We start from the raw sequence: 288,358 nt of genomic DNA, 5'->3' as shown, positions 1-288,358 counted from the left end.
AAAGAAAAAGAAAGATACCTTAGAGGGAATGTGTAAGAAGCCTGTTTAACCCTTTAAGGACCGACTTTTACTTTCACTTTTGTGTTCCCCCCCCCCCCCCCCCTCTTTTAAAAGCGGTCACCATTTTATGTTGCCACCTACAGAGGGTTTGTTATATTGTGGGACCAGCTGTATTTTATAATGGAGCCTTTTACCGTAATATATATAGTGAAACTGAAAAAAAATTATTTGTGGGATGAAACTGGGAAATATAATGCAATGTCGCAGGTTTATATATTTACACCATGTAAGTTAAGGTAACGCTGAGGTGTTAGGGAGATTGTAACTTTACCTCCTCATTTTTGTCGATTTGGTTTTAGTTTACTACTTTTACATAAAAATATAAAAAAATTTCAAACAATGAAGATGCTTAGTATAGCGCTATTCCGACCTTCTCAAAAATCTGTCAGATAAATCTGTGGAGAGACCATTAAATAATATCTATAATAAAGTTCTCCACTGCCCCTGGACCTGGGGTTGACGGAACATCTGCCTCTATACCGGCGGTATCACATACAGACATACATGCAGCCATCTCACTGCTACGGATTGTGTCGATTGTGCCGATTGTACCGAACAAATAAAAAAGAAGATCTATCACATCATCTGCAGGAAAACTTATATGCGTCAGGTACCAGATTGTGCAGGATTGTCATTGGGATTATGGACGATCTCTCCTTACATTTTCTGCTGCAGCACAGACCGTAACCCCCGCCCACGCACAGACCGTAACACCCACCCCACCCCCCCACCCCGCGCACAGACTGTAAACCCCACCGTCAAAGGTTTTGCAGAAATTCCTTGTTTAGAAGGAAAAGAAATCTGGTAAATCCTTTAAATCTATCGCAGCAGTGAAGCGAAGCAAAGCCGCCCTCACATTCACTTCCAGGACAAGATTGCAGCTAACGTGATTCTCCTCGTATGATTATTTCATCAAGTTCAGCCGCAGCCGTCGGGCACATGAAATATGGATGGACAGAACTCCGGGGAAGCGATGGATCAATAACCACCGAGAAGGAATCAGAACTCGGCAATTTATCACATAGTGAGCGGTACAGCAAGTCCTGTGCAGTACGTCAGGCGCCGCGGCAAGTCCTGTGCAGTACGCCAGCCGCCGCGGCAAGTCCTGTGCAGTACGTCAGCCGCCGGGGCAAGTCCTGTGCAGTACGTCAGGTAAATACGTTTAGGTAAATAATTGGATTTTTTCCCCCCATTTTTGGTCTAAGCTCTATTTATCAACCAGTATTCAACAGGTGAATATTAGTCTTGTCAGCACGGGCGCGGGCCTACGTCAGGTCAGTTCTTGTGCGAGCCTACGTCTGGTCAGTAGTGGTGCGGGCCTACGTCTGGTCAGTTCTGGTGCGAGCCTACATCTGGTCAGTAGTGGTGCGAGCCTACGTCTGGTCAGTACTGGTGCGAGCCTACGTCTGGTCAGTTCTTGTGCGAGCCTACGTCTGGTCAGTAGTGGTGCGAGCCTACGTCTGGTCAGTAGTGGTGCGGGCCTACGTCTGGTCAGTAGTGGTGCGGGCCTACGTCTGGTCAGTTCTGGTGCGAGCCTACGTCTGGTCAGTAGTGGTGCGAGCGTACATCTGGTCAGTAGTGGTGCGAGCGTACATCTGGTCAGTAGTGGTGCGAGCCTACGTCTGGTCAGTACTGGTGCGGGCCTACGTCAGGTCAGTTCTTGTGCGAGCCTACGTCTGGTCAGCACCGGCGCGGGCCTACGTCTGGTCAGCACCGGCGCGGGCCTACGTCAGGTCAGTTCTTGTGCGAGCCTACGTCTGGTCAGTAGTGGTGCGGGCCTGCGTCTGGTCAGTTCTGGTGCGAGCCTACGTCTGGTCAGTTCTGGTGCGGGCCTGCGTCTGGTCAGTAGTGGTGCGAGCCTACGTCTGGTCAGTAGTGGTGCGAGCCTACGTCTGGTCAGTTCTGGTGCGAGCCTACGTCTGGTCAGTTCTGGTGCGAGCCTACGTCTGGTCAGTTCTGGTGCGAGCCTACGTCTGGTCAGTAGTGGTGCGGGCCTACGTCTGGTCAGTAGTGGTGCGGGCCTACGTCTGGTCAGTAGTGGTGCGGGCCTACGTCTGGTCAGTAGTGGTGCGGGCCTACGTCTGGTCAGTAGTGGTGCGGGCCTACGTCTGGTCAGTAGTGGTGCGGGCCTACGTCTGGTCAGTAGTGGTGCGGGCCTACGTCTGGTCAGTAGTGGTGCGGGCCTACGTCTGGTCAGTAGTGGTGCGGGCCTACGTCTGGTCAGTTCTGGTGCGAGCCTCCGTCTGGTCAGTTCTGGTGCGAGCCTCCGTCTGGTCAGTTCTGGTGCGAGCCTCCGTCTGGTCAGTAGTGGTGCGGGCCTACGTCTGGTCAGTTCTGGTGCGGGCCTACGTCTGGTCAGAGCCAGGGGGATTTGTTTTCACATTTTTTTGTGATTATTCTATTTGCAAATTTATGAGAAGTCTGTTGAGTCATATTTAGTCGGGTAAAAAAACAGACTAATACTTTGTAGAAGAATTGCATGTTTCAGACTCCATAGTAAATGTCCGCCATGGAACCTTACTGCTCACTCCTCACATGGGTAATGGGGCTGCCTCATACACAGGGGGCTTGACTGTAGGTTGGGAAATGATTTGGCTCTTTAGGAGACAGAGTGCGCGCCCTATGGGCAGAGCTTGGAACAGCGAGAGCAGAGAGAGTGCCTGAACAAGTTTTGCTGCAGCCCAAAACTCAGCTACAAATATTCAAAAAGGCAGCAGAAAAAAAAGCAACACCACCACCCCAAAAGCAAGCATCATGGTGAGAAAAACAAAATACGATTTTAAGATGCTTTTTGACCCCCTTCGTAAAAAAAAAAACAAAAAAAAAAAAAACTGATTTTAGGAGGCTCTAAATGAGAAATCCTTCAGTATCCAGGTCACAGGTGTCAAACTCCATCCCTCCAGCAATTCCCATCATGCCGCGAATTGTAGTTTTGCAACAGCTGGAGGGCCGGAGTTTGATGTCCCTGATCCAGATGATCATCCACCTCTCCACTGACATGATGTCGGCCGACAGAAGGGTCGATCACTATGGATCCCAACCACCTGATACATTTACCTCCTAAGACACAGAGGACTCTGACAGTGGTTTCTGAATACACGGACACCCAGCCGGGCTGTGCATGCATATATGTGGGGGATGGGAAAGGATTGCCACCTGAGATGTACGGCCGGCTTTATACTAACAGGTGAAAGCTCCATCACTAGGATGCTATACTGCTGTATCTGGGGATCATATAGGTGTTCGGGGAAATTGTCAGCCGTATAAAAAGGAACATACATAGAAGGCAGAACGCCGTGTCCGGATCTGATTAAAGATGTAACATTGCAGTGTAAAATATTCAGAGGATAAGTGGTGCGGTGCGTATCAGGCCGGAACGGCTGCGATTCACGTTACATAACCCCCAGCACTGAGCGCAAGGGGTTACAGACCCAACAACAATGGCGTCTTTGCGGGATATAATAAACAATGGCGTCTTTGCGGGATACAAACAATGGCATCTTTATGGGATATAATAAACAATGGGGTCTTGGCAGGATATAAGCAATGTCTTATTTGCGGGATATAAACAATGGCGTCTTGGCGGGATATTATAAAATCACAGCAACAATCCGTGCTCAATGCAATAAAAATAATGTGTCGTACACACAAGAAGATATAAGTTCCCCTCCTGACAAAACGAACGGCCCCGGCGTCCGGCTGGAGGAGGAGGAGGACTGTGTTCTGAGAATATTGAAGGGATCGGGAGGGGCTGAGAGGAAGTCCTGGTGGAGCGAGATCTCCGTGTGGTCAGGTCTGTACTCCAGGAGACAAGGATATCAGAGGAGAGGAGCGGGGCACATGTACGCGGCCATCATAGATTGTGACCCCCCCCAACGCACCCGGCATCTGATGGCTGCAACAAGTCAACAATGAGAATTCTGTTACACTGATTTCTCAATAAACGGACACACGAATTCTAAGAGAACGGCCTTACTGGAAATCTCCATATAATGTAACCCCCCAGCGTGAGCGTGCTGTATCACACAGGCCATGATGGTTACTGGGCATATATAGCAACATACAGAAGATACACACATATTCCCAGTCAGCAGACTACAGCTATAGGGGCCCCGATACATTACAGGAGCGGCCTCCGATCCCCTCGATTTCTGCAGGACGAGGAAATGATCTGATCGGGGACTTTTAAATGATTAACGATAAATGATCACAAACAAGATCGTTTGTTATTACCTGAAATCGTTCTCCATATTACACAGAACGATACTCATTACTCCGATCGGTTACTCCATCTGATCCCAGCAAATGACGGAACCATGTGGAATTACACTGAACGATTAGTGACAGAATTACAACGGGATTCACAGCACCAAACAAGCGATGAACGATTTCTCGTTGGTCATTTGATCGTTGCTACATTTAAACTAAACGATTATTGTTTAAATTCAAACAATATAACGATAATTCAAACGATAACCGTCCTGTGTAATAGGGTCCCAGAAGATGGGAGGTGGGATCACATGGATCCTTCCGTTCTCAAGGAGATCTGGGGGAAAGAAGAATCTGGAGGGGACAGGGCTTTCTGAAGAGGGCAGAGAAGTTGGGGGGCAACAGAGTCTGGAGGAGGAATAATTAAGAGGACAGGGGGGTCTGGAGGAGGAATGAGGTATCTGTAGAGGACAGGGGGGTCTGGAGGAGGAATGAGGTATCTGTAGAGGAGAGGGGGGTCTGGAGGAGGAATGAGGTATCTGTAGGGGAGAGGGGGGTCTGGAGGAGGAATGAGGTATCTGTAGAAGACAGGGGGGTCTGGAGGAGGAATGAGGTATCTGTAGAGGAGAGGGGGGTCTGGAGGAGGAATGAGGTATCTGTAGAGGAGAGGGGGGTCTGGAGGAGGAATGAGGTATCTGTAGAGGAGAGGGGGGTCTGGAGGAGGAATGAGGTATCTGTAGAGGACAGGGGGGTCTGGAGGAGGAATGAGGTATCTGTAGAGGACAGGGGGGTCTGGAGGAGGAATGAGGTATCTGTAGAGGACAGGGGGGTCTGGAGGAGGAATGAGGTATCTGTAGAAGACAGGGGGGTCTGGAGGAGGAATGAGGTATCTGTAGAGGAGAGGGGGGTCTGGAGGAGGAATGAGGTATCTGTAAAGGACAGGGGGGTCTGGAGGAGGAATGAGGTATCTGTAGAGGAGAGGGGGGTCTGGAGGAGGAATGAGGTATCTGTAGAAGACAGGGGGGTCTGGAGGAGGAATGAGGTATCTGTAGAGGACAGGGGGGTCTGGAGGAGGAATGAGGTATCTGTAGAAGACAGGGGGGTCTGGAGGAGGAATGAGGTATCTGTAAAGGACAGGGGGGTCTGGAGGAGGAATGAGGTATCTGTAGAGGACAGGGGGGTCTGGAGGAGGAATGAGTTATCTGTAGAGGACAGGGAGGTCTGGAGGAGGAATGAGGTATCTGTAGAGGAGAGGGGGGTCTGGAGGAGGAATGAGGTATCTGTAGAGGACAGGGAGGTCTGGAGGAGGAATGAGGTATCTGTAGAGGAGAGGGGGGTCTGGAGGAGGAATGAGGTATCTGTAGAGGAGAGGGGGGTCTGGAGGAGGAATGAGGTATCTGTAGAGGAGAGGGGGGTCTGGAGGAGGAATGAGGTATCTGTAGAGGACAGGGGGGTCTGGAGGAGGAATGAGGTATCTGTAGAGGACAGGGGGGTCTGGAGGACGAATGAGGTAGCTGTAGAGGACAGGGGGGTCTGGAGGAGGAATGAGGTAGCTGTAGAGGACAGGGGGGTCTGGAGGAGGAATGAGGTATCTGTAGAGGACAGGGGGGTCTGGAGGACGAATGAGGTAGCTGTAGAGGATGGCCCCCCAAATTGCCAGTACTGGTTTTATGCCCTCATCAAGGCATGTCCGGCATGTGGTAAAAAAAAACAACAAAAAAACAACAACTATAGGTCCCGAAGGCCACAATGCCGGGGCCGTTGGGTAATATGTAAATGTTATAACCTGTTACTTTATCTGTGAATTTCATTAGTATCCCGGTGCGATCCTCCGGCTCCTCCAGTCTCTTTAGTCTGAGATGCAAATCCGGAGTGCAATAAATAAAGGTATTTGCATGATTGAATACGGTGAAGCAATCGAGCAGTTGGTACACGGGGCAACAAGAGGCAGGATAAACAAAGGACGGCAATAAAATATTTATTACGTATATGTATGGCTGATAACAGGAGACGGCCGCCGCGCTCCCGGGAAAGGACCAGCTCTGTGCTCTTTTTACATAATATAAATACATTTCGATACGTCACAAAGAAGAAGTCAAACATAGAGGAGCGTCCCATCAAAGAGGGTAATAAATCCATCAGAACGGAGGGCACCTGGGACCGAAAATGACCCACAACATGGCGGCCTCTCACTGCTGGACAGCCCTGGAGGTGAGAGGCCTTTCCTGAAGAAAAGCTTTGACATTCCGCAGTAAGACGTTTCATCATTCCCGACAATGGCGCCATGGTCATCCAACCTATCGTCTATGCAGGAAGGAGAGAAGCCCCCTCAATGTCTGTGCCCCTCATCCGCTCCGGCCCTTCACCTGACTTGCTACCTAATATGTGAGGGGGAAGGTGACTCCTCAGGCGCCATCTTTATATGTTTCACCAGAGTGAATGGAAGTTCCCATCACCTCGTGATCAGCGATACCACTTACCTCCAGGATTCTTCTCTGTAGCCCTCGTATCCTTATTCTCATCAGTTTAGGTGATAGTTCTGGTTTTCCTTCGTCTTTTCTCTATATAAATCCCATTTCATTCAGCGAATTCTTACAGATCGATCCCAGACATGGACTCTCATTCCCTCCATTTGTTGTTCTGCAAAGTCTCTTATTTCCAGACTTTCTATCTTCAGATATGAGAAGCTTTAGGTTCTCCCCATCACTATGAGTTGGTAAGAGGGATGATATTTATGTACTGACGAGAAGCCATTCTCCACTGCCATGGTCTTGTGTGGTCGCTACATAAACTATATGTCCTTATTACTGTGATGGCTGTACCAGACCGAGCTACATCACCTACTGTACAAAGAAGGAGGACATATCTTAGTCTAATCTAAACCTACAGGGACCGTGCTAGAGAAATCCGTTGTTACCACCACCAATAGGAAAGACAACGTGAGGAACACAACACTTTTCACCACATTACGTCACCCCTTACGTCCTGGTCGGGGTGATGACATGGGCATCAAGGTACAAACCATCTCCTGGAGCTACCTGCAGTGGATGGTACAGAGAGCACCTGCACGTCCGAGGTCTCATCTGTTGACTCCTCTTCTTCTACCACTCCCATTGTTCATACCACCATCTATTCCTTGGAGTAAGACATTGTAAGAAAACTATTTACACGTACATCCCCAGGACTCCGGATACTCCCAAGTAATTACCAAAGGGATTGGATATGTTGTAAAAGCAGCCACCCTGGCCAACATCTACTCCCATAGTCTTTTCTCCAATGGCCGTAAATCCCATCCTAGGTGAATACAACATTTAGGTAATTTCCAAAATGGATAAACAACCTACATTGGCTACAATGTTATGGATCCCGTGTCCGTGACCATATCATCACCATGCTGCCTTCTTAGTACACCAACTGACCAGCTCACACCCTCAGAGCCTGAACCAAAGGGACCTAGTCTAACCCCCAGTTTTAGCCCATGCTCTTCTTCTGCTTCATGTTCACACCATGCAGTTTTTCCCCCAGGAACTTCTGTTTCTTCTGACCTCTGTGCACCTTATTAATTAGAGCCAGTTTCTCAAGTGTCCTTCTCTCTCTATTTTACACACAGCTGACTGGGAACAACCACCATCTTCTGCCACACTCTAGGTATTTCTATCATTAAGGAATTAGAGAATCCTTCCGATTGATACAACTGATGGTTCGGGGCCTGTTTTCTACTATACTATCATTACATCTGATAGTCCTGTATTTGCTCTGTAGTCATCCTCAAGGTGAGAGGCGTCCATCTTTTATGCCAGAGGTCGTAGCATTCATTTTCCTGATCACATCTCAGGAGTCGGGATACAGCCCCACGGGATAAATCATGTCACTTGGACCTTACGTTTGTTATCTGTTTAGCTTTGATGGCAAATTCCATCACATCTGTAAAAAATGCTAAGGGAAAGAAGGAATACTGGACCCTATTATAACCAATGGATGGGTGGGGCACTGCCATCATTCCTATGACGGAACAGAAAAATGGAAAAATACCGTCGTGTGTGAACAGAGCCCTAAAAGACATAAACAACGGCATTCTAACCTACGGGTCGTGTTCAGTATTGCAGCTCAGCCCCATTCCTTTTTGGTCAGCTCATACAACCTTCTATAAAGGGGAACTCCAGCTAAAATGTTTCTTTCTCAAAGCAACTGGATTTAGAAAAATTATACAGATTTGTAATTTATCTTTATATAAAAATCTCCAGTCTTCCAGTACTTATCAGCTGCTGTATGTCCTGCAGGAAGTGGTGTATTCTCTCCAGTCTGACACAATGCACTCTGCTGCCACCTCTGTCCATGTCAGGAACTGTCCAGAGCAGGAGAGGTTTTCTATGGGGTTTTGCTGCTGCTCTGGACAGTTCCTGACATGGACAGAGGTGGCAGCAGAGAGCATTGTGTCAGACTGGAGAGAATACACCACTTCCTGCAGGACATACAGCAGCTGATTAGTACTGGAAGACTGGAGAGTTTACAGATCTATATAACTTTCTGACACCTGTTGATTTGACAGTATTTTTTTCCGCTGGAGCACCCCTTTAACGTATGCAATATGACAAACTGATCGCCGTCTCCCGCAGGGTAAGCAGGCCCGGACTGGTAATCTGGCAAACCGGGCAAATGCCCGCTGGGCTGGCCGGATTACCAGTCCGGGGGCCGCCCAGACTGCAAAGAAAAAAAAAAAAGACATTATAAATAAACAGCCCCGCCGCGGCCCTCTGCCGCTGTGCTGCTTAACCCTTTGAGGACCAGGCCCAAAATGACCCAGTGGACCGCGCAAATTTTGATCTTAGTGTTTCCGTTTTTCCCTCCTCCCCTTCTAACAGCTCTAGCACTCTCAGTTTTCTATCTACAAGCCATGTAAGGGCTTATTTGTTACAGGAATAGTTGTACTGTGTAATGGCGTCTTTCATTTTACCATAACATGTATGACGGAATCCCAAATATATTATTTATGAAGATATAAATAGGTGAAATCGCAAAAAAGGATGCAATATGGTAACGTTTGGGGGGTTCCTGTGTCTACGTAATGCACTATATGGTAACAGCGACATGATACAATTATTCTATAGGTCAGTCCGAACACAACCATATGCAGGTTACACAGGTTCTCTAATGTTATATATTTTTTTAATGAAATCCTTTTTTTTGGCAATTAATTATTAATAAAATGGGCCTATTGTGACGCTTATAACGTTTTTATTTTTTCACCTACGGGGCTGTATGGGGCGTCATTTTTTCCAACATGATCTCTAGTTTTTATTAATACCATATTTGTGAAGATCGGACGTTTTGATCACTTTTTATTAATTTTTTTATATATATATAATGTAACATAAAATCGGTAATCTGCGCACTTTTTTCCCTCTTTTCGTGTACGCCGTTTACCGTTCGCAATGACGCTTGTTATATTTTAATAGATCGGACAATTACGCACGCTACGGTATATTATATGTTTATTTTTATATGTTTTATTTATATAATGGGAAAGGGGGGTGATTTCAACTTTTATTGCGGGAGGGGTTTTGGGGTTGTGTGTTAGTGTTAACTTTTTTTTTTATTACACATTTGAAGTCCCTTTGGGGGACTTGTACATAGATTAGTCTGATTTCTACACTGATGAATGCTATGCCATAGGCACAGCATTGATCAGTGTTATCGGCGATCTGCTCATTGAGCCTGCCTGTGCAGGCTTAGTGTAGCAGATCGCCGATCGGACCGCACGGAGGCAGGTGAGAGACCTCCTGCAGTCCGTTTTACCGATCGGGACCCCCGTTTTACCGATCGGGACTCCCCCTGTCACTTACACTTAAACGCCGCGGTCGCGCGTTTAAGGGGTTAATGACACGCGGCAGCACAATCGCTGCAGCGTGTCATTACCGGTGAGGTCCCGGTTGCTCACTGCAGCCGGCCCCCACCTCCTATGAAGCGCGCTCCGCTCCGGAGCACGCTTCATAGCGGGAGAAACACCCAGGGCGTACAGTTACGCCCTAGGTCGTCTGGGGACAGACTTCCATGGCGTAACTATACGCCCTGGGTCGTCTAGGGGTTAATCAGTAGCAGAGGGCCGCTGCCGGGCTGAAGACTGCGTGGTGGGCCGGGAGGGGGAAAAAAACAAACAACAACATCTCACCTGTCACCCGTTCCTGCCGCTCCTCCCCCGGCAGCGCGCGTCCTCTCGCTCATCTTCCGGCGCAGGCAGCATAGTACAGGAGACTCTGCCTGGGCCGGACGTCGCAGCCTCTATCAGACGTCAGCGTGTGACGTCAGCGTGTGCGTCTTAAAAGACACACGCACACGCTGACGTCTGATAGGGGCTGCGACGTCCGGCCCAGGCAGAGTCTCCTGTACTATGCTGCCTGCGCCGGAAGATGAGCGAGAAGACGCGCGCTGCCGCAGGAGCGGCAGGAACGGGTGACAGGTAAGATGATGTTTTTTTTTTTTCGCGGGTATGGCACTATGGATGGGTCACTGCTGGTGGGGCACTGTGGGTGGTGGCAAAATACGGGGCACAGAGGAGGCACAGCACAACAAGGGGACACAGAGGACATAGAAAAGTATTTGAGGCAAAGAGGGGGCATGGAAAAAGCTATATATGGGCACAGAGGGGATATTTAAAAACCATATGGGGCATAGAGGGGGCATACGAACATGGGGGCACAGTGGGGATATATACACTATATGGGAGCACAGTGGGGATATATATATACTATATGGGGGCACAGTGGGGATATATATACACTATATGGGGGCACAGTGAGGATATATATATACTATATGGGGGCACAGTGAGGATATATATATACTATATGGGGGCACAGTGAGGATATATATATACTATATGGGGGCACAGTGGGGATATATATACTATATGGGGGCACAGTGGGGATATATATACACTATATGGGGGCACAGTGGGGATATATATATATATACTATATGGGGGCACAGTGGGGATATATATATACTATATGGGGGCACAGTGGGGATATATATATACTATATGGGGGCACAGTGGGGATATATATATATACTATATGGGGGCACAGTGGGGATATATATATATATATATATACTATATTGGGGCACAGTGGGGATATATATACATACCATATGGGGGCACAGTGGGGATATATATATATACTATATGGGGGCACAGTGAGGATATATATATACTATATGGGGGCACAGTGAGGATATATATATACTATATGGGGGCACAGTGGGGATATATATACACTATATGGGGGCACAGTGGGGATATATATACACTATATGGGGGCACAGTGGGGATATATATATATACTATATGGGGGCACAGTGGGGATATATATATACTATATGGGGGCACAGTGGGGATATATATATACACACTATATGGGGGCACAGTGGGGATATATATATACTATATGGGGGCACAGTGGGGATATATATACACTATATGGGGGCACAGTGGGGATATATATATATATACTATATGGGGGCACAGTGAGGATATATATACTATATGGGGGCACAGTGGGGATATATATACACTATATGGGGGCACAGTGGGAATATATATATACTATATGGGGGCACAGTGAGGATATATATACTATATGGGGGCACAGTGGGGATATATATACTATATGGGGGCACAGTGGGGATATATATACACTATATGGGGGCACAGTCGGGATATATATATATACTATATGGGGGCACAGTGGGGATATATATATACACTATATGGGGGCACAGTGGGGATATATATATACTATATGGGGGCACAGTGGGGATATATATATATATATACTATATGGGGGCACAGTGGGGATATATATATATATATATACACTATATGGGGGCACAGTGGGGATATATATACACTATATGGGGGCACAGTGGGGATATATATATATACTATATGGGGGCACAGTGAGGATATATATACTATATGGGGGCACAGTGGGGATATATATACACTATATGGGGGCACAGTGGGGATATATATATATACTATATGGGGGCACAGTGGGGATATATATATATATATATACTATATGGGGGCACAGTGGGGATATATATATACTATATGGGGGCACAGTGGGGATATATATACACTATATGGGGGCACAGTGGGGATATATATATATACTATATGGGGGCACAGTGGGGATATATATATATACACTATATGGGGGCACAGTGGGGATATATATATACTATATGGGGGCACAGTGGGGATATATATATATATACTATATGGGGGCACAGTGGGGATATATATATATATACTATATGGGGGCACAGTGGGGATATATATACACTATATGGGGGCACAGTGGGGATATATATATACACTATATGGGGGCACAGTGGGGATATATATACTATATGGGGGCACAGTGGGGATATATATATATACTATATGGGGGCACAGTGGGGATATAGATATATATATATATATATATATATTTACACACACTATATATGGGCACAGTGGGGATATATATATATATATTTGGGAGTCTGATAGGGGAACAGCACAATGACAGGAGGGCGGACAGAGCCTCTGTAACTGTTCTGTATTCTACCTGTGACTGCGTTTGATAACTGCTGTATACTCTTCTATAGTCTGCAGGGTGTAATACTCTGCAACATCTGTGTACACCTGGTAGCTGATATCACTGCTGTATTCTATTCTGTAGTCTTGAGGGTGTAATAGTCTGCTGCATTTGTGTACACCTTGTATCTGGTGACTATATGGTCAGTGTATGGCGGTATTATTAATTATATTGGTAGTGTACACTTATTTTTCTTCTGTGATAATTCTGGGCTTCACACATGTAAGAAAGTAATGTGACTAAGTAGAGCTAAAAATTCTTCTGTTGGAAATAGTTGGCAAAATGGGTGTGTGTGTGTGTGTGGGGGGGGGGGGCAACGATATATATGGGGGCTGCTGGGGGTTTTGTGCCCGGGCTGCTTTTCAGCCCCAGTCCGGCTCTGAGGGTAAGTGATGAGGTCCGGAATATAAAACATGTAAATCACATTATACCTAATAGAAATCTGCTCGCATTAATCTTGCCGTCACCGGTCGTCAGATATCTGGTTAATAATTTAGTAAAACCACATAGAGAAAGTCACGGCAGGTGAAGCCTGAGTCTCCTACATGGAAATCACAGTGTCAGATCCAGAGCGGCTGATCCTGCACAGCAGAGAGGAGTGCGCCATATGGCAGATGCAGGATCACTGTAGGAAGTTAGACTGCTTTGTAGTGAGGAGAGCGGCCGTTACTTGCACATCTGCTCTCGGCGGCGGCTCCGCTCACATTCTCACAGTTACACCTCCAGGATACACAGAGATTGGCAGACTCTTCGCCAGAAAGAGAAAACTTAAAATGCACCATCTGTGATTTGTAACGATCTCTGCCCCGGCCCGAAGCGACAGACAGTGAGGAGCGACGGCCGTCACCGACAGGTGAGCAAACGGGCAGCATTCATATATATCAGTACTGGCCAATCAGAGGGCAGCATTCATATATATCAGTAGAGGCGGCATGGTACAGGCCAATCAGAGGGCAGCATTCATATATATCAGTACTGGCGGCATGGTACAGGCCAATCAGAGGGCAGCATTCATATATATCAGTACAGGCATGGTACAGGCCAATCAGTGGGCAGCATTCATATATATCAGTACTGGCGGCATGGTACAGGCCAATCAGAGGGCAGCATTCATATATATCAGTACTGGCCAATCAGAGGGCAGCATTCATATATATCAGTAGAGGCGGCATGGTACAGGCCAATCAGAGGGCAGCATTCATATATATCAGTACAGGCATGGTACAGGCCAATCAGAGGGCAGCATTCATATACCGTATATCAGTACTGGCGGCATGGTACAGGCCAATCAGAGGGCAGCATTCATATATATCAGTACAGGCGGCATGGTACAGGCCAATCAGAGGGCAGGAAAACCTATAAATTACCAGATATTAAAACTACATTCCTCCCAAAAAAAATGTTGCAGCTTCTTTTCAGTCACTTTTGACATGTCCAATGACCGTAACGTTTTAAAACTGATCCGATTGGGTCTCACTCCTGAGATACAGGTGAGGGGCAGAGTGCGGCGCTGCTCTTCACTCTTGTCAGCAGGGAATCTGAGTCGTTCACTTAAAGGGGTTATCCAGCGCTACAAAAAACATGGCCACTTTTCCCCTACTGTTGTCTCCAGTGCAGGTGCGGTTTGCAATTAAGCTCCATTTACTTCAATGGAACGGAGTTTCTAAACCCCACCCAATCTGGAGACAACATTAGGGGGAAAGCGGCCATGTTTTTGTAGCGCTGGATAACCCCTTTAAAAGGAGAACTCTGGGCTGAGGTGATTTTTGGCCGGGGAGGATGAAAGAAGTAACATGCTCGCACCTCCCCCGCTCCATTGCTGGTGCTGATATCCCGCAGCTCCGGTCCCGGGACGCTCCTGGGTCTGAGAGAAGACATGGGATGTGACGTTTCAGGCTGGCTCAGCCAGTCAGCGGGGGCTCGGCTTAGTCGCTGACTGGCTGGGCGGGCCTGACATGCCATGTTCCAGGTCCCTTCTCAGACCCAGAAGTGGCCGGGACCGGGAGGCCAGAGCTGCAGGAGACTGTCATCAGTGCACAGGAGACGCCGAGGAGGAAGCTAGGTCTCTTACCTTCATCCTCTGGGCCACGCTATAAGACCCAACACTATAAGAGACCCAACACTATAAGAGACCCAACACTATAAGAGACACACACTATAAGACACACACTATAAAGAGACACACACTATAAGAGACATACTATAAGAGACGCGCTGTAAGAGACGCGCTGTAAGAGACGCGCTGTAAGAAACACGCTATATACTATAAGAGACACACTATATACTATAAGAGAAACACTATAAGAGACACGCTATATACTATAAGAGACACACTATATACTATAAGAGACACACTATATACTATAAGAGACACACTGTATACTATAAGAGACACACTGTATACTATAAGAGAAACACTATAAGAGACACAGCTTCCTCCTCGGCGTCTCCTGTGCAATAGGGACATATCAGCAGGTCGGATTCATGCCCCTTTATCTGCAGAATGTGTTTTTATCACTTTTCCACTTATGTTTTATTTGCTGCTTTCTTTTATTTCACCTTTAATGATGCTAATGGGGGTCTCTAGATGGTTTTCTGGGGCTCTGAAGCTGATAACCTATTCTTAGTATGGCTCGTCTACAGCGTTTCAACAAGTGTTGTGTCTCCTTGGTTGTTTAGCACAGCGCCGCATACGGATAGTGGCTGTAACGGGTATTGCAGCTTTTGTGCAGACTTACAAACCCAGAGTGAATTCAATAGGAAATGTAATATAAGGACTAGTGAAAACATTGTGTTATTCTATTGTGACTGTAATTCCCTGTATATCTATATGCTAGTTGGGTACAAACAGTATACAGGCAGCGGCAATAGAAAATCAAAGTACCCAATATGCCTTAACTGCAGTCAATAAGGCCAAACAGCCCTGGCGGTCCCTCAGCATACGTACAGAGAAATTATTACCACATTTTATTGTTCTTGATTGGTTTTAGTATCCGCATCCATATGTTTCCATGGTAACAGACAAAACCCATTGCAGTGTAGTCTGCCCCTGCCGTCAGATGGGCCTATGACTATCCCAGCAATGGTTTGTCGGCTGAGGGCAGCGTGTGCTGATGGAGATGATGGAAGTGAATGGCGGCATGAAGGTTCGGTCAGGTGACTATTCACTGGAGATTACTAGGTTGTCTAAGGGTTCCTCTCACCGAGAGCCAAGCGACTGGTGGGCAGCTGATCAGCATTGGAATTAGACAGCTGTCTGACCCTGTATAAGAACTGTGTGACAGCATGGCAAAAAGCAGGGGTCAGATGGAAGAGAGAATGGCTGACGGATCTGACTGCACAGGAGGGTTTGTTGTCTGTTACTATGGAAACATACAGGCCTGCATAGGAGCTGTAAACCTACAAATGACAGGTTGGTCCAGTTTTTATTTTAGATGCTTTGAGACAATAAGAAACAAAAGCCATATCCTCTGCACAGATCTGGACTGTACTCTATGAGATATATATATATATATATATATATATATATATATATATATATATATATATATATATATGACACCATCAATATGCTACAATTTTCTTGTATCGCACCTAATCATATAACATTGCAGCTATTTCTAATATGTAAATAATTTCCTGTAGAAATTTCCCGTACCTCAAGGATGGACATGACAGATTTTTTGGGACGCTAGCCCTTTAATTGAGATTATATTATATTATATATATATATACACACACACATACATACATACATACATACATACATACATACACACACACACACACACACACACACACACACACACACACACAATCACGGTGTGAGGCCCGGCCATCCCATACCGCTGTCAGTGCTGTTAGGGGTTGCGTTCCCCTCAATGAGGACAATCCAGGTGTCGACAACCCATTCTAGGTCACCACCTGCGATCAATCTTTCCTCCTGGTTTATGCCACAATAGGCGCCAAATGTTTCTTAGTGTAAGAAGATGTTTGTGGCAGAGTAATCACCGACCTATAGAGGTCATCACCTTAACCGATCACCTCGGGGGTCACGGGTGTTCAGGATTTGTAATAGACTTACCCTGTCTATGGTAAACTGGAGGGAAGGGCAGAGGAACCTGGAGCCGGATAGGGGGCTCTGGAGGGAGCGATAAGTTTAGAGGGTGAAAAAAGAGTTTGTAGGGAGAGAGAAGAGAAGTATGGAAGAGAGGAGCAGAAGAGTCTGGAGGAGGGAAGAGAAGTATGGAAGAGAGGAGCAGAAGAGTCTGGAGGAGGGAAGAGGAGTCTGGAGGAGGGGAGCAGGGGAGCAGAGGAGTCTGGAGGAGGGAAGAGAAGTATGGAGGAGGGGAGCAGAGTCGTCTGGAGGAGGGAAGGGGAGTCTGGAGGAGAGAAGCAGAGGAGTCTGGAAGAGGGAAGAAAAGTATGGAGGAGGGAAGAGGAGTCTGGAGGAGAGGAGCAGAAGAGTCTGGAAGAGGGAAGTATGGAAGAGAGGAGCAGAAGAGTCCGGAGGAGGGAAGAGAAGTATGGAGGAGGGAAGAGAAGTATGGAGGAGGGGAGCAGAGGAGTCTGGAGGAGGGAAGAGGAGTCTGGAGGAGGGAAGAGAAGTCTGGAGGAGGGGAGCAGAGGAGTCTGGAGGAGGGAAGAGGAGTCTGGAGGAGGGAAGAGAAGTATGGAGGAGGGGAGCAGAGGAGTCTGGAGGAGGGAAGAGAAGTCTGGAGGAGGGGAGCAGAGGAGTCTGGAGGAGGGAAGAGAAGTATGGAGGAGGGGAGCAGAGGAGTCTGGAGGAGGGAAGAGGAGTCTGGAGGAGGGAAGAGAAGTCTGGAGGAGGGGAGCAGAGGAGTCTGGAGGAGGGAAGAGGAGTCTGGAGGAGGGAAGAGGAGTCTGGAGGAGGGAAGAGAAGTATGGAGGAGGGGAGCAGAGGAGTCTGGAGGAGGGAAGAGAAGTCTGGAGGAGGGGAGCAGAGGAGTCTGGAGGAGGGAAGAGGAGTCTGGAGGAGGGAAGAGAAGTATGGAGGAGGGGAGCAGAGGAGTCTGGAGGAGGGAAGAGAAGTCTGGAGGAGGGGAGCAGAGGAGTCTGGAGGAGGGGAGCAGAGGAGTCTGGAGGAGGGGAGCAGAGGAGTCTGGAGGAGGGGAGCAGAGGAGTCTGGAGGAGGGGAGCAGAGGAGTCTGGAGGAGGGAATAGGAGTCTGGAGGAGGGAAGAGAAGTCTGGAGGAGGGGAGCAGAGGAGTCTGGAGGAAGGAAGAGAAGTATGGAGGAGGGAAGAGGAGTCTGGAGGAGGGGAGCAGAGGAGTCTGGAGGAGGGGAGCAGAGGAGTCTGGAGGAGGGGAGCAGAGGAGTCTGGAGGAAGGAAGAGAAGTATGGAGGAGGGGAGCAGAGGAGTCTGGAGGAGGATTCTAGAGGACAGAGGAGAATAAAGAAGGATAGAAGGGTTTGAGGAGGTCAAGAGTTTGGACAGAAGAGTCTGGAAAAGGAAAGAGGAGTAATGAGGAGGAGGAGGTAGTACCTGGAAGAAGGATAGGTGTAGTCTGGGAGATAGAGGCAGGGGCCTACTCCCCTCTCACTATTGGCAGCACGTGCGGTCAGTGTGCCTGTGTATGAAATGTAAGGGGGTCTCTACTATGGAATGGTCATATGAGGCCGATGTGATGCGGGTAAACCCGCATGGGACATGGGAGAGAAGACGGATGAAATCCCCATACACACAGACCCCCGGACTCTGACAGTAATTGGGGGAAAGTCTGAGGATATCTTGTGGAGATTGTGACCCGCTGCCATGTGAAACCTCAGAGATGGAGCCCTCAATCTGACATGTAATAAGGCCCCCCCATAGACAGCAGAGCATGGAGCCCCCACTATGACATGTAATAAGGTACCCCCGCCCCCCCATAGAGACAGCCGAGCATGGAGCCCCCACTATGACATGTAATAAGGTAACCCCCCCCCCCATAGACAGCCGAGCATGGAGCCCCCACTATGACATGTAATAAGGTAACCCCCCCATAAAGACAGCCGAGCATGGAGCCATCACTATGACACGTTATAAGGTATCTCCCATAGAGACAGCCGAGCATGGAGCCCCCACTATGACATGTAATAAGGTAACCCCCCCCCCCATAGACAGCCGAGCATGGAGCCCCCACTATGACATGTAATAAGGTAACCCCCCCATAAAGACAGCCGAGCATGGAGCCATCACTATGACATGTTATAAGGTATCTCCCATAGAGACAGCCGAGCATGGAGCCCCCACTATGACATGTAATAAGGTAACCCCCCCCCATAGACAGCAGAGCATGGAGCCCCCACTATGACATGTAATAAGGTAACCCCCCCCATAGAGACAGCCGAGCATGGAGCCCCCACTATGACATGTAATAAGGTAAACCCCCCCCATAGAGACAGCCGAGCATGGAGCCATCACTATGACATGTAATAAGGTATCTCCCATAGAGACAGCCGAGCATGGAGCCCCCACTATGACATGTAATAAGGTTCCCCCCCATAGACAGCAGAGCATGGAGCCCTCACTATGACATGTAATAAGGCCCCCCCCCCCCATAGAGACAGCCGAGCATGGAGCCCCCACTATGACATGTAATAAGGTAACCCCCCCCCCCATAGAGACAGCCGAGCATGGAGCCATCACTATGACATGTAATAAGGTATCTCCCATAGAGACAGCCGAGCATGGAGCCCCCACTATGACATGTAATAAGGTTCCCCCCCCATAGACAGCCGAGCATGGAGCCCCCACTATGACATGTAATAAGGTATCCCCCCCCCCCCCATAGACAGCCGAGCATGGAGCCCCCACTATGACATGTAATAAGGTTCCCCCCCCCCCCATAGACAGCCAAGCATGGAGACCCCACTATGACATGTAATAAGGTTCCCCCCCCCATAGACAGCCGAGCATGGAGCCCCCAATATGACATGTAATAAGGTATCCCCCCCCCCACATAGACAGCCGAGCATGGAGCCCCCACTATGACATGTAATAAGGTATCCCCCCCCCCCACATAGACAGCCGAGCATGGAGCCCCCACTATGACATGTAATAAGGTATCCCCCCCCCCCCACATAGACAGCCGAGCATGGAGCCCTGTAACCTCAACACATTAATCCGGCTTCTGGAAATTTGTCCAGTAAAGATGATGAGACTACAGATGTAGGACTCAAACCATCTGGTGGACAATGGTTTGGACAAAAGTTAAACCATTGGAAGCCATAGGCTGTATCTATGTTTTCCAGGACTCCATAGGGCTGCATCCAACTTCGCTAATCGTGCTCCAGTTGTGCTCATCTTGCCTCATGAGCATTCAGTTCAACCAAAAGCGCGTATTTCATTATGGGGATAGGCCAAAAGAGTCAGTAATTTAAAACTCAACATGTCTGATCCTTCTCTCTACCTACGGCAGATGTAGGGAGGCCCCCCATACATATAACATGGCTGGCCACCCTGCCGACACATACCTAAGGTGTATGAGAGGCGGCCAGGCCCCCAATATCTGTAGGGTTTGCTCCAATTTGTATGGGGGGGGCACCTGTTGCCCAATGGCAGTTGTAGGAACAATTATAACCTGAAAACATCTGTCCCAGTGCCCAATCCAAGGTGTTCCGATATTTCTGACTACTACAATGGCTCATAAGATATCTCAGCCATGTAAATTACCTTTGTACTGATAAATAACTGGATGCAAAAATATTTGTCTAACTCCTGCACGTTACACCCAATGGAACGGATGGGTCAAAAGACAAAAAAGGTCCTTGATTAAAGAAAAACTTTAAGGACTGACATTCTAGAAGTTCTGGCTATCATCAGTTTAACCATTTTAGGAACTGAATATGTAATACAAATCCTTCTGCAGAACGTACACCTGTAGCATAACCAAGCGTAACAATGTAGGGGGCACAGAACAATCCCCAGCAGATATGGGGATGGTTTAACCAATGGTAGAATCCAAGAAATATAAAGATCAGTACGAGACCTCTCTTCTTTTAGGGAGTTCCCTTTAAATTAATCTTCTTGGGTTGTGGAGCTGTGTAATAAAACCATGGTGCCCATAGGGAAACGGAAAGGCCCGGTGCGTGCCAACCACTTCTCCTCTCTCCTGGTATCTATATTTTCTAGACCTCATATCACCTAAATGTAAAACCACTTTGATAATTTGCAGAAATATTTCCTAAAGTTTCTGGACCTAGATGTGCTTTCACATTTACCTTTTTATTTTTACTGAACATTGGAAAAACCAAGAATAACCTCGTGATTCCATTTCCCCAGCGGTGGTGGAGATGATGCGGTAGTGGTGGTGGTGGCACCGACCATCAGGCTGGGATACGTTCATTGTTACACTGATCCCCATAGTTATCACCTTACCTGACACATTTTCCAAACACTGTAACATCCAGGTCAGAACAACGTTACGTTCCAAGGTCATATCCCGTTTTTTTTATTATTTTTCTTTCCATTGCTGATGCAGCCGCCATGAGTCATCAACTTACTCTACACCCAGTCTAGTAGTGTACATCCAGCAATGCACTCTCTACTACCAGCCAGTGCTGTATCCTTCTCACTAGCTCCCACAGCCACTACAACTCCTGGCGATGAAGCCCACCTCCCACTACAGCTCCTGGAGATGAAGCCCCCAGCCACTACACCTCCTGGAGATGAAGTCCACCTCCTCCTACACCTCTTGGAGATTAAACCGGACAGCCATTACACCTCCTGGAGATGAAGCCCACTAGCCACTACACCTTCTGGCGATGAAGCCCTCAGCTACTACACCTCCCGGAGATGAAGCCGACCTGCCAGTACATCTCCTAGAGATAAAGCCCACTACCCTGTACCCTTGCAGGGGCCATCTTTATAGTCTGTAAACAATCCATTATCATTACCATATGCCTCGCCCCTGCACCCTGTGTTTTCAATTGCAAAAGGTCATGAGATGAGGGTGTCATATGTTGTGTCACAATGCATCTTAGATGACGTCAAAAGAATAGGAGAAACACACTGTCTTCAAATGACAAGAGGGCAGCATGGAAGACTGGTGCACCTATGCCAAAGAAAGCACAGTTGCTTATTTGCCCTAAATAGCTGCTTGGTGAGAAGTGTTAGGTCCTGGAAAATCTCTCTAATAAATTTCAACAGATGGCTGAGCACTCTAGAGCATTTACAGAACCGCCACGGTGGCTCCATAAGAACGAGTAGAGTGCTGGCCACGTTGGCTCCATAGAGAACGAATAGAGTACTGGCCATGTTGGCTCCATAGAGAATGAACTGAGAACCGGACACATAGAGAACAAATTCAGCAACAGCCACGTTGGCTTCATAGAGAACAAATACAGTACTGGCCACGTTGGCTTCATAGAGAATGAACTGAGCACCGGCCACATAGAGAACGAATTCAGCAACGGCCATGTTGGCTTCATAGAGAATGAATGGAGCACCGGCCGTGTTGGCTTCATAGAGAATGAATAGAACACCTGCCACGCTGGCTCTATAGAGAATGAATAGAGCACCTGCCACGCTGGCTCTATAGAGAATGAATAGCGTGTCGGCAACATAAAGAATGAACGGAGGGCCTGGCAATATAAAGAAGCCGTCCCAGTGCCAATCCAAACAGTGTTCCAATATTTCTGACTACTACAGCTGCTGATACTACTACAAGATGTACATTTGTCTAATTCCTGCACGTTACACCCAATGGAAAGGATGGGTTGAAAGACAAAATGGGTCTGGAAGGTCCTTGATTAAAGAAAAACTTTGAGGACTGACATGTACCAGAAGGGGTAACACATGGTAGAAGGTTCCAGCAATCATAGACCAATTGTAACCATTTCAGGAACTGAATACGTAATCCAGACCTTTCTGCAGAATGTACACCTGTAGCATAACAAAGCGCACCAATGTAGGGGGCACAGACCGATCCCCAGCAGAACCGCAACATTGCTATATAAGGGTTTAACCAATTGTAGAATCCAAGAAATATAAAGATCAGTGCAAGAAGTCTGTTCTTTAAGGGAGTTCCCTTTAAATTAATCTTCTTGGGTTGTGGAGCTGTGTAATAAAACCATGGTGCCCATAGGGAAACGGAAAGGCCCGGTACGTGCCAACCACTTCTCCTCTCTCCTGGTATCTATATTTTCTAGACCTCATATCACCTAAATGTAAAACCACTTTGATAATTTGCAGAAATATTTCCTAAAGTTTCTGGACCTAGATGTGCTTTCACATTTACCTTTTTATTTTTACTGAACATTGGAAAAACCAAGAATAACCTCGTGATTCCATTTCCCCAGCGGTGGTGGAGATGATGCGGTAGTGGTGGTGCCACCGACCATCCGGCAGGTTTATACTAGACGTCTGGGATAAGTTCATTGTTACACTGATCCCCATAGTTATCACCCGAACACGGTAACATCCAGGTCAGGACAACGTTATCTCCCCGAGATGAAGCCCCCCAGCCACTACATCTCCTGGAGATGAAACCCACCAGCCCCTACACCTCCTAGAGATGAAACCCACCAGCCCCTACACCTCCTAGAGATGAAGCCCACTAGCCCCTACACCTCCTAGAGATGAAGCCCACTAGCCCCTACACCTCCTAGAGATGAAGCCCACTAGCCCCTACACCTCCTAGAGATGAAGCCCACTAGCCACTATACCTCCTAGAGATGAAGCCCACTAGCCACTACACCTCCTGGAGATTAAGCCCCCCAGCCACTACACCTCCTGGAGATTAAGCCCCCCAGCCATTACACCTCCCGGAAATGAAGCCCACCAGCCATTACACCTCCTGGAGATGAAGCCCCCAGCTACTACACCTCCTGTAGATGAAGCCAACCATGCACGATGTGAGGCGGTGGTGTGAGGGGAAGTCTTCATCTTTTACGGCTAAACATTTGTCTGTGCAGCCACTGTCACCCCCAGATCCCCACATACACACGCACACTCGGCTTGGTTGAGCATGCACGTGAGATCTGGATAAAGAGATGCAAGAAATCTCACGACAGACTCCATTGCTTAAAGGGAATCTGTCAGTAGGTTTATTCCACCTTAAATGAGGGCAGCATAAACAAGTGACAGAAATGCTGAACAGATAGATATATTACTTCCATCATTCTGTTCAGCCGTTCTCCTAATTTGCAGGAGAATAGGATTCTTGCCACACCCCTCCCCCCTCCCACAGCTAATGATTGACTGTTGCCTGCCTACATACAGCATGGATAGATAACTGCCAATCAGCAGCTGGAGGGCGGAGTTTTGTGCTTCTCATGAATATCCAGGACTACTGAGCTCATGCACATAATGTAGAGGACTACTTATTGTCCATGTTACTCAGGAGGAGATCTCTGGATCAGCTGCACAGAAGAATGTAAGTGATACATCATTCTGTTCAGCTTCTCTGTCACTAGTTTATGTTACCCTGAGATAGGACGCCATAAACCTACTGACAGAGTGTCTTCATTATCTCCTTTCCTGAGCACCTGGAGGCAAACATCACCTTCCGCTCTTTGGCTTTTTGCTTGTGATCCAGCGATCGCTCGTGTATCCTCGACCACCTGATACCGATCCGTGTAACAGGCTCATTACACTAATGCCGACCTAGGAGATTGGTGACCGTATCGGACAGGCGCCGCGCTGCCTTATAGAACCCACAGGTTACCAGCAAGAAGAGATGATGAATGGAATGATGGCAACAGAGAATAAATGGTGCGCTGGCCATCTATCCTGTAATCCTGCAGTTTTCATTCTCACCACTAGGCCTATACCTAAGCTGCGACTTCCTGTTCTGTCAGTGATAAGGAGGAGGCTGCTGGAAAGTGATCCGTACAGCACTGCAGCGACACAAGTCACCAATAAAAATAGAGGGGACAGTAGATGAACATTACAGCGAAGCCTCCCCCTCCCTGTGGAATGACCTCTGCAAAGGTCACAGAGTATGCCCAGTAATATTTCCCATTCATTTCAGTGGGACAGCTCCTGTCTATAGTTGTCTATGTCTATGAAGCTTGCTGTTAAGTAATACTGTTGAAAACAGCTATGTCAAGATGTCCGGCTTCATTAAAATGTACAAAAAATTAAATTTAAAAATGGATTTCAAGGGGGTGTTCGGTACATGTAACTGCCCCCCACTAGTATAACTATTAGGGGAATATATATATCATTGTTTTTACATATATACCCTATGGCAGGGGTAAGGAACCTTGGCTCTCCAGCTGTTGCCAAACTACAACTCCCATCATGCCTGGACAGCCAAAGCTAAAGCTGTTCTATAGTATAGTATGGGCAGATCCACAATCTCCCGCTCTAGACTATAGCTGGGGTCCATGCTATGTGTGTAGTATATACCATACAGAACCCCTGGAGCTGCCTGTACCCATGGATATAAGATAGACCCGTGTAGTAACGCGCCGCCTCCTCCTCTCCGACTCGCTTCTCCCTCTGACACGGCAACTCTCAGCAATCCAGCAAATGCTATCATGATGTAAGAACACCGCCCCAGGAGAGCGGCCTGTTCCATTAAATCCCATTAATATTTAATCTACAGATCCAAAGCGCCTCTCAGAGGCATCGACATGTGTCGGCTAAAACGCTACCAGCAGAATATTTGTTCCTCGGGTTAATGTATTATTCGGAATTATAAACAGAGATTAACTAATATTTCCTAGGGAATAGCAAAATCTTAGTGGAAATAACCAGGCCGAGCATGACCACTATCTATGGGGGGGGGGGGGGGGGGGCACACTATAATGTTTATATTATTGCTATTATTACATATAGGGTTTTTTTTTTTGTTACATGTAAAGTACATAGAGATGCGGATGATCTGCACCTGCCTGCCTACTGTTTCCATGTCGTCCTCCTGTAATAGACGGCAGCTGCCCGGCACAAAGAGGATATATAGAATAAACTCCAGACGACGGCGCGGGATGTGGAGGTGACGATGGAGAAATAGTAAATGGCTGCAGAAGTCTGCGATGAATCACTACAGTCATCTCTGGAGCAGAGCACTGCGGTGGTAACATGGCGACATACGGCTCTGATCACTGTGATATAACACAATGGTATACTCTATACTAATGGTGATGAAAGTGATGGACATTAGTGCAGGACGGTGATGATAACAACTCATCTTATCCCCACAAAAGGTCACAAAGCATGCCCACAACAATCTCACATATAGGTAAGAAGGGGATTGTCACAGCTCATCTCACTCACCTTCCTGCACAGGTCACAAAGCATGCCCACAACAATCTCACATATAGGTAAGTAGGAGATGTTCACAACTCATCTCACTCACCTCCCTGCACTATGCTCTCTGCACAGGTCACAAAGCATGCCCACAGCAATCTCACATATAAGAAAATAGGGTATGTCATAGCACACCTGTTTTTCCTCCCTGAATAGTAGTCTCTGCACAGATCATAGAATATGATTAAAACACTAACACAGAAATCACTAGTCTATGGTAAGGCTGCATTCACACGTTCAGTGTTTTCCCGGTCCGTGATTGTGGTCCGGCAGCTACCTCCGTGATCCGTGCAAAACAGTCCGTTTTTCATCCCTTTTGCATCAGTGTCCGTTTTTTTCACGGATCTGTGTTAAAACATTTTAAATTACATTGATTACATCACATCTGTGTTTTTCATGGATGAACACGGATGTCACATCCGTGTACATCCGTGAAAAACACGGATCTCATTGATTTCTATGGGGAATCCTTTCCGTGCATCCGTTCCGAGTAATGACATGTCCTATTTTTTTAACGGAACGGATCACGGATTGGTGAAATCACGGAACATCTGAATAGCCCAACAGAAAGCAATGGGCTGTAAAATTGTCCGTGAGCACGGACAACTTCCCGAAACGTGTGAATGCAGCCCAACAGCTTAGTTCCCCCCACTAAACATGCCCACTCTTATAGAAAAAAAGGTGATGGTTAGGGCTTATCTCCTTCAACTGCACGCACTGTGCATGCCCGCAACACTCTTCTATAGATCAATAAGTGATGTTTACAGCCCAAACCACCACAGAGGTCACAAAGCATGCCAAAAACTCTTTTAACAGAGGTCAATAGATAGTAGTCAAAGATAATCTTTCCCCATCTTACCTGAACAGAATGTTCTGCACAAATCACAGAGAATGCTTACACTACTACTACTATAGAAGTCTATTCTCTCTCTGTACAACAACCTCTGCACAGGTCACAAAGCATGCTCACAACACTCTCCCATAGAAGTCAATAGGTGATGGTCAACAATCATCTCCTCCCCATCCCTGCACAGGTCGCAGAGCATTACTCATACTTTCCCAATAAGTGATAGTTACAGCTAGTGCCTCCTCTATGAACAATGACCTCCGCACAGGTCACAGAACACGACCACAATGTCCTTCCACTGAAGTCAACAAGTGGTTTTCTGACTCAGTCACCTTCCACATTCAGATTAAAAGCGTAAAATAATAATAAAACAATCAGATTAATGAATGTGCTTCAGATTAAGACGACAGATGAGATTCCGGTCACTGGGGCTGCGGCTCAGGTGAGCGCTCGCTGTGGTTTTGTACGGCCCATGACACTTCCTCCCCCCTCCCTATATCTATCTATGTGATCGCAGGCCAGAGAATAAGATAATACACATAAAGCTGACGTACATCATCGGGGTTAGAAGAAGAAACAATGCCAGGAAAGAGGAGCAAGAGCTGAAAGATGACGTGTGATGGTGCAAGTCCTGAAGTGGTAATATACAGCCGTAGGTATAAGATATACATGTGATCGACGTCTGTGTGCGACGGGAGAGGATGGGGGTCTGTGGGCGACGGGAGAGGATGGGGGTCTGTGGGCGACGGGATGGGCGTCTGTGGGCGACTGGATCAGCGGCGGTGTGAGGGGAAGTCTTCATCTTTTACGGCTAAACATTTGTCTGTGCAGCCACTGTCACCCCCAGATCCCCACATACACACGCACACTCGGCTTGGTTGAGCATGCACGTGAGATCTGGATAAAGAGATGCAAGAAATCTCACAACAGACTCCATTGCTTAAAGGGAATCTGTCAGTAGGTTTATTCCGTATTAAATGAGGGCAGCATAAACAAGTGACAGAAATGCTGAACAGATGGATGTATTACTTCCATCATTCTGTTCAGCCGTTCTCCTAATTTGCAGGAGAATAGGATTCTTGCCACACCCCTCCCCCCTCCCACAGCTAATGATTGACTGTTGCCTGCCTACATACAGCATGGATAGATAACTGCCAATCAGCAGCTGGAGGGCGGAGTTTTGTGCTTCTCATGAATATCCAGGACTACTGAGCTTATGCACATAATGGAAAGGACTACTTAATGTACATGTTATTCAGGAGGAGATCTCTGGATCAGCTGCACAGAACAATGTAAGTGATACATCATTCTGTTCAGCTTCTCTGTCACTAGTTTAAGCCACCCTGAGATAGGACGCCATAAACCTACTGACAGAGTCTCTTCATTATCTCCTTTCCTGAGCACCTGGAAGCAAACGTCACCTGCCGCTCTTTGGCTTTTTGCTTGTGATCCAGCGATCGCTCGTTTATCCTTGACCACCTGATACCGATCCGTGTAACAGGCTCATTACACCAATGCCGACCTAGGAGATTGGTGACCATATTGGACAGGCGCCGCGCTGCCTTATAGAACCCACAGGTTACCAGCAAGAAGAGATGTGTGATGTATACCCTGGTTTGCCAACTGACCCTACCAGACCAGGTTTGGGCTGATTTTGCTTTTTTTTTACAGCAACTAAATGTAAGAACAGACTCCTGCCCCCTGCCAGGTAATGGAGGACTACAAGTACATTTACCGTATAGCACGTATAGCATTGTGATCTTACCAGGACTATTGTCCATACTGCCTGAAGGTCAACGTATGGGGGATAATTGACCATAGTTAGCTCTGACATCATGGCGAACTCCAGATTAATATAAGGTAACATAAGATCTCATGTAGCGGCCGCTCCAGGACCCGCCAGGACATTTCCTTCTAGTGGTCGCATCGGCCGTTCTGTGATTCCTTCCATCCCGGCTCACAGGGCCGAGGCTTCTGCTCCCTGATGCTCTCACAAGCTTTTACCCGGCCGCTGTTACTGCAGGAATCCCTTGCAGCGGCCGCCTCACATACACACCATCCAGCAAGGGAAAAGGCTGAAAGCTTCCATTAGCCTGCATCTGGGGTATACGCTAAGGAAGGCCTACCTCCAAGCCGGGCTACACCGCATCTCAGTTCTGCCCGAGAACACAAGAGAGATATACATACATACACACATACATACATACATAAATATAAACACATAAAATGACATTAAAAAAAAACATATAAAATTAATGGATACCAAGTTAAAAAGACACAGAAAATACGAAAGGGAAAATATTACAGGAACCAGCAACCACAGGTTAAACATTGCAGCATAATGAAACAACATGTATACACCTACCGGCTATAAATACCCAGACACAACATGAAGTGATAACACTAGGCATGAAACCGCAGACCCTGGCGTCTTCATCAGGGGTACACAGCCCGCCAATTTTCTGCTGGTACTGCCAAATGTGTTGTACTTATGTCCAAGGTAACACGTGCCTCCAGGATCAGAACCGCGCACGCGCTCTCAGTGCAAAGCGATTTCAGCTCACAGATATTTGCAAAGTTTCTTGTATTTTAATTTTAGATATATTGGAACAAAACCATGGCTGCACAATGCGACTCTGGAAATCCGATCACTTCAGCTGATCTTTCCAAATGTATATCCTGGCTTAGGGCCTATTCCACGGGACGATTACCGTTCGCATAAGTGTTAACGATAAACGATCTCAAACGACTGCTATTGCGAAAGACCTGAAATCAATCACCCATTTACATGGAACGATAATCGTTACTTATGATCGTTCTTGCGGTCGTCTTGTCGTTGCTATTGCGTTCGTCACTACTGCGAACGACGTCTTATTCAATGCGAACGATTTGCGAACGAGCAACGATAAAAATAGGTCCAGGTCTTATTAAGCAATCAACGATTTCTCGTTCGGTCGTTAATCATTAACTGCTATTCAACGAACGATTATCGTTTAGATTCGAACGACTTAATCTGAACAATAATTGTCCCGTGGAATAGGGCTCATAGTCTCTGAAATTAGTGAATTGGCGAGTTACATTATATGTATTAACAGTGTGTGTGTGTGTGTGTGTGTGTGTGTGTGTGTGTGTATGTGTATATGTGAGATATATATATATATATATATATATATATATATATATATATATATATATATATATATATATATATATACACACACACATATATATACACACACACAGTTCATATATAGCCGGCCTATATGCTGTGACTAGTCTCTAAGCTTGAATCCGTATTACAATCTACCTTCCCCGGTTCACACTTTATTTTCTTTTAATATTTGCACAAAAAGACTAAAAAATTCATAAGATCTGTTTCACAAATCACCAATTCAACCAAAAAAAGCATATAATAAAAATGACAAAAGATTTGTTCTTATAGCTGATAAAATATTGATGGGGAAGCATTCAAGTAAAGTTACTTTCTGTGTTCTGATTTAATGAATGATTGGAGCAGGATCTGACGGAGTGACACAGATGTAGGGCTCGCTGAAGCCTAAGCTAATCCCTCCTAGTATGGACGTCCCCGGGACGGCGAATATAGAACTATGTGTCAGACTGAAGCAATATCAAAAGGTATTAAGTGCTGTGCCAGGGAGGCTACAATGTTGGACCACAACGTTCCTTGACCTGTGAAAGTCTCCAAAGTACTTCCCTGCCCTAGAGGCTCAAATGACTCATAAACCCCACAACAAGAGGCAAGAGGAGCGCGGCTACACTTACTGGAAGGGACGGACGCCGCGGATAGCGATCTCGCTTATCTCACAAAGTTGCAATTTGTAGATTTTGCTGCAAGAATTTATTTTGGTTTTGGCATAGTGTAAATATCAAGAAACTGTAGGGGTCAAAATGGGGGGAAAAAATCCCCCCCCCCTCAAAAAAAGGTCCAGTGTCCATATAGACAGGAACCTATTATAGAGGATAAGGAGCTCGGCCAAAATAATGGAGAGAAGTCAATTCTTAAGAAGTCAATTGTTAAATACAATAAAAATAACTAAAATAAAAAAAAAATAAAAAAATAATAAAAATATTTATATAGCACAAACAGATTCCGCAGCGCTTAATAAGTAAAGAAAAGTAAATTACCTTGTGGGGTCAGATGTTACTGTATTGAATCTCTCGTTTATCTGGCCTTGTGCGACGCCTTATTACACGCGTCATTTATATCATTCCCCCCCCCCCCCAACATCAATATAGAACAAAGGCAGCTTGCAGCATTTTTATTTATTATACTGTTATGTTTTCAGGCTATGTTCGCGCAACGCAAGGACAACATGGAAATTATTTCAACGGCCGTTGTTGAATACAATGCGTAAACCATGGGCGTTGTTTATAATGACTTCAATGCAACACTTTTTACTATAAAAAGAACGTTGTGTGCACATAGCCTCACACTAAATGTCCTGATTATTACAGACGTCTGGCTGCCTAACACCTTTCCTTTAATATGTTTTATTAAGTCATTTGGGACTTATTTTTTTAAATTTTTTTACTTAGTTAATTTTTTATTTTATTTATCCCAATACTGGATTAAGATTTTAATCAGATTACTGGGAAACTCAGGGACCAAACTGGTGGAGGGAGAACTGGTCCCTGGCAAAACGCATATTAACCTGCTGGCGTCCCAACAACAAACAGAATTGTTTAATATGTCTATTTATTCAACTGAAATTAGTTTTGTTTTATGGCCCACTGAAGTGTCAGAGAGGCGTGGCCTAGGGTCTTCAGTGCGTTAGGACTGTATTACCTCTTTGCTCATCAGGCTCATTCCTATGCAAACAGGGAACGGCTTATAGTGTAAAATCCTGCCATAAAGTCTCATAAAGTGTCAAAGTCTCATAGCCGGCTGCATATCAATGAGCCAATGAGCCAAGAGGTGATAGGGCCCTAAGGCACTGAAGACCCTGGCCCACACCCCTCTGACACTTATGACAGTATGACCTTTAGCAGAATAAAGAGATGCAGACAAACTTTCTTTATCCGAAGTCAAAAAAAGGGAATGACCGTTCTGCCATCGCCTGTATGTAGATGTGATGATATATATAACAATAATAAATACTTACACCGATAACAGGACAATGGCGATTATCGACCATTCAGGAAACGTGTGAGTAATATTCGTGTTGGTAAATCTGAAACATAAAAAAATTACAAAAGTAAAAATACAAAACAAACTAGAAAAGAAATCACCATCTTTCAATACAAAAAAATAAAACAGATAAGAAAGGACTAAAAACAGAGGCTTTTTTTTTTAGCGCACACAAAAACTAGATCGACCATATTATACACACACATATATGTATAGATACACACACACACAAATATGAATAAATTATAATATATATATATATATATATATATATATACACACACACACACATTATATATATATATATATATATATATATATATATATATATATATATATATATATATATATATATATATATATATATATATATACATACATACATACACACACACATAGTTATATGTAATGAGCATGCTGGTCCTGGTGATGGTTTTTATTGCCCTTGTTCCCAGTCTTGCTGGTTTTCGCTGGAGCTATCGGATCAGCCTCATTGTGTATGGAGTATGGATGAGGCGTGAGACGGCCGGTGAGATGCCTGCAGGAATCATGCCGACAGTCTGCGCTCATGTGACAACGCTGTCCGTCTGCTAAGCTGGAGATAAATGGTAGAGACAGGCGGCATCCACCGGGGACCTGCCGACAACCAGGCCGAGGAGCAGCGAGTGGCGTGCATGATGTCCAGCTATTGATTGGAGCGCGGGGAGCGATGTCCGTGTACACGGCTGGAGCTGCAGATATTTGTGTCTATTAGCTTCTAGTCAATGTTCTTATTGATTGGTGAGATCCCAACACCGGTCGCTGCCATTAATATGCTACCCGGGCCGCTATATAGAGAGTGACGCACAATGGAAACTCCCACCTGTAGGGGGCGATCTCGCTCCTCGCACACATACTTTGGGTTTACTCCACACTTTGGTGTAACTTTCAATAAGAAAAATGGAGTTTCTTAATTTTAAAGTTAATTTTAAAGTTATGCTGACAGACTATAAATGATAGATATGGGGGTTACACCGCTGGGACCCCCTACTAAGGGGACATGCAACCCACTGAGGTCAAGAATAGGAGGAGGCCAAACATGGGGGGCTCTTCCATAGAAGTAATGGGGGGCTGCACTCTCCATCAGTCCCTTAGTCAATGAATAGAACAGCAGAGAATTTATTATTATTGCTCCATTACTAAAGGGGAACACAGGACCCCCCAATCTCCTGATCGGTGGGAGCCTCATGGCAAAGATCCCAAGTCTACCTCTGCAAGCAGTTAAAGGAATTGTCCTAATGATGCCGATCTTCCATTCATAGTATGAGATGATCAGCAGGGGGTCCGATCACCATGTATACAGCGATCTCCAGCAGGACCATAGATGTGAATGGAGCAGCACTGCACACACATAGCCAAAGCAGACTCAGGAGCTGTGCTCTCAAGTTTATGGGGGTCCCAGCAGTCAGGACCCCCCTGTGATTGATAAGGGATGGGGGTCAGTGGTGGGACAACTCCTATAAGATTAAAGCAATGAAGCAAACACTCCTCCCGTTACTGTACACAGCCCCTACGCCCACCTTCTCGTCTCCATGGTTACTTGGTTGGTTATAAACTCTCATAGGGGAGATTAATGGCGCCATGTTATAGTAGTTTCTACTGCCCATAGCAACCAATCACAGCGCCCATAGCAACCAATCGCAGCTCAGCTTTCAGTTCTCACATTGTTTTGGTAACCTGAAAGCTGAGCTGTGATTGGTTGCTATGGGAGCTATGATTGGTTGCTATGGGCAACACAGAGAATCTTACTATAACATGGCGCCATTAATAACCCCCATGAGAGTTTACAACCAACCAAGTAACCATGGAGATGGGAGAAGAGCTGCATACACAAAACGGTGACCTGATTATAAGGATTTCCGCACATCACGCACACACGCCGCTCATGGCCGTGCACTTCTAGGTACGTCGTCCATACATTTCCATGGGTCATGACTCCACATTACCACAGATACATCGACTACTCCCGTAACGCCCTGCGTGTATAATCATGGACGCTCAATCTGCGTCGTTACAGGAATCTGATATCTGATTTATATAAAAGATAAAACCTCAAGATGTACAGGAAACCTAAAAATAACCCAAACACCGAATAATAATATAAAGAACAACGCTGCCTGACTAACAGACTCCCTTAAAGGGGTTTCCCCATAACGTATCACACATACAGAGGACGGATGATGGGTATATGACGGCCGGGGGACCACCATATGGCCCCTCACTGATCACTAACTGGGGCCCTGGGGCCCCCATCCCCCACACCGATCACTAACTGGGGCCCTGGGCCCCCCATCCCCCTTACTAATCACTGCACCTGGGGTCCTGGGCCCCCCATCCCCCTCTTTGATCACTGTAACTGGGGTCCTGGCCCCCCCACCCCCTCACTGATCAATATAACTGGGGTCCAGGGCCCCCCATCCTCCTCACTGATCCCTGTAACTGGGGTCCTGGGCCCCCCATCCCCCTCACTGATCAATATAACTGGGGTCCTGGGCCCCCCATCCTCCTCACTGATCCCTGTAACTGGGGTCCTGGGCCCCCCATCTCCCTCACTGATCACTGTAACTGGGGTCCTGGGCCCCCCATCCCCCTCACTGATCACTGTAACTGGGGTCCTGGGCCCCCCATCCCCCTCACTGATCAATATAACTGGGGTCCTGGGCCCCCCATCCTCCTCACTGATCACTGTAACTTGGGTCCTGGCCCCCGTCCCCCTCACTGATCCCTGTAACTGGGGTCCTGGGCCCCCCATCCCCCTCACTGATCACTGTAACTGGGGTCCTGGGCCCCCCATCCCCCTCACTGATCACTGTAACTTGGGTCCTGGGCCCCCCATCCCCCTCACTGATCACTGTAACTGGGGTCCTGGGCCCCCCATCCCCCTCACTGATCAATATAACTGGGGTCCTGGGCCCCCCATCCTCCTCACTGATCCCTGTAACTGGGGTCCTGGGCCCCCCATCCTCCTCACTGATCCCTGTAACTGGGGTCCTGGGCCCCCCATCCCCCTCACTGATCAATATAACTGGGGTCCTGGGCCCCCCATCCTCCTCACTGATCACTGTAACTTGGGTCCTGGCCCCCATCCCCCTCACTGATCACTGTAACTGGGGTCCTGGGACCCCCATCCCCCTCACTGATCACTGTAACTGGGGTCCTGGGCCCCCCATCCCCCTCACTGATCACTGTAACTTGGGGCCTGGGCCCCCCCATCCCTCTCACTGATCACTGTAACTGGGGTCCTGGGCCCCCCAACCCCCTCACTGATCACTGTAACTGGGGCCCTGGGCCCCCCATCCCCCTCACTAATCACTGTAACTTGGGTCCTGGGCCCCCCATCCCCCTCACTGATCACTAACTGGGGCCCTGGGCCCCCCATCCCCCTCACTAATCACTGCACCTGGGGTCCTGGCCCCCCATCCCCCTCACTAATCTCTGTAACTGGGGTCCTGGCCCTCCATCCCCCTCACTGATTACTGTAACTGGGGTCCTGGGCCCCCCATCCCCCTCACTGATCACTGTAACTGGGGCCCCCCCATCCCCCCTTACTGATTGGAGCAGGGCAGATGCAGGTTTGTCCTTGTGAACAGACACAAGAAAGGCGACCTTAAAGGGGACTGTAACTGGGGTCCTGGCCCCCCATCCCCCTCACTGATCCCTGTAACTGGGTTCCTGGGCCCCCCATCCCCCTCACTGATCCCTGTAACTGGGTTCCTGGGCCCCCCATCCCCCTCACTGATCAATATAACTGGGGTCCTGGGCCCCCCATCTCCCTCACTGATCACTGTAACTGGGGTCCTGGGCCCCCCATCCCCCTCACTGATCAATATAACTGGGGTCCTGGGCCCCCCATCCTCCTCACTGATCACTGTAACTTGGGTCCTGGCCCCCGTCCCCCTCACTGATCCCTGTAACTGGGGTCCTGGGCCCCCCATCCCCCTCACTGATCACTGTAACTGGGGTCCTGGGCCCCCCATCCCCCTCACTGATCACTGTAACTTGGGTCCTGGGCCCCCCATCCTCCTCACTGATCCCTGTAACTGGGGTCCTGGGCCCCCCATCCTCCTCACTGATCCCTGTAACTGGGGTCCTGGGCCCCCCATCCTCCTCACTGATCCCTGTAACTGGGGTCCTGGGCCCCCCATCCCCCTCACTGATTACTGTAACTGGGGTCCTAGGCCCCTGATTCCCCTCACTGATCACTGTAACTGGGCCCCCCCCATCTCCCCTTACTGATTGGAGCAGGGCAGATGCAAGTTTGTCCTTGTGAACAGACACAAGAAAGGCGACCTTAAAGGGGACTGTAACTGGGGTCCTGGCCCCCCATCCCCCTCACTGATCACTAACTGGGGCCCTGGGCCCCCCCATCCCCCTCACTGATTACTAACTGAGGCCCTGGGCCCCCCATTCCTCTCACTGATCACTGTAACTGGGGTCCTGGCCCCCCAACCCCCTCACTGATCACCAACTGGGGCCCTGGGCCCCCCATCCCCCTCACTGATCACTGTAACTGGGGTCCTAGGCCCCTGATTCCCCTCACTGATCACTGTAACTGGGCCCCCCCCATCCCCCCTTACTGATTGGAGCAGGGCAGATGCAAGTTTGTCCTTGTGAACAGACACAAGAAAAGCGACCTTAGGGTGCGTTCACACCTACAGGATCTGCAGCAGATTTGATGCTGTGTTCAGTTATTTAAATGAAATCTGCTGCAGAAAATCAGCTGCAGATCCTGTAGGTGTGAACGCACCATTAAAGGGAAAAAAAAATTCAAAATCAACTGGTGTCAGAAAGTTTAAAAATCTCCAGTCTTCCAGTACTTATTAGCTGCTGTATGTCCTGCATGAAGTGGTGTATTCTTTTGACCTATTGAACCAGGCTCATCCGTGCCCCTGCTGACAGCTCTCTGCGCCCCTGTATATAATGCAGCTGCCTACTAGATGGATTTACCGCAGCAAATCTGCACAGAATTCACACAGATTACCTTCTCCATTGATTTCAATGGAAAAATCTGCAACATAAATTGACATACCAGGAGAGCATTGATATACCAGGAAGCATGTACCCTATGCACCCTATATATCAGGGAGCATGTATCCCATACACTATATATACCAGAGAGCATGTATCCCATACACTATATATACCAGGGAGCATGTATCCCATACACTATATATACCAGGGAGCATGTATCCCATACACTATATATACCAGGGTGCATGTACCCCATATATACCAGGGAGCATGTACCCCATATATACCAGAGAGCATGTACCCCATACACTATATATACCAGGGAGCATGTACCCCATATATACCAGGGAGCATGTACCCCATATATACCAGGGAGCATGTACCCCATACACCATATATACCAGGAAGCATGTACCCCATACACCATATATACCAGGGAGCATGTACCCCATACACCATATATACCAGGGAGCATGTACCCCATACACTGTATATACCAGAGAGCATGTACCCCATACACCGTATATACCAGGGAGCATGTACCCTATACACTGTATATATTCCAGAATGTCTGGTCTGGATATGGTGAAGCTTTTGCATTAGACATCAGTAGTGACCCCCACACTGGGGGGGGGGGGGGGGGGCGGTTGGAGCGCTGCTCTGCAGCCAGCCAGGTATTATATCCCATAACCCAAGTGAAGCAAATGATTTACCTTTTAGCTTGCTTAGTGGCCTGACAGACAGACGTCCCCGGGAGAATAATGTGACATCTCCGTTTTGGTAACAAAAGCGTACAGGCACGCTGGGACTCTGCCGCCGATGAACTCCAACTCTACTAAAATGTCTTCAGAGATCTCCTTAGAGGTTTTCCTCGTCCGTACAGAGTGGACTAAAACGCTGCCGCAAGTACCTGGAAGTGTTTCTGGAGGAGTCAGTGAAGGGGAAAACGGCAGCTCTGCGAGCGGCGGTCCCCTCCGATGGACTGTGTGACAAGAGACTGTCAGGCTCAGAGACATGGCGAGGGCAGAGGTGACCCATATCATCACCGCCGCTCTAATGCTAAAATCACTTGTAGTGAAGGGAAAAGCTGCAACTATTATCTAATGTAAACCCACTCAAGAGTTATAATGGCCGAATACACGGGAGCTCGCCAGCCAGGAAATCAGCTCCTGCTATATACTATATACTCTCCTTTACAGCTTTATAGCGATTGATAAATACTTCTATTGTAAGCTTGTTTCTTTATGTTCTTTTCCCGATTTTCTGCAATTAATACAGGCCGAACCACTTTGCACACAGACTATGTTTGAACTGTATTTTAAAGCCCTCGGCAGTGACAGGTGTGCTATATATTTTTGGATTCGATCGGATTTGCCTCTTAAGAAATTTACGTTTAAATTCTCCATAGAAATGAATAGCGGAATGTTCAGGAATTTAAATACCCCCCCCGACACAGCAGTAACCAGACAATCACAGCACACAGCACAGCAGTAACCAGCCAATCCCAGTACAGCAGTAACCAGACAATCACAGCACAGCAGTTGAAAGGGTGAATTTCCTCTTCTCCACCCTTGTTCCTCGAATGACTATTCCTGACCAAATTAGTAGCTGAGGTGTAACCAGCCAATCACTGCATGCAGAAAAGCAGTAACAAGCCAGTCACAGCACACACCACAGCAGTAACCAGCCAATCACAGTGCACAGCACAGCAGTAGCCAGCCAATCACAGCACAGCAGTAATCAGCCAATCATAGTACACAGCACAGCAGTAACCAGCCAATCACAGTACACAGCACAGCAGTAACCAGCCAATAACAGCACACATTGAAAAATGTAGCAGCCAATAGAAAGTCACAGGTCCTTCACTCAATGCCTGACAACATCCACACAGTCACATGTCCCCTAATGGCCAATAGAAGATGGCAGGTCCTTATGATTCTACCTCATTGACATAAATACAATTTTTCACAAGATTGTCATAGTAACCCAGCAATTTCTTTACTATTACCAGGCCGCTGTGGATGTCACTGTTAAGTGGCACTCTAAGTCACTGTTAAAGGGGTGTTAAAGTTTATATTTGTAGTTTTATGTATTGTCTATGATGCACACAATTTCAGGGCTCACATCAGTCCCGGCCCCTGAAGGGCTCACAGAGCCTGAAGTGGGCACTCCTCCTCAGGTAAAGTTGAACCGCAATATTTCTTCCATTACATACCTTGTATATGGAAATTTTATACCAGTTTTTCCTTCTTTAGGCTCAGCTGTCCATGAGCTAGTGGGTGTAGACAGGCTGCTATGATTCTTCCATACACTGCACATACAGAAGACAGGGTCCCTGCTCCTCTATAAATCAAACCCCCATAAACAGCAGCAAGGAGGACATTATAAAGCAGTACTGAGCAGTGTCAGCTGTAATGCCAGAAATAGGGGGAGTTATAACAGTCACTAGAGCTTTTAGCAGCTTCTCTTATGGTGCGTTTACACAGACAGATTTATCTGACAGATATTTGAAGCCCAAACCAGGAACAGAATATAAACAGGGATCAGGTCATAAAGGAAAGACTGGGATCTATACTCTTTTCAAATCCATTCCTGGCTTTGGCTTCCAAAATTTGTCAGATAAATCTGTCTGTGTAAATGCAGCATTAGTCTCACCCTCGCCCCACACACATCATTGACCACTATGGGAAGCTGTTACCTGATCTTGAGATTTTTATAGCACTTTATTTTATTACAAAAAGAAAAAGACTCACCTGAAAGTTTTGACCAGATCGTGTAGCTCTTTGGACACGTCGCTGTATGTGATCTTCAGAGGTATCAAAATAGCCGGGAGACTGCGGAGAAGGAAGGATGAAGAAGTCTCATATATTGTACGAGAAACACAATGGACCACATCTACTAAAGCTGCAAAGGTAGACTAGACAGTATTTAAATGTGCCGGATAGATCGGGCTGTTTGATAAATCTGTCGCACTTAAAGGGGACCAATCACGGGGATTTAAGGCTGAGTGTTAGCATCATGATGGTATGAAGCATGCCGCAGCGTTTCCTGCCATATAAGCTGCACGTCTGCTGTTGTCTCCAACCCTCCAAAAATTAAGACAGATTCCTTGTAGCACTGTCTGCACATCAGCAGCAACTAGTCAAGTGGGCGGCGTCTCTCCCTCAACTAATCATGGATCCCACGCTGAAATCCCTCCCCTCCTCGCTGTAACCTCGCCTCTGAAGGACGGAGCTACTCCTGGCCTGTGAACTGTGCACCACGGCCAAAGGGGCGGGGTTACAGCACAAAGGGGAGGGATTAAAGTGTGGGAACAGTGATTAGTTTGGGGGAAGACTCCGCCCACATGACTAGTTGCTTCTGATTTGCACACAAAGCGGGAAGGAATATAACTACATTTTTGGGGAGTTGAGGACAACGGCAAACAAGCAGGTGATATGGCAGGAAACGCTGCAGCGCGCTCCATAATGTCATGATTGTAACTTGGAATCCTAAATCCTCGTGATTGGTTCCTTTAATGACTACTCGCAGCTTACACCACCTATTACTTGGCTCAAGGTACGGCAGAATTTTCTGCCAGTGTATTTTTGGTAAAATTTAGGCCATGCCCCTTTTACATAAACCCCGCCCCTTTTGTACAATTTGTAAAAAGTGGCAGAAGTGTCTAAAATGCAAAATAAATGTGGGAGAGAGTCCAGGTCCCCATGTTTTCTGCCAGAATTCTGTCGGAGTCACATTAGGAAATTTGGGCAAATTTCACCACCACTTCTGTAGTGGAGCGACTCCCCTTAGAGCTGGGAACCGGCCTCCCTGCTGCTACTACTACTACAATGCAGTGCTGGGAGTTGTAGTTTAGCAGCAGCCAGAGAGCAGATGGTTTCCCATCCCATCCCTATAATAGGGCACTAACAAATACAGCCGTGTATAGATGCTGCGGAGCCTCCACCACAGCTATGGCGGCAGTGTTGCTGTGTACTAAAAAGGTGAAATCTGAAACAAAAAAAAAATCTGAAAATATCCACGACATACAGGAACTACGCCATATAAAGGATATATTGCTTATATTAAAAAACTCCTGACACGGAGTGATGCCATAGAGGTAACAGAGGGAACATGCAGAGGGCAGGCCCCAACTCGGGATCACTGGGGGTCAGGATCTGCGATAATAGACACTTAGACATAATAGACATCTTAGTCTGTAACAATAACTCTACTGCCCCCTGCAGGACACAGGCCGGAGCATCTATGGGGGACAACATGTTTTTTTCTTTCTTTGCTTCAATAATGATAAATACGGCTACGTTGTATTAGGTCTGTTAAAACATTTTCCTGTAGTGTTATTCCTGCATCTCCATGGTAACAGACAACATTCTGTGTAGTCTGATCCGTCCCCTACACAATGCTGATGGATGCAGGATCAGACTACACGGGGGTTGTTTGTTGTCTGTTGCCATGGAAACAAATAGGTCTGTACAGAAGCTTTATGCCACAAATGGGCGGAAATTTCTAACAATGACCTGCTGCAAAGTTGCTGCATTTCTCATTTTTTTAGGCCTAAGGATCATGCAGCGGGTTGTGAGGGTGGAGGCCCCCCATAGCGTATATGGGAAGTGGACATAATCTGTATGATTTTTATTCCTCTGTGGTTTCGCCTGGGAAAAAAGTAACTAATCTGACAAGTGGGCGTTACCATTCCTCTTGTCAAGTGGGTGGGTAGGGGGTGTCTACACAGTGGAAGTATTCAGTCATTGATGATGGTGCCCCCAAAGTAAGTCTCTCCAGCCCATACAGTACTACAACTCCCATAATGCCTCGACAGCCTTCACCATGATCTAATGCAGTGTACACAATCAACTGTTGCAAAGAGTCATTATTCTGCACCAGCTGAAGATACAGGATGTATCTCGCCTTGGTCGCTGACTAGCTGAGCGGGCCTGAGTGTGGCGGCCCTGTGTGCTGTAGGATACCGGCATCACTACCCCCCGCAGGCGACCACCTCTATGGGACCCTCATACAGAGCAGTCACCACCTCTAACTATAACAAGGCTGCTATATTCTGCAAACAGGCACTAATAGGAGGAGAACAAGAACTGTGCAACTTTTCACACTTCACAGCAGAGAAGACGGTTTCCTGCTCGAGCCGGGTTGGGGGGTGGAAGGTGACAACAAAAGGGGCAGATAGAGGACCTAAAAATACTGCAAACGATATCTCTGCACGGCCGGATGTGCCCACACACAACCAGTAATAACAAAATGTGTGTAACCCTACGAGAACTATGGCCGGGACATCATGTACCAAAGGAGGTGCAAAAGCAAAGTGTTCTGCAACATGACAAACCAATCATCCTTAAAGGGGTACTCCAGCAAAAATCTTTTTCTTTCAAATCAACTGGTGCCAGAAAGTTATATAGATTTGTAATTTACTTCTATTTAAAACTCTCCAGTCTTCTAGTACTTATCAGCTGCCGTATGTCCTGCAGGAAGTGGTGTATTCTCTCCAGTCTGACACAGTGCTCTCTGCTGCCACCTCTGTCCATGTCAGGAACTGTCCAGAGCAGCAGCAAATCCCCATAGAAAACCTCTCCTGCTCTGGACAGTTCCTGACATGGACAGAGGTGGCAGCAGAGAGCACTGTGTCAGACTGGAGAGAATACACCACTTCCCGCAGGACATACAGCACCTGATAAGTACTGGGAGACCAGAGATTTTTACATAGAAGTAAATTACAACTCTATATAACTTTCTGGCCCCAAAAGAAAAAGATTTTCACCAGATTTTCCATTTAAAGGGATGTTCCATAATTAACACTTATCCGTTATTCACAGGATAGGGGATGATCACTGGTCATCCAACTGCTAGGACCCCCTGCAATCTTAATAGTGGGGGTCCTGAGCCTCCATGGTGAATGGAGCTGTGGTCATGTGTGTACTCCGCCATCTCCAGCTGTGCCATGGTCCCAACACATGACTGGGGATTCATTCAGGCAGTGGTCGGACCCCCCCACCAGTCAGACAGTTATCCCCATCCTGTAAGTATGTATTGTTTTCATGTTACCACCCCGCTATCTGGACCTTCTCTTCTCCAGCTATCGGGACCCCCTCCTCGGCCGCTATCCGGACTCTCTCCTCCACTACACCCGCTACCTGCACCCCCTGTTCCCCCTGCTATCTGCACCCTCTCCTCCACTGCACTCACTAGCTGCACCCCCTCTTCCCCCTGCTATCCGGACCCTCTTCTCCACTGCGCTCACTATCAGGACCCTCTCTTCTCCTAGTATGCGGACCCTCTCCTCCACTGCAATCGCTATCAGGACCCTCTCTTCTCCCAGTATGCGGACCCTCTCTTCTCCCAGTATGCGGACCCTCTCGTCCACTGCGCTCACTATCCGGACCCTCTCTTCTCCCAGTATGCGGACCCTCTCGTCCACTGCGCTCACTATCCGGACCCTCTCTTCTCCCAGTATCCGGACCCTCTCCTCCACTGCGCTCACTATCCGGACCCTCTCTATTCCCAGTATGCGGACCCTCTCCTCCACTGCACTCACTATCCGGACCCTGTCTTCTCCCAGTATGCGGACCCTCTCCTCCACTGCGCTCACTATCAGGACCCTCTCTTCTCCCATTATGCGGACCCTCTCCTCCACTGCGCTCACTATCCAGACCCTCTCTTCTCCCATTATGCGGACCCTCTCCTCCACTGCGCTCACTATCCGGACCCTCTCTTCTCCCAGTATGCGGACCCTCTCTTCTCCCAGTATCCGGACCCTCTCCTCCACTGCGCTCACTATCCGGACCCTCTCTTCTCCCAGTATGCGGACCCTCTCCTCCACTGCGCTCACTATCCGGACCCTCTCTTCTCCCAGTATGCGGACCCTCTCCTCCATGATGTAGAGCCCCCCCTTACTCACTATGTACACTGGGGTGTAGGTCACCGTTCTGTTTATTCATTTCTCACTTATAGAATAAAACACCTAAAGCCATTCTTACACTTTCTTCAGTTTTTCTAGTACGATCCGTCTGCGGACTTGTTGCTGGGAAAATGAATCCACAAGAGGAAGAGGAGGAGCCCACCATGTTGCATCCTGGAAAAACATACAAGAAATGTTCTATAATATATATATATATACAGCAATGTATATCGACACAGAGAAAGCACAAAGACTGCAGATCCCTCTCCCTGTGAGTGATCATATTATATCTATGGGCCCCAGTCACATCCACTGGACATGGAGGGCCCCCGCAGATAGTACAGGGCACAGGACCCCTGGCTGATGCAAAACTACAACCCCCATTATCTCTGGTGAGCTAAAGCTTTGGCTGTCTATACATGATGGGAGATGTAGTTCTGCAACAGCTGGAGGGCCATGAGTCTGACCCCACTGCTATAGGGCCCATGCTACTCAGTGACTGCTGGCGACCCCTCCTCCTGGGGAAGCCGGGATGATGTAATGCTCCATGTAAGGACACTATATAAGGTCTATATATGGCCAGTGACATCATCAGGGGATTCCCCAGGGAATTCCTTGCCTCTTCCTCTCCTCTAACAGCTGGTACTTAATAAATGCAAAATGTGTACAACATGGCTGCCAGCTGCAGTACCATCCTGGAAGCGGCTCCAGAGGAGGAGAGTCTGCTGACAGCGGCTATACATCTACACAGTGACATCACAGGAGCTCCCCAAGATGGAGAGAAACGTACAAATCTATGGAGAAGAACAGTACACGAGGATGGGGATTTAAAGGGGAAATCTGAGGAAATAAAATTCAACTGGTGTCAGAAAGTTATACAGATTTGTAATTTAATTCGGTTTAAAAATCTCCAGTCCTCCAGTACTTATCAGCTGCTGTATGTCCTGCAGGAAGTGGTGTATTCTCTCCAGTCTGACACAGCGCTCTCTGCTGCCACCTCTGTCCATGTCAGGAACTGTCCAGAGCAGCAGCAAATCCCCATAGAAAACCTTTCCTGCTCTGGACAGTTCCCGACATGGACAGAGGTGGCAGCAGAGAGCACTGTGACTGACTAGAGAATACACCACTTCCTGCAGGACATACAGCAGCTGATGAGTACTGGAAGACAAATCTGTATTTGTCTGGTACCAGTTGATCTGAAAGAAAAAGAAAATTGCCGGAGTACCCCTTTAATAAACCTTTCCAGACATAGAGGAAACAGGTTGGTGATGGCGCTGTTGGGTTTCGGCACTAACCTTTCCTCCCTCGTGTTCATCCCGCTCACGTTCCGCCTCCTCAGGTAATACGTAACGTCCTCTGAAGAATTCCCGCACCCGGATTTCCAGCATTTGAGTCTCTTCTTGGAGTTTTGAGTAATTGAGGAGCGGCTGTGACTCCCGGTTATTACTCTCATAAGGTAAAGACTCATTCAAGGTGGCGGCATCCGAATTCTCCTCAATGTCATCAACGTCCGGGACGAGATCATCCTCATCCAGGTCCGGCTCCTGGGCGCGGGGCGGCTCATTCCGCTCCACCACATAATCGGCACCATAGAGATACCTCAGGGTGTCCTCGCTCCTCCAGTCCCTCAGGGTCTGGGTCAGGATCTCCAGCATACTCCTCTTCACTACTACAGGAGGGACGTCCGCCGGGCCGCTCGCCTCACGGTTCCTGGATCGGCTCAGCAGTTTCCGGAGATGCTCGGCACCACTTTTGCTCAGCGCTCTGCGAGTCACCTCTGGGGCGACCTCTGACCCCGCCCGGACATCCCGAACTCTTTGTGGGTCAGATGACTCGTCATTGTCATTTAAACTACAACCTCTCAGTCTCTCTGTTGCGTCCTCCACCTTCCGCTCTGTGTCGGCCATGTCTGGCGTCTCCCTCTGGGTAACGTCCCCGCCGTCCCCTGCCGATTCTGCCTCTTTATGGCTCTGCTCCGGGATAAGAGAGGACACAAAGGCCTGCTCCGGCTCACCCTCCTCCTCCTCGCTGCTTGCAGAGTTGGCGTCGCCTCTTTCCGTCGCCCGTTTTGGTTTCTCGACCTCTGACATTTTTATGGGCCGCTCGGTTAATAGGACTTCCTCTCCGGAACTGCCGCTAAAAACAGCGAAAAAGAAAGAAATTTATGAAGTGTAACAACAGTGATAGATGTAAGAGGTAGTGACGGCCTGTATACCTGCGTCACCCGCCACTTCTGTGCTGGGGTCAGGCAGTCCTACAGATCAGGGATGGGGAAGCTGCCACCCTCTAACTGTCGGCTGTCCCTTTTTGTACATTATGGGGGCAGCCATATTACCTGGGCTGTTATTAACAGCATTTAGTGACCTGCTTTACAGCCAGGCTCATGGACGTAGACGACAATAGACAGACTTTGTCCCCATGAGATGAATTTGAGACAATACTGAAAACGCTCTGTGACCTGTGAAGAGGTCATTCCACAGGGAGCTGCTATTGTCTCCTCTACCTACTGGTGTCACATTACGCTGCAATGCTGTACAGATCACTTTACTGCAGCCTCCTCTTATCACCACAGGCACAACAGGAAGCCTCAGCTTAGTTTTAGCCCCAGTGGTGAGAATGAGAACTGCAAGATACCAGGATTATTTTATAATATAGAGAGAAACAGAAAATTAAAAAACAAATTTCACCAAATATTCTTTGAAAAAAAATCGGTTTGATATAAAAACATTATTTATACAATAAGTCATTTTCTGATGACACTGTCCCTTTAATCAAGTATAGAAGGGAGGGTTATCAGCAAAGTACTGACAGCATATGTTACCCCCGGCCCCTATAGTGGTTGTGTGTGGGGTGGGGGGTGACGGTCAATACTGATGACCGGCTTCATAATAATAATAATAATAATAATAATAATAATAATAATAATAATAATAATGCATTTACTTATATAGCACCAACATATTCTGCAGCCCTGTACACAGCCATCACTCTGTATACTGGTTCCTGACCCATTGGGGCTCACAGGTAGCAGACAGAACGCAGGCGGGCACTCACCACGGCTGCACGTCAGGAAAATCACAATCAGAAATCCCTCAGGGTTGTATTGGGCACCGATCCCCTCGGGATGCTTCCTGGAGGGCGTTCATGCCGGAAAATAGGCCCGGAAATTATAGGACGTTTTATAATCATCTAGGACTTTGGCTTGGAAGCCCCATTGAACCCTATGGGAGCATCCAGAGTTCTTAACAGCTCTGGGTGCACATCTGGTCAGAGATAGGGACCCCCTGCCCGCCCGAGCCAGTGTTAGCAGCCAGACAGTCGACATTGCTCCTTTAACTGTAAACGCTACTAGTCAGAAGCACATTCGGATCCATGCAGCGCTGTGTGTGACAGGGCTGGGAGCCATTGTACTTTGTACATGTGATTAGGACTTCTAAGCAGCTACTTGGTGAGTGCCGGGCTTTCTATAGTCTACTTATGGGATCTCTCTCCCTGGTGCACTCCCGACTTACAAAGTGCCGTCAGCAGTGGCGTAGCTGCCATGGAGGCAGAGCATGCGATTGCTATGGGGCCCATGGGGTAGGGAAGCCTGGTCCCCTCCACTGGCAAAACACATGGTTTCTGTGGTACTAGCGGGTGCTACTGTCAGCTACCTCACCAACGGCACCTTCCTTCCCCAGAGAGACAGTGGCTTCACATGGCAGTGACAGGATCAGGCATTGCCACTAGCGGCAACTGTCTGCTGCACCCCTCCCCCCCACCCACCAGCCAGTGACAACTGCAGCAGGCACTGCCAATAGTGCCATCACTCACGTGCACCTCGTACCCCCCCACAACCAGAGCTGTACCTGCGGAGGAGGATCATACACATAACCAGAGCTGTACCTGCGGAGGAGGATCATACACATAACCATCTCTATACCTGCGGAGGATCATACACATAACCAGAGCTATACCTGCGGAGGAGGATCATACACATAACCAGAGCTATACCTGCGGAGGAGGATCATACACATAACCAGAGCTATACCTGCGGAGGAGGATCATACACATAACCAGAGCTGTACCTGCGGAGGATCATACACATAACCAGAGCTGTACCTGCGGAGGATCATACACATAACCAGAGCTATACCTGCGGAGGAGGATCATACACATAAGCATCTCTATACCTGCGGAGGAGGATCATACACATAACCAGAGCTATACCTGTGGAGGAGGATCATACACATAACCAGAGCTATACCTGCGGAGGAGGATCATACACATAACCAGAGCTATACCTGCGGAGGATCATACACATAACCAGAGCTACACCTGCGGAGGAGGATCATACACATAACCAGAGCTGTACCTGCGGAGGAGGATCATACACATAACCAGAGCTATACCTGCGGAGGAGGATCATACACATAACCAGAGCTACACCTGCGGAGGAGGATCATACACATAACCAGAGCTATACCTGCGGAGGAGGATCATACACATGACCAGAGCTATACCTGCGGGGGAGGATCATACACATAAGCAGAGCTATACCTGCGGAGGAGGATCATACACATAACCAGAGCTACACCTGCGGAGGAGGATCATACACATAACCAGAGCTATACCTGCGGAGGATCATCATACACATAACCAGAGCTATACCTGCGGAGGAGGATCATACACATAACCAGAGCTACACCTGCGGAGGAGGATCATACACATAACCAGAGCTATACCTGCGGGGGAGGATCATACACATAACCAGAGCTGTACCTGCGGAGGAGGATCATACACATAACCAGAGCTACACCTGCGGAGGAGGATCATACACATAACCAGAGCTATACCTGCGGAGGATCATACACATAACCAGAGCTATACCTGCGGAGGAGGATCATACACATAACCAGAGCTATACCTGCGGAGGAGGATCATACACATAACCAGAGCTATACCTGCGGAGGATCATACACATAACCAGAGCTGTACCTGCGGAGGAGGATCATACACATAACCAGAGCTACACCTGCGGAGGAGGATCATACACATAACCAGAGCTACACCTGCGGAGGAGGATCATACACATAACCAGAGCTACACCTGCGGAGGAGGATGATACACATAACCAGAGCTATACCTGCGGAGGAGGATCATACACATAACCAGAGCTATACCTGCGGAGGAGGATCATACACATAACCAGAGCTACACCTGCGGAGGAGGATCATACACATAACCAGAGCTATACTGCCACCAATGATGGGGGGGTAGATCCATCCATCACCTGAGTGGGCGGGGGGGGGGGGGGGGGGGGGGGGATCTCAGCCCCATCACATCTTGCTGCCTACAGACCAGGGAACCTGTAGCCCTCCAGCTGTTGCAAAATTACAACTCCCACCATGTCTGGACAGCAAAGCTAAAGCTCTCCAGGCATGATGGGAGTTGTAGTTCTGCACCAGTTGGAAGGCTACAGGTTCCCTACCCGTTATAGAAGCCGCCCAGAGGAAGTAGAACACAGCGAGTATCGAGCGGCTTTACTGGAGAATTCAGATAAACATCTGATAAGGAAATGAAACCAAGAAATTAAAAACTATCAATTTGCAAATGACGGAAAAATCCCCTGAAACGTTTTACATTCACAACCGAAACGGCATCGGAAAAAAAAGCGCAGAAAGTGTTCGGGCGGCGGCAGAAATCACAGTGACATCACAGCGGCCGGCTTTATATCTGCAGGTATTGAATGACACGGCCGGCCCCCGGGGACAGCGCAAATAAATCTGGCATTGAGCTGTCAGCAGATTTAATGAGCGGCAGGGGATACGGCGGCGGCCTGTGTACATAGGAGGCCGTGCGGATTGTATCATCAGGCTTTGTTACCTGCAGCTGTGCGGGAAATCATACACAGCAAACACAGCGACCACACCGGGAGGAGACCCAGATCACATTACCAGAGGCCCAAAACGTGACCGTCCCTCCCCCCGCGAAACAGAAACATTATCTATCATAATCGGGTGCATACTGCTGGACACGTTACAGGGGAACTCCGAAGGAGATCTACTGGTTATACAGATTACAAAAACCTCCAGTCTCCCAGTACTTATCAGCTGCTGCATGTTCTGCAGGAAGTGGTGTATTCTCTCCAGTCTGACACTGTGCTCTCTGCTGCCACCTCTGTCCATGTCAGGAACTGTCCAGAGCAGGAGAGGTTTTCTATGAGGATTTGCTGCTGCTCTGGGCAGTTCCTGACATGGACAGAGGTGGCAGCAGAGAGCACTGTGTCAGACTGGAGAGAATACACCACTTCCTGCAGGACATACAGCAGCTGATAAGTACTGGAAGACTGGAGATTTTTTAACGGAAGTAAATTACAAATCTCTGATACCAGTTGATTTGACATACATTTTTTGGGGTGAACAACCCCTTTAAAAGGCTAAACCCTAAAAGGGTTAAAGGACATTTATCATCAAGGGGGTTTGGCTTCTGACACCTCCACCAACTACTGAGAAAAATTGCTTGTTAATGAGCTGATCGCTGGCCCAGTCACATGCAGGCGTACCTCGGGGGACACACTGTCTACCCCAATCACAGAGAGGGCTTATCTAAAAAAAATAGCGCCACATCTCTCTATGGTCGTGTCTGGTATTGCAGCTATTTGTGTAATATGTAAATGGGGCTGATCATCATATGGATCCACGGACAAGTGGAAGAAAGTCGCCATATACCTGTAATCCTGAATATATGTGAGAGCTGTACACTGCCTGACTACATAGACCTCAATAACGTACACGTCCTATCACCGCACATAGTCGCTCACCTTCTTCCTTCCTTGAGAAGCTTGATGTGGGGCGGACTGTAAGAAAGACATCAAGAAATCAATATTAAGAAGATGAAGGTGACAAATGGAGTCTTATCATAGAATGAGAAGGAGATTCCCTCCTCTAATAATGATGATTATAGGAAACTACAGCATCACCGGCTACTGTGCAGGGAATAAAATCACAAACTCTGCCGCCACCTTGTGGACAGATCTGATAATTACATTCAGAAACTAACAATCAAATACCATCTATGCAGCTGCAGTAATAAACTCCATCTAACAAATCACTGACTTATTATCTCAGTATCCTCATGGATAAAGCCACATTGCTCCTTTCTAGCCCCCCGTTAAAGGGGCTCCCCACTTTGGACAGTCCCTACTTGTTAGAAGGATTGATAATAGGCTCAGGATCAGAGTCCTCTGCGATCAGCTGTGATCAGTGGGGAAACCTGGCAGGAAGTGTCCAGTGCTCGTGCAGCGCCACCACAGGAGACAGGAGGTATTACAGTGTCCAATCACATCAATGTGATCACTCTGTAATACAGGACGGGTCCTCCATAAAGCTCTAATAAAGAGATGAGGATCCTGAACATAGGGCGCCCCTCTATAACAGTGATTCTCAATTCCAGTCCTCAGGCCGCACCAACAGGTCATGTTTTGAGGATTTCCCATACAAAGATCACCTGTGCTAATACCTGATGCACTGAGTATAATTATATCACCTGTGACATACTAAGGAAATCCTCAAAACCCGACCTGTTGGTGAGGCCTGAGGACTGGAATAGAGAAGCACTGCTCTGTAACTCACAATTACCTAACAGTGAGTCACACAATGGGGTTTCTAACCAGGATAACACACCTAGGGCAAGACAAATACGGTTTACAGGACAGAGTCCATAACATGCAGCAGAACTACAACTCCCAGCATGCCATAGCAGCCAAGTATGGCGGCGTTTTAACATTTGAGTCTCCTGCTGTTAAAAAACTACAATACCCATCGTGTCTGGCAGCTGAAGGCATGTCTGGGCATGATGGGAGTTGTAGCTTTGCTACAGCAGGAAACCCAGCTCTTTTACAAGAATTCATGAAACGTGAAGACACGAGCGCCATTACCTTTCTTCATCTCTGCTCCACACCGGCGTCTTAGGGATTTGCGCTTCATAATACTTCGATGCTCGATAACAGAAATTGCTGCAGAAACACTGAAAAAAATATATATAATCTAAACAACCAAAACTTTAATGACATTCACTGAGTAATCAAGGCAGCCAAGCACTCACCCACCCATTTGTGACTTACTTCTATTTAAAAATCTCCAGTCTTCCAGTAATTATCAGCTGCTGTATGTCCTGCAGGAAGTGGTGTATTCTCTCCAGTCTGACACAATGCTCTCTGCTGCCACCTCTGTCCATGTCAGGAACTGTCCAGAGTAGCAGCAAATCCTCTACTAGTAGCAGAAAATCTCTCCTGCTCTGGACAGTTCCTGACATGGACAGAGGTGGCAGCAGAGAGCACTGTGTCAGACTGAAAAGAATACACCACTTCCTGTAGGACATGCAGCAGCTAAGACGTATTGGAACACTGGAGATTTTTAAATAGACTTTTGCTGCAGTACCCCTTTAACCGTGCTATAAATTGCCCCCCCCAGTGATGCCTAGAATCATGGGGATTCTAAGGAAGTGAATGGGGTCGGCTGCAGGTCCTGCACAGTAGGGAGGCCGGAGGCTGAACAACATAACTTGCTGGCATATCTGAGCAAGACCCTATCATTTTATAGAATACCCCTTTAGGTTATTTTGGACAATGGCCATTGTTTGCATTTACTTCAGTGCAACCCATTTTACTATAAAAACAATGTCCGTGATCTGGTAATACAGTGTGTAAGGAGGAGGAGACCTGTAGACACGTCCATCATCTATATGTGAGATCAGGATATAACATAACAGGTGAGAAGATGCCGCCCCCCGAACTGTCACTGTGCCGCCCCCCGCCCTGTCACTGTGCCGCCCCCCGCCCTGTCACTCACCTTTCTCTCCGTGATGTCGTAAACCTTGTTAGTCTTGGTAGAAATCTTATACTTCTGTTTTGGTACCTTGTGGGGGACAGATAAAGGTTATTCTAGACGGGAGACGTCCGCTCTTACATATCAGCTGTGATATCAATAGCCTGTGATGTCACCCGGTTACACCTACGTTTTCCAGCTTCTTGTTACAGATGGGATATCCGCACATCATTACGATGGATCGCTCCTCCACTATGTCCTTATAGTACGATGGAGAGATGAATCGGGCCTGAAGAGAGAACGGAAACAATGGTTAATGGGGGTTACCCAGGCTTAGAAAAACATGGCCTCTTTCTTCCCTTCCCCGGCTGGCTGTATCTGCAACATTGTAGCTTCTTTGTAATGCTGGGAGGGTTGTTCTGAGGTCAAGATGGCTATTAAACTCACTGTGATTAATCCTCCCAGCATTACAAAGAAGCTACAATGATGCAGATACAGCCTGCCAGTGACTTTTATTTCAGCCGTCCCAGAAGGGAGGAGGGGGAGACAGAGAGAAAAGCTCACACACAGATTTCTGTGTCTTCAGCAGAAAGCAGCACCTGAGAACTGGGGGAAGGAGACTGAATATATAATAACAAATATGGAAGGAATGGTTAGTATCACCATGGGCAGCAACATATCAGAAGTTATATTTGAGCAGAATCCCCCTTAAGGTTTACAGCAGGATTTCAGCTTCTGAGAAGTAAACACTCAATAAATTAATAAATCTTTATGGAGCGACGTCTGGAAACTTACAGGCAGTTCCATCAAGAATACAGAGTAAAATAGCATCTAATAACCCCAATACAGTCAGTGGGCTCTGCCGGGTGTCATGTGATGGATCTGGCAATGGTGAACAGTTCTATAAAACACTGATGTCAAACTCCGGCTCTCCAGCTCTTACAGAACTACAACTCCCATCATGCCTGGAGAGCTTTAGCTTTGGCTGTCCAGACTTGATGGGAATTGTAGTTCTGCAGCAGCTACGTACAGTTGTAGTTCTATCTACCCCGAGACTCACACAGTCCATCAGGAACTCCTCGCTGATCCTCTCCTCCAGGAGCCGCTCCACGATCTGCAGCGCCCTCCTCTCCGTCTCAATCTTCTTCCTAACAGCGTTTTCCAGAGCTGCTCTCCTGCGGGTATATACACAAGTCTATAGGAATATATATACACAGGGTTATAGAACTACACAACCCATTACAGGGCCAGTAAGCAGGAGGCCCATAACAGGCTGTGACCAGCGCTTAGCGGAGATGCCAAACGTTCTCTAGACCTGAACCCTCGGCATTCAGAGAAGTTGGATGCCGCCCCAAGGAGTCCTGAAAAACATGGATACAGACATATCCCACAGGCTGTATCCATGTGTTCTGGCAGCCCTAGGGCGGCATCCAAATTCTCCAAATGCCGAGGGTTTCAGGTTTAGGGAATGTTCTAGAACACAAATAGTTCAGCATCTCCGCTCAGCGCTGGTTCTGACTTGCTGACATGGCGTCCAGATCCGCTGCCCACCTATCACTCACACATCGCAGTCATGAGGACTTTAATATGGACACAACTTGTGAGCAAAGCCTCGAAGGGAGTCTGCACTCAGCTCAGGTTCTACCCCTTGTGGTAGTTTGGTGCCATGGGATATATAGGATATGACAGTCAGAGGTCAGGTGATGTCTGATCGCTGCAGATCCCACCACAGGGTCACTAGATGGGGGTCTCCATGAGCACTAAGTCTACGGAGCAGACGGATTTGGCGCGGTGCTCCGGTACACAGTGATTGGACAGCAGTGAGCGCGCCCAGAAGACGCTCCAGTCACACATACATACGATCCGCCCGCAGCTCCGGGGACTTTACCTCTTGGCGGCATCTTCACTGTTAATGTCGTCACTGAAATGCACTGTACCTGAGGGAAGAGGAGAGGTCAATCAGCCAGAAGAAGTATATGAGGAAATAACATGGAGGATGAGGGGGGGGGGGGGGGGGGGGGGTTACGCCTCCGACTGGGAAGCTGCTTTATATCTATAACACTGGGTGATTGGCGGCTGTCACTTGGGAGGACGCCTGCGGTCAGACACCCCCCCCCCCAGTATGACACGTTGGCCGCACATATCAGTGTCCTCCTATCAGGCCGAGCCGCATCCCCCCCGTGGGCCTATACGCAGAGACAGCAGCTCCAGCACAACCTATACTAGGCCGCATTCACACACACAGGTTTCTGCTGCAGACAGGGCGGCCATGGATGGTGTCCGGCTGGAGAGGACATGAAGGTATAACTGCGTCCCTATGAGAGGAGACTGAGCGGGGCCCCCCGGGGTCTCAGGAATATTCTCCACAGTTACTGGACCCCCCATCACCTCAGACGCCTCCAGGAGCCCGACATCACCTCATCCTGATTGTTATGGCCGCCTCTATAGGGACAAACCGTCCGGACAGTTGGTAGAGGGCAGAGGGCAGGGGGCAGGGGGCAGACAGACATACACCAGGGGCAGAGGGCAGAGGGCAGGCAGACATACACCAGGGGCAGAGAGGGCACCGCACCCCAATAATCACAGGGCCAGTACAGACCGCACCCCCACTATTACTGCACCCCCCCCCCCCCCCACAGAGAGGCAGTATAGAGAACACCCCATCCCTTATTATTACTGCACTCCAGCTGTCACACCCCCGCAGTCAGCCGGACCGGCCTCCACTACTCCCCAGTCACTTACCTGCGCTCTTTCTAGGGGACTTGCGTGATCTCCCTGCGCCCCTCTTCTCCGCCATGCTGACCATACACTGAGTTCCGGGTTATGCGTTCCAGGCCTCTCTTACACACAGACTTCGCTTTCGCTTTCCAAAACCACGTGACGTCTTCTGCGTTCCATACCGCTCAGAGTGTTCACGTTTTGCCTTCCTGCGTTCCAAGCCTCAGTTGCAGACTGTGCGGTTTTTGCTTTTTTTTTTTTTTCTGCGTTCCAGGCCTCTACATGACCGGATGGGCTAGCCATGTGAGCTTTGGAACGCAAAGCGTCCCATCCTTTCATTTGTGATGCTGGAGCTGCGGGTCTGGTACATTGTGCAGCCATGAGGGACGGGACCCCCTGTGTGTGCTGCAGTGTGAGTGACCGCCGGCTGTGAGCGTCCATCTCCTCCCGCACAGGTACTTCCTGCTTTACGGCTCCGTATATCTCAGCTGTCGCTCACATATACAGGATGGGGACCCGGGCTGTAGATTACACGGAGATTACACGGAGATTACACGGAGATTACACGGAGATTACACGGAGATTACACGGAGATTACACGGAGATTACACGGATATTATACGGATATTACACGGATAGTGCCGGCTGTGACCAGTCTGTAGGTTGTCTCTGTGTCTGCGCAGAGTCTGTAGGTTGTCTCTGTGTCTGCGCAGAGTCTGTAGGTTGTCTCTGTGTCTGCGCAGAGTCTGTAGGTTGTCTCTGTGTCTGCGCAGAGTCTGTAGGTTGTCTCTGTGTCTGCGCAGAGTCTGTAGGTTGTCTCTGTGTCTGCGCAGAGTCTGTAGGTTGTCTCTGTGTCTGCGCAGAGTCTGTAGGTTGTCTCTGTGTCTGCGCAGAGTCTGTAGGTTGTCTCTGTGTCTGCGCAGAGTCTGTAGGTTGTCTCTGTGTCTGCGCAGAGTCTGTAGGTTGTCTCTGTGTCTGCGCAGAGTCTGTAGGTTGTCTCTGTGTCTGCGCAGAGTCTGTAGGTTGTCTCTGTGTCTGCGCAGAGTCTGTAGGTTGTCTCTGTGTCTGCGCAGAGTCTGTAGGTTGTCTCTGTGTCTGCGCAGAGTCTGTAGGTTGTCTCTGTGTCTGCGCAGAGTCTGTAGGTTGTCTCTGTGTCTGCGCAGAGTCTGTAGGTTGTCTCTGTGTCCGCGCAGAGTCTGTAGGTTGTCTCTGTGTCTGCGCAGAGTCTGTAGGTTGTCTCTGTGTCTGCGCAGAGTCTGTAGGTTGTCTCTGTGTCCGCGCAGAGTCTGTAGGTTGTCTCTTTGTTCGTGCAGAGTCTGTAGGTTGTCTCTGTGTCTGCGCAGAGTCTGTAGGTTGTCTCTGTGTCCGCGCAGAGTCTGTAGGTTGTCTCTTGTGTCTGCGCAGAGTCTGTAGGTTGTCTCTTGTGTCTGCGCAGAGTCTGTAGGTTGTCTCTTTGTTCGTGCAGAGTCTGTAGGTTGTCTCTGTGTCTGCGCAGAGTCTGTAGGTTGTCTCTGTGTCTGCGCAGAGTCTGTAGGTTGTCTCTGTGTCTGCGCAGAGTCTGTAGGTTGTCTCTGTGTCTGCGCAGAGTCTGTAGGTTGTCTCTGTGTCTGTGCAGAGTCTGTAGGTTGTCTCTGTGTCTGTGCAGAGTCTGTAGGTTGTCTCTGTGTCTGCGCAGAGTCTGTAGGTTGTCTCTTGTGTCTGCGCAGAGTCTGTAGGTTCTCTCTGTGTCTGCGCAGAGTCTGTAGGTTCTCTCTGTGTCTGCGCAGAGTCTGTAGGTTCTCTCTGTGTCTGCGCAGAGTCTGTAGGTTGTCTCTTGTGTCTGCGCAGAGTCTGTAGGTTGTCTCTGTGTCTGCGCAGAGTCTGTAGGTTGTCTCTGTGTCTGCGCAGAGTCTGTAGGTTGTCTCTTGTGTCTGTGCAGAGTCTGTAGGTTGTCTCTGTGTCTGCGCAGAGTCTGTCGGTTGTCTCTTGTGTCTGCGCAGAGTCTGTAGGTTGTCTATGTGTCTGCGCAGAGTCTGTCGGTTGTCTCTTGTGTCCGCGCAGAGTCTGTAGGTTGTCTCTTGTGTCCGCGCAGAGTCTGTAGGTTGTCTCTTGTGTCTGCGCAGAGTCTGTAGGTTGTCTCTTGTGTCCGCGCAGAGTCTGTAGGTTGTCTCTTGTGTCCGCGCAGAGTCTGTAGGTTGTCTCTTGTGTCCGCGCAGAGTCTGTAGGTTGTCTCTTGTGTCCGCGCAGAGTCTGTAGGTTGTCTCTGTGTCTGCGCAGAGTCTGTAGGTTGTCTCTGTGTCTGCGCAGAGTCTGTAGGTTGTCTCTTGTGTCTGCGCAGAGTCTGTAGGTTGTCTCTTGTGTCCGCGCAGAGTCTGTAGGTTGTCTCTTGTGTCTGCGCAGGGTCTGTAGGTTGTCTCTTGTGTCCGCGCAGAGTCTGTAGGTTGTCTCTGTGTCTGCGCAGAGTCTGTAGGTTGTCTCTTGTGTCTGCGCAGAGTCTGTAGGTTGTCTCTTGTGTCTGCGCAGAGTCTGTAGGTTGTCTCTTGTGTCTGCGCAGAGTCTGTAGGTTGTCTCTGTGTCTGCGCAGAGTCTGTAGGTTGTCTCTGTGTCTGCGCAGAGTCTGTAGGTTGTCTCTGTGTCTGCGCAGAGTCTGTAGGTTGTCTCTGTCTGCGCAGAGTCTGTAGGTTGTCTCTGTGTCTGCGCAGAGTCTGTAGGTTCTCTCTTTGTTCGTGCAGAGTCTGTAGGTTGTCTCTGTGTCTGCGCAGAGTCTGTAGGTTGTCTCTGTGTCTGCGCAGAGTCTGTAGGTTGTCTCTTGTGTCTGCGCAGAGTCTGTAGGTTGTCTCTTGTGTCTGCGCAGAGTCTGTAGGTTCTCTCTTTGTTCGTGCAGAGTTTGTAGGTTGTCTCTGTGTCTGCGCAGAGTCTGTAGGTTGTCTCTTTGTTCGTGCAGAGTCTGTAGGTTCATCTTGTGAGTGTGAGGCCCACATGTGTCAGTCTGTATGTGTCCTGTGCTGAGTTCACCCTGACATGATGTAGGAGCAGTACAGAACCGGCCATTATGTGACCCCCGGAGCGCCAGCCTCTCCCCCCAGGATACAGGAGGTGACTGTGTATATGTCACATGGTTATTATGCTGGTCAGTGACCGCCCATGAGAAACGGTGAGGGGCCCTGCAGCTCCTGGAGGGGCCCCCCTTTATGTGGATGACATGGAGGCTTTATACCAGGGGGGGCAGGGTGACAGGGTTCTGTGCCCCGACATTAACCCTTCTCTCTCTTTGTTTTGCAGAATAGATTGCTCAGTAGCAGCGGCCCCTCCGGCACCAGGGACCATGGCGGCAGCGGAGGACCTCCAGGCTCTGATACTGAAGTTTGTAAGTCTGTCAGGTGTTGGATTCTTTTGTCTTATTGGGGTTCTCTTTCCCCGCCCCCCCCCCCCCCCCCCCATACCTTTGGCCTCCGGTCACATGTCAGGAGTCGTGGCCGGGGCCCCCTGTAATTTACCCCAAAGCCACGGCTGTATATCTGCCATCATATTATTATACTGCCGCCGCTTCCCGGATCTTATAATCATCAGAGATTCTCATCTTTCCGTTCAGCAAAAACTTTCAGAAGAAGAATTTAAGGAGGAAGAGACCAACGTGTTCCTGGAGGGGTGCGAGAAGTGTCTGGAGGAGGAGCGGCCCGGCGTCCTGCTGGAAATCATCCGAGATGAGAAGAACCAGGTGAGATGACGGTGCCGATCCCCCGTCCCCTCCGCTGCGTCATAGCCTCTGGGGTCGGGGGTCATAGACTCTGGGGTCGGGGGTCATAGACTCTGGGGTCGGGGGTCATAGCCTCTGGGGTCGGGGTCATAGCCTCTGGGGTCGGGGGTCATAGCCTCTGGGGTCCCACTTCTTGTGTTCTGATCTGGAGCCAAGAAAACACAAAGGAGGGAAATAGCAGCAGTGTATGTAGCAGAGCCGGCACACAGAGACAATGCCGTGTATGTAGCAGAGCCGGCACACAGAGAAGAGGCAGTGTATGTAGCAGAGCCGGCACACAGAGACGATGTAGTGTATGTAGCAGAGCCGGCACACAGAGACGATGCAGTGTATGTAGCAGAGTCGGGGCACACAGAGACGATGCAGTGTATGTAGCAGAGCCGGCACACAGAGACGATGCAGTGTATGTAGCAGAGTCGGGGCACACAGAGACGATGCAGTGTATGTAGCAGAGCCGGCACACAGACGAGGCAGTGTCGGCTTCCCCTGTCACATCTTCAGGTCAGGCTGAGGTGAAGGGCTTAGTGATAATCCTGCAGCCCAGACATATGTGCAGATCTGTCATTTACCTTCACGGTTGGAGAATCCGATTATCTGTTCAGAGTCGTCCCTCTGGGTCCTGAGGAGAATCTGGCGGTCAGCTCTCACCTATACCAGAGCGGTGTACATCCCATAGATGAAACATATTACATATAGGGACTGTGCCCGCAGAGGCGTAGAGGACGTAGATGGGACATATATAGAGGATGGGACGGGGTCATCCTGATGGGATCACATCTGATGAGGTGTAGGATGAGGTTCTGCAGCAGCTGAGGTGTAGGATGAGGTTCTGCAGCAGCTGAGGTGTAGGATGAGGTTCTGCAGCAGCTGATATAACACATACGTGTTGTTTTTAATGCTGTTGTACATATTTTTGGCCACTAGGTGGGGCACATTTGTTGCTGATTCTCATAGAGCAGACTGTGCGCCCGGATAATGGAGATATGGCAGTGGGTGAGGTGGTCATGTGACTGCTTGACCCAACATCTCATTGTACACGTCCTGAGGTTGGGGCCAAAAGAAAATTTAAAGACATCATCCAGAATAAGGAATGATGGCGGCTTCCTTCCAGAAACTGCACCGCCCTTTGTGTGTGTTAGTGCAGGTCACTTCCATTGACGTGAGTGGAGACAAATTGTCTACCATACCATACACAGCCTGAGCATGGGGGAGGCGCTGTTTTCAGAAGTAAGTAGCCTGGAGACCCCCTGTAATGCTGTGACACAACTTCACCTTAGAGGAAGGTTACACAACCACAACCCCCATCATGTAGTGACGGCCATTGTGTGAAGCGTTAGAGAGGAAACTGCCGGGGGGCGGAGCTAGCCGCGGCCATGCACGGACGTGTCTGAAGAGAGCTCCGACTCTGCAGCTGAAATATAGCTATTATCCTGCAGATATCCTGTGACCACCGACACCTGACACACCGGTACCGGCACCCGAACCGGAGATGAGTAAGACAAAGGTCACCAGACAGTCCCAGCTCAAGGAGTTTGCCCGCCCGCCCGCTCCAACAACACGGCGCTGGGGAAGAACGCATGGTCCAAGATGGCGCCGATCCACTACATGAGGAGCCTGAACTCACCCTGGCGCAGGTAACGGCGCAGCTCCTTGAGGCAATCCAGGTCTCTACCACCTCCCTGACAGGCAAGCTGGACGAGGTACGCACTGATGTGGGGTTGCTGCGGCAAGATCTGCACAAGCTGAGAGACCGGGTCCGAGAGGGTGAGCAGCGTATCTCCCAGCTGGAGGACCTGACAGCGCCCATGCCCGCCAAATTTTCCACCCTGGAGAAGGCAGCCGATTCCTGGTCGCAAAGGGCCGACGACCTTGAAAACCGCCTGCGGCGGAATAACATTAGGGTGCTTGGGGTCCCCGAGAGAGCTGAGGGAAGTGACCCTTGTGGCTTTGCCGAGCAGTGGCTGCGAGACCTGTTTCCCGACACCGCATTCTCCATGGCGTTCGCGGTGGAACGTGCCCATAGAGTCCCGGCCCGACCGCCTCCACCTGGCACTCCGCCGAGGCCTTTCCTGATCCGGCTACTGAGCAGCAAGGACCGAGACGCTGCACTGCGTGCAGCCAGGAAGAAGGGGAAAATCGTCTATCAGGGGTCCACCATTATGATGTTCCCTGATTTCTCCGCTTCCCTGCAGAAGACCCGAGCTACATTCCTCACGGTGAAGGCGAAACTCCGAGAGCGACAACTGCCATACTCGATGGCATACCCAGCCAGGTTACGAGTGATATCTGAGGGGAAGACCCATTTCTTTGCTTCACCTGCAGAGGTTGAAAATTGGTTGAACACCCTGGGTCACCCCTCTCGTGATTGACCTCCACTATAACCTGCTGAATAGTTCTGACAGATGAGTATACCTTGCTACCTGTTGATGGAGACTTCCCTGTAACATTCTGGGCTGAGAAAACCCTTTCCCCCTCCTTTCCCTCCCCCCTTTCCTTCTCCCTTCCCTTCCCTTTTCCTTCCCCCCTCCTATCCCCCCCTCCCTCATATTCCCCCCTCCCTCATATTCCCCCCTCCCTCATATTCCCCCCTCCCTCCTATCCCCCCTCACTCCTATCCCCCCCTTCCCTTCTATCCCCCCCTCCCTCCTATCCCCCCCTCCCCCCCTTTCCCCCCTCCTTCCCTTTCCCCCCTCCCTTCCATTTTTTCCCCTCCCCAACCCCTACCCTCCTCCTTCCTCCTCCTTCCTCCCCCCCTTCCTTCCCCCTCTCTTTCCTCCTTCCCTCTCTCCCTCCTCCCTCCCCTTCCCCCCTTCCCCCCTTTCTGACACAGCAAAAGGTGATCCTGCATGGCCATGGACATGACCACTAGATATCTCATTGACTTTGGGGCTGAATGTTGGTCCGCATGTCATGATTTGTGCCATAAGGCTACCGGGATCACATATACGTTAGGCTAATCCCCACTATGTTATGTTATAATCTCTGTAATGGGTTTTGTGACACCTAACCTGTAAGCGCCACTAGATGGCGCCCTCTCTCCATATGTGTATATTCGAAATACTCTTTAGTGGTCTAACACTGTACAGCTGACAGACGAGGTTGTATAGTCTGCTATACCACAACTTTTTGCAGACTATCCCCCGTGTCTATTTGCTTGCGGATCCCTCATAGCGCGGGATTCCGTGTGATTCTTTTTTCTCCCTCCTGTTGGAGGACTGCTATATTGGTTCTCTTACATGTTGTAAGATTGTTGTTTTTGTAACACCTTTGTTTACACTATTTCATGACTTTCAGGTTACTCTCTCTTAATGTCCGAGGTTTAGGCACACCACAAAAACGGTCACTTGTCTTCTCTCAAATCCAGAAATGTAACCCTCAGATAATTTGTCTCCAAGAGACACATCTACAGAGCACCACATTAAAGTATATGCGTAGGTCCTGGATCCAGTGGGCTATACACTCTACACATACGTCCTACTCGAGGGGGGTCTCCCTGCTGGTTCACCGCTCACTTAGGTGGGAGGTGGGACATGTGTTTAAGGACCCAGAGGGCAGGGGAGTATTCGTTCAAGCTTGGATTGACACCTTCCCAGTGGTTATCATGGGGTTATACCTCCCTCCTCCAGCCTCACTATCTATCCTACATGAGGCGGCCAAATTTGCAGCGGCATACCCCCATGCTGCTATTATCTGTGTTGGGGACTTTAATCTCATTATGAATCCGCTCTTAGACCGCTTCAGGAGAGAGCCCCCGGGTGGTTTGGTGCCGACACAGACTCCGTTTAGTCAGTTGGTGTCGGAATTGGGTTGGTCGGACCTGTGGCGACTACAGCACCCTCATCTCCTAGAATACACATGCTACACTCCAACTCACCAGGCTCTGTCTCGTATTGATTATATGTTGGGTAATGTTACAACATGCAGGGTACTTGTCTCCATCACAAACTTGACTCGCGCTGTTTCTGATCACTCCCCCATACTTGCTGAATTCAATGTTCATCCACTGCGGGTTAACAGGGGCATCCGGAAGATTCACCCCTTCTGGCTTTCTCTGTTTGCAGATCATGATAGGATCCCTGACCAGTTACGTACATTTTTGCATTGCAACCCACCTTCTGACTCTCCTGACGCCTTCTGGGACGCCCTTAAGGCCTATTGGAGGGGATGTATACAATCATCTATCTCATTCACCAAGAGGGAGGCGGCTGGGCAGGAGGATGACTTGGCCACTAAGTGCAAGCGATTGGAGGTGGAGTATGTCTCTGACCCCACTGAACAGCGTAGGTGTGAATGGCTACAGGCGGGCAGACAATATCTACATTGTATATATGAAAAAAACAAGAGGAAATTATTCTTCAATGCGCAGAGAGGTTTTGAGTTGGGAAATCAGTCTAGCTCCCTACTTGCCCAGCTCATCCACCAAAATAATGCTTCCCCGGCCATCCTGCGTGTGGAATCGGCGGAAGGGCTCATGCTGACCTCTAGTACAGATATCTTACAGCGATTTGTTGGGTTTTACCAGGAGACTTACCAGTCCAGACTACAGCGCTCTGAGGAGGAAATAGAAAACTTTCTGGCTGCTATCCCGCTGCCTACCCTCACTGAGGGACGGCAGGCGATGCTGGAGTTGCCTCTGACGATGGAGGAGTTGGAGGAGGCGATACAGGACTCGGCAAAAGGTAAGGCCTCGGGACCAGATGGGATCCCTCTGGAGGCCTATGTGCAGTATAAAGATATCCTCTTGCCTCCGCTCTTGGGGGTCCTCCACTCCTCCTTTGACCGGAGTCGGCTACCGGCCTCATTCTATACAGCCAATATTGTCCTAATTCTGAAGCCTGATAAACAACCGACTGACTGTGGGTCCTATAGACCTATTTCGTTGCTAAACTCAGACTATAAGCTCCTGACTAAGATTCTAGCAAACCGTTTAAACAGAGTTGTCACCTCCCTTATTCATGTCGACCAGTCAGGGTTCCTACCCGGACGCAGTACCTCTGACAATATTAGACGGGCCCAACTGGTGATGCAAAGGGGGGCGGGTCGGAGCGAGGACTGGGCCTTGGCGGCATTAGATGCTGCCAGGGCCTTTGATTCTGTAGAGTGGCCCTTCTTGTTGGCTGTCCTGAAAAGGTTCAATTTTGGACCAAAGTTTATAGCATGGGTGGCCCTCCTCTATAAGCATCCAACCGCCTCGATCACGTTAAACGGTCTCGCCTCCACTTTGTTCCCCCTGGGACGTGGCACGCGGCAGGGATGCCCCCTGTCCCCCTTACTATTTGTACTAGCCATGGAGCCTCTGGCATCCCTGCTGCGGGCGGACCCTATGTACACGGGCATCCCGTATGTAGGAGGTGAAGATAAAGTCGGATTATATGCGGATGACCTGCTTTTGTTTCTGTCCCACCCGGATACCTCTCTACCGCGCGCCATTCACACTATTGATACCTATGGCACATATTCTGGCTTATGCATGAACTGGTCCAAGTCATTCCTCCTGTACTTGAGTCCTAGAAGGCAGGGACTACTGGGGACTAGGGTGGAGGGATTGATAGTAACTGACAAATTTAAGTATCTCGGAGTCTATATCACCAAGGCACCCTCTGAGGTGCTGTCTAGCAATGTCACCCCCCTGATGGGTCACTTCCGTGACAAATTTAGGACCTGGAGCACCCTCCCGCTTTCTGTAGCGGGCCGGATAAATCTTATAAAGATGGTAGTACTCCCTAAATGCTCTTATGTCCTGCAGCATATTTTTGTTCCTATACCCAAAACGTTTTTTAAATCCCTTGATTCTGCCATAGTGGGCTTTATATGGGGAGCGTCCAGATCTAAGTTACAGTTGGCTAAATTACAGAGACCCAAGGATCTAGCGGGGGTGGCATTGCCGGACTTATACCTATACTATCTGGCGGGACAGCTCAAATATATGGAACCCTGGGTCGCATCTGACGTTGCATTGTCGTCGGAGAGACACGTGTTGGACTACTCGGGCCTGCCCTCCCTCTGGTCAGTGCTCCACGCTGACACGATCCCCAGCCAAAACTTACTGCCTGCTATGAGAGTTGCTCGAAAGGTGTGGGAGGCCGCCAAGCACATCACATCCCATACGGACATCCCAGAGGAGACCCCACTATGGGACAACAGTGCCCTGCCCCATCTACTTGAGTTTCATGATGCCCAGTATTGGAGAGACAGGGGGGTATTGTATATAGCAGATGTATATCGAGGGGGGGTGGTGGTGACCTTCGATACGCTGAAGGATACTCGTGACATGCCCAACTCCAGTTTCTATAGATATCTCCAACTGCGCCATGCGCTCCAGACACAGTTCACTGAGGGGGGTCTCTCGATATCCTCATACCCGCTAATTGGTATAATTCGGTCTCAGGGCCCTGGGGGACTGATTTCCCTGCTTTATTCGCACCTCATCCGACACAAGGCAGCCAGCACTCCACTCCCTGCAGTGGATAGATGGAGGGATCACATTCCATTTATGTCCGATGAAACCTATGATGTCATGTTAGAATCCCATACGCATGTGTCTCCCTCTATAAATAATAGACTCACACAACTGTATATAGTACATCAGAGCTACCTAACGCCAGTGCGTCTTCATAGAATGGGCAGAATCCCGACTCCATCGTGCCCTAAGTGTCAATTTGCCCCAGCTGACTTCTGGCACATGATCTGGGATTGTCCCCGCATTCGGTTATTCTGGTAGGAAGTGGTTCGGGTACTTACGGGGATGTGTCCCATGCAGGTGCCCCTTGATCCTACGGTATGCATGTTTGGTGCCTTGTGCGAGGAGGTGTGGACGCATCACCGGGTGATTTTCCTCAGGGAGACTTTGTTCCTTGCCAGGAAAGCGATCGCGCTACGGTGGATTGATAGGCGGCCGCCCACGGTTGAAACATGGATAGCACTAGTTAACTCGGCTCTAGCGTATGAGCGAATTATTTATAAACACCGCAAATGCCCCACCAAATTTCACAAGGTCTGGGACGCGTGGTGCCAGTCGCCACGGACAATGGTTTGCCCTCAAGACCTACCCGACCCTATCTGAAGTGTCACCCTGGGATGTCGAAACACCTCCTCTAGATGATCTTTTGAGCCCTGAGCTCTGTATTATCGTCATGATGACAGTACGAGAAGCTGCTGACCTATGAACTCACTTCTTTTCTATGTTTGCCTAACCTATCTGTAAAGTGTAACCTATCCTTTGTTGTATAATGGTATATGATTTGGATAGCTGTTTGATTTGTTTTACCTATTGGTATGCGTTTTTTTTTTTGTGTATACCATTATGTACACTTTAATAAAACTGAGTTAAAAAAAAGAGAGGAAACTGCCGTAGAACGCAGCAGGGATGATCCCTATAGATGATTGTACGTTGTTTCAGGTGCTGATCAGGAACATGGGCTGGAATCTCATCGGACCCATCGCCAGGTGCCTGCAGAGCTGCGCTCCTGAGAGTGACAAGGAGAAGAGCTGCCTGGATATGATCAGCGGGCTGACGCAGGTGAGGACTGCCGCTCCATCCCCATCAGAAGCGATAATATGTGTAGGGGTCTCCATACAGCCAAGGCCCAGCTATACTCTGACATGGCATCAGCTGTGGGGCCCAGCTATACTCTGACATGGCATCAGCTGTGGGGCCCAGCTATACTCTGACATGGCATCGGCTGTGGGGCCCAGCTATACTCTGACATGGCATCGGCTGTGGGGCCCAGCTATACTCTGACATGGCATCGGCTGTGGGGCCCAGCTATACTCTGACATGGCATCGGCTGTGGGGCCCAGCTATACTCTGACATGGCATCGGCTGTGGGGCCCAGCTATACTCTGACATGGCACCGGCTGTGGGGCCCAGCTATACTCTGACATGGCACCGGCTGTGGGGCCCAGCTATACTCTGACATGGCACCGGCTGTGGGGCCCAGCTATACTCTGACATGGCATCGGCTGTGGGGCCCAGCTATACTCTGACATGGCATCGGCTGTGGGGCCCAGCTATACTCTGACATGGCAACGGCTGTGGGGCCCAGCTATACTCTGACATGGCAACGGCTGTGGGGCCCAGCTATACTCTGACATGGCACCGGCTGTGGGGCCCAGCTATACTCTGACATGGCACCGGCTGTGGGGCCCAGCTATACTCTGACATGGCATCGGCTGTGGGGCCCAGCTATACTCTGACATGGCACCGGCTGTGGGGCCCAGCTATACTCTGACATGGCACCGGCTGTGGGGCCCAGCTGTACTCTGACATGGCACCGGCTGTGGGGCCAAGCTGTACTCCGACATGGCACCGGCAGTGGGGCCCAGCTATACTCCGAAATGGCATCCGGGTGTGATTACTGTGGAAAAGACATCACTGTGTGCATTAAGGGGGTCCTGACTGAGCGGCTGCAGGTTTTCATGGTGGAGCGGGGCCTATGGGTTACTGGCTAACTCGGTGCTGCAGTGTCCTGGGCCGTGGGGATGGCTGTGACTGGTGCCGCAGTGTCCTGGTGATGGCTGTGACCGGTGCCGCAGTGTCCTGAGCCGTAGTGATTGGGGGGGGGGGGATTTATTGCATAGTATATAGAAGGCAAACTATGCAGTATACAGTATATAGAAGATATAGTATATAGAAGGCACACTATGCAGTATACAGTATATAGAAGATATAGTATATAGAAGGCACAGTATATAGTGGTGCACAATTCCTCCTTTAGCTTTTTGTCTCCTTTCCGCCTCTGTTATTAGTGATAACGTTTGCACTATTGGGAATGCTAATCTGGATGTATATCCACAATGAGCGGCGGTGGATACGGGGCAGAGACTGAGCTGCTGATGACGGTCGCTGCCATCTGGCGCACTCTGGTTCCTCGCACCTCTGTGGTCCCTTAGTAAATCAGTGGCCAATGAGGCGTGAGGCACCACCGCATGTATCCAGCACCTCGAGCCCATGTGTTAGGTGTGGAGCTCAGTGAGGCGTCCCGAGGGGGGAGTATATTGTATATATCTGTATCCATCCTCTCCTCTATTCACAGCTGTGTAATCCAAAGGAGATCTTGTTGGGAATCCTGGAGCCAATCGATGAAGCTGCGGGAGATCACGTGTGCCGCATCATCCTGCCGCTTCTTCCTCCTCTACAGACGGGTAATGACCGACACTCATCTGCTCCGACTGCAGATCTTTAGTGATGTGAACTGTATCCTTGTCACGTCCCTCCTGTATCATGTAGATAGGTCCACTGCTATATAAGGATTATATATATATATATATATATATATATATATATATATATATATATATATATATATATATAATCTTACTATAGGGGTCATACAGGTTAGATTGCAAAAAAAGTCATTTCAACCTTATAGAAAAACACAATATAACTAAACCAGTAGGACACAGATAGTTGTGCTGCTTCCATCCCTTATTTAGCACATTGAGTAAACCCCCACAGTGCAGGGAAAAAGAAATAAGATAACTATTTGGAATTCCCTGAGTAATAAACTTTGATCTGTTTGTTCTCTGTCACAATTATGGATGAACACGATGTATATAAACCAATAACATGTATATAAACCAATAACACACAGGCCGTCTGTTCATCTATTAGGTGCATGGAGTAAACCTCCACGGTGCAGGGAGAAAAAAAAATTAGTGAACCATTTTACCTGGATTCCTGTATTGTTTTTTTTTAGTGCTTTTGAAACATGGAAACAAGAAGTCATACTCGTTGGGCCTGTCGCTGTCCACCATCCATTCCCGGCTCTCGAGCCTGCCGGTGCCGTACACCAGGGAGCAGATGCAGGAGGACCGCCATTGGCTGTGTCGCTGCTGTCTGGCTTTGGTGCAGTTTGCTCGGCCTTTCGTTGATATTGTGGCACAATGCACGGACATTACTAAGGAGCCGGACACCCAGGAGATTAGGAAGGAGCTGCTGACGTTGTAAGTGGAGATTTAATGCAGAATAATACGAGATCCAGGTCTGAATCTCTATAAAAAAAAAAACACTATTTCTAAAATTCTCCTTTAAATGGAGCATTGGCCGAATGTGTACACTGCCACTCCCCCCCCCCCCAAGGTAGACCCACCCCTCTAGTGACACCACACCTCCTTCCTGTTAAGCCACACCCATCCAGTGATGTCATGTCTTCTTCCTGTGAAGCCATACCCATCCAGTGACACCACACCTCCTTTCTGTTAAGCCACACCCATCCAGTGACATCACTCCTCCTTCTTGTTAAGCCACACCCCTCCAGTGACATCACTCCTCCTTGAACCCCTGATAACTCTGTGTGTGTGTTGCTTTCTCAGTTGTTCTAGTTGCCTGCGGTTCCCGTTGCTCCATGCGCAGCTCCATGCCTTCCCGGATGATGAGGGTGATAATCCTTTCCGTGTTTTCGCTAAGGAGATCATGGTGAGTGGCAGATGGGTGGGGCGTTGGGATGAGAGTGCTAATGATATTGTGATATTTCTCGGCCGTGCTCCATTACACGGGACACATGGAGGATTCTCGGCCGTTGTAATCTGGGACGTGGCGCGCCGCATCCTCCGCTTTCATCATCTTCTCTGTCCCTTGTTTCCTTGGTGATCGCCATAAACTCTATAACGCTGTATGACGTCCGTCTACTAAAGAAACAGCAACAAAAACAGAGAACAAAGCCTAAAAACATAAAGCGATCAAATACAGAAGATCACAGAACCTGATGGTGATCAGCGGGATCCACTCCTGTCCTGCCCTCCATCCTGCAGCATCTCTCCACTCCTGTCCTGCCCTCCATCCTGCAGCATCTCTCCACTCCTGTCCTGCCCTCCATCCTGCAGCATCTCTCCACTCCTGTCCTGCCCTCCATCCTGCAGCATCTCTCCACTCCTGTCCTGCCCTCCATCCTGCGGCATCTCTCCCCTCCTGTCCTGTCTTCTATCCTGCAGCATCTCTCCACTCCTGTCCTGCCCTCCATCCTGCAGCATCTCTCCACTCCTGTCCTGCCCTCCATCCTGCAGCATCTCTCCACTCCTGTCCTGCCCTCCATCCTGCAGCATCTCTCCACTCCTGTCCTGCCCTCCATCCTGCGGCATCTCTCCACTCCTGTCCTGCCCTCCATCCTGCAGCATCTCTCCACTCCTGTCCTGCCCTCCATCCTGCAGCATCTCTCCACTCCTGTCCTGCCCTCCTAGCTGCAGCATCTCTCCACTCCTGTCCTGCCCTCCATCCTGCAGCATCTCTCCCCTCCTGTCCTGCCCTCCTTCCTGCAGCATCTCTCCACTCCTGTCCTGTCTTCTATCCTGCAGCATCTCTCCACTCCTGTCCTGTCTTCTATCCTGCAGCATCTCTCCCCTCCTGTCCTGCCCTCCTAGCTGCAGCATCTCTCCACTCCTGTCCTGCCCTCCATCCTGCAGCATCTCTCCACTCCTGTCCTGCCCTCCATCCTGCAGCATCTCTCCACTCCTGTCCTGCCCTCCATCCTGCAGCATCTCTCCACTCCTGTCCTGCCCTCCATCCTGCAGCATCTCTCCCCTCCTGTCCTGCCCTCCTTCCTGCAGCATCTCTCCACTCCTGTCCTGCCCTCCATCCTGCAGCTTCTCTTCACTCCTGTCCTGCCCTCCATCCTGCGGCATCTCTCCACTCCTGTCCTGCCCTCCATCCTGCGGCATCTCTCCCCTCCTGTCCTGTCTTCTATCCTGCAGCATCTCTCCACTCCTGTCCTGTCTTCTATCCTGCAGCATCTCTCCACTCCTGTCCTGCCCTCCTTCCTGCAGCATCTCTCCACTCCTGTCCTGCCCTCCTTCCTGCAGCATCTCTCCCCTCCTGTCCTGTCTTCTATCCTGCAGCATCTCTTCACTCCTGTCCTGCCCTCCATCCTGCAGCATCTCTCCCCTCCTGTCCTGTCTTCTATCCTGCAGCATCTCTCCCCTCCTGTCCTGTCTTCTATCCTGCAGCATCTCTCCACTCCTGTCCTGCCCTCCTAGCTGCAGCATCTCTCCACTCCTGTCCTGCCCTCCATCCTGCAGCATCTCTCCACTCCTGTCCTGCCTTCCATCCTGCAGCATCTCTCCACTCCTGTCCTGCCCTCCATCCTGCAGCATCTCTCCCCTCCTGTCCTGCCCTCCACCCTGCGGCATCTCTCCACTCCTGTCCTGCCCTCCATCCTGCAGCATCTCTCCACTCCTGTCCTGCCCTCCATCCTGCAGCTTCTCTTCACTCCTGTCCTGCCACCCCCCACCCCCCGTACACATGACACATTCCGCTGGTCCTGCTAAAATCAATATGATCTGTAAAACTCCAGGATGGCAGCATGTCTCATGTTTCAAGGTTCATTTTCAGGAGGAAGAGAGCTGCGGGTTTGTGACAATGTGTCAGTGAAGGGATCCTCCATCTATATCCTAAGACTGGAGAAAAAACATTATAGCCGTGTGACCAGGACACGTGACGTTACATTTTAGATACATTGTAATCATGTGACCAGGACACGTGTTGTTACATGTTGGATACAATGTAGCCATGTGACCAGGACCCTGCAGGACACGTGACTTTCCATGTTGGATACATTGTAGCCGTGTGACCAGGACGGTGCAGGACACGTGACGTTGCATAATGGATACGTTGTAGTCATGTGACCAGGACGCTGCAGGACACGTGATGTTACATGTTGGATACATTGTAGTCATGTGACCAGGACCCTGCAGGACACATGACGTTCCATGTTGGATACATTGTAGTCATGTGACCAGGACAGTGCAGGACACATGACGTTCCATATTGGATACATTGTAGCCGTGTGACCAGGACACGTGACGTTCCATGTTGGATACATTGTAGTCGTGTGACCAGGACACATGACGTTCCATGTTGGATACATTGTAGCCGTGTGACCAGGACACGTGACGTTCCATGTTGGATACATTGTAGCCGTGTGACCAGGACGGTGCAGGACACGTGACGTTCCATGTTGGTGTGACCGGGGGCGAGCAGTTTGGTGATATTATACCCGCCATCTTTTCCAGGGTTTCCTCGTCTCTCTGGGGGAGTCGCTCCCCAGGACGTTCGTGCAGCACGGTCACTCTGTGCAGACAGTAGACACCGACATGTCCGTCCCTGAGAAGGAAACCTACACAGCGGAGTCCCTGGCCGGACTCTCCTACCTCCTCTTCGTCCACCACATCGGGATGGACAGCTTCCCTTTTGTGTTTGGGTGAGAAGAATTTACAACCTCCTATATTACAATAGGATTGGTATGAGATAAGAAGAGACAGCGCCCCCTCTGCCCATGGCCGGGCCCGGTATTACACTTCTTCTTTATATTCTATGACCCTACCGATCGTTTTACTCAATTATCTCAGAATCTGATTTATAAAGTGGAAAGAAAGAAATTGACTCCGATATGTTTTGTATTTTCTTAGTCCGTCATTTCTGGTAAAGTCGAACATGGAACACGTGGGCGTGCTGCTAAAGAGGTAAGAGGGTGCGGGATTTATTCCTGTCCTACAGTCCTGGCAGCCTTGATGCTCTATGAATAGGGGCGATCAGCTGGGATCTGTGGGGAAACCTGGCAGTAAGTGTTCAGCTTCTCTGCAGCGCCACCACAGGGGAGATGGAGTATTACACAGCGTGCTGTTATATCGGTGTGTTGTGTGTGTACAGGACAGGTCCTCCAGAGAGAGAGACGCCTACGTAACCAAACTCCTGCCTCCTGTAAAGAGGACACTATGACATGGGGTGTATGGGAGTGGGCTGCCCCTTTTGAAGGGGTACTCCGGAGAAAACCTTTTTTTCAATTCAACTCGTGTCAGGAAGTTATATAGATTTACTTCTATTAAAAAGTCTCTAGGCTTCCACTACTTATCAGCTGCTGTATGTCCTGCAGAAAGCGGTGTATTCTCTCCAGTCTAACACAGTGCTCTCTGCTGCCACCTCTGTCCATGTCAGGAACTGTCCAGAGCAGCAGCAAATCCCCATAGAAAATCTCTCCTGCTCTGGACAGTTCCTGACATGGACAGAGGTGGCAGCAGATAGCACTGTGTCAGACTGGAGAGAATACACCACTTCCTGCAGGACATACAGCAGCTGATGGGAAGATTGGATATTTTTTAATTAAGGTAAATTACAAATCTCTGACGCTTTCTGACACCAGTTGATTTGAAAGAAAAAAATTTTTTTTGAACAACCCCTTAAAGTAATGAATGACCTTAGTGTGCCCATGATATATATGCTGCAATATACTGGATGTTGTGTTGTTCAGGTTCCGTCGTTGGATTTTAGGCATTTTTACAGAATAAACTCTCACTTTGCTTCCTCTTTTCCTTCTGTTTTAGAACCGAGGAGTCGATGTTGTCCAAAGGGCTGGTGAGTGACGTCCGAGCAGAGGAGTCGCCGGTCCGCAATGGCCGGGATGGGAGCTGAAGGTTTCTTTGTGATTTCAGGACTTACTGGAGCAGAGTTTGCTGCGGGTGGATGATGGGAGTCTCCCTGAGGAGGTGCTAGATGTCACCGCAGTCAACCAGGTGCTACAGGTGAGCGAACGCCCCAGCCAAAGTGTGAGGAGGTAAAGGGGTTGTTGTAGTAGTATCTCCCCTCACCGATCCTGTGCAGACCCCCGGTCAGACTCTGGTCGGCTCCCTGGACTTACTTAAGGAGCGGACGTCACATGGTGTCAGAGGTCAGGGGCCGTGATGGGGACGATGATGAGAAGGGTTAGGCCCCTGACCTGTAACACCACTGATTGGCTGCAGCGGTCATGTGATGTCCGGTTCAAAAGGAAGACCAAGGTACGAACACAGGATCAGTTCTGGTGTGTCCGATAGAGAAGGGAAGCGGCAAGGCCCAGTATTTCAGTATAACAGAGGAACCCCACGAGAAGTATAGGAGAATAGAGCGCAGAGAGAAGAACACTTCTTTAATACTTGTATGTTAACATTAGAAAAACATGGCAGCTTTCTTCCAGGAACAGCGCCTCTCCTGTCCTGAGGTTGGAGGCGGTATTGCAGCTCAGTTCTATTAAAGTGAATGTGTGATGCGGCACACAGCCGGAGGACGGGGCGGCTGATTCGGAGGATTCCTTTCCTCATTATTCATGGCTCTTTTGTCCCCTCTGCTGCAGGATTTGGTGAAGGTGATGACTCTTTGTCCTATTGAACATCTGGTAAGTCTGAGCCACTGACTTGACGTGACTGCGCTCATGTGACCCCCGCGGTAGGATCACTCACATCGTCTTATTTTGTAGAGGAAGAAGAGTCTGGCCGTGTTACAGCTGGAGATCGACAAGTTTTGTGTAGAAGGAAAATACAAGTTGTTCAGGTGAGGAGACCGAGCGGCTGAGTGTGCGTCATCCTGCGGGATATACAGGAGACCGAGCGGCTGAGTGTGCGTCATCCTACGGGATATACAGGAGACCGAGGGGCTGAGTGTGCGTCATCCTGCGGGATATACAGGAGACCGAGCGGCTGAGTGTGCGTCATCCTGCGGGATATACAGGAGACCGAGCGGCTGAGTGTGCGTCATCCTGCGGGATATACAGGAGACCGAGCGGCTGAGTGTGCGTCATCCTGCGGGATATACAGGAGACCGAGCGGCTGAGTGTGCGTCATCCTGCGGGATATACAGGAGACCGAGCGGCTGAGTGTGCGTCATCCTGCGGGATATACAGGAGACCGAGCGGCTGAGTCTGCGTCATCCTGTGGGATATACAGGAGACCGAGCGGCTGAGCGTGCGTCATCCTGTGGGATATACAGGAGACCGAGCGGCTGAGCGTGCGTCATCCTGCGGGATATACAGGAGACCGAGCGGCTGAGCGTGCGTCATCCTGCGGGATATACAGGAGACCGAGCGGCTGAGCGTGCGTCATCCTGCGGGATATACAGGAGACCGAGCGGCTGAGCGTGCGTCATCCTGCGGGATATACTGGAGACCGAGCGGCTGAGCGTGCGTCATCCTGCGGGATATACAGGAGACCGAGCGGCTGAGCATGCGTCATCCTGTGGGATATACAGGAGACCGAGCGGCTGAGCGTGCGTCATCCTGCGGGATATACAGGAGACCGAGCGGCTGAGCGTGCGTCATCCTGTGGGATATACAGGAGACCGAGCGGCTGAGCGTGCGTCATCCTGTGGGATATACAGGAGACCGAGCGGCTGAGCGTGCGTCATCCTGTGGGATATACTGGAGATGGTGCCGACCTCAGGTATTATAAAATCCATGGCGTTAAAGGGGGAAACAATGGATGGTCTGTCCACAGGAGCTGAGGCTGCAGTACCCCAGCCCACCACTACACGGAGTATGGAGCCAACTGGTTCCCCCTCAGTTCTCAGTGTAGAGGGGCAGCGATCATCTGGTTGTCGGCAGGTGCTGGTTGTCAGATAACTATTGAGGGTGTTAAATGTTTTTTCCTGTAAAGTCCCTTTAATGTTGTTCACACGCTTAAGACTGGAGATCTTCTCTATGGCTTTTTCTGAGCATGCAGCATATTCTGAATGTTGTATACAGCTGATGGGGTCCAGTCTGATAATGTATACGGCTGATGGTGTCAAGCCTGGTGAGGTATGTGGGTTATGGCGCCCAGCCTGGTGATGTATACAGCTTGTGATGGTCCAGCCTGGTGATGTATACAGCTTGTGATGCTCCAGCCTGGTGATGTATACGGCTCATGACGCTCCAGCCTGGTGTTGTATACGGCTCATGACGCTCCAGCCTGGTGTTGTATACGGCTCATGACGCTCCAGCCTGGTGTTGTATACGGCTCATGACGCTCCAGCCTGGTGTTGTATACGGCTCATGACGCTCCAGCCTGGTGTTGTATACGGCTCATGACGCTCCAGCCTGGTGTTGTATACGGCTCATGACGCTCCAGCCTGGTGTTGTATACGGCTCATGACGCTCCAGCCTGGTGGTGCATACGAATCGTGATTCTCCAGCCTGTTGTTGTATACAGCTCATGGTGTCCAGTCTGGGGGTGTATACGGCTCATGGTGTCCAGTCTGGGGGTGTATACGGCTCATGGTGTCCAGCCTGGGGGGGTGTATATGTCTCGTGACGCTCCAGCCTGGGGGTGTATACGGCTCATGGTGTCCAGCCTGGGGGGTGTATATGTCTCGTGACGCTCCAGCCTGGGGGTGTATACGGCTCATGGTGTCCAGCCTGGCGGTGTATACGGCTTATGGTGTCCAGCCTGGGGGGTGTATATGTCTCGTGACGCTCCAGCCTGGGGGTGTATACGGCTCATGGTGTCCAGCCTGGTGGTGTATACGGCTCATGGTGTCCAGCCTGGTGGTGTATACGGCTCATGGTGTCCAGCCTGGGGGGTGTATATGTCTCGTGACGCTCCAGCCTGGGGGTGTATACGGCTCATGGTGTCCAGCCTGGGGGTGTATACGGCTCATGGTGTCCAGCCTGGGGGGTGTATATGTCTCGTGACGCTCCAGCCTGGGGGTGTATACGGCTCATGGTGTCCAGCCTGGGGGTGTATACGGCTCATGGTGTCCAGCCTGGGGGGTGTATATGTCTCGTGACGCTCTAGCCTGGGGGTGTATACGGCTCATGGTGTCCAGCCTGGGGGTGTATATGTCTCGTGACGCTCCAGCCTGGGGGTGTATACGGCTCATGGTGTCCAGCCTGGGGGGTGTATATGTCTCGTGACGCTCCAGCCTGGGGGTGTATACGGCTCATGGTGTCCAGCCTGGGGGTGTATATGGCTCATGGTGTCCAGCCTGGTGGTGTATACGGTTCATGGTGTCCAGTCTGGGGTGTATACGGTTCATGGTGTCCAGTCTGGGGTGTATACGGTTCATGGTGTCCAGCCTGGTGGTGTATACGGCTCATGGTGTCCAGCCTGGGGGTGTATATGTCTCGTGACGCTCCAGCCTGGGGGTGTATACGGCTCATGGTGTCCAGCCTGGGGGTGTATACGGCTTGTTATGCTCCAGCCTGGTAGTGTATACGGCTCATGACGCTACATTTTGTAGTACTATATTTTGCTGCTTCCCCTCATATTCTGCTTTTTCTGTGCAGGTGTCTCCTGAAGATCAGCGGACATGCAGGGGTGGAGGGATACATCATCCACAACATCAAGAACCAGATAGACTGTGCCCTGAAGGTGAGATGAAGCTGGCTGCAGTATGGGAGACTGTGCCCATCACCATCATCCTTTACATCATCACCATCATCCATGTGTGCAGCGTTATATATTGTGAGAATGCTGAATAATTCTGCAGGTTCCTGGGTCCCGTTCACTTGAATGGGTCTTGCAGATATCTGCACACCAGCTGCAGTAGCCGCAGCGTCACACAGTATGCATGGGGCTGTACAGTTGCCTGAATTTCTGCTGCATGTGAATGTTACCGAGCAGCCTGGATGGATGGTCGGTCACATGACTTCTCACTGATCATCCAGTAATTTGAATATTTAATTTTTTGTTTCTGCTTTTTGGTGAAATTGATCAGACAGACCCAGAAAACAGATGGTTCCTGGGGTCCCGACTGACTCCGCTCCTGCACTCCACGCTGACACTTCCCGAAGGGGCAGAGACCGATCTCCTCCAGACGTCCGATAGGTGAGAAAGGGGAGAAGTCACTCCATGCATGGCGGGGGTCTCCTGTATTATATAGCTGACCTCTGCCTGTAATGGCCGTGATCAGAGATAAAACAGATCCCAGTAGTGCCCAGTAAGGAAAGGGATTTGTGGTGATTACAGACTGGGGCAGACAGGCGACAATGCTTTATGCTTCGAGAGCATTTTAATTTTTTTTTTTTTACCTGTCGGAGTGCTCCTTTAAATACTTTTCCATTGATACTCCTCTATATGTCAGAGTGTAAGTTTCTTTCTGTCTTCTGTGCAGAATCATGGCCGCTCTGAACCTTCTCAGGTACTTGGTTATAAAGGACAGTGACAATGAAGTAAGTATGCTGGATGTACAGCCTGTATGCCGCTGGTGTCTCGGGGGCTGCTCACAAGTTGGTTTTCTGGTCCGCCGCTCCGCTGTGTCTGTATGATGGGAGCAGAGAGTAAACAGCGCCTCATATATCGCTCCGCACAGCATGGCCGCCCACCGGCTCTAATGAAGACGGATCACCGAGGAGGAGGACGCCAGGCTTTACTGTTCTTCCATCATTCTTGAAGATCCGTCTCTATTAGTTTCCTGTCAGAAACTGTGAATCTCTGGCGCCTTTGGAGTAAATGAGGCCGTTTTCAGGCACAGAAGGCGCCATATTCCTTGGTTTTTTTTTTTGTTTCCAGACACACAGCTCAATGTGAGCAAATTTGTAGGAAGAAATCCCGGCACTCACCAATATCATCTTAACGTTTTATTCACAGGACAGGTGAACAATCGTAACCAATGGTACAATAGGACCTCGTTCAGCTAAGGATTCCTTATCATAACACGTCCTAACATTGGTTTTGATTGGTCATCTGCTCTGTGAATAAAACTTCAGACGAAGATATTGGTGAGTGCCGGGATATTTTCCTACAATACTCCTGCAGTTTTTTATGCCAAGTGAAAGCATTATCAATGCCCCCAGAAGACTTGGCTTATCAAGACAAATTTCAAGTCCTGCTGGAGATTGTTCCTCTGCCCCCCCCCCCCTCTTCAAGGCTGCTCCTCTGTCTCCTCCTCCAGGCTGCTCCTCTGTCTCCTCCTCATCCTCCAGGCTGCTCCTCTGTCTCCTCCTCCAGGCTGCTCCTCTGTCTCCTCCTCATCCTCCAGGCTGCTCCTCTGTCTCCTCCTCCAGGCTGCTCCTCTGTCTCCTCCTCCTCTTCCAGGCTGCTCCTCTGTCTCCTCCTCCAGGCTGCTCCTCTGTCTCCTCCTCCTCTTCCAGGCTGCTCCTCTGTCTCCTCCTCCTCTTCCAGGCTGCTCCTCTGTCTCCTCCTCCAGGCTGCTCCTCTGTCTCCTCCTCATCCTCCAGGCTGCTCCTCTGTCTCCTCCTCCAGGCTGCTCCTCTGTCTCCTCCTCCTCTTCCAGGCTGCTCCTCTGTCTCCTCCTCCTCTTCCAGGCTGCTCCTCTGTCTCCTCCTCCAGGCTGCTCCTCTGTCTCCTCCTCATCCTCCAGGCTGCTCCTCTGTCTCCTCCTCCAGGCTGCTCCTCTGTCTCCTCCTCATCCTCCAGGCTGCTCCTCTGTCTCCTCCTCCAGGCTGCTCCTCTGTCTCCTCCTCCTCTTCCAGGCTGCTCCTCTGTCTCCTCCTCCAGGCTGCTCCTCTGTCTCCTCCTCCTCTTCCAGGCTGCTCCTCTGTCTCCTCCTCCTCTTCCAGGCTGCTCCTCTGTCTCCTCCTCCTCTTCCAGGCTGCTCCTCTGTCTCCTCCTCCAGGCTGCTCCTCTGTCTCCTCCTCCTCGTCCAGGCTGCTCCTCTGTCTCCTCCTCCAGGCTGCTCCTCTGTCTCCTCCTCATCCTCCAGGCTGCTCCTCTGTCTCCTCCTCCAGGCTGCTCCTCTGTCTCCTCCTCCTCTTCCAGGCTGCTCCTCTGTCTCCTCCTCCAGGCTGCTCCTCTGTCTCCTCCTCCTCTTCCAGGCTGCTCCTCTGTCTCCTCCTCCAGGCTGCTCCTCTGTCTCCTCCTCATCCTCCAGGCTGCTCCTCTGTCTCCTCCTCCAGGCTGCTCCTCTGTCTCCTCCTCATCCTCCAGGCTGCTCCTCTGTCTCCTCCTCATCCTCCAGGCTGCTCCTCTGTCTCCTCCTCCAGGCTGCTTCTCTGTCTCCTCCTCATCCTCCAGGCTGCTCCTCTGTCTCCTCCTCATCCTCCAGGCTGCTCCTCTGTCTCCTCCTCCTCTTCCAGGCTGCTCCTCTGTCTCCTCCAGGCTGCTCCTCTGTCTCCTCTTCCAGGCTGCTCCTCTGTCTCCTCTTCCAGGCTGCTCCTCTGTCTCCTCCTCCTCTTCCAGGCTGCTCCTCTGTCTCCTCCTCCTCTTCCAGGCTGCTCCTCTGTCTCCTCCTCCAGGCTGCTCCTCTGTCTCCTCCTCATCCTCCAGGCTGCTCCTCTGTCTCCTCCTCATCCTCCAGGCTGCTCCTCTGTCTCCTCCTCATCCTCCAGGCTGCTCCTCTGTCTCCTCCTCATCCTCCAGGCTGCTCCTCTGTCTCCTCCTCCAGGCTGCTCCTCTGTCTCCTCCTCCTCTTCCAGGCTGCTCCTCTGTCTCCTCCTCCAGGCTGCTCCTCTGTCTCCTCCTCATCCTCCAGGCTGCTCCTCTGTCTCCTCCTCATCCTCCAGGCTGCTCCTCTGTCTCCTACTCATCCTCCAGGCTGCTCCTTTGTCTCCTCCTTATCCTCCAGGCTGCTCCTCGGTCTCCTCCTCATCCTCCAGGCTGCTCCTCTGTCTCCTCCTCCAGGCTGCTCCTCTGTCTCCTCCTCATCCTCCAGGCTGCTCCTCTGTCTCCTCCTCCAGGCTGCTCCTCTGTCTCCTCCTCATCCTCCAGGCTGCTCCTCTGTCTCCTCCTCCAGGCTGCTCCTCTGTCTCCTCCTCATCCTCCAGGCTGCTCCTCTGTCTCCTCCTCATCCTCCAGGCTGCTCCTCTGTCTCCTCCTCCTCTTCCAGGCTGCTCCTCTGTCTCCTCCTCCTCTTCCAGGCTGCTCCTCTGTCTCCTCCTCCTTCAGAACCAGTTTGTCCACTTCTCCAAACTCCCCTCCAGACTCTTCTGTGCCTCACACTTCTCCTTGTGTTGATACCCCCCCCCCCCCAGGCCCCCCTGCCAGCAAAATCAGACGTCATATAATATTATTTGGTTTTTATTGCTCATTAGATTTTCTGCATAACTGTAAATGAACCTTCTGCTTCCCCTCTATAGACGGGAGTATGGTCGGAGCTCCCTAAGATTGAGCAGGATTTCCTGAAGCCTCTGCACACAGGACTCAATATGTCCAGAGCCCATTATGAAGCCGAAATAAGAAGCACAAGTGAGAAGAAGAAAGGTAAAAAAAATCAGTCAGATCATCATCTCTTCTGCACCTTCTATTAAAGGGGAACTCTGATGAAAATCTTTTCTTTCAGATCAACTGGTGCCAGAAAGTTATATAGATTTGTAATTTACTTCTATTAAAAAATCTCCAATACTTATCAGCTGCTGTATGGAAGTGGTGTATTCTCTGCAGTCTGACACAGTGCTCTCTGCTGCCACCTCTGTCCATGTCAGGAACTGTCCAGAGCAGCAGCAGATCCCCATAGAAAACCTCTCCTGCTCTGGACAGTTCCTGACATGGACAGAGGTGGCAGCAGAGCACTGTGTCAGACTGGAGAGAATACACCACTTCCTGCAGGACATACAGCTGCTGACAAGTACTGGAAGACTGGAGATTTTTAGATAGAAGTAAATTACAAATCTATATAACTTTCTGACACCAGTTGATTTTAAAGAAATAGATTTCTGCCGGAGTGCCCCTTTTAACAGGAGGAAGCGGCATGGATCTTGTCTCCTGACATCCAGACACATTGACCATGAGTATTCTGACCCCTCGCAGGGCCCCATCCTGAGAAGCCATTGTGTACGGTCACTGCTGGGGGGAACAAGCTCCCTGACATGAGTCCTGAGATGCGTCTGCAGGTGCGTAGCGTCCGCCGCCTGTCCCCGATCCCCCCGGATCTGTGTAATGTTATGGCGCTTATCTACACAACATTAACGCCGTGTGACATTTCAGGTTTTACAGTCAGCGCTTTTCACATTCGATTTAATGGAAAGTGTCCTCGCCAGAGTGGAAGAGCTGATTGAAGTGAAGCTGAAGTCTGCGGCCGAGGAGAAAAGTGGGTCAAGTAAAGAGGTTTAGCGCTCACGTCCCGGGTTTAGGAGGAAGTTTCAGGGAATAAATATTTTACAAGATATAAAAGTTTAAATTGGTGAACTTTCTTATTATCGTCTTATAGTAAATCCTGCTGGGTCCTTCACACCGGGCAAGAGTTGGTTTCCCTATGGAAAGACCGCGCTGTCTGTTCCTTTAGAGCAGGGATCGGGAACCTGCTGCAAAACTACAACTCCCATCATGCCTGGACAGCCAAAGCTAAAGCTAGGCATTGATGGGAGTTGTAGTTCTGCAACAACTGGAGGGCTTCACGTTCCCCATCAATGTTTTAGGGTAGTGTCCCCCAACCTGTGGCTCTCCAACTACACTTCCCAGCATGCCCTGACAGTTGGCGATCCACAGAATATCCTTGCTTTATGATATATGTATACTGTGCTATGTAATACCTGCCACATATTCCAGGTAGCCTTCATTTTTTATTTATTTTTTCTTACATATTTTGCTTTCCAGCTATTCAGCACCTGGCACTTATAAGGTCACTTATATATAATACATGCGCCAAAAAATACGCGTATAGCCATCTTTCCATTGTATTATTTCTGCCTTTCCATTACACGCACCTTACTATACCTACTATAACATAAACCTCATAACAACAAGAAAACCCTCTCTATAGTAACCAGCCCGAATCTCCTGGTATAGGAAGTGATCTCTAAGTCACATGATCACATCTCGTCCAGCGCCTTCCATGCCGGGCTGTTCTCGGCGATGTAGACTTTAGCCTGGAGAAGTTTTTCTTCTATAGTTTCGCAGTGAGGTTTGCAGGTGGCCTGTAATATATAGCATGCAGGTTAGATGTGCGCAGCCTCCTCCATATCGGATCCCTCCCCACCCCATACCCGATCAGGGGCGGATTAACTTCACTATAGACCCCAGGCTGTTCTCCAAGCCTGGGCCCCCCTACTCCACTGTAACTATGGGGGCAGAAGCGTTGTGTTCATAGTACAGGATAAATAATGTCATAATACTCTAATTTGTGCAAAATCACAGAAAAAAGCAGCAATTTTTTGGCAACTCCTGGCAGAACTGTAGTCAGGAGACAATACATCCCTAAAGTACAAGTCCGTTTGGGTGGCCATGAGCCCCGGGCTACCGCCCAAAACGGACCTTTTATAATCCGCTACTGCTTCCAATCTCTTCCCCTTGGCTATATGAACATATGTTCTGAATGGAGGAAGCCGCTGTCTGTTTCCTTTGTCATCCAGATGCCAGTGGCGGCAACTTATTTTCCCAAGAACAAAAGAATCAGGAAACTGAAATCCAACCCGTATGACCCTTCACTTGCTCCTATGCAGGTTACATGGTTGAATTTGCACTGGTGTTTAGCACAAGGATAGTCGCGGATAATGCAGATTTATAATCCTACCGCACTGTATAGGGAAGACAATGCAGATGTGCAACAGCTGGCGGCAGTTTCTTTTTGTTTACAGGAGGTCAGGTGACCCGGCGTACCTTGACTATTGTTAGAACGCTTTTAACTGTCTCAGCGCTGTTATGGGCCGGAATGACTTTTAAGTTACTTCCAAGGAACCTAAGGAATAGGTGAGGTAATATCATCTGTAATAATTTATATATAACACCACAACGTACAGATCAGTCTATAGGTGGCCGACACCTCACAGGACAATGAAACGTTAATTCATTTTTGCTGGAACCAAAGGAAATCTTTTCCTGCATTCTTCTGATTATTTCGGCTCCTTCACTTGGTGATACTAAGGGGCCATTTACACAGAAAGATTATCTGCCACAGATTTGAAGCCAAAGCCAGAAAAAGGCTATAAACAGAGATCAGGTCATAAAGGAAAGCCTGAGCTTTCTCCTCTCTTAAAATCCATTCCTGCCTTTGGCTTCAAATCTTTGGCAGATAATCTTTCTGTGTAAATGGGCCCTTACAGATTGAGAATAAAGCTGATTGTTCACCCCAAAAATAATTCTGTAAAATCGGAGACTAGTAATTTCTTCTATTATAAATCTCCAGTCCTCCAGTACTTATCAGCTGCTGAATGTCCTGCAGGAATTGGTGTATTCTCTCCAGTCTGACACAGTGCTCTCTGCTGCCACCTCTGTCCATGTCAGGAACTGTCCAGAGCAGCAGCAAATCCCCATAGAAAACCTCTCCTGCTGTGGACAGTTCCTGACATGGACAGAGGTGGCAGCAGAGAGCACTGTCTCAGACTGACGAGAATACACCACTTACTGCAGGACATACAGCAGCCGCTAAGTACTGGAAGACTGGAGATTTTTTTAATAGAAGTAAATTAAAAATCTGTATAACTTTCTGACACCAGGTGATTTGAAAGAATTTTATTTATTTTATTGTGAACTCCCCCTTTAAATGTCTATGAGTGAAAGGATCAGCAGCGTTTAGCTCCACCACCAGCTCTCTGTGGGATCCACCACTGTTCCATTCATTCTCTGTGGGATCCACCACTGTTCCATTCATTCTCTATGGGATCCACCACCCCTCCATTCATTCTCTATGGGATCCACCACCCCTCCATTCATTCTCTATGGGATCCACCACCCCTCCATTCATTCTCTATGGGATTTCTGAGCATTGAGCTATCTTGTGACATCCCATACATAGTGAATGGTGCGGTGGTCAGATACGCTCACTGCTGCTTCATTCGCTCAGGAGAATTCGCTAACATAACTGTGATCAATAAGGTTCCCAGCAGTTGGATCCCTATCGATCACCTAGTTATCCCCTATCCTTGGGAGAGGTGACAATGTCTGATGGTGAAATATCCCCTTTATGGTGCGTTCACACCTACAGGATCTGCAGCTGATTTCATTTAAATAAGTGAACACAGCATCAAATCTGCTGCAGATCCTGTAGGTGTGAACGCACCCTTAAGGCTGTTTCCACACATGAATGTCGCTGCTCGAATGTCTTCAACGAATGAAATAGACAGAAGCATAGCATGAGAACAGGTCCCCTCCCTCCTACAGACATGTACCGAGCACCTAGGGCAGAGGACCCATCTTCCATGTTGGCCATAATTTCATATAAACCAGGCCCCGCATCACAGAGGATTCCCGCCATACTGGATGTACATGATACCTGAGCTGGATATTGCGCATTAGGTCCCATTCCTCCGGTCCATGGAGAGCCGCCACCATCACTATGAAGCTGTTTCGATGAGTAGACGAGAATTGTTGTATCTTATCAAAGAACGTTTCCCGGTCCTCGCCGCCGCGAGCCTCTTGGGTGTTTACCAGCAAAAATGCCGTTCCTTTGTAAAGAGAGAAACAAACTACATCCACCTACGTACATACATCTATGTATCTACACCTACGTACATACATCTATGTATCTACACCTACGTACATACATCTATGTATCTACACCTACGTACATACATCTATGTATCTACACCTACGTACATACGCCTACATCTGATGAGCTGTAAGGAAGACGCATAATAACTATAAAGCGTCAATACATCCAGTACATAGAGGGAGCAGAGGGAAGATAACATGTCTATATCTATATACAGGATATATTCCTCCAAATTGTGGGGTCGTTCTGATACCAATATATATGACTGCTGTACTTTATGTATATTTGTATGTACGGCTTTATAGTGATCATCTGTAAGGAGACCATAGATTATTTATCGACAATGGAGACCATCATGAATGGGACATAACAGAAGAGACCGGTCAGTTCTTAGAGTTGATGTTGAATGTAGCCAAAGTGTAAGGACCTGAGCGACTGTGACCGGGGCGGATAGTGATGTATAGATGCCGGGGGCCGATCATCTCCAGAGCGGACGGTATTGTGGGATCCTCAGTACCGACCAAACCTGTCCAAGGAAAGACAAGTGGGGACCGGGAGTCATGGGGGTTACGGATCACTGCTGAGTGGGGGACTGAGGGCTAGCCTGTCCAGTCAGATCCCACAAAAGAGCTGCTGTAGAGCAAACTGCTGAAAAATTTCCTGAGGTCCAGGCCTCAGATGACACATTATAGGGCTATGGGGTCCCGGCCTCAGATTACATGTTATAGGGCTATGGGGTCCAGGCCTCAGATGACACGTTATAGGGCTATGGGGTCCCGGCCTCAGATTACATGTTATAGGGCTAGGGGGTCCCGGCCTCAGATGATACTTTATAGGGCTATGGGGTCCAGGCATTGGATTACATGTTATAGGGCTATGGGGTCCCGGCCTCAGATTACATGTTATAGGGCTATGGGGTCCCGGCCTCAGATTACATGTTATAGGGCTATGGGGTCCCGGCCTCAGATTACATGTTATAGGGCTATGGGGTCCCGGCCTCAGATGACACATTATAGGGCTATGGGGCCCAGGCCTCGGATTACACACTATAGGGCTATGGGGTCCAGGCCTTTGATTACATACTATAGGGCTATGGGGTCCAGGCCTCGGGTCAGAGAATGAGGGGAACTACAATTGTCTGGAATAATTTCACTTATCGGCAGTAACCTACCAGAAAGAGGAAATATGATGGAATCTGTTTGTACAGAGTTTGATACCCGGATTTTATGGCGCTGATTCCGCAGAGATGCGATCACCTCGTGATCCTGGAGGAGATCAGAAGATAGACGTCCTATAAGTCACTTCATAAGTCATAACTACCATCATACCATATTCTAAGACCATCCCTCACTACTATATTATTAGACTCTCCTATGGATAAGAACAGTAGAGTAAGGGCTAATGCATTCAGGCCGCTCAGCAATTCTAATGGATCCTGAAATATCTTGGATAAAAATATCTATATTCACATGACGGACCATTATCTAATGCATGGGGCCGGTGCGCTCGTGTCCTGCGCAGTTATAGGATCTGAGTATTATAAGGCGGCTCTCTGATCTGGTGACATTAAAGAAAGCAAAAGTTATTCTTTAGCCGATAGCTAACAATCGTCTCATATAACCATCGTCTAATGAGGCCAAAGGTCGGCCTATTCGTGACCCCTGACCATGCGGATAATGGCTGTGCCACTGGATGGTTGTCACCGTAAGTATAGACAATGGATGTTCTAGTACAATGAGTTTTTCCATCTTGTGTAATAACCTTGTACCATGTAATCCACAAATCCCGCCAATATGATACCGCTGCCCCCAGTGCCCTCACTGCAGGGCCGGACTGGCCATAAGGCACTTCTGGCAAATGCCATAAGGGCCTATGGCCTCCGTCCAGCCAACGTATGATGCGCGGCTGCTGGGGGTGTTGAGTCCTATCCCCGGCAGCATGCGCATCATAGAGCTCTCTGTGCGCCTCTAACTTCCAGTACGTGCCAAAAGTCCCAGGGAGCTCTATGATGCGCGTGCTGCCCTGGCATAGGACGCAACACCCCCAGCAGCCACGAATCATACAGGGGACAGACCAGGAGGACAGATGATTGACGGAAGAGCGCGTTGTTAGGTGAATAATTTTTTTTTTCTTTATTTCTTTCCATCTGCTTTGCGGGGGGAGAGAGGGGGGCCATCTATAAGGGAGGGGAGAGGGGGCCATCTATAAGGAGGGAGAGAGGGACATCTATGAGGGAGGGGAAAGAGGGGGCCATCTATAAGGGGGAGGGGGTAAAGAGGGGGCCATCTATAGGGGGGGCAACAGGTGGAGAGGGGACCATCTATAAGGGTCACCTGATGTAACTGCACTGTAATGTTTATGGAGTACAGAACCTGTGTGGAGCTGGGTCTACCTCTAAATAACTGTATGAGGTGATATTGGTCTTTTTAAAGTGGATTTTACTCAGTAGCAGTGGCGACATTAGTCAGCATGTGGTACTATTAGTCAGAATGTGGTGGTATTATTCAGTATGCGGTGGTATTAGTCAGTATGTGGTGGTGGTGTTAATCTCAGCAAACAGTCTGTCTCTGTACACTGTGTAGTGGTGACGACCTGTAACTGCAGCTCAGCTACACAGTACAGAGAGAGAAGCTTCTGACCCCATTTACTGTGTTATTATCTGTAATTCCAGTCATGGCCGTGATGATACAACATGTAGCCATGATGCACTCACAACATCGTCTTATAACTTATCACCGTGCGGTGAGTGGGCCTGTGTGCTCTGAAATGCCAGGGCTGATTTTCAGTCCCAGTCCGGCCCTGCTTCACTGCTCCCCATATTGTGCGCTCATAAAGCCAAACAAAACTCACAGCTCCTCGACATCATTTCATTGGTCATTTCTGGTTTCGGCCTTTGTATGGCATCAGCTGCTGCAGAACTACAATTCCCAGCATACCTTGTATCAACCTTTTTCACTTACTTTATAATAGTGCTGCCCAACCTGAGACCCTCCAGCTGTTGCAGAACTACAATTCCCAGCATTTTGGCTGTCCAGGCATGATGGGGATTTGTAAGGCGGTAGGTTTGACCTGTCCCTCAACGCTGTGGTCAGTAGTGCCTGTAGCATCTAGCCAGTTACAGGGCTTGACATAGTGAAGCCCCCTGGACCTGCCATAACAGCACTCCCGGTACACCCTGCTACAGGCAGGATATAATAGCAGAGCTGTCACCGCACAGTACACTGCAATACAGAAGTATCATCATGGAGCTCACAAATGATTGTTCAGCTAAAAGTATAAATGGATAGGAAAGTAATTTTTTTTTTAATAGATGCACAACTATTTCCCCAAATTGTGCAGCACTATATCAGGCTTCCTATAACCTGAGCAGTAGTGAAATGTGTCCCTGACATGACAGAAAATGAATCCCTCCTAGACGCCATATTGCGGAAGCTGCTTTGTATCTATAAGAAAGAGGGTGGAAGCCTGGTTAGCCGCCATTAGCCTGATACCTGCAGAGAACTGCTGACGATCACTGTGGTGCTCCAGTCCCCCGGCGCTGCTGTGTCCTGAGACGCCATTATTAGCGCTTCTGGTTGCTGGTTTTAATGCTTCAATAAACTGCGATTCTGTGTACGTAAAAAAAAAGATGCATGCAGAAGTCAATGTGATTGGAGTCTGCTGTATGGCGTACAGGGGCATGTAATTTTACAATATGCTATCATGTACGGTTTCCTTTACAAGTTTATAAAATGTATAGATTACATCAGGAGAAAAAAAACAACTAGCCGAATATAAAGAACCACTATTTTGCCGTATCTGTGTTACCAATTGGACGTTGAAAAGACAACCCCTTAAAAAGGGGTTCTGCTGCAGCGGTATTATGTATTTTATGGTTTTGCCCAGGGAAGGTCATCGCCCCCTCCCCATCCATTGTAATAGCCAATGTAGAGGTCCAGGCCCCTCCCCCTTTAGAACGACCCATTGCAATGGGCGGGGGCATGGCCTAGACGCTTACCGCGCCAATGTGGACAGAGATGTGGGGCACCATGGCCATTAAGCCCCACCCATACGGCACTGTCCACCAACAATAACATGCATTTTTGAGGGGAGAGACCACAAAGAAATCCTTTATACAGTAAGACATGGAGCTGAGAACTCCTGATATAGAAGGAGGGGACAGACACGCACAAAGATGAGGTGACGGGGGGAACAACAAGCCCTGTATGACTTAGGATTACATAAAGAAAGGATTGTGCAATTCCCAGGCGGTTCGTGAAGGGTTAGAGTTTGCGCCATGGACTCCACAACAAAACATTGAGTGATCTGAAATACATGGAAAGAGCCATGTTTCCAGCTGAGGTGATGATAACATGAGAAGGTTAAACCTCCAGACTCCTCAGGTAATGTGTGATTGGGATTTCTCTCTATGTGGTAACATCTTCATACAGACAATTATCCTCCATTCACCTCTCGCTATATTCAGGCTTCTGTCAGCAGGGAGCAGTAGGCCCCGTCACTATGGTAACCACTGATCTGCAGGTCAGTCAGGAGATGTAATACTACATGTGGCCAGTGAGAGGCGATAGAGTTGGTGGCCAGTCAGGCGATATCACCAATTATAATTTACACACCAACCAGCCATAACATTAAAACCACTAACAGGTGAAGTGAATAACAAGGAGAATTATCTGGTGACAATGGCGGCTGTCTGGTGGTGGGGAGGATATGTTAGTCAGTTTCCAGTTTACTTAGGAAACAGAAAATTGTGTAAGTGTAAGGATCTGAGGGTCTGTGACCAGGGGGTCAGAGCATCTCCAGAGCGGCCGGTCTCGTGGGGTCCCTGGTATGCAGAGGCGGTCTTGGCATTTCTGGGGCCCCAAGCGAAGTTATGTCTGCCCCCCCCCCCCTCGACATGCGCTCCACAACAATAGACCGCTGTGTGCTGCCCCCAGTAGTATATACCCCTTGTGCGCTACCGCCAGTAGTATATACCCCTTGTGTGCTGCCCCCAATAGTATATACCCCTTGTGTCCTGCCCCCAGTATTATATACCCCTTGTGTGCTTCCCCCAGTAATATATAGACCCCTGTGTGTTCCCCCAGTTATATATAGCCCCCCATGTGCTCCCCCAGTATATGGACCTCCTGTGGGCTGCCCCAGTTGTATATAGACCCCCTGTGTGCTGCCCCCAGTCGTATATACCCACTGTGTGCTGCCCCCAGTTGTATATACCCCCTGTGTGCTCCCCCAATAGTATATAGCCCCCCCCCTGTGTGCTCCCCCACTTGTATATAGACCTCCTGTGTGCTCCCCCACTTGGATATAGACCCCTGTGTGGTTCCCCCAGTAGTATATAGACTCCCTGTGTGCCCCACCAGTATTATATAGACTCCTGTGTGCTCTCCCAGTAGTATATAGACTCCTGTGTGCTCCCCCAGTAGTCTATAGCCCACCTGTGTGCTCCCCCCATTTATATATTCCCCCGCTGTGCTCTCCCCCAGTTAAATAGACCCCTGTGTGCTCCCCCTTCCATATAGTATATAACACAATAAAACAAACACTTATAATCACCTGAGTCCGGGCGTCTCCTCTTCTCTTCACTCTTGTGGCCGCAGGAAGGGTTTTCCCTGCGGTCACAAGAGGCCGCGCTCCCCTTGTTCTGGCGCTGATGCTCCAGTGATGTCACTGGAGCGCCGGCACCACAAGGACAAAGCTGCCACTTGTGACCGCAGGGAAAACACTTTCTGTGGCCACAAGAGTGACTGACAGGAAGGGAGCCAATGGCTCCCGCCCTGTCAGTGCTGCTGCCGCATGTAACTATGAGCGCTCATTACGAGTGCTCATAGTTACAGTTCAGATCGCAGCAGCGAGCGGGGCAGCGGCCCTGTCCAGCGGTCTTGAGCACAAGAGCAGGACGTGGGGGCCCCCCTGGATGTTGGGGGCCCCAAGCGATCGCTTGGGGTGCTTGGTGCCAAAGACCGCTACTGCTGGTATGTAGTGGTCAGTAGTGACCTATAATGTCCAAGGACAGATGACCGGGAGCAGGATTATTGATGGGGGTGAAGGCTAGCCTGTCCGGTCTGATCCCACAGAAGAGCTGCTGTATAACAAACTGCTGAAAAACTGCTATGATAGAAAGGACCCCTTGGCAACAGGCCTCCTTCTCTGGAGAGAGGGATATCTGGCTACTGAGACTTCACGGACCCCTTCTTTGCATATTCAAAATTTGTATGGGACAATCAGAGGAGACTCTTAAATGAGTACTCCACTGGATTCTTTTCACTGTTCACCTTGAGTTCAGTGATTGTTGTGTTTTGTTGGTCTATTCTTCACACAGGACATGGCAGCTCGCTGTGTATGGGCCCCGCAGAGCGGTCAGATCACACAGGACATGGCAGCTCGCTGTGTATGGGCCCCGCAGAGCGGTCAGATCACACAGCACATGGCAGCTCGCTGTGTATGGGCCCCGCAGAGCGGTCAGATCACACAGGACATGGCAGCTCGCTGTGTATGGGCCCCGCAGAGCGGTCAGATCACACAGGACATGGCAGCTCACTGTGTATGGGCCCCGCAGAGCGGTCAGATCACACAGGACATGGCAGCTCGCTGTGTATGGGCCCCGCAGAGCGGTCAGATCACACAGGACATGGCAGCTCGCTGTGTATGGGCCCCGCAGAGCAGTCAGATCACACAGGACATGGCAGCTCACTGTGTATGGGGCCCGCAGAGCGGTCAGATCACACAGGACATGGCAGCTCGCTGTGTAGGTGCACAATAATAGGAGATTTTAAAGGGGAAACTCACAAATGGCCTCTCTACCCCATCAATCAGATGGCATCTCTGTGTGAACAATGTACAGAAGCTGAAATCATGGCTTCAACCAGTGTGTAGTGATGGTGCTGGGTAACTACAGCATTGATGTATCTCAGCATCACCATTATATAATGTATGGAGACAAGGCTTCTCTCTCTATATACTGCTTATATCCAGGCACAACAGCTGAGGGTGCATAGTCCAACAATAATGTTTTTTTTTTTCTCCCCCCCTAGTAAAATCCCTTTATTCCTTGATCAGCGTACATCCACTGAATACAGATTGCAATATTACACCCTGTATACTCCACAATTTTTTTGATTTACCATTTTCTTCCCACGGTGGTCTACATTTTTTGCTATGTTCACACAGAAGAAAAATAGGAGTATAGGACCACATTGTCAGGCACCCTTTAAGGGGTTAAAGGGGAACTCCAGCAAAAATGTTTTATTTCATTAACTGGTGTCAGAAAGGTATATACATTTGTAATTTACTTCTATTTAAAAATCTCCAGTCTTACTGTACTTATCAGCTGCTGTATGTACTGCAGGAAGTGGTGCATTGTCTCCAGTCTGACAGCGCTCTCTGCTGCCACCTCTGTCCATGTCAGGAACTGTCCAGAGCAGCAGCAAATCCTCATAGAAAACCTCTCCTGCTCTGGACAGTTTATGACATGGACAGAGGTGGCAGCAGAGAGCACTGTGTCAGACTGGCAAGAATACACCACTTCCTGAAGGACATACAGCAGCTGATAAGTACTGGAAGACTGGAGATTTTTAAATAAAAAGTTACGTCCACAGGACGTATTGTTATATAGCGGTGTTATCCACGCATTGAGTATTTTCCTTGGCTGCTATCCTGTGACATTGATACATATATTTCCCCCCAACATGGACTAGGTGCGGTGATCGCAACATTAAATATATTACAGGGATTTTAGAAGCTTAGAACATGGCTGCCTTCCTCCAGATAGAGGGCTGTCCTAGTCCATAGACCAGGGATGGGGAACCTTCCGCTTTCCAGCTGTTGCAAAACTACAATTCCCATCATGCCTGGACTACCAAAACCAAAGCTTTACTGTCCAGGCATGATGGGAATTGTGGTTTTGCCACAGCTGGAGGCCTGAAGGTTTCCCATCATTGCAGTAGACTATCGCAGCTACAACTACAACACTATAAGACGCTCTCTTCGTCATCCTTCATGGTTACTACAAATATTCTCAATGGTCTTCGAGACAAAATCTAATAAGAAGCTTAAGTCGTTTCCGGTCCACCCTGTAAATGGATCGGTTTGTAACGTCGGCCAGAAATGGAACTGTTTTTCTTCGGCCACGGTTGGCTGATCATCTGCCACTCTGTACATGATCACTGTGATTTTTATTGATCCCTGGGATCTGTCTGGTTTGTTGCTGGCAGGATTGTTCATATTGAATCTGATGTATAGTATAGTGAGCTATAGAAAACCTCCGGGATTAGGAGATCACTGATCTGCCAGAATAAGGAATATCCATTGTCTTCCAGATTATTCATCCACTAAATGCCAGGTTTCTCATTTTGTACAATATGTTACATAGTTTTGTTTTCTTTTGTTAGTGTTATAATAACTTTATTGTTTACAAAATGTATAATAAAAATACCATATGTAAGAAACTATATTTCTTTTTACAAGAGTAAAACGACCCCAACCCTCCCTAAACCCCCCCCCCCCCCAAACCCCCGCCCCAGACCTGGTTTAGAGCACATCTACTCAATCAAGGTCAGCGCTATCTAACTAGCTACCCCCCCCCCCCCCCCCCCCCCCCCCCGAGATTTCCCCTATTTTACAATGCTTCTAAACCGAAGCTGTTCCGAGAGGGGATTCCTCCTGGATGTCCATCAGTCACTTACATCGTATTTTCAATAACTTCCTACCCTCTATTACCCTTCCTTTATCACCCTGACCTATCACAAGATAGACTTATCCTATTCTCCCCTGCCATAGCCTGTCAAACATCCGTCATCATACACACTAACACAGACAAGACAAAAAAAAAAGTTACAGTTAATACGGTTGTAAAAAGACACATATTGATAAGGCCAGGCCCTCTACTGTTGTTGCTGTGACCAGATCCTGTGGTGATTGTTCCACAGATTCACAGTTCTCATGGTAAAGAAGACTTGTCGTCTCCGGAGATTGAACCTTTTTTTCTCCAGGCGGAGGCAGCGCCCCCTTGTCTCTCCAGGCGGAGGCAGCGCCCTCTTGTCTCTCCGGGTGGAGGCAGCGCCCTCTTGTCTCTCCAGGCGGAGGCAGCGCCCCCTTGTCTCTCCAGGCGGAGGCAGCGCCCCCTTGTCTCTCCAGGCGGAGGCAGCGCCCCCTTGTCTCTCCAGGCGGAGGCAGCGCCCCCTTGTCTCTCCAGGTGGAGGCAGTGCTCCCTTGTCTCTCCATGCGGAGGCAGTGCCCCCTTGTCTCTCCAGGTGGAGGCAGCGCCCCCTTGTCTCTCCAGGCGGAGGCAGCGCCCCCTTGTCTCTCCAGGCGGAGGCAGCGCCCCCTTGTCTCTCCAGGCGGAGGCAGTGCTCCCTTGTCTCTCCAGGTGGAGGCAGTGCTCCCTTGTCTCTCCAGGCGGAGGCAGCGCCCCCTTGTCTCTCCAGGCGGAGGCAGTGCTCCCTTGTCTCTCCAGGCGGAGGCAGTGCTCCCTTGTCTCTCCAGGCGGAGGCAGCGCCCCCTTGTCTCTCCAGGTGGAGGCAGCGCTCCCTTGTCTCTCCAGGTGGAGGCAGTGCTCCCTTGTCTCTCCAGGCGGAGGCAGCGCCCCCTTGTCTCTCCAGGTGGAGGCAGTGCTCCCTTGTCTCTCCAGGCGGAGGCAGCGCCCCCTTGTCTCTCCAGGCGGAGGCAGCGCCCCCTTGTCTCTCCAGGTGGAGGCAGTGCTCCCTTGTCTCTCCATGCGGAGGCAGTGCCCCCTTGTCTCTCCAGGTGGAGGCAGCGCCCCCTTGTCTCTCCAGGCGGAGGCAGCGCCCCCTTGTCTCTCCAGGCGGAGGCAGCGCCCCCTTGTTTCCCCATATCTCTTGTAGGGGCCATTTAGATATTTAAATAAGTTAATCATATCTCCCCTTATACGTCTCTTCTCCAGACTAAACAAATGTAATTCTTTTAATCTCTCCTCATAACTAAGATGCTCCATTCCCCTTATTAGTTTAGTTGCCCGTCTTTGTACCCTCTCCAGCTCTAGAACGTCCTTTTTATGAATCAGGTTCCAAAACTGGACGGCATACTCCAGATGGGGCCGCACCAAGGCTTTATAAAGTGGTAATATTATATCCCTGTCCCGAGAGTCCAGGCCTGTTTTAACCCTTTAAGGACGGGGCCAATTATTGTTTTTGCGTTTTTGGTTTTTCCTCCTTGTGTTTAAAAGGCCATAGCACTTGCATTTTTCCACCTAGAAACCCATATGAGCCCTTATTTTTGCGCTACTAATTGTATTTTGCAATGACAGGCTGAATTTTTGCATAAAGTGCACTGCAAAACCAGAAAAAAATTCAAAGTGTGGTGAAATTGAAAAAAAAAAAAGCATTTCTTTTATTTGGGGGGAGTGTGTTTTTACGCCATTCGCCCAGGGGTAAAACTTGTTATGCATGTTCATTAAGTTGTTACGATTACAACAATATATAACATGTATAACTTTTCTTTTATCTGATGGCCTGTAAAAAATTGAAACCATTGTTAACAAATATACATTCCTTAAAATCGCTCCGTTCCCGGCTTATAGCGCTTTTATCCTTTGGTCTATGGGGCTGGGTGAGGTGTCATTTTTTGCGCCATGATATGATCTTTCTATCGGTACCTTGATCGCGCATATACGACTTTTTGATCGCTTTTTATTACATTTTTTCTGGATTTGATGCAACCAAAAATGCGCAATTTTGCACTTTGGGATTTTTTTTTGCGCTTTTTTTGGGCTTTTTACTAATAACAATGCTTTTTTTTTTTAACACATATACTAGTAGCCCCCCTGGGGTTAGGGTTATTCCCCCTGGGGGACTTCTAGTATATACACTTTGATCTCTCATTGAGATCTTTGCTGTATATTTATACAGCAAAGATCAATGAGATCGGCACTCGTTTGCTTTCGGCTGCTGCAGCAGAAAACAAACGAGTGCCGAGTCGGGGACGGCGCCATCTTGGAGCGGTCCCCGGCCGGCAGCAGTAATGGAGACCGCTCCTCCAGGACAACGTCCCGGAGGAGCGATATCCCCCACTAGACACCAGGGAAGTGCTGCATCCGGTAATCGGATGCAGCTGTCATGTTTGAAAGCTGCATCTGATTACTGTATTAGCGGGCACGGCCATCGGACCGTACCCGCTAATACCTGCGGTCCCGGGCTACTAGCGGCACCCGGGACCGCGGCCCGGCTCTGAACACCTCTTACGGGCGCATGATTTAGCGGTATGTCATGCGTCCTTACGAGGTTAATGCATGACAATATCCTGCTTCCTTAGAAGCCGCTGACAGACATTGGGTGCTGTTCTGCAGTCTATTTACAAGTCTCCCCAGATCCTTCTCCATCCGCAACTCTCCCAGTGTAACTCCCCCTAGGACATATGATGCTGCAGGTTATTACTCCCCCCAGGACATATGATGCATGTGGGTTATTAGTACCCAGGTGCATAACTTTACATTTATCCACATTGAACCTCATTTGCCAAGTGAACGCCCAAACACTCAGTGGGCCACATGTATCATCCGGCGAACGTATGATTTTCGGCGGAAAGTGCAGATTTGCGTATTTTTTTTATTCGCAAATGGCCGATTTGCAAATAAAATATTCGCAAATCGGCACTTTCCGCCGAGTACGCCAGGGGGGCGGAAAGGGGGCGTGTAGTGGGCGGAATGGAGGGCGCGGATTCAGAGTCCACGCGATTTACCATCAGTTCCGCCCAAATGTACGCCGAAAACCTATTCCAGTCCTCAGCTGGCGTAGGTTTTCGGCGGTGCGCACGGGATTTATGTAGAGGCAGTCCGCCTCTACATAAATCTCCGTAGCGCCGGAGCTGCGGGGGCATTTATAAGTCCGGCGTAAAAAACGCCGGACTTAATAAATGCCCCCCAGTGTGTCTAAGTCATCCTGTAACATCTGCACATCCTCCATAGACTGTACTGTACTACACAGCCTGTAACATCTGCACATCCTCCATAGACTGTACTGTACTACAAAGCCTGTAACATCTGCACATCCTCCATAGACTGTACTGTACTACAAAGCCTGTAACATCTGCACATCCTCCATAGACTGTACTGTACTACAAAGCCTGTAACATCTGCACATCCTCCATAGACTGTACTGTACTACAAAGCCTGTAACATCTGCACATCCTCCATAGACTGTACTGTACTACAAAGCCTGTAACATCTGCACATCCTCCATAGACTGTACTGTACTACAAAGCCTGTAACATCTGCACATCCTCCATAGACTGTACTGTACTACAAAGCCTGTAACATCCGCACATCCTCCATAGACTGGACTGTACTACAAAGCCTGTAACATCTGCACATCCTATATAGACTATACTGTACTACAAAGCCTGTAACATCTGCACATCCTCCATAGACTGTACTGTACTATTAAGCTTGGTGTCATCTGCAAAGATAGAAACATTGCTGTTAATTCCATTCTCAATATCATTAATTAACTAATTCCATTCTCAATATCATTAATAAACAAGTTAAACAGAAGAGGGCCCAGTACTGACCCTTGGGGTACACCACTTATTACCGGGGACCATTCGGAGTAGGAATCATTGACCACCACTCTCTGGGTACGATAATTAAGCCAGTTTTCAATTCAGTTACACATTAAACTTTCCAAACCGATAGACTTTAACTTACCCATCAGACGTCCATGAGGAACTGTGTCAAACGCTTTAGCAAAATCCAGGTACACGATATCCACAGCCGCGCATTTTGATCCTTTTTTTTTTTTTTTTTTTTATGATGGAAGCCAATGGGAAAACGGATCAAAACAGATGGACACAAATGCAACCGTTTTTTGCAAAAATGGATGAAAAAAAATACTTAGTGTGAACCCAGCCTTAGCTGTACAATTGTATTTCCTATAATTTCCTTGATAACACAATGACAAATCTTCACACACAAATATTTTCTAACAAATCAACAGGGGTTGTGATTGCAAACAGTATTACAAAATATATTCTATTTTGTTTTTAGGTCTACCTTCCTGTCATTCTCTGCTCCATGCTCCCTCCTTGCAGAAAAAAGAAGGAAAAAAGAAGAATGATATCTCCTGTATGCCCAAGTTCAATGGCCAAGTCAACTCCCTTTCTGTATCAACTGTAATGCACAAAGGCGTTGGCTTAGCTAATAAACTGACCCTAAAAGCCAACAGCAAAGCACTGGTTGGCCGGGTGAGAAGGTGGGTGGTTTTGAAGGGGGAATTTGTGGAAATAGACATCTGGTGTAGAGACTTATGGGTCAGGAAATGCTCCCTGTGAAAAGGATATGTAAATTAGATAGACAGCCCTTCCCTCTGGAGAGGGGGGATCATTTACATATCTCATTTCCCAATGAGCATAGCCTGGTGAATAAGTCTCTCTACACCAGATGTCAGACTCATCCCGATATGTCCAACCCCGAGGCTCCTTAGAACCAGGTCAGGAGACAGCAACGATAGCTTTCACTTGTACAGCAGAGATTTCTGATTCTAAATTAAACGCTTAACGACTTGTTCAAGGAATTTATATAATTGTGACCAGACGTCTGTGTTGCACATCCTTCTTTATGTATTAGTTCACCATCCATGTCTGTTTGTATCTAGGATTTACCAAAGTGTGGCTTCCTTATGAGAAATCCACCCCAGGTCTGCAGAAGGGAAGGCCAACCATGACTTGTGGCTCCATGGTGGACATTAGAGCGGCAGCCTGAGTCAAGGTCAGAAGCAAGATAAGCATTCCCTAAGCTTCAGCAAAGCCTGGCCATTACCGATTACCGATGGCTGAAGGAGCTGGATGCAGCTCTAGGGTGTCCAGGAAGCATGGATTCAGTCTAGGGCTTGGATTTAGATTCAGGCGTACTCCAGTTGTGCTCATCTCTAACGGCAATCACTAGACCTTGCAGGTTCATAGGCAGAGATGCTGAAAGTGAACCAGCCGATGTCATGGGCCGTATTCGTGTTTTCCAGGTGGTCCTCGGGCTGCATCCACCTCCACAGAGGGGGGCAGACAGCAGGATTCAACAGCTATTCGTTCAGGTTTGTATGAACTTTAACCTCGGTACGTTCACTCATCTCCTTCCAGGCTTACCTGTCCCCTTTTATACCTATAAGCTCCGCCCCCTCTGGACACCTTATACCTCCCCCAGGTATTCCCTTTGCATAGCTAAATCCTTTGTCCCCACACAAAGACCCCAGCTACATTCCCTCCCCATCTTCCCCTTGGCGGCCATCTTAAACACACATAGTGTATCTCTATGTCACCATGCTGGACCCATTTCCTACCCTTGTAAGCCCCTAAGAACCACCTGGTCCTGGTCGCAGAGACACCCCTTATGGCTCCTCGCTGGGAGGCCCCTTTACCCCAACTCGTCGCTCTTTAGAGAGGGTTTGTGATAGACCACATCCTTGTGTACCGCGTGTGTCACGCAGCACTTGGGTAATGTAGGGCTGATAGTAACGGTTCACCAGGAGTGAAAAACTTATTCTAGGGTTCTCCTATGTTACGAGGGTTATGCATAACTATTTGTCTTCTCTTAAACAAGAAATCTGGCAGGGAAGGGGTGGGGAACATAATAAATAAGGTATATTTACCAGACCCTGTGCCTACATAGCACCGCAGCCCACAATCTTCCTAGCTCCCCTGCGGCTACGTCACAACTTGGCTAACTGATGCCCCAGAGGTGGGACACCGCTGCAGTCACTGATTGGTTAAGTGTGCTAAATCCCACCTGTTTAGGACATGTCAGCCAAGTCATGACGTACCCTAAAGCCGGGAGAAGAGGACAGCTGGCAAACTTCAGGAGCCTGGCAGAGTAAAGGCCGGTAAGCGCGTTGTTTTTATTATGTTCCCCCAACCTCCTGCGGTAATGGTTCCACCCTGGCCAGACCTTTCCTTTAAGGTAAATTCACACAGGCGGATCCGCCGGGAGTCTCACGCACGAAATCCGCAATACATGTATTAATAATAAGAATAATACGTGTATTGCGGATTAGCTGCAGATTTCGTGCGTGAGACTCCCGGCGGATGCGCCTGTGTGAATTTACCCTAGACGTAGAATCCTTTGCTATACTCATGTTTGACGACACACAGATGGCTCCCAGTCCCTGGCATAGTCGACCCCTGTGATAAATTACAGACGCTGGACACAAATAACAGCCGAGGAATATAACTCTTAAAAAAAAAAGGTTTAATAATTTCAACGTTATTTCCGTCCTCACACATCTAAGAAATCATTTTCAGGTCATTCCTTTTGGTTTTTATTTACATTTTGGCCTATTTGATGCATTGGAAAGCAAATCTACTCAATGATTAATACAGAGCATTCATGCGAAAATCAGATTTTTTTTTTTCTTTCCCAAGACAAATTGTTTTATTACCAAGTACCACAGAAAAAAACAAAACAAAAAACTCCTGACATGCCTGCGTCTTGAAGCAATCATAGCAAAACGAACGGTAATAAAACGGTGCTCCTTGGCACGACTTGCATTATTTCACTCGGCTATCTTCATTATAAACATACGGAAATGGACATGTGACTATCGCTTCAAGTGTCCGAGCCTCCGCCTCTGTATAATTCTGTATATATTGGATATAATAAATATTCTCTTACAATAACGTGAAAGCGATGCACCTTCGGAAAAGAAAACAGTAACTTTGTCTATAGGCCGTCAGTCTAAGGAGGTCTATATAAACTTTTGGATATAAATCGTTGAACGGCTTATGGACTTAAACAATATTCAGCCAATCCCGGTAAAGACTGTATAAGGAAAAAGAAAAAACAGCAAATCTAGTGATGGGTTTCTAATTCGAGGATAGTCCATTCTCCGTGGGGGGAGGAGCACTCGTCGGGGGAGAAGCTAGTCACCGTGACACTTGTAGAGTCCTCGAATGGAGATGATAAATCGCCCCATGCTTTGCCCTGAGATTTGGAGTTTTCTCTAGCTAAGAGCAACGTCTGATTGATCAGATACTGTGCTAGACTGAGGTCCTCGGGGACGGAGTTTATGATATCAACGTCTGATCCGTGATCGGCTAGGAGCTGTCTCAGCAGCGTCCAGTCCCTCTCTACAAACTGCTGATCTTCAAAGTCAATATCCATGAGTCTAGCTTCAGTCTTCAGCCTCTGCTCAATGCCGTCGGCAGGATCCATCTCATATATGGGAGAAAGGGACTTTGGAGGACGATGGTCATACATGCAGGTTTGTGCCATTGAGTCATTATCATCTATGTGCCCTGAAATAATTCATAACACTGCACATTGTAAAATGGTTTATGCTCTTATACCTATAAGTCACTGAAGACGAACATACGATCAAATAAAAGACAGCAAGGTACGTAGACATTTCACGCACATATATTTCTAAACAGCAATATATAGAGAGTTTTTTTGAAGAAAGCTAAAATCGTATATAAGAAGCAGCGAGATAACCCTGGCAGGAAAGGTTTCTGATACAGAAAATGGGTTATTGGAGAAATGACAGCGATACATAAGATTACAGCCCTATACTGGGGCGCTGCTCGCACACTTGGGATGGACAATATACTAGTAAGCTCCACATTGAGATGGAAGCAAATAACGCTGCCAATCATGTAGAGCACTGAGGTTGTATCTGCAGCCACCCCAAAAGACATCTAAAAGGCAGCAATAACATGAAAAACAATAATACTTAGATAGAAAACCTGAAAGGGGCAATAAATTGTAATATGGAGGAGATGCCCCATGGCATGCAGCAAAGTGGGCAATTTGTTGGGCACAGCCCACTCGTGTCCCTGTGCTTGTTCTACCTTTTTGTCTTCTACATAACAGTGACCCACATCCCCATTTTCTTGTTTAATGGCAAACTATTATTTTTACCCTATTTTCTCAGGTCCACTCTTGTGCCAAGACTTCCCCGTTCACCTGACTGGTCGTAGATTACTGGCCTCTTCCAATGACATGTTTACTAGAGATGAGCAAACATGCCAAAAGCTCAGGTTTGCAAGAACCTGAACTCTCAGCATTTGAATCCTGCTCCCTGAAGGTGGATGCAGCCCAAAGACTGCCGGGAAAATGTGGGTATAGCCATTGGCCATATTTATGCTTTCCAGGCAGCTCTTGGTCTGCATCCTTCTCCAGGCAGTGGGATTCAAATGCCAATCTTTCGAACTCAAGCTTTTGGCAATTTCCCTCATCTCTAGTGTACACGCATGGATTCAGAGGTCACTTGTCAACTCATCAAGTTTGAGTTACCAAAATAAACCCACCCAACTCAGAGGACTCGGGGAGGGAGGGGGGGGCATCTACTGCTCTATAAGAGATAAATATTGGACAATCAGCACTTAAATTTTGTAGAAAAGTACATAATTATACTACAAAGCGATGCATAAGTTAAAGATTTCACAGATGCCCGGTGATCAGCCATTATTTTTCAACTGTGTGGTCTCCTCGCTCACCTTGTTCCACTTCTAGCTATGGGTCTCATGAAGGACAGGGCCTACAGTGACTGACTGCCATTAAAACACAATTTGAGCATGAGCAAGAGAGACTGTTCAGTGTTTGAATACCGGTGGCTGAAAAAGTTGGATGCAACCCTAGGAAGTACAGGAAAACATTGATACAGCCACCTTCTTCAGCCATCGGTGACCAAATGCCGAAGCATGATACTTGAGCATGGTCCAGTTGCGCTAATCTGTAACCGGCATCAGTGTCAGATTTTAAGGACAGCGTCCCTCGGCACACTGGCAATAAAAACCAATTCACTGCGTTCAGCAGTGGAAAACATGGTTTTGAAACTGAACAGCATTGTCAAAAACTCAGGGAGCCATTTTGTACAATTTTTTTTATAATTGACAATTGTTTGTTGTCCAATTTTTACCTCATTTGGAGCAGGAGAACGTCCCCCACAGCCAGCTGATCTGGGGAAGTTTAATTTCACTAACCTCTGAAAGTATTAATAAAGGCAGCGATTATTTTCTGTAGGAATCCGCTGCAGAGAATTTGCATCACCTGTCATCTTTCCCAGTAAGGCTATGTAACGTCTGACCTGTAATTTTTTCGATTTTTCGATTTGCCCCATTACTGTACCTTCTGTTTACCCCAATCTTTAAATACAACAAGGCTAAAAGCCCAAATTCATCTGCATTCCCCATTTTTCAGCAGTTTAGAGCGGCACAATACAATACAGGCTATTAGCGGGGGAATTAAAAAGCTCTGACAAAGCGGCAACGCCAGATGGTAACGGAGAATGTGAGTGACGGGGCCGCTTTACAGGACAGAATATTAATATTGAAAGTAGTATTAAAATGTAAAATACCAAAATGATTAAATACCTGTATATAATGTGGACTCTTTATATACACATCATAGGATTATGCAAAGCATTGTGGACAATGACATACATAAAGGAATCCGTGTGACTGCGCATGACCGGGACATGAGACTGTCACCGGAATCACAAGAAGAATTCATTCATTCCTCAAAATAATTACACTCTGCTCTTAAGAGGGCCATGAATTAGATTATCGGTGAGACTGACCCACCAGCTAAGGTGAATGGAGGCTCCCAAATTTTTTCTCATTGCAAACGGTGGGAAAGAGAAAGATGAGGAGGAGGGACCAGAGGGGAGTCTGAAAGGAGGAGGAGGAGGAGGGACCAGAGGGGAGTCTGAAAGGAGGAGGAGGAGGAGGGACCAGAGGGGAGTCTGAAAGGAGGAGGAGGGACCAGAGGGAAGTCTGAAAGGAGGAGGAGGAGGGACCAGAGGGAAGTCTGAAAGGAGGAGGAGGAGGGACCAGAGGGGAGTCTGAAAGGAGGAGGAGGAGGAGGAGGGACCAGAGGGGAGTCTGAAAGGAGGAGGAGGAGGAGGAGGGACCAGAGGGGAGTCTGAAAGGAGGAGGAGGAGGAGGGACCAGAGGGAAGTCTGAAAGGAGGAGGAGGAGGAGGGACCAGAGGGAAGTCTGAAAGGAGGAGGAGGAGGAGGAGGAGGGACCAGAGGGGAGTCTGAAAGGAGGAGGAGGAGGAGGAGGGACCAGAGGGGAGTCTGAAAGGAGGAGGAGGAGGAGGAGGGACCAGAGGGGAGTCTGAAAGGAGGAGGAGGAGGAGGAGGAGGGACCAGAGGGGAGTAAATGCACCAGCCCCAATCTCTGATCCCTTTCCTTCCCTGTGGCTTAAACTATAGGTGTTTTTTGGTGTTTTTTTCTACAGTAAATCAATTCAATACTGATCTCAGTCTGCCGCAAAACCCTAGAAACCTCAGTTATTCTCTTAGAATAATTGCTTTCTGTATGTCACTGTCCACACCACGAAAGAAAAAAAAAAAAAAAAAAGTGCATCACATTCCACCCCCCCCCCCCCCTCTCTCTTATTACAATGGAGCACCATATACTATTCAGGCTTCCATATCCAAAAATAGAAAGGGGTGTCATAAGCTCACTGGGTGAAGTATACAAATGAGCTCATCAAAAGGAACAATACTAACTCTCTCTAGTGCCACCTATAGGCAACTTTAATGTTCAATTTACAAGAGGTGTGAAACTTATCATCCATCTATAGGCAGCAGCTGTTTCTGAGTTCTTGCTCCATATTGGTATAGTCCTGTTTCCAGGTTCTTTATTGGGTTACAGGATAGTTACCCATAGGTGGCACTAGAGAGGCAGATATCTTCCAGCTGGTTGAGCGCAAATTCTTTACTGTGCAAATTTGGTACATTAAATCCATAATCTACAGGTAATTGTAAGATTATTCCAATAAAAATCCCTTCTACTTTAGTACTTTACTTCATATGAGGTAAGAACGACTAAACTTTGTAAACTTAACGCCATGGATGCCAAGTTGTGAGCGTACCGATACATGCTTATACATGGACATGGCGGAGAAGATAATCAGGCGGTGGCACTTACTGACAATGAGAACACTGACCAGTAAATCAATGTCATATATAACTACACAAATAAATAAGATTAATTCCTTTACAGATATATAGATATTTACAGATATATAGATTATTTATATAGAAGCAAATATCACCTCGGCTTTTGGTTCAAGTAAAGGGCCAGAAACAGCAACCTACCAAGACCCTGCGATCAGAAATCATTGATTCTGGTGAAAAGTCCTCGGTTCACAAGGTAAAAAAAAAAATAAAAAAAAAAATCTGCAAACATTTACAAGGTGAATCTCTCCTGTCAAGTAAAGGTCTTATAATCTTAATATATTATTGATCTATAAGAATCAGATTTTTTTGTTATATTACAGAACACTGCATTGGGAAACACAAGTAAAAGACAGGTCTATCGGTTAATGTTCATTACCTGCGGATAAAGCAGTGTTGGAGTTTTCGGTGGGAGGAGCATGGTTGTCTCTGCCTTGGTAGTCAAGAAACTGACTCTTACAAGCGTTAGAAGTTTTTGTACAGCAAAACCTTTGTGCGTCCGGGGGCATTTCCGTGTACAGATCTAAGTGGCACGGCCGCGCCTGTGACTTAAGTTCACTTTCCGACGCTTTGTAGAAGCCCTTACACGAGGCAGATTCTGCATTTTCGGATCCAGTGACTGAATCGTCTTCCAACATCTCCTGGTTTACAGTCGAGGAGGTGCCTCTGTTGGTGTTCCCCGTCTGTCTGCCATCTTCTTCCCTGGAAGATCCATTTGTAGAGTTTTTCTCAAACACTTCAGGAGGAGTAAGCAATGCAGCTTTTCCTGCATGTGAAGGGTGAGTATCCCCCTCATCTGATCCGAGTTCTTCACACTCGTCTACCGAGAGGAGGACAGACCTGGTAAAGTTTTTGCCACCAGACCCCCGGTTTTCACCATCCATTTCAGCCATGTCATCGAAAGCTAAATTTACGATGCCTTGAAAGGGCTGCCCAGTGGCGTCCGGAGGAGGAGGAGCCTGCACAACAGCGTTTTCTGCCTCCGATCTCTCGTCTTCAGTCTCATCGGCTGATGAGGAAAGATGTTCAATCTCCTGAGAGAACTGGACGTTGCTGCAGACCGCCGTGTGACTCGTGCCGTGCCTTGGGCCGTCTCTTTGCAACCACTGTTCGCTTCTTCTTCTAGGTCCTTCATCGTCGCTGGTGGAGTTGACGCGGAATAACTCAGTGCTGTCTTTTTTCATTTTGACATCGATTCTTAGGCTACCGTCGTAACCTTTCAGTTCCTCGGGGGTGCTGGTATCACTACTGCTCCGCCCCAGAAAATCATGACACCGCATTGTGCTACATTTAGAGATTCCTCTTTCGTTGGAGCCATCATCGTCTTGGGAGCCACCGGCATCGTAATCTTCTGACCTTGGCTTGATGTCATCAGAGGACGTACTAGCACTGCCGCTCTCTGATTCTGGACTCTCACGTTCATGTAACATGCTGGAGTGATTGTTCCATTGGCCTATATAATGCATATCGGAGTTCTCATGGCTATCCCCTACCTCATCAATGTCTATATCCCTCTGATAACCAGAGATGTGACCATTCACAAAATGATCGGTGCTATTCGGTGCACGTTGCCGACCAGCACTTTGTAAACACGAATCTGTATCGTTGTGATGTCTTTGCATATGAGTGTTAGAGGTCTGAGAGAATTCCAGAAATGCTGTATTCTCGCTCTCTTTTTGCTTTGGAACTCTCTCAACCTCTTTTACAGAACACAATTCGCTTTCGCTGGAGCTGTCGGCACATTTTGAGTTCTCTGAGTCACAGATATTTTTACAGTCTGACTTCTGCTCCAGCGCATCACCCAACCCCGTACTGTCCGCATTTACAGTCTTTGTTTCATTTATTACTTCTGTCAAATCTTCTTCTGAATTAGATCTGAGAGGAAGAACAGATGCCGCTGAATTATTTTCTTGGCAATGGCAATGCTCTATATTAGGCTTCTGGATCATAGACTCTTGATTGCTCATTGAAGCATCCTGACAACACTCATGTGCAGACAATGGCGCATCTTCAGGACGGTCTGCTCCTACTCCAGGCCGACAGCTGGCAGCTTGCGGTTTGTGTTCATCTACTACAGATGCCAGGCCTCCGGGAGCATCTGGTTTCGGGGGGTCTTTCTCAGTACACTGTGTCGGCTGGATGTGGTTATTTCTTGCTGGAGCGCTCTTCTGACTTGGCTTATGGTTCGAGATGGTAGTTTTAGAAGAAGTACTCGTTACTTTGGCTTTGGGCTCTTTGTGGTTCTGAACTAAGGTTTTACTTTTGTTACTCGCCACAGCTGTTTGTGTTTTAGTGGCCGAAATAGTTGAGGTTTTTGTAGTCTTTTTATTCACGGGTGCATGCTTGTCTCCAGAGGGAGAATGAGTGACCACCTTGGTGTCTTGCTTCACTTCAGTTTGCTTGGAAGAAACAGATTTAGGTGCAGCCGAGGAGTCTCCTGGAAAGGTAACAAAATGATTGCATTAAAATGTGTTGTGTATAAAAGAAGGAATAATAAGAAAAATGTGTATATGTGTGCTTGAATACAAGTGACTGGTGACAACTCTGCGGCACACAGCATTGCTGGTCTCTTCCCCGGCACACACACAGTTTTTGTCTTATTTTGTGTTTTACTTTTTTTAAACCAAATTTCTATCAAAGACAACCTGGAGAATGCAGAATACAGAGGCGCATTTATCAAAGTGCACCCCGCCATGCGCCAAGGAAAAGCGGCAGATTTTTCGCCTCTAACATACCTGGCTTTTTTGTCAGAGCAGCCGGGGCACTTTTTGGTCTCTGAGTGGTACAAGTAGCGAGTTTGTTTCCCTTCTTTTTCTGCAGTCCTGGATCATTGCCCCCATCAGCAGGCGGCTTTTTTGTTGAAGAGCTACAAATAGTAAAAAAAAACAACACAAATGCATAATTGGCAGTGTTTAAAAAAACAAAAAAAAAACAAAACTATTTTCAAAGCTTTATGTAAAAACTGCTGTTGCTGCTCGGCCCCGCTGATCCCAGTTTCCTGGCCAATCGCTGGCTGAGGCGGGTCAGCTGCTTTTATGTAGGAAAGAAATTCCGCCAACCCCTTTAACACACAGTTCACTTACTGCTATAATATTTTATATAACTTCTCACTAATTCTTCAGAGTCTGACAATCTGGCTATTAGGCTGCATTCACACGTTCCGTGAAGCTGTCCGTGGGCACAAACAAATTTATAACCCACTGCTTTGTATTGGGCTAGTCACATGTTCAGAGTTATGACATGTCCTATTTTTAAACGGAACGGATTGGAGATCCATGAAAAAGCTGAACAGAAGCACGGAACAGGTTTCTCATAAAGATCAATGAGATCCATGTTTTTCACGGATGTACACTGATGTGATGTGATGTAATCAATGTAATTTAAAAAGCTTTAAACAGATCTATGAAAAACACGGACAGTGAAGCAAAACAGATGACAGAACTGACGATTTTGCATGGACAACAATCACGGACCAGGAAAAACACTGAACATGTGAATACAGCCCAAGTCTGAATCGCACACCGTTCTCCCTCCTACGTGACACAATAGACATATTAAAGACGTTTTCCACATCAGTCAAGAACATTCAACGTCAAAGAAATTTTTTTTCTGCTCCCTCAGACCCTGAACATGAACCGACCTTCTCGACTCCGGACTCCCGCCATCATTGGTCTTGCGTTTGGCTGAGGTCCCGTTGGAAATCCTTACGGTAGACTTTGATTTTGCGCCTGTTTAGAGACAAGTGATACTGGAGACGTTACAAAGCTTTGGCGGTCGTTCATATTTTGGGAATTTTAGGCATTAAATAGCAGAAGATCCATTCTGGTGCCACCACCGGTCTGTGTTTTTACTGTGCTACAGCAATGGCAGGACCATATACACACACATGACTATTAGAGCCAACCCCTAACCTCGGTGGGTCTTGTATCATACACCGCTGAAGCCAGTTATCCAGAGGTAATATAGGTACACGGCCTGTCACCATTGTAGCAAGGCAAAAAATCCTGGGGAAGACCATCTGAGCGGTGGGAATGGCGGGGGATTTATCATGTGATTAACGGTTCTCTTGTTATTACATGGCACCCCTTCCCACAACCAAGTTTTTAGAATCTCGGAAATCTCCTTGAGGTTCCATAAATTAGTGTTTAGTTGAAACTCTCCACTTCCTTATGGAAGACCCCTCCTAGTGGTGATCCTCCATACAGCAACATTCTGGAAGACTTGGCGCTATATTTTCAGCTTGAGGATGCTGCGACTCGATACTCTGACCTGAGCTGTAATAAGGTGTTTGCAGTCCCTATAAGAGCCTCTTCTGAGCGTCAAGGATTCACCCTATGGCGCTATATCTTTTGTGCATGAATGCAAAAAAACAAACAAACAAACCCAAAACAAAACAGGTATTTGAAGCCAGAAGAACGATTGTCTTCACAAAACATTCCCTTTTATTCCCATTACCGGTTATATTGGTATATTCTGGTGAAGATATAGCAGGGGATCGGCCAGATTTATCAAACATTGATCTGACATTAGTTGAGAACAGGAAATATTTTGTCTAAATGTAAAGTTTTCTGGCCTGTAACGCCCTGGGGCTGCCCTGTATGGTTTGGGCCACTCTCTATTTCCAGGGATAATGTAACGTTACAGCTAAATCATTCTGAATACTGAAGTGCTTCCAGCATTGTCATAATGGATTGAGAGAACATGAACAACACCAGCATCAATGAACCTACATCTACAATAAAAAAATTAAAAAAAAAAGTTTTATCTACATAGCAGAGAAGGTGGTGACAACCACATCAAACACACAATATGGTGGTGCATAACCTGCAGCCCTCCAGTTCTTACAAAAATACAATGCCCATCGTTCCTGGACAGGGCTGCGTGTTGTACACCATCAACATATGAGATGAACTGACGAGCTGACAGACAAGGTGTTACTTATAATCACTTTAACTTGACACCACACTGTCAACATAATGCAAATCTATGGAGACGCCGATGGATTAAACAACCACGCACCACAAGCAACTATCCCAGCGTGGAGGGTACCAGGAAGAGTCTATACAGTAAGTCTTGCCCACTACTGCTTCCTCCTGAATACTGTGACCTGAATGTCCCCAGGATGCTTGACCCATGTGCACAGTGACTGGTTCCATTAGACCTTCCAGTTTCCCGTATAGGACATCAATGTCGATATTCCATACAGTGTAGGGGGTAGTGGAATGCAAGAAGCAAACCGTAGGACCAATAATATGCATTGTGGCAGATCCTTCAACCCGTGCCGAAGCCAGGAATATCCACAATATATACCAACAGCAGCCAGACAAGACACATGCAATCACAACCTATTCAATGTACAGACTATGGATATGGGTATATATTTTATAGGTGCCTTTCCCTCTGCCTGTAGCAGTTGTAGCTATTCTCCAAGGAAGAAAATCTTGATAGTCACCAAACCAGAATCTCCTCCATAGGGAAGAGTCGCCCATTTGTAGAATGTTGTTTCTGTGTCCTTACCCTTCTCTCTACCGATGAGGAGCATTAGTTGGCTAGATATGCCTTTACTTTGCGTGCTACAGATGGGCGGCTTTTTCCTTTGCAGGTATGGCAAATACTAGACCATTTTCTTCCTTCTGGAGGAGACATTTTTTTACCATGGCGTAATGCTCCAGTGAGAGATAATCAGCCCGTGCAAAAGGCCCTTAAGAAGTGTACCTGCCATGATCTGCGTCCAGGCATTTCTCTAGCTCACCAGCCCACCGCTCTGTACGGAGGAGAAGCAAGAATCCTGATAGAGGCGGCTACAGATCACAAAAGACTTCTGGGTTTGGCTACTATGAGATAACGCTCCTCCAGAAGAAAGAAATAACTAATTTACATACTATTTTCCCATGCTGCAATGGGTCTCACTGTAATATAAAACAGTACTCCCCACGAGCAAAACTATACATAGCAGCTGTGAGAAAGAAAGACAAACCGCCAACAACGAAAAAGAAACACAACAACAACATACAAATACACACAAGAATAGATGTACTGACAGTATTCTGAAACAATTCACTCCAAAAACTGGTGCACTTGCCTTGCACCACACTGACTAAGGATTGTAGATCAGCAATTACACAAGATGCAACAAATCTATGAAATCTCCTGGGCCCCTGAGGACAGACCTGCCACAACCCGAGACAATGGGATTTACAGTTTTACAATAGTCGGACAGCCACTGGTTGGGGAACAGTGATCTTTGCAATGCTTTGATTGTGAACGTCATTCGCTAGTGTGACCAGCCATGGCGGTCTTCACCGTATAAGGCTGATGCACACTATGCCTTTACCAGACTGGAAACCATGTGAACAATCGAGCAATAAACTGAGTACTCACCCACTCCTTGATCTTTAGAACAATCTAGAGTGTTTTTCACAGTCTTATTGACTGGCGGAGAGCCTGTTGTGGAGCCGGGCTGCTCCTCGGCTATATGATCATGGCTTTGCTCCCCTGAGGACGGGCTGGAGTTGGGGAGTTCTCCATTGCAGTTTGTAGACTTTGCACTTGGCAGAGAACCCTTCACCGGAGACGCTGGGTCTTTGTCAGACTTCTTCAGGGTCTTGGCCTTAGTTGGGGTTGCACTCCCGTTAGTCACTTTGGGCCTCGTTCCCGTCCTTACAGCGGCCACCGGTTTTGTTGTGCCGGCCGCCATGTCACCTCTGGACGCACAGGTTTCGGCCTTCGTGTTATCATTGTTTTCGGATTTGGTTTTTAGAGTGATTTTTGGCCTGGCTGTAGCAGTTTTTTCTGCTGGTTTAGCCTCTTTAGCGCCTTTTGTTACCACTTTCTTTACGTCCTTTCCTTTTACATCATCCTCTTTTCCTTTACCGGAAGAATTGCGGGTTATGTGGGTCGTATGCCCGGAGGCCCCTAAAGAATCAGATTTCATCTTTCTGCCGCCGGACAGAACGCCGTCTGACAGTCTCTTATTCCCGGTTGTCTGAGACTCTCCTAAATTCACGCTTTTAGACCGGATTAGCTGTAATAAAGCAGAAGGAGAAAAGTAACTTATAATTTGTTTCTGTCACTTAAACAGCAAGATTTAGCGTGATTCTATGATAAAACGTTCATGGTGGCCCCAGCTTAGGACCCAACCCCCAGGGGAGTCTCTGCTTAAATGGAGATGGACAGAGGAGCATAGTGACACCCTGTACATTGTCATGTAACCTGGACAGCTGAGCCGATGCTATGGTAGGAGTCCAGGAGGCGGGCTTTTCATGTATTGAGCTGCTCTAGCCCTGCCTTTCGGCAGTGACTGACAGTTCTAGTGTCCAATCAGAAAAGGTATGTTTACACATCCCTTTCTAAGCTTTGTTTGGGGCTGACAGAATATGTCTTGAATTAGGATAAATCCAGGCCATATTTTGGTGTCAGATTTATGGCAGCAATACCAGAACCATATACAGGACTTCATCAAACTGAGGTCATATAGGACCACTGGGTGATGTGAGTAGAACTATATTAGTAAGTCGGCTTTATGGCTCAAGTGGAGCTACAGATACTAGACCCCAGCAGCTGCTTTATGTACAAGGGCACTGCTGAGACCTCCAGCAATCATAAGGACAGTTGTCTTCTGCCCCGTGTGAATGGAGCACCGGTTGAGTAATTGTTCTGCCCATGCATATCATGCACCTATCCTCCCCGGCTCCAGCACAGGGGTCCGCTGTCCCCTGCTCCGTTTCCCAGTGAAGAGGTCATTCCACAGGGAGCTGCTATTGTCTCCTCTATCTACTGGTGTCACATGGCACTGCAATGATGTACAGATCACTTTACTGCAGCCTCCTCTTATCAGGAAGTATCAGCTTAGTTTTATCCCCAGTGGTGAGAGTGAGAACTGCAAGATTTCAGGATTATTTTATAGTATAGATTGAAAAATGGAAAACTAGTTTAACATAATTATTTAAACAGTCATTTTCTGATGAGACTGTCCCTTTAAGATTTTCTTCCAATGCAGCGTTCAGTAGTGTTTTTGAATGTTGCTCCGTCCTATTCATCTCTATCAATGTCTGTCTATATATATGTATGTATGTATGTAGAATACAGGCAGATTTTTCTCCTACCTGAGAGCTGGTGAACGTGGGTTTCTTTGCGAGTCTTCTATCATCCCCTTTGTCAAATGCAGCTACAATGCAAAGAAGGAGGAGGGGCATAATTACTGGTGATTGACAGACCCTTATAAATTATGTCATCATTTATATTTCCATATCTCATATGTGATATTATCTATGCGAGGTTACAAGCCTCCCCCATGTGACATCACTATAAGGTATCTCCAACCCATATAGATAACTTCCCAGAACACAAGTATAAATCTAAGTACATGTGTATAACAAACCATCAATGGAAGCACAGACATTGCTAAAACCTAAAGGGACACTCCAGCTAAAATGATTTTCTTTCAAATCAAGTGGTGTCTGAAAGATTTGTAATTTACTTCTATTAAAAAAATCTTCTGTCTTCCAATACTTATTAGCTGCTGTATGTCCTGCAGGAAGTGGTGTATTCTCTCCAGTCTGACACAGGGCTCTCTGCTGCCACCTCTGTCCAGAGCAGGAGAGGTTTTTTATGGGGATTTGCTGCTGCTCTGGACAGTTCCTGACATGGATAGAGGTGGCAGCAGAGAGCATTGTGTCAGACTGGAGAGAATACACCACTTCCTGTAGGACATACAGCAGCTAATAAATACTGGAAGACTGGAGATTTTTCATAGAAATTTTTTTTACAAGCCTATATAACTTTCTGAAAAGCAGAATTCTCGCTACATTGCCCCTCCTTTAAATAAATAAAATATATATATATCACCCCCATCTGAGATCCCCCTCATACGGTGCTCACCCCCATCTGAGATCCCCCTCATACGGTGCTCACCCCCATCTGAGATCCCCCTCATACGGTGCTCACCCCCATCTGAGATCCCCCTCATACGGTGCTCACCCCCATCTGAGATCCCCCTCATACGGTGCTCACCCCCATCTGAGATCCCCCTCATACGGTGCTCACCCCCATCTGAGATCCCCCTCATACGGTGCTCACCCCCATCTGAGATCCCCCTCATACGGTGCTCACCCCCATCTGAGATCCCCCTCATACGGTGCTCACCCCCATCTGAGATCCCCCTCATACGGTGCTCACCCCCATCTGAGATCCCCCTCATACGGTGCTCACCCCCATCTGAGATCCCCCTCATACGGTGCTCACCCCCATCTGAGATCCCCCTCATACGGTGCTCACCCCCATCTGAGATCCCCCTCATACGGTGCTCACCCCCATCTGAGATCCCCCTCATGCGGTGCTCACCCCCATCTGAGATCTCCCTCATACGGTGCTCACCCCCATCTGAGATCCCCCTCATGCGGGGGAATTTACTTCTATTAAAAAAAAAATCTCCAGAGCAGGAAAGGTTTTCTATGAGGATTTGCTGCTGCTCTGGACAGTTCCTGCCATGGACAGAGGTGGCAGCAGAGAGCACTGTGTCAGACTGGAGACAACACACCACTTCCTGCAGGACATACAGCAACTGATAAGTACTGGAAGACTGGAGATTTTTTTTTAATAGAAGTAAATTACAAATCTCTGGCACTTTCAGGCATCTGTTGATTTAAAATAATCTTTTTTCTTTGTGAAGTACCCCTTTAACTCCCTTCATATATGACATCATAGAAACCCCATTCTACATAGAGAGCCAAACAGCACACAGGAGGGAGGCCAGGAGCTTCTGGGAAATCATGCAGCATTTTCTTCCTCTGGATACACAACCCTGAGCGTTTCACCTCGGTGATGGAGTAGTCTATACCGCAGTAAGGGCTCAGGGGAGGCTTCTATGGACCGGACGGGCTGCTGAGATTTCTTCTGGGAAATCCATAGAGGAGGATGGAAGTGATAACCGGAGATGCAGCAATCACAGATCCCGTAAGCCGCGCACTCAGATAATATGTGCCGCCTGCATTATACATGACGCTGACATGCAGATCTCCTCCACCACGTCTCATCACATCCATAGTAACTACAGCAGCCAGACTACTATGTATACGCTATATACCTCACCCCTCTGCACATATTCTCCCTATTTTTGACACTTGACACAATACGTCATTGTGCTGACGCTTGATATTTACAATACTGCCGCCGCCGCTGATGTGGAGCCATCTTATTTACTCCTGCACATGCACAGAAATAGAAGTCACCTACAACGTAGGGATCACTCTGATGGGAAGAGACGCCGGCACCGGGCGTCTCTCATTGTGTAATGTAAGAAATCTGCTTCGGCCATAAAGTGAGAACGCATTTTCAGCAAAAAAACAAAAAACAAAACACACACAGCAGGCTTAGAAAGAAGAAGACAGATGCATGTAATTTTATGCAAACATCCTGTAACATGGCAGCTTAGAGGGACAATCACAGATTCTTGCTGATGCACCCGTGTTTTTCTCCATTCACCTGCATTTAATGCATTAAACATGCAAGATTATGCACAGTCACACGGATCTAGAGGAAGAAGAAGAAGAAAGGCAATGCACCCACCTGTCCGGATCTGCTCCTGGTCGCTCGGCCGCATCAATCTCCAGCCTTCGGTGTGTCGGACAGCGTAGAAAGACTGGACCAGGAAGCTCCAGAGCTTATCGCGCACAGCCTGGATCTTGCACGTAAAAACCTATGTTGAAGTAACAAATCAGCAGCTGTTCACAGCCCATTTCCATGGCAACCAGTCATTATATGCCTCTCTCCCTCAGCAGTGTCAGTGATGTCATCAGTCAGAGCGTCCCGCCTCCTCCTGCCCCAGCCAGCGGCTTCTCCCTCCTGCAGCACGAGAAGCCAGCGTGAATGTGACAGACGGAGGAAACGCCATCTTAAACAAACACGCTGACGCTCTCTTCATTGGTGTCGCTCTCTGCCAGCTGACTGCAAAGTCAAACACTCGGGGGAGCGGGATGGAGCCGCAGACGCTTGTGTGTTCCCTCAGTGATGCAGCACATTTACCCACGACGCCTTCTCCTTATATTTGCACTGTGACATCACCCCGCATCGTGCTTTTAAAAACAAAACTGGCTTAAAAAAAATAATAATGTAACACAACATGACAAAGGGGTCCTGTCTTTCTGGGCCAGCGCAGAGCTCACAACGCAGTCATGATGTCTCGCTCTAATTGAATTTGATAAATCCCTTAATCTCTTTAGCGCTGGAGTCTGCCCGGCATGGAAGAGGTTAATTACAGGAGCGTTTACCCATCTCTGCAGATCCAGCATCTCTTAAAGGGACAGCGCTGCTGCATAACTGCAGTTTTTGCAAAGAAAAAAAATAGACCCATAGGTGACGGTCATGTGATCAGGGTGTTGGTGCGGAATCTGCCGCCAATGTGCGAGAATGAGGGTCCTATTACACGGGACGACTGTTGTTCATATTATCATTATATCGTATGAATTTAAACGAGAATCGTTTTGTGTAAATGCAAACAACCAACGAGAAATCGTTCATCTGGTGCCGACACCAAAATCATCGTTAATCGTTCGCTGTAATTTCACATCGTTCCCTGATTTGCTGGGATCAGATGGAGTAACCGATCGTAAACAATGGTTCTGTGTAAGGACCAGTTCACACTAAGGGATCAGCGAGGAAATTCATGTAATCAAATTCATAAATTTCTTCCAATTCTGCGCTGAAAAGTTCAATTCATCTGGTGGAAAGCGGATCCGCCGCAGAAAACGTCGCTGTGTGAACTGCAGGACGCAAATTTCATTGAACTCAACAGAATTTAGCTCTGCACTATATTTTCAGGTGGAATCAGCACCGACTCCTCAGTGTGAACTGGCATCAATATGGGGAACGATTTCTGGTTAAAAATAAATGATAAAAATCATTTTGTTAGGACCCTGAGGGTTTCTGCAACCTGGCTGACACGCAGCACACTGCCAACAAGGGGACTAAGGGTCCTATTACACGGAGCGATTTTTAACGATTAACGATTGCAAATGAGATTGTTTATTGTTAACCTGAAATCGCTCACCATATTACACAGAACAATAATCGTTAGATACGATCGGTACTATGATCGTTTATTCCTTCTGATCCCAGAAAAACAAACGATGTGCAATTACACTGAGCGATTAGTGAACAAAATGCGAAACTTGAGTGAACGAATGTGGCATTACAGCGAACGATTAACGATAATTCTAGGTTCAGATGTAAATCAACTACAACGAACAATTTTTCGATCCTTGCCTGAAATTACAGAGTGATTATCGTTTAAATTCAAACTATATAACGATTTTTCTCACGATAATCGCCCCTTGTAATAGGGCCCTAAGAGCAGATCAACAAGACCGATCAACACAGAGGATTGTTTTGTGGCAAAAAACAAAAAAATTGGCCGTTGATCTAGAAGAGAATTTGCAGCAGAAATCCTCTGATCTCTACAGAAGTTTTATACGCTGCAGTCGTGTCCTACAGAATCTGCATTCATTTTGCTGTGTGAACTAAGGCAGTGTCCCCCGACCTGAGCCTCTCCACCTCCCAGTATGATCTGACAGCTTTCAGCATGGCCTAATGCAGTATTCCCCCACCTAATGCAGTGGTCTGCAGCAGCTGCAAAACTACAACTCCCAGCATGCTCAGACAGCCTCCTGTAAGATCTAATACAGTGGTCTCCAGCATGTTTTAAAGCCATATTCCTCAAGCTGTGGCTCACCAGCTGCTGCAAAACTACAACTCCCAGCATGCCCTGACAGCTTTTAGCATCCTCTAATGTTGCGTTCACCAGCTGCTGCAAGACTACAACTCCCATCACAGTATTCCTCCAACAGCTGGAGAGCCGCAGCCTGGGGGACAATGGCGGCTAGAGCAGAGATTCCTACGGAAAACAATGGGACAAAGAATTCTAATAGATTTCAATGTTGAGTCCACACTGGATGACATAAAGCTGTGTATGAATGGAGTCTAATCCTCACGCGGAGCCGTAACGCGTCGGCACCTTCACAGCAGAAATCCTATATTCAGCCTGTAACTTCTTCCCCCAGATCCCAGTGTAACATGTAACCCTTCCCACAGTGTAATAAGATTGTGGAGCGGCTATTATTCTGTACTTGGGGATTTACGTTCTATAAATCGCATTCTGTGTGGCTGGAACGACACAATATGTGGCTGCAAACACTGGACGAGAATAGAGCTGAAGGCTCAGAGTAAATCCCTCGAATTCCCGTCACTCACAGGGAGATGGCGTTATTAATGGCTCCCCGTACGCGGCTGCTATTTCTCCTGCATTGCAGTCTATTCTGTACAATGAATAGTGGGGAGTCTCTACACAACAACAAAGAGACGAGGGAGGACGGCCGAGAAGGGGGCAACACAGGACAACCCCATCATCATCATCATCCTGATCAGAGGCTGCAGACCCCTCCTCCGCTGCCTCCTGCTGTAGTAGTGGTGACGGCTCTGTACACCTGACATATGGCCGGGGGGGGAGGGGGGGGGGGCTGCGCACACCTGACTGCTCGCTGCTCAGCCAGAAAATCACAGATTCCCTCCACATCTTTAGCAAGAACATTGGCGTAAACCACGACTGCCCTACAGGTGGATACGGCTGCGATGATAGCTGTGCTGGAAGCCGCTCTCCTAGGAGGCTGGATTAACCATTTAGTGACAATACGGTTCTATGACCGATACCTGCAACAGATTACAGTGTGTGGATGAGGTCTGAGAATCCAAGCACAATAACCTGCAGCGACACTTGGAAATGTTGCAGATTTTTTTCCCCATTGACTTCAATGGAAATGTCAAAATCTGCAAAACCCACAGATCTGCAGCTAAGTCTGCAACTGCAGATTATACATTAAAGGGGTACTCCAGCCGAAAAAATCTTTTTTGCTGAAGACTTTTTAAATAGACGCAATTTACAGATCTATATAAAACTTTTTGAAACCAGTTGATTGAAAAAAAAAAAAAATTAAAATAAATTATATTATATTATAATATATATATATATATATATATATATATATATATATATATATATATATATATATATATATTTTTTTTTTATTTTTATTTTTTTTTTATTTAGCTGGAGTACCCCTTTAAGGATTTTCTGCAAGAAAAATCACAGATCTGCACCAGCAGAACAAGCGAATTTAAAACAAACAAAAGCAAACAACTTTGTAATATCTCTTATCAGATAAAAGTCTTCTTTGCCCCCTTACTAAGCTGCACAAATAATGATGCTTTCATTCACAGTAAAAAGTTTAATTTTGTCTACAAGAGGGAGAAGCAGCTCGCTGAGGGATCAGTTACATACTGTCCATACAAGTCTAATGAGATGGGACGGAGGATTAAAAGAAAAAACAAAAAACAGGCAGAGAAACTAAAGAGACTGCTAACTGTATTATATCTGACCCCAGTGCTGGATTTACAGCTTACACTGCTCTGTGTTTCTCTGTAATGTCCTCCATGCTGCATCTTAAAGGGGAGCAGAACCCTTGTGTGCACAGGAAAAGGAGACACCATAGTAGCTAGACTACAGACACTTAGGGAAACAGAACAATAAAGATGGAGTCTACAGAGGAGAAAACTGGGTTAACCATCACATATACGTTATATAATGGTGAGGGTGCTGCTCCTCATGTATACACCTGAAACTAGAGCTATGCTTTAAATACAAAAAAAAATAAAATAAAAAGAGATGTCTTTTGAACTCCCCACATTGCAGAACTTTTCTGCTGTGTGTGAACAGGGTATATTAGCACTTGAGGCCCTGCCTGGATTTAATGTGGATTTCAGTGCAGACTCGCTGCTATTTTCCAAGTCACATCCTTAGGGTACAAACACACACACCAGATGCGCTGCGTATTTACTGCTGCGATACGCAGCAGATTAGATCTATATAACTGAATATATAGCAGATCTGCTGCGTATACGGTGTGTGTGTGCGTTTGTACTCTTAGACTGAATGCCGCCTCTGTCCCTCCATTTCTATGGACACATAACGGGGTCTCTCTGTAGCTTTAAGCTCACGTAACATTGCTAATAGGGACACCTCATAGTGTTATGACACATTATAAGAGGCCTGGCCGAACGCCATTCCTTCGATGTGATCTTCCACCTGTGACTAAACTGAAGTCCCTGGTCCCCAGTGTAGGATCCTGTGATCTCTCCCGTAGTGTCCGCTTACCTGGCAGCACAATGGGAGCAATTCTAATAGTCAGAGTCAGAGACGGGCGGCATAATGTGACACCAATACGAGTCTCCATGGTCAGAGACCACAGAGGACCTATGTGACTATAGCAGTGTGGAGCTCGGAGCTCGGTCTCCATGCGGCACGTACAGCACTTACATATTTATTAGCACGCGAGTCACTAACATGGGAATAAACAGCACAACCCTATACTAGAGGGAGATTTCTATATATACAGTGTATCCCATTATAGTTTCTAGATACTTTTCCTCCTTCATCAGGGAAGGGGATGTCATCAACAATTGAAAGAAAAAGTAAGTGAACCCTGGATTACAAATATGGTCTGAATTACAGAAAAAGTCACCGCCAGATTTATCAATCTGTGTAGAAAAAAAACCGGTATACCTGCTCAGAGTGACCAATCTCTGGGAAGCTGTGATTGGCCGCCATTGGCAATAGGCCGCTATAGGCAGGTTACACCTGGTTTTATTCTACACCAATTGAGGATTCTGTAACTAAACTAACAAACAGGTGGCTGTACTATTCACATCTCATCCAGCATGTTGATTAAACATCCACAGTGCAGGGAAGATGACCACTTCCTGCAGGACATACAGCCGCTGATAAGTACTGGAAGACTGGAGATTTTTTAAATAAAAGTAAATTACAAAATCCATATAACTTTCTGACACCAGGTGATTTGAAAGTAGAACAGTTTGGATGTAGTACCCCTTTAAATGCACCACATCATAAGTCACCCAAGAGGCCGTATGACGTTAGACAAAGGTGTATAAAGATGTGCCGAACATACTTCATGAGTGTTCAAAATAAATAGTGTAAATAATAATAAATAATATACAGTGGTACCTCGGTTCTCGAACTTAATTTGTTCCGGAAGGCAGTTTCAGAAGCGAGCAGTGTCTCCTCATAGGAAATAATGTAAGTGTGTGTAATTGGTTTCAGCAGCCACCGATAATTACCTACAGTCCCCATATACTACACTGTACAGTCCCCATATACTACACTGTACAGTCCCCATATACTACACTGTACAGTCCCCATATACTACACTGTACAGTCCCCATATACTACATTGTACAGTCCCCATATACTACACTGTACAGTCCCCATATACTACACTGTACAGTCCCCACATACTACACTGTACAGTCCCCACATACTACACTGTACAGTCCCCACATACTACACTGTACAGTCCCCACATACTACACTGTACAGTCCCCATATACTACACTGTACAGTCCCCATATACTACACTGTACAGTCCCCATATACTACACTGTACAGTCCCCATATACTACACTGTACAGTCCCCATATACTACACTGTACAGTCCCCATATACTACACTGTACAGTCCCCATATATTACATTGTATAGTGCCCAGTATAATCACTACAGGACATTACAGAGCACTAGACTGTACATTACAGAGCGGCCCTATATACCGTACAGGACATTACAGAGTGGCACTATATACCGCAAAGGTCATTACAGAGCGGCCCTATATACTGTACAGGACATTACAGTGCAGTATATACTGTACATTACAGAGCAGCACTATATACTGTACAGGACATTATATACAAGAAACATTCAACAAAACCAGCAATTATAGTACAGTAGTCACCAACTCATCACTCATCCTTTACTGTATATAGTTCCCCCACCCCCACCCCAGCACAGTAACAGATGGGAGATGGCAGTGCACTGACTGTACAACTACTGTACTGTATGTGAAGCCTCACCAGTGCTTAACTCACCAGGTACAACCTACCATCCACGCTCGCAAAAACGTTCAGATATCGAATACTTCAAGACTGGGGGCCCGAAAAGTGTTTGAGAACCAAAAGTAAACTTTGCTAATTTTTTTTCTGAATTTGATGTGACCAAAAATTAGCAATTTTGCACTTTTGCTGAAATAAATAATATGCTCTCACCTCACCGACTCCAGCGCTGATGCAATGTACCACCGCTCTGGTCCACCGGTTCATGACAGGTCAGGTCAGCTCAGCCAATCAGTGGTCGAAACAGGGTCCCTACCTCGGCTGTTGACTGGCTGAGCGGACCTGACACAATGTCCCAAAACAAACCAGGAAGCGCCTGGAGACCAGAGTGGCGGTACGCGTCATCAGCAATGGAGCCGAAGAGGTAAGAGCACATTATTTCTTTCAGACTCCCCCCTACCCGGGATGGAAGGCCTAGCAGAGTCCACGGGCTGCTTGTGGAACGGATCAGCTCCCTGCAACCTTGATTGGAGAGTCGATCCCCCCCACTAGATCGCCAGAAGCTGCCATACCGTACACTGTCCCTACTGTGCTGTGGTGAGCTCCCCCTGGGGGCCAAAAGCTGCCATACCGTACACTGTCCCTACTGTGCTGTATGAGTGTGAGGTGGTAAGCTCCCTGTGGCATCAAGCCGCCATACCATACGCTGCCCCTGCTGTGCATGTAAATAGTTCTTCATGGAAAAATTAGACATCTAAAAATAGGACCTAGTGCATCTTTGGCAGCAAAAATATATACAAGACACTGCCTTTTTCAGGCAAACACTGTATTGGTGGCGGCCTTCAGCTCCTGATAGCAGCCGGGTATAGAGTGGGTTTGCTTTGTGAGCCCTCTCTATAAACAGTTACCCTGGTGCAGGAAGGGGTTAAATGTAAAGCTAATAAAAAATCTGCCCCCATGTATTAGACAGTAGACGGGTCCTCGGAAACACCATAATTTGGTAATGTAAAACCTGAAAGGCGTGACGCAGAGCGTTGCCAGCCGGCTGGTTGGTATGATTCATTGTGCGCTGGGAGGACCCCAGAGAGGGATGGGGTTTGCTGTTGTGTAATTGTCGGTGATGAATGATTATGTTGCTCACACAGAAGTGCTATAACGGTAACGTGTAGAGCTTAGTAGGCATTACCCGCAGGAGCGTGGCTGGGAAGCTTTGGCGTAAAATATAGCAATAAGAGAGCACGGTGACACTTACCATTTCATTTTCCGATGCCAAATGTAATAAGTCATCCACGGCCATAAAGAGAGAGGAGCCGTTCTGGAAGGAAATGTTCTTCTCAATTTCATTAAAAACGTGTTCTAAAAGATACGGTCGGCTGCTCATCCCCTGCGCCTGGAGAGGGAGAAAAGACGCCATACACTCAGTTATGTCTGATGACAGCAAGGTGATCTACAAGCAAATATAAAAGCCACAGGAGTCATCAAAACTGGACCGATCCAGGTCAACCCCAAAGAAAAGTCCCCCAAGGTCGGACAGGGGGGCGATAGAGAGTGTGCGGGAAACGGCACAGGTAAGGTGACCACAGGCCACGCCGGAGCAGCCAATGATCAGTCTTCCCCCAAGGGAGGAGGATGGGGCTGCTGGGATTCATAGGGGAGATGAGATGCCACCGGAGGTGACTGGAGAGGGGGGCAGGAAGCAGAGGAGGTACAAAATGTATTAGGCAGCTTACTCCTGCAAAAATCTTTTTCTTTCAAATCAACTGGTGTCAGAAAGTTATATAGATTTGTATTCTCCTTCTATTAAAAAATCTCCAGTCTTCCTGTACTTATCTGCAGCTGTATGCCATGCAGGAAGTGGTGTATTCTCTCCAGTCTGACACAGTGCTCTCTGCTGCCACCTCTGTCCATGTCAGGAACTGTCCAGAGCAGGAGAGGTTTTCTATGGGGATTTGCTGCTGCTCTGGACAGTTCCTGACATGGACAGAGGTGACAGCAGAGAGCACTGTGTCAGACTGGAGAGGATACACCACTTCCTGCAGGACATACAGCAGCCGATAAGTACTGGAAGAACGCAGATTTTTATTTTTATTTTTTTTAATAGAAGGAAATTACAAATCTATAACACTTTCTAAAACCAGTTGCCCCTTTGAGTTGTATCACCTCACACCCAATCCCCCTACAGGGTGCTGCCAAACAAGGATCTTGGCTAAATCTAGCAAGAAGCTGCACAAGTCTGTAACCACACAAGCCTCCAGTGACCCTATACCCCAGGGGTCTGGCTGGTGCATGTGTTGGACCCAAGCAGCGGGCACCACAGACATGAAGAGGGGGCCAAACCCTTGGATTCTGCGCAGGGGCTGGATATAGAGGCAGAGTGTTGTGATACATGCTCGGGGGCCCCGTTCAGAGGTTTGTTATGGGGCCCAGCACTTTCTATACCTCAGCTGACCGGATATCTATATTTTCTCTGTTTGATAAAAACGTTCTCCTATTCTCCCCAATGTCACCGTAACATGCACTGGGATCTTCAGCCTAAGGCTCCCAGGATATGTGACCACTTTCAGCAGACTTGCATAGAGCTATCTTATATGATGTGATACAAAAGGTAGAGAACATCAACATGGAGAGGATTCCATTGGTTTTACCTGTAATAAGAGCCCAAAGCTTTCACTTTTTATGACTTGGGAGAAGTTTGCCACCATGAATCTAACACATTCTTCCTGCAGCTGTGACGCCAGGCTCCGCGCCCTTTCTGCCCACTTCACCCCGGGGAGACTGCTGATCAGCCGGTCACTCTCCATCAAGAGGAAGGCCGCATTCCTGTAAGACTGGAGAACAAAGGAGATTGTCACATCCCCGGGAATTCTGCAAGACACGTACAGCTGCACTGACGCTGGGAAAGGAGAAGCCCCTCACATCATCGGATCACAATCTGTCCCGTCAGACGCCATAGAGATTGCTGGATGCTTATGCCTGCCAGACACTAAAAACAGCACAAACCAGTCCATGGAAAACACAGACAGGGATGTAGACACTGACTGTTTTGCCTGGATCACAGAAGCAGCTAGTGAACTACATCCACGGACCAGGAAGAACTGAACCTGTGAATGCAGCCTAAATATTGGCGGTCTTATCCTTAAGACACTCAGCACCCCCGCATTTACCTGACCAAGGCACTTTTATAGTGGTTGTGCCTGGTGTTGCAGAATGATGCTACAATGTTTATTGAGCTGCAATACCAGACGCAACCACTACTAAAAGTTTTTCGCTGTAAACCCCACGCTTCACGTTACTCCTCATGATCAGCATAGTGCTTAAAAAGGGGAACCATCAGCGGGTAAGATCTAACCTGCTGATATGTCCTTATTGCACAGGAGAAGGAAGGGATGCCTCTTACCTTCATCCTCGGTGCTGTTCCGGTGCAGTTAGTAGTTTGCTCCATGGTGCGGAGAGACCATTAGGAGCATTTCCTGCCCCCATAGTACCGATATGGCACGCTCCATTCGTTATCATTAGAAAGGGACGGGACGGCCGGGGGCGGATCGGTGCTATGTGGCAGGCAGAACACAACTATGGGTCGTATTCCACGGGCCGATCAATAATGTAAATGAGCGCCGATCTGCTAGATCATTTACTGGGCCTATTACACGGCCCGATAATCATTTAGCGAGGGCTGCAGGGACATAGTTACCAATGTCCTTGAAGTCCTTGTTTAAACACGGGCGCTCCGTCTTCCTCCCAGTTCTGTTCTCAGCAGCAGCTTCAGTGCGGCCAGTCTGAGCTGACAGACCGCTCAGCCAATCACTGTCCACGTTGGTCCTGGCCAGTGATTGGCTGAGCAGTCTGACAGCTAAGACTGGCCGCACTGAAGCTGCTGCTGTGCGCGGGATCGGGAGGAAGAAGGAGCGCAGGAGAAGACCTGCAACATGCTTAAGTAAAGTATGGTGCTTGTGAAGTCGAACGCCCGCCAGGCATTGCTATTCCATGCAGCGATGCACGGTCGGTGCCTGATGATTTTAGTTTTGAACCTTAATAAACGACATGACATGATCGGCTGATCGTTGTCTCTATTCAACGGAGCGATAATCAGCCAAATCGGGCCGATTACAGCTCCGTCGAATAGGCCCCTTACTGCATCGGAATGGCTCCCAGGATACCTTCCTCCTCCATTGCAATAGGGACATAGCAGCAGGTTAAATCCATCTCACCTGCTGATGCTTCCCCTTTAATAAACAATCCCTGATTAAGTTACTGGTCCAGTCACCGACTCAAATGAAAAGTTCTCTTTCATTTGAGGTAAAATCTAATTTGCATATTTGTTCCCCCCAGGACTCCATATACCAGCCGTATTGCAGAACGAGAACCAGGAGCCCCGGAGCTGCGTCACTGCCGCTATTCCCAGTCACTACACACTACAATATGGAAGTATACAGAGCAGCTCCCGGACCAGAGAGATCACATTAACACGGAGATGACCGGGTCATTGCTGCCTATTGTAAAAGCTGTCAGTCAGTGGCAGGCGCCGCTCCTCACATCACTGGTACAGAGAATTAGCTGTGATCCTGGGGGCAGTGACCCATTTACCAGACTCTTGTTAACAATAGACGGAATCACACAGTTAGCGGCTAATTTTAACTCTGTATAAACAGGAGATGGATAACGTGGTTATTCCGGCGATCGGCGTATCTGCGGGATGACCGCCATCTCCTCTACACCGCACAATCTCATCCCATAATGCTTCAGCTCTGCAGAATTCACTATAAAAATACAGACACCACTAAAGGACTTGGCAGCGTTTACAGGGTCCGCGGCTCGGTGGAGACTGCGCACGCATCACTGACCGCGTCTGATTTAATAGATTAGAAAAACTCATTTTCTGGGGAAGCCAAAAGCGACTGAGCGTGGAGGGAAACGTTACCGCCCTGAACCAGTGGCTAAACAATGAGGCCAGACGGGCAGCTTTGTGATACTCACCAGCGACTGCACCAGAGCATTCAGGCAGCTTTCCTGCAAATCCAGCGGCAAATTGGCGAAGCTTCGCTCAGACCAACATTTCACAAAGTACTTCTCAATCCACCTGATATACAAGGAGGGACAAAAGAGCATTTTAATAACCAAACTATTATAGGAAAAGGTCCTGACCTCAGAATCTACAAAACCCAACAACCAGCATGTCCTTAACGGGGAACTCCAGAGAAATATTCTCTTTCAAAAAAACTGGTGTCAAAAACTTACATAGATTTGTGCTTTACTTCTATGTAAAAATCTCCAGCCTTCCAATACTTATCAGCCACTGTATGTCCAGAGCAGAAGAGGTTTTCTATGGGGATTTGCTGCTGCTCTGGACAGTTCCTGACATGAACAGAGGTGGCAGCAGAGAGCACACCACTTCCTGCAGGACACACAGAAGCTGATAAGTATGGGAAGACTCATTCTCCGCTCCCTGTCTATGCTATTACACACCAACATTGGGTAAGAAGCGGCCACGGGGAGCAGTGCATCATCTGTATGGCTCATATAAGTTTACTGCTGCTGCTCCTGTTATGCTTTGTGCACACAAGCACAAAAGGCGGAATACCACAGCAGAATGCCGCCAGCAGGGAGGCTGATCGTTGCCTTTTATGCTGCGTTTACATGGAACGATTAACGTGCGAATTCGCATGATAACGATTGAATTCGAACGATAATCGTACGTGTAAACGATCAAACGACGAACGAGAAATCGTTCATTTTCATCTTACAACATGTTCTAAAATCATCGTTCAGAAAAAAAAAAAAAAAAAATCACAGATCGTTCCGTGTTAACAGTCTTTCGCCGATTTAACCAATGTGTGAGATAGGCTTAAGCGATCGTAAAACAAATTTCCGTACAAATATCGTGCCGTCTAAACGCTGATATTTATGAAAAAAAAAGTCGTTACTTCGACATTGTTAATCGTACGATCGGGCCAATTATCGTTTCATGTAAACGCAGCATTAGCACGGCCTATTACACTAAATGATTATCGTCTGAAACTACCAGTAATTAGCCAAGTACAGGTGACAATCCTCTAGTATAATAGGGCCCTTTTATGGTGCGTTTACACAGACAGATTTATCTGACAGATCTTTGAAGCCAAAACCAGGAACAGACTATAAACAGGGATCAGGTCATAAAGGAAAGACTGGGATCAACTCTTTACAAATCCATTCCTGGATTTGGCTTCCAAAAATCTGTCGGATAAATCTTTGTGTAAACGCACCCTAACACATACAGATAAATCGCTTATTTAGTGAACGTGATGACTTTTTGTTTTAAACGATAGACGTGACGATATCGCTTTGAAACTGCGTTCATATATATTCTATGAATATATGTAACTGTGTTCCTATCTATACACTGTAAACGGTGAGTGATTACACTGAAGGACTTGAGACTGAATGATTTTGAGGTCGGCTGAAAAGATACGATCAACGACATACTGTACAAACTAATTTTCGTTCGTAGTTTAATCGTTGCTGTGTTTATACTAACAGATTTGAACTATTTATCAACTTTTAGTACAATAATCTGCCTGTGTAAAGGATCCGAATACATGGGCTGATGTTGTCCCGGTCAGTAATGTGAACGAGCGCTGTTCTGCAAGATCGGCACAAATTTTCTGAGCCTATTACACGGCTTGACTATTGTTTAGCAAGAGCGGTATATATCTATATCATTAGCGATGTCCGTGCAGTCCTTGGCCCAAACTATGTCTCCACGCTCCCAGACTTCTCGTGCCCCTGCTTACCGTCCCAGAACCACAGCAGCAGCTTCTATGGGCTGACAGGCAACAGCGGTGGCAAACAGTGATTGGCTGAGCGGCCTGTCAGCCCATAGAAGCTGCAGCCGCGGTGGCGGGAGTGAAAGAGGGCAGGAGAAGACCGGGAGCGGGGAGAGGTAATGTGTAATCCTTTATTCAGTCGTTAGCCGCCGACCAGACATTGCTATTACACATAAGGTTACAAACTCACTGGGCGGATCCGCAGTGAGTTTCTTGCTCCGAATTCGCAGCGAGACTCGCTGCGGATCCCTGCCCTGTGCACATATGCGCAGACAGACTCGCAGCAGGATGCACATACCGCTGCGAGTATGTCCACAGCCCACCCCATTAACCCCCCGCCGCCGGAGCCTATATGTCACCTGGTCCACGCTCTGACTTGCTTCGGGGGTTCCCAGCAGGTACCGCTCAGCCAATCAGTGTGCTGCCCCGCCACAACGCACTGATTGGCTGAGCGGGACGTAAAGACACCGGGAGCCCCGAAGCACACCGGAGCTGGGACCAGGTGATGTATAGGCTCCGGCGGCTGGAGGGATAACTGGCAGGCTGCGGACATACTCCCAGCAAGATGTGGATCTTGCTGCGAGTTTGTCTGTCCATATGTGCACAGGGCAGGGATCAGCAGAGAGTTTGTTCTCTAGACGAACCGATAATCGTCCTAATTGGCCCGATAACCAGCAGATTGTGTAATAGGGCCCTTACTCTTGGCTCGGAAGGTCAAAGTGTGTGAGAGTTCATCAAGAGTAACGGGAACATCTAAGGAAGATTTAAAGTCATTGGGTAACTTAGTAGAAATGGGAGTACCTCTTTAAGTTTATTCTATAGGTTTATATGGCAGCGGCACTGATGGAGCTTCTCCCCTCTCTTCACATCTTCAGATAATGGGCGATACTGACTGCAGTTTTCAAGAGGTTAAACTGGGAATTTCAAACCAGCAGCTCCCCAGCTGTTGCAAAACTAGAACTCCTATCATGCCGGACATCCAACCACTATCAAGGCATGCTGGGAGTTGTCATTTTGCAGCAGCCATAGAACCACAGATTGGAGATCATCGGGTTTAACTGGAGAGCGACTTTACTGAGCGCCGGAGCTGTGGGGTGCGCACTCCTGTGAGGTTCTTCTCAAGCTGTATAAGCAGTAAGGGTCCTTCTGGGGCTGAAGTGGTTGTGCGGTGCCCCCCTAGTCTAGATGTGACAAGGAGTGTGGAGCGGCTGGCTGACACTTATGCATCTGCGGATGTGCCGGATACCAGCCTGGTGCCCTCCCGTCACCAATGTCTCTCCAGAATCCCCCTCACACAATATATATGGCTGCAACCCTCCTGTATACTCACCGCAGACATGAAGTATACAGCGGCTCCTCCTGCACAGAATAAGCGATATACAGACACTCCAGCACCGACTGCTGCATCCCGGCTACAGGCTGAAACACAAGGATGGAGAACGGATCAATACACCGCAGGCGAGAAGAGAAGACGACATCTCAGGTCTGTGAACAAGTAAATCCCAAAAACTTTATCAGCGACAAACAATTCCCACGATCTGCGGGTGATCGGGGTCTGTGAAATGGCTTCACGTCCTACAGCCGCGGCTCAAGAAACAAGATTATTGTTAGCAGAAAACAAAGGCCTCTATAGTGCGGAGAGACGGCAGCACTCCCACCGCGTGTTTACCCGCACAGCCGGGACACATACAGGGGGTCTCACTCCTCGTAGAAGAGCCATCAACGTGCAACACCTAGAAGATGTATAACTAACATGTACACTGCTATACGGAGGAAACCGCTCTCCTGCCGCCATGACGTCATCAGATCAGTACTACACATGGTAAACTCCATCAATGAGGCACCACACAGATCATGTAAACCCCCATATGACAGGCAGCCATTAAAGGGGTACTCCTGTTAATTTGAAAAAGATTCACGGGTTTCAGAAAGTTATATAGATTTGTAATTTACTTCTATTTACACAGTGCTCTCTGCTGCCACCTCTGTCCATGTCAGGAACTGTCCAGAGCAGGAGAGGTTTTTTATGGGGATTTGCTGCTGCTCTGGACAGTTCCTGACATGGACAGAGGGGGGCAGCAGAGAGCACTGTGTCAGACTGGAGAGAAGACACTACTTCCTGCAGGACATATAGCAGCTGATAAGTACTGGAAGATGGAAATTTTTAAATATAAGTAATTTACAAATCTATATAACTTTCTGACAGCAGTCGATGTGAAAAAAGATTTTTGCCAGAGTGCCCCTAGGGTTATTATAAGATGCTACCTGCAGGAAGCACCAGTTTTCTTCTTTCTGGAGAGAAGCGAATATGCATACATCTGTACTGAGAGGATGAGAACCCTAACAGTCCTAGTCAGGTGGGGGAGTTACCTATAGGTGGTACCATTTTTTTTTCCCTTCTGGAGGCGATATAGATACACACACACACACACACACACGTGAAAGTTATGCTTTGTTTCTTTAAAGACTTGTGACCGCTACACCTTTACTTTTTCAGCCTATTCCCACTCATCTGTAACGGATTGAAGCTGTACAAACAGGACTGATGGCTGTGGCCATGGGGATCCAGTCTGCTGGAGTCCAGCTCCTCCTCAGCATTAGGTGAAGTCCCTCTAGCAGTGATTCTGCCTCCAGTCTTCCTGGCTATGAGGCCTCAATGTATACACCCGGATTTGGGGATGTTTGGCCATTCTTCTCGGCAGATGCTCTCACGCTGTTAGGTTGGATGCGGGCCTGCGGTGGACGCCATTGCCAGGTCTCTCCAGAGTTGTTCCATTGGGGTCAGGGCTCTGGCCGGGCCCCTCCAGGACATTCAGAGTTCTCCCTCAGCGGCTGTTTGGTCCTGGCTGCATGGGTCCTTGTCTTGTTGGAAGGTAAATCCTCAAGATGACTATTTTCCCTGCCCACTAGCCGCCCTCTTCACAGTAAGAATGATAGAGGGACAGGTAGCACCCGTTTCTTCCAGACATGATGCTGCCCTCACAAGGCTTTGCTGTAGGAATGATATGGGGGCAGGTGATGGGCAGCGGCCGCTTCCTTGAGGCCATAAAGTTCCATCTTGGTTTCCTCTGAGCAGAGAATCGTGTTTCTCACAGTCTCCAGCTGCTTCCATTTAATCTCCCATTGGCTTTCATGTGTCTGACACGGAAAAGCGGCTTTTTTTTTAGTCAGTCTGCCAAGATTGGTAGAGGGTGCGGGGGGGGGGGGGGGGGGGGTAGGTGTGACAAACACAACCCCAATCTATATAACCAGGTGGGGCAGGTGTAACTAACACAACCCCAATACTTATACTCAGGGGCCATTGATTTTAACATGCCAGGCCGAGCACTGTTATTTTTGGCCACACCAGAGCACAAAGGATTCATATAGGTCAGGGATGGGGAACCTGCGGCCCTCTGGCTGTTGGAAAATGACAATTCCTATCATGTATGGACAGCTGAAGCTTTAGCTCTCCAGGTATGATGGGAATTGCAGTTTTGCATCAGCAGGAGGATCCCCCCATTCCTGTTATATGTAGTTCTCTGGGACACCAGGTCACAGGTGGTAAAACCCTTACACTGTGCGTGTGTGTGGGGAGGGGACCGGACAGACTCCTTCTGATGTGTGCAAAAAAAAGGAAGAGTTCGTCCAATTGTCTCGCCTTTCATTTAAACACAGCGGTGAAACAAAATAAGAAACGTCCACATTGTGACTCAACAAAACAGATTTATTATAAACATGAAGAACGTTATAATTATAACTAACTCCTCACCAACCCCGGGAAAGACTTCAGGACTAGAGATAAGCAAACCTGGAGCATGCTCGAGTCCATCCGAACCTGATTGTTCAGCATTTGATTAGCAGTGACTGCTGAACTTGGATAAAGCTCTAAGGTTGTCTGGAAAACATGGATACAGCCAATGACTATATCCATGATTTCCACATAGCCTTAGGGCTTTATCCAACTTCAGCAGCCACCGCTAATCACATGCCGAACGATCGGGTTCAGATGGACTCATCTCTACTCCCCTGCCATCCACCCTGTGGAGAACAAATCAGGGTGGAGGGAGAAGGTCTCAAGTCATAGGGGCTCCAGATGCATGCCAACAAATCTGTGGATGCAAGCGGTCAGGGTTATCAGATTTACCACACCCTAAGGACTATTCTCATCTCAGCTACCATACTTATACTTGTAGCTCATCAAGCTGAATATTTTTGCACATAGTCATTTACCTACTTCTCCTGATAGGCTGCTCTTTCACTCCCATTGTTGACGGCTTGTTGTCTTGGTTACAGACAACCACTTTGCTCTAACAACAGTGGGCTGACCAGATATATATGTAAACTATATATAGATTTAGAGAGAGCTTACATCTATTATACAGCATATATACTAAACACTACGTCTTTATACATCCACATTATAGGTATATATATACACACACATACACACACACACACACACACCAGCCGGACCCGTTTTTAAAGCAGTGGTGGTCGGTGACCTAGACAACAGGCTGTCAAGAATGGGAGGGAAAAAGCAGAATATCAGGAGAAGTAGTTGAATAAATGTATGTGCAAATATTCTATTGACAAGACCTACAAGTATAACTAGATTAGCTGAGATAAGAATACCCCTTTAACCACCGCCTGGGCTCCTGGTTGTATCTGGCTGCAGAGACACTGAGGAAATAAATTAGGTGATTGGAGCCGTCCTGCCAGATAGGAAACAAGGCTTCTGAGCCAGCCTCCAGGGCCCTGCTCCTTCCTTGGGGGGGCCTAATATTCTGGGTGGAGAAGGTACCGGCTGGAGGTGTAAAATGTGTCCCGATGCATCACAGGAGAGGTGACAGCCACAGATGCATCGGCTGCTGCACACTGCTGGCAGAATTACCCATGGGCAGGGTTACCTCTCCCTCTGCCGAAAAACTTTCTTGGCGTTCAAAGGACTGAGACGCCCCAGGGCTTTCTTGGTCATTTTCACCAGATCTGTAAAGGGAGGAGGAAAAAAAAATAAAAAAAATTCTAAGGCGAGCCATACAATGTCAATGTTATCAACTATATACGGAAAAACTTACTGCTGCCAGTCAAAGGAAGTGGCTAGGTAAAGGAAAAAAATATACATTTTAATTAGGTTATAGTACAAAGTTATACAACTTCATCAAAGCAATGTATTGACAAAAAAAGAAAGAAACATAATTCGACACCACTCATATGACGTACGACTATGAACGCAGATGCTCCGTCCCTTTTCAGGGTGACTCAACATTGAACCACATTCGTACTCGCCATTGGTTGTATCAGGGAGGAGGATCCTGAGAGAAAAAAAAAAAAAAAAAAAAAAAAAAAAAAAAAAGAGACTTTAATCTGGGCAACAAACAAGCAGAATACAAACCAAAAAGAAATCTCATCACTACAAGATGACGTGCGCAAAACATCCCCAGGAGGAGGAAAGAAAAACAAGCATCTTTTTCTCCCCAAGTAAAGTGTTGTATCTGGTGTCAAAGTTATATAGATTTGTAATTTTCTTCTATTTAAAAACCTCAAGACTTCCCATACTTATCAGCTGCTGTTTGTCCTGCAGGAAGTGGTGTATTCTCTCCAGTCTGACACAAGTGCTCTCTGCTGCCACCTCTGTCCATGTCAGGAACTGTCCAGAGCAGGAGAGGTTTTCTATGGGGATTTGCTGCTGCTCTGGACAGTTCCTGACATGGACAGAGGTGGCAGCAGAGAGCACTGTGTCAGACTGGAGAGAATAAACCACTTCCTGCAGGACATACAGAAGTTGATAAGTACTGGAAGACTGGAGATTTTTAAATAAAAGTAATTTACCAAACTATATAAAACTTTCTGACACCAGCTGATGTAAGAAGTTTTTTTCTTTCATCCTTCAGAGTACCCCTTTAACCCCTTAAGGGCGGGGCCCATTTTAGTTTTTGCGTTTTCGGTTTTTCCTCCTTGTGTTTAAAAGGCCATAGCACTTGCATTTTTCCACCTAGAGACCCACATGAGCCCTTATTTTTTGGGTCACTAATTGTACTTTGCAATGACAGGCTGAATTTTTGCATTTGGTACACTACGAAACCAGAAAAAAATTCAAAGTGTGGTGAAATTGAAAAAAAAAAAAAAAAAAAACCATTTCTTTTATTTGGGGGAACTGTGTTTTTACGCCATTCACCCTGGGGTAAAACTGACTTGTTATGCATGTTCCTCAAGTTGTTACGATTAAAACGATATATAACATGTATAACTTATATTGTATCTGATGGCCTATAAAAAAATTCAAACCATTGTTAACAAATATACGTTCCTTAAAATCGCTCTATTCCCAGGCTTATAGCGCTTTTATCCTTTGGTCTATGGGGCTAAGTGAGGTGTCATTTTTTTGCGCCATGATGTGTTCTTTCTATCGGTACCTTGATTGCACATATACGATTTTTTGATCGCTTTTTATTACATTTTTTCTGGATTTGATGCGACCAAAAATGCGCAATTTTGCACTTTGGGATTTTTTGGCGCTGACGCCGTTTACCGTATGAGATCAGGAATGTGATTAATTAATAGTTCGGGCGATTACGCACGCGGCGATACCAAACATGTTTGTTTACTTATTTGTTTACTTTTATTTATAACCTGGGAAAAGGGGGGGTGATTCAGACTTTTATTAGGGGAGGGGGATTGATCTACCCCACTAGACCCCAGGGAAAGGTTGCCTCCGGTAATCGGAGGCAGCTGTCAACTTTGACAGCTGCCTCCGATTAGCTAATTAGCGGGCACGGCGATCAGACCGTGCCCGCTAATAGCTGCGGTCCCGGGCTACACGCGGCACCCGGGACCGCGGCGCTTCAAAGCGGGCCCCGCTTTGGAGTGCTAATGAGTACATATGACGTACCGATACGTCATATGTCCTTAAGAGGTTAAAGGACAATGTTGTTTGCACAACCGTATCACATTTAAACAAAAGTTTAAGAAGTTTAAAAAAAACAAAACAAAAAAAAACACACTTATTTCACACAAATCCACTAACCTCAGAGATTGGAGCCTCCACATCTACGTCCTTCCTCTGGATCAGGCCTTCGTTGTGTTTTAGTAGCCAAATGCATTAGTTTTTATACCGCATGTAATATGACGCATGACGTAATACATACACGATGAGACTTATTACGTCAGAATGCTGAGCCACGCCGCTGCTATATATATGACCATAATTTCAGATGGAAAATAAAATCCAGCGAGCACCATGCAGTAGAGATGAACCTTGAGGATGCTTAGGTGTATCCGAGCCCAAGCAGTCTGCATGTGACTCCCGCCATCTGGAGCAATTGGATGCCGCCCTAGGAAACCAAGGACTCAGACATAGGCCATAGGCTGTATCCGTGTTTTCCTGGCAGCCCTAGGGCAGCATCCAACTTCTCCAGACGCCAGGAATAAAATGCAGACTGCGTGGGCTTGGCTAAACCTGACCGTTTTCCAGGTTGGCTCTCTCTACTGAGCAGCATTTTCCCAATGAATTGAACGCATTTCAATAGGAAAACATTACGGAACAACAGGTGTATTGTGAAGTGGATTTTGGTTCAAAATTCTTCTATGAACACAAAGTCCCCACAGGGTTGTCTTGAGGAGATAATCTACTTTTCAGTTCCCCATCACGGTTTTACTCATTACAGACTTATGGTTTTTTTTATAATGCAGTGAGCGATCTTTTATATGTTAGTAATAAAGGGGCTATTCTTCATCTTAACCAATACAACTATGAGGTCCGCCATATATCCCTGCCAGAAGCGCAGTTCTATGCGGATGCTGGTACTGGACATGTACATGATCTGGTGACCACCATGTTTATTGCTGCACACAATAGCAAGAGCTCCGCCATCACTGATTTAAAAAAAAAAAAAAAAAAAAAAATCCAGCAATATAGTTCTGTGGGAAAACAATCCTTGGGCAGTCACCTGACCAGCCGCATTCTCACACCCTGGATGACAGCAGATGAGGCGGTGGAGCTGCTGACATCTCTCCCTGCTAAGAGTTTCTAAAAATGTTACAGCTGACACATGTTCTAAACCCGGTGTTATATGGTGAAATATCACACAATAAAATAATACTTGTATAATAGATAAACAATAAAAAACAAAAAACAAACTGACAGCCTATAGATTTCCAAGAATTCTATGTAATGCTTTAACCCTCCATGTGGTGGCGCTGTTTAATTTCTGTTCTGCTTCCTTATAATATAGAAATCATTGATTGACAACATGGCAGATGAAATCCCGTCCTGCCATATCTATGACCTCCTCCTATTTATTACACTGCTTGCCCCCATTTCCAGTATTATGCAGTATATGAGCAGTCAGCTCTGCATCAAAGGACATCCGGTCCACGGGACTAAACTAGTGTATTCATTAGAAACCGCGCCTCTTCTGTCCTCAGTTTGGGTGTAGGTTTTAAAGCTCAGTTCCATTGAAGCTAATGGAGATGAACTGTAATACCACACACAGCCTGGGGACAGGGGTGGCACTGTTTTTGCAAGAAAGTAGCCATGTTCTTTAATCCTGGATAACCCCTTTCAGTGGGATCTGCCCAGAGGTGCAGAAGCAGTAACAGCGGTCAGACGCTAGTACAGGACGAAAAGATTCCAACTAATACTGCAGTCTACCAGTGCCCATGTTCAGTCAATTTCTCTTTATATTTAAAGGGAACCTGTCACCCCCTGTGCCGGGGTGACAGGCTCCCGACCCCCCGTTAGAGCCCCCTATACTCACCTAATCCCGCCGGGTCCCTCTTCTGGAGGTGGTCAGGTGATGAAGATCTCAGCCGGTGCAGCCCGGCGCGCGCTGAGAGAGGAGTCCAACGCCCATAGAGAATGACAGGAGTGTCCAGCGCTCCGTCATTCTCTATGAGCGTTGGACTCATCTCCCAGCGCGTGCGCCGGGCTGCAGCGGCTGATCGTCACCCGACCGGATCCAGAAGCGGGACCCGGCTGGATTAGGTGAGTATAGGGGGGCTCTAACGGTGGGGGTGACAGGTTCCCTTTAAAATGCAGGTCCCCAAAAAAGTACAGTAAGTGTACGTACAGAAAATGGGTCTGAACCTAACAGACCAAAATCCCTCTCTGAATGTGAATAGGCCCTCAGCAGATCGGCCAGAGTACATATGCCCCTAGGACTTCACCGTATTGAACGCTCTAAGTGGCAGTGGACAGTGTTATCAGATCCACAGACGCTGAGCACATTCTAGATTCATTACCTTCATGAGAAATCTACAGTAGTCTCTTCTCAGAGTGTACAGAGCGACCTCTCGAAGCCCCTCCAAGGCATACATGTCCGCCACCGAGAGCACCTGACTGCGAGAGAAGAGAACACAACCGCAGGTTACAGCACAAAGTACAGATACAAGAGGTAAGAATGGACGTGGTGCTGAACACCAAGGAGGACGTCCCTGCAACTCTACAGGAATAGGGTCCATAAATGTACAGTGACAACACAACCCCATATGACATCACCACCACCAACAACAGTATAGTGCCAACATATTCCAAAGCCATTTACAATTCTAACCATTTCAAAGGGAAACGGTCCCATCCCTCATGGTGTGTATGGCCCGCGGTGCCTTATAGCTGCTGGGCTCAGCCTGTACTCCGGCATAGGGGCAGAGCTGCACATAGTTCACGCTGTCTCCACCCTCCTCCAAACTACTCGTAATTTAATGGCACACTGAGCGCCGGGAAGTTAAAGGGGTATTCTCTGTCCCTCCTGAAGAGGGTGGGGAGGAGTGACGGAGGGGTGGTGCAAAGTTAGGGCACAGATATTCTAAGCCACGGCCGTCGGGCACGGGGCTGTAAGTTTAAGGGTACAAACACACACACCGTATACGCAGCGTATATACTGCTGCGATACGCAGCAGATTAGATCTAAATAACTGAACACAGCATCAAAACTGCTGCAGATCTGCTGCATATACGGTGTGTGTGTTTGTACCCTAAAAGTTGTTTTTTTTTTTAGGACAATAACTGCATCACCTGCCGAACGGACCCCCAGGACAGATCTTGGACTAAAAGCAGCTATCTGAAGGTACAAGTGGTTTGGGGGGGGCAGATTGTGGGTACAGAGTCACTTTAAATAAGGAATCGTATATTTTATCATCTTTACAAGACAATTCCTCCCTGAAAAGTCTGCTGCAAGGCAAGGCCCAAGCTCAGCGCCCCCCACACAGTCACACAGAGGGGTGCCAACCATAAGGGGTTAATCTAATTGTTTTATAGAATTTTTTTTATAAATCTTTATCATTGAACCAACAATAAGATTATTACCCGGGATCCATGTTTTTTGGAAGGTCCAATATTCCTCCATATATGGATTGTAAGAGGACCGTCATACAAGCTTCTTTAACCCTGCAGGGGAAAAACATTGCTACAGGGTTTACAGTGATCAAGACACGACTATACGTTATTTAAAGAGAATCTGTCAGCTGTAATCCAAACTGCTGACAGTGCTAGATCAGGGAGACTCACGCCTCCTTTCCTATATCTGCACTTCCAGAACGTAGAAAATCCAAAGAGTCAAAAAGACGTCCCCGAGCTGCTGCAGTTCTGTAACACCTCCTTATTCCCCTCCTGTACCTGAACTTGCTTGGGACTTAGCTTTCAGGTGTTACATGTAAATGTAAGGCATTACTATTTCCTTAACCTAACAGCGTTAAAGCAATACAGGAAGTGACGTCCGTTGTCCCTCTGCTTTGCACAATGGGGCAGAAAAGTTAAAGGGGTGCTCCAGCATGGGGGCACTTTCTGGGGGGGACCGGGGAGGAGGTGGCTGAAATAAAAGACTGCCACTCACCTCCGCGGTTCCAGCGGCAGGTCACTCATCGCGGCGCTCCGGTGCCTGGTCGCTTTCCTGGTGTCTGACGCCGCCCGAGACGCTATGTCTCAGGGCCGCTCAGCCACTCAGTGAAGGAGGCGAGATCCAAGCGGACTTCAAACGGATCCCGCCTCCTTCACAGAGTGGCTGAGCGGCCCTGAGACTTAGCGTCTTGGGCGGCGTCAGACACCAGGAAGCAGCCGGGAACTGGGGACCGGAGCGCCGCGATGAGTGACCCGCCGCTGGAACTAGGGAGGTGAGTGGACGTCTTTTATTTCAGCCACCACCCAAAAAGTGCCCCCACACTGGATAACCCCTTTAAAACTGACAGCATACATAAGGCAGCACTAACTATATATCAGCAGTGTTTTTTGTTGACATGACATGTTACACTTTAAAGTTTGTGAAAATAATCAAAAATGGATGTAATTTCTTGCTAAACAGTCTTCTTAAAGGGGTTATCCAGGGTTAGAAAAACACGACCACTTTCTTACAGAGACAACACGACTTGTCTCCAGGTCAGGTGTGGTTTGCAATTAAGCTCCATTCACTTCAATGGAACTGTGTTGCAAAATCTGCACCTGAACTGGAGACAAGAGCGGTGCTATCTCTGAAAGAAAGTGGTCGTCTTTTTCTAACACTGGATAATCCCTTTAGAAGTAAACTTTTCTTTTAAATTATGTTTACTATGTGCATGCAATGTGGATCACACATAGGGGTGCACTTTCTAAAAACATTAACAAGATCATGAGATATGTGATTACCCTTGAATCCTGATCACTTCCTGTGACGCTTCGGCCCAACATCCACTAAACATAGCAGTAAAGTAACTGGATCTGGCGCAAAGAATCGCCCTGAAACAGGTAAAGCAAATAGACAATGGATCATAAAAAATAAAAAAAATTTAAAAAAACTCACAGTATCGGTGTACAGCTGTAACACAACAAGTGTTGCCACTCAGTGCTGCCAATTTATGGAAACATGAAGAAAAAATGTTCTACATTACTGGAGGCGGCCATATTGTAGGAGCGCACACATTCCTGCACTGCTTGTATACATCAGCCACAGTGTCTGTGAAGTACCTGCACCCTCACCCCAGCGTAACCTTGATCAATGTGCCCCATGAGGTTTTGCACTTTAAATGTGAGAACTCTCTCCTCTCTGAGCATTACTTTCTATCTGTGAGCCGGTTCTGTGTCGGGTCCGTCCTCATTACCATTCTTATCGTTCCCCCAAAGACAAAGCTGCAGGATTACAGCTGTAACAGGCTTAGGGGAGCGGTAGATTTTAGGGGCACAACACACAGAAGCGGTTTAGCTTTTGCAGTGAGGCGGTTCTACTGCCTATGAGCGAGAAAGCGTTGTGTGAAATCAGAAGGTTACGCTAAGGGGGAGAAATAGTGAGAGACGCCGAGCCCAATGTGCCTGCAAACATAGCCAGATCAGGAGCAGTACGGAGAACTGACCTGCCAGACCAAAATTCTGTCACAACAGGCAACTAAAAGGTACGTAATAAACTAAAAAGTGAGGAGCAGAGTCTCTGTACTTAAATGTTTGTCATGTACAATACAATATATCGCTAGGACCCCCGCCGCCATTCTGGTAAGTGAGGGTACGCCCTGACTGAAGTCTGTTTAAGTTCCTTAGATGCTGTGGTTAAAGGGCAATTCCCATCACCTAAACTTTAGCTAGGGGATGGGAGATAAAAGGAAGCAGCTTTGCAAATACAGTTTAAGTTTTTTTATGGTTTTACTCCCTCTCCACCTGAGGTCACACACATCTATAGGGCTTGGATTGTCCCTGGAAACAGGTGTCCCTTTATTGGGAAATGCAGCAAAGCCGAGCCAAGACTACAATTCCCATCATGCTGGGACAGCTGGACGGCCCACAGTTTGAATCCCCTGATACAGAATATATAAGACATAGAATAAGCCACAATACCTGTGCACATGAAACAGCGTTTCCTCCACCTGGATAGTCACATCAGTAGCATAGGATTGTTGTAATAGAGAGAGCAAATCTCTGCCGAGGTCGCAGGACACCTCCCTTTCTGCAGGGTCTATAGCTACAAGACAAAAGCAAAATCAGAATAAAATAATGCGTATACTATAGTAGACAGGGGCAGAAGACCTGAGTAATCAGAAGATGGATCACCCCCTAAATCTGCCCCATGGATATACATGTATAAGAGGGAGGAGGAAGAGGAGAAGGGATCCAGCTATAAACACAGACGTCATTGATCTCTGTATTCCCGCACATGGTGCAGATATTCCCTATGGGTGTATGTATCAGCCCTCAGGGTGACCTGTGTACGTCTTACCCCCATAGTTGTGGTTTTCCTCCATGTCTCCTCTCTGGGCCCTGTGTTCCTGACTGGTGGGGACGTTGCCGTTTGCCGCAGATGGATGTGTGGCACACTGCCCATTGGGCCACGGATGGCGGCCGTGCTCTGATTGATCCTCGATCAGCTGAAGGATGTGATCTTCTCTCTCTTTTACAGTCCAGAGAGAGGAGTAGATCAGCCTGACAACCAAAGACAGCAATAAGACTGCGGTACAGATAAATGTGGGGTAAAGAGATCTCCAGCAGTCACAACACATATGAGGTAGTATTACTACATGTGCCCCATTGAGATTTGCTTAGCACAGTCCTTAAGGGGGCGGAGCATGACACGACTGGCATGATACATCTCTGTTCACCTACCTACCTACTAAATACAACAGTGTTGCTTTAAAGGGGGACTCCAGCAAAAATCTTTTTCCGTCAAATCAACTGGTTTCACAAAGTTATATATAGTGGTGCCTTGGATTATAAGCATAATACATTCTGGGACGGCGCTTGTAATCAAAATCACTCTTAACACCAAAGCAAATTTTCCCATAAGAAATCACTGATCTGCAGACAATTGGTTCCACACCCCAAATATAATGATTATTATTCTGAATAACATGTAGAAGAGATGAAACAATGAGAAGCAGCAGAATCTGTGATATTATAACTTACTGTACAATATAGCAGCATGTGGTGTATAAATTATAGTAACTGTATAACCCTGATAACACTGCAGCTGGATATGTGATATAAGTTACTGTACAGTATAGCAGCATGTGGTGTATAATGTATAGTAACTGTATAACCCTGATAACATATCACATCCAGCTGCTGCTATGTTATCAGGGTTATACAGTTACTATACATTATATACCACATGCTGCTATACTGTACAGTAACATATATCACATATCCAGCTGCTGTGTTATCAGGGTTATACAGTTACTATACATTATATACCACATGCTGATTGCTATACTGTACAGTAACTTATATATCACATATCCAGCTGCTGCTGTATTATCAGGGTTATACAGTTACTATACATTATACACCACATGCTGCTATACTGTACAGTAACTTATATATCACATATCCAGCTGCTGTGTTATCAGGGTTAAACAGTTACTATATATTATACACCACATGCTGATTACTATACTGTACAGTAACTTATATATCACATATCCAGCTGCTGTGTTATCAGGGTTATACAGTTACTATACATTATATACCACATGCTGCTATACTGTACAGTAACTTATATATCACATCCAGCTGCTGCTATAAGTTACTGTACAGTATAGTAGCATGTGGTATATAATGTATAGTAACTGTATAACCCTGATAACACAGCAGCTGGATATGTGATATATAAGTTACTGTACAGTGTAGCAGCATGTGGTGTATAATGTATAGTAACTGTATAACCCTGATAACACAGCAGCTGGATATGTGATATATAAGTTACTGTACAGTATAGCAATCAGCATGTGGTGTATAATGTATAGTAACTGTATAACCCTGATAACACAGCAGCTGGATATGTGATATATAAGTTACTGTACAGTATAGCAATCAGCATGTGGTGTATAATGTATAGTAACTGTATAACCCTGATAACACAGCAGCTGGATATGTGATATATAAGTTACTGTACAGTATAGCAGCATGTGGTGTATAATGTATAGTAACTGTATAACCCTGATAACACAGCAGCTGGATATGTGATATATAAGTTACTGTACAGTATAGCAGCATGTGGTGTATAATGTATAGTAACTGTATAACCCTGATAACACAGCAGCAGCTGGATATGTGATATATAAGTTACTGTACAGTATAGCAGCATGTGGTGTATAATGTATAGTAACTGTATAACCCTGATAACACAGCAGCAGCTGGATATGTGATATATAAGTTACTGTACAGTATAGCAGCATGTGGTGTATAATGTATAGTTACTGTATAACCCTGATAACACAGCAGCTAGATATGTGATATATAAGTTACTGTACAGTATAGCAGCATGTGGTGTATAATGTATAGTAACTGTATAACCCTGATAACACAGCAGCTGGATATGTGATATATAAGTTACTGTACAGTATAGCAATCAGCATGTGGTGTATAATGTATAGTAATTGTATAACCCTGATAACACAGCACCTGAATATGTGATATATAAGTTACTGTACAGTATAGCAGCATGTGGTATATAATGTATAGTAACTGTATAACCCTGATAACACAGCAGCTGGATATGTGATATATAAGTTACTGTACAGTATAGCAATCAGCATGTGGTGTATAATGTATAGTAACTATATAACCCTGATAACACAGCAGCAGCTGGATATGTGATATATAAGTTACTGTACAGTATAGCAGCATGTGGTGTATAATGTATAGTAACTGTATAACCCTGATAACACAGCAGCTGGATATGTGATATATAAGTTACTGTACAGTATAGCAATCAGCATGTGGTGTATAATGTATAGTAACTGTATAACCCTGATAACACAGCAGCTGGATATGTGATATATAAGTTACTGTACAGTATAGCCAAATCCCCATAGAAAACCTCTCCTGCTCTGGACAGTTCCTGACATGGACAGAGGTGGCAGCAGAGAGCACTGTGTCAGACTGGAGAGAATACATCACTTCCTGCAGGGAATACAGCAGCCGATAAGTACTGGAAGATTTATAAATAGAAGTAACTTTCAAAGCAGCTTGTTCCAGAAAGTCATATAGATTTGTAAGAAAAAGATTTCCACCGGAGTACCCCTTTAAAGTCAGTATAAGTGTTGTGCAGTATTGCTTCCATTGCTTATTCATGTCTGTAAGGTTTCCCCATCACTGCAGGTGTCTGTGGGGCTCAGACGGTTATATACTATACAGCACACTGCAGCTTTAGGCTGTGTTCACATGGAGCTGAATCTCTAAAGGAGCAGGTCGGCAGATGTATAGTAATATATGCAGGTGTGCTGTACAAGTTTTGCTGCAAATATTTAAGGAGTTGTGCAGCACAGATCCGACTCCTGGCAGAGAGACTCTGCTAAACATGGAGCGGGATATTGTATTAGAATAGGTCATGTGCACGATACCTGCCAGGTGGCAGCCGGTTGCCTTAGCAACTGTCCCAAGTGGCGGCAGCTGCACAATCCCATTAACCTTTGCATTGCAAATCTGATGCATGTCTCAAAACTACAGATTTGCATCCTGCAGAATGTGACCGGAGTCCTGTACAGCATGTATTATACTATACTGTAATATACTGTGTGCTAAATCCACACCGGGAATAGCAACAACCACACAACATGTGACCGGGGTCCTGTACTGCCTGCATAATACCGTACCGTAATATATAGTGTGTGCTGAATCCACACAGAACAGCAACAACTACACAACATGTGACGGGGTCCTGTACAGCCTGCATAATACCGTACTATACTGTAATATAGCGTGTGCTAAATCCACACAGAGAACAGTAACAACCACACAACATGTGACCGGAGTCCTGTACAGCATGTATTATACTATACTGTAATATAGTGTGTGCTGAATCCACATCGGGAATGGCAACAACCACACAACATGTGACCGGGGTCCTGTACTGCCTGCATAATACCGTACTGTAATATATTGTGCGCTGAATCCACACATAACAGCAACAACTACACAACATGTGACGGGGTCCTGTACAGCCTGCAATATACCGTACTGTAATATATTGTGCGCTGAATCCACACATAACAGCAACAACTACACAACATGTGACGGGGTCCTGTACAGCCTGCATTATACTATACTGTAATACAGTGTGTGCTGAACAGTAACAACCACACAACATGTGACCGGGGTCCTGTACTGCCTGCACTATACTATACTGTAATACAGTGTGTGCTGAACAGTAACAACCACACAACATGTGACAGGGTCCTGTACTGCCTGCAATATACCGTACTGTAATATATTGTGCGCTGAATCCACACATAACAGTAACAACCACACAACATGTGACGAGGTCCTGTACAGCCTGCATAATACCGTACTATACTGTAATATAGCGTGTGCTAAATCCACACAGAGAACAGTAACAACCACACAACATGTGACCGGAGTCCTGTACTGCCTGCATAATACCAAACTATACTGTAATACAGTGTATGCTGAATCCACACAGAACAGCAACAACCACACAACATGTTACCGGAGTCCTGTACTGCCTGCATAATACCGTACTATACTGTAATACAGTGTGTGCTGAACAGTAACAACCACACAACATGTTACCGGAGTCCTGTACTGCCTGCATAATACCGTACTATACTGTAATACAGTGTGTGCTGAACAGTAACAACCACACAACATGTTACCGGGGTCCTGTACTGCCTGCATTATACTATACTGTAATACAGTGTGTGCTGAACAGTAACAACCACACAACATGTTACCGGGGTCCTGTACTGCCTGCATTATACTATACTGTAATACAGTGTGTGCTGAACAGTAACAACCACACAACATGTTACCGGGGTCCTGTACTGCCTGCATTATACTATACTGTAATACAGTGTGTGCTGAACAGTAACAACCACACAACATGTTACCGGGGTCCTGTACTGCCTGCATTATACTATACTGTAATACAGTGTGTGCTGAACAGTAACAACCACACAACATGTGACAGTAGCGGGTACCTGAGGAAGGCCAGCATCTCAGAGGGCTCCAGGTTGGGCACAGTGACGGCGTCCCCTGCGTCCTGCCCACTGACCCATCTATAGAACGCGGGGGCTCGGGCCCACAAGACGCCCCTGTGCACTTTAAACTTTGTTTGTCTGACATGAAGAACGAGATCGGTGTGAATTTCTTCATTCAACAGTCTGGAGAGAAAACAGGAGCAGATTAGAGAAAGTGCTGGAAATAACAGGTAAGAGGAGCTCCGACCTCGAATGGGGTAACCAACCAACCACATACTGCTCAGGGGGACAAAATAAGAAGCAATACTCACCTCCCCCCATCCCTGCAGCCGCCACACTGACCCTCCCAGTCTCTGCTCATCACCGGCCACCATGATGTCTCAGTCAGTGATTGGCCGAGCCGGCTCAATGCTGCACAATGCAGGACCAGGCAGTATGAGAGGTGAGAGGTGAGCGGGGAGCAGCAGGGGGTGGGGAGGGCGAATATTAGGACTTTATCCTGTCACCCTGAGATCCTCCATACATCACCAGTCAGGGAAGGGGGGGGGGGGGTCCCTCCACACATCACCAGTCAGGGGCGGGGGGGTTCCTCCACACATCACCAGTCAAGGGGGCGGGGCCCTCCACACATCACCAGTCAAGGGGGCGGGGCCCTCCACACATCACCAGTCAAGGGGGTCCCTCTATACATCACCAGTCAGGGGTTTCCTCCATACACCACCAGTCAGGGGGGGTCCCTCCATACACCACCAGTCAGGAGGGTTCCTCCATACACCACCAGTCAGGGGCAGGGAAGGGGGGGGGTCCCTCTATACATCACCAGTCAGGGGGGGGGTTCCTCCATACACCACCAGTCAGGGGGGTTCCTCCATACACCACCAGTCAGGGGGGTTCCTCCATACACCACCAGTCAGAGGGCACGGGGGGGGGGTCCCTCCACACATCACCAGTCAGTGGGGTCCCTCCATACACCACCAGTCAGGGGCAGGGGGGGTCCCTCCATACACCACCAGTCAGTAGGGTTCCTCCATACATCACCTGAGCAGGCCCCTGCTGAGCTGATCACCGAGGAGACCCCGTAGCCGCCGCCGCTCTGCCGCGTCCTTAGCAGCAAATGCCCTCAGTTCCGGTCGGGCGGCCAGTGACATCATCACAGGTGAAGTGTGACGTCATTAACAGGTCGGCTGCAACGCCAGATAGCGTTACCAAGGCAACAGCGCTAGGGAAGCCCAGCCACGAGGCCGGCACTCGGGGCGCCTCACACCGGTGGTGATGGTGGAGATACCGGGGTCCTCACGTTGTACTTTGTTTACCACACACGGCTCCAAGCCGGCTCCATGACATCAACCCGGAAGCCACGCCCCTAAGCAGTGACACGGACCAATGGGGAGCGGTCGCTGCTAACAGCTGTCTTCTCTGTGATTGGCTGATGAGGAGCAGCTGGTTGGGAAGGCGGGAAGAAGGCTGCAGGTGAGCGGAGCACGTGACCCAGGCTAAGGCGGCGCTGAGGGATGCCATAGCCCCATGTGTACACTGTGGTGGGTGATCCTATGACGTCACAGCCCCATGTGTACACTGTGGTGGGTGACCCTATGACGTCACAGCACACGTTATGTGGAGGTTAATCCCTATGACGTCACAGCACACGTCATGTGGTGGTTAATCCCTATGACATCACAGCACACGTCATGTGGTGGTTAATCCCTATGACGTCACAGCACACGTCATGTGGTGGTTAATCCCTATGACGTCACAGCACACGTCATGTGGTGGTTAATCCCTATGACATCACAGCACACAGTCATGTGGTGGTTAATCCCTATGACATCACAGCACACGTCATGTGGTGGTTAATCCCTATGACATCACAGCACACGTCATGTGGTGAGGGCTCAGCTACCATTAGGACCATGTAAAGGTTTGTTGTCTTTTTCAGGAACGAATGTACCTCGTAATGTCGCCTTTCAATCTACCATAAAATGACAAAACCCCCAAAATATTGTTGGATAAATTGGAAAAAAAGCAATTCTGCAAATATAAATTTTGTGTATTAAGCAAATTACAGTTTCTGCAGTTTTACACGGACAGTATTTTTGCGCCAAACTGACATATTTACGACACGTCTCGGACTAAGAAGCGACCCGGGGAGCGGAGCAGCTGGATGTCGGCCTCAGCGCTGGTGATCAGAAGGTTATTAGATGGCATTGTATATATCCTCCCCATTCATTAAAAAGGTCTCCCGCCCAGAGTTCCCCTTTAAAGCGACTCTGTACCCACAATCTGCCCCCCCCCCCCCCCCGTACCTTCGGATAGCCGCTTTTAATCCAAGATCTGTCCTGGGGGCCAATCGGCAGGTGATGCAGTTATTGTCATAAATAATAACTTAAACTTGCAGCCCCGAGCCCAACGGCCGTGGCCTAGAGAGTCTGTGCCCTAACTTTGCACCACCCCTCCGTCCCTCCTCATCATTAGGAATGCCACTGGAACATTTTCTCCTGTCTGAACATTGCACAGGTCCTTAACGATCCAGTCCATGTGCCATGCTGACACAGATGAGGAATAGGAGACAATCTGCCTGGAGCATTCCTAATGATGAGAGGGCGGGGGGGGGGGAGGGACAGAGAGGTGGTGCCAGCCTAATGCATACACAGTCTAAGCCCCGGCTGTTGGGCACGGGGCTGCAAGTTTAAAAGTTGTTTTTTAGGACAATAACTACATCACCTGCCGAACCAACCCCAGGACAGATCTTGGATTAGAAGCCGCTATCTGATGGTACAAGTGGTTGGGGGGGGGGGGGGGGGGGTACAGAGTCGCTTTAAGGACATAATTTGTGTTTTGCGTTTTCGTTTTTTCCCTCTTTAAATGACCCCAGAGCTTGTATATTCACCTACAGACCCACCTGAGCTCTTACTTTTTGTGACACCAATTGTACTTTGCAATGACGCCCTTTAAATTTCCATAAAATATGCCGCTAAACTAAAAAAAAACTTTTTTTAGTTTACTGTTTTCAAAAAATAAATTGATTAAAATATATATATGTTTAAAATTGCTGCGTTCTGACCCTAATAACACTGTCTTTTAATCCTTAGAGCTATGTGGGGCATCATCTTTTACGCCATGATTTTTATCGGTACCTTTCATTTGTATATGCAACTTTATGATCACTTTTTATTTATATTTTTCTAGATGTGATGTGACCAAAAATCTGCAGTTTTGCAGTTGCGGGGGTTTTTGTGTTCACCGTGCGATTTAAACCTTTATTATGGGATGGGATGATTTATATTTAAAAAAAAATATAGTTCTTCTTGGTGGTCTTATGAGCAATACCAGGATTGCTTACAGGGATCAATGCAATATCTAGGCTAGGGTCACACGTGTGCCGGAGAGTCCGTGCGGTGTAACAGAGCAAAGCCTGGAACAGACATTAATGCAGATGGATACCAGAGAGATCCCATTGACTTCAATGGGATCTGTCAGGTTTCTTTTCGGTGTTTATTTTGCAGGATTTGAACTGACAAAAAGATTACAGCTGGCAGTATTTTATTGTCCGCTTATTGTCCAGAACTTCTCACGGAGCTCCCCGAACAGCGGGCCGGCACATTGTGAACCTATACCTATGTATTATATACTCCCAGCAGGGACCTGCCATGCTCTGATCACCTGTACTATATTGCAGTATTCTATATGGAGCCTAATCTACAAAGATGTCAGTCTGCATTAGGCATCTAGCTGCTATGATAAGTCACGGGCACCCCCAATCTCTAAGGGGGAAAAGGGTAACAGAAGGTGCCCCCTGACTCTAATGGCCTAGATAACATTTGCCATTGACCATGGTATATAAGGGGTTAAAGAGCTGGGACCTGAGGTATCTCTGACCCCTGCTGTATGTCACATGCTGATGGCGCAGATAGATGCTCTGGATGTCAGGAAGAAGTTAATGGCTTATTCTTTATTTCTCGGTCACCGTTCTGTATTGAGCAGCCGTGTGCCGCTGCGTCTTACATATAGTCCAGTGAACCCAGCAGATCCGCCGCATCTGTAGTCACTGAGCAGCAATTCCAGGTATCACTACACGTATCCCGGCACACCAGCAGCCCTCCTCTGTGTCCGTATTGATCCCGGGCCTTGTTCTTCATGCTCCATTACTGCCGGGTTCTGTCTTCAGGTCATTTCCAGGATATAAAAATCACACAAAACACCATCCTCATCTCCCAGGTGTAAATGAAATGCAAAGTCGTACCAACAGCAAAAGATTTCTACAGTGTTTATAGCTATGTATCTAAGCTGCAGTATGTCTATAGCTATGTATCTAAGCTGCAGCTTGTCCATAGCTATGTATCTAAGCTGCAGTATGTCTATAGCTATGTATCTAAGCTGCAGTATGTCCATAGCTATGTATCTAAGCTGCAGTATGTCCATAGCTATGTATCTAAGCTGCAGTATGTCTCTAGCTATGTATCTAAGCTGCAGCTTGTCCATAGCTATGTATCTAAGCTGCAGTATGTCTATAGCTATGTATCTAAGCTGCAGTATATCCATAGCTATGTATCTAAGCTGCAGCATGTCCATAGCTATGTATCTAAGCTGCAGCATGTCCATAGCTATGTATCTAAGCTGCAGTATGTCTATAGCTATGTATCTAAGCTGCAGTATGTCTATAGCTATGTATCTAAGCTGCAGGCTTGCAGCTTGTCCATAGCTATGTATCTAAGCTGCAGTATGTCCATAGCTATGTATCTAAGCTGCAGTATGTCCATAGCTATGTATCTAAGCTGCAGTATGTCCATAGCTATGTATCTAAGCTGCAGTATGTCCATAGCTATGTATCTAAGCTGCAGTATGTCTCTAGCTATGTATCTAAGCTGCAGCTTGTCCATAGCTATGAATCTAAGCTGCAGTATGTCTATAGCTATGTATCTAAGCTGCAGTATATCCATAGCTATGTATCTAAGCTGCAGCATGTCCATAGCTATGTATCTAAGCTGCAGCATGTCCATAGCTATGTATCTAAGCTGCAGTATGTCTATAGCTATGTATCTAAGCTGCAGTATGTCTATAGCTATGTATCTAAGCTGCAGGCTTGCAGCTTGTCCATAGCTATGTATCTAAGCTGCAGTATGTCCATAGCTATGTATCTAAGCTGCAGTATGTCCATAGCTATGTATCTAAGCTGCAGTATGTCCATAGCTATGTATCTAAGCTGCAGTATGTCTATAGCTATGTATCTAAGCTGCAGCTTGTCCATAGCTATGAATCTAAGCTGCAGTATGTCTATAGCTATGTATCTAAGCTGCAGTATATCCATAGCTATGTATCTAAGCTGCAGCATGTCCATAGCTATGTATCTAAGCTGCAGCATGTCCATAGCTATGTATCTAAGCTGCAGCATGTCCATAGCAATGTATCTAAACTGCAGTATGTCTATAGCTATGTATCTAAGCTGCAGCTTGTCCATAGCTATGTATCTAAGCTGCAGTATGTCTATAGCTATGTATCTAAGCTGCAGTATGTCCATAGCTATGTATCTAAGCTGCAGTATGTCCATAGCTATGTATCTAAGCTGCAGTATGTCCATAGCTATGTATCTTACCTGCAGTATGTCTATAGCTATGTATCTAAGCTGCAGTATGTCCATAGCTATGTATCTAAGCTGCAGTATGTCCATAGCTATGTATCTTACCTGCAGTATGTCTATAGCTATGTATCTAAGCTGCAGTATGTCCATAGCTATGTATCTAAGCTGCAGTATGTCCATAGCTATGTATCTTACCTGCAGTATGTCCATAGCTATGTATCTAAGCTGCAGTATGTCCATAGCTATGTATCTTACCTGCAGTATGTCCATAGCTATGTATCTTACCTGCAGTATGTCTATAGCTATGTATCTAAGCTGCAGTATGTCCATAGCTATGTATCTAAGCTGCAGTATGTCCATAGCTATGTATCTAAGCTGCAGTATGTCCATAGCTATGTATCTAAGCTGCAGTATGTCTATAGCTATGAATCTAAGCTGCAGTATTTCCATAGCTATGTATCTAAGCTGCAGTATGTCCATAGCTATGTATCTAAGCTGCAGTATGTCCATAGCTATGTATCTAAGCTGCAGTATGTCCATAACTATGTATCTAAGCTGCAGTATGTCCATAACTATGTATCTAAGCTGCAGTATGTCCATAGCTATGTATCTAAGCTGCAGTATGTCCATAGCTATGTATCTAAGCTGCTAAGCCCCACCCCCATTGCTGTCATTCATCTTGCGACAATCTGATTTTAGCAAAAGGGAGAAAATACAAACTAGAAAAGTGGAGTAAAAAAAGTGCTAAAAATTGTAACACTTTAAATTTTGTAACACTTTAAAAAGTTGCAAATGGAGATGGGCGCAACTGGAGCGACTGCAGAAGTCTGATGCAGCTCTAGGGAGTCCTGGAAAACATGGATACAGTCTGTGGCCATAGGCCGTATCCATGTTTTCCCGACAGCCTTTGGGCTGCATCCAACTTTTTCAGCCGCTGGTGACCAAATGCCAAGTGATTGGACTCTGGCACGCTCCAGTTGCAGCCATCTTTAGTTGTGAATAATAAATGCATCCAAAAACCCATGACTGGTGTTGAGCAGCCCTGTCATACTGCTCAGGTTCGGCAATGCTCTCTGAATTGGCATTTGATTTCTCGAGGCTGAAGAAGTTGGATGCTGCCCTAGGGAATCCTGGAAACATGGATACAGCCATAGGCCGCACCCAACTTCTGCAGCCGCAGGGAATCCAATGCTGAGCATTCAGGTTCAGAGAATGTTGCTGAACCCAAACAGTTTGAAAGGCCTGCTAAACACTACCCATAACACTTAAAGGGATTGTTCACCAAAAAATGTTTTCTTTTAAATCAACTGGTGCCAGAAAGTTATATAGATATACTTCTATTAAAAAAATCTCAAGTCTTCCAGTACTTATCAGCTGCTGTATGCTATGCAGGAAGTGGTGTATTCTCTCCAGTCTGAAACAGCGCTCTCTGCTGCCATCTCTGTCCATGTCAGGAACTGTCCAGACCAGCAGCAAATCCCCATAGAAAACCTCTCCTGCTCTGGACAGTTCCTGACATGGACAGAGGTGGCAGCAGAGAGCACTGCGTCAGACTGGAGAGAAAGCACCACTTCCTGCAGGACATACAGCAGCTGTTAAGTACTGGAAGACTTGAGATTTTTTTTTATAGAAGTAAATTACAAATCTATAGAACTTTCTGGCACCTGTTGATTTGAAAGAAAAACATTTTCGTGAAACTCACCCTTTAAACCACACACCTTTTTTAGGCAAAGACAAGAGTATAACCGGCATGGAAAAAGGTCCAAAAACAACAAAAAATGCACCAAAAAAAACACCTAATTAAGTAGATTCCCCTTACTAGTTTATACATTAGTTGTCTTACGTTACGCCAGCATTTTGGTGCATGATGCTACATTCACGGAAGGTCATGGCTCTCACTGAACGGGCAGAAAATATAACCCCCATCATCTATGTGTATTGGTGTATTGGCTATAGTAAATCTGCCGATTGATCTATGAGGAGGATGAGAGCAGTAGTTGTATGGGGAATTGCTGTATAATAAGCCCGGTCCACACGGTGCAGCGGCCGGCCACAGCTCTGCGGTAATGCAGATTACTTCTATGCCGCCCTCAGCACTGCAGAAGTTGTTTTTTTTGGCACCCGGGATGCGCAGACACTACTGCAGTTACATGAAGCTTAATGGACGTTGTCCCCTTCTCTGTATCTTCTCTGAACAGGAAAATAACCAGCAAAGATTTTCTGATTCAGCAACATATATAGTCAGAGCTCTTCCATAATATCACTGTGTAATGTATAAGTCCATGCAGGAGCCTCCAATCATCTACATATGTGGAGCAGGAGATAGTGTGCAGGGCTCCTGATCCTGAGAAGGAAGGTGGTCATGGGGGTCTGACCTCTACTGATCACGAGAAGGAAGGTGGTCATGGGGTCTGACCTCTACTGATCCTGAGAAGGAAGGTGGTCATGGGGTCTGACCTCTACTGATCCTGAGAAGGAAGGTGGTCGTGGGGTCTGACCTCTGCTGATCCTGAGAAGGAAGGTGGTCATGGGGGTCTGACCTCTACTGATCACGAGAAGGAAGGTGGTCATGGGGTCTGACCTCTACTGATCCTGAGAAGGAAGGTGGTCGTGGGGGTCTGACCTCTACTGATCCTGAGAAGGAAGGTGGTCATGGGGGTCTGACCTCTACTGATCCCGAGAAGGAAGGTGGTCGTGGGGGTCTGACCTCTACTGATCCCGAGAAGGAAGGTGGTCATGAGGTCTGACCTCTGCTCATCCTGAGAATGAAGGGGGTCGTGGGGTCTGACCTCTACTGATCCTGAGAATGAAGGTGGTCATGGGGTCTGACCTCTGCTGATCCTGAGAAGGAATGTGGTCATGGGGTCTGACCTCTGCTGATCCTGAGAAGGAAGTTGGTCATGGGGTCTGACCTCTACTGATCACGAGAAGGAAGGTGGTCATGGGGTCTGACCTCTGCTGATCCTGAGAAGGAAGGTGGTCGTGGGGTCTGACCTCTACTGATCACGAGAAGGAAGGGGGTCAGGGGGTCTGACCTCTGCTGATCCTGAGAATGAAGGTGGTCGTGGGGTCTGACCTCTGCTGATCCTGAGAATGAAGGTGGTCGTGGGGTCTGACCTGTGCTGATCCTGAGAATGAAGGTGGTCGTGGGGTTTGACCTCTGCTGATCCTGAGAATGAAGGTGGTCATGGGGTCTGACAGTTGCTGATCCTGAGAAGGTGGTCATGGGGTCTGACCTCTGCTGATCCCAAGAAGGAAGGTGGTCGTGGGGTCTGACCTCTGCTCATCCTGAGAATGAAGGGGGTCATGGGGTCTGACCTCTGCTGATCCTAAGAAGGAAGGTGGTCATGGGGTCTGACCTCTGCTGATCCTGAGAAGGAAGGTGGTCGTGGGGTCTGACCTCTACTGATCACGAGAAGGAAGGTGGTCATGGGGTCTGACCTCTGCTGATCCTGAGAATGAAGGTGGTCGTGGGGTCTGACCTCTGCTGATCCTGAGAATGAAGGTGGTCGTGGGGTCTGACCTCTGCTGATCCCAAGAAGGAAGGTGGTCGTGGGGTCTGACCTGTGCTGATGCTGAGAATGAAGGTGGTCGTGGGGTCTGACCTCTGCTCATCCTGAGAATGAAGGGGGTCATGGGGTCTGACCTCTGCTGATCCTGAGAATGAAGGTGGTCGTGGGGTCTGACCTCTACTGATCCCGAGAAGGAAGGTGGCCATGGGGTCTGACCTCTGCTGATCCCAAGAAGGAGGGTGGTCGTGGGGTCTGACCTCTGACCTCTGCTGATCCTGAGAATGAAGGTGGTCATGGGGTTTGACCTCTACTGATCCTAAGAATGAAGGTGGTCGTGGGGTCTGACCTCTGCTGATCCTGAGAATGAAGGTGGTCATGGGGTCTGACCTGTGCTGATCCTAAGAAGGAAGGTGGTCATGGGGTCTGACCTCTACTGATCCTGAGAATGAAGGTGGTCGTGGGGTCTGACCTATGCTGATCCTGAGAAGGAAGGTGGTCGTGGGGTCTGACCTGTGCTGATGCTGAGAATGAAGGTGGTCGTGGGGTTTGACCTCTACTGATCCTAAGAATGAAGGTGGTCGTGGGGTCTGACCTCTGCTGATCCCGAGAATGAAGGTGGTCATGGGGCCTGACCTCTGCTGATCCCGAGAATGAAGTTGGTCGTGGGGTCTGACCTCTGCTGATCCTGAGAAGGAAGGTGGTCATGGGGTCTGACCTCTGCTGATCCTGAGAAGGAAGGCGGTCATAGAGTCTAACCTGTGCTGATCCTCACAATGAAGGTGGTCATGGGGGTCTGACCTGTGCTGATCCTGAGAACTATAGGTGGTCATGGAGTCTGACCTCTGCCGATCCAGAGAATAATGGGGCCACAGTAATCAGTGACTGTAAGAATGGAGGAGCCACAGGAATAATTTAGTCCTAAAAAAAAACAAAACCTGGGACCCAAATTCACGGCTCTCTGATCAGCAACAGCAGCTCCCACGAGCGCCTGTCTCTCTGGAGGCCCCAGACTGGCTGCATTACACCAGACGTATCCAACTTGTAGCCCTCCAGCTGTTGCAAAACCACAATTTCAACCATGCCTGGACGGCTGAAGCTTTAGCTGTCCGGGCATGATGGGAATTGTAGTTCTGCAGCAGCTGAAGGGCCGGTGGATTACATGGACAGCTTTGAAATTTCAATGTAATGCTTTATTCATGTGTTTGAGATGAATTCTGTGCCTCGTACCTCCAACATAATAGCATAAAAGGAGCCTAAACCCCTAAATAAGCAGCTCTTCCTTCCTACACCTCAAACTCCTCGTATTCTGCTTTTTATTAATGACACATTTCTTTGTAATTTATTCATGTATTCATGCAGATCTGATGTTCTTGTTCTCATATGTTAAATATCTCAGTCCTACAGTGCTGGCGCGTATGAGCTTCCCATTCATCTGAAGAACAGCCGGGCACCATTGTTTCACGGGGTTTTATGCTGGTAAGAACTTCTCCATCTTTTCCATCCATTTCTGACTGATCACAAGACAATTGAAGGTGAAAGTAATGTGCCTGAGAGCTTCTTATTCTCTGTGCCCCAACTGCAGATCTGCAGGGTACTACGGGGCACTTCTCTCCTCACTTTTTGTCTACAGCCCTATAGCCTTGTACTGGGGGTCCGTCATAGTCATGGGGCATGCAGCTAGGTGACAGTGCACTTAATAGCACTAAAGGGAAACTAATTTTTTTTTAGAAAACAAGTTAAAGGGGTACTCTACAAGTGAAGACATCACTCATGGGGTGGAGCTTAAGCTCAAATAAAAGATCCAACCAAGCCTCCTAAAAAAGCAGAGGTTGAAGCGTTGTCCCAGAAGAGAGGGAAAAGACAGGAAGCTACTAAGACATCACCCCACTGGCAGGCTGCTTGTGGCTTCCGGCGTATTCTTCCACTATCTGCTGCTGTGACACCTCTAGCCACTAGGGTGCGCATGCTGCCAACTGATCTGGATTTATAGAGGCAGCTTGTCTCCACCTGCTACTGCCACCTGCCAATCCAGAGCCACCTGCACCTATTCAAACTAGCTCTGCCTGCTGCTTCCTGCCTGAGCGTTGTTGCATTTGTGCATTCAAAGTGAAGGTATGTACCTGCTATTTTGCCGACTCTGTGAATTTTAAGTGAGTAGCCCAGCGGGTTACACAGGGTGAAGATGACACAACTTCCTGTTAGGGGTATTTCAAGCAAAAACACGCTGAAGCCATTAGTGATAACACCATATCAGTAAGTTACATGTCTTGAGGTGATTGTTTATTTTAAATACAATTTTTTTTTATTTTTTTTTAATACCGGAACACCCCTTTAAGTGACAGCAACCAAATAAACAGAGCTGTAAGAATGCACTGTGTCCATCGCAAGTAACCAGGCCAAAGACTGAGAGCACAGTATTACTGTATATTCACATTGTGCTAGTTATTAAGGTGAGGTAAAACATTTCATTTGTTCACGTCCTCATAAATCGACAACAACAAACAGCAGAAACGCACAGAACCACCAGAACAGAGTCCAACACGAAGAGTCACGGGACCGGCCATTCTGTGGAGTGATGTTACAAAATGTCCTAATAAAGACTAACATATCCATGTGACCGGCTGGCCACTGGCACCCCTGTAGTTACATTTTATAAAGTTTTACAAGGCACCACACAACAATGATAAAGATGCGATAGAACCTAAAGTCATGGACGTCTCGGATCTTTCTTGTACTGTGTAAACTCAGAGATGTTAAGGCATGTGTATGTGCAAAATATAACACTACAAATCAGACTGGCATTGACAATTGACACAGCGTACGGGGCGATCCGCCATAGTTATAATACACAGTGACGTTATAGTAGACACAGTACATCGACCATGTTCACTGAGACAAGCTAAATATGGCCCTTGGTAAGATCATTTCTGTTGTTATATAATAGATCGTCTTCCCTCCGGGAGGTTTCCTCCTTCCCTAGCAGCGAAGACCGTAAAAGCGAGGATAGACCTTCTTATGTGTCTAAGTAATAGCGCCCATCAGTCTTTTATCCGAAATCTGTCTTCGTGTAGAAAGGTCCATATCAAGGTGTTCACCAAGTCTGCCTGGTCCTGCTGAAGCCAATGGCTGCCCTGTGACAATACCGATAGCTGGAAGTAATTCTTCACGTAGACTCGCGTCAGTTCCGCCATTTCCACTTCAACGAAGGCGTCATGTTCTCCCCAGAGTAGCAGAGTCGGCATGGTCACCTGGTGGTGTTTTAACGGTAGGCAGCTATATGGAGGGGTAGAAGAGAAGATGATTTGCATTGTTTTCATCATTCATTGATGTTGCTATCAAGATAGTTGAATAGAGACAGTAACATGACGGGTGGCTGTTCTAGACAAGTGCTCACTGTCTTACACTAATGGTCGATACTTTTCTTTGGGCAGCTCAGGTTCTCTTATACTAGTTATACATGGGAAGTCGCTGGATTTTTGGTAAAGGAACAGAAGATATTGCCAGTGGCATAGTAGCCACGGTGCAGTTTTTTTTTGTGTGCGTGTGACTTCCCATGTTGTGGGGTAATTTGTCATGGTGCGTTATTTGTCAAAGGTAGGTGGACATAACTAAAGGTTTGTTAGGGGTGGTGTGCCATGGTGGAACTTTACAATGGGAGGTGGCTTGCCATGGTGATGGGTTTGTCAGGGGGTGGCTTACCATGGTGATGGGGTTTCTACGGATGGCTTGCCATGGTGATGGTTTTGTCAGGGGTGGCCTAATATGGTGTGGGGTTTGTCAGGGGTGGCTTACTAGGGTTTGGGGTTTGTCTGCTGTGGTGTGCCATAGTAAGGGGTCTGTCAAGGATGGCTTGCCATGATAATGGATTTGTCAGGGGTGGCTTGCCATGATGATGGGTTTGTCAGGGGTGGCTTGCCATGTGTCGAATCTGTCTGGGGTGGTGTGCCATTGTGAGGGGTTTGTTTGGGGTGGTGTGCCTTAGTTATTGGTTTGCCAGGGGTGGCTTGCCATGGTGATGGGTTTGTGAAAGGTGGCTTGCTATGGTGATGGATTTGTCAGGGTTGGTTTGCCATACTGCAGGATTTGTCAAGGGTTCCTTGCCGTGGTGCGAGGTTTGTTGGAGTGCTTGCCATGATGCAGGGTTTGTCAGGGGTAGCTAACTATGGTGCAGGGTTTGTCAGGGATAGCCAACTATGGTGCAGGGTTTGTCAGGGATAGCCAACTATGGTGCAGGGTTTTCAGGGCTAGCTAACTATGGTGCGGGGTTTTCAGGGGTAGCTAACTATGGTGTAGGGTTTTCATGGGTAGCTAACTATGGTGCAGGGTCTGTCAGGGGTAGCCAACTATGGTGCAGGGTTTGTCAGGGGTAGCTAACTATGGTGCAGGGTTTTCAGGGCTAGCTAACTATGGTGCAGGGTTTTCAGGGCTAGCTAACTATGGTGCAGGGTTTTCAGGGGTAGCTAACTATGGTGCAGGGTTTGTCAGGGGTAGCTAACTATGGTGCAGGGTTTTCAGGGCTAGCTAACTATGGTGCAGGGTTTTCAGGGCTAGCTAACTATGGTGTAGGGTTTGTCAGGGCTAGCTAACTATGGTGCAGGGTCTGTCAGGGGTAGCTAACTATGGTGCAGGGTTTTCAGGGGTAGCTAACTATGGTGCAGGGTTTTCAGGGCTAGCTAACTATGGTGTAGGGTTTTCAGGGGTAGCTAACTATGGTGTAGGGGTTTTCAGGGGTCACTTGTATCAGGCAGGTTATGTCAGAATTCAAATATTTTCAAATATCCCCTATACCACCCTCATCATAAGGGGAGTAGTATTTGCCATTAATCCAGTAAATAATGTGGGATAAAAAAAATAAAAATTGTCACAAAAACCATTTTGAAAGAGGCAATACCGCAATTGTTTCCACCCTTCTCTTCCCGTCCTGTGTTTGCGGGACAGCGCCTGGGACAGATATTTGCTGGGACCACCTTTATGATATGTTTCCACTATGTACTAACAACATACTTTAGTGAATGGCCGTTATTTAATGGTAAAACACGGCCATTGTAAAACTTCATCTGGAAATAATGATCATGATTATTTCCAGCTGTACGTTTACAATAACGACTGTGGTTTGTGCTGTAATGTTATGTGAACATAGCCAAAGGGCCCTATTACATTGGACGATTATCGTTTTGTGTAATTGCAGGCAACGATTAAACGACTAACGAGAAATCATTGATCGCTTGTTTAAACCTGGACCTAAAATCATAGTTGATCGTTATCAAATCATTCGGTGTAATAACACAATGTTTCCATAGGTTCAGCGAGGACAGGACGACCTCAAGAACGATCACAAGTAACGATCCTCTTTCCGTGTAATTTGGTGAACGATTTCAGGTTTTCCTGCAAAGCATTAATAGCCCAAAAAAATCGCCTCATCTAATAGGACCCTTAGTCATGTGACATCTTAAAAAATAATCTGCCCGGAAACTGCCGCTCCCCAGATTCAGCATTGTTTTCCTATCTCACTAACCATGGGTGCCGTTTCGGCGTCTGATACGCCAGTATTGCTCACCTGAAGATATTGCGGTAATGGTTTAAAGGACCGCTGAGGGCTCCCGGCTGTGAAAACACATAAAGGTACGCCTCCATGTCCTCGTCTGTGAACTTGGAATTGTTCCTCCTGATTCCAGTCGATTCGCTGGTGAACAGATCTTTAAGGATCTACAAAAGATGGAAAAAAGCGCAAACACAATATCAAAGCGCATGTGGAAACACAATACTATATGTTCTATACATATTTTAGCTAACTTTTTAAAGTGCATCTCTCACCTACATACAGTGGAGGCAACCATTTTGTAGGCTCAATCAGTATTCATGAGAATGCAGCCTATTAAGTCACTAGGAACCAGTGACATCATTGAGTAACCCCATCTACAAGAACAACAGCAGTTCATCATATTTAGGATCGGTCACAGTCTACGTATGTGAAGCCAAAACAGCATTAGGTGTATTCCTGATCTCTGCAGTTTCTCCAATGTGTTGTGTGGCTGATGACGGCCGTCATTGTCATCAGTTACATAGAACAGCATTCTGGGGTCAGAACCCGTACAAGCTTAGAATGGTGCCGTAGACGTTTGGGGCACTCTTCATATACATGGATTATCTATTTCCTACACTGGCTATACTTTATGTTGCTGTTTCCTAGTATCTCTAGGCCAAATAATAATAATAATAATAATAATAGCCTATATTATATTTATTTCATGGAATTAAAGTGTACCTATCACGGTGGCCCTCTGCTTGATCAGTGTCAGGTTCCTCTATACAGCCAGAAGTTCGGGTCTCTATTAAACACGTAATGAGTCTGTAATGCACGCAACCCCACCCCTGCTGATCCACGTGCATTATGGTCTCATTGTGTGCTTGTATCCATAGAGACCCGATGAAGAGAGGCACTCTGCTGATCCGGCACAGGGGTCTAACCTGCGGCCCTCCAGCTGTTGGAAAACTACAATTCCCATCATGGCTAGACAGACAAAACTTTGACTGTCTTGGCATGATGGGAATTTTAGTTTTGCAACAGCTGGAGGGCGACAGCCAGGTTGGACAACTGGGGTCTATGGTGCAGAAAAGAGTATTTTCCCCAAAAAGTAAATAAAATTCTTTGCATTGCCCACATATTAGAGTCCCAACAGAGTAAAGGACGTAAAAAAAACCTCCAGCTCCTGATGTGGAGGACATTAAAGGGGAAGTCTGACAGAAAAAAATTCAGTTTGGGCAGGAAGTGGGTGAACATAACAAAGAGCCTATACTTACCTGTTCCCGTGCCCTCGCAGCGCTGCATCCTGCTCTGGACCCCCCTTCTTCAACATCCCAACCCGGCTGACGGATGGCCCTCTCAGCCAGTCAGTGACCAGGACGGGACACTGACTGGCTGATCGAGCTATTTCCCACCCTTTCCCGCCAAGCCATGATGTACCCCGAGGCTGTGAGAAAAGGACATCCGGCAGGGTAAGGGACAGGGTACCAGTGACGGGGGCAGGTAAGTATACTTCCTTTATTATGTTTCCCCCACCCCCAACCTGCACTCTAGTTTTGGATTTCAACAGACTTCTCCTTTAAGATGAACCCTCATCAGACAACTACCTCTTAGAGAAGCCCCCCATACAGTTTTTTTCTCTTTATGACTGATTTGCAACTATACAGAGGTCCCCTTTATAAAAAACAAAACACACCGCTCATTCTCTGTGTCCCAAGAAATGAAACGCAAAGTGGGAAAAACGAATGCAGAGTGATGGAAAAGACAAAAAGAAGAAGGAGGGAGCTGCTCTGGTTAGTCACAGTGCTGATGCATCTACTGACAGAAGTACATGGGGGCAACGCATCACTTATTATAGGGGGAGGGGAGAGGGGGTTCTATGTGTTCTAATGGGAGGCTGTGCTAGGACCCAGTGGAGTCATGCTATAGGAAACACATGAAAGCCATACTGACGACTAATAGTGCGTTTACACAGAGAGATTTATCTGACAGATTTTGGAAGCCAAACCCAGGAATGGATTGAAAAAAAAAAGAAGAAATCTCAGTCCTTCCTTTGTGACCTGTTCTCTGTTTATAGTCTGTTGCTGGCTTTGGCTTCAAAAATCTGTCAGATAAATTTCTCTGTGTAAATGCACCATAAGGGCCTGATGTGCTAGATCTGCGCTTGTTTACTGAGCCTATTACATGGCTCTACTATTGTGCAGCAAGGGCTGTGTGTGTGAGCGTCTGATTCGGAAGATTATCGAACCGTGTAATAGGGCCCTAAAACGGACATGTTAGACCCTAAATGGGGGAGGGGAGCAATGCTGGAGTTTCGAAGCCTTGTTGCAGAATAAAAAGTGAGAATGGGACGAAGGACGGAGAGGAAATGTATGCCATGGACTACAAAGGGGCGTGGAGTGACGCTAGGGTCTAAAGGGAAGGAAACCATACTTGGGACTAAGAGCCCAGAAGAGCTAAGAAGTTAACTAAAGAGGACAACACAAGGATATATATGTGGTGTTTTTTATAGTTTACAGGGAAATACACTTTCTGCACCTGGTTCCTAGCACCATTCCTGTACTACGCAAGATAAATCGGAGCAGTGCAATAAAACTAATAGATAACAAAGCGTCGTGCTATTCGTTTTCGTGTACAGTACATCGATACAAATCACGAGAACATGAGTCATGCGTCAGTTTTCCATTTCCAACATGACAACAAACAGTTAACTATGAAAAGTAAGAAGAGATGTAAAGGAGCTGTCATAATGGTCAGGTCATGCCCAAAGCACAGTATGTACCAATGACAGGAGCGGTTACATGAACATGAGAGGACGAGTATTGTTAGATCTGTCTATAGTGTGAATGATGGCGGCCGTAATGGAAGAGTCCGCAGCCGCTCACCTTGTAGTCATTGACAGTATACATGAGTTCAGGAAACCAAGGCATTTGGAAAAAGAAGTAGTAACCCGATTTAATCAGTTGTGACGGGTGTCGGAGAACGTATTCTGAAATAGAAATGGCCACCAGTTATTTCTTACACCTCTACCGAGCACTTCACATGCAATACAGAAAGATGGGGGAGGCAAGTGTTAGAATGAGGGATCACAGTGTAATATCACAAGGTATTATGAGCATCTACCGGCAGACAAGTGATGGACAGGTGAGAGATACCAAGTGATGGCACTAAGCGCCCACTAGACGTCCCTCCGAGCGGGGATGATCAGTGCGGCAGCGGCACCCGTCCACATAGTCACTCAGGGGGATTAACCTCTGCGGAATCAGAAATGTCAAGAAGGAAGGAGAAGCTGCTGAATTACAAAGAGAAAGGATGAAGCCGCCTCCAGACACAGAAAGGGCCACGTGTCCATGTGTTCTCTATGGAAAGAAGGGAATAAGCTGCTACCGGGCCGTTCTGTCATCTCCAGGAAGACTCCTCTGTTCCATTCTACAGCTCTATGTCCCCCTCCAGACTCCTCTATCCTCCTTCACATCCCCTCTGTCCCCTTCCAGACTCCTCTGTGCCACCCCTGACAGTTCCTGACATAGACAGAGGTGGCAGCAGAGAGCACTGTGTAAGACTGGAGAGAATACACCACTTCCTGCAGGGCATACAGCAGCTGATAAGTACTGGAGGACTGGAGATTTGTAAATAGAAGTAAATTACAAGTCTCTGGCACTTTCTGGCACCAGTTGATTTGAAAGAAAACATTTTTGTGAAGTGCCCCTTTAAGATTTTATGAATTTTGGCATTTTAGTTTTGTGTGTTCTATATCAGAAAGTTGTAGAGCTTTTCCTTATTGAGCTTTATGTAGTTAATACCAGGAAATCATTTATCCAGGACTACACGGGGGACGACATCATACTAGATACCCCCGTTATCCTCTGTGCACAGTATACAATCCATGGTATATAATATATGACCTGCTCCCAGCCCCAGCGTCCTGGTGCATGCACACATATTACACACACGTCACACTGATGACAGAGATAGGAAGCGGCACTCGGTGGCGGTATCATCCTGCTATCGCCCCTGATATAACGCTCATATTACCATATAGACTCCTGCACGTTCTTGTTTTTCCCAGTAAATGCATCTGTGAATTGATGTGAGCCGTAATCGTCTGTGCCCGGCCGTCTCCACACAATCAATACTTATAAGATTATGCCAGAAATGCTAGAAAGCAAAAGCATTTCACCTCGGGGTCGCTGCAATTTTATCAGCAGGACGGCTACACGGCCGCGCAGCAGAAACACCACTTACTGATTGTAGATGAGAAATATACAGGACTGTAGATTAACAACATGGCAATGAGAAGCCGGCGGGGAACGACATATCGGCTCCGCCATCTCAACACTGCCAGATTATCACTGGAGGGTGCAGAAATCTTAAAGGGGTTATCCAGAATTAGAAAGAAGCACAGATGCAAAAACAGCGCCATCCCTGTCCTCAGGTTGTCTGCGGTACTGCAATTTAGCTCCATTCACTTCAATGGAATGAAGCTGCAAACCCGAACCCAAACCAAGGACAGGGGTGGCGCCGTTTCTGGAAGAAAGCCACCATGTTTTTCTAAGCCTGGATAATCCCTTTAAGACTTTGGCATCCTTTACTGATACTTTTTTCATTGATATGTCAGTATATAGGCATGTGATGTACACAGAGGCGAGCAGTGCGCAGCCATATGGTGCATTGTAATACATAGCGGGGATCTGAGAGCCAGGATATGTAGCTATGCGATACATCTTTTATTGGTTTACCAAGTCAGGCAATAAAACATGTACGCCACAAGTACAATGATTGGTGCATAGTGATGAACATGTATCCCCATGGAGAAGGAAACCATCAGCATGACAATGAGAGGCGGAATACATTATGCATACTTCATATAGGGAGCTTTACCTGGGGAACTGATTAATAAGAAATAAAATCACCAATCAGCTTGAATTTATAAGTATTTATAGATATAGCACATATAATCTAAGGAGCATCAGCTTTGTGTGTCTGTGGACTGAGACTCTGAATGTCCCGTTCAATGAAAGGGAATCCTGTGGATGGGAACAGGAATGGAAGGAGGATGACAAGAAGCAGGTTTAATGCTGCAAATAACATGTCCTAACACATGGCCCAGTCACACGGCTTTAAATCTCTATGAAGATGGCCGGTCAGATGGATCCAGATCTCTATAGAGGAACATGGCCGGTCAGATGGATCCAGATCTCTATAGAGGAACATGGCCGGTCAGATGGATCCAGATCTCTATAGAGAAACATGGCCGGTCAGATGGATCCAGATCTCTATAGAGAAACATGGCCGGTCAGATGGATCCAGATCTCTATAGAGGAACATGGCCGATCAGATGGATCCAGATCTCTGTGGAGAAACATGGCCGGTCAGATGGATCCAGATCTCTGTGGAGAAACATGGCCGGTCAGATGGATCCAGATCTCTGTGGAGAAACATGGCCGGTCAGATGGATCCAGATCTCTGTGGAGAAACATGGCCGGTCAGATGGATCCAGATCTCTGTGGAGAAACATGGCCGGTCAGATGGATCCAGATCTCTGTGGACAAACATGGCCGGTCAGATGGATCCAGATCTCTATAGAGAAACATGGCCGGTCAGCTGGATCCAGATCTCTGTGGTGAAACATGGCCGGTCAGCTGGATCCAGATCTCTGTGGTGAAACATGGCCGGTCAGATGGATCCAGATCTCTATAGAGGAACATGGCCAGTCAGATGCATCCAGATCTCTATAGAGAAACATGGCCGGTCAGATGGATCCAGATCTCTATAGAGAAACATGGCCGGTCAGCTGGATCCAGATCTCTGTGGTGAAACATGGCCGGTCAGATGGATCCAGATCTCTATAGAGGAACATGGCCGGTCAGATGGATCCAGATCTCTATAGAGTAACATGGCCGGTCAGATGCATCCAGATCTTTATAGAGGAACATGGCCAGAATGTTTTCTTGAGGGACCCTGGCTCCTCTGTTACCCGTGAATGGACTTTTGGACACTACGAGTTGCAGTATCTAAGCATTGTGGTCACCTAGGTTATCCTCCATGGCAGCGATTTTTCCTATGGCAGAAGAAGACATTCAGCAGGATAATGCACCATGTACAAGGGTCATACAGTCATGGATTGGCGCCAGGAACATGACAGGGAGTTTTCCTTGTTTCTCCAACCTCCAAAGTCCTCAAATCCTTTAGCCATCTCTGAGACGAGGTAGAATGGGGCTTAGCAGGTCAGGACCATCATCTAATGTGCGGTGAGGAGCGATCCTGTCCACATGGGCCTAGTGGGATATCTGCCACAATGAGCTGCAGCATTACTGAACTCCAAATGTTTCCATATGGGGCCTGTAATATGGCGGCTCTTCAGTGTATATATGGCCCCGTTCTTCCGGTTTGAGATTTCCCGAGTGTGACGGGAGGCTTCTGTGCACTGTAAGTATCCGGTCTCCCGTGTTACTATATACTGGGCGTATCACATTGTCCCCATCGTATAACGCAGATGTGATGGAAAGCCGTTGCCTTTGTTACGTTGCGGCGTGCAGCGCGTTTGTAATAATCTCACAGCGATGCACATTACATTAGGAGTGATGCGGGTCGTGCTGCAATACTGACAGTCTGATAAATAATACATCGCCAGCAGAGAAAGCCGGAGACACTTACTACAGCCCAAGGAAATGATAATTTATTCTCAGACATCTTCCCAGAGACTCCGAAGTATTTCATATTTATCTGTTTATTTCCCTAACAGAAGAGGCTACACGAGGAGGAGGAGGAGGAGGAGGAGGAGGAGGAGGAGAGCCATCCTGGAATCACAGCAATAGGAGCAAGAGATCGTCTACCGAAATCCATCTCCTGACATCCATGGCGTCTGTGTTATGCCGCATGCCTAACACCAAGTACCGACAGCATGGCGGTAATGGTGGGGAGCCACATAAATACTCGGACTCTGCGTGTATAGAGTAGCGGGTGAGGAGTATTATATACATTATATAGCCAGACAATCAGCCGGGTTCACACAGCTTTTCCTTTCGTTTTACCAATTCCATTTCAGCACATTGTGTGCCCCTGGGGTGCTGCACGAATAAGGGGCAAATTTGCCAGCCGTATCCCCCACGTGCTTGTTGGGCGCAACAAAGTGGAAAGGAGGTGTGGCCTCCTCCGGCGCCTGAATTATGAAGGTTTACACCTGGAAACAGATGTAAACCAGGTAAACCTGTTCCAGAGCAGCCGGCTGGCTGTATTAAGAGCTTTGTGGTAAATCCCGCCAGGGTAAAGGGGACAGGGTTCTTCCCTTCTTATTATCTTAGGATAGATATATGTATATACCAGGTCTTTTCTGATATGATTTATGCCTCACACCCTCTGTCATTTTTGCAGCAGTCTTTGGATCCATTTCATCGGTCCAAAGACCCCGGCCGGGGGAGAGAAATATGACATCCCCCTGGATCTCCCCGGAATACTCACATCCTTGCTGGACCGGTGGGGGCAGTTCATCAGGATGTGCTGGCGGGACAGGCGGGGTTGTGCGTTGGGACGGGCAGCAGCGTACATTAGGACGTGTGGGCCACGGACAAGCTGCCTGCGGACCAGCAGTGAAGCTCCACGAAGGGGATTAGGTAAGTCCCGGGTGGTGGCAGGTGGCAATAGGTGGCCTTACTTTTGGGGGGCGCCCTAGTTTAGGGTAAGGGATGCCCTATTTACAGGGGAGGTGTCTTTACTTTAGGCTAGAGGGTAGGGTACTTGGGATATACACTACCGTTCAAAAGTTTGAGGTCACATTGAAATGTCCTTATTTTTGAAGGAAAAGCGCTGTACTTTTCAATGAAGATAACTTTAAACTAGTGGTAACTTTAAACAAATCCACTCTATACATTGCTAATGTGGTAAATGACTATTCTAGCTGCAAATGTCTGGTTTTTGGTGCAATATCTACATAGGTGTATAGAGGCCCATTTCCAGCAACTATCACTCCAGTCTTCTAATGGTACAATGTGTTTGCTCATTGGCTCAGAAGGCTAATTGATGATTAGAAAACCCTTGTGCAATCATGGTCACACATCTGAAAACAGTCTAGCTGGTTACAGAAGCTACAAAACTGACCTTCCTTTGAGCAGATTGTGTTTCTGGAGCATCACGTTTGTGGGGTCAATTAAACGCTCAAAATGGCCAGAAAAAGAGAACTTTCATCTGAAACTAGACAGTCTATTCTTGTTCTTAGAAATGAAGGCTATTCCATGCGAGAAATTGCTAAGAAATTGAAGATTTCCTACAACGGTGTGTACTACTCCCTTCAGAGAGACAGCACAAACAGGCTCTAACCAGAGTAGAAAAAGAAGTGGGAGGCCGCGTTGCACAACTAAGCAAGAAGATAAGCACATTAGAGTCTCTAGTTTGAGAAACAGACGCCTCACAGGTCCCCAACTGGCATCTTCATTACATAGTACCCGCATAACACCAGTGTCACCATCTACAGTGAAGAGGCGGCTGCAGGATTTTGGCCTTCAGGGCAGAAAAAGCCATATCTGAGACTGGCCAATAAAAGAAAATGATTAAGATGGGCAAAAGAACACAGACATTGGACAGAGGAAGACTGGAAAAAAGTGTTGTGGACGGATGAATCCAAGTTTGAGGTGTTTGGATGACAAAGAAGAACGTTTGTGAGACGCAGAAGAAATGAGAAGATGCTGGAAGAATGCCTGACGCCATCTGTTATACATGGTGGAGGTCATGTGATGGTCTGGGGTTGGTGCTGGTAAGGTGGGAGATTTGTACAGGGTAAAAGGGATTGTGAATAAGGAAGGCTATCACTCTGCACCGCCATGCCATACCCAGTGGGCAGCGCTTGGTTGGAGCCAATTTCATCCTACAACAGGACAATGACCCTAAACACCTCCAAATTGTGCAAGAACTATTTCCAGCAGAAGCAGCAGCTGGTATTCTATCATAGGTAATGGAGTGGCCAGCGCAGTCACCAGATCACCACCCCATTGAGCTGTTGTGGGAGCAGCTGGACCGTATGGTACGCCAGAAGTGCCCATCCAACCAATCCAACTTGTGGGAGCTGCTTCTAGAAGCGTGGGGGGCAATTTCTCCAGCTTACCCCAACAGATTAATAGCTAGAATGCCAAAGGTGGGCAATGCTGGAATTGCTGCACAAGGAGGATTCTGGGACGGAAGCAAAGTGTGATGGAAGAACAATGTTATTTCACATACAAATCATTATTTCTAACCTTGTCAATGTCTTGTCTCTATTTTCTATTCATTTCACAACGTCTGGGGGTGAAGAAGTGTGACTTTTCATGGAAAACACTAAATTGTTTGGGTGACCCCAAACTTTTAAAACGGTAGTGTGTGTGTGTATATTATATATTATATATTAAATATAGCCCGACATACCATTATATATATACACATCCCAGTATACCATTATATACACATCCCTATATATATATATATATATATATATATATAGACACACACACACACATATACAAACAAACATAATATATACATATAGCCCAGTATCCAGTGTACTATTATATATATACACATTATACACATCCCAGCATACCAATACACATCCCACACCTACCATTATATATATACAGCCCAGCATACCATTATTTATATAATATATATATATATATATACACACACATACAATATATACATACAGCCCAGTATATTATAATATATATATATATATATATATATATATATACATATATATATATATATATATATACACACACACATTATACACATCCCTATATATATATCTATATTTACAGCCCAGCATACCATTATATATCCTTACCTTCATCTTACCCACCATCCCTTCTCCTATGTCACTATCCTTACCTACCAACCCTTCTCCTATGTCACTATCCTTACCTACCAACCCTTCTCCTATGTCACTATCCTTACCTACCAACCCTTCTCCTATGTCACTATCCTTACCTACCAACCAGGGGCGTAGCTAGGGGTTCAGCCTAGGGGGGGCGAGTGAGGCTGAGTGGGCCCCCAACCAACGTTACCCATAGGGAACCACAGCAGGTGACAAGGATTTTTTTGAATAATAAAGGGTATATTCTTCTACATTTCTTATAGTGAATAAGGATACAGAGCCGTGTAAGAGGCTTCTATATCTGGAATATAGAGCCACAAAAAAAGTAAAAGTGCATAAGATTAGAAAAATATAGCTGCCTTCTTCCACAGACAGCACCACTCTTGTCCTCAGTTTGATTCTCCTGGTGGCTGCAACCTGTGGGTGACAACCATCAGCCCTGAAGTTCCAGCAATACATCTGTCTACAGCGGCAGGTATCGGAGGATTGTACTACTGTACTACAACTCCCAGCATACCCTGAGGGCTGCAGACTGTCAACCTGGAGCCCCCCTTCCTCGACCAAGTGCATGCTACTGGTATATATATATGGTATTACCAATAATACCAGTATACAAGGGGGAAATATCGCCACAACCACAACCATCACCACCATATTGTTACTGACTAAATCCTCTATACTAAATCCAATAAAACACAGTACCAAATTACAAGTAACAAATAATACCACTACTTACTGACTAACACCACCACATACTGACTAATACCACCACATACTGACTAATACCAGCACATACCGACTAATACCACCAGATACTGACTAACACCACCACATACTGACTAACCCCACCGCTGCTACTGAATAATCCACTGTACACAGAACAATATCACCTCTTCCAGTCATGTAGCGGTAGCCCCAGCTCTACACAGGTTCTGTACACCATATACATTACAGTGCAGATATATTTAGTGACTCACAGGGGACGTCTTCTCTGATCGGAGTTCTTCCCTTTTCATCTTCTCCATCTGCACTGGGCCATTATGAGAACTTCTCCGAGCCACGAATCCACAGAATCTGCCAGACAGACATATTAGGCTCCACACTCTGTCACCATCCTCATCTATATACACACTGCACATCTGTATTGGCCGCTTTACACCCTCATTTAGTGGGTAGGCTGACTCTTATAGATGGCTCCCCCCTGTATTCCCCCCTTATAGATGGCTCCCCCTGTATCCCCCCCCCTTATAGATGGCTCCCCCCCTGTATTCCCCCTTATAGATGGCTCCCCCTGTATCCCCCCCCAGATAGATGGCTCCCCCTTATAGATGGCTCCCCTCCCCTGTATTCCCCCTTATAGATGGCTCCCCTCCCCTGTATTCCCCCTTATAGATGGCTCCCCTCCCCTGTATTCCCCCCTTATAGATGGCTCCCCCCTGTATTCCCCCCTTATAGATGGCTCCCCTCCCCTGTATTCCCCCCTTATAGATGGCTCCCCTCCCCTGTATTCCCCCCTTATAGATGGCTTCCCATCCCTGTATTCCCCCCTTATAGATGGCTTCCCATCCCTGTATTCCCCCCTTATAGATGGCTCCCCCTGTATTCCCCCCTTATAGATGGCTTCCCATCCCTGTATTCCCCCCTTGTAGATGGCTCCCCCCTGTATTCCCCCCTTATAGATGGCTCCCCTCCCCTGTATTCCCCCCTTATAGATGGCTCCCCTCCCCTGTATTCTCCCCTTATAGATGGCTCCCCTTCCCTGTATCCCCCCCTTATAGATGGCTCCCCCTGTATCCCCCCCTTATAGATGGCTCCCCCCTGTATCCCCCCCTTATAGATGGCTCCCCCCTGTATCCCCCCCTTATAGATGGCTCCCCCCTGTATGCCCCCCGTATAGATGGCTCCCCTGTATCCCCCCCTTATAGATAGCTCCCCCTGTATCCCCCCCTTATAGATGGCTCCCCCCTGTATCCCCCCCTTATAGATGGCTCCCCCCTGTATCCCCCCCTTATAGATGGCTCCCCCCTGTATCTCCCCCTTATAAATGGCTCCTCTCTCCTGTATTCCCCCTTATAGATGGCTCCCCCCCTGTATCCCCCCTTATAGATGGCTCCCCCCCTGTATCCCCCCCTTATAGATGGCTCCCCTGTATTCCCCTCTTATGGATGGCTTCCCTCCCCCCTGTATTCCCCCCTTATAGATGGCTCCCCCCTGTATCCCCCCCTAATAGATGGCTCCCCTCCCCTGTATTCCCCCCTTATAGATGCCCCCCCTTTATTCCCCCCCTTATAGATGGCTCCCCCTTATAGATGGCTTCCCTCCCCTGTATTCCCCCTTATAGATGGCTCCCCCCCCCTGTATCCCCCCCTTATAGATGGCTCTCCTCCCCTGTATTCCCCCTTATAGATGGCTCCCCCCCGTATCCCCCCTTATAGATGGCTCCCCCCCCTGTATCCCCCCCTTATAGATGGCTCCCCCCCCTGTATCCCCCCCTTATAGATGGCTCCCCCCCCTGTATCCCCCCCTTATAGATGGCTCCCCTCCCCTGTTTTCCCCCCTTATAGTTTGCCCCTGCACAGCAGATTAAAAACAAACAAACACACAACTCACCTAACAAGCGCTCCCCCGTCGCTCCTGTCCTATCTTCTTCTGCCCCCGGCTGATGCGTCGCTCCCTGGGGGATTCTCTGGGAGCGCACACATCCGGAAGCTGAGTGTGCGCCCGGGCCGGGACTTCCGGTACAGGAAGTCCCAGCGACGCGCACTAAGGTTCCTGATAGGTGAGCTCCCTGGGAATCCCCCAGGGAGCGACGCATCAGACAGGGGCAAGATTGCCTCTTGCGGCCGCAAGCAAGACCGTGCTTGCGGTCGCAAGAGAGGCATAAAGGAGGGGGTGGGCGCTGCAGTTCGGGGGGCGTGCGCCGATGCGGAGCGCAGCCTCTTGTGGCTGGAGGCATAACGCTGCCTCCGGCCACAAGAATGATTGACACAGCCAGGAGCTAATGGCTCCTGATGCTGTGTCAATCACATCCTGGCCCAGTCGGAACTGTATGCGCTCATTAGGAGTGCGAGCGCATACAGTTCCGGCCACTACTGATGTGTTAATGCTGTCTATTGCTTTTGCAGACAGCATTAACTGTCTGAGACCTCAGTGGGCCCCTGTCTGAGTGGGCCCGGGAGCGACCGCCCCCCTTGCCCCCACCAAATTTCGCTACTGCTACCAACCCTTCTCCTATGTCACTATCCTTACCTACCAACCCTTCTCCTATGTCACTATCCTTACCTACCAACCCTTCTCCTATGTCACTATCCTTACCTACCAAACCTTCTCCTATGTCACTATCCTTACCTACCAACCCTTCTCCTATGTCACTATCCTTACCTACCAAACCTCCTATGTTACTATCCTTACCTACCAACCCTTCTCCTATATCACTATCCTTACCTACCTACCCTTCTCCTATATCACTATCCTTACCTACCAACCCTTCTCCTATGTCACTATCCTTACCTACCAAACCTTCTCCTATGTCACTATACTTACCTACCAAACCTTCTATGTCACTATCCTTACCTACCAACCCTTCTCCTATGTCACTATCCTTACCTACCAAACCTTCTCCCATGTCACTATCCTTACCTACCAACCCTTCTCCTATATCACTATCCTTACCTACCAAACCTTCTCCTATGTAACAACAATTTGTGAATGTGTCTGAATTTGTGAAGGGATCTTTTGAATCCCAAAAGCTGACAATTCTAACAATTTTTGTTGGTCAATAAAAGGTATCACTCCTAAAATACTTTGATCACAAGTATTTACCACGATAAACATATTAAAAAGAAAAGGACCCAGAACAGACCCTTTTGGGCCAGCTGTAACCAGTCTCTGCTGGGAATATTCACCATTACCATCACCCTCTGTCCTTCACCAACCACAAATCCCCTGAACTACCCAGGGAGTAAAGCGACTCTGTACCCACAATCTGCCCCCCCCCCCCCAAACCCCTTGTACTTTCAGATAGCTGCTTTTAATCCAAGATCTGTCCTGAATTCCATTCGGCAGGGGATGCAGTTACTGTTTTAAAAACAACTTTTAATCCTGCAGCGCTGTGTTTAACGTCCGGGGCTTCCATTTGTATATGCATTAGGCTGGCACCACCTCTCTGTCCTTTCCTCCCCACCCTCCTCATCATTAGGAATGATCCAGGAACATTTACTGCTGTTTCAGCTTTGCACAGATGTATTAAGGATCCAGCCCATGTGCCAGGCTGCCACAGGTGGGAAATAGGAAGCAATCTGTCTGGATCATTCCTAATGATGAGGAGGGTGGGGAGGAGGGAAGGAGAGGTGGTGCCAGCCTAATGCATATACAAATGTAAGCCCCGGCCGTTAGACACAGCGCTGCAAGATTAAAAGTTGTTTTTATGACAATAACTGCATCACCTGCTGAACGAACCGCAGGACAGATCTTGGATTAAAAGCAGCTATCCGAATGTACAAGTGGTTTGGGGGGGACAGATTGTTGGTACAGAGTCACTTTAAGTCCAATTTTGTAAGGAATCTGTAAGACTCCCCCCTAACGCATCAGATTTCCCCTAATGATACATAATGAGTGGTATTTGCTTTTTTCATCGCCTGCTTTAGGTGTCTAGTTTGCATCGTTATTTTTTTATTGAAAAATGGTGAAACTGCAATAAAAACTTTATTATAAACAAATTCTCCTCTCCTGCAGGGTCCATAAAGCTGCAGTGAAGCGATAAAACAGTGTGCAGTAAGCCCCCTCCCCCTCCTCCATGTGGCGGCTGCACGTGGCCAGAATTCTATCATCATTACACACATGGTCTGATCGGATCCCATCAACTTATACAGCAGGGATGCAAAACTACAACAAAACTCCCATCATGCCTGAGCTTTGGCCTTGGCTGTCCACACATGATGGAAATTTCTGGAAGGGTAAGGGCTCCCCTAAGCTTCTTATAGACCATGGATAGCTGAGCAGAGTGATATATAATGTGATGGGAAAAGATTCAGTATCTTTTGAATTTCATTCATTTAAAATTTTGTTAAAGAGGTTGTTCACCATTCCTTTTTCTTTCAACTAGTTCCAGAAAGTGCCAGAGATTTTCAATTTACTTCTGTTAAAAAAATCTCAAATCATCCAGTACTTATCAGCTGCTGTATGTCCTGAAGGAAGTGGTGTATTCTCTCCAGTCTGACACAGTGCTCTCTGCTGCCACCTCTGTCCATGTCAGGAACTGTCCAGAGCAGCAGCAAATCCCCATAGAAAACCTCTCCTGCTTTAGACAGTTCCTGACATGGACAGAGGTGGCAGCAGAGAGCACTGTGTCACACTGGAGAGAATACACCACTTCCTGTAGGACATACAGAAGTTGATAAGTGCTGTGAAAATGAAGATCTTTTAATAGAAGTACATTACAAATCTCTGGCACCAGTTGAAATTTTTTTATTTTTGTCAACAACCTTTAATTCTGGGCCAAGAAGTCCAGTGGGCGGTCCTACTCTATCACTGAGTGACTCCGCCCAGTGGACTCCTTAGCATAGAAAAAGTGTAATTTCAGAGCAGAGCCCATAACACAGCAGCTTCCATTATACATCGCCTGTATGTTCCCCAGCTCACCTGTGAATACTGTGGGATGGGGAAAACTCAGAACAATAAGTTTGGTGACCATCTCCGGATAACATATAGCAACCAGCCAGGCGATCATCCCACCCCAGTCGTGGCCAATAAGGACACATTTAGTGTAACCTGAAGAAAGAACAGAGGAACGATTCAGTATAATATATCAAACATTAATGATTGCAGAAACACAGAAATGTTGTATTAAAGGGGGATTCCACTCAAACAGAATTTCTGATATGTTGCCACCCATGGTGATACTAACAATTCCTTCCATATTTGTTATTATCTGTTCAGTTTCCTTCCCACAGTTCTCAGCTGCTGCTTTCTGCTGAAGACACAAAAGTCTGTGTGTGAGCTTTTCTCTCTGTCTCCCCCTCCTCCCTTCTGAGACGGCTGATGTATATTCTTTCCAGTCTGACACAGCGCTCTCTGCTGCCACCTCTGTCCATGTCAGGAACTGTGCAGATTAGTAGCAAATCCCCATGGAGAACCTCTCCTGCTCTGGACAGTTCCTGACATGGACAGAGGTGGCAGCAGAGAGCACTGTGTCAGACGGGAGAGAATACACTACTTCCTGCAGGACATAAAGAAGCTGGTAAGTACTGGAAGACAGGAGATTTTTAAATAGAAGTAAATTACAAATCTGTATAACTTTATGACAGCGGCTGCTTTGAAAGCTGTGAGCCGCTGAGGACAGCAATCTGTGTACAGCGCTACGGAAAAGGTCAGCACTACAATGGTGGCAGGAAAAACATCTCAGATCGGGTTTACTGCAATGAAACGTCTCTCACAATCTGCAGGTGGTGGCCGTACTAAAGAGAAGGCTCCGGAATGGTGGGCGCAGTTATCTGGAGAAATCACTGGAGCAGTTCAGAGACGAGAGGTCACGGACGCCATTTACTTTCCAATTCGCCTCTGAGCGCCATCTATTACAATGTGCGACCTGGAGGGGCAATCTCCGGGGAACCTTCCAGGTGAGTTATCATGTGAACATCAACCATCAGCAATACTATTCATAGGGCGACGGCCCCGGCGACTTCCATCCAGCAGATTATAGGCAGCAGAGTTTGCCAGCTGCTTATTGATGTCTGTGAGCGGCCAGGAAAGCGTTCCCCGAGAAATGTCACCGACTCCATTAGGCTGCACTCATTCTCTGCCGCATGTCTGCCCATAGATCTCATCTCTCTAGCATAAAGAACGCAGTCATTCTTAGAGGTGAGCCCCATTTAAAGGGAAAGCTCCAATTTTGTGGAATAGTTGAGCTACAGATGTAGCAGAGCTGTATCAGTCATTTAGATTGGATACCCCGGCAGAGTATAAGTAATATCACTCTGAAGATGAGAGTCATAACATACATATATAGGCCCTGTTCACACAACCTATCTTTTGCATAAATCACGGCCGTTGTTGCAACAACGGCCGTGATTAATGCAAAAGATACGTTGTCTTTGTATACAATGTGTCCGGCTGGGATACCATTCATTCACTCTGGCCAGGATTACAGGCGGCCGCACAAAAACGGACATGTCAGTTTTGTGTGGCCGCCATTTAATGAGTAGCGGACGCACAGACATGTCAGTTTACACAACGCAGAGTGCGGCTCCGGCCGCACGCTCCATTGTGTGCAGCGAATTCAACAGAAATTAAGATCGTCCGGTGGGTAGTGCAGTACCAGCCGGGATGATCTTCACTGACACTGGCCGTTCTGTGACACGGCTGGGTCACAGAACGGCCGTTGTTATACGCTGTGTTAATACTCTATATTTTTCTTACCTAAAGAGTCGAGAATTTCTTTAACATCCACAATGATATAATCTAACTTGTAACTCTCTTTATTGTACGGCGCGTCCGTCTCCCCGTATCCTCGTAAATCCAGGGCCACCACCCGATATTCCCGCTTAAATTCTCGTAACTGGTGACGCCAGGAATACCTGCAATCAGAAGAGGGGATAGAGCTGTAAAACATGTCCACAACCTATATATATCTATCTATCATCACCTGGAGCATTGTGGGTAACGGTTCCGTGTGCCACGTATAGCCATATGGTACTAACGTACGACTATGAGAAAGGAACAACACATAGAGGTCGTTGTGTTACAGTGTAAGGTGGTGTGCAGATACTGTACCCACTGCTGCCGGGGAACCCCTGAATAATGTGTCTACCCCTGGACAACCCCCAGGGTCAGTCCTGTCCACATTGATGGCTTGGCCGGGCATCTGTGGCTACCACAAAATGTTTGTCTTTTCTACGGTAAGAGTGCCGAGTTGTGTTGTTTCCTGGATCTGGGGAACCTCTGATTAGGGATCAAGGAACCCCAGGCTTTCACACTCTGACTATTTTAGATTTAAAGGGAATGTGTCACCTACATTTTCTGTTACAGATTAGAGTCAGATACTAAAATTTGTTCTTATTCAAATGTGTTTCTATTTTCTGACTGTAATTTTTTAAGTTTTACTTTTTGTACATTGTTATGGGTGCGGCCATATTGCCTAGGCTGTTTTTAACAACATTTAGTGACATGCTTTACAGCAAGACTCATGGACATAGATAACAATAGACAGATACTGTCCCCTTGAGATGAATGTGAGACAATACTGAGCGCGCTCTTATCAGCCTCCTCTTATCATCACAGACACAACAGGAAGTCTCAGCTTAGTTTTAGCCCCAGTGGTGAGAATGAGAACTGCAAGATATCAGGATTATTATATAACAGAGAAAAAAATGGAAAATTTGAAAAAATGTCACCAACAAATTCTCAAAAACCTGTTTAACATATTAATACATAATTTATACAATAAGTCATTTTCTGATGACGCTGTCCCTTTAAAGGGCCAGGTTGCACCATGTTTTGCCCTCCTGGGTCTATAGAAATGGACGTCTTACAGCTACTGTATCTGTGCCTGAGGAATAAAGTTCTATCCCTGTATTATCCCAGCTTGTTATTGGACCATTCTTCTGTCTGCTGCCTGCCCTGACCTGTGACCCAGAGTGTCTGCTGCCTACCCTGACCTGTGACCCAGAATGTCTGCTGCCTGCCCTGACCTGTGACCCAGAGTGTCTGCTGCCTGCCCTGACCTGTGACCCAGAGTGTCTGCTGCCTACCCTGACCTGTGACCCAGAGTGTCTGCTGCCTGCTCTGACCTGTGACCCAGAGTGTCTGCTGCCTGCTCTGACCTGTGACCCAGAGTGTCTGCTGCCTGCTCTGACCTGTGACCCAGAGTGTCTGCTGCCTGCTCTGACCTGTGACCCAGAGTGTCTGCTGCCTACCCTGACCTGTGACCCAGAGTGTCTGCTGCCTGCTCTGACCTGTGACCCAGAGTGTCTGCTGCCTACCCTGACCTGTGACCCAGAGTGTCTGCTGCCTACCCTGACCTGTGACCCAGAGTGTCTGCTGCCTACCCTGACCTGTGACCCAGAGTGTCTGCTGCCTGCTCTGACCTGTGACCCAGAGTGTCTGCTGCCTGCTCTGACCTGTGACCCAGAGTGTCTGCTGCCTACCCTGACCTGTGACCCAGAGTGTCTGCTGCCTGCTCTGACCTGTGACCCAGAGTGTCTGCTGCAATCACAATATAGCCGGTTGAGGCGTCCTACAACACCTCACTCCCCAACCAGCCCTGAAATCTGACTGATTTGCTCCATAGATAACTCCTAGCTATATCTCGTGATCACAGCTGCTCTCTGGACTGAATTTATTTGACAGTAACGCTTTACACCTTATTTTGACAGCTACTGACATATACAGGGGAAAAGTACACACACGCACATTATATATATATATATATATATATACACACATACATACAGATACACAGTGTTGGGTAAAAGTTCCACCAAATAATAAGAAGTAGGAAACAAATAGAAGAAAGGGAATGCGGCTCCAATATCAGACTACACAGAGACTTTTGTAGTCTGTAACCATGGAGACACACTGGCTCCAGATGGTAACACGAAGGAAACTGTAGATGGTACAACAATATTTTTAACCAATTTTATGGTGGTTTTTGTGGAGTTTTTAGAGTCTGGACCTTCACTGGTGTGTGGGATATAACAGGCATTGCCATTGGTTTCAATGGAGGGAAAATTTTCTTGCAGCTTCCTACAGCACCAAGGACATTGAATGTTATGAGGCCCCTGGGATGTAGGGCCCCGCTCCAAGCTGACCTTATGTACTATCCTTATAGGTGATGAAAGCCAATGCATCTCTTATAGACACGGCTGACAAGACAGCGGGGAACCGGGATGGTTCTGGATGCAGTTAGCGCCATTTCCAGTTCCTTTGGTTGGGGTCAGCTGCACGTATCACCAAAACTCCAGAACATTAAAAGAATACAAATCGCCCATAGAATTCCCTGAAGCCATCATCCACATCACAGATAATAACACACAGAGCTCCGGCCACCTCCCCCTGGATCTCTGATCACTACTACTGTGGGGACCATGGGATTGTTTACCAGGCTGCGTCTTGGGAACGCCGATATAGTGACAGAGCGGAAGCCGCATCTCCATGAGACCAGAACAGAGGGATCAGCGGATCTGAAGATCAGAAGGGAATTTACTGCAAAACAACTACAGACATGAGACGGCTGCTGTATCCACAACACCGAGTATACGGCCACAGCAATATCCGTATACAATGAATGAAAAAGGAGAGTTATTCTATCTCATATATTATAGTTTTATTACCCTGTTAGAGAGGTTAAAGGAGAACTCCAGTGAAAAGATTCTTTCAAAATAACAGGTGTCAATTGACAGGTTAAAATTATATTGATTTGTATTTTACATCTGTTTGGAAATCTCCAGTCTTCCAGGACTTATCAGCTGCGGTATGTTCTGCAGGAAGTGGTATACTCTCTCCAGTCTGACACAGTGCTCTCTGCTGCCACCTCTGTCCACGTCAGGAACTGTCCACAGCAGCAGCAAATCCCCATAGAAAACCTCTCCTTCTGTGGACAGTTCCTGTCACAGACAGAGGTGGCAACAGAGAGCACTGTGTCAGACTGGAGAGAATACATCACTTCCTGCAGGACATTCAGCAGCTGATAAGTACTGGAAGATGGGAGATTTTGAATAGAAATGAATTACAAATCTAAAAAAAACTTTCTGACACCATTGATTTAAAAGATTGCCCCTTTAATCTCTATGTATCTATGTATAGGATATACCCACCCTATTGATGGGTCAGATTCTAGACACAAGAATGAGTGCAGAAAAACTCCTATTCCATCTGCCTCTGCCCCCACCTGCTCGTCTCTTCTGCCTGCTCAGCCAATCACTAGTCAAGATGAGACATTGCAGAAGCTAGTGATTGGCTGAGCGGGCAGGTGACAGGAAGGAGCAGAACAGGACTGTGGGGAGGTGAGTACTGCTGCCTTTTTCTCTATTTTTTCCACACCCCAGTAATGTATATAATAAAAATGAAAATGCTGGAATACCCCTTAAACTTTTTGGCATAAAAAGTAATAGATCTGGTATAACGTAGTATCTATAATCCATACACCGATACTATAACCCTGTGCAGACTCCATCATGTCTGTAATGTTTATACAGAAAGCCTGTGGGTTTACTGAACAGATGATGTGAATCCTGAGCCGCAGAGATTGTGTGTGGGCTGAAAAAAACATATTGAGTCAGATCTCCAAAAACTTCTCATAACTGGAGCATCAATATGGTAAAATGTGGGCGGAGCCAGAAGGATTCCCGACACAGGCAGCAATGTACATTGTGAGTAATAACGGCAAGAAGCCAAAGAGACGCATGTAAACAGGAGGCCCCATACACTGCTATAGCTATGGTATATGAAGGCACAAAACTTATAGAATCTTTACTTATCAGCTGCTGTATGTCCTGCAGGAAGTGGTGTATTCTCTCCAGTCTGACACACTGCTCTCTGCTGCCACCTCTGTCCATGTCAGGAACTGTCCAGAGCAGCTGCAAATCACAATAGAAAACCTTTCCTGCTCTGGACAGTTCCTGACATGGACAGAGGTGGCAGCAGAGAGCACTGTGTCAGACTGGAGAGAATACACCACTTCCTGCAGGACATACAGCAGCTGATAAGTATTGGAAGACTAGAGATTTTTTTTTACATAAAAAAGTAATTTACTAGTCTATATAAATCCGACACCAGTTGCTATGAAAGAAAAAAAAACTGCAGCAACTTGCAAAAAAAAAAAAAAAAGAATTTACCAGATTATTCATTTTGCTGCCATATTGGACCAAAAGCAAATTCAACTCTTAAAGGGACTATGTAAAACATGTTTTGTAATGCCTAAAGGGACTTTGTCACCATGAAAATGCTACTGGAGTGATACACAGTGGTACCTTGGTTTAAGAGCGTTTTGGAGTAAGATCTCACAGTTTTTAAAAATTGTGACTTGGTGTAAGAGCATTGCTTTGGTGTAAGAGCTCCCTGTACTGGGTGGGAGGGGGAGTGGGGGAGGGGCATGGTCTGCATAGTGGGGTCTACAGCCCAGTACTCTGACCCAGGAAGTCTCCCTCACCTTCCAAATCATAGCAGATCCACTTCAGGCTGGGGCTTACATCAGGGGACAGGACTGTGGAGGTAATCTCTCCATAGCTGTAACCCCTCTCTCCCCGGACAGAGAGTGCTGCATGTATGTGCCCACATCTGTCCTGCTCATTCCTTCCTGCTCCCTGCAGTCTCTGTCCGCCCTTGTGTTTCCCATCCTCTCCATTACTGTACAGTAACTTATAATATCACAGATTCTGCTGGTTCTGAATGTTTGTTTCATCTATTTACATGTTATTCAGAATAATAATCAGTATATTTGGGGTGTGGAACCAATTGTCTGCAGATCAGTGATTTCTTAGGGTAAAATTTGCTTTGGTGTAAGAGTGGATTTGGATTACAAGCGCCGTCCGGGAACGTATTATGCTCCTAATCCAAGGCACCACTGTATATGTGTATGTGTATATATATATAATCCAAGGCACCACTGTATATGTATATATATATATATATATATATATATAATCCAAGGCACCACTGTATATGTGTATATATATATATATATATAATCCAAGGCACCACTGTATATGTGTATGTGTATATATATATATATATAATCCAAGGCACCACTGTATTATATTTATGGGAGAAGATTCAGTATAACTTGTCATTTATTTATTGATTGAAATCTCTTGATCTTTCCAGGCTAAAGAGTCCAGTCTATTGATTGACTCCGCCCACTGGACTCCTTACCTTCAGAATCAGCAGGGATTTCAATAAACAAGTTACAAGTTATACTGAACCTTTTCCCACAATGATATATATCACTCCGCTCAGCTCCTCCTGCCCTATAACATGATACTGATAGATTACATAGCATTGCCTTGGTGACAGGTTCCCTTTAATTCTATATTTTTTGTTATACGCCTTGAATAAAAGCTGCAGGTCTCCCCCTCGGTCACGTACTGGCGGCTCCCTGTCCATGGAGGCGACATGATGGAAACTCTGACACCGGCCAAACACTTCTACACTCGGCTTTATATAATCTTACCATGGACAGGGTAATATATTCTTCGAGGTGCAGATCGTCTCTGTAATAAAGGTCACCTTGTAGCCCGGGGCGGCCGGAGTCTTACGTAGCATCAATAATGGAGAGTGTAATAAAGACTTCTCATAGAGGAACTGGTAGACACTGTAAATTACAAGCCGAACGTCCAAAGAACAATGCCCTAAGACAGCGAGAGCGGAGAGGACGTGCGGGAGAAGAGCACTGCACTCTACAATGTGTCCACTAATAGTCATTTCCTTAAAGGGGCACGAACGTTGCAGCAAACATTCCACAAATCAATAGTAAAAGTGAATGTGATAAATCTTATTAGAAAAAAATGCGGCCATCTCCACTGATCAGGCTACTTTCCTACTTCTCCTCTATCATAAACTCATTATTCACTCTGAGGAACTGCTAAAGAATCCATCTAGACATGAATCACTGATGGATCAGGTTACAGCTGCCTACAGAAGTCTATGGGAAGGGGGCCTGCAAAGTGAGATGGACACAGAAAGAAAGTTCTAGTAAGTATTATATCTACCCTAGTGCTGAATAAACAGCTTACACTGCTTGATACTACTCTATAATGTCCTCCATGCTCCCCATAGAAGTCTATGGAGAAGTGAGGAATGGGGTGGGGTAGGAGGAAGCAAAAGGAGACGGGCTGAGAGATACAGAGAAGCGGCTGAAAGCTCTAGTAAGTGTCTTATCTATCCCAGTTCTGGATTCACTGCTTACACTGCTCAGCACTCCTCTATAATGTCTTCTGTCCTGATGCTGCTTCTGAGGGTGTGCTATAGAGATATCAGGGAGCAGGATCCCTTCTTCTTTGTGTGCAGTATATAGAGACACTTTAGCTATTCTACACCCACTACCTGCATGGAAAGAGAAGTGTAATGCCACATTTTGTGTGTGTCTCCAGTTTGAAGCTCCATAATAGGACCGCAGTGTAGCTGCCAGAAGCGAGGAGAGTCAGGGTCCGTCAGGGGGTACACACCATACACAGCGGGCGGCAGCACCAAACAGCTTCCACCATGCTGATTTAGTGTTGGTATTTTCGGTGTGGTTTTCGTCTGTGTGAACATGGTCTTAGTCTCGGCATCAGACATCACCGCTCTGCAGTTTTGCCCGGAGTACTCCTGTAATGAATCATTCTTTACCCCGCTAATACACCCCATGCACAGAGGTTACTTATAAAGCTGTCCCCGGTGTTCCCATGAGTAATGGAAATGAGACTGTTAGCGCCATGGGGGGCGGTGACTGATGGGAATGGCGACATCTCCGCACAGCGCAGAGGAATAGTATATAATGTATAATAAGTAACTGGAACCTGATGGCGCCCGACAGACAATCTGCAGGAGGAAATCTCTGGCAGAAAACATGGCAGCTAGCTGTAACCAATGCAGATTATTAGAACGTCCAGTGATAAGGAGCCGCGAGGAGTCCACTCCGGAATGGATAGGACTATATGTAATATAATATCTAACCAATCTGTCACCACAAGATGGCGCCCCAAAATTAAAAAGCTTAAAGGGGAACTCCGGCCAAAAATCATTTACATCAACTGGTATACAGATTTGTAATTCACTTCTCTTAAAAAGAAAATGTCCAGTCTCCCAGTAGTTATCAGCTGCTGCATGTCCTGCAGGAAGTGGTTTATTCTCTCCAGTCTGACACAGTGCTCTCTGCTGCCACTTCTGTCCATGTCAGGAACTGTCCAGAGCAGGAGAGGATTTCTATGGGGATTTGCTGCTGCTCTGGACAGTTCCTGACATGGACAGAGGTGGCAGCAGAGAGCACTGTGTCAGACTGGAGAGAATACACCACTTCCTGCAGGACATACGACAGCTGATAAGCCCTGGAAGACGGGAGATTTTTAAATAGATGTAAATTACAAATCTATCTAAATTTCTGACACCAGTTGATTTAAAAGAATTTTATTTTTGGCCGGAGTTCTCCGTTAAGTCAAGAAAGGTGATACCTGAATGATCTTGATGCAGAACTGTGCACAAAGCACAAGGGTTGTCACTGCCGCTCCGATATCCCTGTATGTATATTGATGGGCATCTACTTTGCCTGCTAAGCCCTAATACCCCGCCATTCTGGCTTGATTGACATCTCCCCAGTAGAGGTCACTTGTGACATACGACAGACAGAAAGATGTCAATCACACCAGGAGGGGCGGGGTTGGGGTGCCGACTCTTTCTGATGTGTCCCCGCCCCTATGACTATTCGGGGATTATCTGTAAATAGCGTGCTGACCGCTTCTCTATAATGATGGAAGACGCTCGCCGTGCGCTGAGCATCATCCGCTCCATCATCTGTCCGGCCGCTGCTGACATGACAGATGAATCTCCTGGAGCAATGTGGCCTCCATACGGCCGTATTACATCCAGGAGACTGTTGGCGTCCTCTGAGGGTCATTCGCTGCGCTGAAGGTTATACGCTCATCTCTACAATACGTATAGGAAAATATACGTCACAATGAAGAATCACTCACCAGAACTCGGGGAATCCGTGCAGAAGCAACATGAGCGGTTTTCCTCGCTCTCCTGCCGCAACGTAGTGGAATCGTAACCCGGAGTCCTGCGGATACAGTATATAGACGTCAGCCATGAGAAAGAAGACGACAGCTATACAGAGTCACATGAGAGGAGAAACAAACATGGCCGCCATCAGGCCCCAGCGCTCCCTATTCCTGCTGTATACATAGCAGGCGTCCCCCTGCCCAGTAGTATATATGGCACACGGCAGGTGGGGGCTATGGGGGCCCAGGAATTGACACTTACACCTCTGCCCTTATATATTTCTGTCATTCTTTGGGGAACAGTCATTGAAGTGTTGGGCACCATATTGGGAACCAGGTTTGCCCCCTATTACCCATCAAATAGGAACTTTATAGCCATGAAGCGGTCACTGGTGGGTAGAGGGTGGGTGGGTCCAATGCATGGCTGCAATAGGGTCCCTATACAGAACATAGGGCTGCACACAGTGCCTGGACTACATTACCCAGAATACATGGTTCCTGCACGGGAAACAGGTCATGTGATGGGGAACAGGTCATGTGACAGATGTGGGATCAGCAGATCCAAAGGTTGGAAAAGTTTATACGGAGCAGTCTCTTCATTACTATATCAGAGGGGTACTCAGGCGATTTTTTTTCCCCTTTTAACTGAGCTGGTGTCAGAAAGTTATATAGATTGGAGATCTCCAGTCTTCCAGTACTTATCAGTTGCTGTATGTCTTGCAGGAAGTGGTGTATTCTCTCCAGTCTAACACTGTGCTCTCTGCTGCCACTTCTGTCCATGTCAGGAACTGTCCAGAGCAGGAGAGGTTTTCTATGGGGATTTGCTGCTGCTCTGGACAGTTCCTGACATGAACAGAGGTGGCAGCAGAGAGCACAGTGTCAGACTGGAGAGAATACACCACTTCCTGCAGAACAAACAGCAGCTGATGAGTACTGGGAGAGAGGAGATTTTTAAATAGAAGAAAATTACAAATCTATATAATTTTCTGACTTGGGTTGATTTAAAAGAAAAAGATCTTCCCCGGAGTACCCCTTTAATGCTCCTCACTTCCTTAGCAATTAACGTTGCGTTTCCTCCTTTTATCATCCTGCCCCAAACCGGAACCGATTCATTTATCTCCCATCCTGGAAATGATCCGATATAATTTATAGGGGATGATAAATAGGATAAATTCACTTATTTTATCATATTAAAATGTAGGTCAGATCCCAATTGTGATTCTCTAGGAGAGGGAAGTGGTAGAAGCCTCCGGGCGAAAGTGCTGCGCTTTGAAGTAAGAAGAACGTGAGGAAGACGCCGCATGTGACCTGCATACTAAAGACGAGCCTGGCGGGAGGCATGTGGAGTGTAGTATACATACTGGTCTCCATACTGAGGCTCACACCTTATCACCTGCCTATCGGGGGAACGAATGGCGCACTGGGGGTGACTACGGCCAAATACTGAGGTCTGGGTCTGAGTCGTGGTGAAGCGTTTATCCTGCTTACACAATCCAGGACTCTGGGATTCTGGGACTCAAAGCTTATTCTTAGAAACAGGTCATCAATATCGCATCAGTGGTGGTCCGACTCCCGCCCCCCCACCGACAGCACCCCCCCCCCCACACACACACACGACAGCCACCCCCTCAGCCGACAACATACCCCCCCACCGACAGCCCCCCCCCCACACACACGACAGCCACCCCCTCAGCCGACAGCCACCCCCTCAGCCGACAGCCACCCCCTCAGCCGACAGCACCCCCCCCCCCCACGACAGCCCCCCCCCCACACACACACGACAGCCACCCCCTCAGCCGACATCACCCCCCCACACACACACGACAGCCACCCCCTCAGCCGACAGCCAGATACAGCGCCACATGTTATTGCTGTGGTGTCTGGTATTGCAGCTTTACACAGTTGATTCCTATTTTAGGGCTGCAGTAAAGTACAGAACTGTGAGCGGTGATAAATGAGGAGACTGCAGCCCTTGTATGAGCCGTCACCCCCGTATGTAACAGATATATACACAGCTATACACTCATCTGGATGGGCCATACACTGGGCACAACTCCACCTACGGCTTATGCCGATTATCTCATGCAGGACGCAACCACCACCTGCCCCACCGCCCTCCACCACCACCTGCCCCACAGTCCTCCGCCACCACCGCCCTCCACCACCACCTGCCCCACAGTCCTCCGCCACCACCGTCCTCCGCCACCACCTGCCCCACAGTCCTCCGCCACCACCGTCCTCCGCCACCACCTGCCCTACCGTCCTCCGCCACCACCGTCCTCCGCCACCACCGCCCTCCACCACCACCTGCCCCACAGTCCTCCGCCACCACCTGCCCCACAGTCCTCTGCCACCACCGTCCTCCGCCACCACCTGCTCCACCGTCCTCCGCCACCACCGTCCTCCGCCACCACCTGCCCCACAGTCCTCCGCCACCACCGTCCTCCGCCACCACCGCCCTCCAGCACCCTCTGCCACCACCTGCCCCACAGTCCTTCGCCACCACCTGCCCCACAGTCCTCTGCCACCACCGTCCTCCGCCACCATCTACCCCACAGTCCTCCGCCACCACCTGCCCCACAGTCCTCTGCCACCACCGTCCTCCGCCACCACCTGCCCCACCGTCCTCCGCCACCACCGTCCTCCGCCACCACCGTCCTCCGCCACCACCTGCCCCACCGTCCTCAGGGGATTCAGATTTTGACAAGAAACCTGTAAAGGAGAGAATGATGTATCCTAGAGCCGATTCCTGTGCAGCCATAAATGGTTCCCCGCGTGCGAAATACCGAGGCTCAACTTGTGCGGAAAGAATAATAAACTTTCCCTTGTTGCAATTAGACCAGCGTTTCTCAACGTTTTCAAGTCAAGTACCCCCATGTGATGAGATGCTGCAGCCGAGTACCCCCAAGGATGCAATTGATTAGAAACGTTTCCTTAAAGGGGTATTCCACCGACACAGAACTTTTGATATATTGCTACCCATGGTGAGACTAACAATTCCTTCTATACTTGTTATTCTCTATTCAGTCTCCTTCCCCCAGTTCTAAGCTGCTGATTTCTGCTGAAGACACAAAAATGTGTGTGTGAGCTTTTCTCTCTGTCTCCCCCTCCTCCCTTCTGAGACGGCTGATCTAAACAAGTCCCTGGCTGGCTGTATCTGCATCATTGTAGTTGCTGGGAGGATTATTCTTAGGTCAAGTAGCTAATAAGATCACTGTGATTACCCCTCCCAGCATTACAGAGAAGCTACAATGGAACCATATACCTTCCCCTCTTGGAGCCATATACATGTCCCCTTACAGCCATATACCTCCCTCCTTGCGGCAAGATACCTCTCCCAGTAGCCAGATACATGTCCTTTTGCTGACATATTCCTCCCCCTGAGGCCTGATAGATTTATCAAACAGTCTTACAGTAGGGGTGTCCTTTGTTGTCCATAGCAACCAATCATAGCTGAGCACTTATGTCCTTTTTTGTCCATAGCAACCAATCAAAGCTGAGCACTTATGTCCTTTGTTGCCCATAGCAACCAATCATAGCTGAGCACTTATGTCCTTTGTTGTCCATAGCAGCCAATCACAGCTATGCACTAATGTCCTTTGTTGTCCATAGCAGCCAATCACAGTTGAGCACTTATCATTGATTGTGAGCTTGATACATAAACACTGGCAGTTATGATGACATCACAAGCACAAGATCTATGATGTCACACATGGTGCGGATACACAGCTGTAGAGCTGAGGCTTCTTCTGTTATATACAGGTTGGCAGCTGGAAGATGGAGCTCATCGCTTAGGCCTCGTTCACACATGTCGCTAAAATGAATTCAGTAAACACCATATCTGGGCTCATGTGTGAACCTGGTCTTAGAGGAGTTTTCCATTCCCTGGAAACCCCCTTTAAAATGGCTGTTGTTCTGTAGGCCGCCCGTCTCTGCTGTATGTCAGCTCCCTGGAGCAGGACATGTGCTGTATATAAGATGGCTGTATATGTGATAATAATAGTAATTTCTATAGGGAAAACAGTAATGTCCTACATCACAACTTTTGCTGGAAGGAAAGAGGGACAGTCACGGCAATGTGCCACGCCCTATAGCCACGCCCTATAACCACATCACCTTTTACCATTATATGAGAGAAATATTATCACCACATCTTTACCACATAGTGACTTATACCCCCCTTATACCATTGCTGCATAACATCCACTATACAAATACTAATATACCCCCATACCATTACCACATAACGTCTACTATATAAAGAGCAATACTCTCCCTCAGCACTGACCATGTAGCGGTAGATGAGGCTATACATAGGCCCTGCAGACCTTATAAGTGATTAAAGTGCAGGTATTCAGTGATTACAGTGCAGGTATTCAGTGATTAAAGTGCAGGTATTCAGTGATTACAGTGCAGGTATTCAGTGACTCACAGGGGATGTCTTCTCTTGTTGTTCACTTTTGTGTTTCTTTCCCATCTTGCGAAAACCTCTCCGACCATCTGGGAGACAAACATATTCAGCTCCTCTCTCCAGCATCATCTTCATCTGCTTCACACAGTAACTCTCTGTGCCCCCCAATAGTAGTAAGGCCACCCTGTGCCCTCATATGATATTAGGCGCCCTGTGTGCTGTGTTCCCATAATATATTAGGCCATTCTTCTATGTTCCCCTATAGAAATCTATATGCCCCTATGTGCCCCATATATATTAGTTTGGCCCCATCTGTTCCCCATTTGCCCTCTCTGTGCTCACATAGGCCTCCTCTCCCTCTCCCCACATGGTAGTAGCCCCCACCTGTGCTTCCATATAGTGTAGCAGTCCCCATATAGTATAGGCCCCAATCCTGTGCAGAAGCCCCAAATAGTACAGGCTCCTCTGTGCAGCATCCCCAACAAAGTATAGCCTCTCTCTGTGTATTCCCCACATAGTATAGCCCCCTTTGTAGCTCCCACAAAGTATAGCCCCCCTTTGTAGCCCTAACATAGTATAGCCCCCACATAATATAGCCCCCCTGTGTAGCCCACACTTAGTATCATTCACCTTTGTAGCCCTAACATAGTATTGCCCCCTTTGTAGCCCCCCCCCGTGTAGAGCACACTTAGTATAGCCCCCCTTTGTAGCCCCCACATAGTATAGCCCCCCTTTGTAGCTCCCACATAGCATAGCCCCCTTTGTAGCTAGCCCACACTTCGTATAGCCCCACAGTGTAGAACCCATATAGTGTAGCCCCCCAGTGTAGCCCCAACATATTATAGCGCCCCCCCCCCCCCCCCCCCCCCCGTGTAGCCCCCATGGTATAGCCCCCTTTGTAGTAGCTTCCATGTGGGGAAAAAAAAAAAAAGTACAGACACACCCGGTGCAGGCTTCCTGTCATCAGACATTCACGGTTCCAGCCCCGCGGCGCCTGCACTCTTCTCCCTTTGGCTCTGGACATGACATCTGGGCCAAGCAGGAGAGCAGTGCGGGCGCCGCAGGATTGGAACAGAGAACGTCTGATGACAGGAAGCCTGCACCGGAAGTCTCTGTACTTGAGATACGGGGGCCACGATTCTTTAGTGTCCGGGGTGATGGCTGCAGAGGGACCCGGCCTGTTAGTATCACTGTGAGCTCATCAGGAGCGCTCACAGTGAAACAGACCCTGTCAGTACCTGGCAGGGGCAGAGGAGGGGGCAGCAGGACACATGGGGGCCGCCGGATCACCCCAAAATCAGGACTGTCCCGCCGGATCCGGGACGGTTGGGAGGTATGGTAATGTCTCTCTATCTTTCGTTACAGGATTAAGTCTCCGGATCCTATCTACTCCATACATGTGTACAGCTGTATGCAGCAGCCTAGTGGTGATCCAGGGAGATCACATCCGATCGCCACTTGTGGGGTCAGGAAGGAATCCCCCCACCCACCCCCCCGAAGTAGAACTCTCCGGGGGGGTTCTTTGCCTTCCTCTGGATCTTTAGATCCGGTGACTCTCAGATCAGGATAATAGACGGGTGGGAATGACTGCGGCACGTTCTGTGGTCTCCACCTTAGAGTCACCCGATCAGCTATTCATTAAAGGGCCGGTAATATTTCATTACAATGTTGCATATTGCTATTTTGTTTTTTAGAATAAAGAATTTGAATTTATGTTGGTGTTACTTCATTCTTGTCTGCATTTCTATTTATTATACTGACCATGAACAGAGCGATCACTGCCTCTTGGCTTAAGAATAAGTACAATCAATTGGACTTAGATGATGTACTATACTGCTCTCTACCTGTACTACATGTCCTGTACTGCCCGCTACCTGTACTACATGTACTGCACTGCCCTCTACTTGTACTACATGTCCAGTACTGCCCTCTACCTGTACTGCACTGCCCTCTACCTGTACTACATGTACTGTACTGCCCTCTACCTGTACTACATGTACTGTACTGCCCGCTACCTGTACTACATGTACTGCACTGCCCTCTACCTGTACTACATGTCCAGAACTGCCCTCTACCTGTACTACATGTCCTGTACTGCCCGCTACCTGTACTACATGTACTGCACTGCCCTCTACCTGTACTACATGTCCAGTACTGCCCTCTACCTGTACTACATGTACTGCACTGCCCTTTACCTGTACTATATATACTGTACTGCCCTCTACCTGTACTATATGTACTCTACTCTCTCTATCTGAACTATATATACTGTACTGCCCTCTACCTGTACTACATGTCCTGTACTGCCTTCTACCTGTACTATATATAATGTACTGCCCTCTACCTGTACTATATATACTGTACTGCCCTCTACCTGAACTACATGTACTGTATTGCCTTCTACCTGTACTACATGTCCTGTACTGCCCGCTACCTGTACTATATATACACAATACAGCACTCCACCTGTACTAAATATAATGTACTGTCCTCTACCTGTACTATATATACTGTACTGCTCTCTACCTGTACTATCTATAATGTACTGCTCTCTACCTGTACTATATATAATGTACTGCCCTCTACCAGTACCATATATACTCTACTGCTCTCTACCGGTACTATATATACACTATACTGCTCTCTACCTGTACTATATTGCTCTCTACCTGTACTATATATACTATACTGTTCTCTCCCTGTACTGTATATACTATACTGCTCTCTACCTGTACTGTATATACTGTACTGCTCTCTACCTGTACTATATATAATGTACTGCCCTCTACCTGTACTATATATACTGTACTGCCCTCTACCTGTACTATATATAATGTACTGCCCTCTACCTGTACTGTATATACTATACTGCTCTCTACCTGTACTATATATACTGTACTGCCCTCTACCTGTACTATATATACTATACTGCCCTCTACCTGTACTATATATATACTATACTGCCCTCTACCTGTACTATATATATACTATACTGCCCTCTACCTGTACTATATATCATGTACTTACACTTGTATCTCTGGTGCTTTAAAGATGTTAAGTTTAGATACGAACATAACTTGGGTTACAAGGTCGATATATGAAAAAGTAAAGCTATATGTGTATAACCAGTGTCATACAAGGCTACCTATAGATAAAGATAGGTCATTCCTGAGAAACAAATCCTATCAATGCTCACTTCTTCTCCTTCCCTGCATAATGACCTCTGCACAGGTCACAGAGCATGCCTGCAATACTGTCCATAGAAGTCATCATGTGATATCACTGCTCCTCTTATTACCCTCACAGAGCATGCTCACAACATTACTCCCAGAGGTCATTAGGAGATAGTCACAGTTTGCATCCTTTCCATCTGCCCTGTGATCTCTGCACAGATCACAGAGCATGCCCTCAACACCTAGTGGCTCCCACAGAAGCCAACAGATGATGGCCACAGCTTCCACACCATGCACAGTGACAGAGCATGCCGATAACACTCTCCTACAGAAGTTAATAGGTGATGGACGCATCTCACCTCATTCTCCACTCTACACAGCTCAACAACTGCTCTTAAGTGCACAGCGACCTCTGAAAAAATCACAGAGCACATCCACATCTCTCTGCCATAACAATCAGGTGCTCACCACAATTCACCATCTTTCCTTCCTTTTACTGTGACCTTTGCACAGATCATGAGGCATGCCCACACTAGTCACCTATAGAAGTCAATATAGGATGATTACAGTCCCCCTTGCAGTCTGACCTCTGCACAGATCATGAAGCATGCCCACACTAGTCTCCTATAGAAGTCAATATGTGATGATAACAGTCCCCAACCCCCCTGCACAGGTCACACAGTATGCCTAGAAAACGCTTTAAAAAGGTCAATAAGTCCTGTTAAAAAGTTTCTAGCCCTTGAATGCCTCTACAACGGGCCGTGAAGAGTCACATGACAGACTTTTTTGCACTCCGTGATCGCTATGAAGAGTCCTGCTTTGAATATGGCATAAGGTGAGATTCATATACACGTACCCCCTTATTGGCACTCTGGGGACTATTTAGTGGGGGGTCCATAGTGCCCCCTAGTTTTGCTCGGATCAGGCATTATATAGATGTTTGCACTGCAGATAAGGGGAGTCCGACCCCCAATATCCCCCCCATCTGTGTTCTCACCATACAGACTGATAACCTGTATCACACATCATTCTGAAATCCCTCAAACACAGGGGTAGGAAACCTTGGACCTTCAGCTGTTGCAAAACTACAACTCCCATCATGCCTGGACAGCCAAAGCTAAATCTAAACATATATATATAAAGCTGTCCAGGCCTGATGGGAGTTGTAGTTTTGCCAAGGTTCCCTCCCCCTGCTCTAACACCACATGGCCCACCATCCTATAAATCAGCTTTCCTCGAAGTCGGACCATCAGCGTCCATGATGACTTCCAATGATTTGGTCGGATGCCCGCCATGCGCTCAATACTCGGGGCCAGATCGGAGCGCCAGCTGTGACTCTGCACCGGCAGGAGGATGACTCTGATCTGCTGGAGAGAACACGCCGCCTCACGCAGCCCCATCATTTCTAGCTGAACAATAGGCGGTTTCGTAACTCATCAGTAACCTTGAGAAATGAGTTGGATTTACCAAACGCGGCTATGTAAAGCCGTATCGCGGCCGGTAAGAACGCCGGTCAAGTTCGTAATCACTGCTGTACGGATGCCGGATCCCGCTCGTCACGCCAATTGAAGGGATAATCACTATTAAGGTGCTGTAATTGCCTCAATGAAAAGGCGGCTGCGTGTTTACACTCAACTTGGCAGCGTGAATTGTTATTCTACGAACGTGGCGGTGAACGCGCTGAAAGAAGGTGACCTGCAAAACTGCGCCGTGCTCGGAGGAGAGAGGAAAATCACACAAAGGACAGGGATACGGAGAGAGGATACAGCAGGGGTTAATCCATCACCGGCTGCCCGACGTCTCCTCCGCTATCCATGTAGATTATACAGGATATTCTATAGAGAAGCCATAGACAGACACATGGGGTATACAGACACGGCCATACACATGGGGGTATACAGACACATGGGGTATACAGACACGGCCATACACATGGGGGTATACAGACACATGGGGTATACAGACACGGCCATACACATGGGGGTATACAGACACATGGGGTATACAGACACGGCCATACACATGGGGCATACAGACACGGCCAGACGCATGGGGTATACAGACACATGGGGTATACAGACACGGCCAGACACATGGGGCATACAGACACATGGGGTATACAGACACATGGGGTATATAGACACGGCCATACACATGGGATATACAGACACGGCCAGACACATGGGGCATACAGACACGGCCAGACACATGGGGCATACAGACACGGCCAGACACATGGGGCATACAGACACGGCCAGACACATGGGGCATACAGACACGGCCAGACACATGGGGTATACAGACACGGCCAGACACATGGGGTATACAGACACGGCCAGACACATGGGGTATACAGACACGGCCAGACACATGGGATATACAGACACGGCCAGACACATGGGGCATACAGACACGGCCAGACACATGGGGGTATACAGACACGGCCAGACACATGGGGCATACAGACACGGCCAGACACATGGGGCATACAGACACGGCCAGACACATGGGGCATACAGACACGGCCAGACACATGGGGCATACAGACACGGCCAGACACATGGGGTATACAGACACGGCCAGACACATGGGGTATACAGACACGGCCAGACACATGGGGTATACAGACACATGGGGGTATACAGACACTGCTAGACACATGGGGTATATAGACACGGCCAGACACATGGGGTATACAGACACATGGTGTATACAGACACAGCCAGACACATGGGGTATACAGACACATGGTGTATACAGACACAGCCAGACACATGGGGTATACAGACACGGACAGACACATGGGATATACAGACACCGCCAGACACATGGTGTATACAGACACCGCCAGACACATGGGGTATGCAGACACGGCCAGACATACGGGGGTATACAGACACTGCCAGACACATGGGGGTATACAGACACATGGGGGTATACAGACACTGCTAGACACATGGGGGTATACAGACACTGCCAGACACATGGGGGTATACAGACACATGGGGGTATACAGACACTGCCAGACACATGGGGGTATACAGACACTGCCAGACACATGGGGGTATACAGACACATGGGGGTATACAGACACATGGGGGTATACAGACACTGCCAGACACATGGGGGTATACAGACACATGGGGGTATACAGACACTGCCAGACACATGGGGGTATACAGATACATGGGGGTATACAGACACTGCTAGACACATGGGGGTATACAGATACATGGGGGTATACAGACACTGCCAGACACATGGGGGTATATAGACACTGCCAGACACATGGGGGTATACAGACACATGGGGGTATACAGACACATGGGGGTATACAGACACATGGGGGTATACAGACACTGCCAGACACATGGGGGTATACAGACACATGGGGGTATACAGATACATGGGGGTATACAGACACTGCCAGACACATGGGGGTATACAGACACATGGGGGTATACAGATACATGGGGTATGCAGACACGGCCAGACATACGGGGGTATACAGACACTGCCAGACACATGGGGGTATACAGACACATGGGGGTATACAGACACTGCTAGACACATGGGGGTATACAGACATGGCCAGACACATGGGGTATACAGACACGGCCAGACACATGGGGTATACAGACACGGCCAGACACATGGGATATACAGACACGGCCAGACACATGGGGCATACAGACACGGCCAGACACATGGGGCATACAGACACGGCCAGACACATGGGGCATACAGACACGGCCAGACACATGGGGTATACAGACACGGCCAGACACATGGGGTATACAGACACGGCCAGACACATGGGGTATACAGACACGGCCAGACACATGGGGTATACAGACACATGGGGGTATACAGACACTGCTAGACACATGGGGTATATAGACACGGCCAGACACATGGGGTATACAGACACATGGTGTATACAGACACAGCCAGACACATGGGGTATACAGACACATGGTGTATACAGACACAGCCAGACACATGGGGTATACAGACACGGACAGACACATGGGATATACAGACACCGCCAGACACATGGGGGTATACAGACACCGCCAGACACATGGGGGTATACAGACACATGGGGGTATACAGACACTGCTAGACACATGGGGGTATACAGACACTGCCAGACACATGGGGGTATACAGACACATGGGGGTATACAGACACTGCCAGACACATGGGGGTATACAGACACATGGGGGTATACAGACACATGGGGGTATACAGACACTGCCAGACACATGGGGGTATACAGACACATGGGGGTATACAGACACTGCCAGACACATGGGGGTATACAGATACATGGGGGTATACAGACACTGCTAGACACATGGGGGTATACAGATACATGGGGGTATACAGACACTGCCAGACACATGGGGGTATATAGACACTGCCAGACACATGGGGGTATACAGACACATGGGGGTATACAGACACATGGGGGTATACAGACACATGGGGGTATACAGACACATGGGGGTATACAGATACATGGGGGTATACAGACACTGCCAGACACATGGGGGTATACAGATACATGGGGGTATACAGACACTGCCAGACACATGGGGGTATACAGACACATGGGGGTATACAGACACATAAGGGGTATACAGACACATAAGGGGTATACAGACACATAAGGGGTATACAGACACATAAGGGGTATACAGATACACAGAATCCCTCCAGGAGCCTTTGTTATAGACAGAACACAAAGTAACCAGAAGCAACACCTGAGTGCTGGCGCTGAAGGAGTTAATGGCAGCCGTCTTGTGCGGCTTAGGATTTGTGAATGATTTACGGCCACAGTCGTCCTCACTAGTATTATTAGTATTAATGATATTGTTATTATTGCAATTAATGGAAGCGATGATGGGAGTCAGGCTGCGGGATCTGCAGGGGGTGATAGAGAGCGGATACATAGTAGTGTCAGTATATAGTGTGTATATAGGAGGAATCTCTATCATGGTGTCACACAGTGTACGGAGGGTCAGGATGGATATGGGAGGATGCACATACAATGGAGCCGGGCTGATGAACCTCCTACAACGGCCGTGACTGTGTATGAGGGAGTGATAGATATATATACACTGGTTACCTAGTATATGTAGTGTCAGTATATAGTGTATAGATATATATACACTGGTTACCTAGTATATGTAGTGTCAGTATAGTGTATAGATATATATACACACTGGTTACCTGGTATATGTAGTGTCAGTATATAGTGTATAGATATATATACACTGGTTACCTAGTATATATAGTGTCAGTATATAGTGTATAGATATATATATACACTGGTTACCTAGTATATATAGTGTCAGTATAGTGTATAGATATATATACACTGGTTACCTGGTATATGTAGTGTCAGTATAGTGTATAGCTATATATATATATATACACACACTTGTTACCTAGTATATGTAGTGTCAGTATAGTGTATAGATATATATATATATATACACTGGTTACCTAGTATATATAGTGTCAGTATAGTGTATAGATATATATATATATACACACACTTGTTACCTAGTATATGTAGTGTCAGTATATAGTGTGTATATGTGAGTAATAGCAATGAGTGGGGTCGGGCTGATGAATCTCCAGTCTCTGTATGATTGTGTAATATATATATATACACTGATACATTGGATACATAGAACATACATGTAGCATCTGTACAGAGGTTTATACTATATAAATACAATATACATTCCAGTAGTGAGTAGAGTCAGGCTGATGTAGTTGTTACAGTCTATACACTATACTGACACTCCATATACTATATATATAGGTGTATAGATAGTTCTATACTATGTCCATAGACGCCACGTTGTAGCAGTGATGCTGATGGATCCGGGGAGTCTCTCTATGTCAGGTGCATCAGTCACATCCATGTGGGGTCACTACTAACTATAGCTGTTATGTATGTGCTGTGTGATGCTGATGGATCCTGGATGATGTATATCACACACTATATATACACACACACTATATACACATAGTACATCACACACTATATATACTATATACATCACACACACTATATACACATAGTACATCACACACTATATATACTATATACATCACATCACACACTATATATACTATATACATCACACACTATATACACATAGTACATCACACACACACTATATACACATAGTACATCACACACTATATATACTATATACACATAGTACATCACACACACACTATATACACATAGTACATCACACACTATATATACTATATACATCACACACTGTCACACACTATATACACATAGTACATGACACTATTTATGTTTGTAGCTGTAAATATTTATACAAAATAAGTAACCATGGTATCAAGGTGATCAGGATCAGCAGAGGACATTATAGATCAGTGTGATCAGCAGAGGACATTATAGATCAGTGATCAGCGGAGGACATTATGGATCACTGATCAGCAGAGGACATTATAAATCAGTGATCAGCAGAGGACATTATAGATCAGTGATCAGCAGAGGACATTATGGATCAGTGATCAGCAGAGGACATTATGGATCAGTGATCAGCAGAGAACATTATGGATCAGTGATCAGCAGAGGACATTATAGATCAGTGATCAGCAGAGGACATTATAGATCAGTGATCAGCAGAGGACATTATAGATCAGTGATCAGCGGAGGACATTATAGATCAGTGTGATCAGCAGAGGACATTATAGATCAGTGATCAGCAGAGGACATTATAGATCAGTGATCAGCAGAGGACATTATAGATCAGTGATCAGCAGAGGACATTATGGATCAGTGATCAGCGGAGGACATTATGGATCAGTGATCAGCGGAGGACATTATGGATCAGTGATCAGCGGAGGACATTATAGATCAATGATCAGCAGAGGACATTATAGATCAATGTTCAGCATAGGACATTATAGATCAGTGATCAGCAGAGGACATTATAGATCAGTAATCAGCAGAGGACATTATAGATCAGTGGAGGACATTATAAATCAGTGATCAGCGGAGGACATTATAGATCAGTGATCAGCGGAGGACATTATAGATCAATGATCAGCAGAGGACATTATAGATCAATGTTCAGCGGAGGACATTATAGATCAGTGATCAGCGGAGGACATTATAGATCAGTGATCAGCGGAGGACATTATAGATCAATGTTCAGCATAGGACATTATAGATCAGTGATCAGCATAGGACATTATAGATCAGTGATCAGCGGAGGACATTATAGATCAATGTTCAGCATAGGACATTATAGATCAGTGATCAGCGGAGGACATTATAGATCAGTGTGATCAGCAGAGGACATTATAGATCAGTGATCAGCAGAGGACATTATAGATCAGTGATCAGCGGAGGACATTATAGATCAGTGATCAGCGGAGGAAATCATGGATCTGTCAGTGTCTTCTAGCTGTGCAGGTGTCTGGCACACTGTGTGGTGATGAGGGGACCTGGATACAAGTTGCTCTCTATGTGCGGGGGGAAGGGTCGGGGGTCTCACCTTGATCCGCACATAGCAGCATTGGGGGGGTCTCACCTTGATCCGCACATAGCAGTGGGTGCCCAGGAGGGGGTCGTTCAGGCAGCTGGGGGTCTATGTGCGGGGGGCAGTATTTGGGGGGGTCTCACCTTGATCCGCACATAGCAGTGGGTGCCCAGGAGGGGGTCGTTCAGGCAGCTGGGGGTCTATGTGCGGGGGGCAGTATTTGGGGGGGGGGTCTCACCTTGATCCGCACATAGCAGTGGGTGCCCAGGAGGGGGTCGTTCAGGCAGCTGGGGGTCTATGTGCGGGGGGCAGTATTTGGGGGGGGGTCTCACCTTGATCCGCACATAGCAGTGGGTGCCCAGGAGGGGGTCGTTCAGGCAGCTGGGGGTCTATGTGCGGGGGGCAGTATTTGGGGGGGTCTCACCTTGATCCGCACATAGCAGTGGGTGCCCAGGAGGGGGTCGTTCAGGCAGCTGGGGGTCTATGTGCGGGGGGCAGTATTTGGGGGGGGGGTCTCACCTTGATCCGCACATAGCAGTGGGTGCCCAGGAGGGGGTCGTTCAGGCAGCTGGGGGTCTATGTGCGGGGGGCAGTATTTGGGGGGGGGGTCTCACCTTGATCCGCACATAGCAGTGGGTGCCCAGGAGGGGGTCGTTCAGGCAGCTGGGGGTCTATGTGCGGGGGGCAGTATTTGGGGGGGGGTCTCACCTTGATCCGCACATAGCAGTGGGTGCCCAGGAGGGGGTCGTTCAGGCAGCTGGGGGTCTATGTGCGGGGGGCAGTATTTGGGGGGGTCTCACCTTGATCCGCACATAGCAGTGGGTGCCCAGGAGGGGGTCGTTCAGGCAGCTGGGGGTCTATGTGCGGGGGGCAGTATTTGGGGGGGTCTCACCTTGATCCGCACATAGCAGTGGGTGCCCAGGAGGGGGTCGTTCAGGCAGCTGGGGGTCTATGTGCGGGGGGCAGTATTTGGGGGGGGTCTCACCTTGATCCGCACATAGCAGTGGGTGCCCAGGAGGGGGTCGTTCAGGCAGCTGGGGGTCTATGTGCGGGGGGCAGTATTTGGGGGGGGGTCTCACCTTGATCCGCACATAGCAGTGGGTGCCCAGGAGGGGGTCGTTCAGGCAGCTGGGGGTCTATGTGCGGGGGGCAGTATTTGGGGGGGTCTCACCTTGATCCGCACATAGCAGTGGGTGCCCAGGAAGGGGTCGTTCAGGCAGCTGGGGGTCTATGTGCGGGGGGCAGTATTTGGGGGGGTCTCACCTTGATCCGCACATAGCAGTGGGTGCCCAGGAGGGGGTCGTTCAGGCAGCTGGGGGTCTATGTGCGGGGGGCAGTATTTGGGGGGGTCTCACCTTGATCCGCACATAGCAGTGGGTGCCCAGGAGGGGGTCGTTCAGGCAGCTGGGGGTCGCCTCCCTCGGGCTCCTCCGGAACGTTCCCCTCGGACGGATCAGGAGGCTGCAGAAAAGTTTGCAGAACGCAATGCAGCCGCAGAGGAGGCAGTAGGTGTAGACAAGCGCCCAGAAAGCCGCAGCGCGCAGGCAGCCGGGCAGGGCCAGCATGCTGTCCAGCAGAAGCGCCATGTGTGCACGGGCACCAAGCTGCAGGAGGCGTCAGGAGGCAGAGAGAGCTGTGCGAGAAGTCATGGAAACAGGGGAAGAAAAGCAGGAGGAGGAGGAGGCAGAGGAGGAGGGAGCAGTGAGGGCCGCTCCTGCGGCTGAGGCGGCCTCTTAAAGGAGACAAACGTGACTGCTGACAGCATTGCTTAAAGGGGCTCCACACCCAACAGTAAGAGGTGAAGGGAGAGGAAGAGCTGCACATGTCCCTCTATCATCTGTATGAGGATCATCCTGGAAGAGCTCAGAGCCGGAGATATAGTGGATCTAGTGATGCCATGGAGGCGGCCATTGCTGCCAGGCGCCTGTCACTCATCTATGTCATCACGTGACTGTGCAGGGAGAGCAGGAGGCCTGAGGACTTACAGAAGTGAGAGCAGAATTACAACCCGCATCTGTGGACCGCAGCATTGGTGGTATATACCGCAGCATTGGTGGTGATACTGTCCGGTATATACCGCAGCATTGGTGGTGATACTGTCCGGTATATACCGCAGCATTGGTGGTGATACTGTCCGGTATATACCGCAGCATTGGTGGTGATGGTGTCCGGTATATACCGCAGCATTGGTGGTGATACTGTCCGGTATATACCGCAGCATTGGTGGTGGTGTCCGGTATATACCGCAGCATTGGTGGTGATGGTGTACAGTATATACCGCAGCGTTGGTGGTGATGGTGTACAGTATATACCGCAGCGTTGGTGGTGATGGTGTCCGGTATATACCGCAGCATTGGTGGTATATACCGCAGCATTGGTGGTGATGGTGTCCGGTATATACCGCAGCATTGGTGGTGATGGTGTCCGGTATATACCGCAGCATTGGTGGTGATGGTGTCCTGTATATACCGCAGCATTGGTGGTGATACTGTCCGGTATATACCGCAGCATTGGTGGTGATACTGTCCGGTATATACCGTAGCATTGGTGGTGGTGTCCGGTATATGCCGCAGCATTGGTGGTGATGGTGTCCGGTATATACCGCAGCATTGGTGGTGATACTGTCCGGTATATGCCGCAGCATTGGTGGTGATACTGTCCGGTATATACCGCAGCATTGGTGGTGATACTGTCCAGTATATACCGCAGCATTGGTGGTGATACTGTCCAGTATATACCGCAGCATTGGTGGTGATACTGTCCAGTATATACCGCAGCATTGGTGGTGATGGTGTCCGGTATATACCGCAGCATTGGTGGTATATACCGCAGCATTGGTGGTGATGGTGTCCGGTATATACCGCAGCATTGGTGGTGATGGTGTCCGGTATATGCCGCAGCATTGGTGGTGATGGTGTCCGGTATATGCCGCAGCATTGGTGGTGATACTGTCCGGTATATGCCGCAGCATTGGTGGTGATACTGTCCAGTATATACCGCAGCATTGGTGGTGATACTGTCCGGTATATGCCGCAGCATTGGTGGTGATACTGTCCGGTATATGCCGCAGCATTGGTGGTGATGGTGTCCGGTATATGCCGCAGCATTGTTGGTGATGGTGTCCGGTACATGCCGCAGCATTGGTGGTGATACTGTCCGGTATATACCGCAGCATTGGTGGTGGTGTCCGGTATATGCCGCAGAATTGGTGGTGGTGTCCGGTATATGCCGCAGAATTGGTGGTGATACTGTCCGGTATATACCGCAGCATTGGTGGTGATGGTGTATGGTATATACCGCAGCGTTAGTGGTGATACTGTACGGTATATACCGCAGCGTTGGTGGTAATACTGTCCGGTATATACCGCAGCGTTGGTGGTAATACTGTCCGGTATATACCGCAGCGTCGGTGGTAATAGTGTCCGATTTTTCGATTGTTGCCTGTAATTACACAGAACGATTATTGTTTAAATTCGAACTATTTAACGATTGTTCGCATGATAATCGTCCTGTGTAATAGGGCCCTTAGAGGGAACGTGTCAGGTGCCTAGCAGGTACTGGGCTGCAGACACAGGCAGATAGGTGATAGGGAGATAAAACAAGTGATGCCTATCTCCCTGTGTCTGCAGCACAGTACCTGCTAGGGACCTGACAGATTTCATTTAAAGGGGAACTCCAGAGAAAATCTCTCTTTCAAATCATCTGGTTTCAGAAAGTTATATAGATTTGTAATTTACTTCTATTTAAAAATCTCTGGTCTCCCAGTACTTATCAGCTGCTGTATGTCCTGCAGGAAGTGGTGTATTCTCTCCAGTCTGACACAGTGTTCTCTGCTGCCACCTCTGTCCATGTCAGGAACTGTCCAGAGCAGGAGAGGTTTTCTATGGGGATTTGCTGCTGCTCTGGACAGTTCCTGTTATAGACAGAGGTGGCAGCAGAGAGCACTGTGTCAGACTGGAGAGAATACACCACTTCCAGTACTTACTAGCTGTTGTATGCCCTGCAGGAAGACTGGAGATCTTTAAATAGAAGTCAATTAGAAATTTGTATAACTTTCTGACACCAGTTGGTTTAAAAGAAAAATATTTTTGCTGAAGTTCTCCTTTAAAGGGGCTTTCTGGGCAAAACAGCTTGAATTACTCTATCCTGCCACTATTAATAATAATTCTACATAAGGAATAGTATAAGCCCCCTACACACTCAGCTCGGCAGCAGCATACAGCCCGGACCCCTATGTGGCTGCTCTACCATTACATCCTGTCACTATATTTAAATAAAACTTATTGTTTGTTATTTTTATTGGTTCAGAATTGTGATCCGCTTCCTATTATATATGTATTATACTGTGTACATCATCAGGCCAGGAGCCATGAAGAACAGAGCGGATCCTCGGCTCTTAGGGCTGCACAGGCAGTTTGTGTGAGTGATACAGGTCATGTGGTCAGCTCTCAGTTATGCTACATAGTACGAGAACGAGGATTTGTTGGATTTCTTGCAATCGTTGGACCGAGGTAGTGACCACTTGCAGGTTGTAACGTGACCCCGTCCATTTACATTAGCTGCAATGTAGTATGATGTAGTATGAAGCAGCATGGTGGAGCTGAGCCATGCAGCCCGTGTCGTCTTCAATGTCACCTGCAGCCCGAGCTCTTACACCCCCAATCAGTAAACTATGGCAAATCCTATCGGTTTCTGAACTTATGAGCATATATAGTATATTTATCCATGTGTATCAGTACAGGCGAGTATACACCTGATCCAGGATTCAAAAATACACTGTGTGAGAACATCAACAACTGCGCTGCCATAGGGAAGAGACTCTGAACATAATTCCTATCATAAATATGAGAACCCAACACCCCCTGTCCAGTCTGGGGTCTGTTCTGGTATCTGTATTAATTTCAGGGTCAGGTCTGGGGTCTGATCTGGGATCGCCAATAATTCTGGGGTCTGATCTAGGCTCTCCAATAATTCTGAGGTCTGGGGTCTGATCTGGGATCTCCAATAATTCTGAGGTCTGGGGTCTGATCTAGGCTCTCCAATAATTCTGAGGTCTGGGGTCTGATCTGGGATCTCCAATAATTCTGAGGTCTGGGGTCTGATCTGGGATCTCCTATTACTTCTGAGGTCTGATCTGGTATCTGTATTAATTTAATAGTCAGCTCTGGGGTCTCATCTGATCTACATTGTGAGGTATTGTCTGGGGTCTGACCTGGGAACTACATTAATTCTGAGGTCTGGTTCAGGGTTCTGCATTCAATTTGAAATCTGGTCTAGTGTCTGATCTGGGATCTACATTAATCTCAAGGTCTGGTCTGGTGTCTGAACTGGGATCTACATTAATCTCAAGGTCTGGTCTGGTGTCTGAACTGGGATCTACATTAATCTCAAGGTCTGGTCTGGTGTCTGAACTGGGATTTGCACCAATGTTGAGGTCTGGGGTTTGATACGTCTGGTGTTTAAGGCTTCTCCTGCCCCATTTCTACCTATGGGGCTGTTAGTGAGTGATAACATTGGGCACAGCAGAGCCTGTAGAGAGGGGTTTGCCAGCCTGAGCTGCAGTACAGACAGAAAGCACCATCACATATCCAGCAGTGGTGGAGGATACATGCCGCCCCTCTATTCACTGACTACAGGACTGATGGCGATCAGAGTACAGCGCTTGGCTATCCTCAGCAGTCCTGTAGTAAGTGACTGGAGTGGGGCTGTGCATATGATGTGGAAGACAAAGCACCCCCCCTCCCCTCCCCAGTTCTTGTGATTGGTGGGGAGGGGTCTCAGCTCAGATACTTCTCATCTATGCTATAAACAGGTGATGAATAATCTTGTAATAACCCCTTTAAACATCGAACTGTCCATCATGAAAACCACCATAACTTATGAACAAAACAATTTCTTTTAAATTAACTGGTCCAAGCAAGTGCCAGAGATTTGTAATTTACTTATTAAACATCTTCAGTGTTCCAGTACTTATCTGCTGCTGTATGTCCTGCAGGAAGTGGTGTATTCTCTTCAGTCTGACACAGTGCTCTCTGCTGCCACCTCTGTCCATGTCAGGAACTGCCCAGAGCAGCAGCAAATCCCCATAGAAAACCTCTCCTGCTCTGGACAGTTCCTGACATGGACAGAGGTGGCAGCAGAGAGCACAGTGTCAGACTGGAGAGAATACACCACTTTCTGCAGGACATACAGCAGCTGGTAAGTACTGGAAGACTGGAGATTTTTTTAACAGAAGTAAATTACAAATCTCTGGCACTTACTAATTTTTTGGGGAACTACCCCTTTAATGAAAAAGCTCAGAAGAGATGCCCGCCCTGTATCAGCTTTACATTCTATTATGGTACTGAAGCTTAGAGGCTGTTCGGTCCTTTAAATAAATGATACCCAGACGTAAACCTGTCGCTTTAATATGTGAACGGCAGTAAATCCGCTGACCGATAGCGTTGGCGCCTGTAGCCGCGGGCCGTACTCTTACACCACATCAGCATTTAGGATGTAACAGCTTTTATTACAGTGACAGCTGTACAAAGGCAACAAAAAGAACACAAAATCCTCATAAACAAAAGAAGTCGCCTTTACTATACAAAAACCTGAACGACGACAGATTCAGCATCAAAGGAAAATAAATATTATGATCAGATTCTTCAAATAAATAACATGATGTATAATGTGAAGCAGTGATCCGCAACCTGTGGCTAAACTACAACTCGCTGTCAGGGCATGATGGGAGTTGTAGTTTTGCACCGGTTGGACAATGATCTACACGGATTTAAAGGGGAACTTCCCTTTAAAGAAGACAAAACATACAATTATCTAGTCAACGCGCTGCCTGATCCGCGATAGACGTCCGATTTAAGAAAGACGGGACAATGGATTTATTCAATTTCATTAAGCGTTTTACAAACGTAATGGCGCCATTACAAAAAGTTACCGCAAACATAAAGACGTTGACGATAGAAGGCCATGGGTCAGTGGCTCAGCAGAGATATTCCTCGAAGTCAGCCATGATGTCACTCTGCAGATACATGTCAATGGTTCCGGCCATCTGGAAAAGGAAGAAGACGACACTGTGTGCGTAAATTCTGGCCGTGATGTGGAGGAGGCGGCATTGTCACGTCCTCCGCTAGAGGGTATTCCATGAAGGACGTCTAGAGAGGACGCTATCAACCAGGAACATCTCATGTCTGCCACCAGCGCTTATCATGTTCATCAAATGACAGGTCAAGTATATAAATTATACCGTCCCATACATCTATACACAGAGCCCTCAATTTGTAAGGGCAAACATACAATATATCCACAGAGTATAGCACAAGGTATATATATATATATATATATATATATATATATATATATATATATATATACACACATACACACACACACACACATATATACATATACATACATACACACAGACATTATAGATAGATAGATAGATAGATAGATAGAGTTTTCTATGCTGACTCTGTGATGTCATCCTGATTTCAGCTTACTATTCTCTATGTATTTTCTGAACAACTGACTGGGAACAACCAACATCTTGTGCAGCAATCAGTGTTGGATCACCTTCTTTAAAGAGAACCAATCACAGACTGTTTTTTTTTTTCTTTCATTCTTCCATTTAATTTCCATTCTTTTTTATTAATATTTGTAACAATAATTAATTAATTTTGTGGCTGTGTTTTTCATTTATTTACCTTTTCTTCGCGTGGCCGGCTCTTTTCAAAAGAATCGGAGCGAGACCGGAAATTCCCAGCAAACAGAGCGGTGGGAATGGCTCCCATGAGCCTTTGACCGCTGTTCCATCAATACAGAGTGATCTTGGCTGTGTGTGGTATTACAATTCAGCTCCATTCACTTCAATGGAACGGAGATGCACAACCAAACTGAGGACAGGGATAAAGCAGCCAAGCTTTTCTAAGCCGGGATAACCTCTTTAAAGTTATACAATCCCCCCCCCCCCTTTACTCTATGTGTCTATGGTTCTTTGTGATGTACAGTGTCACCTAGACGGGGAGATGGGGCCCAACTGCTATGAAGTCCTGCCTAGGTGACACTGTACATTGCACAGAACCACACACAGAATGAGGTGGGGGAAGGGGGGGGGGGACAGTATCACATTGACCTGCCATGGCAGCCAGAGGCCTCATGTTACGTTTTGCCATACTCACACTTTCTCTGCGACGTTTCTCCTGCTCCTTCTTCCTGGCCAGAGCTCGCTCCTCCTCGGCACGGGCCTCAGGGCTGGTTGTCTCCGGTGTCTGGGGGTCTTTAGTCACCTCTTCTATCATTAGGGGTTGCACATCAGGACTCCTGGTCTTGGTGGAAGCGCTGTCACTCGTTTCCTTTTCTTTTGTTTCTCTGTAAAACATATAAATACTGGAATTACAGCAAAGTCAGAATCCTGATCTCAAAGAAGGTATAAAGATGGCGGCGGGTCACTGGTTGGTGCCAAGTCCGACACTGCTGCCTCTTCAGTCATACAGACATGGAATCTAGTGGTGTGAATAGGCATCTAAAGATGTGATAACAATGTATGTTAATGACCCAAGCAAAACTATTTGGTGAGAAGTGGTCTCCTGTAGAATCCTCTCAGAAGGAAAGGGACCACTGTGTATACTGACTCCTCCCTTACAAGACAACTGGGGTGACAGCATCACTTTAACAAATATACATACCTGTCAGTAGGGTTATGGTGTCCTATCTCAGGGTAGCATAAACTAGTGACAGAGAAGCTAAACAGAATAATGTATCACTTACATTCTTCTGTGCAGCTGATCCAGAGATCTCCTCCTGAATAACATGGACAATAAATAGTCCTCTCCATTATGTGCATGAGCCCAGTAGTCCTGGATATTCATGAGAAGCAGAAAACTCCGCCCACAAGCTGCTGATTGGCAGTTATCTATCCATGCTGTGTATAGGCAGTCACCTGTCAATCAGCAGCTGGAGGGCGGGGGGAGGGGTGTGGCAAAAATCCTATTCTCCTGCATATTAGGAGAACGGATGAACAGAATAATGTAAGTAATACACCGATCTGTTCAGCATTTCTGTCACTAGTTTATGCTGCCCTCATTTAAGGCGGAATAAACCTACTAACAGATTCCCTTTAAAGTGGAATTACAGTAAATATTGAAAAAAGGTATCTGTTATTAGTGTGTGTGTATGTATCTATAGAGAGTTTGGCAGTGTGTGTGTGTGTTTGTATGTATCTAGAGAGTGTGGCAGTGTGTATATATATATCTATAGAATGCGGCTGTGTGTGTATGTATCTATAGGGTGCGGAAGTGTGTGTATATATATATATCTATAGGGTGTGCGGCAGTGTGTGTGTATGTATCTATAGGATGTGCAGCAGTGTGTGTGTGTGTGTGTGTTTTTATCTAGTATCTATAGAGAGTGTGCAGCAGTGTGTGTGTGTGTGTGTATGTATACAGTGTGCGTGTATGTATCTAGTATCTATAGAGTGTGCAGCAGTGTGTGTGTATGTAACTATACTGTGTGTATCTATCCCCCATCCATCCATCCATCTATCTATCTATCTATCGAGGGTGCGGCAGTGTGTGCGTGTGTGTATGTATGTATCTGTACAGTGTGTGGAAGTGTGTGTATATATATCTATAGAGTGTGCGGCGCTGTGTATGTATCTATAGAGTGTAAGTATGTATCTGTAGAGTGTACTGCACTGTGTATGTATCTATAGAGTGTGCTGCCCTGTGTATGTATCTGTAGAGTGTGTAAGTATGTATGTATCTATAGAGTGTGCGGCGCTGTGTATGTATCTGTAGAGTGTGTAAGTATGTATGTATCTATAGAGTGTGCGGCGCTGTGTATGTATCTGTAGACTGTGTCTGGCTGATAACAGAAGTAACAGGATGGGTGTTCCATCTCTCACCTGTCTCCTCTGTCGCTCTGCAGTTCTTGCTGTCTCTTTAGTTCCTGGGCCCTCATCGCTCTCTCTCGCTCCTCTTTGGCTATGGCCGCTTTCCTGAACTGCTGGAAGCTGTCGCTCGATGACTTTATGGTCACAGGAATGGTATTCAGAGCTTTGGAGAACGAGGCCCAGCAGGAGCTCTGGACTTTTAAAGTCTATGGGGGGGGGGGGAAAGGGAGAAATGATTATTATTCCAATAGAAGTCAATGATAAATGTCACCACGGGGGACAAGGGAAGACTTTTTCTAGACTTTTCCTAGAAAATCAGTGAAGAAAATGGAGGGGAGGAATTATACGGCAGCCATCAAACTGGTAGGAAGTCTATATTCTATAATTGATGGTGTGGGAATAATATAAAAACATCTGCACAAGAGAATTCTACGCCAACCACTTATCTGCCACCTCACTTATCGCATGAGCTCATCACTCGTATATATAGTCGCCCGTCATTCATCATACTCATCTCTACACATACAGAATCTGGGCCATTCCTCATCATAAGCTCCCACCTGAATCTTACTTCACCTATGTCCTACATATTACTATATAGCAGTAGGCCCCATCACCATAATCTCCCATCATCTCTGTCCTGTATACCACTATATAGCAGTAGGCCCCATCACCATAATCTCCCATCATCTCTGTCCTGTATACCACTATATAGCAGTAGGCCCCATCACCATAATCTCCCATCATCTCTGTCCTGCATACAGCTATATATCATCAGCCCCGGTCACCAGGATCTCCCATCATCTCTGTCCTGTATACCACTATATACCAGCAGCCCCGGTCACCAGGATCTCCCATCACCTCTGTCCTGTATACCACTATATACCAGTAGGCCCCATCACCATAATCTCCCATCATCTCTGTCCTGCATACAGCTATATACCATCAGGCCCGGTCACCAGGATCTCCCATCACCTCTGTCCTGTATACCACTATATACCAGTAGGCCCCATCACCATAATCTCCCATCATCTCTGTCCTGCATACAGCTATATACCATCAGGCCCGGTCACCAGGATCTCCCATCATCTCTGTCCTGTATACCACTATATACCAGCAGGCCCCGTCACCAGGATCTTCCATCATCTCTGTCCTGTATACCACTTGCAGTGTCCCAGAACAGCCCTCTTATCCTCACACTTACTATGACCAGTTCTGTTCTGGAAAGCTATGGTCCACTGCAAACTGCGGGTATTGTGTCGCCCCCCTGCAGTATTCAGGTCTGCTATTCCATTCATTTTCTTGTATGTATATTTTGGTATCAGTGCCTAATGGTATTATGTCGCCCCCCCAGTGTTCAAGTATGGTACTTCTCATGTATATTTCACTGTATATGCCTAATGGTGTGATGATGCAATGGCTGGATGTCACGTGTCTGTGCCCTGTTGCCATGGTACCCCCAATGGTTATCAAGCTTTGGCTGGGGTTACCATGTGACTTCCTGTTCTACCTCAGTCTTGTTCTCCACCTTCAGTGGACAAGTTCTGTGTCTGTTCTCTCTCCCTGCTAAGAGAGAGGCCTGCGTGTGCTGTGCTGCTCCAGTCCACTGGCTGTGTTCCTGTCTCAAGTCTCAAGATTCTCATCTGGGTGTCGATTCTTCAGTCATTCCTCTCATCATCTTCTCTAATCATCCACAGCAAGTATGTCATTCAAGTCTCATTCCACCCATCATCTCAACTTCAGTTTCACTACTACTCCCATCATTCAGCACGCTACTCTCACAGCCTAATGCAGCATCACCCATTACTCTGCTTTATACTAGTCTGCCTTATACCCGGTTGCATCCGGAGAGACTGTTGCTACGGTGTTGTTACCACCGTTACAATAAATATACAACTACCGTTGTTTCTGAACCTTGGCATTGGTGTGATAATTGGTGCCCTGACTAAGGACAACGAGAAATCGCATGCCCAGTATTCCCGCATGGTCATGGAGCATGGTCATGGTCAGGAGCCCGGTTTCCAGCTGTATCACCCTCGTGCCTTCACCGTGACAACCCTATACCCTACAGCTGCCCCGGTTCCTGCCTGTTAGCACCATCTACACTGCGGAGTGGCCCCTAGGGGCCAGGGCATCGCACACTTTATACCAGCAGGCTCGGTCACCAGGATCTCTCATCATCTCTGTCCTGTATACCACTATATGCCATCAGGCCTTGGTCACCAGGATCTCCCATCATCTCTGTCCTGTATACCACTATATATCAGCAGCTCCGGTCACCAGGATCTCCCATCATCTTTGTCCTATATACCACTATATACCATCAGGCCTAGTCACCAGGATATCCCATCATCTCTATCCTATATACCACTATATACCAGCAGGCCTGGTCACCAGGATCTCCCATCATCTGAAAGAGTAGTAGATACCTGGAACAAACTTCCAGCAGAGGTGGTTGGTAAATCTACAATAACAGAATTTAAACACGCCTGGGATAAACATATATCTATCCTAAGATAATAAGGGAAATACTAAAAGGGCAGACTAGATGGACCCAGTGGTCTTTTTCTGCCGACAATCTTCTATGTTTCTATCATCTCTGTCCTGTATACCACTATATACCAGCAGGCCCAGTCACCAGGATCTCCCATCATCTCTGTCCTGTATACCACTATATACCAGCAGGCCCAGTCACCAGGATCTCCCATCATCTCTGTCCTGTATACCACTATATACCATCAGGCCTGGTCACCAGGATCTCCCATCATCTCTGTCCTGTATACCACTATACACCAGCAGGCCTGGTCACCAGGATCACTGTGTCCAGGATGGCAGATAGTTTTATACACATCACAGTTACACTACCTTTTCCGGCGTTGTCATCTCGTCACCATCTCCTGGATTAGACCCGACACCATTCTCCACAGGACTTTTATCCGTTTCAGTTTTTTGCAAATCATCAGATGCTGGATCTGGGGTTAAAGCATAAACATGAAGATTTATTGTAATTGAGGGCCCCGTAATAAAGATTCCCATCATACAGATAGGTAATCCCTGCACACTTGTCCGACAATGATGAAAGGAGCCGGATCTGCTACATTCCACATACAGTGCCCCATAGGCTGGAGGGATCCCCAGATCTGGCAGAGTTGTCATATGGTGGTGTTGTCCTGGATAAGACATATACTGCACACGTTATTAGAATTGGAGCCTCCACGTCACACAGCGGCTATACCGGACTGCAGAACGATGCAGACAGCATTGGTCTATCTTATGCCACCCACATCTACATTGCTTCATAATAAATGAGACCTAGAATACATGAACGGATCTGACTAGTCAGGGAACCTCTCTTAAAGTGTCACTGTCGTGATTTTTTTTTTTGCAGAAATCAATAGTCCAGGCGATTTTAAGAAACTTTGTAATTGGGTTTATTATCCCAAAAATGCATTTTTATCATGAAAAAGCAGTTTGAAGCTCTCCCCCCCTGTCTTCATTGTTCTCCTATGGAGAGAGCTAAACAAAAGACCAAAACAGGACAACAAAGAGTTCATCTACAAATATCTCACCCGTTATCTTCTTGGACAGTCACCAGTGACCTGTCTGAGCTCGGATTACAGCTGTCACCCAGCTCCGTGCCTGTAATCCTCTGTTATCTGCTTTCTGCTGCCGGCTAACTCCCTCCTTCCTCCTCCCCCCTCCCCTCTCCCTAGAGCAGACAGGGGACGTCTCCTGCAACAAGTCACAATTTTCAGATTTTTCAGAGTGGATGAAAAAGAGGAAGGAGGGGGGGACCTGGGAAAAGGCTTTTTACATGCAGATAATGGCAGATTTGGCTAATAAACCCAATTACAAAGTTTCTTAAAATCGCCTGGACTATTGATTTCTGCAAAAAAAAAAAAATACGACAGTGACTCTTTAAGCTTTTTGGTTTATTTTATCATCATATATACACACAAAGTTCTTCTCCAGGTAAAATTGGCACATATGGCTTACACAATTTTTCTAGTTGTATCGTATACCATTAAAGTTAAAAAGTTTTGGTCATTTATTAACCTTTCTCAACCAGTATATATTGGTGGGTGGCAGAAGGCTAAGGAGATGGTGCCATGTGAGCTGGGATGACAGTGGAGGCCGGAGCTCCATGCGTGCTGGGATGACAGTGGCGGCCGGAGCTCCATGTGTGCTGGGATGACAGTGGCGGCCGGAGCTCCATGCGTGCTGGGATGACAGTGGCGGCCGGAGCTCCATGCGTGCTGGGATGACAGTGGCGGCCGGAGCTCCGTGTGGGCTGGGATGACAGTGGTGGATGGAGCTCCATGCGTGCTGGGATGACAGTGGCGACTGGAGCTCCATGTGTGCTGGTGCAATGTGTGCTGGGATGACAGTGGCGGCCGGAGCTCCATGTGAGCTGGGATGACAGTGGCGGCCGGAGCTCCATGTGTGCTGGGATGACAGTGGCGGCCGGAGCTCCATGTGTGCTGGGATGACAGTGGCGCCCGGAGCTCCATGCGTGCTGGGATGACAGTGGCGGCCGGAGCTCCATGCGTGCTGGGATGACAGTGGCGGCCGGAGCTCCATGCGTGCTGGGATGACAGTTGCGGCTGGAGCTCCATGCGTGCTGGGATGACAGTTGCGGCTGGAGCTCCATGTGTGCTGGTGCAATGTGTGCTGGGATGACGGTGGCCGGAGCTCCATGCGTGCTGGGATGACAGTAGCGGATGGAGCTCCATGCGTGCTGAGATGACAGAGGCTGCCGGAGCTCCATGCGTGGAGGGATGACAGTGGCAGCTGGCGCTCCATGTGTGCTGGTGCAATGTGTGCTGGGATGACAGTGGCGGCTGGAGCTCCATGCGTGCTGGGATGACAGTGGCAGCTGGAGCTTCATGCGTGCTGGGATGACAGTGGCAGCTGGAGCTCCATGCGCGCTCGGATGACAGTAGCGGATGGAGCTCCATGCGTGCTGGAATGACAGTGGCGGCCGGAGTTCCATGTGTGCTGGGATGACAGTGGCGGCCATCTTTAATGGTATATGATACAACCAGAAAAACAATGTAAACCATATGTGCCAATTTTACCCGGAGCAGAACTTTGCGTGTATATACATATGATAATAAAATAAACTAAGAAGCATAACGAAACTGTGGTGGAGTGCGACTTTGTGACTAGTGCTTGTTCGTACCATGAACAACTCCCACATTTAAACATGCCTTTAGGAATCATAGATTTTAACCATAACGGTTCTCGAGTGTCTCTTACGCTTTTAGAATTACTGTGGACTAAAATGTCTTTTAAAGTTTTACACCTTTTGAACGCTACTGTTGGCCTCTCTGCAAGTTGTTTAGACAAAACTGGATCGTTATATGGCAGGTACCAATTTTTCTTAATTACCTCTTTTATAGTTGCCATTGGACTGTACTTAAAGGCAAACGTGAATTTATGCTTTTGCTGATTTTACTCCTATTATACAATAAGGATTTTCTATCTTTATTAAAGGCCTTCTCTACCGCCCTCCGAAGCTCCGCCTTGGATACTCGCGTTGTGCCAATCTAACGGTTCACGGTGCAAACAAGCACTAGTAACAAAAACATTAACCCTAGGTGGAATTAGATGCGACAAACCACTTTATATGTTGCAAAATAAAAGGTTTAGTTGATGCAATTGTGTGCTCATGTGGCTTATTTTATATTGGGAAAACCTTAAGGTCGTTAGACCGCAGGTTTTACGAGCATATTTATGCAATAAAAAACTTCTGTAACGCCCACTTCACGTACGTCACAGCGGGTATTTCACCTGAGACCTACGGGAGGGGCGCTACTCTGATGAAACGCGCATGCGTGTGAAATGGCCATCATGTTGGTGTCTATACTGCGATGTGGTTTGGAGTTTGCTGAAGAGTGAAAAGCTCCACTGAAATTTTAACTGCATTCTTGAAATGCAGCACATTGCAACAGAGCGGTGAGTGCCCTCAGCTTTCTACTCTATCTGCTGTGGAGATGAATTGTAATACCCAACACAACCTGGAAACAGAGGGTGGTGCTGTTTTTGCAAGGAAGTAGCTGTGTCTTTTCTAATCCTGTACAACTCCTTTAATAATGCAAGATAAACCATCACACTACTAAGCGGTGGGTGGCGCTGGAGGCTGCAATTGCTCCCTTAACGTTAACAATAGCTCCCTGGTTGTCGAAAGCAGATCGGGACACACAGCAGGGCTGGCCCTTCTTGACCAAACACACGTTGGCTATCTGGGATAATTGGATCGCACGGCACTCACTCTCTTCGAGACCGGGTCCCATGACGCCTCTCTTTGAAAACCCTGCGTTTCAACCGGCACTTACAGCTCATACTTACCTGGTTTGGCAGAAAGATACACGACCCAGGGTTCATCAGATCCTTGTGAATTCTAGACTGCCACCGCTGACATCCGCTGATTGCCCGGCGGGGAGACTGCCCTGGCTCGAATATAACCAATTGAGTTCCTTCATAGCATCCCTGGGGCTGGGTGTGTCCTCCTCCCCCCCGCCTCTAACCGACTTCGACAAGTGGTTTCTTTTGAGTGGAGAGGGAAAAGGGACCCTATCAAAAATGTATGGCCTGCTTTTGTCCTTATGCCATACAGACCGGGCGTCCTTCTTCGCCTTGTGGGAGAAGGACCTGAATACTACATTCTCCCCTGAGGAGACTTTAAAAATCTGCGCGTTAACGCACGGGCTCTCTTCTCTCCTCCCGCTCCAAGGAAAAAAGTTATAAACTATTGACCAGGTGGTACAGATGCCCGACCACCATACACCGCATGTATCCTGAGTCTTCTGATCATTGCTGGCGATGTGGGGTGGAGGAGGGTACCCTACTCCATATTTGGTGGAGCTGCCCTAAAATCAAGGTGTTCTGGGAAGGAGTTCTCGGAGTGTATGAGGCATACTCAGGCAAACGTATAGCTAATACCCCGGAGGCCATGCTCCTTTCTTTACTGCCTGGCTCGATGTCACTTCACAAGAAGGGCGTGCTGCGACATGTTGTTGCGGCTGCGAGAGCTGTGATACCACGACACTGGAAGACGGTTGACACTCCTGCACTGCAGGAGTGGTTCACGGAGATGCAGGGAATCCAAAGGGCGGAGGAGTTTGTAGCCGGGGTGCAGGGCCGATCGGAGGTGTGCCGTAAGATCTGGACGGCGTGGACGCTCTTTGTTGAGTCGCCAGATTTCGCTAACTTTCTTTAGAGGTGTCTGGAAACTGAGGCGGGTCTGTGGTGCTGCAGGTATGTGCTCCCTGCCCCCTCCCCTTTTCCATCCCCGTCCCCCTCCTCTTCCACCCCCCTACCCCTCCCCCCCCCTTTTTTTTTTTCTTCTTTTCTCCTTTCTTTGTTTGTTATGTGTTGTCTTGTATGTCTCTTCTCCTTTTTTCTGTCTTTTTCTTAGAGCCCTCGTTGCACTGCAACCAGGTTTTATCTTTATTAATCCTATGATTTAGGGTCATTTGAGGGTGCTTATTGTCGTACATGTTCCTCTAAAAATTGTAGCACCGTTTGGTGCTAGGTTACACATAGTTTTATCAGTATTGGTGCGTAGCCATCTTGGATCCTCAGTACAGTCATTGTTCTGCTTCATGTTCTATGGAAAATGTGATGTGCTATGTATCACGGTTGCATCTTATGCCAATGTATTCATCATTTGTTTCAATGTTTGGATCGCATTTGTTTGTTGGCTTATTTCCCAATAAAATCAGAGTAAACATAATGCAAGATAAAGGCTTCCAGAATTTACCAATCCGTGAGGGGAGACAATCACGGGATTGGGACTCACATTCCGCCTTTTGCAGAATATCTCCGGGGTCGTTCTTACAGTCAGAGGATCCTTCAGGGTCGGCAGCTGCGTCTTTAATCTCAGGAAATTCTTCTTTCTTAGAGACGAATGAAGCCTGGTGGAAAAATCCAACATTCATATGACAGGACATTAGCTGCCGCAGCGATCAGATCGATAGGGGGAGGAAGTTCCAGATATACAGATACATTTGTCACATCTATAAAGTCACCGCTGGGATATATACAGCTACAGCAGATATATACTGTATACTGATCTTTATAATACTGCTGCTCAGCATATCTCCGTCTACATAGATTTATGTCTGCAAATAAATCTATCAGCAAATGTGAATATTATATTTTATTATTGCACTTTTTACTGTCAGGAGAGGAGAGAGAGGGGCTGGAGACTGATCCTTTAGGAGAGGAGAGAGAGGGGCTGGAGACTGATCCATCAGGAGGAGAGAGAGAGGGGCTGGAGACTGATCCATCAGGAGGGGAGAGAGAGAGGGCTGGAGACTGATCCATCAGGAGAGGCGAGAGAGGGGCTGGAGACTGATCCATCAGGAGAGAAAAGAGAGGGGCTGGAGACTGATCCATCAGGAGGGGAGAGAGAGAGGGCTGGAGACTGATCCATCAGGAGAGGCGAGAGAGGGGCTGGAGACTGATCCATCAGGAGAGAAAAGAGAGAGGCTGGTGACTGATCCATCAGGAGCAAAGAGAGAGAGGCTGGAGACTGATCCATCAGGAGAGGAGAGAGAGGGGCTGGAGACTGATCCATCAGGTGAGGAGAGAGAGGGGCTGGAGACTGATCCATCAAGTGAGGAGAGAGAGGGGCTGAAGACTGATCCATCAGGTGAGGAGAGAGAGAGGCTGGAGACTGATCCATCAGGAGAGGAGAGAGAGGGTCTGGAGACTGATCCATCAGGAGAGGAGAGAGAGGGTCTGGAGACTGATCCATCAGGAGAGGAGAGAGAGGGTCTGGAGACTGATCCATCAGGAGAGGAGAGAGAGGGTCTGGAGACTGATCCATCAGGAGAGGAGAGAGAGGGTCTGGAGACTGATCCATCAGGAGAGGAGAGAGAGGGTCTGGAGACTGATCCATCAGGAGAGGAGAGAGAGGGTCTGGAGACTGATCCATCAGGAGAGGAGAGAGAGGGTCTGGAGACTGATCCATCAGGAGAGGAGAGAGAGGGGCTGGAGACTGATCCATCAGGAGAGGAGAGAGAGGGGCTGGAGACTGATCCATCAGGTGAGGAGAGAGAGGGGCTGGAGACTGATCCATCAAGTGAGGAGAGAGAGGGGCTGAAGACTGATCCATCAGGTGAGGAGAGAGAGAGGCTGGAGACTGATCCATCAGGAGAGGAGAGAGAGGGGCTGGAGACTGATCCATCAGGAGAGGAGAGAGATGGGCTGGAGACTGACCAGTTAGGAGAGAGAGGCTGGAGTTGCCAATGGTTGATAGAATGAGCAGGAAGAAGCACTAGGCTGAGCACTTCTCTCCTAATGTCAGCTGCAGCAGATGAAAATGTTAGTAAGTCTATGGCCCATCTTCTGCAGTGATGAGAGAAATGGTCAGTGAAGCGCTCAGCAGTGCACTCATCCAGACTCTTTCTAGTGATTGATGGGGGTCTGAGCACCCGACAGCTCAAAACCTTTTACACATCTCTATCACAGGGTGAAGTTTTGTTAAATGACAGAGCGGCAATAAATACAAGCGGTTTGGTTACACCCTCAGGACACCACTGGTTGATGTGCCCCCCCTCTATCATCCGAACAGGCAGGATAATCTGAATGGCCACAGCATATAATTTGGTGGCCATTATAAGGACAATACGTTGATTATTTCTAACATTCTGGTAAACAAAACCCACTATGTAACCTACCACGAGAAGGAGGAAACAATAAACCATACAGCATTTCTATCAGCTTAAAGAGTGTATAGGGAAAGAATCACCTCCGGCTCGGTACTCTCAGCCTTCACTGGGCAGCATTGTGGACTCTCCTTCACAGCCGGAGCAATTGTGTCACACACAGGAGACGAGATCGGAGACAGCACCTTACCGATATCTACAACCAGAAGACACATTACAATCGGTAATTTACATACAGAAAAATACAGGTCCGTGTTGCCCCCTTCCTATACACATGGCTGCCTCTCCCCATCTCTCCATACACACGAGTGCGCAGCTCAGCCGAGCATGCATATGTTCTGAATGTAGAGAGAGGGAAAATCTATATAAAGGGGTTCAGTGGTAGATAATGGAGGAGCACCGAGTTGTAAGCACTGGCTGCCATTAGGAATTGGTCATTTTTCTGGAGAATGTCAATGGGAGAAGGCTGAGATAACACTGACCCTGTAAATCTAATGGGTCAGCGATCAGGTAAATGAATGTCCCTAGGAGCGCTTGTTTCTGATGACCGTCCCATTTAACAGGGCCAGTGATTATTGACGAACGAGCAAGCACTTGCTCAACGTCCAGATTGGATCTTTTGTGCGACCATTTAAAGAGGATTAGCAGGTTAGACCATATGTCCCTACTGCACAGGAGACGCTGAGGAGGAGGGTATGTCTCTTACCTTTCTCCTCTGTGCCGTTTCGGTGCAGATAGTAGTTTTCTCCACGGTCCGGTAAGACCATTAGCAGCACTGCCCCTATAGCGCAGATAAAGACTGCACACGGCCGGCCTGCTCCATTGATTACAATGAGAGAGGGGCGGGCCTGCCAGGGGCAGTCTTGATCGGCCCCATGGACGGGCAGTGCCCAGACCATGGCGCAAACTACTAACTGCACCGGAACGACGCCAAGGAGGAAGGTAAGGGACATCGCTTCCTCCTCGGACAGTTCCCCTTTAATTGATTACCACTCATTGCGCTGTGTAAACAGGCGGCCCCAGTCGCGTTTTCTACTTCTACAATAGTATTTTGCGTAGCAGATCTTTTAACAATTCGCCACTTCGGAGGAAAATGCTTCCTTTTTTAGGGCAGACTGGTTTCCTCCCCCGGCATCTACATCATACGGCTGCTCTGGGTTACAGATAGTGTTTTATCAACCATACTAACTACTAGTTGCTCTCTGTTCTCAGCTGCTATGTCTTATTTATCCTCCGGTTAGATTCTAGGACGTCCGTTCCATTCCAGATGACCGGGCTCAGCTGTTACCTAGTGGTGAGATGTGGACGCTGTCTGGGTCCATGTCTGGAGTCTTCAGTACAGATCGGCAGGGTTGAATGACAGAAGGGACTTGTGTAGATTGTGGGGGGTCTCTGAATAGAGAAGACTGGGGGGCGACCGATTCCCTGGACACAGCAGAGGGGGGGATCTGAAAAGAGAAGACAAGAGATCACTAATAACGGAGGACGCACTGTCTGAACGTCCCAACGTCTATTCCTAGATCACTGGCTATGTTCACACACAGGTCCAGGAGCAATGATGCAACACAGGACTGTATGATACCATCAGGGCTGGACAAACACATTTTCTACTTTAATAGCTCCACTAGAAGATGAACCATTCCAGGGTAATGGAGGTAATGTATGATCTCCAATGGATGGAGAAGCTCAGAAAGCTACACCACAACCCTGCTTCCAACGTCAGGAGATTTTGGTATTTGACATTTGTCGGGTGACATCATACCCAACTAGTGTCACATAGTTCTAACTCTCAACTGGGGCCAGTTTAGATTAAGCGATTTTTAACAATCAATGATTAACGATCAACGATGGCAAACAAGATAATTTATCGTTAACCTAAAATCGTTCACATATTACACAGAACAATAGTCGTGTGATACAATTGTTACTCCGATCGTTTACTTCATCTGATCCTAGCAAATGAAGGAATGAGGTTGAATTACACTGATCGATTAGCGAACGATTAACGATGACTTTAGGGTCAGCTCTAAACAACGGCCAACGACACATGAACGATTTATGCCTCGATGGTTGTCTGCATACACATGGAACCATTATCGTTTAAGTTTGACTGATACCGATTTTCTGCACGATAATTGTCCCATGTAATAGGACACAGAGACCGCCCAATGACACGGCCCCCTGATCCGGTCCTGTACGCTATCTCGCATTATCCTGTATGTTTCAGCGCTCTTACTGACCGTACCTTGCCCGGTTTTGCAGGTGGATCATTCTTACTGGGAAACTGCAGTTCTGTAAAAGAGAAGAAGACTCAATACTGGATCCTAAAATCTAAAGGGATAATAGATGTCAATTCACAAATAAGTATCTCCTGCATCTCCTCTCTGTCTATTGAGGAATCTATGCAGTTCCCCTTCTTCTCCTGTGGTTTTAGAATCTAGCTTCCTGCACCCTCCCCCCCCCCTTTTGTAGGGAAAAAAATTTTAATAATCTGGGCTCAAAGTTCTATAGATTTGTATTTTTACTTCTACTTAAAAATCTCCAGTCTTCCAATACTTATCAGCTGCTGTATGTCCTACAGGAAGTGGTTTATTCTCTCCAGTGTGACACAGTGCTCTCTGCTGCCACCTCTGTCCATGACCTAAATCATTGACTCAGTAGAGTGTTGTGGGCATGCTTTGTGAGCTGTGTGGAGGTCCCCATGCAGAGAGGGGGGAAAGGAAAATGAGCTGTATCCACCACCTATTGTGACTGGTGTGACCCTGTGTTACTTACCGACAGGTTTTACCATTCATTGTAAGGATAAGCCACAGTGAGCACCGGAAATGCGTCAGGAAGCATGCCCACTCACCCTAATAACTAGACTGATAACTCTGCAGGTACACAGCAGTTTTACTGCTAACATGACATAGTCCCCAGCAGCGATTGTTCATGGCGGAGCAGCTTTGTGGGAATACTGCTGTGTACCTGCAGAATCGTGCATCTGCTGGCCTAGTTAAAAGCATCGCCCATCACCATGTCTGTGTCTCATGTCACATGTTTGCTTTTTTTCTTGTGTGACAGTAACGGCATAAAATTTCCAGGGCTGCTTCTAGAAAACTTAAGACGTTATCCAGGTTTAGAGTAACGTGGTATCTTTCTTCCAAAAGCAGCAGCATCTCCATCCTTAGGTTGGGTGTGGGCTTTGGCAGTGACTGTAGCTGTAATACCACACAAAACCTGAGGACAGGGGGGCGCTGTGTTTTTAAGTAGCAGTGCTTTTCTAATCCTAGATAATCTCTTTAAGTCACAATAATGCTTTAGGGTGCGTTCACACCTACAGGATCTGCAGCAGATCTGCAGCAGATTTGATGCTGTGCTCAGTTATTTAAATGAAATCTGCTGCAGAAAATCAGCTGCAGATCCTGTAGGTGTGAACGCACCATTAAAGCTACTCTGTACCGGCACCACGTTTATAAAGGTACTCATGCAGTGTCCGGTTCGGGGGTTGGTATTTAGAGGAAAAACGACTTAATATGGTGCGGGAACTAAAACTGGTGTGGCCCAAAACATCAGTGCCTTAGGCGTGCGGCAACTCTCTAGGGAAGCGATGCTGTAGGCCACGCCAGTTTCATTGCCCGCTCCACCGCACCACATTGATAAGTTGTTTTTCCTCTAAATACTGGCACCAGGAGACAGGGGGCGGCAAGGTGTCAGTACAGTTACGGGTCGAATGTATCTGAACAGCATAGGTTTATGAGGGTTCAATATTGTCACAGTAACCTACGCAGCTTCTCCGAGGAGATAAAATACACCATACACATTAGATTGTTGCCATATATATATATACTGTAAATATACTACACAATCTGCCCAGCATGTGAAACACAATCCCTGCAGGAACAGGGGGAAGGTTAGGAAAGGTTTAGAAACCTGTGACTTGTTAAAATCCCATACCACGGCGGGTTAGGGGGGAGATACCCACTGCGTTCTCAGTAGCTTATGTCACACAAGGATGAGATTAACATGAGGGGCCTTGTCAGATCCCCGTATGTGACACTGGATTACGGAACAAGTAAACCATTTACACAAAATCTGTAAAACTCCTTTACAATTAGTATAAAAAAAAGTTAGATGTTATGTAATTGTGGTTTTAATTCTGACACAAACTAAAAATACATAATTCTGACATAATACACAAAAAAAATACATATTGCAACAACACCAAAATGATGATGGCTGCAAAAAATAACGATAAAATCATCTGAAGAAAACTGTCCGATGTACAAGGTAAGTGAAGCGGAAAGTGTGATACAGCGAGCAATAATCAATCAGAAGTGAGATTAATATGAAAGGGGATTGACAGTGGCCACAGCCCCCGGCCTAGTATGGATTGCCTGGACCGGAGCGGAAACATCTACATGTAATGTACAGAATAAATCATTGAGAGGTGCAGCTAATGTAAATACAAGTAACAAGACCACCGAGTATGGAGCAATCAGCCCCCGCTCCATCATATAAGAGTTCTAATGGCCTGGCCATCAATCACACATCCTGGCACGCCATTATCTAAACAAATGCTTCACATGCGGATCTACACTGGGATATGGGGCTGTGATCGATCACCTGCATTCCCTGGAGAAGAAGCCGCCGTCCGCTGCTGTTCATACAGAGGGTAAATGGTGGTGGGAAATCAAGGAGGGTCACATACACCCCGCATAGGGCGAAGATCTATCCAACAGCAAGCATTACCACCACAGCTATAATAAAAGTAAATGAAGCCTCATACGCAGAATAGTGGGGTTTCAAATCCCCGCAGTTGGCAGCCGTGGTTGTAGATGAAACCTTGACATGTGCTTTGGACTTTGCCCTATATCTTCTATCGCCCAGCGCCTGTCAACTTTATAACAGCCCAGTCCCCCCATGTAGTGGAGGGTAAGATCTCCTCTGACCTTCAGCATTGCAGCAATTTGTGGAATAGATTCCGCTATGTGATTAAATTTTCACTGACCGGCCGTGTTTCTCTATAGAGATCTGGATCCATCTGACCGGCCATGTTTCTCCACAGAGATCTGGATCCATCTGACCGGCCATGTTTCTCCACAGAGATCTGGATCCATCTGACCGGCCATGTTTCTCTATAGAGATCTGGATCCATCTGACCGGCCATGTTTCTCTATAGAGATCTGGATCCATCTGACCGGCCATGTTTCTCTATAGAGATCTGGATCCATCTGACCGGCCGTGTTTCTCTATAGAGATCTGGATCCATCTGACCGGCCATGTTTCTCCACAGAGATCTGGATCCATCTGACCGGCCATGTTTCTCCACAGAGATCTGGATCCATCTGACCGGCCATGTTTCTCCACAGAGATCTGGATCCATCTGACCGGCCATGTTTCTCTATAGAGATCTGGATCCATCTGACCGGCCATGTTTCTCTATAGAGATCTGGATCCATCTGACCGGCCGTGTTTCTCTATAGAGATCTGGATCCATCTGACCGGCCATGTTTCTCTGTAAAGATCTGGATCCATCTGACCGGCCATGTTTCTCTGTAAAGATCTGGATCCATCTGACTGGCCATGTTTCTTTCGCTGTACATCTTAGGTTTATAAATGATCTTGGTGCTACACTCTCTCAGGCGATAATACAAATACGCAAATGTAACATTTTACATGAACAAATAAACATAACATTTGCAATTTATTAGGGGAAGCTATTGTGGCGGCCCCGGAATGACTGCGCCATACATCAGTGTATTCAGAATTAATTGCATTCCAGGGGAGACATTTACACAGCAGAAAACAAATTATTCAATTTTACCCAAAACAGTTATAGAGTTTTGTGACAATGTAAATAAGACTGCGATGTGTTTCCTACCAGCGAGCGGAGGCGCCGACAGCCGTCGCGATAAACGACAACCACAGCACATGAATGGGGTCAGGCTGGAAAGAGATGAAGATGGGGACACGGGAAAATGAATCAGAAATCGTTTATTATCGGTTTTCTCATTGAGTTCAGAGATGACTCTTTGGCTGCTTAAAGGAGAAGTCTGGCGAGAATTTTTATTAAAGTATTGTATTGTCCCCCCAAAATTTATACAAATCCCCAATATACACTTATTACGGGAAATGCTTATAAAGTGCATTTTCTCTTCACTTACTACTGCATCAAGGCTTCACTTCCTGGATAACATGGTGATGTCACTTCCTGGATACCATGGTGATGTCACTTCCTGGATACCATGGTGATGTCACTTCCTGGATATCAGGGTGATGTCACTTCCTGGATACCATGGTGATTTCACTTCCTGGATACCATGGTGATTTCACTTCCTGGATAACATGGTGATGTCACGACCCGACTCCCAGAGCTGTGCGGGCTGTGGCTGCTGGTGAGGATGATGGCAGGGGGATGCTCAGTGTCCCTCCAGTGCCCTGTGTCCCTCAGTGTCCCCCTGCCATCATCCTCTCCAGCAGCCACAGCCCGCACAGCTCTGGGAGTCTGGTCATGACATCACGATTTTATCCAGGAAGTGACATCACCATGTTATCCAGGAAGTGAAGCCTTGATGCAGTAGTAAGTGCAGGGGAAAAAGCACTTTATAAGCATTTCCTGTAATAAGTGTATATTGGGGATTTGTATAACTTTTTTTTGAGGGGGGAAAACAAAACTTTAATACAAATTTTCACTGGACTTCTCCTTTAATAAAGGACAGGAGATACAGTATGTGATAACACTGTCAGGCTACGTTCCCCCATCGTCTTGTTGGCCGTTTCTCAGGATGCCTTTTGGTGCCAAAATACGGACACATTATATAAATTACTACCATTGTGTGCATAGTATGCCCATAGATCTGAAAGAAAGCATTCACAACAAACCTTTGTTGCCCAAGTCTGATTTTATTTTAAAAATATCTTTGTTTGGGTTGTGAATGTGTTAGAGGCGGAGCCTATTATTCTCTGGGGCCTTGCCCTTTTATGACGTACCGCTATGATCAGCCACGTACATTCTGCATACAGCACAGTGAGACATCGTGGCTCCAGGGAATGATAGGCTCCGCCTCTTTGACACCATTCACAGCTTAAATAAAGTTAGTTTTTTTTTAAGATTTCATTTAGCTCTACCCAGTGGTGCAGCCAGCTTGGTAAGTGACCGGGGGACAGAGATTCACTTTAAAGGACACAAGACTGAAGTTTTTGTTTTTTCATTTTTGTCTTTCTTCCTCGGCTTCAAACAGCCATAGCAGGGTTTGTTTCTTGCGGGACAAGCCTTACTGCTGTGCCCTCTTGTATCGGGCAGCGGACGTGGACCCGCTGTGCTACTGGCTTTGAGCGGAGTCTTACCGTCTTCACCCTTTCTCCCCTCCATAATGTGAGAGCTGCAGCTAGAGGACCCCAGGTCACTCTGTAAGCGTAGTTGCGGGGGCAGCACCTGGCCCTAAGAATAGCCATTAGTTTCTAGTTAGAAGACCCCTTAAAGTTTTGAAAAGTCATGTGGCTAGTTGCTAGGAGCCTTTATCTTATAAGCGGATCACCCCTATAACCCTGCAGGGAGAGGTACCAATGCATACAGAGTTACACGCTATAACCTTGCATCCATAGTAAACGTCCTCTACTTCTACCTTTACCTTAATAAGTCTTATAAGTGGAGAGGAGACTGAATTAGGTGTAAATTAAGGTAGAGGGTCCTAATAGCGATACAAGGTAAGTGAATGAAGGAGCCATCAACGAGGCCGCACGGCGATATGTATAGACAGACTGACCCATTACTTATAGGATTACCATCTGTCTGAGGGCGCGGAGTCGGAATAAGGAAGTTAGAGGGACATGTCTGACCGAGCTCCAATGTCGGACAGCTATGGTGAACTATACAGAACAGGCCGGGCTATACTACCTACCTCCATACAGCTGAGCAGCCACTCATGCAGGTCACAGTCTAGTACGATTACACAATCCAGGCTGTATTCAGCGTGTAAGCACAAATCTTTATTACAGCGTATCTGTCATGATGAACAGCTTCTGGATAAGCGGCAAGTTCTTCTGCTAATCCGGAAGTTCAGGTCTCTATGGATTTAGAGACGCAATGAGACGGTAATGGACGCCACCCCGATTGGATCAGACCGATTGGTCAGAAGCAACGTGAGAAAATATTATTTTACTGAAAGAGTAGTAGATGTTTGGAACAAACTTCCAGCAGAGGTGGTAGGCAAATCTACAATAACAAGATGTAACCTGCCTGGTATATACATACATCTATCCTAAGATAATAATAAGGGGAATACTGAAGGGGCCGACTAGATGGAGGGGGGGGGGGGGGGGGACTTTACCTGCCGACAGTCTTCTAGGTTTCCAATTACAGATCAAGTGACTTTTTATTCATACAGTATAAACTATTTCTACCCCCTCTCTGCAAAGGGAATTGTAGGCAGCATAAGGATATCATTGCAGTGGTAGAGAAATCATTTCAGTATGGCTGTAAAGCAAAGCCTGTATATAGCATCTACAATCTGCATCACACTACATAAAACTACGGCCGTTGTTACCGATGGCAACAACGGCCGTAGTTTTTGCGGGGTGTAACAATGCCTTAGTTTGAATGGGATCCAGGCTGGAGCGTATACACATCGTATACACTCCGGCCAGGATCCCATGCGGCCCCGCAAATAACTGACATGTCAGTTTTCTGCGGCCGCAATTCAATGAATTGCGGCCGTAGGAAGCCCTGTCAGTTCACACTATGAAGCGAGCGGCTCCGGCTGATGCGCGCCGGGGTCACGGAACGGCCGGTTGTTCACTGTGTGTGAATATAGCCTTAGGGTCCTATTCCACGGGCCGAGGAGGGCCCGATCAACGATGTAAACGAGCGCCGATCTGCTAGATCGCCACTCGTTTACTGGGCCTATTCCACGGCCCGATGATTGTTGAGCGAGGGCTGCAGGGACATCGTTACAGATGTCCTTGCAGCATACATTACTTGTCAGGTCGTCTTCTCCGCGCTGTCTTCCTCCCCGAGTCCCGCGCGCTCTGGCTTCAGAATGGCCGGTCAGCTGACAGGCCACTCAGCCAATCACAGGCCGCGGGGGTCCTGGCCTGTGATTGGCTGAGTGCTCAGTCAGCTGACCGGCCATTATGAAGATAGAGCGCGCGGGACTCGGGGAGGAAGACAGAGCGGAGCAAAAGACCTGACAGTTAATGTATGCTCCTGCTTCTCAAATCGTCCGTCGCCCGCCGTGCACCGCTATTCAACCGTAGCGATGCGCGGTGGGGGAATGATGATTTTAGGTCTAGCACTAAATGAACGATCAGCCGATGACACGATCATTGGCTGATCGTTCTATGTCACAGAGCAATAAAGCGGCAGAGTGGGGCCAAATGGGGACGATTCGGCCGATTACCCTTACTCGCTAATAAAAGCCTATGCTGCACTACAGAAGCAACAATATATAAAAAAAAAAAAGAAAATTCCCAGAGTTACTGTAATGAGGTTAAATCCCATCCTGGATTCCTCGCTAGGAACATGCATGTAATAAGTGACACTTCACAGCAGAAATCACTAAATGCTGACACCAGGACTGTAGAGGAATGACAACCACACTATTCTCTGTGTATACTCTACAGTCTATGCAGTCCTGGCCCTGACTAATCTACTAACCAGGCCGCCCTCCAGGTCACCCAGCTGGCGGGATTGTCCCATCTAATGTCGACCTCTGGGGTCACGCGTATAATCTGTAGTATAAGTCAATGCAGTGTAACCAAGCTGTACAACTCATCTGCTTGCACAAAGTATTCCTATACTGTACTTCATAATACACATAGGTTGTGACCTCCCTCATACCAGCATCCCGTTGCTTATGGCTTTTTAACTTTTGCAGAAAGACAACTCCCACCATGCTCTAAGAGCAGAAGGCATGATGGGAGCTGTAAGAGCTGGAGGATGACAGGATGGGGATCACTGCTCTATACATTCAGTATGCTAAAGGACAGCATGGCAAATAAAAGTTGGGAAAAGAATAAGAGTAAGTAAATGGCGCCACCTGGAGGCACAAGATGTTACAGCACTTACTGCAAATTATTGTGTGGGGACTGGACCGTCTTTTTATGGACAGTACAGGATTATCACCACCATCGACTCCCAGGGGCGTAGCTAGGATTTACGGGCCCCACAGCAAAAAATTTTAAGGGGCCCCCCTTCCCTACGCACAACCCAAAGCAGTGTGTGTGTGTGTGTATATATATATATATATATATATATATATATATATATATATATATATATATATATATACATATACACTTCACTGCTGGTGCACTGATAACAGTGGCTATCAGAGTCAGAGGCTATCAGAGCAGTGAAACAGAGATCTCTGTCTTCTGCTTGTTAATCCTTTCTTTGTGTTGCAGCATGTAAGTAAACATTGGGACACTTACACACTGCAGTAAATAAGGGGTTAAGCAGAAGGACACACTCTCTTACCTTCTCCCCCGGGCCCCCCTCCTGCAGGGGCCCCATAGCAACTGCCTACCCTGCCTCTATGGTAGCTACGCCACTGTCGACTCCCGCACTTACAGGATACCCCTGGTTTTATGACTGTCTTTGGTGTCATCTCTGGGATTTGTTACAATGTATAATAGCCGAGGGTTCTGCTCAGTCACACGTAAGAGGAGGTTATTGTATTAATGACCCGGTGGATAGTCATTTGGGTATCAGCAAACATACAAATGGAAACGTGGAGGTCGCTGTCCCGAATAGGACTGGCAGATCTTCCTCTGTTATAAACCATTGGTCTAACATGTCCAGGCAGGGCAGCCATTACCGTAAACCTTGCACAGAACACACTTACTTTCCATGGACCTCTCACATAAGCTTGATAAATTGTAAGGTTGGGGGATTTAGTTCCTACCGAGGTGAATGTTTGCCTCATCACTGAGCACCAGTCGGTCAGTGAATTCATCCTTCTCTGGTCAATTCTAAAAGTCAATGCAAAGAGTCACAGGGGGAAATTCATCAACTGCGGCCCTGGTATACACCACGGAAAAGGTGCAGATTTAAAGTGTCACTGTCGTTTACTTATTTTTTTTTCTCCAGAAATCAACAGTACAGGTGATTTTAAGAAACTTTGTAATTGGGTTTATTAGCCGAATAATAAATTTTTATCATAAAAAAGCAGTTTGAAGCTCTCCCCCCTGTCTTCGTGGTTTTCTATGGAGAGGGGAGGGGTGAAGGGAGATGAAGCACCAAAATAGGAGAACAAAGAGTTAATTTACAGCTACATCACCGGGCTATCTCCTCTGAAGTCAGCACTGACCTCTGAATACCGGCTTTCACACAGCTCCCACTGTGTAATCCTTTGATCTCTTCTGGAGACTAATCTCCCCCCTCCCCTCTCCATAGGTTACACAGGGTACAACTGATGTAAGAGAGAGTCGAGATTTCCTGATAATTAGCAGAGAATGAGAGAGGAGGGAGGGGGGGGGGACCTGGGGAAAGTCTTTTTTTAATGCAGATAATGGCAGATTTGCCTAATAAACTCAATTACAAAGTTTCTTAAAGTCGTCTGTACTATTGATTTCTGCAAATTACGTAATCAAGACGTAATCTGTACAGTTTACAGCACAGACTTCTCCAGGAGTTCTGCCCTCCTGCGGTTTGTAGCCCCTGTAGTGGCCTGTTTTCTCCTAGGACTACATGGCTCACATCCTGTTTGGGGTCTCTCCCTGCCTGAGCGTTTCCCATGACCGAATCCCAGTGGTTACCAATCATTTCACCCACCATAGAAGGCGGCATCTATGTTGCGCACAGTGATCACATTCTTTCTGTACTGTCACCACAGAGCCCATTGTTCTTCATTGTAAGATTTTAAACTTGGCATCTAAAGATGTAAGCTGAGCTGTGATTGGCTGCTCTGGGGGAACGATCACCAGCCATTTCGCCATGATGTTACCAGCCTTTAGAATTCTCACAGTCTGATCCTTCTCATTGATACAATTGATGCCTCCCTTGTTGGGGTTTGGGTTATCAATGAGCTCGATCAGGTCTATTAACAAAAAGATTTCCATTTGTGTGCAAATTTTATGAAAAACTGGGCTTAACATAAATTGCACAATTTTTCCCCCTCTGCACTGCTGCACAGAATTATAAAATCCTCCTCAGGGTTCTAATAGATGAATCGATTAACAACCGCAAACGACAAATCCTGAAATCCTTCACCACATTACACAGAACGATGTTAAAGTGTCCACAATACATCGGGCTTTGCACATTTTGTACAATGTCACAACAAAAGTTATGACCCTTTCCCACTAACCCCCCCCCCCCCCCATTGAGTGAGGTTCAAATGTGATTTATGAAGTTCTGCAGCAGCTGGTGGAACAAACTCCAAACTTAAGGTAGTATAGAAAAGGTTGGAAATTCCATAAAATCAATTGAGCTCAACCTAGAAAGCTACAACGCTGATCCAGAGCAAAGCAAGAACAAGAGGCTCTGCAGCAGCTGGGTCTGTGGGATACACATTCTTGCCATAGAGAATCTCAGATAACAGGTGGATAATTAGGTCACTCACCAAGGAAAAGGTGAATGAAGCCCTCACTGCTTAAAGCCCCCTCCATGGTGCACAGATAAGGACCAGGGCTGAGCTCACACACAGGACTTTCATCCACTTACTGCTCCGGCCAATCACAGCTCAGCATATCACATACTCCTCTCTACCATGAATCTACCATGTCGTGAATTTGTGTTAATGTAAATGAACTGACAATTTACACAGTATGCTATGACAGATGGCAGGTGTAGGCAGAATGGGTTACTGATGCACTGTGTTTGTACATGATGCTATGTGAGCAGACAGTTATTGGATCACTGGAGACTGGACCTGGATACAGTAAGTATAGCTGTTATATTGCCACCTTCAGGAGACTGGACCTGGATACAGTAAGTATAGCTGTTCTATAGCAGCCTTCAGGAGACTGGAGCTGGATACAGTAAGTATAGCTGTTATATAGCAGCCTTCAGGAGGCTGGACCTGGATACAGTAAGTATAGCTGTTATATAGCTGCCTTCAGGAGACTGGACCTGGATACAGTAAGTATAGCTGTTATATAGCCGCCTTCAGGAGACTGGACCTGGATACAGTAAGTATAGCTGTTATATAGCTGCCTTCAGGAGACTGGACCTGGATACAGTAAGTATAGCTGTTATATAGCTGCCTTCAGCAGACTGGACCTGGATACAGTAAGTATAGCTGTTATATTGCCACCTTCAGGAGACTGGACCTGGATACAGTAAGTATAGCTGTTATATAGCAGCCTTCAGCAGACTGGACCTGGATACAGTAAGTATAGCTGTTATATAGCTGCCTTCAGCAGACTGGACCTGGATACAGTAAGTATAGCTGTTATATTGCCACCTTCAGGAGACTGGACCTGGATACAGTAAGTATAGCTGTTATATAGCTGCCTTCAGCAGGCTGGACCTGGATACAGTAAGTATAGCTGTTCTATAGCTGCCCTCAGGAGACTGGACCTGGATACAGTAAGTACAGCTGTTATATAGCTGCCTTCAGGAGACTGGACCTGGATACAGTAAGTATAGCTGTTATATTGCTGCCTTCAGGAGACTGGACCTGGATACAGTAAGTATAGCTGTTATATAGCCGCCTTCAGGAGACTGGAGCTGGATACAGTAAGTATAGCTGTTATATAGCAGCCTTCAAGAGACTGGACCTGGATACAGTAAGTACAGCTGTTATATAGGAGACTGGACCTGGATACAGTAAGTATAGCTGTTATATAGCTGCCTTCAGGAGACTGGACCTGGATACAGTAAGTATAGCTGTTATATAGCAGCCTTCAGGAGACTGGACCTGGATACAGTAAGTATAGCTGTTATATAGCAGCCTTCAGGAGACTGGACCTGGATACAGTAAGTATAGCTGTTATATAGCTGCCTTCAGGAGACTGGGCCTGGATACAGTAAGTATAGCTCTTATATAGCTGCCTTCAGGAGACTGGACCTGGATACAGTAAGTATAGCTGTTATATAGCTGCCTTCAGGAGACTGGACCTGGATACAGTAAGTATAGCTGTTATATAGCTGCCTTCAGGAGACTGGGTCTGGATACAGTAAGTATAGCTGTTATATAGCTGCCTTCAGGAGACTGGGTCTGGATACAGTAAGTATAGCTGTTATATAGCGGCCTTCAGGAGACTGGACCTGGATACAGTAAGTAGAGCTGTTATATAGCAGCCTTCAGGAGACTGGACCTGGATACAGTAAGTATAGCTGTTATATAGCTGCCTTCAGGAGACTGGACCTGGATACACTAAGTAGAGCTGTTATATAGCTGCCTTCAGGAGACTGGATCTGGATTTCTGGTAAGTTCCGCTTTGTTTTACAGCAGGATAATAAAAAAAATAATGTATATTGCAAACTTGCTTTACATCACATCTACTGTAGATTTAGATTTTGAAAGTTATAACAGATACACTTTATAGCCTTCGCTTTAATTAAGCATCCACACGTCAAGAGGCCCGGAGGGGCCTGGATGTAATAATACAGACTGGAGACTGAAGTGGGTTAACCATCTAAACCTCTGGTAGAGAGCTCTATAATCTCACTGCTTTTACAGTAAAAAATCCCCTTCTATGTTGCTGTATGTGTTGAGAATGACCCCTTGTTATAGATACAGAGCTGGCTGCAGCACTGCATAGTCTGCTGAGCTTTCTGGCCTGTCTCCTCCCATGGCACAAGTGCATGTTCACACAGGCAGGCAGCTGTCTGGGCAGACTGTGTGTGGGCTGTAAAGTTTAAGATCTGCTTGCCCTGCATTGTGGCCCTCGTCTTCCTCTAACGTCCAGATACGTGACTGACTGCACCTGGAAATCATACAGACCAGACAGGACTCAGGTCCATGGGCTGATGGGAGCCTAATGATGTAAACGAGCGCCGTTCTGCTAGATTGGCACTCATTTACTGGGCCTATTACACGGCCCGATAATCGTTTAGCGAGGGATGCAGGGACATCGTTACCGATGTCCTTACAGCCCTTGGTTAAACACCATACTTTACCTCCTCTGCTGCGCTCCTCTTTCTCCCGGTCCCGTGCGCAGCAGCAGCTTCAGTGCAGCCTGCCTGAGCTGGCAGACTGCTCAGCCAATCACTGGCTGCGGCGTTCCTGGCCAGCGATCGACTCAGCGGTCTGTCAGCTCATTCGACCAATTATCGCTCCGTGGAATAGGACCCTCAAGCAGTGGTAAGTCACTGGCACCATTAGGATGGTAACCAAGGCTGGCACTATTAGGAAGTGTCTCTAGGCTGTCAGAGGCTGGCTTTACTACTTCTGAAGTATATACACTGGTGTTATATGCATGTATATTTATGCACAAGCAGAGAGTATATTCAGTGCTGGTCTATAGTTATGCATGTAATATATTCAGTGCTGGTCTATAGTTATGTATAGAATATATTCAGTGCTGGTCTATAGTTATGTATAGAATATATTCAGTGCTTGTCTATAGTTATGTATGTAATATATTCAGTGTTAGTCTATAGTTATGTATAGAATATATTCAGTGCTGGTCTATAGTTATGTATAGAATATATTCAGTGCTGGTCTATAGTTATGTATAGAATATATTCAGTGCTGGTCTATAGTTATGTATAGAATATATTCAGTGCTGGTCTATAGTTATGTATAGAATATATTCAGTGCTGGTCTATAGTTATGCATGTAATATATGGTCTATAGGAAGTGTCTCTAGGCTGTCAGAGGCTGGCTTTACTACTTCTGAAGTATATACACTGCTGTTATATGCATGTATATTTATGCACAAGCAGAGAGTATATCACATACATAACTATATGGCAGCGGAGAATAGTTCATATACACAAGTATATAAGCCCGTTTTAGTTATGTATCCAATATAATGTGGCGGTCTATAGTTATGTACGTGATATATTCACTGCTGGTCTATAGTTATGTATACAATATATTTACTTGTCTATAGTTATGTATGCTATATATTTATTGTATATATAGTTATATAGTTATCTATGTTATATATTCCCTGCTGGTTTTGATTATTTATGCAACATACACACTGGCATTTAGTATGTATGTGATACCATGGGCATTATTTATACATAATTAATTCTACCATAAAGAAATTAGGGGCCACCAAATTAATGCTCACCTCAGGCGTGGGGGGGGGGGGGGGTGAGCTACAAATCGGTTCTGTTCTTGTGTATACTTACTTTAGTTGAAGTGTCATGCATGGGTAGTCTGCCAGCTTGATTCAAACTTTCACTCTAACATTGCTCTCCTAATGCAGCCTACATTTCTCATGCCGCCCCTCGGCTTGGAAGAGACAGCAGAGTCATCACATTGCATACCTCTGCAGCAAGTGACAGATTAATGACATAGAACTTCTGGCCCCAAATGCTCACTATAGTCTCAGTGTATTGCTATGAGATACAGCTTCAGCCTGTCTGCTTGTGAGGGGTTTCTCCATGCAGTCTCTTTCATGTAGGAGGCAAGGGAACGAAAATAAAAGTGTAAGTCAGGGGAATTTTATAACTGTAGCTGATCATTGTGAGGACTTTTGACCAGGGTAAACATATAGATTAACTAGAAGACCACAGCCATGGATGTAGATGAGCTGGGTTGAAAAAAAAATTACACTGCAGGAATATTACTGGTGAATTAGCTTTATACTGTAGTATGTGCAAACATTTTTTGCTGGAGTGCTTCCTAAATAATTACATGATAATATAATGTGGACCACCTGCATGTAAAAATGAGAGTAAGGACACCAATGTATTAATCACTTTTATTATTAAATGAAACAGCGTCACATAGGAAGGCGGCAAAAATCAATGATTAAAGTGACACTGTCACCCCCTTTGTGCATTCTGACTTCTCTACACAGGTGTAAAGGGTAAATTTAGCGTTTTTCATACCTTATTTTATATCATACGTCATGGTGCTTGTTCAAGTAAAAAGTGTCCTTTATCAACTGCAGATTGTATTAAGTGGAATTAGCGCCACTTAGCCCCGCCCACAACTGGCCCGTTGGCCCCGCCCCCTCGTCGGCCATTGGAACAGGCTGGCCGAAAGGTCTAGACCCCACCCCTTTTACGTCAACCAACCAATGGGTGTCAAGGGGGCGGGTCCAACAGTGCCGTTGTGGGCGGGGCTAAGTGGCGCTAATGCCGCAATGCTACGCCCACTTAATACAATCTACAGTTGATAAAAGGACACTTCTTACTTGAACAAACACCATGACGTATGATATAAAATAAGGTATGAAAAACGCTAAATTTACCCTTTACACCTATGTAAAGATGTCATAATACACAAAGGGGGTGACAGGGTCACTTTAAGGTTCTGCAGTTTCCCTCTGCACATCAATTACAATGAATACAAGTAAAGTAAAAGTAAGGATGCTCAAACACTATGTGGCAGCATCACAAAATCATGGCTACCTGTGCTTAAGGGAACATTCACACGTACAGGATCCGCAGCAGATTTGAGGCTGTGTTCAGTTATTTAGATCACATCTGCTGCGGATTTGCACCATCAAATCCGCTGTGATACGGTAGGTGTGAAGCTACCCTAAAGGAATATTGCAGAGACAGAAAAATGTTTTCCGTGGGGTTGGGGATGCTTTAAACAAAAAAAACAAGAAAGCATTCCCACTTTGCCCGATCCCCGCAGCTGCTGTTCCAAGGGCCACTGGTACCCACTGCTTTTCACTATTCTGTCGCGTTATTTCAGCCTGCTCAGCCGCCAACCACCTGCCACAGTAGTGATCCACCCCAGTGATTGGATGAGCATGCATTTCCTGCAGAGATGACATGTCAGAGGAAGTGGATAGCAGTGGGGACTGGAAGCTGTTGGGCGGCAGCTGTGCTTACTGGGGCAGGTGATTATGTCTTCTTTTGTAGTTTTAGTCCTCTGTGTAAAAAAAAAAAAAACAATTCTAGCCCCAGAATACTCCTTTGAGGGGGTTAGCCAGCCTGTAAAACTAGCACAGAGGCTGGATAACTCCTTTAAACACATGTGGTTTGGCTCATGACACAAACTACAGCCCCACGCCTGGATCATATAAGATACCTTAAAAGAGAAACAGTATAAGATAGGGTGGATATTGACAAAATGAAAAGCAAAGGTGACATGGCAAATCCTGTGCCACTCAGCAAGCATCATGTTGTCTGTGTACTCTCTATAACTTCATGTGGCAGCTAAGACAACCAAGAAAACAGTCAGGTTCTGATCACAATTGAGCAGTGGAACACCTCAGCGTGCAGGTTTCTCCAAAGCAGTTTTGCAATCTTATGTGTGAAATCTAGATTCACACATAAAAGCTTACAGAAGCTGGAATGAGGATTATTATTCATACTTTTGCATACAGTACTGGCATTTTGTATGGGAATTACATCCAGCATCCCATCCAGTGCTTCACAGACTGAAATGGGCACAGCCTGGCCCTACGGAGGAACTGGGGTGCTTGCAAGGAATAGCAAACGCTGCATGCAATGGTTTTGATCTCAACGTACTGGATATATGTGAACCTTGCCTTAGCTATTTAGTTTAGCTAGTAAGTTACATCTGGTTTTGGTAGAGAACATTGACTGAACGGCCACCACCACAGATCCAACAAGGTGCACCTTTTCCTCAGACTGCTGCAGGACACATCTACAGTGATATGTGCCCCACTTTTCTACCTCAGCCTATCTGGTCAGATATGTTATCTGGGAAAACGGAGTTGTATGCAAGAAAAGCAGATGGAAGGATTTATCTATAGTGATTTTATTACAGTGGCCACATACAAGAGAATCTGCAACTTAGAAGCATTTATGTTCTGAGCTTCTGTTCAGTCTTTAGTTTCTGTAATTCACCTGCAGAGATTGATAGTGATGAGAATTAGAGATGAGCGAGCTGGGCCAAGGTTCAGGATTGTACAAACCCGAACCATCAGCATTTGAATCCAGCTGTCTTCCCTGTCCGTAGGAAAGGTGGAGACAGCCCGAGTCCCACCTGAAAAAAAGGGATACAGCTTATGACCTAGGCTGTGTATCCTTGTCTTTGAGGCGGGACTCGGGCTGTCTCCACCTTCTTCATGGACTGGGAGGACTACAGAATTCAAACGCTGATGGTGCTTGGCCTGGCTCGCTCAACTCTAATGAGAATCCTTCAGTGATATTAAAATCCAACAGTATCACAATGTAAAGGCCCCCAAGAAAAGTTGTTTGAAGGCACATATTTAGAAAGGATTGGCCATCTATCTTAAGGGGGTGCCCCAACTATTTCCCAAATCAGGAACTTCAAAGTCCTTTGTTCTCAAGAGAAATAAGAAACTGCCAAAGGGGGCTAACAGAGGATTTTGGGGGGGGGGGGGGGGATGGGCCTGGCAGAAGCTTATGCCCTATACCCCACCCCATTGAATGCATAGGCACGGTCAGCTGAACCAATGTAGATGGGGGGAGGGGGCAGTTGGGATAGCTGTTGACCAAGCAAGGTGTATTGAATTCAAAGTCTTCTACTCTGAGTTCGGAATGCAGACATCTGAATATGCAAAGTTTTACGTGAATATTAATGCCGATACAGATTTGTAACACCGAAAATAATTTAATGAAGTGCAACAAAGAAATGGTGGGGATGGCCAGGTCATCTAACCTGAATCCGAGTCACTGCTGTCCGAGGAGCTGGAGTCGCTGCTGCTTTCAGAGGTGGAAGATGAGCTGCTGCTACTGCTGCTTTCACTCAAGCGTTTTGGGCCCCCAAGTGGAGGGGGGGCAGACGTTGCCTCATCTGCAGGAAGAGCCAGAAATATAGGATTAGTATTATAGATGGTGAATATCAGCTATTGTAAAGTTTGTTGTAATTCGGCACCAACCTAGTCTCGGCTTCTTTGCGGAGTTCAGCTGCCCGCTGACATCTTGAAGTCTTTTCTCCAGCTCCAGTTTCTTCTCTTTATTCAGCTGATCTTTGGATTTTGCAGGTTTTTCAGCTACAAGTAAAAGCATAGATTACTATAAGGATCCCTGACCTCTCACAATGGCCGCCCATCACATCCACGCACCATTAGACTTTTTGGGCTTCTTTCGCAGACTGGTCATAACATATCGTTCTAAGTGCCTCAGGGTGGATGGCTTCAGCGTCTCAAAGTCTATTTCAATCTCATGAGGATTGGAGTCCTTCAGGGACGGCTCTCTGGACTGAATGATGTGGACAATGCGGCCGAGCTTCTCTCCAGGCAGCTTGTTGATGTCCAGACTCAGCTGCCTCTTCTCATCGTAAGTCATAGGCTTGGCCTGATCCTCATCGTCAGATACCAGCGGCTTCTTTTTCTTTTTCTTGCAGTCACTAAAAAAGAAGTATCAGAACATCTTTTGTACCATGTAATACTCATCCTCCAATAAGGGAAAATGTGACATGAGGCAATAGCAAATCTGCACCAAATCACACAGGATTTTGGTATAGATCTGTTTTGGGTTTCACAAACCTGATTTCCTGTGGACTCTTTAGTGACATCCGCAGTATCAGGCGGACTCAGAAGCTAAGCCCACTCCTTATGTACTAGGTGACACATTTGATCAGCTCTCGTTTACTGAGGCTATTACACTGCTCGACAGATCATTTGTGTTTCCCTGTGCTTCAAAATCAGCCATGGGCTGCACATCTCTTATTACACAGATTTGCAGCTGATGGCCGATGATTTTTATGCCTTTCAGAGTTAAGCGATCAGACGTTGGGCAATTTTTTGCTAGTTTGTCAGCTGAATGCTGGCCCTATTACATGAAGCAATATCAGCTGGTTATTACTGATAACTGGCCAGGGTAACAGGGCCCTTGACACCACCAAGTCAATTTGCATAAAGATCTCACATACGTTTCTTTCTACAGGGATACTTATTTAAAGTGACACTGTCGCCCCCTTTTGTGCATTCTGACATCTCTACACAAGTGTAAAGGGTAAATTTAGCAGTTTTCATACCTTATTTTATAGCATACATCATGGTGCTTGTTCACGTAAAAAGTGATCTTTTATGAACTGCAGATTGTGTTAAGTGGGTGGGGCCTCGCGGTATTAGTGCCACATAGCCCCGCCCACAACACCACAGTTGGCCCCGCCCCCCTTGGCGGGCATTGGTGGGTCGACCTAGAGGGGGTGGGGCCTAGACCTTTAGGCCAGCCAGTTTCCATGGCTGGTGAGGAAACGGGGCCAACAGTGGCGTTGTGGGCGGGGCTAAGTGTTGCTAATGCTGCGAGGCCCCGCCCACTTAACATAATCTGCAGTTGATAAAAGATCACTTTTTACTTGAACAAGCACCATGACGTAGGATATAAAATAAGATATGAAAAACGCTAAATTTACCCTTTACACTTGTGTAGAGATGTCAGAATGCACAAAGGGGGTGACAGTGTCACTTTAAGTTGCATCCACTTTGCTGTTACGGTTCTATTACACGGGGCGATTATCTGTCCAATCGGGCCGATTTGGGCAGATATCACTCTGTGTAATAAAGAAAACAATCAGCCCATCATTGGCTGATTGCTGTCTTTCAGCATGTTTAGAGGATCATCAGCCGCCGACCACACATCCCTCCATGTAATAGGTGCGTGGTCAGCGGCTGATGAAAGTAATAGAGAATAATAAAGATGTATTCTTACCTGTCCTGCTGACTGAAGCCTCCACTGATGCTTCTACACTAGTCTGCTCAGCCAATCATTGGCCGCGGTGCTGTCCCGTCTCGGTCAGCGATTGGCAGGTTGGCCTGTCACAGGACGGGTTTAGAAGCTTCAGAGGTGGCTATGGTCAATGGGAAACAGGCTGGAGGACTCCAGGGAGCACAATAATCAAGCCATATAATAGGCTTTCTAAGTGAGATTACCTGGCCCATTGGGCCGTTTAAAACAGTCCTTACTGTAATAACTTTTCCACCCATATAAAAATCCCCCCATGTGCACATACCCCAAGCCAGATTTTTTCTTCAGCCCTTTCTGCTTCAGCTTCTTCTTCTGGTTAAGGCTAGCTTTCTTTTTCAGCTTCTTTTTCTTCTCCTTTATTTTCTTCTTTTTCTTTTCTTTCTTGGATTTCTTCTTTTTGGGTTTGGGGGTCGGGCCTTCTGCCAGGGCTTTAAGTTGTTCGTGAACAACTCTAAGCTGTTTGTCAGGTAGAAAAATCACTGGTTAGGAGCTTCTTTTGGACACAGAAATGAACAAATCTACCCCACGACCAAAGGACTTAATGAACTGATGGTAATTTTTTTTTTAAATATTACATTATGTATTATGAAGTATGGAGTGATCTACCCCCTTGGCACTAGTATAGACCACCATTATGGGTAACTAATACAGTGACTACCTGGGGCAGCTGCATGATATAACTCATCAATTATGTCAAACTCTGGCCCGCTGTGCCATTACTTTTGGCCCGCCAGGCAATTCACGGATTGAATTACATCTGGCTCACCGACATCACATTAGTTTATAATATGGTTGGTCCGGACAGCTGCTCGAACCGCCCATATGAATCTTGTAGGCCAGAGGCAGTTTTAAGCCTACGGTTTAGGAGTATGTGACTAGCGTCCAGATGCCGGGCGCCTCCCGCAGCCCCTGGGGTTTGCAGAAAAGGGCGAGTCCAAGCTAATGGGACAACCTGTCACCCTTGGACTGCCCCGTAAACCCACCCTACCCCTGGATATGCCGCCCCCACCATACTTACATGAGAAGATGAGTGGGTGGCCGTATCTCTGCAGCAGGACTGCCATCAGGAGCGGGAATAGCAGGATGGGGTAAGTATGGGGGGCTGTATCCAGGGGTAGAGTGGCTTCGGGGGCCATCCTCATGTGATGGCTGGCTACTCATGGGAGGGCTGGCTACTATATGAGACTATTGGGGAGGGCTGGCTACTATATAAGACTACTGGGAAGGGCTGGCTACTATATAAGAGACTATGGGGGAGGGCTGGCTACAATATATGAGGCTATTGGGGAGGGCTGCCAACTTTGGTTTGGTTGACTACTAAGGGGGGGGGGGGGGTGTTGGCTATTACATGGGTTGGGGTTTATTACATCATAGTAATATATCATGTAATTTATCATAGTGCACAGCGCTGGGAGACTCACACCACTGACAGTTCCAGGAACACCGCACGCTGCTCTGACAGAGCCAGGACCGCCGCATGCGCTTCTCAATGATTATCATGGTTGGCCCACGACTTTGTCCCACAATTTTTTAATTTTGGCCCACTGTGTATTTGAGTTTGACACCCCTACTATAGGATTATACTACACTACAAACCATTGCATACTTATTAGGTGAGCTGATAAAAGGCCACATCAATGCAACAGCAATAATAATAATAAAAATTATTATTATTATTAGTAGTAGTAGTAGTATAGCCTCAACAGATCCCGCAGCACTTACACAGTATTTTGGGCACTATAATTGGGTCACTATTCTGGGTCATCTAGCTGTTGTGCAGTTAAAATTCTCACTAAGGCAGGTTAGAGATTACTACATACAGAGTTTGTTTGCAATGTTTTATTTTGCCATTCAGTTAACTATGAGAGAACAGAATACAGCTCAGATGGGTATTCAGGAGAAGACATAAGGGGCTGGAGACTGAAGCGTCAGGCTACAATTAGCAGCACTGACCAGCCTGTAATGTAGTGTCATGCATTAAAGCTGCAGAAGACAAAATGATGCAAAATTTTATACAATAACAATAAAATACATAAATATTCAAGTGATGCAAATATCCATAGCATTTAATGATAGACCAATTGAATTTAAATGTATGGCCTGTTCCCTATTCACAGTACATATGACACACAGCAGCATATGGTGCGCCATAGTGAGCTCTACTTTATGTTGGGTTCACTGAACCAGCTAACAGTGGAGGTTCCGCATACATGATAATAAGGCACCAGAGTTGTAAGTTTTATTATATAGTGATATTTCCAAAGTACGACCTCACCTGCTCTTGTAACAAGGCAAGCTGTCGCGCTCTCTCATCCTCCGAATCAGAGGACGAGTTCGAGGAACTGGAGCTGCTGCTCTCGCTGGACGTGTACCTGCTCACCACCTTCTGAGCACACACAGGAGAATCTACTGGGTCATCAGGGATTTTAGCAAACAGGATCTCAAAGACATCCTGAAAGTGAAACACAAGAAGTGAAGAGCTAAATACAGGAGTCATCGGGTGACCGCAGGCCATAAACCACCCAAGGATTATCTGCAGATATAAGTTCTATAGGAAAATATCACAGAAAATAAAAATACTGACCACCTGATCAATAAGCCACTTACAGGGGATTTACAGGCTTGATGTCAGCACAGGCAGATTATTGCCCATTGATCGACTATGAACTGTGGCTCAAGAAGTTGGAAGCAGCCCTAGGGATTCCTGGAAAACATGGATACAATCTATGGTCTATGGCTGTATTCATATTTTCCAGGACACCTTAGGGTTGAATACAACTTCTTAAGCCACTGGTAATCAAATTCCACACCCTCAGGTTCGGATAAGCGCCCTTAAGGTTTGCTCCTCTCTAGTGGCCATATGATGGATCGGACTTGACTGGACACCAGATACAACATCTGACCTATGGGAAGGCTCTGTTACGCTCTTCTTGAAAATATATTTAGACAACGAGAAGAACCCACCTGCAGCTTTCGGGCCATGCTCACCACCTCGCTGTCAGGTGAATTGTGCTTGTAACAATTCATGAACATCAGACGCACGTCGGAGGCAAATTCCCGGGTGTCTTTGTACAGCCTGCTCTCCATTTTATCCTGAATATAGACAAAGAACACACTAAGAAAAAGTCATTGTGTGGTAGGTAGAGTTACTGCAGACACCCTGTACCCAACCTACCAGAATATTTTACTTTCGGCCAGGTTTACACCCTAAAGTTTTGTTGAGTTTGAATCTTGTTCTTAGGTGAAATGGGTTGTTAGGAAGAAAATGGAAATACAGGTTTCCTCTTTCTGGATCCACACAAAAAATTGTGAAAATGGACATATCTGTCCTCGCATATCTCAGCAGTAACCTTAGTGTGGCGCTATATCCTGCAGGTACTTACTCTAATGGTTTTCAGGTCCATGGGGCAGTTCACTAAGTCACTGAAGCCTGGCAGGCTAAGGCACATGGGGTCCACGGGCTTGTAGAAGGGCCAAGCGTAGGCCGCATGCTTCTTAGACATCATCTCATTCAGTATATTGTGGCAGTGCTTCAGCTGCTCGGACAGTGGATTATGGACAACTATTTGCATTTGATGCTGTGAGTCGGGAAGATCTCGGACTGAGGTGTCGGCTTGTGGGTTCTCTGAACTTGACGGGGTCTGGGTCTGCCCTGGTAGGGGTACAGGAGAGGATTCACAAGAGGCAGACATGAGCGATACGGCAGGAGTTGTAGTGTCTGCCTTCCGCTTTATACCCTTTTTGACCTAATAACAAACAAAGAGATAACACATCTAAAGCATTGTATACAGCCTAACACCACAAATGCAAACCAAAGCAATCTCTCTAGGAAAATATGTGTGTGTTAGGGTGTGTTTACACAGACAGATATATCTGCCAGGTTATTAAAGGGGTTGTTCACCAGAGATTTGTATTTTACTTCTATTAAAAAAAAGGAACTGTACAGAACAGGAGAGGTTTTCTATGGGGATTTTCTGCTGCTCTGGACAGTTCCTGACATAGACAGAGGTGGCAGAGGAGAGCACTGTGTCAGACTGGAGAGAATACACCACTTCCTGCAGGACATACAGCAGCCGATAAGTACTGGAAGACTGAAGATTCTAATTGTAGTAAATTACAAATTTCTGGCTCTTGTTGATTTGAAAAGAAAAAAAAAACATTTTGGTAAACAACCCCTTTGAGATTGAGATTTCTCCTCTTTGAAAATCCATTCCTGGCTTTGGCTTCAGATATCTGTCAGATAAATCTGCCCGTGTAAATACACCATTAGGCTGGGTTCACACTACGTATATTTCAGTCAGTATATTTCAGTCAGTATTGCAACCAAAACCAGGAGTGGATTAAAAACACAGAAAGGCTCTGTTCACACAATGTTGAAATTGAGTGGATGGCCGCCATATAACAGTAAATAAAATTATTTCAATATAACAGCCGTTGTTCTAAAATAACAGCAAATATTTGCCATTAAATGGCGGCCATCCACTCAATTTCAACATTGTGTGAACAGATCCTTTCTGTGTTTTTAATCCACTCCTGGTTTTGGTTGCAATACTGACTGAAATATACATATACTGACTGAAATATACGTAGTGTGAACCCACCCTTAGTCTGTAGAGAGGAGCAGGCTCTTTTGGGTACAGCTACTCCTGTGAAGAACAGACTTTATATCGTGAAGTCACAGCTAGACCAACCTGACAGAGGCGAGAGCCAGTAAGGAGAAGTTATACAAGAGCCCAACCAGACACTACACAGGGTATGCCCTGGGGTACATTACCCCAGCTGTATCTGCTCATGTGGCATGGAGGAATTCTGTGAAAGTACTTGTGCAAATCATAAAAAATATATTAGTTCTTAGGGGAGCAGAGGAGACCTTGTTCCTCTTACCGATGTTCGATGCCTGAGGTAATGCAGCACACACGGGACGCATTCATACAGACAACGACTGCATGTTGGCTGGCTTACTTTGGTTACGGGGCTGCTGGGAGTCGCCTTTGTAGGCCGAATGATGGATAAAGGCACGAGGGTTGTCCTCTGAGGCATCATGGCGATAACCGGCCGAGGGAACGGATGTCTGAGCATTTTCTGAGAAGTCGCTTTTTTCTTTGGAACAGGACTCGGCTCTGTGTCCTCTTTAGACTCTAAAATAAAGATCAGAGAGGATACTGTGCACATTTCATCCTCCACTCCTTACATTTTATTGTAATATTCATTTTTGTGGGGGAAAATTTGTACAATTGTAACGTGGCTGCTTGGAAAACATTGACAGAAGATTAGTTTCTAGATATTAACTTTCTCTTAGCTTTTCTGTAATATTCTAGATCAATCGTTTAGAGGGAGCAGAGGACGTCAGTATTGGCCAAGGACGTCAGAATTGATAAATCATGCTAGAGGGAACAGAGGACGTCAGTATTGGTTAGAGTCTAGAGGGAGGAGAGTGCAGCAGTATCTGCCAATCTTTCTAGGAGCAGATGTCAGTATTGGTCACTAGTTATGGAGGGAGCAGAGGGTATTAGTATTGGTCACTAGTTCTGGAGGGAGCAGAGGATATTGGTGTTGGTCACTTGTTCTGGAGGGAGCAGAGGACGTCAGTATTGGTCACTTGTTCTGGAGGGAGTAGAGGGTATTAGTATTGGTCACTAGTTCTGGAGGGAGCAGAGGGTATTAGTATTGGTCACTAGTTCTGGAGGGAGCAGAGGGTATTAGTATTGGTCACTAGTTCTGGAGGGAGCAGAGGGTATTAGTATTGGTCACTAGTTCTGGAGGGAGCAGAGGGTATTAGTATTGGTCACTAGTTCTGGAGGAAGCAGAGGGTATTAGTATTGGTCCCTTTTCCTGGAGGGAGCAGAGGGTATTAGTATTGGTCCCTTTTCCTGGAGGGAGCAGAGGGTATTAGTATTGGTCCCTTTTCCTGGAGGGAGCAGAGGGTATTAGTATTGGTCACTAGTTCTGGAGGGAGCAGAGGGTATTAGTATTGGTCACTAGTTCTGGAGGGAGCAGAGGGTATTAGTATTGGTCACTAGTTCTGGAGGAAGCAGAGGGTATTAGTATTGGTCACTAGTTCTGGAGGAAGCAGAGGGTATTAGTATTGGTCCCTTTTCCTGGAGGGAGCAGAGGGTATTAGTATTGGTCCCTTTTCCTGGAGGGAGCAGAGGGTATTAGTATTGGTCACTAGTTCTGGAGGGAGCAGAGGATATTGGTGTTGGTCACTTGTTCTGGAGGGAGCAGAGGACGTCAGTATTGGTCACTTGTTCTGGAGGGAGTAGAGGGTATTAGTATTGGTCACTAGTTCTGGAGGGAGCAGAGGGTATTAGTATTGGTCACTAGTTCTGGAGGGAGCAGAGGGTATTAGTATTGGTCACTAGTTCTGGAGGGAGCAGAGGGTATTAGTATTGGTCACTAGTTCTGGAGGGAGCAGAGGGTATTAGTATTGGTCACTAGTTCTGGAGGAAGCAGAGGGTATTAGTATTGGTCCCTTTTCCTGGAGGGAGCAGAGGGTATTAGTATTGGTCCCTTTTCCTGGAGGGAGCAGAGGGTATTAGTATTGGTCCCTTTTCCTGGAGGGAGCAGAGGGTATTAGTATTGGTCACTAGTTCTGGAGGGAGCAGAGGGTATTAGTATTGGTCACTAGTTCTGGAGGGAGCAGAGGGTATTAGTATTGGTCACTAGTTCTGGAGGGAGCAGAGGGCGTCAGTATTGGTCCCTTTTCCTGGAGGGAGTAGTGGGTATTAGTATTGGTCACTAGTTCTGGAGGGAGTAGTGGGTATTAGTATTGGTCACTTGTTCTGGAGGGAGTAGAGGGTATTAGTATTGGTCACTTTTCCTGGAGGGAGCAGAGGGTATTAGTATTGGTCCCTTTTCCTGGAGGGAGCAGAGGGTATTAGTATTGGTCCCTTTTCCTGGAGGGAGCAGAGGGTATTAGTATTGGTCCCTTTTCCTGGAGGGAGCAGAGGGTATTAGTATTGGTCACTAGTTCTGGAGGGAGCAGAGGGTATTAGTATTGGTCACTAGTTCTGGAGGGAGCAGAGGGTATTAGTATTGGTCACTAGTTCTGGAGGGAGCAGAGGGTATTAGTATTGGTCACTAGTTCTGGAGGGAGCAGAGGGTATTAGTATTGGTCCCTTTTCCTGGAGGGAGCAGAGGGCGTCAGTATTGGTCACTAGTTCTGGAGGGAGCAGAGGGTATTAGTATTGGTCACTAGTTCTGGAGGGAGCAGAGGGTATTAGTATTGGTCACTAGTTCTGGAGGGAGCAGAGGGTATTAGTATTGGTCACTTGTTCTGGAGAGAGTAGAGGTATTAGTATTGGTCACTTGTTCTGGAGGGAGTAGAGGGTATTAGTATTGGTCACTAGTTCTGGAGGGAGCAGAGGGTATTAGTATTGGTCACTTGTTCTGGAGGGAGTAGAGGGTATTAGTATTGGTCACTTTTCCTGGAGGGAGCAGAGGGTATTAGTATTGGTCCCTTTTCCTGGAGGGAGTAGTGGGTATTAGTATTGGTCACTAGTTCTGGAGGGAGCAGAGGATATTAGTATTGGTCACTTGTTCTGGAGGGAGTAGAGGGTACTAGTATTGGTCACTTTTCCTGGAGGGAGCAGAGGGTATTAGTATTGGTCACTAGTTCTGGAGGGAGCAGAGGGTATTAGTATTGGTCCCTTTTCCTGGAGGGAGCAGAGGGCGTCAGTATTGGTCACTTGTTCTGGAGGGAGCAGAGGGTATTAGTATTGGTCACTTTTCCTGGAGGGAGCAGAGGGTATCAGTATTGGTCACTTTTCCTGGAGGGAGCAGAGGGTATTAGTATTGGTCACTAGTTCTGGAGGGAGCAGAGGGTATTAGTATTGGTCACTAGTTCTGGAGGGAGCAGAGGGTATTAGTATTGGTCACTAGTTCTGGAGGGAGCAGAGGGTATTAGTATTGGTCCCTTTTCCTGGAGGGAGTAGAGGGTATTAGTATTGGTCCCTTTTCCTGGAGGGAGCAGAGGGCGTCAGTATTGGTCACTTTTCCTGGAGGGAGCAGAGGGCGTCAGTATTGGTCACTAGTTCTGGAGGGAGCAGAGGGTATTAGTATTGGTGACTAGTTCTGGAGGGAGCAGAGGGTATTAGTATTGGTCACTTGTTCTGGAGGGAGCAGAGGGTATTAGTATTGGTCACTTTTCCTGGAGGGAGCAGAGGGTATTAGTATTGGTCACTAGTTCTGGAGGGAGCAGAGGGTATTAGTATTGGTCACTTGTTCTGGAGGGAGCAGAGGGTATTAGTATTGGTCACTTTTCCTGGAGGGAGCAGAGGGTATTAGTATTGGTCACTTGTTCTGGAGGGAGTAGAGGGTATTAGTATTGGTCACTTTTCCTGGAGGGAGCAGAGGGCGTCAGTATTGGTCACTAGTTCTGGAGGGAGCAGAGGGTATTAGTATTGGTCACTTTTCCTGGTGGGGGCAGAGGGTATTAGTATTGGTCACTTTTCCTGGAGGGGGCAGAGGACATCAGCATTGGTCACTTGTTCTGGAGGGGGCAGAGGGTATTGGCGTTGCTCACTTGTTCTGGAGGGAGCAGAGGACGTCAGTATTGGTCACTTGTTCTGGAGGGAGCAGAGGACGTCAGCATTGGTCACTTGTTCTGGAGGGGGCAGAGGACGTCAGTATGTGTGTGGTACGGCCAGCAGCTATAGATAACCTGATATTCTGCAGCACAGATTTCCGCATCAAGTCACATCATTACCTCCTTCAGAAGATGTTCGCAGCTTGCTCTTAACACTTCTGTTTCCAACCACAGACAATTCGATTTCTTCGTGGGGCATTTCAGCTATTTTCTCCATGAACACCTTTTCCAGCTCTTGGGCCATTAAGACAATATCATCCCCGGGCTGGAATACATTGTACATGTGAAAGTTCACGCCATAACAGGATAATAAAGTCTGACTTTCCGTATGGTTTCAACAAATTCTGTCATCTTAAAATTCACATGGATTTATGCACTGAAGGCCCAAGGAGGATTACATTAACAGCCAAGTGGATAAAACTTTAAAAGGCTATTTTTCTTTCAGATCACCTGGTGTTAGAAAGTTATATAGATTTTTAATTTACTTTTATATAAAAATCTCCAGTCTTCCAATATTTATCAGCTGTTGTATGTCCTGCAGGAAGTGGTGTATTCTCTCCAGTCGACACAGTGCTCTGCTGCCACCTCTGTCCATGTCAGGAACTGTCCAGAGCAGTAGCAAATCCCCATAGAAAACCTCTCCTGATCTGGACAGTTCCTGACATGGACAGAGGTGGCAGCAGAGAGCACTGTGTCAGACTGGAGAGAGTACACCACTTCCTGCAGGACATACAGCAGCTGGTAAATACTGGAAGACTGGATATATTTAAATAGAAGTCAATTACAAATCTATATAACTTTGCAACATCAGTTGATTTCAAAGAAAAAAAGAAATCCCCCTTTAAAAAAAATGGCATCTAAATGCAACAACAGACCTGTAAAACTGCAGCAGGTCTATATCTGCTACATAAAGTGCAATGTATTTGCTGTGGGTGGAAAAGTCAAAACCTGCAATAAGTTACCATTAAATCTGCATGTGCAGTGATGATGTTCTAATACTTTTGGGTAGGTGTGGACTTACCCTCAGTATGGAGGGGTTGGGAGAATAGAAGATGTACCCCGCTATCCTCTTGTTGACATATGATCTACTGATGAATACTAATTGGACTTGAAGCCTATATTTCCTAAAAGCACATGGTTTTTCTTTTCTGTTCATTGGTTTGAAATTGTTTTCCGTCTGCTGGACGCGGTTAGCGTTCCTGCTTGTATGTACAATTTTATTTTTGAAAGACCAATAAAAATATAATAAAAATAAAATAATCTGCATGTGCAAATAATGCGTGCAACAGTGATGGTGCAGCATACAGACATGTGGTTATGCATCACCACAGGGGCAGGAAGACCACATACTGAGAGGTGACCACCAGGAGCTGCACAATATGCCGAGGATTTGTGATTCCCTGCGAAGGGGGATGAAACATCAGGTGCGTGACAACTTTACCTTATTGTATATATAGCAATTGGTGAACATGGTGTTGAAGTCCTGCATGCAGTCCAGAGCCCGGGGGTAATAGTTATATTCCAGCCTTTTCCGTATTGTACTCAGGTCCATTGGATTCTTAATAATTTGATAATAATCCTGCAAGGCAAATCAGAAAACATAACAAGTCTCTTTTCGGACTATCAGATATTCTGCATTATTGGAAGTTTACAGGTCATATAGTTAATGCAAACTAACAAACAATAAAAGGGTTGTTCACCAAATTGTTTTCTCTTCTAAATCCCCTGGTCCCAGCAAGTGCCAGAAAAATTTTAATTTACCTCTATTAAAAATATCTCAAGTCGTCCAGTACTTATCGGCTGCTGTATGTCCTGCATGAAGTGGTGTATTCTTTCCAGTCTGACACAGTGCTCTCTGGACAGTTCCTGACATGGACAGAGGTGGCAGCAGAGAGCACTGTGTCTGACTGGAGAGAATACGGCACTTTCTGCAGGACATGCAGCAGCTGATAGGTACTGGAAGAAAGGTGTTTGTTTTTTTTAAATAGAAGTAAATTACAAATCTCTGGCACTTTTAGGAAACAGTTAATTTGAAAGAAAAAATTTTTGGGGTGAACAAACCCTTAAAAATGATAAATTGTCATTACCAGATAAAGGAGCAAATGGCAAGAGCAGATACCAACTACAACCTTCAACGACCTGGTATTAAATCAACAGAACAAACCAATGTAATAAACTTGTAAAATATCTTATCAGAGAAAAAAAAAAAAAACTTTACCACTAAACAACCCTCACTTAAATAGTTTACTCTTAAAAACTGCTCAGCTGAGCTCATGAAGGGATCAGGTTATGGATGCCCATAGAAGTCTATGGAGACAAGAGGCACCTACTGCAGTGGTGGGACAGACAGGAGCAGCAGGAATTTATGTGACGTGATGTAACCAACTTTACAGAGACCTGAACACGCCATGCTGTAGTACGTGCAGAGAAAATGCACTATAGGTGCGTTTCCCATAATAAGTGTCTATTAGTGATTTTCATAACTTTTTTTGGGCAATAACATATCTTTTGCCCGGACTTCCCTTTTAAGGAAAGGATAAATGCCTGACCCAGACCCAGGATGGAGAGATGGTGAACATGGGCAAATGAAAGGGGAAGCCATGTGTAAAAGGTTGGGAGAAACGACAGACAGGTCGAACCTGAATGGAGCAGGAGGAAGCCATCAGGAGGGCTCGTACATAGTCTTATTGTACGCAGAGATAAAAAAAAGGAGGGAAGGAATGAGGGAAAGTGGTGTCTGGTAGATGTCAGGTAACGACGAGGGCTTAAGAAATGACCACTGGACAAGCCAAAGGGTGACAAAGACGTGTCCAGGACCAATGACTGGTAACCAAGCAGATTGGTTATGCCATAGACCTCTACCAGTCCTTGGTCCAAAGACAAAGGTCTAAACTGTCTGTTGATCTGCACAAAGTCCTGACCAGGTGAGGCAACCCCCATGAGTCTAGTCAGGTAACTGAGATGGTGATGCTAGGTAGGGAAACGCAGATCCCTGCTAAACCTGGGAAGACCTGGAAAATTTACAAGAATGCCCTGATAGCAGGTATAATGTACCAGAGGAGAACAGTGTACATGCAAAAGACCAGGAGACAGGACTTAGCAGGAAAGATTTATCACCTGAAAAGCAGAGAGTGCAACTAAAAGCACAAAAGATGTCTATCATGGAGACAGAATGGCAAATACTCAGGACCAGAAAAAATACAGCATGAAAGTCTGGGATGAACACAGGGTTGCTCTGCCTAGATGACAACATCCAGGTGGAGGTTCCCCAATGTCATATTATGGCACAGGCAGGGCAAAATCGATATGGATCAGGCAGAAGACCTGACCCACAGACAGCGCCCCCCCATAGAACAAGTTTCACCGGGGCTGAGGAGAAGCACCAAAAGGGGCAGGCGACAGAGATACAGGGTCTTATGTGGTCTGCAGTAGGAGAGACCAGTATCAACCACCCCACATAGTCTCTCAGGATAGAAGAGCTTGAAGGGGTTCCACTGTAGATGCTCACTTTAAATTAAAGCAGAGCAGGAGCAAATAGGGGCTGATCTTCGTATCATATGATGCAAAGCTAGAAGAAAGCTAGGGCTCCAGATAACAGGGCCTTAGTATTCGTAGAGAGAAAACCATCATGCAAAGAGAAGTGGAACGAAAGTGGGAGAGAACCCAGTGGAACAGTCGCTGACACCTATGGCAACATAGGCCAAAGGGACTACACAAACAGCAACAAGAACATCCATCTGTAAATATCACTCCAGGACAAAGAGCAATAATTGCATAGTCTGGGGACTTGCATGAAAGTAGACTCAAAACAAGGGTGTCAGCCATGAAGGATTCCCTGAGAGCACACTGGAGACACATGGATGATGAATACCCCGAAAAGGAATGAGGTGATCAGGTCCCCTGCAAGATGGCTGGGATTCCCACTTACATGCTTGAAAGCAAACGTAAGACTACGAGGCACAAGAAAGTGAACCTTCCTTTGTAAAACGAGGACTGCTTGCGGCACAGTACAGCTCAATTTGTGGGGGGACTGGAGGATAGATGGCATTCGCAGGGACAGGTCAATATGGTCTGAGATCCATGACTGTTACTGCAGACATGACAGGGAATAGATGTGATGAAGGAAGGAACCTAGAGCTGCAGCACATCAGGCAACAGCTGTAAGTAAGGAGGAAATCTATAGGACACCTCAAAGTACCTCGCCCCTCGAAGGGTGTATTGAGGGTAGTAGTGTGGGAAAAACAGTTGACAGGCAGGAGGGAACCTCTGTGCAACCCCTTTACCCCGACTACAGGGGGGAGTAAGGTGATGTAGCAATGGTCAGTGACACGTGACTGCTGATGTAGCCATAGTCAGTGCCACGACAGGCACGATGTATCGCTGTGGAAAAAAAACAATATGACTGGCAACATACGCGACAGAGGAGGGCACCCCTGCAGCACCAGTGCTGTGTTGATCCTGCTGTTTTAACTATAGTCAGTGCTATAGGAAGCTAATTCAGAGTGTCAGTGGTCCTATGATACGGCAAAAGAGAAAAATACTTCAGCAAACAAAACTTTAGGGAAAGCTGCACTGAAGGGGAAGGGAGCAAAAATTAAAACCCTAACCTCCATAGAAAGATATGGGAACTGCAGTAATTTCATATAAACACTAGAGGGCGCAAGTACCACACAATTAAGCCTTAAAGGAGTAGTGCGCCGTTTAATATTTATTCACGGAATAATACACATTACAAAGTTATACACCTTTGTAATGTGTGTTATTTAACTGAATGGCCCCCTTTCCAGTGTTCCCCCCTCCCGGGGAGTGTAGTGCATTATAATTACGTATTCACTGTCGACCCCGCCATGTTGGGTCGACAACGTGTTCTTCGGGAGGCCGGCCAGACCGCTCCAGCAGTCCCTCATGCCGGCCCCCGTCTGCCGCGGCATCAGCTGCTCAGCCGCGATTGGCTCAGCATAACTATGGGTTAACTAGCGGTTATCATGCAAAAATCTTTTTCTTTTAAATCAGGAAGTTAATATAGATTTGTAATTTACTTTAAAAGTCTCCTGTTTCCTGTACTTATCAGTTGCTGTATGTCCTGCAAGAAGTGGTGTATTCTCTCCAGTCTGACACAGTGATCTCTGCTGCCACCTCTGTCCATGCCAGGAACTGTCCAGAGCAGCAGCAAATCCCCATAGAAAACCTCTGCTGCTCTGGACAGTTCCTGACATGGACAGAGGTGGAAGCAGAGAGCACTGTGTCAGACTGTATTAGGCGGAGCCCTGCCCCCCTCTTCTAACGGCGGACGTCGGCTGGTAGGAAATGCCTGGCGGGGAAAACATGGCTGTGCTATGTGGAAGCAGCCCACTGCTGCTTACCCTGCTCGTTGGGGAAACAGGGAGAACTGATAGTCTATGATTTCCCACCTGCTGCAAATCCATGTACTGTGAAGCTCAATGGGGTTAACATACCCGCAGTGTAATTTTCATTCCGCTGCGAGTATGTAACCCGACCCCTTTAACCCCCCGCAACCTGGAGCAAACATTACCTGCTCCCGTCGGTCCCCATCAGCCAATCAGTGCCAAAGTGTCTGCCTCCTACTGACACTAAGCTAAAACTGATAAGCTCAGTGCCTGGTGGGAGGAGCCAAGGCTTTTTTCTTTGCTTAGTGTCGCCTCCTAGTAGCACCAGCCTATACCCACTGTCTGTGTCTGCTAATGATACAAGTGAGAAGTACAGATAATATAGGATCCACCATTCACAGTAGGTGATAGCATGGCTCACCTAGATCCACCCTGCGCAATGAGCATTGCACAGGTCAGGCATAAAGCATATGATGATAGACGCAGCCATAATCACGTACAGAATTCAGAATATAAAATAAAATCTACAGTCAGAAAAAAAAAAGTATATAGTTGATATAATCCCATTAAATCATCCCAAAATTACCCAAATGGTTGCTATGGGTAACATTATTATTATATTCTTAAATTCCTGCTTCATTCTGGTCGTCCAGCGGGAGGCCCTGCGTGCAAACGCCTGTACAGTAAAGACTGTCACAATGACTGTTTAGGACCGCCCACTGGACTCATGAGCTCAGGACCGCCCACTGAAATCATGAGCTCAGAATGCTAAGGAATTTCATTCAATAAGTTGCAAATTTTCTAAGAATTTTCGCTCAGAAATACATAACATTTAGCAAATCCATAATTTTCAGCAAATCCTGCTTGAACCCCGGCTGCCTGCGGCTCAGACCGCATGTTTACAGTCACAGGTCCCCTTTAAGACTGACTCCTGGCTTACTAAGCTGCAATTATAGAAATGAACGTGATGAAATACTTCAGCTGCCGCCGACCTCGATATCTTTACCCTTTGTGTCGTTTATCCCTCACATCCCAGATAAGCAGAATAATTGGAATAAATTGTCAGAAACCAGACGATTGATGCGCCTTGTGTAATCCGCACAGACAAAAAAATGACGGATCCACTATGGCCATAAGATCCAGTATCAGCAGTGATTATTGCGCTCTTAGTCCAGACCTCTCACATATATATACGCCCCAGACGATGAGAAGAAAATAATTCCATCATTCCATAACAGGCCTGATCAGGTGGAGAACGTGACACGTATCAAAGAGTCATTAAACGGGATTAAGAGTTGAATATGGGGTCGCCTGTGCAGACCAGGAAAGCCAATTACTACTAAAGTGAAGTGTATGAGCTGGACGGATAGAGATAGTGATTTTATACTTACTTACATAAAGTGTCAGGAACAATAGATCTGGGAGTCACAGCCCAGCCCCTAAGGTAGCGCTGTGAGGAGTGCACAGCCCCTGCTGCATATGGGGAGTCAGAGATCAACGCTATTAACACTGGAACTGATCACAAGTCACCCAACATAATATGCCAACATATACCTCAGTGTGGTCCTTGTGGCCCCTTAAAATTAATGGGGCTGACCACTGTCTAGTATGGACTCTGTTTCCCTAAACCTATAGGGGGACATTTATGAAAACCGGCATACAGAGCGTCATGTGAATGGGGACCAAGGCTACACTCACACGTAACGGATGCAAATTCACACAGAATATCAGTACAAGTGGGAGTACATTAAAGGGTACTAGTCATTGCCAACGTAATATCCCACGCCTGGCAAGTTCTGTGCATGAGCTCTAATATAATAGTGCTTGTGCACAGAACAGCGCCTGCATGTGAGATTTAGTAGCCGCAGGATGTTGCAGCCACATTGGGCAGTGGCTACTGGATACTGTGTGCAAAGGGTGGTGTCACCAACATATACTTACCACCCTATTGTCTTGGAAGGTAGGTCGGAAGTGCAGCATTGGGTAGAAGCACAGATAGGACCTGTTCTCCCCAGACAATCCCATAGGTGAAAGGTACAATCTGATTTTGTTGTTGATTTTCTCATTGTAAGGGCACCCCGGCCACGTTTGAGCTGCTTGTGATGGCCGGATGTTCTTCATAGTTAAAGGGTTAGTGCCCTACAGTAGTGTAAATTGTACTGTAAATTACAAATAGCAAGGGAATAGTAAATACCCTGCTACCTACACTCTGTCCTCTGGGACCCTCTGCATTGTGATCTCACCCCCTATATTACACGTTCACAGCCTTACAGGGAGGTTGAGCTTGGCAGCATCTACCGGCTGCTGGAAGGGCCAGGAGAAGTGATGCTTCCATATGGCCTTCAGCACCACCTTCTCCAGGTACTGCAGCTGGTTGGTGAGGCGGCCGGTCTTCTTGCGGTTGATGTACTCAGGCGGAGGCGGATTCACAATGGATAGGTGCAGCTGTCTGCTCGACATGGCTCAGCAATCCAGGTTATTTCCTGGGCACACATTCCACTGAAAGGAAACAAACCAAGGGTTAATACTGGTGCACTTGGCACATGCTTCTAACCACACAGACCACATGGTGGGCTGCTGATTGGCTGGTGACTTGCAGTTTTGGTCAGCCATTGCTTTACACGTAGAACAGATTAAAAAGAAAAATGTATACTATGCGGCACCGGACTATGTTGGGCATGTTATATGTATGTTCTTGAAAATGTTAATATTTGTAAAATTTAAAAAAACTCAATGCAGCAAAAACTGTTTTTCTCTCCAAGGGGGGGGGGGGGGGGGTGTTGCTTTTATATTTAAAGGGGCATTCCAGGAAAAATAAAACTTTTCTCCCATCCATGGGATAGGCGAAAAGTAAGAGATCACGGGGGTCCCGACCACTGAACACCCCAGCGATCTCCGTATTGGGGCTCTATTCATTCCTATGGGGTACACCAGAAGAGAGCTGAACTCTGCTCTTTCCGTCACTCCATAGGAATGAACAGAGCTGCAAGTCGCGTGCAGACACGGGGCTCTATTCGCAACAGAGCCGGCCGGAGTCCGATACGGAGATCGCCAGGGGATTCAGTGGTCGGACCCCTGCGATCTCCTACTTTTCCCCTATCCCATGGATAGGGCAAAAGTTAATCTTTCCCGGAATACCCCTTTAAAGGTTTTTCTGGGCAGAACTGACTGATGAGCTCTCCACAGGACCCCCAGCACCCACAATGATCAGCTGATCGCCACCTGCACTACACAGTGAATAAGTGTGCCTGGGGTTCATCGTGTGTAACACAGCACAGCACCTGTTCACATGATACCAGAGTTGTAGTTACAGGCAGGGCCGTATTTACCACTAGGCACCCGTGGTCCGGTGCCTAGGGCACCACCTTTCAGGGGGCAGCACCAGGGAGCAGGGGGACAGAAAAAACTATTTTTTTTAGTTTCCCTCCTCCTGTTTAGACTTGCCAGTAAATCTGGTGTCTTTTCCAGGGGGGTGGGGGGTATGATGGTATTAGTCAGGTCTAGTATCGCCAATAGGTGCAAGAAGATGGGGCGTCTTCAGGTTTAGTGCCTAGGGCAGCAGCAGCTGTTAATACAGCCCTGGTTACAGGTCTAACCTGCTAATAGTTTCACTTTAATGCTTATGGAATACCACTTTAGGCTATGTTCACAAAACACCGGCCATTGTATATTGTCAATGCTCAACGGCTGGGAATAATTGTTGTAAATTACTTCAACGGCCATGGCAAACAACCACTGTTTAATACAATGTGTGAACAACGGGTATTGTTTGCATTGACTTCAATGCAACATATTTGACTATGAAAAGAGCAGCCGTTGTATTAATTGAAAACGAACATTCTTTTTATAAAACCTACATTGTGTGAACATAGCCTTAAAGTGTTAATGTCATCATAAAAAACTTCGGATATGTCTTAGAGACTGCATAGACATGTCAAAAGTTTTGAACGGTCCAGGTCTGAGTGTTCACACCTGTACTGATTGGGAGAAAGAGCCAGTCGAAGACCGCGCTGCAGCTCCCTGCGCTGTGTCAGCACAATCAGTCGGGCTCCATAGACTCACATTAGGAGCCCGACTGATCACATGACAGAGCCGGGTGTGAACACTCCTGGATTGATCAAAACTTTTGACATGTCTCTATGACATGTGAAAATTTTTTTTATGGCGACTGTGACACGAAGAATGCTAAAGATAATTTGTGACAGGTCACAGGAACATGTCAAAAGTTTTGATTGTTTTTGGTTGAGGCCTTCCTGCTGAGTCTTCCAGTAATCAGACTCAATCGGCTTGTTCTGCCGAGACCCCAAACTTATCACACGCCCCTGTGACACCTCAGAAGGTCTTTGTACTGATTGCGTTTAAGGGTATAAACCCACACACCGTATACGCAGCAGATGTCATGGTGAAGATTGATGCTGTGTTCAGTTATTTAGATCTAATCTGCTGCGTATTTGCTGCGTATCGCAGTAGTAAATACGCTGCATATACGGTGTGTGGGTTTATACCCTTAGGGTACAAACACACACGCCATGTACGCAGCAGATACGCAGCAAATACACAGCAGATTTGATGCTGTGTTCAGTTATTTAGATCTCATCTGCTGCGTATTTGTTGCGTTTTTGTTGCGTATTTGCTGCGTATTGCAGCAGTAAATACGCTGCGTATACGGTGTGTGTGTGTTTATACCCTAAAACACAAATATAAAACTTCTCCTTAGTGATGTCCGTGCAGCCTTTCCTTTTAGTATGAAAAATAAAGTTTAGTTCATCGCTATGTGTAGTGTTGTGGACAACGGCTGAAGTCTGTACTTACCTAATCTCTTCCAGTGTCCCGCAGTCGTTTTTGCCCACGTTGCCCACTCACCGCTGACTCTTTCAGCCCGGTCTCTTTAGTGACAGGCTGGTCGGCCCGTCACTGGCTGTGGTGCTGTCCCATGTCGGCTAGTGATTGGCTGAGCAGCCCGTCACTAAAGAGACCGGGCCAGAAGTGGAATCACAACCTGGTAACAGTATTATTTAAGTGTGATCATGTATAATGAAGTCCAAAATATCAAATCAGTAATATATAATCCCACACATAATATACAGTATATAAGGTCAGCTCTATATATCACACACGTGTAGGTGCACAACACAATACACACAATATGGCACTATGTTTGCATTTATAGACGCATATGGTGGTAGATGATCACATAGGGGGGTGTACAGTATATGGGCTCTATTGACATATATAACAGTAGACGTTCATACAGGTATAGGCGTGTGTGTATATATCATATATATAAAATACATATATATATATATATATATATAAAATACATATACATATATATATATATATATATATATATATATATATATATATAATATATATATATATATATATATATATAAAATACATATATATATATATAAAATACATATATATATAAAATACATATATATATATAAAATACATATTGCCTCATATTTGCTGCTATAAACACATACGACAGGTGTGTACATACAGTATACACTCACCGGCCACTTTATTAGGTACACCATGCTAGTAACGGGTTGGACCCCCTTTTGCCTTCAGAACTGCCTCAATTCTTCGTGGCATAGATACAAGGTGCTGGAAGCTTCCTCAGAGATTTTGGTCCATAGTGACATGATGACATCACACAGTTGCCGCAGATTTGTCGGCTGCACATCCATGATGCCAATCTCCCGTTCCACCACATCCCAAAGATGCTCTATTGGATTGAGATCTGGTGACTGTGGAGGCCATTGGAGTACAGTGAACTCATTGTCATGTTCAAGAAACCAGTCTGAGATGATTCTAGCTTTATGACATGGCGCATTATCCTGCTGAAAGTAGCCATCAGATGTTGGGTCCATTGTGGTCATAAAGGGATGGACATGGTCAGCAACAATACTCAGGGAGGCTGTGGCGTTGCAACCATGCTCAATTGGTACCAAGGGGCCCAAAGAGTGCCAAGAAAATATTCCCCACACCATGACACCACCAGCCTGAACCGTTGATACAAGGCAGGATGGATCCATGCTTTCATGTTGTTGTCGCCAAATTCTGACCCTACCATCCGAATGTCGCAGCAGAAATCGAGACTCATCAGACCAGGCAACGTTTTTCCAATCTTCTACTGTCCAATTTCGATGAGCTTGTGCAAATTGTAGCCTCAGTTTCCTGTTCTTAGCTGAAAGGAGTGGCTCCCGTTGTGGTCTTCTGCTGCTGTAGCCCATCTGCCTCAAAGTTGGAGGTACTGTGCGTTCAGAGATGCTCTTCTGCCTACCTTGGGTGTAACGGTTGGCTATTTGAGTCACTGTTGCCTTTCTATCAGCTCAAACCAGTCTGCCCATTCTCCTCTGACCTCTGGCATCAACAAGGCATTTCCGCCCACAGAACTGCCGCTCACTGGATGTTTTTTCTTTTTCGGACCATTCTCTGTAAACCCTAGAGATGGTTGTGCGTGAAAATCCCAGTAGATCAGCAGTTTCTGAAATACTCAGACCAGCCCTTCTGGCACCAACAACCATGCCACGTTCAAAGGCCCTCAAATCACCTTTCTTCCCCATACTGATGCTCGGTTTGAACTGCAGGAGATTGTCTTGACCATGTATACATGCCTAAATGCACTGAGTTGCTGCCATGTGATTGGCTGATTAGAAATTAAGTGGTAACGTGCAGTTGGACAGGTGTACCTAATAAAGTGGCCGGTGAGTGTAGATGGTGGTAGATGATACAGGTGTATATACAATATATATGGCAGCAGATGATACAGGGTTGTACATAAGGCGACAGATGATACAGGTGTGTATATAGTATATACGGCAACAGATGATACAGGTGTATACATACAGTATATATGGCGACAGATAAAGGTGTATATATACACAGCATAAATGGCGGTGGATGATACAGGTGTATATACAGTATATATTGCGGTAGAAGATACAGGTGTATATACAGTATACATGGCAGTAGAAGATACAGGTGTGTATATACAGTATACATGGCGGTACATGTTACAGGTAGCTGATGTATATGTAGCTGATACAGGTGTATATGGCGGTAGATGATACAGGTGTGTGTATATACAGTATATATGACGGTAGATGGTACGTGTGTATATATACAGTATATATGGCGGTAGATGATACAGGTGTGTATATACAGTATATATGGAGGTAGATTGTACGTGTGTATATACAGTATATACGGCGGTAGCTGATACAGGTGTGTATATACAGTATATATGGCGGTAGATTGTACATGTGTGTGTGTATATACAGTATACACTCACTGGCCACTTTATTAGGTACACCTGTCCAACTGCACGTTACCACTTAATTTCTAATCAGCCAATCACATGGCGGCAACTCAGTGCATTTAGGCATGTAGACATGGTCAAGACAATCTCCTGCAGTTCAAACCGAGCATCAGTATGGGGAAGAAAGGTGATTTGAGTGCCTTTGACCGTGGCATGGTTGTTGGTGCCAGAAGGGCTGGTCTGAGTATTTCAGAAACTGCTGATCTACTGGGATTTTCACGCACAACCATCTCTAGGGTTTACAGAGAATGGTCCGAAAAAGAAAAAACATCCAGTGAGCGGCAGTTCTGTGGGCGTAAATGCCTTGTTGATGCCAGAGGTCAGAGGAGAATGGGCAGACTGGTTCCAGCTGATAGAAAGGCAACAGTGACTCAAATAGCCAACCGTTACAACCAAGGTAGGCAGAAGAGCATCTCTGAACGCACAGTACGGCCAACTTTGAGGCAGATGGGCTACAGCAGCAGAAGACCACACCGGGAGCCACTCCTTTCAGCTAAGAACAGGAAACTGAGGCTACAATTTGCACAAGCTCATCGAAATTGGACAGTAGAAGATTGGAAAAACGTTGCCTGGTCTGATGAGTCTCGATTTCTGCTGCGACATTCGGATGGTAGGGTCAGAATTTGGCGTCAACAACATGAAAGCATGGATCCATCCTGCCTTATATCAACGGTTCAGGCTGGTGGTGGTGGTGTCATGGTGTGGGGAATATTTTCTTGGCACTCTTTGGGCCCCTTGGTACCAATTGAGCATCATTGCAACGCCACAGCCTACCTGAGTATTGTTGCTTACCATGTCCATCCCTTTATGACCACAATGTACCCAACATCTGATGGCTACTTTCAGCAGGATAATGCGCCATGTCATAAAGCTAGAATCATCTCAGACTGGTTTCTTGAACATGACAATGAGTTCACTGTACTCCAATGGCCTCCACAGTCACCAGATCTCAATCCAATAGAGCATCTTTGGGATGTGGTGGAACGGGAGATTGGCATCATGGATGTGCAGCCGACAAATCTGCGGCAACTGTGTGATGCCATCATGTCACTATGGACCAAAATCTCTGAGGAAGCTTCCAGCACCTTGTTGTATCTATGCCACCAAGAAGTGAGGCAGTTCTGAAGGCAAAAGGGGGTCCAACCCGCTACTAGCATGGTGTACCTAATAAAGTGGCCGGTGAGTGTATATGGTGGTAGATGATAAAGGTGTGTGATAAAGGTTAATCATACATGCAGCTGCGGTAATTGAGCAATATTTATGACACACCCACTGTGCCATACCACAGTAAAAAATAAATAAATAAATGTAACTTAGGCTACGTTCACACAGAGCAAAAGGAGCGGATTACGCAAGGAAATATTTCCGCCTTAAAATTAACTGACGCTGAATTCCGAGCAGAATATAAGCAGAATGTAAGCAGAATCCCTGCGTATTCCGCTAGGAAAGTGTTCAGCTCGTAATCAGCTCTTGACAAATTCAGCGCGGAATACTCGAGGAATCCGTGCTGAATCAGCATGCATTCAGCGCTGAAATTCAGCGAGTATTTGGTGAGTAAACTAGACTATACCAGAACATATACTAGAATCCTCCTCCCCCCCCTTTTCCCCATTTCCGCGCTGATTCAGCGAGTAATTTCCGCTTGTATTACGCTTGTATTCCGCGCTGAATACGCTTGTATTCCGCGCTGAAACAGAAAATCAGAGCCCCATTGGTTTGTATAGGCTTCCGCTAGCGGAAGAATGAACATGTTCATTCTTCTGGCGGAAAGCGGATTAGTTCAGTGCGGAAATTCCACTGTGTGAACTGCAGAGCAGAATTTCCATTCAACACAATGGAAATTAGCTCTGCACCTATTTTAAAACGGCTGAAATTTCAGCGCTGATTCAGCGCAGAAATTCAGCTGATTTTGCTCAGTGAGAACGAGCCCTTACTGAGCAGCAACCCGAGGCTGGGCCATTTAGTCTATGGTCAATAAAGTTATTTGACATTAGGGGTCTCAGCACAGAGCTGGACGTGTATATACAGGTATACAGCTATGTACACACTACTGGACGTGTATATAGGTATACTGACATAACTGGACGTGTATATACAGGTATACAGCTATGTATACACTACAGGACATGTATGTACAGCCATGTACTACATAGCTGTATACCTCTGTATATACACGTCCTTTAGTGTCTGTATACATGTCCTGCAGTGTGTACATAGCTGTATACCTGTATATACACGTCCTGTAGTGTCTCTATACCTGTGTAAAAAAACAAACACACAGAATAGGTGCACCCACAAGTAATCAAAAGAATATATAAATTTTATTCAACAATACTTCATCATATACAAAAGAAACTGGACAAAACAAAAAACTTAAATTGGACAAATTGGACAAAAAAAAATTGAAAACACCCATAAAGGGTAGGATTTACAAAGAAGCAGACAGGATTTGCTTACTTCCACACCAGAGAGCTACTTTTATATTGTTTAATGGTGCGTTCACACCTACAGGATCTGCAGCTGATTTTCTGCAGCAGATTTCATTTAAATAACTGAACACAGCATCAAATCTGCTGCAGATCCTGTAGGTGTGAACGCACCCTAAGGGTCCAAAATAAAAGATAATAAATTTCACATAAATTACTGTTGAGAGTTGATACAAAGCCTAGTTTTCCCTCAATAAAGTGCAAATACCAATAATTCATACAATGAAACTTTAAGACATTACCAAAAAATCAAAAATTCATATAAATACACAAACCAATAAAGTGCTAGTGCCCAATGTAAACCAACTGTAACAGCGCAAAGACACGTTATCAATCATCAATAATATCGCTTATGGCCAAAATATCATCCCCAATAAGGGAGGAGAAAAAATAGGTAGCAAAAACAAAGCACCAGCAAATAATATCACATAATGAAAATATCACCCAGGAACCTGTAGGCTACTCTAGATCAAACCCTACGTGTATTGTCACTCCCAAATGGTGACTTCGTCAGGGGCAATGATTCCTAGCAGTAGTCCAGCTTATATATCATATATACTGGAATTAAAATTCATAATCAAATTACCCATTTGACTGAAGTGAGGCCGTCATACATGTGATGTGTTCCCTTATGGCCGTCCACAATGTGTGCGTTCCACCCATGGCGCAAGTCAGGAAATGAGTGTATACGCTTATGCATTCTACAGCACATATTGCATGTGTTAATACATCACCGCACATTTGCCCTGTGCGCTCCACTGCCGATAAGGCTAGGTTCACACTGCGTTTTCAGCATCCGTTTAACGGATCCGTTTTTTTTTTACGTCCAGAAAAATAGGGTCAGCAACGTTTTTTTGTCCGTTTTGGTCCGTCAAAAAAAACGGATCCGTTTTTTTTTATAATGGAAGTCAATGGAAAAACGGATGCACACAAATGAATCCGTTTTTTGCAATCCGTTTTTCATGCGTTTTTTGCAAAAAACGGATGCGTTAAACGGATGCTGAAAACGCAGTGTGAACCTAGCCTAACCATTGACCAAAGGCTAAATATGCTGATACAAGAACAACAAATTCATTTTGTACAATAAACATCACTAGTGTGTCCTCTTAAGTTGTAGGGCACATAAATACCCCAAGGACTACAACCTAGATAGCCCATGCGTTCCACAGTACCTAATGTTATGACAAATATCTAGTAAGTTATCAGCAATACTCGAATGATAGTAATTAATAATCTAACATATTACATGTTCTCACGACGAATATCTACCAGATTGTCAACAATAATTTCCTGCGGTGAATATCTAATAAATTATCACCAACAACTGGTGTGATAAGAATTCTGGCAAATATACATCCTTTAGTTTACAACACCCTTAGTCTTTGGTACCTCATGTCCGTATACCTGTGTATACACGTCTTGTAGTGTGTACATAGCTGTATATACATGTCTTGTAGAGATATATTTTGCCTTTAGAGGAGTACACAGGAAAACTTCTTCCCTTTTCTATTAAAAACCCATGCACACTTGGCTAAGCTAAGCATTCATGTGTATCGGAGAGATAGGGGTCAGCGGAGCTGCAAGTTCATGTAAATATATGGGGTGTTAGCTGTTATCCAGGATTAGGAGAGAACATACAAAAAAGGGGTCCGTGGAGCTTTGGTTGCGAGTCCCTTAAAGGGCTACGTATCAGGGAGGTTTGGTGATTTCCCCCTTAGCAACATATTTCATTCCCTGGAGGGATATCTGGCTATTCCCATAATGTAAGACTCACAACCGAGGCTCCACGGGCCCCTTTTTTGTATATTTAAAATTTTATAGAGGGCAATGTATCAATGCAGACTCTTGTATGAGCGGTCCGCTGGATTTCTTCTCTGATCTAACTGAGCTCAGTGACTGCTGTTGTGCAGGATTAGGAGAGGAGAGAGGACAGCTGCGTCTATCAGCTCCAGCACTCAGACCCAAACTGAGAGAAAAACTAGTAACAGGTTTTTACAAAACACCCCCCCCCCTTTACCACCAGCACCAAATGCCACTGCCCCCCCCCCCCCCCCCCCCCCGAGGGACTGGCCATGGACACTAGTCACTGAAAGCATACTGCCAGCTAAATACTACAGCACCGTCCCTGCACCAACCCCAACAGCCTGCACCAATCACCCACCATCATCAGTACAGTTACCAGGTAGAGGTATACACACTCAGTACAGTGGTCAGGTAGAGGTATATACACTCAGTACAGTGAGCAGGTAGAGGTATATACACTCAGTATAGTTACCAGGTAGAGGTATATACACTCAGTATAGTTACCAGGTAGAGGTATATACACTCAGTATATGACCAGGTAGAGGTATATACACTCAGTACAGTGAGCAGGTAGAGGTATATACACTCAGTATATGACCAGGTAGAGGTATATACACTCAGTATATGACCAGGTAGAGGTATATACACTCAGTACAGTGAGCAGGTAGAGGTATATACACTCAGTATATGACCAGGTAGAGGTATATACACTCAGTATAGTGACCAGGTAGAGGTATATACACTCAGTATAGTGACCAGGTAGAGGTATATACACTCAGTATAGTGACCAGGTAGAGGTATATACACTCAGTATAGTGACCAGGTAGAGGTATATACACTCAGTATAGTGACCAGGTAGAGGTATATACACTCAGTATAGTGACCAGGTAGAGGTATATACACTCAGTATAGTGACCAGGTAGAGGTATATACACTCAGTATAGTGACCAGGTAGAGGTATATACACTCAGTATAGTGACCAGGTAGAGGTATATACACTCAGTATAGTGACCAGGTAGAGGTATATACACTCAGTATAGTGACCAGGTAGAGGTATATACACTCAGTATAGTGACCAGGTAGAGGTATATACACACAGTATAGTGACCAGGTAGAGGTATATACACTCAGTATAGTGACCAGGTAGAGGTATATACACTCAGTATAGTGACCAGGTAGAGGTATATACACTCAGTATAGTGACCAGGTAGAGGTATATACACTCAGTATAGTGACCAGGTAGAGGTATATACACTCAGTATAGTGACCAGGTAGAGGTATATACACTCAGTATAGTGACCAGGTAGAGGTATATACACTCAGTATAGTCACCAGGTAGAGGTATATACACTCAGTATAGTCACCAGGTAGAGGTATATACATTCAGTATATGACCAGGTAGGGGTATACACACTCAGTATATAGACCAGGTAGAGGTATATACACTCAGTACAGTGACCAGGTAGAGGTATATACACTCAGTACATGACCAGGTATATAGAGGTATATACACTCAGTATATGACCAGGTAGGGGTATACACACTCAGTATATAGACCAGGTAGAGGTATATACACTCAGTACAGTGACCAGGTAGAGGTATATACACTCAGTACATGACCAGATATATAGAGGTATATACACTCAGTATATGACCAGGTAGGGGTATACACACTCAGTATATAGACCAGGTAGAGGTATATACACTCAGTACAGTGACCAGGTAGAGGTATATACACTCAGTATAGTGACCAGGTAGAGGTATATACACTCAGTATAGTGACCAGGTAGAGGTATATACACTCAGTATAGTGACCAGGTAGAGGTATATACACTCAGTATAGTGAGCAGGTAGAGGTATATACACTCAGTATAGTGAGCAGGTAGAGGTATATACACTCAGTATAGTGAGCAGGTAGAGGTATATACACTCAGTATAGTCACCAGGTAGAGGTATATACACTCAGTATAGTCACCAGGTAGAGGTATATACACTCAGTATAGTGACCAGGTAGAGGTATATACACTCAGTATAGTCACCAGGTAGAGGTATATACACTCAGTACAGTGACCAGGTAGAGGTATATACACTCAGTATAGTCACCAGGTAGAGGTATATACACTCAGTATAGTGACCAGGTAGAGGTATATACACTCAGTATAGTGACCAGGTAGAGGTATATACACTCAGTATAGTGACCAGGTAGAGGTATATACACTCAGTATAGTCACCAGGTAGAGGTATATACACTCAGTATAGTGACCAGGTAGAGGTATATACACTCAGTATAGTGACCAGGTAGAGGTATATACACTCAGTATAGTGACCAGGTAGAGGTATATACACTCAGTATAGTGACCAGGTAGAGGTATATACACTCAGTATAGTGACCAGGTAGAGGTATATACACTCAGTATATAGACCAGGTAGAGGTATACACACTCAGTATAGTGACCAGGTAGAGGTATACACACTCAGTATAGTGACCAGGTAGAGGTATACACACTCAGTATAGTGACCAGGTAGAGGTATACACACTCAGTATAGTGACCAGGTAGAGGTATATACACTCAGTACATGACCAGGTAGAGGTATATACACTCAGTATAGTGACCAGGTAGAGGTATATACACTCAGTATAGTGACCAGGTAGAGGTATATACACTCAGTATATAGACCAGGTAGAGGTATACACACTCAGTATAGTGACCAGGTAGAGGTATACACACTCAGTATAGTGACCAGGTAGAGGTATATACACTCAGTATAGTGACCAGGTAGAGGTATATACACTCAGTATATAGACCAGGTAGAGGTATATACACTCAGTATAGTCACCAGGTAGAGGTATACACACTCAGTATAGTGACCAGGTAGAGGTATACACACTCAGTATAGTGACCAGGTAGAGGTATACACACTCAGTATAGTGACCAGGTAGAGGTATACACACTCAGTATAGTGACCAGGTAGAGGTATATACACTCAGTATAGTGACCAGGTAGAGGTATATACACTCAGTACATGACCAGGTAGAGGTATATACACTCAGTATAGTGACCAGGTAGAGGTATATACACTCAGTATAGTGACCAGGTAGAGGTATATACACTCAGTACATGACCAGGTAGAGGTATATACACTCAGTATAGTGACCAGGTAGAGGTATATACACTCAGTATAGTGACCAGGTAGAGGTATATACACTCAGTACATGACCAGGTAGAGGTATATACACTCAGTATAGTGACCAGGTAGAGGTATATACACTCAGTATAGTGACCAGGTAGAGGTATATACACTCAGTATAGTGACCAGGTAGGGGTATACACACTCAGTATATGACCAGGTAGAGGTATATACACTCAGTATATAGACCAGGTAGAGGTATATACACTCAGTATAGTGACCAGGTAGAGGTATATACACTCAGTACAGTGTCCAGGTAGAGGTATATACACTCAGTATATAGACCAGGTAGAGGTATATACACTCAGTATAGTGACCAGGTAGAGGTATACACACTCAGTATAGTGACCAGGTAGAGGTATACACACTCAGTATAGTGACCAGGTAGAGGTATACACACTCAGTACATGACCAGGTATATAGAGGTATACAGTACAGTGAGCAGGTATCCCCCCTCCCCCATTCCATGATGACTGCAGACCCCTCCGGTATCAGGTGACCCGTCTGACCATCACTGTGAGGAAACTTACATCCTACAGACTAATCTGCACAATGGCGGAGTATGTGTGTGGGGGAGACGCCTGTCCTCCCTCTCACGGTTACTGCCGTGCTGACCCCGGACACCGCGGAGGACACTCGTACCTTGTCCGGTAGGCGGGCGGGCATGACAGCCGCGGGTGTGTGAGGGGAGGGAAGCACATGGCTGAGGTAATTAGAAGCATAGAGATGACGAGCGCCCCCTGCAGCCTGCAGCCGTCCGAAAGCCCGCCCACAAGAAAAGCCCGCCCACACGCAGCCAATGAAAAGGAGGACTGCCAGTGACGTCACGGAGACGCGTCCCGGCGGTACGGGGAACAACGGGAGAGACGCGATACGGGGGTGGTCACTATTCACACAGGAGAGCACGCTGCCAGGAGATGATACAGATGTGTATACAGTATACATGGCAGTAGATGATACAGGTGTATATACAGTATATATGGCGGAAGATAATACAGGTGTGTATACAGTATATATGGCGGTAGATGATATAGGTGTGTATATGGCGGTAGATGATACAGGTGTATATATGGCGGTAGATGATACAGGTGTATATACATTATATATGGTGGTAGATGATATAGGTGTGTGTATACAGTATATATGGCGGTAGATGATACAGGTGTATATACAGTATATATGGAGTTAGATGATACAGGTGTATATACAGTATATATGGCGGAGATGATACAGGTGTGTATATATGGCGTAGATGATACAGGTGTATATACAGTATATATGGCGGTAGATGATACAGGTGTATATACAGTATATATGGCAGTAGATGATACAGGTGTATATACAGTATATATGGCGGTAGATGATACAGGTGTATATACAGTATATATGGCGGTAGATGATACAGGTGTGTGTATATATGGCGGTAGATGATACAGGTGTGTATATACAGTATATATGGCGGTAGGAGATACAGGTGTGTATATACAGTATATATGGCGGTAGGAGATACAGGTGTATATACAGTATATATGGCGGTAGATGATACAGGTGTATATATATGGCGGTACGAGATACAGGTGTGTATATACAGTATATATGGCGGTAGATTATACAGGTGTGTATATATGGTGATAGATGATACAGGTGTGTGTATATACAGTATATATGGCGGTAGATGATACAGGTATGTATATACAGTATATATGGCGGTAGGAGATACAGGTGTGTATATACAGTATATATGGCGGTAGGAGATACAGGTGTATATACATTATATATGGCGGTAGATGATACAGGTATGTATATACAGTATATATGGCAGTAGGAGATACAGGTGTGTATATACAGTATATATGGCAGTAGGAGATACAGGTGTGTATATACAGTAAATATGGCGGTAGATTATACAGGTGTATATAGACAATATATAGCGGTAGATGTTACAGGTGTGTATATATGGTGATAGATGATACAGGTGTGTGTATACAGTATATATGGCGGTAGATGATACAGGTGTGTATATACAGTATATATAGCGGAGATGATACAAGTGTGTATATATGGCGGTAGATGATACAGGTGTGTATATACAGTATATATGGCGGTAGATGATACAGGTGTGTGTATACAGTATATATCGCGGAGATGATACAGGTGTGTATATACGGTGGTAGATGATACAGGTGTGTATATACAGTATATATGGCGGTAGATGATACAGGTGTGTATATACGATATATATAGCGGAGATGATACAGGTGTGTATATATGGCGGTAGATGATACAGGTGTGTATATTCAGTATATATGGCGGTAGATGATACAGGTGTATATATACAGTATATATAGCGGAGATGATACAGGTGTGTATATATGGCGGTAGATGATACAGGTGTGTATATACAGTATATATGGCAGTAGATGATACAGGTGTGTATATTCAGTATATATGGCGGTAGATGATACAGGTGTGTATACAGTATATAGCGTATATATAGCTGTAGCGTTGCTCCCGGCCATGTACCTGGTGGGTCACAGTTGAGCAGTGTCGGTTACTGCCGTTGCTCACGCATGCTGCGTTCCCATGGAGACCACACGCCAACTTAAAAGATAAACGCCTGAGGCCTCTAACGGCGGGAAAGTGGGTTAGAACGGCATCATGGGCGAAAGAGCGCAGCGTAATGATGTCATCTCTGCATGGTGTGAGGTAGGGAAGGGAGAAAGCCCCATCCACAGACATCCCCCATAGAGCTGTGTGCTGGCCCATTACCCACAATCCCCTGCTGTGTGCAGGCCCCATTACCCACAATCCCCTGCTGTGTCATCCCCCATAGAGCTGTGTGCAGGCCCTATTACCCACAATCCCCTGCTGTGTCATCCCCCATAGAGCTGTGTGCTGGCCCATTACCCACAATCCCCTGCTGTGTCATCCCCCATAGAGCTGTGTGCTGGCCCATTACCCACAATCCCCTGCTGTGTCATCCCCCATAGAGCTGTGTGCAGGCCCATTACCCACAATCCCCTGCTGTGTCATCCCCCATAGAGCTGTGTGCTGGCCCATTACCCACAATCCCCTGCTGTGTCATCCCCCATAGAGCTGTGTGCAGGCCCATTACCCACAATCCCCTGCTGTCATCCCCCATAGAGCTGTGTGCTGGCCCATTACCCACAATCCCCTGCTGTGTCATCCCCCATAGAGCTGTGTGCTGGCCCATTACCCACAATCCCCTGCTGTGTCATCCCCCATAGAGCTGTGTGCAGGCCCATTACCCACAATCCCCTGCTGTGTCATCCCCCATAGAGCTGTGTGCTGGCCCATTACCCACAATCCCCTGCTGTGTCATCCTCCATAGAGCTGTGTGCAGGCCCATTACCCACAATCCCCTGCTGTGTCATCCCCCATAGAGCTGTGTGCAGGCCCCATTACCCACAATCCCCTGCTGTGTGCAGGCCCCATTACCCACAATCCCCTGCTGTGTCATCCTCCATAGAGCTGTGTGCAGGCCCATTACCCACAATCCCCTGCTGTGTCATCCCCCATAGAGCTGTGTGCAGGCCCCATTACCCACAATCCCCTGCTGTGTGCAGGCCCCATTACCCACAATCCCCTGCTGTGTCATCCCCCATAGAGCTGTGTGCAGGCCCATTACCCACAATCCCCTGCTGTGTCATCCCTTATAGAGCTGTGTGCTGGCCCATTACCCACAATCCCTTGCTGTGTCCACAGTGATTATCTTCTTGTGACAGTGAGGCACCTGTAGGCCTCAGTGAGGTGTTATCCACAGTGACATCATGTTTCACAGTCACATGACTCCAGCCCTGAGGTAACCATAGTGATGTTACATTGTCTGGTCACATGACTCCAGCCCTGAGGTTTCCATAGTGATGTTACATTGTCTGGTCACATGACTCCAGCCCTGAGGTTTCCATAGTGATGTTACATTGTGTGGTCACATGACTCCAGCCCTGAGGTTTCCATAGTGATGTTACATTGTGTGGTCACATGACTCCAGCCCTGAGGTTTCCATAGTGATGTTACATTGTGTGGTCACATGACTCCAGCCCTGAGGTTTCCATAGTGATGTTACATTGTGTGGTCACATGACTCCAGCCCTGAGGTTTCCATAGTGATGTTACATTGTGTGGTCACATGACTCCAGCCCTGAGGTTTCCATAGTGATGTTACATTGTGTGGTCACATTACACGTCCTGTCAATCATTTACCTAACAGAGCGCCATGAAATCCATTTTCTATATGTATGGGTTCCCAGATGTCCTTATGTCACCTCCCGGGGTGATGGGTCACATCACCTTTATGTTCAGATGCAAACCCATAACGTATGGATTATCCAAGATTAGAAGAAACACAAAAACAGCACCACCCCTGTTCTCAGGCTGTGTGTGGTATTACAGTTCAGCTTCTCAGACTTAGGGTGCATTCACACGTAATGGATCCACTGCTGCACATATACTTGCAGCGGGATGTGCATCCTGCTGCGAGTTTGTCTGCCCAGGGTGCACTGGGCCGGGATCCACAGCGGATCTCGCTGCAAATTTGCAACAAGAAACCCGCTGCGGATCCGTTACGTGTGAACGCAGCCTTAAAGCGACTCTGTAGTGGCATGTAAGCCCCCCTGTGTCTGGTTCGGAGATTGGCCGTGTGCCGGTATTTCTGCCAGGCGGGGAGGCCTGCAGCGTGTCCCTCCCTGCCGCCATCCCACCCCGGGGCTGCCGAAAATGGACCGGGACTAAAGAAAGCCTCTCATCTCACAGTATATATACACAGGTATGTGTGCTTCATTGTTATTCAGTGTCCTATCTATATCCTCGTGTGTGTGTGTGTGTGTATACACTACTATTCAAAAGTTTGGGGTCACACTGAAATGTCCTTATTTTTGAAGGAAAACCACTGTACTTTTCAATGAAGATAACTTTAAACTAGTCCTAACTTTAAACAAATCCACTCTATACATTGCTAATGTGGTAACTGACTATTCTAGCTGCAAATGTCTGGTTTTTGGTGCAATATCTACATAGGTGTATAGAGGCCCATTTCCAGCAACTATCACTCCAGTCTTCTAATGGTACAATGTGTTTGCTCATTGGCTCAGAAGGCTAATTGATGATTAGAAAACCCTTGTGCAATCATGTTCACACGTCTGAAAGCAGTCTAGCTCGTTACAGAAGCTACAAAACTGACCTTCCTTTGAGCAGATTGTGTTTCTGGAGCATCACATTTGTGGGGTCAATTAAACGCTCAAAATGGCCAGAAAAAGAGAACTTTCATCTGAAACGCGACAGTCTATTCTTGTTCTTAGAAATGAAGGCTATTCCATGCGAGAAATTGCTAAGAAATTGAAGATTTCCTACAACGGTGTGTACTACTCCCTTCAGAGGACAGCACAAACAGGCTCTAACCAGAGTAGAAAAAGAAGTGGGAGGCTGCGTTGCACAACTAAGCAAGAAGATAAGCACATTAGAGTCTCTAGTTTGAGAAACAGACGCCTCACAGGTCCCCAACTGGCATCTTCATTAAATAGTCCCCGCAAAACACCAGTGTCACCATCTACAGTGAAGAGGCGACTGCAGGATTTTGGGCTTCAGGGCAGAGTGGCAAAGAAAAAGCCATAACTGAGACTGGCCAATAAAAGAAAAAGATTAAGATGGGCAAAAGAACACAGACATTGGACAGAGGAAGACTGGAAAAAAGTGTTGTGGACGGATGAATCCAAGTTTGAGGTGTTTGGATGACAAAGAAGAACGTTTGTGAGACGCAGAAGAAATGAGAAGATGCTGGAAGAATGCCTGACGCCATCTGTTATACATGGTGGAGGTCATGTGATGGTCTGGGGTTGGTGCTGGTAAGGTGGGAGGTTTGTACAGGGTAAAAGGGATTGTGAATAAGGAAGGCGATCACTCTGCACCGCCATGCCATACCCAGTGGGCAGCGCTTGGTTGGAGCCAATTTCATCCTACAACAGGACAATGACCCTAAACACCTCCAAATTGTGCAAGAACTATTTCCAGCAGAAGCAGCAGCTGGTATTCTATCATAGGTAATGGAGTGGCCAGCGCAGTCACCAGATCACCACCCCATTGTGGGAGCAGCTGGACCGTATGGTACGCCAGAAGTGCCCATCCAACCAATCCAACTTGTGGGAGCTGCTTCTAGAAGCGTGGGGGGCAATTTCTCCAGCTTACCCCAACAGATTAATAGCTAGAATGCCAAAGGTGTGCAATGCTGGAATTGCTGCAAAAGGAGGATTCTGGGACGGAAGCAAAGTGTGATGTAAGAACAATGTTATTTCACATACAAATCCTTATTTCTAACCTTGTCAATGTCTTGTCTCTATTTTCTATTCATTTCACAACGTCTGGTGGTGAAGAAGTGTGACTATTCATGGAAAACACTAAATTGTTTGGGTGACCCCAAACTTTTGAACGGTAGTGTGTGTGTGTGTGTATATATATATATATATATATATATATATATATATATATATAGTGTAATATTTGGAGGTATAGATGCAGCCATCACCCTGACACTAGTTTTTCTGTCCCCGTGTAGCATTCGCAGCGTCCGCCTCCCCCACCACTCGACTATAACGCCTGTTTTGACATCTCGCCACAATCTGTATTAAATGCAGATGTTTCCTTTCATTGTTAAATATTCAGAAAACCGCATGAGAAGATCCCAGCTAAGAAGGTCAGGACCCTGTGGGTGCAGTTTGCAGATGTTGTGGTTTAGGGTTCTTATTGCTGTATAGTGCGGGGTAACCCTATTGAGGAGACCCGCAGGCAATGAATGGGGTCATTGGTTCTAGGTGTCCCAGACAGCAGGTGAGCAGTGGTTCCGGCCCAGGCTCCGGACTCTTACCACAACTCCCTTGTCCAAAGGTCGCGTCTGAATTTAGGCTTCTGGTTTCTGCATTGATTACCATCAATGTCTGCGGCCTAAATTAGGTTTAGGAGGTCTGGTCTGTTGGGTGGCGTTTTAGGGTCAGAATATTGGTCTGTTAATTAAAGGGGTTGTTCACCAAAATTGTTTTCTTTCAAATCAAATGGTGACAAAGTGCCAGAGATTTGTAATTTACTTCTATTAAACAAATCTCTAGTCTTCCAGTATTCATCAGTTGCTGTATGTGCTGCAGGAAGTGATGTATTCTCTCCAGTCTGACACAGTGCTCTCCTCTGCCACCTCTGTCCATGTCAGGAACTGTCTAGAGCAGCAGCAAATCCCCATAGAAAACCTCTCCTGCTCTTCGGACTGGAAAGAATACATCACATCATGCAGCACATAGAGCAGCTGATTAGTATTGGAAGACTTGAGATTTTTTTTAAAGAAGTCAGTTACAAATCTCTGGCATTTTCTGTCACCACTTTTTTTGATGATTTAACCTTTAGGATCTAGGGTCTGAATTGAAGGGTTCAGTGTCTGCTCTGATCTGGTCTCTTATTTAAAGGAGAATTCTGCAGCTGCCAGGGGGGAAAATTCATTACAAATACTAACTTACCCCTCCCCGTGCCCGAGGTGAGTGGCAGGACTCGCCTAGGGATCCCCACCAGGCTCCGGGATCTCCGGCACTGACACGTCACTACCCAGGTGATGGACTCTGCTCAGCCAGCCAGTGATTGGGTGGGATGACGCTTAACTTACTGAGTGGCTGGTCCATCACCCCCCTAGTCTCAACGTCATCATAACTCTGGGAAAAGTAACTTCCAGCGGGGGTCCTGGGGCCGATCCCGCTGCTCACCGCAGGCACAGGAAGAGGTAAGTACGTACTCAATTTCCTCCCTGTCGGCTGCCGGATTTTAGAAATTGCTGGACTTCTCCTTCAACTAACAGAGTCTGGTCTGGGGTCTGCATTGATTATGGGGCTAATCTAATTTCCGAATTACTTAGGGGGTCTAAACTGGGGTCTCTGTTTACTACTGTGAATGGCTGCAGAATATGAGCGGCCAACAATGTCTCGGTAGCAAGCTGGCCCATCAAATGCATTATAATTTTCTGTACCCGCCACTTGGTGTGGGTTAGGCCGTCAATCTAAGGTGTATGGGGCTCCCCCGAACAAAACCACCAATAGATGATGTCGGTGGAGATAGGGGTCGGGCATAAGCGTCCCTGTATTCTCTGTAGGGAGGTGTAAGCCACACCAAGAGGCCAGGTTCTGCGGCATATCGCTTAACAAAGGGATCGGATGGTAATTTTCCATCACGCTCGACCCCTTTGTTCTGGTTAAGATAAGCCACAGTGAAAGGTCTCTCGCCAGGGCTTAGGGCCCTATTCCACCGGACAATTATCGTTAAATCGTTCGAATCTAAACGATAATTGTTCGGTTGAAATGCAGTTAACGATTAACGACCGAACGAGAAATCGTTGATCGCTTTATAAGACCTGGACCTATTTTTATCGTTGCTCGTGCAAAACGTTCGCAAATCGTTAGCATTGAATAAGACGTCATTCCGTCGCTCGTAATAGATACGAACGCAATAGCGAATAAGTAGCGAAGAAAAAATGATCGCAATTACGATCATAAGTAACTATTATCGTTCTATGGAAATGAGTGAACGTTTTCAGGTCTTTCGAAATAGCGGTAGTTTGAGATCGTTAATCGTTAACGATTATGCAAACGATAATCGTCCGGTGGAATAGGGTACTATTACACGAAACGAGAATCGGCCTGATTCGGCCGATTATCGCTCAGTGTAATAAATACAACGATCATCGACTGATCATTGATATAGGTTTGAACCTATAATTGTCGGGCGCAGACCGCGCACCGCTACATGTAATAGCGGTGCACGGCTGGCGACTGACGATATAGATTACCTATTCACGCTCCAGGGCTGCTCCTGCGGTCTGCTTCTCCCCAGGTCCCGCGTGCTCTAGCTTCAGAGCGGCCTGCCTGAGCTGACAGGCCGCTCAGCCAATCATAGGCCGGGACCGCTGCGGCCTGTGATTGGCTGAGCGGCCTGTCAGCTGACAGGCCGCTCTGAAGCTAGAGCCCGTGGACCCAGGGAGAAGCGGGAGCAGCCCTGGAGCGTGGATTGGTAATGTATACAGTTTAGGCAAGGGCAGCAAGGACAGCAAGGACATCGGTAACAATGTCCTTGCAGCCCTTGTTAAACAATAATCGGGCCGTGTAATAGGCCCAGTAAACGAGCTCTGACCTAACAGATCGGCGCTCATTTACTGTTGTTATCGGACCCATATTGGCCCATGTAATACCACCCTTACTCCTCCTTATAGAGAATACATAAAGGCTTGGGAAGCAGATAGGAAAGATAGCTGATGGCCGTCGGTTATTGAATGTTTATGCCCACCTGATAAAATGCAGCATGGTCTGGAAGGTTTTCCGATGTGTGAGTACAATGTCATGTCCAGATCCTTCAGTACTGCGACATCTAAACCACCAATAAAACTACACATGACCCATATAACCCAATGATTATAGTTTTTATCACTTCATATTTGTGCATTTACCTCTGGATCAGGTTTTCTTATCTGGGCGTCTCTCAGGATTTGGCGTTTCCACCAGACGGCACATTTCTCCTTAGTTTGTCAGTATTACTCTGGATTAGTTTTGCAGATCTCCAGCGTTTTCTGCTGGACCGGCGTCCTGTTTCCATAATACCAGGAACCGAATTTGGAATTTTTACAAAATTTCAGCGGCTCGGATTGAAAGTTATTAGAATTGTTGGCAGCCGATCGTATCATTGCTAGGGATACGAATTACAAATGTTCTGCTTCGTCACCCGGAGAAAACCCAATCTCACAGCTGTTTAGGTATTTAACGTTTTACGTCTGTATAAAAACGGGGAAGTTTACCAAGATAGGTGTTATATTGCTGCTGGTGAGCCGCCACAAAACTATCAAGTCCGATGGGTCAACCAAAGCTTTTCTCCTGGCATTGTGAAGAGTCCACACCTGCAAAGGAGATTCTGAAGGACTGTAAGGTAGACGCTACCAGTCTGTATAGAACACACGTGTCAAACTCAGGCCCTCCAGCTGTTGCTAAACTACAATTCCCATCATGCCTGGACAGCCAAAGCTTTAGCTTTGGCTGTCCAGGCATGATGGGAATTGTAGTTTAGCAACAGCTGGAGGGCCTGAGTTTGACATCCCTGGTATAGAAGTAGTTCCATAAACTCGACAGGCACTCAGTGCTGTTCATAGCATCTCGGACATAGAACAATGGGTGATCGTATCGTGAAGCAAGAGAGAGATGCAAAGTACTGGACACTGGTGCTCAGGAGAGAGAGTAAATGAGACTGTTCTAAGGCTGGATCTCCATTTTCGGCTGGCGCTCCAGTCCTCGGTCATGTTGGGTTGCCAGACATCCTGAGGCTTCTTCTTTCCACAGCTGTCAGCCTGTCCACTATGCCTCAATGCCTCTACACAGCTTATCATCTCATTTGCATTGGGCTCCATCAATGTCACACACCAACCATCGTGGGTCTGTTTATATGCATTTATTACTAATATTGATATGTCATTGATTTCTGATTCTGACCTGGGCCTTGTTCTTTGACCTCTTTTTCTGGATCTGCGGGACTGCACCAGGTCCTGGCCTCTGGCTATCTCCTGACTCCACTGCTGCCGCATCCCTCGGCCTGTTGATTCTTGTCCAATGCCCTGATGATGACTCTCAGCTCTTTTCCTGACTACTTCTCTGCTTCGGCAGAACTTCTGCCTCCATTCTGGGCTATTCTGTTGGGTTCACAACCTTTATGCGAAAAGGTCAGGAGGGTGCTGAAAAGGTGTGGAGCCTAAGATGTTTGTCCGGGAAGTTGTGACTGGAAGAAAGTGTCATGGGGGCCTGGGCCATATAGACGAGCAAGAGCTAAAATGACTGACTCCGAGAAGATGAGGAGACATTTAAAAAAAAAAAAAAAAAAAAAATGTGCTAAATTATTGGTTGCCTTAGAGCCCCCTAGTACTGTGTTTCTTCCAAAAAAAAGGCACTCTGTCTTATTTTCAGGGGATGGTTTTTCCGGGGGGAGAGAAATAAGACTTCTCCCCGGAATACTGACTGTCAGCATTGGGTCAGGAGTGCAGCGTCGGGACGTGGGGGCCATGGGCCAGGCTGCCTGCGGTGCCGATTTTGGAGGTCCCAGAGGGAATAAGGTGAGACCTGGGTGGTGGGGTGGGAGGGGAATGGGGGGGTGGCTTACTGTCGGGGCGGTGCCCTAGTGTAGAGTAGGGGGGACCTTACTTTGGGGTGGGGGGACCTTACTTTGGGTTAGAGGGTAGATTAGGTGGGGTGTCTTATTTTCGGAGGGCGTCTTATTTTTGGAAAAACACAGTAGTAAGGTTCTAGGGGGTCTCAGTAGTTGGAAGTAACAGAACAGTGACCCGAGCTGCATCCTTATTCAGTGAAATGTCATGGAGCACCCTGTCACCTCGCTATCAGCCATCTCGCCAGCTGGTTTTATACTTTCTTTTAATTATAATTACTTGTTGAGCTGATAATGTGGAAATCGATAGGTTATCCTTGAAAATATAATGCCGGTGGATGTTTGTTACCGGGCTGAGTGACTGCTCCCCCGCCTCACCTCACAGTACCCCGGTATTGGTATTAAGTTGCAGATGGTTGGTAAGATATCTCTCGGCAAGGTCATCTGGCAATTTACTTAGAATTTGGGTTTCCAGGAATGAGCCGTGTGCTTCACTGTCAGGTAGGATGGTAGTTTGATGTAACATTTCAGGATGAGTGTACTCAAGAAGCAGCCGTGTTTCTAACCATTATAGAACTTCAATAATAATAATAATAATGCTCTTATTTGTATAGCGCCAAGTGATTCCGCAGCACTTCACACAGTTTGTCCCTGTTAGGCCAATTTATATTTGTAAGTTTTTGGTTGTGGGAGGAAACCTATGCAAACACAGTGAGAACATACAACACAAGCCAAAAAGACAGAAATGGCTGCACATCGCACCCATGGCTGACACGAAAGCTTATTCAGCTACATTTAAAACCAACATCAGAAGTTAGTATATAATTTGGCCGAACCATATTGCCTCATGTACCACGTGCAGGTCTTCTGATACACATGAGTCCCTAACCAAAAAACATCACTGTGCCGGTCAGCGACCACAATCCCCGCAAAGCGTGCGCAAGCAGAGAAGGGGAGCCACGGAATGGCCCTGCAACCCCATTGTCACAGGACCATACCCTAAAGGGCCCCCCCAGACCCCGCAGGCGCCACCGGCGGAAAAAGTGGACGCCAAGCAACACAAGTGTGAACAAGCTCTTACCTCTCTCCATTCCTCTGCAGGTAGAATGGGAGAAAACTAGGAGATCCACCCCTTATGTACACAGGTGCTTCCTGCTAATTTGGATCACATGGGTCTTACAAAGCACGAGTGCAAGCCACAATGAAAAAAGGGACAGAATACCTAAAATATGCACAAGCCAAAAAGACAGAAATGGCTGCACATCGCACCCATGGCTGACACGAAAGCTTATTCAGCTACATTTAAAACCAACATCAGAAGTTAGTATATAATTTGGCCAAACCATATTGCCTCATGTACCACGTGCAGGTCTTCTGATACACATGAGTCCCTAACCAAAAAACATCACTGTGCCGGTCAGCGACCACAATCCCCGCAAAGCGTGCGCAAGCAGAGAAGGGGAGCCACGGAATGGCCCTGCAACCCCATTGTCACAGGACCAGACCCTAAAGGGCCCCCCCAGACCCTGCAGGCGCCACCGGCGGAAAAAGTGGACGCCAAGCAACACAAGTGTGAACAAGCTCTTACCTCTCTCCATTCCTCTGCAGGTAGAATGGGAGAAAACTAGGAGATCCTCCCCTTATGTACACAGGTGCTTCCTGCTAATTTGGATCACATTGAGATGGATCACAGTGAGAACATACAAACTTTTTGTAGATGTTGCCCTTGGTAAGAATTGAACTCAGTTCAACCACTGAGCCACCATAGCGTCTTTTACCAGTTTTCCCCTCCACAGCTCCATCTCTGATGTTCACTTGACCCTGAACTGTTGGGTGTAGACTAGATGCTATGATTTTTTCATACACTGCACACACAGTATATTGCCTCCTTTAGTGCTCTACACACAGTGCAATGCCAGTGCCGTTACATCTAGTGACCCACAGAGGGCATCTTCTCTGATCAGAGTCATTCACTTTTCCCTTTGCTCTCCATTCAGCCCAGGCCGTCTTGAAGTCTTTTCCTGGCCATGAATCCTGTTTCCAGAATCTCCCAGAGAACCATTTTAGGCTCATTGGTCCTGCAAATATAGTAGTTAGGCCCATGTGCCCCTAATAGTAGTAAGGTCCCCATATAGTATTAGGTCCCTTTGTGCAGTCCCCATATAGTATTAGTCCCCCTTGCAGCCTCCATATAGTATTAGTATTCCTACGGCAGCCCCATTTCATTTCAGTTCCCCCACATGCAGCCCCTATAATGTATCATTCCCCCCCCCCACAGCCCCCATTTAATATCAGTTTTACCCCTTGCAGCCCCCATATAGTATCAGCATCCCTGTGCAAAAAAAGGCATACAGTGTTTGCTCCAAGGATTTGCCCAAAACGATTCCCAAAAGTCCCAAGAATCGGATGAATCCAAACTTTAATCCAAAATAGATTTACTCATCTCTAAATGTGGAGGAGCTACAGGGTCTCCAGTGTCTCCTTAAGTCTAAGGTTGTTTATTTCACTATAAGAATTTGAGGTTTGTTTGTTTTTTTTAAGTAATTTTTGAAAACTAAACTGTGTTCTATTGACCCCTTTAAAAACAATTTTTTACATATTTCTCTTCAAAATGCACATTTTTCTTGATTTCAGCAGAGCCCTTAATCATAGACGCCAGCGATTGCCAATAGATTTTGTAATTCTTCAGCGAGCCTGAACATTGTATGTTAGCCAAAGTTCAAGGTAACAACACAGGCAATATTGAACTTGTTATTCTCACAGCGCCATGTCCCCGCCTTACACGTAAAAATCCGCATCACCCAATCCAGATTGTCTTAATTTATTAAAAAAAAATTTTTAATTCTTTTAGGACATTGGAGCTGGATGTAATTTATGTGTGTAAAGTATGTAAACTTGGTATATGTTGTTACGAGGTAGTGTTAATAGGAGTTACTGAACTGTTTGGGTTCAGCAATGTTCTCCAAACCCAGTCACGCAGCATTTGTCTCCCTAAGGTGGCATCTAACTTCTCCAGATGCCAATAGGAGTCAATTGCCAACCAAACTCGAACAGTTTAAATCCACTCAACACTATTCCAAAGCCAGAAGTTTCCTTAATACCAGAGCAGTCAGTGTATAGAGTGGCCAAGACTTTGCTGGGACTTCTCTCCTTCCATCCATAGTCGATAGGTTTGATGATGATGATGATGACATAAGCAGACACTCCGGAGCTCCACCTGGTGGCAAATTCATGGTACAAATTCAAAAATTGTTAACAAAACTCCACCCTGGTACTCTCATCCATCTCCACCCTGCAAAAAATTGGAAGAACATTGTTTATCATGCGAAAATTAGCTTGTTTTTTGCGGATGATCCCATAATTTTTCATCTACTTGATCTTGAGAAACATCGACCATTAATAGAATAATTTCCCCTTGTGTGGGACGTGTCCTGGAGCAGAAGGATTAGCTATTAGTCATTGGTGTTGTATCTGGGATTTGTGGATTTGCTACAAAGTAAAGAAGCTGATTGTCATGATTCCACAGTTTTTGCCAGGTCGTACGAAGGAACACCTCCATATTCCCCTCCAGGTTGTATGTAGGAACACCTCCATATTCCCCTCCAGGTTGTATGTAGGAACACCTCCATATTCCCCTCCAGGTTGTATGTAGGAACACCTCCATATTCCCCTCCACGTTGTATGTAGGAACACCTCCATATTCCCCTCCAGGTTGTATGTAGGAACACCTCCATATTCCCCTCCAGGTCATACGAAGGAACACCTCCATATTCCCCTCCAGGTCGTACGAAGGAACACCTCCATATTCCCCTCCAGGAGTTTTTGTAACATCCTGGCCTAAATTTATAAGCACTATAGGGTGCTCTGGTCAGGAAATTTAATTTTACTCAGGGAAAAATATATTCTCACCTTCCTTATCCTCTACCACAATTCTCCATGCTGTGTTTGGGGTATTGTATGGTATTGGCTTCTCAACTAATCAGCAGCAGACCCCAAACACAGCAAGCACTGAACTCCGGGTTGGCTTCGCGAGAACGATGGTGGTGGGAGCGATGGAGAATGATGAAGTGACGGAGAGAAGTCCCTGTCCATAATAGCCCTTTGATATGGAGTGGGGGTACTTGCAGGTATAACAGCTTCCACTTTTATAGGAAGACTTTCTTCAAGATTTTGGAGATTTAATTTTTGTCCATTCATCCACAAAATTATTTGTGAGCTTATACACCAGGTAAGACTCCTAATATCCGTTCTAATTCATACCAAAACTGTTAGATCAGGTACGGGCTTGGTCGGTCACGTTCTTTCACACCAGGCTCCCCCTCCATGCCTTTTCGGACCTCGCTGTGTGCACTAGGGCATAGTTGTGCTTCAACAGAAAAGAGACTTCCAAATTCTTCCTACAAAGCTGAAAACAGTCAATGTCTACAATGTCTTGGTGCTAAAGCATTAAGATTTCCCTTCTCTGGAACCAAGGAGCTAAGGCCGACCCCCGAGGACCCCCCCCATAGTATCGTCCTCCTCAGGCAGGTTGTGTACTCCGGGCATTTGCTATGACAGAAAAGGTTCACTAAGAAGCAGAGGAGTCTGAGTCTCCGCTATTTATTGACATGGAAATCCAGGATTTGTATTGCAGGAAATATTTATCATACTAAGGAATGCAAGAAATGGCAAAGTACCGTAGCAGACATGCAGCGGAAAATCCATTATCTTTTTATATCATTGAACCATCTGCCACAGTCTGTTTACTCCTTCTGGTCGATGTCCTATAGCTAGGTGCTGGAGAATGGAAGGCTGCGCTCCGTTTAAGCTGGTTTTAACAGATCTGACATGTATACACTAATATATACAGTATAAAGAGAGACCGCCGCTGGATTCATGTCCGAGCTGCTAGAATAAAACATTGAATATTCTCTTAAAGGAAATATTTGAGACTGGTGGAGTTTGCCTCTTTCTGCAACCGTTTTTATACAGTGAAACCTTTGAATTATGAGCATA

General features: G+C 46.9%; 7 protein-coding genes and 1 long non-coding RNA gene across 23 annotated transcripts in view; 2 read left to right on the top strand and 6 right to left on the bottom strand.

Annotated features, from left to right (window-relative positions):
• The window catches only part of RPAP2 (RNA polymerase II associated protein 2), a 56,407-nt gene extending 695 nt beyond the window's left edge, over positions 1–55,712 (bottom strand). Inside the window, exons 1-11 of one of the 2 annotated variants that reach the window (XM_069969079.1) lie at positions 55,635–55,712; positions 54,781–54,829; positions 53,953–54,067; positions 53,083–53,181; positions 52,917–52,982; positions 52,004–52,092; positions 50,888–50,923; positions 45,381–46,221; positions 44,165–44,259; positions 39,932–40,012; positions 32,143–32,211 (exon numbers count right to left, since the gene is read on the bottom strand). In XM_069969079.1, the coding sequence (XP_069825180.1) occupies positions 32,143–32,211; positions 39,932–40,012; positions 44,165–44,259; positions 45,381–46,221; positions 50,888–50,923; positions 52,004–52,092; positions 52,917–52,982; positions 53,083–53,181; positions 53,953–54,067; positions 54,781–54,829; positions 55,635–55,698 (1,604 nt within the window). In that variant the 5' untranslated portion in view covers positions 55,699–55,712. The remainder of the gene's footprint in view (positions 1–32,142; positions 32,212–39,931; positions 40,013–44,164; positions 44,260–45,380; positions 46,222–50,887; positions 50,924–52,003; positions 52,093–52,916; positions 52,983–53,082; positions 53,182–53,952; positions 54,068–54,780; positions 54,830–55,634) is intronic. The other variant, XM_069969080.1, reaches the window with a different exon arrangement.
• A 177-nt stretch (positions 55,713–55,889) lies between these two features.
• On the top strand, positions 55,890–82,138 carry GLMN (glomulin, FKBP associated protein). The gene is made up of 19 exons (XM_069969078.1): positions 55,890–56,065; positions 58,872–58,956; positions 59,182–59,307; positions 66,746–66,865; positions 68,382–68,490; positions 69,045–69,291; positions 69,661–69,763; positions 72,352–72,539; positions 72,748–72,801; positions 73,660–73,690; positions 73,768–73,857; positions 74,445–74,486; positions 74,568–74,641; positions 77,349–77,433; positions 77,780–77,889; positions 78,176–78,233; positions 81,099–81,222; positions 81,769–81,851; positions 81,946–82,138. Exons 2-19 carry the CDS (start codon positions 58,915–58,917, stop codon positions 82,069–82,071), a joined length of 1,812 nt encoding a protein of 603 aa, XP_069825179.1. The 5' UTR covers positions 55,890–56,065; positions 58,872–58,914; the 3' UTR covers positions 82,072–82,138.
• Positions 82,139–82,622: 484 nt separating this feature from the next.
• Positions 82,623–89,987, bottom strand: C4H1orf146 (chromosome 4 C1orf146 homolog). Of its 7 annotated transcripts, none has more exons than XM_069967676.1 (6): positions 89,837–89,987; positions 88,879–88,995; positions 86,559–86,652; positions 85,169–85,340; positions 83,557–83,635; positions 82,623–82,874 (listed from the first exon to the last, which is right to left on the bottom strand). In XM_069967676.1, exons 2-6 carry the CDS (start codon positions 88,945–88,947, stop codon positions 82,770–82,772), a joined length of 519 nt encoding a protein of 172 aa, XP_069823777.1. In that variant the 5' UTR covers positions 88,948–88,995; positions 89,837–89,987; the 3' UTR covers positions 82,623–82,769. The 7 variants fall into 7 exon arrangements, with proteins under 7 accessions (XP_069823777.1, XP_069823778.1, XP_069823781.1 ...); XM_069967677.1 differs by having other exon boundaries at positions 89,755–89,845; XM_069967680.1 differs by lacking the exon at positions 89,837–89,987 and adding an exon at positions 89,608–89,675.
• Positions 89,988–100,558: 10,571 nt separating this feature from the next.
• BTBD8 (BTB domain containing 8) lies at positions 100,559–148,204 on the bottom strand. 2 transcript variants are annotated; one of them, XM_069967672.1, is made up of 18 exons: positions 147,950–148,204; positions 146,912–147,094; positions 142,195–142,397; positions 141,816–141,939; positions 140,640–140,729; positions 139,329–139,409; positions 138,266–138,362; positions 130,374–130,462; positions 127,215–127,317; positions 124,886–125,068; positions 123,493–123,630; positions 115,855–115,984; positions 113,394–113,455; positions 111,670–112,312; positions 108,929–109,016; positions 108,024–108,154; positions 105,668–107,725; positions 100,559–101,617 (listed from the first exon to the last, which is right to left on the bottom strand). In XM_069967672.1, exons 1-18 carry the CDS (start codon positions 148,060–148,062, stop codon positions 101,172–101,174), a joined length of 4,962 nt encoding a protein of 1,653 aa, XP_069823773.1. In that variant the 5' UTR covers positions 148,063–148,204; the 3' UTR covers positions 100,559–101,171. The 2 variants fall into 2 exon arrangements, with proteins under 2 accessions (XP_069823773.1, XP_069823774.1); XM_069967673.1 differs by lacking the exons at positions 111,670–112,312; positions 113,394–113,455.
• Positions 148,200–162,153, top strand: LOC138789100 (uncharacterized). Of its 2 annotated transcripts, XR_011362698.1 has the most exons (4): positions 148,200–148,381; positions 157,395–157,474; positions 159,070–159,263; positions 161,299–162,153. It is a non-coding gene; the product is annotated as an uncharacterized lncRNA (long non-coding RNA). The 2 variants fall into 2 exon arrangements; XR_011362697.1 differs by lacking the exon at positions 159,070–159,263.
• Positions 158,262–203,838, bottom strand: EPHX4 (epoxide hydrolase 4). Its single transcript, XM_069967681.1, has 7 exons — positions 203,542–203,838; positions 187,029–187,114; positions 178,783–178,940; positions 177,007–177,135; positions 164,408–164,511; positions 161,556–161,704; positions 158,262–159,271 (listed from the first exon to the last, which is right to left on the bottom strand). The coding sequence occupies exons 1-7, from the start codon at positions 203,770–203,772 to the stop codon at positions 159,037–159,039; spliced, it is 1,092 nt and encodes a 363-aa protein (XP_069823782.1). The 5' UTR covers positions 203,773–203,838; the 3' UTR covers positions 158,262–159,036.
• Positions 203,839–209,037: 5,199 nt separating this feature from the next.
• Positions 209,038–223,193, bottom strand: LOC138789096 (bromodomain testis-specific protein-like). Its single transcript, XM_069967671.1, has 7 exons — positions 223,038–223,193; positions 221,833–221,945; positions 219,877–219,991; positions 214,938–215,044; positions 212,085–212,278; positions 210,361–210,550; positions 209,038–209,231 (listed from the first exon to the last, which is right to left on the bottom strand). The coding sequence occupies exons 1-7, from the start codon at positions 223,069–223,071 to the stop codon at positions 209,163–209,165; spliced, it is 822 nt and encodes a 273-aa protein (XP_069823772.1). The 5' UTR covers positions 223,072–223,193; the 3' UTR covers positions 209,038–209,162.
• On the bottom strand, positions 223,190–276,014 carry LOC138789095 (bromodomain testis-specific protein-like). 7 transcript variants are annotated; one of them, XM_069967665.1, is made up of 14 exons: positions 275,888–276,014; positions 259,647–259,874; positions 253,469–253,606; positions 252,148–252,292; positions 248,403–248,578; positions 246,824–247,186; positions 246,405–246,533; positions 245,716–245,892; positions 243,706–243,896; positions 241,814–242,097; positions 241,628–241,741; positions 241,408–241,542; positions 223,995–224,041; positions 223,190–223,221 (listed from the first exon to the last, which is right to left on the bottom strand). In XM_069967665.1, the coding sequence occupies exons 2-14, from the start codon at positions 259,833–259,835 to the stop codon at positions 223,219–223,221; spliced, it is 2,091 nt and encodes a 696-aa protein (XP_069823766.1). In that variant the 5' UTR covers positions 259,836–259,874; positions 275,888–276,014; the 3' UTR covers positions 223,190–223,218. The 7 variants fall into 7 exon arrangements, with proteins under 7 accessions (XP_069823766.1, XP_069823769.1, XP_069823765.1 ...); XM_069967668.1 differs by having other exon boundaries at positions 275,892–276,014; XM_069967664.1 differs by lacking the exon at positions 275,888–276,014 and adding an exon at positions 274,710–274,956.
• Between the last annotated feature and the right edge of the window lie 12,344 nt (positions 276,015–288,358).

Source organism: Dendropsophus ebraccatus, chromosome 4 (assembly GCF_027789765.1).
Source record: "Dendropsophus ebraccatus isolate aDenEbr1 chromosome 4, aDenEbr1.pat, whole genome shotgun sequence".
Classification (NCBI taxonomy): Eukaryota; Metazoa; Chordata; class Amphibia; order Anura; family Hylidae; genus Dendropsophus; species Dendropsophus ebraccatus.
This window is presented reverse-complemented; position numbering and strand designations above follow the sequence as displayed.

What these genes read in the sequence shown, in the direction of transcription:
- C4H1orf146 (XM_069967674.1), bottom strand. Translation starts at nt 89,282, where the DNA reads ATGACCTTCCCTGGGCAAAACCATAAAATACATAATACCGCTGCAGCA. An exon ending in ATGCGCAATATCCAGCTCAG is followed by an intron (nt 83,636 to 85,168) that starts GTATCATGTACA and finishes CCTATTCCTTAG; the next exon opens with GTTCCTTGGAAGTAACTTAA. An exon ending in GCGTTCTAACAATAGTCAAG is followed by an intron (nt 82,875 to 83,556) that starts GTACGCCGGGTC and finishes TATATATTACAG; the next exon opens with GCCACCTGCAAACCTCACTG.
- BTBD8 (XM_069967672.1), bottom strand. Translation starts at nt 148,062, where the DNA reads ATGATGTCACTGGCCGCCCGACCGGAACTGAGGGCATTTGCTGCTAAG. An exon ending in CCAAAAAACATGGATCCCGG is followed by an intron (nt 138,363 to 139,328) that starts GTAATAATCTTA and finishes CTTCTCTCGCAG; the next exon opens with TCAGGTGCTCTCGGTGGCGG. An exon ending in CTGTATACTTCATGTCTGCG is followed by an intron (nt 127,318 to 130,373) that starts GTGAGTATACAG and finishes CTTGTATATCAG; the next exon opens with GTGGATTGAGAAGTACTTTG.
- LOC138789096 (XM_069967671.1), bottom strand. Translation starts at nt 223,071, where the DNA reads ATGGACCCAGACAGCGTCCACATCTCACCACTAG. An exon ending in CTGAGAGTACCGAGCCGGAG is followed by an intron (nt 219,992 to 221,832) that starts GTGATTCTTTCC and finishes TTTTTCCACCAG; the next exon opens with GCTTCATTCGTCTCTAAGAA. An exon ending in AGATGACAACGCCGGAAAAG is followed by an intron (nt 212,279 to 214,937) that starts GTAGTGTAACTG and finishes CCCCCCCCATAG; the next exon opens with ACTTTAAAAGTCCAGAGCTC.
- LOC138789095 (XM_069967665.1), bottom strand. Translation starts at nt 259,835, where the DNA reads ATGTCGAGCAGACAGCTGCACCTATCCATTGTGAATCCGCCTCCGCCT. An exon ending in CTGCCAAGCTCAACCTCCCT is followed by an intron (nt 253,607 to 259,646) that starts GTAAGGCTGTGA and finishes TTTGCCTTGCAG; the next exon opens with GATTATTATCAAATTATTAA. An exon ending in CAGCAGTGACTCGGATTCAG is followed by an intron (nt 224,042 to 241,407) that starts GTTAGATGACCT and finishes TCTCTTTTACAG; the next exon opens with AACTGCAGTTTCCCAGTAAG.
- EPHX4 (XM_069967681.1), bottom strand. Translation starts at nt 203,772, where the DNA reads ATGGCGCTTCTGCTGGACAGCATGCTGGCCCTGCCCGGCTGCCTGCGC. An exon ending in ACTGCTATGTGCGGATCAAG is followed by an intron (nt 187,115 to 203,541) that starts GTGAGACCCCCC and finishes CTGTATCCGCAG; the next exon opens with GACTCCGGGTTACGATTCCA. An exon ending in AGAAATTCTCGACTCTTTAG is followed by an intron (nt 177,136 to 178,782) that starts GTAAGAAAAATA and finishes TTCTTTCTTCAG; the next exon opens with GTTACACTAAATGTGTCCTT.
- GLMN (XM_069969078.1), top strand. Translation starts at nt 58,915, where the DNA reads ATGGCGGCAGCGGAGGACCTCCAGGCTCTGATACTGAAGTTT. An exon ending in TGATCAGCGGGCTGACGCAG is followed by an intron (nt 66,866 to 68,381) that starts GTGAGGACTGCC and finishes CTCTATTCACAG; the next exon opens with CTGTGTAATCCAAAGGAGAT. An exon ending in GGAAAATACAAGTTGTTCAG is followed by an intron (nt 74,642 to 77,348) that starts GTGAGGAGACCG and finishes TTTTCTGTGCAG; the next exon opens with GTGTCTCCTGAAGATCAGCG.